This window comes from Mercenaria mercenaria, chromosome 13 (assembly GCF_021730395.1).
Source record: "Mercenaria mercenaria strain notata chromosome 13, MADL_Memer_1, whole genome shotgun sequence".
Taxonomy (NCBI): domain Eukaryota; kingdom Metazoa; phylum Mollusca; class Bivalvia; order Venerida; family Veneridae; genus Mercenaria; species Mercenaria mercenaria.
The window spans coordinates 12,053,688-12,274,256 of record NC_069373.1 but is presented as its reverse complement, the minus strand read 5'-3'; the positions used below and the strand labels follow the sequence as shown (position 1 = coordinate 12,274,256).

The 220,569-nt window shown below is 34.8% G+C and overlaps 2 protein-coding genes and 2 long non-coding RNA genes across 6 annotated transcripts; 1 reads left to right on the top strand and 3 right to left on the bottom strand.

Moving 5' to 3' along the window:
• Positions 1–11,444: 11,444 nt before the first annotated feature.
• Positions 11,445–87,601, bottom strand: LOC123530517 (serine/threonine-protein kinase WNK1-like). Of its 3 annotated transcripts, none has more exons than XM_053521176.1 (20): positions 85,732–87,601; positions 58,076–58,251; positions 50,900–51,120; positions 49,781–49,938; positions 47,281–47,369; positions 45,739–45,870; positions 45,233–45,323; positions 43,148–43,219; positions 42,274–42,471; positions 41,076–41,438; positions 39,922–40,147; positions 39,175–39,224; positions 38,115–38,177; positions 36,974–37,057; positions 30,045–30,193; positions 29,481–29,694; positions 28,511–28,708; positions 24,089–26,968; positions 19,128–19,198; positions 11,445–16,163 (listed from the first exon to the last, which is right to left on the bottom strand). In XM_053521176.1, the coding sequence occupies exons 1-20, from the start codon at positions 86,950–86,952 to the stop codon at positions 15,404–15,406; spliced, it is 7,416 nt and encodes a 2,471-aa protein (XP_053377151.1). In that variant the 5' UTR covers positions 86,953–87,601; the 3' UTR covers positions 11,445–15,403. The 3 variants fall into 3 exon arrangements, with proteins under 3 accessions (XP_053377151.1, XP_053377153.1, XP_053377152.1); XM_053521178.1 differs by having other exon boundaries at positions 24,530–26,968; positions 85,732–87,534; XM_053521177.1 differs by lacking the exon at positions 36,974–37,057 and having other exon boundaries at positions 85,732–87,600.
• A 9,823-nt stretch (positions 87,602–97,424) lies between these two features.
• LOC123529825 (synaptophysin-like) lies at positions 97,425–165,950 on the top strand. The gene is made up of 6 exons (XM_045310363.2): positions 97,425–97,499; positions 110,498–110,563; positions 144,558–144,691; positions 151,411–151,606; positions 163,594–163,791; positions 165,700–165,950. Exons 1-6 carry the CDS (start codon positions 97,482–97,484, stop codon positions 165,835–165,837), a joined length of 750 nt encoding a protein of 249 aa, XP_045166298.1. The 5' UTR covers positions 97,425–97,481; the 3' UTR covers positions 165,838–165,950.
• Positions 148,658–151,417, bottom strand: LOC123529826 (uncharacterized). The gene is made up of 2 exons (XR_006682219.2): positions 150,246–151,417; positions 148,658–149,345 (listed from the first exon to the last, which is right to left on the bottom strand). It is a non-coding gene; the product is annotated as an uncharacterized LOC123529826 (long non-coding RNA).
• Positions 165,951–166,095: 145 nt separating the features above from the next.
• On the bottom strand, positions 166,096–169,854 carry LOC128547826 (uncharacterized). The gene is made up of 2 exons (XR_008366672.1): positions 168,747–169,854; positions 166,096–166,689 (listed from the first exon to the last, which is right to left on the bottom strand). It is a non-coding gene; the product is annotated as an uncharacterized LOC128547826 (long non-coding RNA).
• Between the last annotated feature and the right edge of the window lie 50,715 nt (positions 169,855–220,569).

The window sequence follows — 220,569 nt, the reverse complement described above, 5'->3', positions numbered from 1 at the left end:
CACATAGCCAGTCTAGAGTTTCGGTCCTTGACTTGGTCAAAATATGCATAAAAAGGGCCCAAAAGATTGTGTTGCATGTATTTGATCTAGGATTAAAAAACATTATAGGAATATTATTCAGCATGTGAAGCTGAGATTTTATTTGGCCAGGCAAGAGTTATGGTCCTTTACATAGTCAAAAATATACATAAAAAGAGCATAAAAATTTGTTGCACATATCTTAAAATGTGTATTTTCCCTAGGATTATGAAACATAGGAATATTGTTCAGCATGTGAAGTTGTGGGGTTTTGTTTGGGATTTCTGTTTGTCATACCAGAGTAATGGCCCTGATTTAGTAAACAAACGTGCATATTATAGGGCATACAAGTTTGCATCACATGTATATCAAAAAGAATTTGACTTAAAAGTCATAATATATGAGAGGATTGTTCATAGTATGTGAATGTATGCAACTTGTGTTCTGTATGGGATTTCACTCAGCCAGACTAGAGTAATGGTCCTTGACTTAGTGAAAAATACATATTAAGTGGTTAAAAGTTTGTGTTGCATATATCTTAAAATCTATCGGACGTCATGAAACTATGTAGGAATATTATTCAGCATGTGACTGTGTGCACCTGAGTTTTCTTTTAGACTTCACTTTACAGTACCAGAGTTATGGCTCTTGACCTAGTCAAAAATATGCATAAATGGCATAAAAGTTTGTGTCCCATGTGTCTCATAAAGTATTTGACCCGGGATTGTTAAGTTGTGCACCTGGTGTTCTCTTTGAGATTTCAATCTGCCAGACCAGAGTTATGGTCCTGGACTGTGTAAAAATAAACATTATGTGCTTAAAAATTCTGTTGAGTATATCTTAAAAAATATTTCACCTATAGTCATGAAACCATGTACAGTGATAGGAAATGGGGGAACCAGTTTCCAATGGACACACATCTAGTTTGATGTTTTTGTTAAATGGATATTCCCATGTTGGATCCAGGATTAATTTATGCTATTACACTCTGTTCAAGAAAACAGAAAGAGGCCATTATGGGCTGAAGGTTCAGGGTGAGCTATTGGTACAGGTGGATGGTCCAGCATCCATCGTCTGGGGTCTGACGTCTTTCATCCACAGTTTTACATAAACATCTGGTTTTATTGGTTGCAGAATAAACAGGATGGTTAATTTTTATGCACTTGAATCCATTGGGTTCATTGTGAAAAAAAACATTCTACTTGGCTTAGTGCCTAACCAAATAAGTCTTTCCCCTACATACCAGATAGATTAAGGACAAATACTAACCTAATATTCTCTAATTATAAAACAAGAAGCTACTACCAATACAGTTAGGACCACAGGAAGGCAACTGTAAAAGCTGGTTTTCATTCAGTCAGTGTGTTGATGAGATATATGGCATATCAAATTCTGAAGACTAGTAATAACTTGTCTGTCAGTCATTGGTCAAAAAGTATACCACAATGTAGAGTTTAATCTAGCAAGACCCTGTCCACTCAAAAAAGTTCAATGTGTGGTGCAGGGTTTCAAACCTTCGTTAAGTCATGGGCAAGAGATTTGAAGTCAGTGGCTGTTATACTTCAGCCTCACAGGTAATTTAAAAGGAACTATTACCAGTCTTTTATACTTCACCCTTCTTTTCCTTGGCATTAAGTTTCACGTGTGCAAGGTTAAGACTCATTTCAAGTGCAAACTTTGGTCTCCAATAACTTTGCACAAATGACTGCCTTAACAAAACAAAAATTAACCATTTTTTACAAGATGTGTCAGATTCAGATACAGGTAAAGATTCTGAGAGTCTAGGTCATTTCTATGGGTCTGTTTTGACTTTCATATGCAAGGAAAGATTTTTAAATAACTTGGCACAAACATTCATCAGAACAAGACAGCTTGTACTGTCTCAGATCCATAGCTTTGAGATCATCAAAAAGAGGTCAAAAATTCAGTCTGATTTACAACTTGTGTATGCATGGATGGATATTCAAACCAAACACAATAAGGTGACACATGCAAGGTGGACCACTTGCTCAAAGGTCATGCTCAGACTTAAAAGGTCAAGTATTAAAAAAAAAATCCTTCTGTCTTTACATCTTTATACATGAATGGATATTTAATCATCTTTGCAGCAACATTCTTTATAGTAAGACATAGAATCCAAGCTTGAACATCAAGGTCACACTCTGGTTTCAGTCTGTTCTATTGTCAAAATGCCATTACAAGTTGCTGGTCTCACAAGATCTTGGTACATGCTGCTGTATGTGCATAGTGGAGGCATTTGTGGACCCCATTTTGTATCTTCATTTTATACCACTGCCTTTCATTGTGATTGTTTTAGGAAAACAAGGCAAAGATTGGGATACAATCTCTTAACAAGAGGGCCATGATGGCCCTATATCGCTCACCTGAGTTTAGCTGCTTGCTTAAACAAATTTCTTTGCTTAAGTTTCACTAACAAAAACTAGGTGAGTATGTTATGGTAAAGATTATTCAAGATAACTACTGAAATCTGTTTAACAATTTAAACTAGCGGTCCAAATTTCTTTGCTGTAGCTTCAAAAACAAGAAAGTAGGCCAGTAGTTCAGGGGTAAAAATATTAAAGATGAGTATTGAAGTCAGTATCAAAAGTTATAAACGTGGTCCAAATTCTATGCTGTACCTTCAAAAACAAGAAAGTAGGTCAGTAGATCAGACTAGGACAATTCAAGATGAATATTGAAATCTGTATCAAACATTATGCTTGTGGTCCAAATTTCTTTGCCACTGCTTCAAAACAAACAAGGAGCTGCGTTCAATAAACGCTTGATGCCCCCAGCGGCATCCTTGTCGTTAGATTTTGCACCTAAGTCCAAAACGAGGTCAAGGTCAAACTGAGGACAGGTGATGTTTGAAGATGAGGAATGGTCACAGTTTACATCTGTATTAGTATCAATTCATTCTTGTAAGGGGTATTGATGCTAGACGAAACGGTCCCATTTGGTTAACCAAGACATGGCCCATATAAAGCAACCTAAGTCCAAAATGAGGTCAACGTCAAGGTCAAGGTCAAACTGAGGTCAGGTGATGTCTGAAGATGAGGAATGGTCACAGGTTACATCTGCATTAGTATTAAGTCATTCTAGTAAGGGGTATTGATGCTAGACGAAACGGTCCCATTTGGTTAACCTCATACGTACGGACGGACAGAACAATCACTATATGCCTCCCACATCAGTAGATACTGGGGACATAAAAAGTCTATGTAAAACAAGGGACCACCCGGGCGTGGGCTATTCTGACCCCCCGGGTCATGATTTGAACAATCTTGGTAGAGAGCCACTAAAGCATAACACATACTAAATATCTAAGCTCTGGGCCTTATGGTTTAAGACAAGAATTTTCTTTAAAGGTTTTTCCCTGTACAGGTCTATTTAAACCATGTGCTCCCCAGAGCGGGGCCATATTTGACCCCAGGGGGATAATTTGAATAAACTTGGTAAAGGACCATTACATGATGTTACATACAAAATATCAAAGCCCTAGGCCCTGTGGTTTTGGACAAGAAGATTTTCAGAGATTTTTTCCTGTATATGTCTATATAAACCATGTGACCCCCAGGGCGGGGCCATATTTAACCCTAGGGGAATAATTTGAATAAACTTGGTAATGGACAATTACATGATGCTAGTTACCAAATATCAAGCCCTAGAACCTGTGGTTTTGGACAAGAAGATTTTCAAAGTTTTTCCTTATGTAAGTCTGTATAAATCATGTGACCCCTGGGGCAGGGCCATATTTAACCCCAGGTGGATAATTAGAACAAACTTGGTAGAGGACCAATAGATGATGCTACATACCAAATATCAAAGCCCTAGGCCCTGTGGTTTTGGACAAGAAGATTTTCAAACTTTTTTCCCCATATAAGTCTTTACAAACCATGTGACCCCCCCCCCCAGGGCGGGACCATATTTGACCCTAGTGGGATAATATGAAAAATCTTGGTAGAGGACCACTAGATGATGCTACATACCAAATATCAAAGCCCTAGGACCTGTGGTTTTGGACAAGAATTTTTTTCAAGCTTTTCCTTTCGGTTGCCATGGCAACAAGAGTTCTGTAGGGAATTCAATTCTTTGAAATTTTTTTAAAGAAGACCATCCAAGGAACATCCCTGTGAAGTTTCATCAAAATTTGCCTGGTGGTTTAGGAGATATTGTTTAAAGGAAAGTGTGGCTGGACGGTGAGCGATCACAATAGCTCACCCTGAGCACTTTGTGCTCAGGTGAGCTAAAGATCTGCTTTGTGCTCAGGTGAGCTAAAGATCTGTCATTTTGTGCTGGTTGAAGGAAAAATAAACTCTTTATTATATTTTCTGGCACCCTTTTTATTTAAAAGTATGCTCTTCATTAAGTTTCAGTAATTAGTCATGTGGACTGCTTACAGACTGAAAGAAACATAGGCATGTAAGCAAGTACACAGAAATTTCAATCAAGTTTCAATCTCATATGCAAATTATCACAATAGCAACAAAACATAAACAAGTCCAATACAGATCTAAAACAAAACACATCCATTACTTTTTGGAATTACTACAAACTTACAAATATAAATTGCAGGATCATCTTAAACTTCATACAACAACTGCAGTTTCTTCAAGTTTTTCTACTTTTCCTTATATACATAAACATTTGGAAATTTTCTGTCTTGTTATTATATAAACTACAGGACTTGAATTACCAATTTTGTAATTTTTCATAAAAAACTGTTTAAACAAACTTTAATACTTATTTTCCCAAGCACTTCTACAAACTCCCAATAAATATTTATGATTTTCCTTCACATGTTTGATACAAATAAGACTGCCGTAAAGATACCTAGATATACTGTAAATACAGCAATAATTTTCAGTACGCTTAGAAAATTTGATGAAAACGCTGGAATAAATTTAATCTAAGAATTGACACTGAGCAGAAATTAAGGCAGTTTAAATGTGAAGTGCCAGAGTTTTGTGGATATAAAGAATGTCTTAAAATTTTGATTACAGCTCAACTGAGCTTTCAGATTAAAACCTGCCCAATGCGTACATCTGTAAATGAACTGTAATACATACTGATTCTACACTAATACACTACCTTGCAGACTTTCAGCAAGAATGACTACAACCGAAACTTGTTTTTGTCTGGCTGTGCAAGACAAATGCACTTCTTCCAACATACCAATGCCTTAATTGTCTGTTGCTTTTTAAAGCTAAAATTACAAAACACTAAATCTTGTCCTGCTCCCCACCCACACCCAACAATGAAAATCTTAGACAATGATAAGCACTGTGCAAAATTTGAACAGTTTGGCTTGTTGACATACTCAGTTACTTCATACTTTCATACAGAATGCTTTAACCATTTGTGGAATGACTTAACAAGTATAATGACATTAATGGACAATGTAGAGTGACATACAAATAAGTGTTCCTTAGAAATATAATATACTCATTCTCAATGAAAACTTACCAGAATATTGAAAATAAATTTTCTGCATACTAAAATTAGAGCAAGAAAATAAGATTTTTAATGATAATAAAACAAAACTAGAGCTGTCACAGGAATGACGAATTATACCCCCACAATACGACCTTGTCACAGAAGTAAGCCAGTGTCAAAGTTGAACCTCAAAATGAATAGGGGGTCATCTGTTGGTCATGATCAACCTCCCTAATTAAGTTTCGAGATCCTAGGCCCAAGCTTTCTTAAGTTATCGACCGGAAACGATTTAAATGTTCCCGGTCACTGTGATGGTTTAACAGTCACTGTGACCTTGACCTTTGACCTACTGATCTCAAAATCAATAGGGGTCATCTGCATGCCATGACCAACCTCTTTTATCAAATTTCATTAGCCTAGGCCCAAGCATTCTCAAGTTGTCATACGGAAACTGTATAACTGTTCTGGATCATTGTGACCTTGATCTACTGACATCAAAGTTTGAACTTTACCTGTATTTTATGATGTTACACCTGTGTACCAAAATTTATGATCTAGGCCAAAGCGTTCTCAAGTTATCATCCGGAAACTGTTTAACTGTTCCGGGTCATTGAGACTTTGACCTACTGACCTCAAAGTTGAACTTTACGTGTATTTTATAATGTAACACCTGTGTACCAAAAATATTTGAAGTCTGTTAAGTCTTTCATGAGTTATTGTCCAGAAACCATGAAAACCAACAGACCCGACCTGTATACCTCCCTCCCCCCTCAAACTTTGTTTTGTGGAGGTATCAAGAAATAGCTAATATACGAAGATATACTATGCTAATCTTTTAACAAAATATTTTTATCATTAGATATTAATTAAAACCTTGAAAAGCTCCATTACATAAAGTTTAACTTTGGCTAAATATACAAACTATTAATGTAGAGCTGTACCGTAGATACCCATGTATAATGCGCAGTTTTTTGACCCCCGGGACCACCCCTGAATCGTGGGTACACATAATACACATATATGTTTTATCTGACCATTTTATTAAGAACAGGTAAGCCTACAACTGTGAAAACTTCCTTTAAAACTCATTTTGGAACTTTTTCTAAATGCATAAATGTTAGCAAAAGTGCCAATTTCCCATAGAAACCCACTGTGAATATAGCGTAGGATGAACATTTTCAAATCAAGTCTAACAAAAAATTAAGCACACCACTTTATCATTTTTATTGGCTGAATAGCCTTCAGAGACATTGATGCTTTGAAAAACAGTTGATTTGGTAAGTTCTGCATTGTAGAACAATATTTGTTTCAAAGCTGCAGAATTACCTTAACTACTAACATATACATACATTTGAATAAACACCAAAATGACCAGAATAAAATTTATGTTTTATTTGTAACTTTTCATTCACACTAAGTATATCTATATGTTCTACCATTTTTGTATGGTTTACCTGTTCTGAACCTTAATTAGAGACGGTTGCATTGATTTTTAAATAAATCTTGAATTTACTTGCTGCCACTAAACTTACTGACTTAACACAGTACTTCAGTTTAAGACCTGTAAGCTATTAAATCAGTATTTACTAGTTAAGGTATCCTATCCAAAAATAGGAGAAATTTCGATGCCTGGTGACCCCATGTCTTTCTGGTATCATTTGAAAAGAGTACTGTCTGCTGAACAAGAATTAGTTAATAAGATGACTATAAAAAATATCTAAAAATCGTTAAAGTCATGTTTTTTGACTCCAAAATGATAAATTTAACACTGTTATAACTGGATTTCTGTTGAATTATCATTAAAGACTATAAAGTAAAATAATTAAAATTCTGTAACACATTTTTGTCATGTAATTTACTTTTTTCTTTTCAGTAGACAATACACTTTCAAATAATTATCTGAGTTTACCAGGCATCAAATTTTGATATATCTTAATAGCACTGTTATATAGAACTTGCTTATTTGTGGATCCGATACCTTAAGTTCAATCATCAAGCTGTTGTCTTTAAATGACTTTCACAATCAACCTTCCTGGAGTTTCTACAGGTAACAAAAGATACACCATAACAATTATAGCACATGGCAAATTTGCAGTAGATCTATTATAACTCACTTTTTGTGACAGTCAAGTTCAAAACCTGGCTAGAATTCAAAGTAAAGAATTAAAAGTATTTGTGCTCATCAGCAAATATAATTCAATTATCTTGTGGTGAAAGAAAAAAAATCAATATTTGCTTTAACTAAGAACAGTCAGATATACAATAGTTTTCAGCACATTCATACATTTTCTACACATCAAGTTAAGCAGTATGATTAAGGCAAAACAAAGAACTATCATCACAGTATCTTTGGTAGCTAACAATACATTGCACAGTCTCCATTATTTGACAAAAAAAATTATACCAAGCATACCTCTATATTGTATTTGCTACATCTAAATCATATACTAGACCAGGAATACAACAAATGCATGTTCAGTCTTGAAATGATATGAGCTGCGCCATGAGAAAATCAACATAGTGGCTTTGCGACCAGCATGGATCCAGACCAGCCTGCACTTCCGCGCAGTCTGGTCAGGATCCATGCTGTTCGCTTTCAAAGCCTATTGCTATTAGAGAAACCATTAGCGAACAGCATGGATCCTGACCAGACTGTGCAGATGCGCAGGCTGGTCTGGATCCATGCTGGTCGCAAAGCCACTATGTTGATTTTCTCATGGCGCAGCTCATTTATATTATTCATTTTTTTTTTAAATATTTTGCTCCACCCTATAAAAACTTCCAAATGTTTTGATTATAAGAGAACATCCTTTACTACAGACACAGCTAATGTCCTATGTAGTCCTGAGAGTTTTTTTTTCTTTGGGGTATACCAGTAAAAATTTGTGAAATCTGTAAGAGAAGACTAGATAGGATTTAGACTTGCAACAACGTGTAATGCTGAAGACTGCTAACCTACACGACACTATATCCAAGTTTTTTCTCCAAATTCTTTTGTCTAACATAATACATATTGCACACTAAGAGGTAATTTTTGGAGAAATTCGAATTTTGAGCAATTTATTGGACAAAGAAATATATTTACTCATTTATGTCCTTACAAAATAAGCACTCATCTTTGGTAGTCATTTATGAAAATCATAACATGTGACATTTATAAAGCGGACAATTACTCTCTCAATACATAAACAACTAATGAACATCACATCATCACCTTTCTTGCCTCAGTATAATCTAAGAGAAGGAATAAAATAAATTAGACAGAATAACATATCAAAGATCTCTGAAGTTTAGTTTGATCAGAAAATGCGTTTCTTGCCATTATTTTCAATTCTTTAAATAACAATATAAAACAAAAGATTTTATATGACTGTTTCTGATTTTTAAATCATGTTCTCCAAAGAATTTGAAATTTAGTTTCCATAGAAACAATCACTGGACTGTGGTCAATTACACAAGTGTGCAGGACTAATGAAACTAAAATAAATTCTCTTTCATATACATGTAAAACTGATTACCCAAGCTGATATAAACAATTATCCTTGTATTTGTTCTACGAACTGTAACAAAACCAATAACAATGTACATCATTCTCAAAACATCCACTTTTAACCACGGAAGTGCAAGAATCATCACAAAATCCTTTGCAGGTCTGTTAGTGGAAATGTATTGTATATTTGATGCATAGAAGATCTCCACATATTTTCAACAATTAATAAAAACTTTGTTTTATTAACTTTACTTTGGAAAAGCTGCAAGCTAAAATGGAAACCATACTATTGTGATAGGCGGTGACAGTAAGAGTTATACAAGCAAGATAGGGTGTCGCCTTTTCTTTTATCTTTATATATTCCAAGAATTACTTGTTGCAAAAATAAATAATTTACAGACATGTATATAACAAAAATGGTACTTATTTGTACAATCATTACGAATCAACTGAAGCACAATGTAAAGATAAATTCTGTAAAATTCTTACAACTGTGACCAATATTTTAGTAGCACTCAGGTCAGCTACAGTCGAAGAAAAAAAAGTTAAATTGCAGAACAATAAAAGTAATTTATAAACAACTGTACATGTTTAAACATGACTTTACAGATTTTAACATGTTTAAATTAACAAATATAAGGTGATCTGTTGTTAACTTTTGGTTAAGTGCAAGATGCTTTACTGTACAGACAGACACAGTTACTTTACTGTGAAATCAAATATATTTGCATTCAATTAAAGGTGGTCACTCATTTAAGCAACATTTTAGGACACTTATTTGAAGCCAAATACTGAAACAAGAGGGCCAAGATGGCCCTAGGTCGCTCACCTAAGAAACACTCCATAACAGAGTAAAACATGTTTGACCTAGTGATTTCAAGGAAACAAATATTCTGACCAATTTTCATTAAGATTGGACCAAAAAATTGGTCTCTTGCGATAAAACAAGCATTTTCTTAGATATGACCTAGTTTTTGACCCTAGATGACCCATGTTCAAACTCGACCTAGATTTTATCAAGGCAATCATTCTGACCAAAATTCATGAAGATCAACTGAAAAATACAGCCTCTATCACATACAGAAGTTTTTTCTTTGATTTGACCAAGTGACCTAGTTTTTGACCTAAGATGACCCATATTCAAATTCGACCTAGATTTCATTAAGGCAATCAACCTGACCAAATTTCATAAAAATCAATTGAAAAAAACAGTCTCTATCGCATACACAAGATTTTTCTTTAATTTGACCTAGTGACCTAGTTTTTGACCTCAGATAACCCATATTCAAAATCGACCTAGATTTCATCAAGACAATCATTCTGACAAAATTTCATACAGATCAATTGAAAAATACATCCTCTATTGCATACACAATGTTTTTCTTCGATTTGACCTAGTGACCTAGTTTTTGACCCGAGATGACCCATTTTCAAACACGGCCTAGATTTTATCAAGGTTATCATTCTGGCTAAATTTCATGAAGATCAGTTGAAAAATACAGCCTCTACTGCATACACAAGGTTTTTCTTTGATTTGACCTAGTGACCTAGTTTTTGACCCCAGATGACCTATTTTCGAACTTGGTCTAAATTTCATCAAGGTAATCATTCTGACCAAAATTCATGAAGATCAATTGAAAAATACAGCCTCTATCGCATACACAAGGTTTTTACGTGATATGACCTAGTGACCTAGTTTTTGACCCCAGATGACCCATTTTCGAACTCGGCCTAGATTTCATCAAGGTAATCATTCTGACCAAAATTCATGAAGATCAATTGAAAAATACCGCCTCTATCGCATACACAAGGTTTTTCTTTGATTTGACCTAGTGACCTAGTTTTTGACCCAAGATGACCCATTTTCGAACTCGGCCTAGATTTCATCAAGGTAATCATTCTGACCAAAATTCATGAAGATCAATTGAAAAATACAGCCTCTATCGCATACACAAGGTTTTTCTTTGATTTGACCTAGTGACCTAGTTTTTTATCCGAGATGACCCATTTTCGAACTCGGCCTAGATTTCATCAAGGTTATCATTCTGACCAATATTCATGAAGAATAATTGAAAAATACAGCCTCTATCGCATACACAAGGTTTTTCTTTGATTTGACCTAGTGACCTAGTTTTTGACCCGAGATGACCCATTTTCAAACTCGGCCTAGATTTCATCAAAGTTATCATTCTGACCAATATTCATGAAGATTAAATGAAAAATACAGCCTCTATCGCATACACAAGGTTTTTCTTTGATTTGACCTAGTGACCTAGTTTTTGACCCGAGATGACCCATTTTCGAACTCGGCCTAGATTTCATCAAGGTTATCATTCTGACCAATATTCATGAAGATTAATTGAAAAATACAGCCTCTATCGCATACACAAGCTAAATGTTGACAGACGACAGACGACAGACGACAGACGACGGACGCCGGACGCCGGACATCGAGCGATCAGAAAAACTCACCTGAGCATTGCTCAGGTGAGCTAAAAATAGATCCCGATTAGAAATGTGTCTTCTTGTCTTGTATCAAATTTTTGTTATCATCCCCTTTAACATGAAAGTATTTAAAAGCTGAATATTTCCTTTGATTATACATTTGTATAAATAATTTTTTGTTTTACATTCTATTCCAACAATTTGAGCAAAGTCTGAAAAAATGTATAGCTTTGGAATTTATTTGCTTCCTACCTATCATGGTTTGCACAACCATGACTAGCAAAAGGGAGGTAACTATAGTTTTACGAACTTGTAAATGTCAAATGCAACTCTTTGACAAATGTAATACAACTGTTCTTACGTTTACATTATTCTTAAATAAATGTATCTTTATGCAATTTATACTTATGCTAAAAACCTTTATCTTGGTACCCAACCAGGATAGAAAAATCAAATTTGAAACTACCTACAGTGAAAATCTAACGGCACTCTGTGAACATAAATAACTGTAAATGATGAAATGTTAGTAAGTTTCAAACAAGTCCATTATTTTACCAAAATAAGATTTACCACCTTTAAATTTTTCTATATCTGATTCTGGTAATTCTAAACAAATCTGCATCTTACTACGGGAAATCCAGAGAATTTTGCAAAAAGGTCGGAACTATCACAAAAACTCTTAACAGATTTACTTCCATTTCATAGCAAATACCCCTTTTACAAATATTTAACACTGCAAATACAGTCAAAAACTTACTTTGAAAGATTTTGACAGCAAATATTTGACTTTACAGAGTATCATTGTAATTCATACTGATTACTTACATGTTTAGATAATAACTGTTGTTGTCTGCTATTGTCATAAGACCAAACCTTAAATTACAAAAATATCTATTTTGTTGAAATACAAATTTACAAATAAACATTGTCTGAAACATAGTTATTGACAAAATATCTTCTTTTAAGAAACACACCAATCAAAAATTCCTTTTTCCTAGAAATATAACACAATAACCTCTTTGGGGCCTGAAAACAAGAGGACCATGATGGTCCTGAATCGCTCACCTCTTCCAACATGACCCAGTTTTGAGTATGACGTCATTATTTGACATAGTGACCTAGTTTTTAAGCTCATGTGACCCAGTTTTGAACTTGACCTAGATATTATCAAGATAAAAATTCTGACCAATTTTCATGAAGATCCATTGAAAAATATGGTCTCTACAAAGGCCATAAGGTTTTTCTATTATTTGACCTATTGACCTAGTTTTCGAAGAAACGTGACCCTGTTTTGAACTTTACCTAGATATCATCAAGGTGAACATTCTCACTAACTTTCATGAAGATCTCATGAAAAATATGGCCTCTAGAGAGGTCACAAGGTTTTTCTATTTTTATACCTACTGGCCTAGTTTTTGACCGCACGTGAACCAGTTTCGAAACTGACCTAGATATCATCAAGGTGAACATTCAGATCAATTTTCATGAAGATCCATTGAAAAATATGGCCTCTAGAGTGGTCAAAAGATTTTAATAATTTTAGACCTACTGACCTAGTTTTTGACTGCAGATGACCCAGTTTCAAACTTGACCTAGATATCATCATGAACATTCAGACCAACTTTCATACAGATCCCATGAAAAGTATGGCCTCTAGAGAGGTCACAAGGTTTTTTATTATTTGACCTACTGACCTAGTTTTTTAAGGCATGTGACCCAGTTTCAAACCTGACCTAGATATCATCAAGGTGAATATTCTGACCAATTTTAATGGAGATCCATTCACAAGTATGGCCTCTAGAGAGGTCACAAGGTTTTTCTATTTTTAGACCTGCTGACCTATTTTTTGTCTGCACATGACCCTATTTCAAACTTGACCTAGATATCAACAAGATGAACATTCAGACCAATTTTCATACAGATCCCATGAAAAATATGGCCTTTAGAGAGGTCACAAGGTTTTTCTATTATTTGACCTACTGACCTAGTTTTTGATGGCACATGATCCACTTTCGAACTTGACCTAGATATCATCAAGATGAACATTCAGACCAACTTTCATACAGATCCCATGAAAAATATGGCCTCTAGAGAGGTCACAAGGTTTTTTCTATTATTTGACCTACTGACCTAGTTTTTGAAGGCATATGACCCACTTTTGAACTTGACCTAGATATCATCAAGGTGAACATTCTGACCAATTTTTATGAAGATCTCATGAAATATATGGCCTCTAGAGAGGTCACAAGGTTTTTCTATTTTTAGACCTACTGACCTAGTTTTTGACCTCACGTGACCCAGTTTCGAACTTGACCTAGATAACATCAAGAGGAACATTCAGACCAACTTTCATACAGATCCCATGAAAAATATGGCCTTTAGAGAGGTCACAAGGTTTTTCTATTATTTGACCTACTGACCTAGTTTTTGTCGGCACATGACCCAGTTTCAAACTTGGCCTAGATATCATCAAGGTGAACGTTCTGACCAATTTTCATGAAGATCTTGTGAAATATTTGGCCTCTAGAGAGGTCACAAGGTTTTTCTATTTTTAGACCTACTGACCTAGTTTTTGATGGCAAGTGACCCAGTTTCGAACTTGACCTAGGTATCATCAAGGTGAACATTCTGACCAATTTTCATGAAGATCTTTTGAAATATATAGCCTCTAGAGAGGTCACAAGGTTTTTCTATTTTTAGAACTACTGACCTAGTTTTTGAAGGCATGTGACCCAGTTTCGAACTTGACCTAAATATTATCAAGATGAACATTCTGACCAACTTTCATAAAGATCCAATGAAAAATGTGACCTCTAGAGTGGTCACAAGCAAAAGTTTACGGACGCACGCACGCACGCACGGACGATGGACACCGCGCAATCACAAAAGCTCACCTTGTCACTTTGTGACAGGTGAGCTAAAAAAGAGAAAAGAAAGAAATATAACACAATGTATGAAGTAATTTTCTCGACTCAGTAAAAAAGAGAAAAGAAAGAAATATAACACAATGTATGAAGTAATTTTCTCGACACAGTACAGAAGCTTGCAGGAATTATGCTGTGGCCATAAACAAACTTTCAAATAACTTGAGCCTAAAAAGGCTATTATATAATTATCTTACTACTTCAAAAAAAAAAAAAAAAAATTGCTTAGAAAGTGTGGTTTGTAGATACTGCTGGGAAAAAGCTTTACATGATGACCAATTATTTAACCTTTACCCTGCAATATTTCTAAAATGGGGTGTTCACTGAAAAGTGAACAGTGCAGATCATGATCAGCCTGCATGGATCTTGGTCAGAACTGATCGCAAAAGCTGAATCACTTGCCCTCAGCAGGCTAAAGGTTAATCAAAATTTACAAGACTGATTCAAGCACTGGTGAAGCATTAAGACATACATATTTTTGGAACATTAAACGTTCAAGGGGTTCAGCCTATTTATCTGAACAGCATGTTTCCTAAACCAATGGTAATTTTCTGAAATGGCACTAAGAGATAGGTATTTAATGAATCCATAATAATCACATCGCACTTAACCACATATATTTATACATGTACATTAAATATCTTTCAATTCCCTTCACTTGATAATCAAAATGCAAACAAGAAAGCAAATTACTTATGCTTTCAACAAGCTCAGATCAACCTGATACCAAAGAATAGTATACAAATTAAAATCGCTGTTCACTTTGCATTTGACACAATTCACCATACTCTTGATTTCAGGATTAAACCCCTCTTCTTTGGATTACTCCAGGTATATATTGCTAATCTAAGGGTGATTGCTCTTCAATGAAACAGAGTTCCCACAAAAAACTAATCTCTTTTTTTACAGATCACTCACTCCATTAAATTTTGACCAATCACAAACTTTCACTTTTCATTCCTTCAATCTATTTTTCTTGCATTATGTTTGCATCTACATCTACTGTCTGAATACTTTTAATTACTAGTTAACCTAGTATGAAAGACTTGTAGTGCTATATATAATTCTATGTTCATTTGAAGTAAGTCACTCAAGACTGGCTTTTTGCAGGTGTATTGGAAACAGATTCTGTGGAACCGGACTGAGCAATTGTTGCTACTGGTACCACTGGCGTGTAAGAGTTTGACATTGGTAGAAGACCTGCTTCTACAAACTGAGCCCCGGCGTATCCAGAGGGCATCGTAACAAATGGCGAAATACTTGATCCCGGGAATTGCAGATTGTACACTTGGCTTGGAAGAAGCGAGAACTGTGCATTTGAAATCATGTTTTCTTGCAGTAGGGGCGTAGTTGGTGGTTGGCTAGAAGGCTGAGCATCTGCTTGAGTAGTCTCGCCACCCTGACCACTCTCTACAGTAGTGTACGACATTCTAGGACTACTGCTTCGGTGGTCTACAGTCTCGGTATAGGCCGTCTCAGATTTGCGACTAGCTATATCAGATGCAGCGGCGGGAGATCCGTATGATCCTTGGTGACGTGCTGTAAAATTTTCTACACATTTAAATAGTTCTTCATTGAATGATCCAGCCGAACCTTTGTTTGGCCGTCTTTGAGCCATAGAGAATATTGGGAAATTGTCTCTCATATGTATAGACATCAGCGATGCTGGCAGAGGTGGTGGGTTAGGAATACTGCTCATGTTTAGAGGACTCAGTATTGGAGCAGTAGACAGGTTGCCCGTTGCTGTAGTTATAAGTGGTGAGGCGGGGATGCTGATGCCTTTCTCATGAAGGAAATCTTCCAGCTCAGACTGATGGCGTTTCTGAAGACTCTCTCTTTCCTTTGATTGTCTGTAAAGGAAATATTGCTTTAAATAAGTAGTTGCAAATACACTGGTTTGTAAAAAATAAAGCTTGTAAAATGGTAGAGAAGACATGGTGGTCATGAATCACCTTATTTGAGAACATTTGTCTAACCCAAGATAGCTTATAGTGAAACTGTAATAAATAAACTTCAATGAAACAAGAGGGTCATTGACCCTAAAGCGCTCACCTGAATATAAGGCTTTAAGTGTGTTTGCATAACGTAATGGTACAAGTATTGATAGGTTTCTTCTATGTTAGCCGTCACACATGTTCTTTAGCCTAGGGCAATAGTTAGACAGTACAACTCTGATATCACACACCAAAAATCAAGGCTCTAGCTATTATGGATTCAGAGAAGATGCATGTGGTCCAAGTTTGAAGCCTGTATCTTCAAAAATGTGAAAGTAGGTCACTAGGTCAATGTCAAGGTCAAAGTTTATTTCGGTACACAAACCTATGCATATGGTCCAAATTTGAAGGCTGTACTTACAGAAATGTGGAAGTAGGTCACTAAGTAAAGATCAAGGTCAAAGTTCACCTCGGTACACAAAACTATGCATGTGGTCCAAATTTGAAGGCTGTAGCTTGAGAAATGTGGAAGTAGGTCACTAAGTCAAAATCAAGGTAATGTTTCATTTCGGAACACAAAACTATGCATGTGGTCCAAATTTGAAGCCTGTACCTTCAGAAATGTGAAAGTAGGTCACTAGGTTAATGTTAAGGTCAAAGTTCATTTCGGTACATAAATCTATGCATGTGGTCCAAATTTGAAGGCTGTAGCTACAGAAATGCGAAAGTTGGTCACTAGGTCAAGGTAAAGGTCAACTCATGTCAAGGTTCATCTAGCCACTCAAAACTATACATGTAGTCCAAATTTGAATCTTGTAGGCTATGGACAAGGTTTATAAAGTTTTTCCCTATATAAGTCTATATAAACCATGTGACCCCCGGGGCCGGGCCATATTTGACCCTAGGGGGATAATTTGAACAAACTTGGTTAAGAACCACTAGATGATGCTACATTACTTATATAGCAAAGTCCTAGGTTTTGTGATTTTGGACAAGAAGATTTTTAAAGTTTTCCCTATATAAGTCTATGTAAACCATGTGACCTCCAGGGCGGGGCCGTACTTGACCCTAGGGGAATAATTTGACCAATCTTATTAGAGAACCACTAGATGATGTCACATACAAAATATCAAAGCCCTAGGCTCTGTAGTTTTGGACAAAAAGATTTTCAAATTTTTCCCTATGTAAGTCTATATAAACCATGTGACTCCCGGGGCGGGGCCATATTTGACCCTGGTAGAGGACCACTAGATGATTCTACAAACCAAATATCAAAGCCCTAGGCCCTGTGCTTTTGGACAAGAAGATTTTCGGGCTATCAGTTTCAAACAAGAAGATTTTCGGGCTATCAGTTTCAAACAAGAAGATTTTTAAAGTTTCCACTATATACTTATAGGGAAAAGTAACGACGCCCTCTGGCGGCAATGTTTTTTGACGAATCAAAATAATTTGAACAATCTTGGTAGAGGGTCACACAAGGACCATTTGTGTAAAATAATTCTAAAATCAGGCAAGCAGTTTCATACAAGAAGATTTTTAAAGTTTAGGAGATGTTGTTTGAAGTTTTTTCTATTTTTAGCTATGGCAGTCCCTATGTGCAACAAAGCGGAACCGTTTGAACAACTTTGGTAGAGGACTTCCCAAGGAACATCATGGCCAAGTTTCATCAAAATGCATTCAGTGGTTTTGGAGGAGATGTTTAAACACAAATGCTGATGGCAGATGACTTGACGCACAGACGGACGACGGACACAGCGTGATCACAATACCTCACCATGAGCACGAAGTGAGCTAAAAATCCAAGAAAGTCTTACTCAAATTATTTGAAAAATCAGGCTACAAAACATGATTTCTGTTAGAGCCTTATTTGTCTGAACTAGTAAACCTTAAATGAAAATCAACTGGAAGAACAGACTGCAAATCCGAGAATTTAATACTACGCAAGTGTCTATGTTTTTTATGATACATTATTCCACTGTTTCTCACTGCTGATTCAAATGGGGCAATTTAGTTTACCTTCTTTATGAACTGTATATTTTAACAAGACTTTACCCAGTCCTGACATCAACATATTGAGACTGTTACTTGTGTAGTGTAACTTAATAAATTTTCATTAAGAAAATCTGTCCATATGACCTTCTAGCCATTAGTATAACCATGACCTGGTATGGCACTGTAGGGAATACTTGTATTATGTAGCTCTATTATTGATCACAGGGAAGCAATAAGATGTCTAACCCCTGAAAAAGCAGACTGGAAAATGCTATAATTAAGTCTATTCTAATTTTTTGTGAAGGAAAACTATCTAATCAGGCTGAAATCAACAATTTGTTGTCCAGATTCATTGCTTAATAAGAAACATCTTTACAAAATTTTTCTGTCTGCTCCATCTCTACCCTTTAATGTAAATTATTGTAAAAGTTTTTACAGTTCAAAATTTATATTTTCAAGGTTTGTTAAATTAAATGTACTTGCTTGTACAGGCCCTATGGGTAGGGTAGTGTGTGGTATTTCTTTTTTAAAAGTAGTAAGTGATGGCACCATTACCCAGGGGGTTTGAACCTCTATATGCAGCCCATCTGGGCATACCGTACAAGGCTTTAAGCAATGGTATTCGGCAATAGGGGTAAATGGCCTCAGGGGGCACGGTGCAGTCATGACTGTTTTGTTTAAATAAATTTATTATTATTAATATTATTATTATGTACAATGCCACTGAATATGACGTTCTATAGAAATAGGCATATAATCAGATTATTCAGTTTTAGTTTTAATGTAATGCTGGTACATTTCTATCACATCCGCATCTTCATTATTAGAAATGGCCAGGCAACACCTATTCTGTGTCGACTCCTTCTGCATAGAAACAAGAAGCTTTACCTGATTAGCATTTGCTGGTACTCGGTATCCTGTGACAGTTTCAACAGTTCCTGCTGCTGGCTATCACTGTCCTGAAATACAAGTACAAATGCACAATCAGCAATAGATTACCTTATACTCTTTACTGTAGTTTAAAGGATACAAGTTATATAAATTTTCATTATAATGTTATAGAGACCATTCTTAATTATAATAACCATTCTATTTTAATTACTTCTTTATTTAAAATTAAAGAACAAAACTGTCTAAAGACTGTGCACTTGACTATTTGAATCCTTTCAAATTACTTTTCAGATTTTATTAGCTTACCTACAAAAGCTTTACCAAAATTTTCTCAGTTGAAAAAGGTTCATGAGTTTGTAAATTGTAAGTCACTGACATGGAACCTGGCTTCGAATGTTCATTTCATGCTGCTTGAAAGCATTTAGTAAAATAGTACCTGCCAAACCTGCTTACATGCGAAACTTCCCAACAAAATTTCTATGTAAAAAGGGGCATAATTTTGCTAAATTTTAAGTCAGAGTTATGAAACCTGCCATGTGAGATCATCTCATTAAGCTAAAAATGTGGGTTAAGTTTGAAAACATTTGGTCAGGTAGTTTCTGAGAAACATGCTTATATGCAATACCTTCATAAAATTGTTAGGAAGGGGCATAATTTTGAAAAAAGTAAAAGCCAGAGTTTGTTTCTAACTTAAAAAAGGGATAACTCTGACAAACAAAAGCTTCAGTTAAGTCTCTTGTCCTGTAGTGATACTGAAGATATGACTACAGTACAATCGCGATCCTACGAAAAGCTAAGGGACTGGCCGTTTTTTTCGTAATATCGCATTTTCGTTCGAGCGCAGCATAGGAAATTTCGCTACACAGTACCTTGATATCTACACGTCGTAACCCGTGATATTTAAACACGTAAATTTCGTATCGGAGTACATGTACATGTATACAAATTTTATATGTACATCTGGCTCTACTACAAATCTTATTCGAATCTGAAGTGTAAAACGGGTTAGTTTTTTTTCTTCACTTTTTTGTTCACTGTATATAAAACATATACTGGGTACATTGTTGCACGAGAACAAAAATAGCATTCAGCTACCCTTAATTGAATTGTTCGGAATAATAAAATGACAATTTAGAGACGGCCAGGACTTAAATATTTTTATTTTTTTATGTAGTGATTGTTTTAGACGTATAGATACCGAAACAAGTGTGACTGATATGCCTTTCGATCAGATAGTTAGAGAAGAAAAAATTAACCACTAACACAGCGTATGTGTTTCAAAGTTTTCACACTTTAATAACTGTTTACGCCTAGTTAACTGATCGTGACACTTTACACTCTAAAGCATTTTTCACGCCGTTGTGGAAGGTGTGAAAACTTAGACAATATAGATATTCGTAAAATCGCAATTAAAACAAGCTCAAAACAGGCTTTAAGGGCATAAAAATGCATTCGTAGTAGCGCATTTTTCGTAAAATTGCATTTTCGTAAAACCGCGACCTTGTAACATAGAAATAAGAAGGAAAACAGTCGGGACCACAACACCTTTTCGTAGTATACCGGTATTTCGTTAAATTGCGATTCGTAGCACCGCGAATGCACTGTATGTAAAGTTTGAAAGCATCTGACCACACAGTTTCTGAGAAACCTGCTAACATGCACAACTTTTGTGACAGAGACATCAAGGAGAAAAGTTGAGAACAAAATCTCTTCTATTGAAAAATTCCAGATAGTCAAGTAAAAAATTCTGTACTAAATTTAACAAGAGGGCCATGATGGCCCTATATCGCTCACCTGTTATCATTGCACTTGAGGACAAGAAGGTCCTCAGAAAAATATCAAAGTCCAAAGGACAGGAACAACAAAGGGAAGAAATTTAACCAAAAAGAAAAAAAAATTCTTACAAGGTATAGGTATGTCAAAACACACCTAAAAATTGGAGGTACCATCCATGTTGTACCACAGAAAAGTGGTCTCGGTTTTTCCCTATGGCCAATAATAAAAAAGTTACTAAAAATAAGCTATTTATAGTAATGTAAAAGGGAAGTAATTAAAAAATAAATATTGTAAGTGAACAAAAGAAAGATCTGCCAAATAAATCTGTTGACATAAATGAAATTTCAGATCAGTATCTTCATTAGTTATGGAGATACACCCATTTTAATTTGAAATAAAGGGAGGTAATTTGACATAAAACCAGTCCATAGTTATCTACCCTGATTGTCTCTGTCCAACTAATAACAATAATGAAATTTCAAATAAGTCCTATAAGTACTTACTGATATAAATCCATTTTGATTACAATCAGATATAAAATAACTCTGGAACCTACGATTGGATCTGATTTGTCATGGAATCCAAGATTTATTGTTGTTGACGATATTTTGGAAGTTTGTATCAAATAAAACCATAAATGAAGTCTCTATATGGCTGCAAAAGCCAAAATAGCCAATTTTGGACCTTTAAGGGGCCATAACTCTGGAACCCATGAGGAATCTTGCCAGTTGAAGAAAGGAAGCAAGATCTCATGGTGATACAAGTTGTGTGCAAGTTTGGTTAAAATCAAATCATAAATGAAGCTGCTATTGTGCAGACAAGGTCAAAATAGCTAATTTTGGCCCTTTCAGGGGCCATAACTCTGGAACCCATTGTGGGATCTGGCCGGATCAAGAAAGGAACCGAGATCTTATGGTGACACAAGTTTTGTGCAAGTTTGATTAAATTCAAATCATAAATGAAGCTGCTATTGTGCAGACAAGGCCAAAACAGCTAATTCTGGCCATATCAGGGGCCATAACTCTGGAACCGATAAAGGAATCTCGCCAGTTCAAGAAAGGAACCAAGATCTTATGATGATACAAGTTGTGTGCCAGTTTGGTTAAAATAAAATCATAAATGAAGTTGCTATAGTGCAGACAAGGTCAAAATAGCTAATTCTGGCCCTTTCAGGGGCCATAACTCTGGAACCCATAATGGAATCTGGCCAGTTCAAGAAAGGAACCAAGATCTCGTGGTGATACAAGTTGTGTGCCAGTTTGGTAAAAATCAAATCATAAATAAAGCTGCTATTGTGCAGACAAGGTCAAAATAGCTAATTTTGGCCCTTTCAGGGGCCATAACTCTGGAACCCATAATGGGATCTGGCCAGTTCAAGAAAGGAACCGTGACCTTATGGTGATACAAGTTGTGTGCAAGTTTGGTTAAAATAAAATCATAAATGAAACCACTATCGTGCAGACAAGGAATTGTTGACACACGGACGGACTGACGACGGACAAAGGGTGATCACAAAAGCTCACCTTATCACTATGTGACAGGTGAGCTAAAAAGCTAATTATTAAGTTGTATTGTTAAAGCAATTCTATTCTATAGGTGACATACAGACAGTAGCCTAAGACATGATTAAACACATGAAGTGAAATTTGAAATTATTTATCGCATGATTATATGGTATTTGAAATCATGTTATCAACTACTCCCTCATTACAGGAATATTCATGCTACATGATGCTCCCAATAACACATATATTGTTGATGTTTCTAAAACATTTTTTTATAGGTTTAACATCACACTGGCACAAATGTTTGTCATATGGTGGCTTTCCAGGAAGACCCAAGGTGCCATTCCGGGCATTATTTCATCACAAGTGATCACCTGGGTAGAACCATCACCCTTCTGTAAGCAGCTGGTTACCTTCCTCACTGAAATATTCTACGCCCCAAGTGAGGCTTGAACCAACATCGGTGAAGGGCAAGTCATTCAAAGTCAACGACCTTAACCATTCAGCCACATAGGCCCCTTTCTTATGTATAAATTCTTACATCTTAGAATCCCTATTCAACTGTTTTTTGTTCCAGTGAAACCAGACAAAAGCTAACTTGTTGAGAAACCCTACTAGAATGTAGAATATTTGAAAATTCAAAGCTTTAAAAGTAGATTTTTTGTAATAATGTAAAACACAATGACATGATAATGCTTTTCAATCACCTTACTGTAATACAGCACAGCCAGGAGGATTAATCTGAGACTTGTGTATTAAATCATATGAAATTCACCACACGGAACCATTAATTCCATTAACTGCAGCTAGAATTTCATTACATGTGTACAATATGCACCACACTGACTCATGTTTCTTTAATCAATTAAGTACAAATTAGTGTGAGTATTTCATAAAGAAAGTGTTTAATATTCCAATGTAAGTGAAGATTACTAAAATTATATGATAGTTTTGATACATCAGTAACCTGACCAACTTGAAATACTTGCGTAAGTGAAAAATAGTGCAAACTAACCCAGCCAACTTTGATGAAAGCCTTTAAAGCAATGTGCTGAGTTACACACCACTTTCTATCAAACTTGGACACAAATGTACCAGTCTTTTTAATGAATTTTCAAGACTTTTACAATGTAACTTTCAAAACCATACTGATCTTTTTGAAAACAATGCATCAAAGATAGTTTATTTTTTGTAAATTAAATGTCCTTTTTCAATGATGGTCTTTTCCAATTTCTGCAAATACTGTATAGTAGAATCTGCCTTGAATAATGGAACTACATGCTACACTATACATACACTATTACCATATATAAAATCTACCAATAATAAAGGACTGCAACTATTTTGCTTGCACAGCAAAAATAATGAAATTAAATCAAAGCTAAAAAGCTTAGTATTTTTAAAAGGTTTGAAATTTTCTATGCCCAAGCTGCTTATGATGCAATGTTATTAATTGAAAATGTAACTGCCATAATCACAGTCCTTCAAAACCATTTACCTTTGAGGGTACAGTTGACCACCACCAATGATATAAATACAAATACCTTCACAGGATACGTGATCGTTAGGGATACCTTCTTACACAAGTACATCTGTGCACCCTTGGGATTAAGCTGCCATGCCTATATAATTAGAAGCTTTCACTAATACTGCATGCGTACAAGTTTTTTTACTTACCTTTCTACGCTGTCTCTGCAATGGTGGGCGATGGATAAGCTGCTCTCTGGGTTCTGAGTCGATACCAGACTCTCTGCCATCTCTGCTTTCAGAGCTACTACAAGTTGAGTCACCATCATCTCTACTAGACAACAGATCAAATACTACATTGGGAAAGTCACGATGAACATCTACTGGTGAGGGGGAGGGTGATGGAGTCTCTCCATCACCATACTGTGTGCACTGGGTCTGCATGGATATTGATTGACTGCTTAATGAGAGGCGACCTTTCATTGGGAGAGAACCAAGGGATTTGGTCCGACGACGACTGACGATCTGGAACCTATCCAAGTGGGTGTTGTAAAAACTATCACAAGTGTTATTAGACAACACTGGTGAGTCATTGCCCTCAAAGAAGGACATGCTCTTCTTACGATAAGGTAAATCATGCAATCTACTTACAGAGAGACCTTGATTATGAATGACGTCAGCTGAAGTCTGCTCAGACTGTTCTTCAGCAGCATCCAACATCTCGTTTTCATCTGTCTGATGACCTATTGCCTTGGTAAGCTTATCATCTTTAGATGCCCCGTCAAACTCATCAACACTCATCTTTTTATCTGCTGCAGCATTTACCATGTCTTTATTTTCAGAAACACTGTCTGTTGCATTTAAATCTGTATCTGGTTGAGCCATCACTTTTGTTACAGAGAATCTTCCCAGTACCTTAGCAGATTTATTTACAGTGTTTTCTGTTTTGTCATTACTTACATTCGTTGTTTCTGTATCACTTTTAGATTTGCTCAAGTCTGTTTGTTCATTTGTCTCACTAGTGACAATTTGATCATTCCCTTGATTTTCTAAATTACTAGAACTAGTCTCTTGTAAAGGATCATTTTCAACACGTGAAACTTGAAACCTAAGTTTCTTTGTGACAATCTTTTCTTGCACAACTCCTGTTTTCCTTTCATTTTCAGATTTTGTTTCAAATTCAGCTGGCTCAGTAATCTCTTCCGGACCTTTAATTTCATCTACTTTAGGAAGAATTTGATCTGTAGGTTCACAGTAACTACTATGTATACTTTCAGAAGACTGAGTCCACAATGGTCTATCTTCTTGTAATCTTACATCAGTTGAACTCTGCGAGAAACATTCACTTAACACCGCTGCACTTGAGCTAAGAGGAATATCTTTTCTGTTACCATGGAGCTTTTTAATCAAGTCTTGTTCAAGGCTAGCCAGACTGTAATTACTTCTTGGAGCAGCTGGGGACTGTGCCTCTGATAAAGGAGCCCCTGGCTCACTCTGTGTATCTATACTATGTTGTTTACGTGACTGCGGTGGGGTACCTGGTGGAGTAGTTGCCTGTGATTCTCCACCATGACTTTCCTGTTGTGTATGCTGTAGGTGAATGCTAGACTGGGGATTAATGTACTGCATCTGGTTTTGCATTATCATATTAGCTGGTACAAGCATTGGTGCAATCTGATGTTGTTGTTGTACATTAACCATAACATATGGAACCATCTGGTTTTGGTAATTACTAAACTGCAGATTCATATAGTGCATAGGATCTGGGTACATCTGAACCGAGCCTTGTCCATGCTGATGTTGGAATCCAAACGGTTGCATAACTGGAACATATGACATTCCTGGTTGATAGGCACCAGCAGCTATTGTAGGATTTGGGATATCTTGTGATCCCTGGGTATGCACTGGGATTGCATGTCCTTGTTGCTGGGTCTGGGGCTGCTGTTGTACAGGATGTGGTATATTTGGCATCTGCTGGCCTTGCTGGCTTGATGTGTGCCCTTGTGGTAGCTGGCCTTGCTGACTTGATGGATGAGCTTGTGGTAGCTGACCTTGCTGGCTTGATGGATGGGCTTGTGGTAGCTGACTTTGCTGGCTTGGTGGATGCCCTTGTGGTAGCTGACCTTGCTGGCTTGATGGATGCCCTTGTGGCAGCTGACCTTGCTGGCTTGATGGTTGGCCTTGTGGTAGCTGACCTTGCTGGACTGAAGGATGCCCTTGTGGAATCTGTCCTTGCTGGCTTGATGGTTGACCTTGTAGTAGCTGGTTTTGCTGGACTGATGGATGCACTTGTTGTAGCTGTCCTTGCTGGTGAATTTGTGGCAGCAGGGGTGCTGACTGCTGCTGCTGCTGAACTGGTTGGGAAGACTGTGGAGGAAGCTGCTGAGGCTGGCTCACTCCTTGTTGTGTCTGCTGTGGGCTAGCAGCAGCCGATGTCTGCTGTTGCAGCTGAGCTGGTGCAGGAGCCTTGTCTATAGTCTGTGACTGTTGTGTTTGTTTCTGTCCTATTGTCTGGTCTTGTGGGGGCACCTCAACATTTGTCTGGTGTTGTAAAGGTAAGCTCTCTTCTGATGGAGCAGGGCTATGACTGTCTGCAGAATGTGGTAACTGCTGAACATTTGTCCCTAAAGCTGATAGTTCTAGCCCACCAATTTTTCCACTAATAGTTCCACCTGTCAATTTTTCTAACTTGTCACTTAAGTCATTAATATTTACAGGAACTTTGGCCTTTCCTATTGACTTCAAGGATCTATCAGAATCTGAAACACCAGCAACATCAATATCTGACTGCTGAGACTGTGCATGTATTAATGTGTTACATCCTGATGTTGCCGTACTCCGTGTGTTTTCTGGGGATAGAACAGACTCCAAATGAACACTTTCTGTCTCATCCTCCTGTATCTTGTCAGCTATCACACTGTGTTCTACCACACGACTAACAATGAAACTACGTCTCTTGCTCTCAACAACTCTGGCAGGCTCCTGGTTATTTTCACCACTGGAGTGTCTAGTTTTTATTGCAATTTTTGGTTCTGCTTCTTCCCCTCCTGACTGCACTTTCTCTGATGTATCACTATCATACTGCAACTTCTGAAATACACAAATACAATGGCCACTTAATTTAACAATCTGGACTATTGTGCAAACTTATACAAAACTGACAAACAGACAGAATAGCACATATGACATGTACCAATCCAGCAATATTGATTGAAACTAGATGTGTGTCCACAGGACACTAGTGCCCCCATCCCCTCTCCCCCATTTCTTGTCACTTTAATGTCATATGGTACTTTTTAAACATGCGCAGGTTGTGCACTCAGTATGTCGTCTTGATAGGTAAATAGTTGATGCTTATTTATAAAGTTTCAAATTGGATTTAACAAGGCTCATACAGATATTCTCCAACAAAATTCAAATACTTTCCAATGCAAAAAGTCCAAATTCAAGCACTTTTCTACAACCCGAGGCTGCTAAACCTTTATTTAATATGTCATCACGAAACTGCAATTGTTGTCACCTCCATGCAAAATGGTACTTGCTGCTTTGATTCATATCCTATATTTATACTCAATGCGAGAGCATTAAGGTTTGAGCTATTTTATCATTGACTTCCAAGTGTGAGCTTGACCTTGGATTTTGTGACTTGAGATGTGCCCTTTGCACGTTGTCTTGGTGAAATAAACACTTAATGCTAGTTTTATATCAGGGAGTCAGTGGCGCAGTGGTTAGCTGGTTGGACTACAACGCCAGTGGTCAGGATTCAATTCCCGGTTGCGGCTGATAGCCCACCTAGTGTTCAGAGCTGGATGATTTACTTAAACTGGTATTGTTTCCAGCAGTATCGGCCTAGACTGGGTGCTGGGGAGGTAAATATGACGCTTGCCGTGGGCTCGACTGGAAATAAGTAATTCCATTCATTCCAGGTGGGGACTTTCGTCGACTACCCAGGTTAAACATGAAACTTTTTTTTATGAAAATCTTCCAAGCAGCTAAAAGGATGCAGAGCTGACATGATGGATGAACAAACATGCATTACTCCATAATAGCCCCAATCTACTTTGTTTATGCTCTTAAGGTTACCTCTGTTTAGGTATATAAACAAGAGCTGTCACTAATGGTGACAAATGCCCCTGCAGGGCATTGACCTTTAACCTTGACCTTTGACCTGGTGACCCCAGTCAGTAGGGGTTGTGTACTCAATAAGTATTATCAGCATTGAAGTTTGAAGGTCCTGGGTGCAGTGGTTCGCGAGTAAAGTGCCTTCATGCAAAAAGTAAATGTTGGCCCCTATGACCTTGACGTTTGACCTCATGACCCCAAAGTCAGTAGGGGTCGTGTTCTCAGTACTATCAGCATGTGAAGTTTGAAGGTCCTGGGTGCAGTGGTTCGCGGGTAAAGTGCCTTCATGCAAAAAGTTAACGTTGACCCCTGTGACCTTGACCTTTGACCCCAAAGTCAGTAGGGGTCATGTACTCAATAAGTACTATCAGCATGTGAAGTTTGAAGGTCCTGGGTGAGGTGGTTCGCGAGTAAAGTGCCTTCATGCAAAAAGTTAACGTTGTGACGAACGAACAGACGGACAGTTGAAAACTAATATGCCTCCCTTCGGGGGCATAAAAACTCAGTTACCTTTGGTGCATCTTTTCCTCCCTCAAGAAGTGTGCCCATTGCTTTTCTATGCGAAGTAGGACTTGATGTAGGTGTTTCCATCATAGATAATGTAACTGCCATAGCTGATGCGGGATCCTCCTTCACCAGGGATATAGCCTTCTCCAGCAATTTCACTACTGGCCGTGATTGTACTGTGTGCAAAAGGTCATGTTCAACCTGCAGAATATAATTCAGACTTTTCACCCTAAAAAAATACATGAAGCAGGTCCAACTTCTTAGTCCCAACTCAATCATGTTCATTAACTCTTTACTCTACTCTAATCCTGTTTTCAAATACTTAGAGCTAAATTAAATTTCGTTACAGAAAAAAATTGTTAAAATCAGCATACATTCAAAATTTTTGAATGGAAATACCACGAAACCATTAACTGTCACAGTTAACCTCTGATCATGCACAGAACTCTATTGCCAGATGTAAACTGTCATAATGTCTGGACAAACGCAAGAGAAAAAGGAATGATTAACAATTATGCGGAAAAATAATTAATATCGTAAACCAAAACATACTAATTACGGTCAAATACTTGTACTGAAATCTTGAAACTTCTGCTTGCGGCTGCCTTTGTTGATTGTTTACATGTGTTTACAAACGGGGGATTTTTTTGGACATATTAGAAAACCGATGAAAATACTATACTTTCAATTACGCATTCTACAAAAAGTTTTGGTACCCCATGAAAAATAAAAAATAAGCAATTACAAACTAACAAAATTCGAATTAAAATATAACAATTGCTATCTGCAAAGTCTGAAATGGTGACTAAAAGATATAAATGCTTGCGATTCCACAGAAGGTAACTTTAATTCTTATATATGACATTTACCATGATATACAAAATGATAGTGAAAAGCTAGTTTTCCCTCTATCAAGGATAAGAAAGATCTTATCAACATTAAAAACACAGGCTATCTTGGGGTAGAAACTTACTAGACTTTCAGCAATTTCATCAGGTTTGTCTCCTTCAAGATCAAACTTGAAAGTGACTGCATTTCTGTTGGGAAGTTCAAGAAGGCATTCCACTTCATCATCCTCAAAGCTGAGAACCGTCAAGCATGGTGATCTGTCTACTGTCTTCCGACGCTTTGTTCGTGTTTTTCTCCTCTTCACATCTTCTCCACGACCAATTGTGCTTTCACTTTCACTACAAGTTAAAAACAGAACACTTGTAACTACAGGTAATTATGCAAACTGACATTTACATTTCACATAAACGAAATTTTCACATCTGAGCTTACATAATTATCATAGATACAACCTGTAACCTATATGGGCAACTCAATAAGAATGTTAATTTTTTTATTCCTTTTAGTAAAGGGATTGTGCAAGATATATCTATATACAGAAGACACTCCAATTCCAAAAACTTCCCTGCTTCTTTAATGTGCCATACACAGTGTGGAGGATCTGTGGCTCAAACTCACAACCCCTGGGTTTGAAGACCTGTGCCACTCAGTCTGTTCTCTACTCACTTTATGAACTACTTAAACATACCTTTCCCTATTAGCCTGAGAATCATCAAGGTACGTCAACGACTGACTGCTGACCATCGTCCCTTCATTTCCCATCGGTGGAGCACTTAGTGCTGCACCAGGCTGTAACTGTTGGGCTGATGCTATATCGAGGTGCCCCAAACCAGCAGCCTGTCAAAACATTAAACGGCAGTTGAGTTAATAATCACTTAAAGCACTGGTAACAAAACAATCAACAAAGGTATTGTCCAGTATGACATTATGACCACTATATTACTACAAGCAGGCTATTATTGCTAAACTATGTGATCTGACTTAAGCTTGTAATCTTGAACAAGGTAATATGTGATTTTCTGATGTCTTCTTTAACAAACTAATAAAAAGACCTCAAATGACCTTAGATAAACTGAAACATGCAGTGTATCCTGATTTATTGCAAGATTTCATTATTTTCATTTTTTACCTCTAAATGTTCATCATATCCACCTCCCCCCCACAACCCAAAATATTTTAAATGTAGCATTTGTCAAAATATGTAAATACTATTATCCTGTTCTGGTGATATCAAGAAAATGATAAACTGTAACACTAGAGCAAAAAGGTACCATCAGCCTCTTTAAATATCAGCAATAGATATTTTTTTGTCTCCATGGGACAACGAGCTACTTCTCAGATCTGACTAAAACAGCTCTAAGCCAACTCTGAATAATACATATTGTCCTAAAAATCTGGAGTACAGGTATCAACTTATTCAAACTTTTCCTTCAATATAACCTTTTGATCTTGTTTCTGACAAGTCAGCCCATAATTATGCCTATGTGAATATGACAGTTTCAAACCCTTTTTTTTACTTTATTTAATTTGCCCAACATTTAAAGGTAACTCTCAGTTTCTGCTTAATTCTTAAGAAAGTAATTTCTACAGTAACATCAAGTTCCAGGAATGGACAACTGGACAAAGGATATGAATTATTACTTATATTGGTCACTTTTCTTAGAGGTGATCTAGAAGAACCTTAGAAAATGTGTGTATTCTTTCAAGTAGATTTGATGGCTAATACAAACTAAGCATTACTGCTTTATTCAATATCTGAAAGGGTAAAATATTGAGGGAAGCTATGCTCTATTTTATGGCACATGCTTGCAATGTAATGCTGAAATGCAATAAAGCTAATGCTAGATCAGCAGTTACTTCATGCCTTATTACACTTGGGTCCCCTAAGACTGTTTTAATGTTGATTACATTATTTCCCTATAATCCTGTATTTCGTAAACTCATCACAAGATGATTGGCTAGCACACAGAATCATTTCTTTAATTCCCAGGTTATGTCACAGCTTTTCACTTCATTACTTAAATTCTCACAGGAAATCTCAATAAAAGTAAACAGACAAGAAAATGACAGTTACAAATAGAGTACCAATGAGGTAATGTTTCAAATATGGTGTTAGAAAGGCTGTTGTAGGATGCAACATAAATATTTTATTACTAAAACACATTGTGATAGTAATCAGACAGATGTGTTTTAAGATGATCTAACTACCTTACTGTGTGTGCAGGATTTGGCTTCAACTCAATTCTTTAAATTATTTCAACATCTTCCATGCTCTACTTTGCTTTAAGTGTTCATAATTATCTAATGCAATGTAACATTATTTAATAGTGCAATGTTTTGTGATTCTAAGATAAACTTGGCCCTAGGTTGTTAAGTGCTACTGTATACTGTAGCAATGTTAAAGTGATTCATAGTAAAAGCTATTTGAACTACAAGATTGCACTATCTGAATTAGTAGTTAACAGATTATGAACCTGATATCAATATTCTTCAACTGTGCAATTTATGATTTCGAAGAGATAATAAAAAAATTTCGATATGAAATGACATCATCTTTGTACTAAAATGGGACTAATATTAATATGGGACTCATATGTATTATATCTATAGTAAAGATAAAATGTTACAATGCGACTGAGCATTAATGTTAGTAACCTAAACATTTTTTATATTCAAATTATGTACCTACTAACTTTAACAAGAGCACCACCTTGTGGGTGCAGACGCTCATCTGATTTTTTTGTCTCTGTATAATAGAAATTTTGTCCTACCCATGTGTCTTTTATGATATTTTCAAAGTCAAAAAGGGCCCATAATTCTTGCAAAAAGCAGGATGGACTTACGTTTCTTAATGAGCAGTGTCAGCTTTTGATGGTGAACAAGTGTTGCAAGTTTTAAAGCAATAGCTTTGATAGTTTAGGAGAAACGCTGGCCTAAACACAAAACTTAACTAAGAAATATGATTTTCTAAGTCCAGAAGGGGCCATAATTCTTGCAAAAAGCATGATGGACTAATGTTTCTTGCTGTACAGAGTCAGCTATTCATGGTGAACAAATGTTGCAAGTTTTAAAGCAATAGCTTTGATAGTTTAGGAGAAAAGCTGACCCAAACATAAAACTTAACCAGGCAACGCCGACGCTGACACAGACACCGATCAAGTGATGACAATAACCCAGATTTTTTCTCTGAAAAAATCAGATGGGCTAAAAATCATATAAAAACCATTCCAGTTTCTATTTATGGCAAACAAATTAAGACTTCTTAAACATCCTTTTGCATAATAAATTGCATTACTTATTACAACTGTAATTAGTTCAGATATACACTAACTAAAATAAAGTCTTAACTGCCTAACATTAAACTGACACAATATTTCTAAACAATTAGAAACTTAATACATAGTCATAAGTAGTTAAATGGTTTCACACTTGAGTCATTCTATGACATTCACATCTGAAGGGCAGGCACCTGGGTATGCCATATAATACTTGACATCACTTGAGAAGACAAACTTTCAACAAGGTCTCATATGTATATGTAAATTAAAACGATGTTCTATTAAGCAAAGAGGCAGTAATGTTAGTGCATTTCTTCATACATGTTAGTCATTAAATAGACCTACAATAGGTGCACAAGCTACAAGAATATTACTGAAAGCTGTTCATCACAGTAAAATGACAACATCAACAAAAGTATCTGCGAATTAAAACTTAGAATTCCACATTTAATGCGGTAGCTGCCAAAGTCAGTTTTGTATCTGCTTTTATTAAAAAGACTACTGAGTAGAAATTGTTATGTCCATCCTAATATTTTTATGATATTAAGCATCAAAACTAATCAATGTATTTCAAAATTCTCTACAAGCATCATCAGGAAATGTTTGCAGTATTTTTCATGTACATTTTGTAACCTATGATATATCAGCACCAATTCATTCATATGATCAAAACTTGTTCAAAACTGGCAATCAAAGGAAAAACATAATGCCTTCCAGGTCTTTAAACACCAAGGGCATAAACATAGATGGACTTTAATGTCCTGATAACATGTTCATGTCCACATAATGTTGCTGATGTATACAATGTTTCATTTGAATTCAATGGAAACTGTAGAATTAGAGTACACAAGGAAATGTGATGCATGGACAGACAGAAAAACGGATGGACATTTCAAACGATCTATACCTCCAGTACATTATGTGCATTTTTTAAAAAGAAGTTTCATTTATGTCTGCTTGCTCCCTATGCATAACAACTTTTTCAAACTAGAAAATGCTTTTGTAAAAAAGCGCATGTCTCCCCCAATGCGAAGTCCTAGCGGCAAGAAGTCAATAGGGGTCAGGAGCGAAAGTCAAAGAGACACTGATGGTTGGCTGCAATAGGGATCATCTATTTGGCATGTCCAGTCATCCCGCTAAATTTCAACACTCTTGGCCTAGTGGTTCTCAAATCACTGTTCAGGCTCCTGTGACCTTGACCTTTGATCAAGTGACCTCAAAATAAATAGGGGTCATCTACTCTGCATGTCCAATCATCCTATTAAGTTTCAACATTGTAGGTCAAGTGGTTCTCAAGTTATTTCCAAAAAATGATTTTACATGAACAGGCCACTGTGACCTTGACCTTTAACAGACTGACCCCAAAATCAATAGGGGTCATCTACTCTGCATGTTCAATCATCCTATGAAGTTTCAACATTCTGGGTCAAGTGGTTCTCAAGTTATTGATCGGAAATGGTTTTCCATGTTCAGGCCCCTGTGACCTTGACCTTTGATGGAGTGACCCCAAAATCAATAGGGGTCATCTACTCTTCATGACCAATCATCCTATGAAGTTTCAACATTCTGGGTCAAGTGGTTCTCTAGTTATTGATCGGAAATGGTTTTCAATGTTCAGGCCCCTGTGACCTTGACCTTTGACTGAGTGACCCCAAAATCAATAGGGGTCATCTACTCTTCATGACCAATCATCCTATGAAGTTTCAACATTCTGGGTCAAGTGGTTCTCTAGTTATTGATCGGAAATGGTTTTCAATGTTAAGGCCCCTGTGACCTTGACCTTTGACGGAGTGACCCCAAAATCAATAGGGGTCATCTACTCTTCATGACCAATCATCCTATGAAGTTTCAACATTCTGCGTCAAGTGGTTCTCTAGTTATTGATCGGAAATGGTTTTCAATGTTCGAGCCCCTGTGACCTTGACCTTTGACAGAGTGACCCCAAAATCAATAGGGGTCATCTACTCTTCATGACCAATCATCCTATGAAGTTTCAACATTCTGGGTCAAGTGGTTCCCTAGTTATTGATCGGAAATGGTTTTCAATGTTCAGGCCCCTGTGGCCTTGACCTTTGATGGAGTGACCCCAAAATCAATAGGGGTCATCTACTCTTCATGGCCAATCATCCTATGAAGTTTCAACATTCTGGGTCAAGTGGTTCTCAAGTTATTGATCGGAAATGGTTTTCAATGTTCAGGCCCCTGTGACCTTGACCTTTGATGGAGTAACCCCAAAATCAATAGGGGTCATCTACTTTTCATGGCCAATCATCCTATGAAGTTTCAACATTCTGGGTCAAGTGGTTCTCTAGTTATTGATCGGAAATGGTTTTCAATGTTCAGGCCCCTGTGACCTTGACCTTTGACGGAGTGACCCCAAAAACAATAGGGGTCGTCTACTCCAGCAGCCCTACAACCCTATGAAGTTTGAAGGTTCTAGGTGAAATGGTTCTCCAGTTATTGCTCGGAAATGAAGTGTGACGTACGGACGGACGTTCTAACGAAACGGTATTTATGTGACACCCCCATTGTTCTCTCTATTGTTCTAACAGTCACATAAAAAGAAAAAGGTCACATAAACAGAACGGAATGAATGACATCAAAGAGAAAGTACCGTTATGCAGTCACTTAACCATCATTTCGCAGGCACGGAAGGACAGGGCAAAAACAATATGTCTCCTGGGGGAGACATAATTATTACAATACTGATTTTTAAAATATCTATCAGTCGTCAATTAAATAGCATTACACGCAGGGGTTTTAAGTAACTTCTAACATTAATTCAAATCACACAAAACACATTTTTTGTAGTCAACATATTACTAGGGGTAAATGACACAGAATGGTTTACAGTGGGGTGATCAGTCAAATCTACAAAGGTGAGGGTGATGGTCAAATATAAAAAAGTGTTAATAAATACTGTTTGTGAAGTGTTATTTTGAGTAAGAAAATAATTTTTGCTGAGAAATCATGAAGACAATAATGATAAAACTATCAGGGGATCAAAAACAAATCCCTGTGAGCACACAGTACTTTTTGAGATACATGCAAACCTTTTGGTACTTAATGCATATTACTGACTGTCAAGGGCCATAACTCCCAAACAAAACTCCCAAGTGCACAACTTCATACGCAATGTAACAGAATCTGTGTGTTACAGATCTCAGAAAGTATTTGACCTACAGTCATGAAACATCATAGGATTGTTGCTCTTGTCTGGGAACACAAAATTAACAAGGCAGTCTGAAAGACAGCTAAATCCCCCGCCACTGTTATGGATGGTGAAAGGGTAAACCTTTGACCTCGAGCTGTGATCATGACCTTGAACTGACATGACTGACTCATGAATTTTGCACATCATCTTGATAAGGTGATTATTTAACCCAAGTTTCATGAAGTCCTTCAAGGGGTTTAGGAGATACAGAGCTTAAACCTTTGACCTTGAGATGTGACCTTGACCTTGAGTTGACATAGCTGAGTGAGTGAGTGAGTTGGGTTAGTTCTTGATGAGGTGATCATTTGACCCAAGTTTAATGAAAATCCTTCAAGGGGTTTAGGAGATACAGAGTGAACACAAAATGGAAGGCTCAAACCTTTGTGAACTTGACCTTGAGCCGTCATGGCTGATTCATGAGTTCTGCACATCGTCTTGTTAAGGTGATCATTTGACCCAGTTTTCATATGAATCCTTCATGGGGATTAGGAGATGCAGAGCGGACACAAAATGGAAGGCTCAAATCTTTAACCCAAAGTTGTAACGTTGACCTTGAGCCAGCATGGCTGACTTAAGAGTTCTGCACATCATCTTGATGAGGTGATCATTTGGCCCAAGTTTTATAAAATTCCTTCAAGGGGTTTAGGAGATATAAAGCGGACACGAAATTGAAGGCTAAAACATTTGACCTTGAGTTGTGACCTTGACCTTGAGCCAACATGGCTGACTCATGAGTTCTGCACATCATTTTGATGAGGTGATCATTTTAACCAAGTTTCATGAAAATCGTTCAAGGGGTTTAGGAGATATGGTGCGAGATATGGTGCGGACACAAAAGTGTTATGGATGAATGGGCATTCCTATAACCCCACACCACTCATGGCGGGGGATTAATAAAAATAAAGATGGACATTTGAACTGACAGACATACGGACAAGAGTAAATCTAAGTGCACATCCCTACTTCCACGAAAAAAGGAGGCACAAAATTTACTAAGAGTTTCAAGATACACTTCACAATCAGTCTATCATTCTAACTGTGATAAAAGAGAATAATATAGAAAGACTAAATAAACACAAACTGAAAATAAAAACCATGCTATTGCAGTTTTCTATACTAACAGACCTTCTGGTGTAACCTGCTTTGTGCCGAGGTGCTTCTAGACATTTTTTTAGATTTGCTTGGGGATGCTTTAATGTCAGACTGTGCCTGTATCAATGGATGGCATGATTAGAGATTCTCAAAGCAATTGTAATTGAAAGATAAAGCAAGATATATATCTGCATCAAGATCAAATTTAAACGCAGTTCAAGAAAATATACCACTTTGGGGATAATCTTAACAATTGCTTTTAACAGTGGATGATCTTAGAAATATATTTTTACTCTTTTTATCAAGAAGATTTAACTTTCCAAAAAAATCGCATATTTGTATTTTCTCAAACAAAACTCAGTCTGATGCATATACAGATAAAACAAGTCAGAAGCCAACTTTACTTCTTCATGAGTAAAATGCCTGACCAATGAATTTTCTTGATTTTTGAGCTATGTACACATCCCTGTCATGTTTACAAAACACCCACCTTGGGATATAATTTGAAGTTTTTACAATATATAATATCAGCACTTCCTCTTAATTACAGGCTGATAAGGCCATCACCAAACAAATAAATATTCTTAAAATTCCACTATGTATCTATAGGGTACAAATATTTTGAATACATGAACTTTTAGTACATCCCCAACTGGTATATATTTTCTGGAACAGGAGAATTAAGTATACTTAGTAATAAATGATCTAGGATTCATTTTCTCCAGAAAGCAGGCACAATTAATGTATTAATCAGAAAACATTAACCACTAACGTAATACCGAGACAACAACTACATTCAAATAACCATTACTCGATTAATTAATAACAAAAGAAAACAACAATTTAATAAATGAATGATGGAAGATGTACAACAATATGACTATTTACACTACACAATAAAATGTCTATCTACCAATGAAATGAGCTGAAGACTGCAACATTGGCGTATGTTCATGATGACTGGCATGAAACGAGTTACAATGAGAAATGAAAATAATGCATTCTAATGGAAAAACTTTCCCACACGGTTAGAAAAGTTTGTATCGTGCACATCTCTACAACAACTGTTAATGATTGATTCTGCCTGTTATTTCATTAGATTTTCTTCCTGGGCTTCAAAATATATGGGATATCAGAAGTGGTTAAAACATACTGAAATTAACAAGCAATATACCTGTGCTTGTTGAAGAGGCTCTGGTGTTGCTACATTGCTTCCTGCTGCCGACCCAGCCCCAATCTGGAACAATTCAACCATTTGTTGGAAAACTTTATATGTTATAAACAATAAATTACTCCTGGAAATAATTACCCATACCTTCTTTATATATTATTCAGGAAGAGTATCTTTTACAACACTACGTAGAAGGTTAATCACATTTAACAATTACTAAACAAAATTTAGCAATCTAATAATCTATTGTAATTTCTATCTGAACTTTGTTATGGTCATGCAAACTTTTAACCCTTACCCTGCTAAATTTCTAAAATGGACTGGTCCATCGTTCAATTTGGGCAATACCATTTATTATTCCAAGGGGTGTTTACTGAAAATTTACTGACTGAACAGCGAACAGTGCAGACCATGATCAGACTGCACGAATGTGCAGGTTGATCTTGGTCTGCACTGGTCACAAAGGCTAAATCATATGCCGCCAGCAGACTAAAGGTTAAAAGATTCTACAATTCTTTATTTTCGTATCAATAGAACAGAAATAGATATCATTTAGTCATACAATAAAACACCAATTGTTCATGGTCACTAGGGGTATGAACAAACTACTCAAGTTATCCACAGTTTTTGAGGGATCCAAACACAGAAAATAAAAAGCAAACTGCTGGGAATTGCAAGAATTTTTCATTGATCAGTGTTTCACTGCTTATTTCAATTTTGTAACACTTGACAGTTTTAGTGGATCTATAATAGACAGGATATACCAACTCTGTAATTAAGTAGACAGAATACTTTCTAAAGTTGTAAACAGAGCTTTTAAAAAAAAAAGAATACTATTTCTCCATCTCAGTAAAAGTACCAGTTTCTAGATTATTTTATATTATCATAATGACTTCTTTTGTCAAAGCAAAGAACGTATTTCTTGGCATGCACACTTTTAGTATCTTAACTACAGACTGCTTGTTTTGAAAAGGTTAATTCTGTTGTTTAATTACAGGCCCTTTTATATGCATGTATTAAAACAAAAGTTTACAAAATACAGGTAGAGTACAATAAGCATTACCTGTTCAGGTTGTTTTGTAGTCTGCTGACCTGACCCCGTATCTGGCAGCTCTGGAAGATAAAGTCATTGATACAGTAACGTTTATCACATGGACTTCTAAAGGTTCTGATTACAATGTGAACTAGATGAATACCCCACTTTGATACACATAAGGTACAATGTTGTGATCATAACCTATGACCTCTAATTATGACCTTGACTTTGGTCCTAGGGACAAAGATTGTGCACTCTGCACATCATCTGGATGAGGTCAACAAATTAAACTAGTTTAAGAAAAAGCCTTCTTGGGATATACAATATGGAGTGAACAAAATAAAGCTATCTGACCTCAAAGTGTGACCTTGAACTTGGATCCAGTGACTTGGATCAAGCAAGACCCTCATTATACAGTGATGGTAAACATTTATGTGTAAAAACTTGGACAGTCTGAAACAGAGTTGGGCTAATACTTACCCTGAAGCTCACCTGAACAGACAGATGGACACATTGATGGAAATACAAGACTCCAATACAGACCCCATATATTTTGTATCTGGTGGTATTGTTATGTGTAGGTATTTACAACAAATATGCATACTTGTACACACTGAAAAGCACAACCTCTCAAGTACCATCTCTAGTAACACATGTCAATTAAAATATTATGGCTACATTGTAACATCAAATTCTTTATCACAATAGTATAATGATTTTAAAAGTGTTATTACCTGCCATGAATGTGAAGTTCAAATCTAATTTTCCTCTTACCAGTTTTTTGATCATCAGATAGAATCTGATGCTTCTGCTGCTCCTCTTGTTTATCTTTTATGACTGATGACTGTGATTGTTGTGCTGTAAAGCCTGCTTGTTGTCCTTGGCCGCCCTGGTAACTCTGACCACCTTGTGCTTGGGACTGACCTTGTGAACCTTGAGGGTAGTTCTGCTGGAATCCTGCTTGCTGTTGACCTGTATACCCTCCCTGCTGCTGGCCAATCTGTTATAAACTCATTTGGTTATAACCATTATAAGAAAAACATTACAATTTTAAGATGTGTACTATCACTGTCGCACTAGTGATCAACATTTTAATGGATGAGGAAAGTATAAAATGTTAATGGAAGAGGAAAGTATAAAATGTTTTCAATTCTATATCTTCTGTTTCATTAATAAATAGCACACAGTTTAATGAACTGCACAACTAGAACTTTCCAATTAATTTTTACCAAGATGCCTTTTAAAGAAAATGTCAGTGGACAAACATCTATTTGTGCTCTGGAGAGATAGAAAAGTTTGTATAATTTTAGGAGTATAGATCCTGTACAGATCAAGCTAAGTAAAATTATACAGTAATCTAAAATCAGATTCAACAGTTGATGAATACAGTCAATGAATACAGTCAAGGTCTGGCAGAAATTTATTATCATAAGAACGTGTGGTAGTTTAACTTCCAGCACAATGTAGAAGGATAGGTTAAGCAAATAGTGTTTAAATCAGCAGTGTTTCTGTAACTTGCCATGGCAACGAATAACAAAGGAAAGGTGTAAATGTATGTACTTACTTTGGCAAGCCTAATTATTTCCTCTCTTATGGAAAAATGATGCTTTACTTCGGTAGCACAGGGTATGAAGTGCTTAAGCTACTCTGGGATGGTGATCATGGCAACAAAAACAGGTGGGTTTGGCATTTATAAACAGAGCTGCTAATTTGTACTGTGATCATGGTAAGTTGACCACTTAGCAATATCTTCTACATGTATTCTATATCAGTGGGTTTTCATTTGAACATATATTTGAAAACTGTATTAAATCATGTAATCAAGTTAATTTTCTATCATGACTTTCATGACCCCTTTGGCAGACGCAAAAGAAACGTAAAACAATCGACAGGGTTGAAAATGTTGTATATCTCTGCAGAATAAATACCTGGAATGATTGCTGCTGTTGTTGAGAGCCTTGTTGAGTTGGGTAAACTGGTTGTTTGAACTGCTGGTAATTGCCTGCCTGCTGTTGGTATACCATCTGTGGTTGAGAACTGGTCGACTGTTGTTGTTGACCATACATCTGAGCAGCCTGTTGTTGCTGCTGTTGTTGTTGCTGGCCTGCTGACTGATGCTGACTGTACATCTGTACAGGCTGCTGTTGTGGACCACCAGACTGATGCTGATTAAACATCTGGCCAGTCTGTTGTTGTTGTGTACCAGCTGACTGATGTTGACTGTATATCTGTTGAGACTGTTGTTTTCCTGTATATGACTGCTGGGAAGATTGTGACTGCTGACTAGCTCCCTGTGTCAATAAAGTTAGATGGCAATACAGAATTTCATGAAACACCAATAATTGTTAACCTGGCACTAATTAGGTTCACAGAAACAGACTAAGAAAATATAGCAGCAAAAACTTTTGATCATAAACAGGATTTCTTTAATGCAATATAAAGCTCATCTTCAGTACTGCTTAAGTACTTTTAGTTATGCTCCTGACAGGGAAAAATTAAAGATAATGTGACAGCAATGCATGAAAGATTATTGTTTTGCACTGTGTACTTCCTCTTATGGCAATCTATCATTATATCAGGTTATTTTAAATTCCCTTTAACTCTTACCTTGCTAAATTTCTATTATGTACTTGCCAATCCTTCACTTTGGACAGAACCATTAACTGTTAAAAGGGGTGCTTACCAAAATGATACTGACTGAATGGTGAACAGTGCAGATCTTGATCAAACTGCATGGATGTGCAGGCTGATCATGATCTACACTGGTAACAAAGGCAGAACCAGTTGTGTCCAGCATGCTAAGGGTTAAAAAACGTCTGTACCAAAAAGTGTTCTGTGCACTATCATATAAGCAAGAATTTGCCATTATGTAACTTTCATTAAATTTCTTGAAAGACTTGTTTAAACAGAATAGGGATATGTGACTTTGGCTACTAGTATTTAAAATTTCAAATTTGTACTTGGCATACCACCTTCCTTACAAAACATTTCACAGTTTTCTCAAGGACTGATTTTATATAGAGAATGAAATAAGCTATTCAACCTTCACCTAATAACAAGACAGAGAATAGCCTATTCTAATATACCCAATCAAACTAAATAACAAAGAATACTAAATAAAAGTACCATCTGTTGTTGTTGCTGTTGTAGACTTGTAGAACTGGATTGTGTAGCATCTCTAGATTGTTCCTGTTGACCTCCTGGCTGGTTACAGGTTGCGGCAGTTTGTGACGAGTCACTCACACTGGAACTTGCTGTCATACCCTCGCCTTCTGTCTGCTTTGTTTGGCTCTCAGCTGCTTTACGTTCTCGCTCTCTCTTCACCTAAAATTTGGTAACATCTCAATTTACCTGTTTGTTTGGATTCAATCAGGCTACAAGTGATCCAAAATTTTGAACCAATGTTAACTTGTTCCCAACCAAAAACTTAAAATTTCTCCACATGAATCAAAAGGCAGAGGATAAATGTGTGTAGACAATTCTAAGTCAAACCATAACACAGCATATTAGTTTATATTATCATTATACCAGATTTATATATCGTCTTTTTCATGATAAACACGTATGAGGGCACTTTATATAGTATTAAAATACATAGTAGAGTGTTCTACCAAAGGCAGGTGCAACAATGTATCAATGTTTCCATGGCATTATCAAATATTTGAAGTTCATGAACAAGCAACTCTTAACTTTCTCCATATGCTGATACTTTGTATATTTATACCAAAGCAAACATTATTTCTTATCTCTATTCTTGCAAACAATCATTTACCATAAACAGAAAGTAGAGATCAAACTGCTCACTTTCTTTATTGGTTATTGATTTTATGTCAATGCATTAGCAATGCTTGTAACCCATTAAAAAGGTAATCCTAACTTCCACTATTTAATGTCTTAATGCAATGATTATTTATTTTACATGCCTTTCACATAAATAAAAGGAGTGACATTCACAACCACAGTTTATTTCAATACAAATATAAATATTTGAAAGCTTTACCTGTGTAATTCTGTCTTTTATCTGTTTGTTAACAATCCGCACATCTTCTTCTTGTAGGAAACCAGACTTAACCTATAATAATTAACTATTATTATCAGCTCATAATAAAACTCAAGCACTACATGTATCTTATAAATATACAAATTCTGCAAATTATGAATATTGTAAGAATTGAAGAAGAAATGAAGAGCTCGAGAGGTAATGTAGTGAAGTATGTCATGTTAAAACCAAGGACAACTCCTGACCTTAACCTCAGACTTGACCTAGATCTTATCAGTATTCACATAGAACCAGTGGCACAAAAAAACAAGAGCTGTCAGTGGGCAGCCCGCTCAACTATTCTCAGTGCTTGATAGTATAATATAAGCTATGAGTAAAACTTTAACATTACAATAAGCATATTCTAAGTCGAAAAGGGGCCATACTTCAGTCAAAATGCTTGATAGAGTTGCCTCCTCCTTTTTACAGACTGGGGTCATGATGGTAAACAAGTATGCAAAATATGAAAGCAATATCTCAATGGACTTTGAAAATATTTGGGGTGGTACGCAAACTTTAACATTACAATAAGCATATTCTAAGTCGGAAAGGGGCCATAATTCAGTCAAAATGCTTGATAGAGTTGTCTGCTCTTGTTTACAGACTGAGGTCATGCTGTTAAACAAGTATGCAAAATATGAAAGCAATATCTCAATGGAGTTTGAAAATATTTGGGATGGTACGCAAACATTAACATTTGTGTGATGCTCACGCTAACGCTCATGCTCACGCTAACGCTGGGGCGAGTAGGATAGCTCCCCTATTCTACGAATAGTCGAGCTAAAAAGACAGTGCTCAAGTAACAATAGCTGTCTGTAAGACATCCAGTGCTCGACTATTCAAACTGCTGTCCCAGAAGAAGGAATATTACCCTAAATGTTAAAATATCTATAGAGTTTCAATCCAATATCTGCATTAGTTATGGAGATAGTAACTTGCATGCAAAACTTTAACCAGAAATTTTAAGTTCAAAAGGGGACAGGATTAGACCAAAATGCATATCAGAGTTATGGGACTTGATGCAATCAACTAGTTTTACAACCATAAAGAAACACGTGAAGTTTCAATTTATTATCTGCATTTGTTTGGCAGATAGTAACTTGCACATAAAATTTAACCAGAATTTTCTAAGTCCAAAAGGGGGCATAATTTGCCCAAAATACATTGTCAAAGTGATGGGACTTGGTCCAGTGAGGCTGGTAATTAATCTAGAAAAAGAAAAAATAAGTTTCAAATCTATATTCCTTTAAGTAATAGCTATATGTACTTGCACACAAAACCTTAACCAGGACTTTGTAAGTCCAAATGGGGGCATAATTTGGCCAAAATGCATGTCAGAGTTATGGGACTTGATGCTATCATCTAATTTCATAACATCGAAGACACGTGAAGTTTCAATTCAATATCTGCATTAGTTCTAGAGATAGTAAATTGCATGTAAAACTTTAACCAGGATTTTCTAAGTTCAAAAGGGGGCATAATTTGGACAAAATACATGTCAGAGTTATGAGACTTGACCCAGTGAGATTGGTAACTGACATAGAAAAAGAAAAAACAAGTTTCAAAGCTATATGCCTTTAAATGACAGCCATATGTACTTGCACGCAAAACTTCATCACCTAGTTTCAGACTATTATTCTTCGAATAGTCGAGCTAAAAATATGCTGAAATATGGCATTTTTTATAAAAAAGGGCCATATAACTCTCAAGCTGCTGTCTTGATATGGTCCGCAATCACAAGGTTATATGAAGTGTGTACATTAGGTTAAAACTTCTCTTGCATTGTGGATGCTAGAGCGTAAATAAGCTAACTGTAGATGAAAGACGGGCATCCCCAGTACTAAATGCTGAATTTGAGCATTTCATACTCACACAATCTCAAAATATAGTAGCAGTAAAACTCATTTTAAAAAGGAAACCCCAACTTTTCAATCAGCAGTACTGTTGTTAAGAGACAAGTACTCAAAGAAAAGAAATCCATCAAGGTTACATTACATACAAATTCAAAAAATATTATTTTTGATATTAACAGTATATGAAGCTGACCATTTCTTGAGCAACATTTTCTGGAGCATCATTATCCATATCAAAGTCAAACTGAATTGCTTCATTCTCCTTGTGTTTGTCTTTTCTTTTCCTGCAAACACATAAAAATATCAAAAGATTAATGCAACCTTTAACAGTCAATTGTTTTCAATACAATTATAGGTATTTCCCAAGGATAAAATTATTTGACAAACTATACTTTCACATCAATTGTTAATATACTAAGGAGTAACATTCTACAACTGCTACCTGACAAGTTAACTGAAAATCAAAACATAATAAGCTATGTTACATTTTGGCATGAAACACAGACCAAAGAAACTTGATCTGAACCCTTTGCAAATATGTACGATCCTAGTCAAATGTGTCCTTTATTAATTCTCAACACACTTGCAGGACAAACGACTTCATGTTGTCTATCATATCATCACAGACAAAATTTGCTTTGCCTGTGGATCAAACTATTTGGCTGGCCCCTAGGCCAATTCTGATACCGGAATACTTACTTTGGATCAACTACTCGCAGTCTTAGCTGTATTGTGTTTGACTGTTCGTCTCCCTCAGTGCCCACAAGTTCTACCTTCAAACCTGTATCCTCCAGGAAGAAATCATTCTGCAGCAACTCTTTTACTACATACCTGTAAAACAGAACTTCTTTACAGCAAACACTGTACATCCCCTCTCACATAAAAGTATGGAGAAAGAAGAGGTTCAGAGAGAAAACTCTGCGATTAAAATTTGTATGTAACGATATAATTTCTAGTGGAATGAAATATTTTCTAAATTTTCCAAAATGTATTCAAATATGACAAGTTTTATGTTATTATAATGATATTCCATTGAACTGTCTGAAATATTTGAGGTATTTTATGCTCTTAAAAGGTGTATCATTTCATTCATAAATCATGCAAAAAAAATTTAACAAAGGTTAAGTGCCTTTGCATCATATTTCTTGCATTTTTTATTGCACTTAGTGTACAGTTTTATTTATTTTACAATAAATATAGAACTGGTAAAATACAGGTATAAACTGGAACTGCAAAAAAAAAGATGAAAACAAACATTACTGGAGGGGACTTTAAATCATCACATTATTAAAAGCATTTGTGCGACTGCAACGTGCAGTGAAGCTGTTTGTGTTGCATCTCAAATATATAATATTTCATTTACGTCAACCGCCAACAGTTTGAAATTTCCTATCAGAATCAATATCTCATACCAAAGTCCCTATTGCATGACTCAAGCGCATATCAATAAAGCCAAGCTGTGTCAGATTGCTTGAAAGCTACTTTCTATGCCAGCTGGCTCAGCAACAAACCTTTCCTCATAAATTTTTATGATTCAGTAGAATTACCTTACACAAAACTAGTTCCTAATACTGTGAGATCATTAATATTCATTGGGGACTAATTTTTGTGGATTTCGTGGTTGAGTCAGTCTGGAAAATTACTCCACAACTCACTAGTAAATTTCATCCGAACTTTTGAAAGTTGAAATTCAAGATTAAATATCCCCAAGAAATAGTCACTTGTCAAAACCACAAAATTCCTTGCCCACAAAATCAAATGATTTCACAGTACCCCAGATATAGATAATATCTAATTTTAAACCTCTCAAAATTAACAATGAACTACTAAATTGATGCCTGTCCTTACTCATAATGCTAAGTTTTTGTAAACTGATGCTTGTCCTTATTCAAAAAGCTAGGCTTCTACATTTCCTTTTACACAAGCCTGTGGTTTTACAGTGTAGAACAGGTTCCCATTTTATAACAGATAACTTTTAAGTTTCACTGTTGTTCTAAACTTATCAATTAGTATTGCAATCATGACTGTAGCTTTTTTGCACTTGTTGCATGTCAAGTGATTTATAGCATATTCAACCATATAGCAGTTTAAGAAAATATCTTCTACTTCAAAGAAATCTTTTTTTTTTTATGAAATGAGAAGTCTTACAGTTTTGTATATTCAAATAATTTATGCACTGTGTGAATATATGTTTTTCAAGTTTTTAGGTCTCTTGATATTAAGTGATGCCAGTATCCATACCTTTGTCCTTTTTTGTTTCTAATACAACCTTCTATTATCTCCTTGATTTCTGGATTATCTACCTTTGCAAACGCTTCTGGTAAAACACCCTGGAAAAGGAGAGGAAAATGTTGCATTAAATTACTATAGTTCCTTTCTTTTGTATCAAGTACAAAAATTCAAAACAGGAACTTTGATACAAAAGAAATCAGAAAACTATTGTTCATGTTTGTGATTTAAATCCTAATTTGGTTGTATAGAATTTATTTCATGTAATTTTTCTCCTTTCAGCAAAAAGCAATTTAAATGATAATTTACTAATTATTGTCAAAACTGTTTGTAATAAATCATCAAAAAAAAGAAGCAATTTACAAAGTGGTGTAAAAGGCTGCAGTTAAATCTATATAAGAAGAATAATCAAGATTATTAAAATGCAAACACTCAGGCACACACACAATACACAAACATTATATATTTAAGTTTCCTTACAAGTTTATAAATAGAGATTAAATCATGAATGGTAAAATTTTAGTACAAATTTCCAATGTAAATTGTTTCCAATATTCTTAATGATCTACAATAAGGTAGTAAATAAAAGATGACAAACTTCCCTTTTTTCTGGAATGTTTGTGCATGAAATATAGCAAAATATAATTCAATATCAAATATTTCAATACAGCAATCAGAATCAGACTGGCACTGGCATTGTTTCAGATACCATATACTAATGTTCTTTAAACTGCATCCTAACTGACCTATAAATTGGTCGCAAATAATAACAAATATATAGTCAGTCTTTCTCTATATTAGTGTTTGAAATTATTTTTTGTCCAATGGCATTGCATTTTTTTTCAAATTATCAGGAAATTTATTTTGGTAAATCAGCATTTACTTCCAGTCATTTATCAACCTGGTAAGTCACATACTGTAGACGGAGTTTAAATCTGTAAACGAACAAGAGCTGTCAGTGGACAGCGCGCTCGACTATTCTCTGTGCTTGATAGTATATTATAAGCTATGAGTAAAACTTTAACATTACAATAAGCATATTCTAAGTCGAAAAGGGGCCATAATTCAGTCAAAATGCTTGATAGAGTTGCCTCCTCCTTTTTACAGACTGGGGTCATGATGGACTTTGAAAATATTTGGGGTGGTAGGCAAACTTTAACATTACAATAAGCATATTCAAAGTGGAGAAGGGGCCATAATTCAGTCAAAATGCTTGATAGAGTTGTCTCTCCTGTTTACAGACTGGGCCATGATGGTAAACAAGTATGCAAAATATCAAAGCAATATCTCAATGGACTTTGAAAATATTTGGGGTGGTAAGCAAACTTAAACATTTGTGTAACGCTAACGCTCACGCTAACGCCAACGCCAGGGCGAGTAGGATAGCTTCCCTTTTCTTCAAATAGTCAAGCTAAAAATAATTTCAAACACTAAACAGGTTAGTGTTTATTAGTAAGCATTTATCAAATTAAACTGGTCACCCAGCTGTGCAAGTGCCAGACCAATTTAATTTGATAAATGCTTACTATGAACACTAACCTATACATAATGTCTACTGACTTCAGTAATAGCTGGCAGCCAAGACAGTCCTACTGAGATATAAGATTTTATCAGGCACCATATATAAGCAGACTTCTTTCAATGACCAATTAACACTGTTTAAAATAACAAGAGCTGTCGGAGGACAGCAACGCTCGACTATTCAACAGCCTAGTCGATTGAATTAAAGAAAGTCGAAAAAGGGGCATAATTTAGTAAAAAAAGCAAAATAGGGTTATGGAACCTGCATAGTGCTTATCAGCTCATGACCGTGGACAAGTGTGTGAAGTTTCAATCCATTCCCATAAGTGGGTACGGAGATACCAGCATACATATAAGAATTTAACCAAAAACTCCAAGTTGAAAAAGGGGCATAATTTTGTAAAATGCGAAGTTGAGTTAATGACCCTTTGCACTGCAAGTCATATCATGACAGTGAACAAGTGTGTGAAGTTTCAATCCTTTCCCGTTAGTGGATACTGAGATACCAGCTTACATACAAAAACTTCACCAAAAATTCTATGTTGAAAAAGGGGCATAATTTTGTAAAAAAAAAAAGCAAAACAGAGTTATGGGACCTACTTTGTGTATGTCAGATCATGACAGTGAACAAGTGTGTGAAGTTTCAATTCATTCCCATTAGAGAGTACTGAGATACCAGCTTACACACAAAACCTTAACCAAACATTTCTAAGTCAAAAAAGTGGCATAATTTTGGAAAAAAACAAAATAGAGTTATGGAACCTGTGCAATGTAAGTCAGTTTATCACAGTGAATAAGTGTGTGAAGTTTCAATCCATTCCCACAAGTGGTTGCTGAGATACCAGCTTACATACAAAAACTTAACCAAATCGGGACGCGGACGCATGTGCGAGTCCAATAGCTCTACTATTCTATGAATAGTCGAGCTAAAAAGTAATAATATTTCTGTAAAATTGTCACTTCAAACCATATTTAAAAAATATATACTTACACTAGTGACTTTTTTGTAAATCTGAGCAGCGTTTGTACATTCCTTGTATGGATACTCAGAAGTGGCCATTTCCAACATGCACATGCCGAAAGCATACACATCCACAGACTCATCGTAGTGCTCCTCATACATTTCAGGGGCCATGAACTCCGGAGTACCTTAAATTTACAATAAGACCTAGGATGTCTTTGTTCTTGTTCTCACTGCAATTGGAAACCAGGAGGAAAATGTTGTTAGTTAAATGTTCTCAAGAGTGTTGATGCATGCTGCATAGTTAAACATACAGTCCCTGATTTGCCACAATGTGTAATAACATACCTCTTAGGAATGTGACCTGTTGAGAAAACAAATTGTATTATAATGGGGTATACACTTATGTCATTTATACTTACATTCCATCTTGCTTTTTTTCTTCACAAACAGAAGAATATATGATAACTTTTAAATTGAGGAGTAAAAATGTAACAAAGTATTTCAAACTTAATATACACATTAACTGTATAAAGGAGGTCTTTATTATAATGACTGTCAACAATTTATAATAAAAATAAAATGTCACAATACAATATTGCTTGAACTTACAAAAAAAAAAACTTATTTAACACTGGGACAAAATTTACTGTATGTTTTACTATACAGCATGAATGAAAGCTGAAAAGGAATGAATAGTCGAGTGTTAGACATTTAAAAAAAAAAAAGTTTCAGTCACCACTTACCTTCTATGTAGATCTACCTTTACTGGTGTAAAAATCATGACAATAAAACGAAATTCATAGAATGAACAACATGCAAAAACAGTGCAGAAGAACTTTATGAAAAAAACAAGATAATTAAATAGTGAAAATCAACAGTAAATAAACAAATTCATACTTTTAATACATGTCATTTATCAGCTTTGAAACATCTCTGAGCAAAACAAAGCTCTAAAATAAGGAAAATATAACAGCCTATCTGAAACTTTAATGAGAAGAAAGCATCAACTGAAAATGCTTACCTTGCCTTGTATGGACGGCTGTTCATTTTCAGCTAAACAACTAAATCACATTATTAAAAGCATATATATCAATAGCAGATCATGGTAACCATATACAACTTAAAACAAAACAAAATTCTACGTACCAATAACACTCTTGGCAAATGATTTGTTCTTCAACGTTGCCAAGCCCAGGTCACCAATCTTAACAGAGCCTGTTGTGCCTGTGATGAAAATGTTGTCACACTTCAAGTCTCGATGTATCACTGAAGGAGTTCGTGTATGAAGGTACAACAGGCCTTTCAGTATCTGGCGACACCAGTTCTTCAAAACTTTCATGTTTATCTTCTTGAACCTCTTGATATATCTGAAATAGAAATATAAAATCTTTATTATGTATGTATATGCAGCAGTCATAGAGCAAAATACATTTTTTTTTTGTTGTTGTTGGGTTAAAATCGCACTAACATAATTATAGATTATGTGGCCACTTTCTAGCTTTTATGGTAGAGGAAGACCCCAGGTGCCACAACATGCATTATTTCATCATGGGCTGGCACCTGGGTAGAACCACTGGCCTTCCACAAGTCAGCTGGATGGCTTCCTCACATGAAGAATTAAATGGGGACGCCTGAACCGATATTGGTAAAAGGCAAGTGATTCAAAGTCAGTGTCCTCAACCACTCTGCCATGGAGGCACCTTAACCTTTGTTTTCATATAAGCTTGTTGAACTATTAGTATAAGTAATTACTATGCAATCATCAACACATGGTATAAACTGCCAAAAAAGCTCTCATTGCTATATTGTGATAAAACCTTCTTACTGATGACTGGATACATAAAATAGCAATTTACTGTAATAAAACAGACAATATGCAACATCAGTACAGAAACACTTTTATAATTATACCAGTCATGACCTGAATCATATCCTGAACAACAGGTCCGATTGTACCACGGATAAGCGAGGCAAACCAACTAGAAGTACTACTACAGGAAGTATCTTTTTACTCTACTTTCAATTCAAGTTTTAAGAAATAATATTGAGCAGAACCAAGTTTGATTATATTTAAACACTCCACAGAGATAAATTATGCTTGCAGAGTAATTTCAGCAGAGCATAACCTTCTAGGCAGCTTATAACAGATTTGGTGTTTTTCAATATAATAAAACATGGTTATAACAGTTATACTGCTATATATATTTTATGTAAAAAAAGTGGATGAAATAGGGAAGCACTTCCTCTTGGTGCCTGTATGATGATAAAAAAGGTCAATGTGATGTCAATGTGAATTATCCTACTGCCTACTAATTGAATTAAGTGTAACATTGTTCTGCAAGTATCATTTCATCATTTCCCTCTTTTATAATGAACTAGAAGATGAAATATGGTAGCACTCTCTCTGCATACATGGCACCTACCTAATTGCCAAAAATAATATTCAAATAAAATTGCCATAATTTAATGACAAGAAACATGGTTTTGCTGTATTAAATAGGTATCTTATTTTCTGTCAGGACACCTTTATAAAAACAGCTTTTTGTTGCAATTTTACACAGCATATGTAAGAAATGTGTCAATTACAAAATAGAGCATAAAATATTAACATTAGCAATTACTATGCGAATGGTCTGTCACTGTGTCAACAGCATTATATGATTATTTCATAAAATTATACAATATATACAAAACAATCTCTTTTGCTTTAAGTATAAAATTAATGATATTTGTACCAATATGCAATGACAATAAATATTCATGTGGCCAAATGTGAATTTTCTACAAAATGAAACTATCCTCTCTTCCATGAAAAACCATAAAAATATGTCAAACACGGACATAATTGTAATTCATCACATGAGAAGATAATTAATTATATAATGATGTAGAGACACAATAAACCAGGTATGTAACAAACAAATATTGGAGGAAACACCACTATGTTTACAATCATACATTATTTCTACATATTACACAAGTTAGAATGCTATAACAAAGATTGTCTACAACAGCTATTATTATGAGACCCAGTTCCAACACTCATGTTCCATTCCTATTTAACAATATAAAATAAAGTAACAATTAATTATTTTGTCCTTATCAGCAGCATGTTGGTGATAAATTGTTAGTTTTCTTACATTACAATCATTTGTCAAGATTTCTGATAACAGCGACAGTGGGGGAAATTAAAAGTAATTGACATCATGCATGCGCTGCTGACATGTTCAGATCAATACATGCACGGTCATACCATTGTATTTTGTATATCTGTATCCATGCCAAAATATTAAACAAGAATTATGTCCTACTTAAAACTGATGTGGTGACAATCCAGGCAATTGTGTCTGAGAATAAAACTTTACCAGCAGAAAGACAAACTCGAGTATTTCTAAAAGATAGAATTTTGTAAATTGTTTGCTTACCACTATTTTCAATTTATTATGGTATGTGAGCAAGAGATCAGAGGATCCATTTCCTGAGTACAACACTTCATTTTTATGATATTAATTTGGTCAAATCATAGTTATCTTTACATTATCTTGTGTTAGGAAAATATAAACGCTAACAGGAAATGTACAGTTGAGTTGCTAAGTCAGAAAAAATACATACTACTCCATTTGTTTTTGTTTATACTTTACATATTTCTTTGTTTGTTTTTTCGACTATTTTTCAACAGTATTTCTGTTATATTATAGCATAATATATATAATCTATTCTTGCCTACTTAGCAGGGAAAAGTATCACATACCAGGAACAGATATTCCTGTCTTTCCCTTGGGAAAAACCTTGCAAATCAGTGACATAACTATAGTACTAACCATATAATGTCATAAACTCTATACATATTAGTAACATAATGCTAGGAAATAACAAACTTTTATTAGTCATTGCCATGTTTGGCAAGAAATGCCTGTGAATGACAAATGTTTTCCTATCCCTTGGTTTCCCATTCCATGTGTCTGTCAGTAAGATCCTTGTACATTCTGTATTTAGCCCTACTACTTAGGGCTCTCTGTTCACAGTCTGTCCTCTACTTTGTGAACTCCATCAATATACTTACGTAACTCCAAATATCTCCTGTTTTTGGGCATAGGTTTTTAATCAGATTTTCTAAGAATGTTGCATTAATATAATTATGTAGCTAGAACTGTACACACTCCAAAAATGAAAGTTAATTCCTTAAGATAAGGACTTTGATCTGATATGCCCATCAAATAAGCAAAAAACTTTTCATCAAACTGATTTTGTACTGTAGTCTTCACTGCTTATTGAAAATGTTTCAAATCAAAACAGTCCATAATTTCACCAAAAGGTTTTCCTTAATTAAGGCTGTCCTCACAATCAGTTCACAATAGGAGCCCAACATAAAATTTAAAATATTTTGAATTATTTCAACAAAATAACATGTTGTTTCATGTTAAACTTCAGAAGATGTATTGAAATCAACTCATTAGGATGTGGTACTTTGAAACTTGTTTTATTTTTTTTTTCAAAGCACTTTTGAATACATGTGTAAATGTGCATGAAAAGAGTGATAAATAAATGTGGTATAATAATAAATATTATTATTTTAATTATTATTAAGGCACAAATGAATAAGGATGGTATCAAAGACATTGCTTAAAATTATTCACAACTTTGTTTTCGCTGAACAGCAAAAAGTGTTGTAGTACTCATACTTTTGATTATAATACTATTAATTACAACTGCAGTTTCTGGTAAACAACAGTGTTCAACTTCCTAGCTGAACAGAAATGTGTGAAACAGGCCAGGTATATCTAATGTGATCCAAAGACTGTGATGATTACTGATATATGTCTGCTGAAAGGATAGCAGTGTTTATTTACGACACTGCAGATGACATTGAGCACTGAGGAATAGTTTCCTCCAGCTATTTTCTCTCTGTGATTCCATGCCAAATATTCACACTGGCAAGCAGACAGTCTTGGTATGCAGACATTATAGACTACCACCTCCATACATTCATTGAATAGATATACATCTATCTTCACTGAAAATGACCAGAGGGGAGGGGTGGTGAGCGTAATGCTCACAAGAATTTATCATGGTGAAAAAGAAAGCTTGCACTTGTCACCTGAATGACACAACGGAAGGTCAAGACCAAAGTAATGACAAGATTTCTTAATGACTTTTATATATTTAGGGACCTGAAATCCAGCAATCTAAACAATACAAGAGCACCGATTGATTTTTTTTTTTGTCTCATAGAAATATTGTTCTGTTCCCATGACATTCTAAGTGCAAAAGGGGCCATTGAAGAGAATTTTACACAGTGATACTACAGACCAAGTTGATGAAGATCCATCAAACAGTTAATGAATGAAAATTAGCATGCTAGATAAATTGTCGTCTGCTGGAAATGTCGTCTGCTAAAATTGTAAAGTTCATTCAATTTGCTCCTAAACTGGAAGAAATATTGTCAGAGTAGCAAACAGCTTGGAACCTGATCAGACGCCGATTTAATCGGCGTCTGATCTGGTTCCAAGCTGTTTGCAAAGGCTGTTAAATTCGCCTGCAGCAGGCTAAGGGTTAAAGGTATTTTATTTTTACCCCAGGAAGCTCCTTAAAGGGGGTCAAGTGCCATTTGAACAAATGTAGAAAACAACATTACAAAGACCCTACAGACCTCTGTCAAGTGATAATCATGAGAAGTAGCAAATACCCCCATTTGAACAAGTTTGAGCGAGAACCTTGTTAGTATGCTACAGCCCAATACTTTATGTTACTGAGCTGTTGGGACCAGAAACTGCGAGTTTTCTGCAACTTTATCTAATTAGTTTATAAATTCCAATTTATTAAAGCTGGATTGTGATGAAAGCTGAAGTTAAGCTAATCTGAACCACTCAAAAGTCTGCTTCCTGGAGAAAAAAAACATACTGGTGTCTTATGAGAAGACATGATCAAGACCCCAGTAGGGCTCGAACCCACGAGCAAGTGACACCTTAACCACTAGACTGTGACCGCTCCCCTTGAAGCTTATTAAAGGGTGAGAACTCCAGAGAAGCTGGTCCAAACCAACTGGTCATCAAATCCAACATAGATTTCATAAAGTCTAGATACTCAGCAGAAAATATTAATTTGGCTGATTATTAAACTTGCCATTTTTTTTATAGAGGTACAAATTCTGTATAATTTTGATGTGGAAAAATGAGCAGACACCAAATCCATTCGCCTACAGCCTTAATGCCAGTAAGTCCCATTTTTTAAAATTGAGTTTAAATTCATAAAACAGTTAAGGAATTAATACCAAAGTTACAGCAGACCACTTTAACTCATTTGTATTTTGACCAGAATACAAGTTTAAAACAACCAGATGGAAAGAAAATTTGCTTACAGAAGCAGATTACTCTGCTCTGACTCATATTTTGAAGTATTTTATACAAACCAGCAAGTGTAATTGGCCAAATTACTGATAATGAATGGCTGGTCTGTCCTAAATCACCACTGAAATGTAGTATATTGTATACTACCTATATATACAGTATATAAATTTCCCATGCAAAATACAACCAGACACATTCCAACATATTAGTTTTGAAGGTAATTGTAATTCATAAAATAGTGGATTGAAATATTTTATCTACAAAACAGGATAGGTACAACAAAACAGTTTTGGGGTCAAGGATTGGTCTGTGATCAAGACATGCTAATCATTCATAGATACACTCCTTTCAACAGTGGTATAAACTTCTCCTTTACCTGCAGATCATCATTTAAACCCACTTACTCTACAGTGCAAGTAAGATCAATGAACATTCTTTCCAATGACTGATTTTCCATCAGTGAAAATATGCCAAGTCTAGGTCATTATGTATATTGTATATATACACATTGCACTAACTGACATTTTAGCCTTTTTCTCAAAAATTAAATGTAATAAGCCATGCAAAATGTCCACTCTAACCTCAAATGTGAAGTAAACATTCTTACAATTTATAGGAAGTCAGCTTTCAGAGTCTATATAAAATAACGCTCAAACTGAAGTTAACAGGCAGCACCCTTGACTATTTCAAGTATTGTTAGTAAAAGGGATTTTCTTAACACAAGAATATTCTCGATATTCATAAAAGACAATTTAATGCAGAAAATATTGTACTTCATTAAATCTTTAACCAATGAAGACACTGATGCTACGGCAAATGCAACAGCCCTTCTTACTTTTGGAATGGTCAGGCTAAAAATGGAGTCCAGATCAAAAGAAAATTGCAAATTTAAACAAGGAAGAAATTTATTTCAAGGAAAGGCAAGTGACTGGAACGTCCTTAAAAAGATGAATAAGGCAAGCGACCTTTCATGATTCTGCTTGAAAGTAACGTTATCCATTATAATAATGGCTAATAATGGTGTAACCCAAGTTATATGCAAGATCAACAGATCAATGGCTTCAAACTGGAAGTACATTCTTACAACATAATTTCTTTCTGCTTCCAGACAGGATCAAATCAATACTGCAGACAACTGAAGCAACAATTCCTGCTTTCAGCAAGAACATCTTTTTCCATTACTGAACCATTCACACATATCATTGTATACTTTATGTAAAATTAACTTTCAGCTTCACTTCATTCAATCATGTATAGATCTATGGCATTTGTTGAAAGAATATATATAGATAATAGAGTTTTTCCCCATTCTTTGCTGTATTTCTGACCAGCTTCAATGTATAAGGATCACCATCATACTCTGCCTGCCTAAACTTGTGTTAGGGGTCTGTGCACCTAGCACTTATAAGAACAAAATCGATAGCAAGTTTTTTTTCCAACAAACTGAGAGTGCATGCTGCAACATATCTACAACACATATATACATGTGCACATGGATGCATGTCACTGCTTATCAGTTAATGCTTCAACATTCTGTAGACAGACATGTTTCATGACAGAAGCTTTCTGTTCATTGACATCACACTAAGACATATTCCTCCCATCAGTCTAAAGAATCTCAGATAAAGATTCACAAAATGAGACATTTAGACAAAAATTTAAAAATGCTCAACACTTTGAAAAAATTTCATAGTGAACTTTCAAAGGCATCTGTACATATCTGTTCATCTTTTACTTCACCAGCCGATATACTGATTTTTTTTTTATTTTGATGTAATTGCCCCAAGTCTAACATGAAGCTCTAGCCAGTCTTTTCCAGAACAATTTAAGATTATCCCATTATGATATATTGTAAATCATTCTGATATTATAAGGATACAGACTGGCTCAATTCATGAGAACTGCATATAAAAGCAATTATAACTGAAAAGTATATCACAGTCTACAGACAGAGCTACTCTAATTTTTTACTTACGTTTTTAAAGTTCCAGATGTCATGAGTTCAGTAACTAGGATGATTACTTTGCGTCCTCTGGCATTTACTTGTTCAAAAGAGTCATAAAATCTGACAATGTTAGGGTGCTGCAACTCTTTCAACATCTCTGCTTCCTCACGAAATCGCTGCCTCTCACTTTTATTCCATTTCTTGTCCTGTAACCAGAACAATATAATTATAAAGAAAATAAAAATGATATATCAACACTTAAAATTTTATGTCCTGAAGGACAGGATATAACAGCCTTCAGTCTTGTGAAATTGTTGTTGTCTACAGCTATGATTCTGCATTCTCGCATACCAGAGGTCTACCGTGGTTCCCCGGATGAACCTCTGGCACATTTCGCCGATATTTATGGTTTGGTTACATTACAGGTAAAACGTTTCAGCCAATCAGCGTCGTTTCGCGACAAATCGTAGCGAACCAATCAAAATCGTCCGTGAAAAGCGTGACCGCGTCCTTTCCATATCATCGAGGGAATACGATGTCCATTTACGACGAATATTATTAGTTCTTGATGTAAATCTCTTAACATCGAATTACAGGAATAAATCTTTATTTATCGCAATCATGGAATACAGCCATTATTCATCGTAAGCAAGTATCTTGTTTACATATTTTTTGAAGTTTCAATTCGGAGTTCCAAATAATGGCGAACAATGATTGGCTGAAACCACTCCCGATAGTAATTACGAGTGCGCATGCTCACCAAGTAAACAATGGAAATAAATCAGAGGTTCGTCTCGGGATTTTGACGAACCTCTGATGGATGAGAATGTGATTCTGCAAAACAACTACCCTTACAATCTTGCTGATAAAAAAGTTGGAGAAGGTAAATCTTTTCATACTTCATTACATATATTAAGCACTGATGGTCCATATAATCTAACCCCCTTGCAGGCACATGCTTCAGTCTTGGTATGTATTACTGTGACAAACTCTGTGAAATCATTAATATTCATCAAGGACTTATTTTTATGCATTTCAATCCACAAAATCAGATCTCCACAGACTAGCTGTTTTGGACCCAAACCAAGAGATTTCATACCCCTCGACCTTAACTTTTTTCAGCAGTTGCCAGCAGGTCCACCAACTGCTTAAATCAAGTAGACCTGCTCAGACTTGAGTGGACCTCCAATTCTATCAAATAAATTGTGATGTTGTAGACGTCATAACTTCATATGACTCAAAGAAACAGGACTTATTTCTAAAATAATTAAAAAATGGAAGACTGTAGCACTCTGTTATCCCGAAAAGTAATTATTTTGAAAAGTGTCCCAAAATATGGACACAATAATCATCATCCATCCGACCCATGTTGAAAGTGAAAAAAAAAACATTAACAATTATCGGTAATTATTCTGATGATAAACTAAGTAATTGGCCTTGTTTTCATCATCAAATTACACCCCCACAAAGAGCTAAAAGAAGTGTGTCGGTTATTATGGCATCTGAAGTGGAGATCAAAGCGGTATAGTTGCCCGAGATTGTCATGGCATTACGTCACGTTTTCACGCCATGTGACACATCACTGTCTGATCGTACTTTCTCGATTCCTTAAATTGTTGAGAAGAAACCAATAAAAAAAGTTTTTTCTTTAATTTTTTAAAAGCGAATGTGCAATATCCTGAATAAACTAACATGTAAATGTGTCAAACCGTGGACGATGATAGTGTATATCCTACCTTTGTGACCTATTTGCCCTCAAGGAATTTACGTTATTGTTTGAGAAGAATATCTAACAAAGTGTTGTGTCAAAAAATACATGTACAAAGAATCATTTAAAACTTATTAAAAACTGCAACGACATCATACTGCTTCATTTTAAAACCACATTTCTATTTACGTTCACGACGTCACGTAACCTATTCTGCCGCGCTAACAGAAATCTGTTTGACAAAAATCGTTTTACTCCATGTATTTAAATTGCTGCCGCTTTTTCATTATTTAAGATTTTTTAATTGTGTTTTTTTGTACTTCCTGGTCAAAAGTCTGAATTTTATTACCATAGTATGTACCGTTTATTTACTTTAAGAAAGAAAGAAATAATCAAGATCGCGCTGTTTGAAATTTTACAAAACATTATATCAAAATTTGATCGTTTTTAAAGAATTTTGCCTGCATTCCTGTCGATATCTTATTAAAATTGTTATAGAATTCAAACTGTATTAGTTCTCAAGCGGTGTTGAAAATTTGAAGCGATTATATTAAACAAGAGGACCATGATGGTCCTGAATCGCTCACCTGTTCCCACATGACCCAGTTTTGAGTATGACATCTTTTTTCTATTATTTGACATAGTAACCTAGTTTTTGAGCTCATGTGACCCAGTTTTGAACTTGACCTAGATATTACCAAGATAAAAATTCTGACCAATTTTCATGAAGATCCATTGAAAAATATGGTCTCTAGAGAGGTCACAAGGATTTTCTATTATTTGACCTATTGACCTAGTTTTCGAAGGTACGTGACCCTGTTTTGAACTTTACCTAGATATCATCAAGGTGAACATTCTCACTAATTTTCATGAAGATCTCATGAAAAATATGGCCTCTAGAGAGGTCAGAAGGTTTTTCTAATTTTATACCTACTGGCCCAGTTTTTGACCGCACTTGACCCAGTTTCAAAACTGACCTAGATATCATCAAGGTGAACATTTAGATCAATTTTCATGAAGATCCACTGAAAAATATAGCCTCTAGAGAGGTCAAAAGATTTTAATAATTTTAGACCTACTGACCTAGTTTTAGACCCAGTTTCAAACTTGACCTAGATATCATCAAGATGAACATTCAGACCAACTTTCATACAGATCCCATGCAAAGTATGGCCTCTAGAGAGGTCACAAGGTTTTTTTAATTATTTGACCTACTGACCTAGATTTTTAAGGCACGTTATCCAGTTTCAAACTTGACCTAGATATCATCAAGGTGAACATTCTGACCAATTTTTATGGAGATCCATTCACAAGTATGGCCTCTAGAGAGGTCACAAGGTTTTTCTATTTTTAGACCTACTGACCTAGTTTTTGACCGCACATGACCCTGTTTCGAACTTGACCTAGATAGCATCAAGATGAACATTCAGACTATCTTACATACAGATCCCATGAAAAATATGGCCTCTACAGAGGTCACAAGGTTTTTCTATTTTTAGACCTACTGACCTAGTTTTTGACTGCATGTGACCCAGTTTCGAACTTGACCTAGATATCATCAAGATGAACATTCAGACCAACTTTCATACAGATCCCATGAAAAATATGGCCTTTAGAGAGGTCACAATGTTTTTCTATTATTTGACCTACTGACCTAGTTTTTGAAGGCACGTGACCCATTTTCAAATTTGTCCTAGATATCATCAAGATGAACGTTCTGACCAATTTTCATGATCTTGTGAAATATATGGCCTCTAGAGAAGTCACAAGGTTTTTCTATTTTTAGACCTACTGACCTAGTTTTTGATGGCACGTGACCCAGTTTCGAACTTGACCTAGATATCATCAAGATGAACATTCTGACCAACTTTCATACAGATCCCATGAAAAAAATGGCCTTTAGAGAGGTCACAAGGTTTTTCTATTATTTGACCTACTGACTCAGTTTTTGAGGCACGTGACCCACTTTCGAACTTGACCTAGATATCATCAAGATGAACATTCAGACTAACTTTCATACAGATCCCATGAAAAATATGGCCTCTAGAGAGGTCAAAAGGTTTTTCTATTATTTGACCTACTGACCTAGTTTTTGAAGCCATGTGACCCGGTTTCGAACTTGACCTAGATATCATCAAGATGAACATTCAGACCAACTTTCAAACAGATCCCATGAAAAATATGGCCTTTAGAGAGGTCACAAGGTTTTTTTATCATTTAACCTACTGACCTAGTTTTTGAAGACACGTGACCCAGTTTCAAACTTTACCTAGATATCATCAAGGTGAACATTCTGACCAACTTTCATGAAGATCTTGTGAAATATATGGCCTCTAGAGAGGTCACAAGGTTTTTCTATTTTTAGACCTACTGACCTAGTTTTTGAAAGCACGTGACCCAGTTTCGAACTTGACCTAGATATCATCAACATGAAAGTTCTGACCAATTTTCATGAAGATCTTGTGAAATATATGGCCTCTAGAGAGGTCACAAGGTTTTTCTATTTTAAGATCTACTGACCTAGTTTTTGACGGCACGTGACCCAGTTTCAAATTTGACCTAGATATCATCAAGGTGAACATTCTGACCAATTTTCATGAAGATCTTATGAAATATATGGCCTCTAGAGAGGTCACAAGGTTTTTCTATTTTTAGACCTACTGACCTTGTTTTTGATGGCACGTGACCCAGTTTCGAACTTGACCTAGATATCATCAAGATGAACATTCTGACCAACTTTCATAAAGATTCCAAGAAAAATGTGACCTCTAGAGTGGTCACAAGCAAAAGTTTACGGACGGACGCACGTACGGACGACGGACACCGCACGATCACAAAAGCTTATCTTGTCACTTTGTGACAGGTGAGCTAAAAATGAATGCACTACGCGCGTTTTTTGTGTCAAAAGTAACCGCGATGTAAGTTAAATATTACGATAGGGCGCACGTGCTCGTGGAATGGAAAATTACCAGCATGACGTTTTGATATTTTTGATAATTTTGCCAGATGTAATTTCTCAATTTGGTAATGTTACCACGTAAAAACCACGCGCCCGATCGGTGGAGTAGTCCATTCGTGCTATCCCGACTTGAACTCGCCAATGCTTATAACTGTAGAATGCCGTACTTAAGGCAAAATCAACTTTCGTTTTGTGAATTGGCCGATATGCGTACGATTTTTTCCCCCTATTCTTCACTTTTAAGGATTTTATTTTATTTGCAGACCGTGACTGAAAATTGGTTGACCGTCGGTCTACCCAACTTTTGATAGTTAGTGGACCTGCCGATATTTTGGTTGCGTCAGTCCAACGGTCCACCGCTAACATCGAGGCCTGCTGTACAAATATATTGTCAATTTACTGATATAATGCACTGAATTCTAGAAAAGGACTGATGAATGGTCCAAACAAGACGTTGCCTTGACAAAATTCGGACGGACACAGAGGAACACTAACATACATTTGACACTACCTTGAGCTCACTGCAAACGGGCTCAAGAAAATGACAATTCTTCAGTGGCAAAATTATTTAAACAAGTTTTTTGTTTGATGTTCAATTTTCATATAAAACACAATTCTCTCCTTAGATTTGGTGATACATTGCTAAACCTTAAATGATGCAGTCTAGTATTTTCATAATATGTGCGTCAGACTGAGGATAAATGATTTCTATTACAGCATGATTGTATCTTATGTCATGAAAATCATAATGAAAGGAACATCTGTTTAGAACTAGTGAAATCTCATGGATCTACCTTGGCATGAGTAACATGTAAATTCAAAGAAATATTTGTGGTATTTGTATCATAATCTGGCAGAATTTAACTTCGGCTTTTGCTGACTGCAACAGAAAATCTTGTGTTTCAATCAATTATTTTTTCCTGAGAAATCAATTTGTGGGATAGAATTTTTTTTCCCAAAACTGAAACACTCCAAATCAGGGATCGAATTTAACTTTTTTTCAAACTAGCTAATTTTTGCTAGTGCCATTTTTTTCCACAAGCAAAATGATGGGTTCCACAAGCAATTATTTAAAAGCTGTTTACATGCTAAATTTAAGTTGTTTTGTTGTTGTTTGGTTTCATATAAAAGTTCATGGTCCGGACAAGCTTGGGACTTTCTGGTTTTGGAAGTACGATACAAACCGTAGTACTCGATGATTCTTTGGACTTTAGGTTGGACGCTGATGTTTTAAATTTTTCTCAGGTCACTGCCAGTAGTGTTGCTAGCATTTTTGAGCTCTGCGGGCCTTTTTGCACCAAGAAACATTTTAGCAGAACTTTGCAAATTACAGACATACAAAATGAAAACAAATATTGCCCAGACGCTTACTTAGATATCCGATAATTACTTTTTTATAAAGCGACAAGCGTCTAGAAGCAGTCACGTGATTATATTCGCAAAAATATTCGAGTGCCATGATTTTCTACTCGCATTTTTTTATTCTTACTCAAATTTTGCGTGTTAACAACCGTTAAATTCGATCCCTGCAAATACAGTATGCAAAACAACATAGAACTATTAAAGAGCTGTCCAGTTATGTGGGGTGTTAGTAAACAAGAGGGCCAAGATGGCCCTAGGTTGCTCACCTGAGAAACACACCATAACAGTGTAAACATGTTTGACCTAGTGATTTCATGGACACAAATATTCTGACCAACATTTATTAAGATTGGACCAAAAATCTTACGGGTAAACAAGTATTTTCTTTAATTTGACCTAGTGACCTAGATTTTGACCCAAGATGATCCACATTCGAATTTAACCTAGACTTGATCAAGGCAATCATTCTGACCAAATTTCATGAATCTAGGTTGAAAAATACAGCCTCTATCGCATACAAAACGTTTTTCTTTAATTTGTCCTAGCGACCTAGTTTTTGACCCCAGATGACCCATATTCAAACTTGACCTTAATTTCATCAAGGCTATCATTCTGACAAAATTTCATGAGTTCAATTGAAAAATACAGTCTCTATCAGATTCACAAGGTTTTTCTATGATTTCACCTATAAACCTAGTTTTTGACCAAAGATGACCCATATTCTAACTTGACCTAGAGTTCATCAAGGCCATAATTCTGACTAAATTTTATGAATATCCAGTGTAAAATGCAGCCCCTATTGCATACACAAGGTTTTTCTTTAATTTGACCGGGTGACCTTGTTTTTAATCCCAGATGACCTATATTCAAACTCTATCTAGATTTTATCCAGAAAAACATTCTGATCAAACTTCATGAAAATCTGGTGTAAAATGCAGCCCCTACTGCATACACAAGGTTTTTCTTTGATTTGACCTAGTGACCTAGTTTTTCACCCAAGATGACCCGTATTCAAACCTAACCTAGATTTTATCAAGGCAATCATTCTGACCAAAGTTCATAAAGACCAACTGAAAAATACAGCCTCTATCACACAAGGTTTTTCTTTGATTTGACCTAGTGACCTGTTTTTGACCCGAGATGAACCATTTTCAAACTTGGCCTAGAATTCATCAAGGTTATTATTCTGACAAAATTTCATGAAGGTCAGTTTAAAAATACAGCCTCTACTGCATACACAAGGTTTTTCTTTGATTGAACCTAGTGACCCAGTTTTGGTTCCCAGATGACCCATTTTCGAATCTGGCCTAGATTTCATCAAGGCAATCATTCTGACAAAATTTCATGAAGATCAATTGAAAAATACAGCCTCTATCGCATACACAAGGATTTTCTTTGATTTGACCTAGTGACCTAGTTTTTGACCCAAGATAAACCACTTTCGAACATGGCCTAGATTTTATCAAGGCAATCATTCTGACAAAATTTCATAAAGATCAGTAAAAAATACAGCCTCTATCGCATACACAAGTTAAATGTTGACAGACACAGTAACTCACCTGAGCTAAAAACATCATCCTTTAGCCCAAAAATAAATAATTTTGACAAAAAAATACTATAAATAAGTAAAGGCTATAAAAATTACTTTTTTCCAATCTAGCATCATAATTTTGTACACGCATAATTTATTTTGTGTATCCCTCTTGAAGGTTTCCAAACTTTTTAAATGTAATTTTAACACCAAGAAGCACTCAGAAATCATAACGGATATTGATATATAAATCTTAATGAACTAAAATTTAATTATAAAAGTCATTCACTTAATTGTCATTCACTTATTACCGCTTTTCTGTGACCAAAAAGGGGTTAACCTGAACCATTTGAAAAAACTTGGTTGTATACAAGAATGTTTCTGAGCTAGCTTAATGATTAGGAAGAAGTTGTTTATAGTTTTTTCAATTTTTAGCTTGAGCAGCCAAACTGAAAAATTTGAACAAATTTGACAAGATCTTACAAGGATGCCAATGACCAAGTTTGGTGATGATACATCAATTGGTTCATCAGGAGTAGTTTTCTTCATTTAATTCTGACTGCAAAACCACTTGAACAAACTTGAAGGAAGGCCATGCAAGGATGCTTCTGACCAAATTTGGTGAAGCTGCGTGGTTCATGAGAAGACAATGTTTAAATGAAAAGCTAAAGCCAGACAATGGAAAAAGCACCATCACTGTAACTCATTTAGGTTGTCCAAGATCTAAATGATTCAACATTCAGATTCAGAACAACTCTGTTATTCCTCTTGATATCTTCAGGGTGAAGTGATCAATTTTTGGTTGGATATGAAGTTCAGACTAGAAGGCCATGATGGCCCTATACTGCTAACCAGAATTACATGAATGTGTTATTAAGGCTTTTTATGATTTGACCTAGCAACCTAGTCTTTGACCTTCATTGCAGTTTTGAACTGGACATAAATTTCCTGAAGACTAATATTCTGAGTTCTGATATTCTAAGTTATGTGTAGAAATTGTGGCCTGGAGTGTTAGCAAGGGTTTTCTATGATTTGAGAAAATATATCCCATACCCTTGGCTATGGAAATTTTAATGGCATTTTGGTCAAAACTGCAAGGTGTCAAGGTCAAATGCATACAGTGTCAAGTTGTTAACCAGTAGTGGAAATTCAACGATCCGTAAAAGCTAAAATCAACCATTTAGTAAAAATTTGTGAACTTTTAGCATTTAGGATTATTGTATCATGCATTTAGTAATTTTCTTTTCACATTGCAACCAAAGCAAACTGCTTCCATCTTTTTCCTACTTCCTTTGAATATATGTTTATTTTAGAAGAAAGTTTACTGAAATAATCATAACTTAAACACTTTTAAAATTGCCACCAGCATCATTAATATTATTCTGTGTTACACAAATTTCATAGTGCTATGCAAATGAGATCTTTCGGGCACATTGAGACATGTAAAATCAAACAAGACATGTTTGTAGAACACATAAGCCCCACACCCAGCCCCTGCCATGTTGACAAGTGTCCCACTTTTAGACCAAAAATTCACTATGACCCTTACATTTTGACCCTCAAAATAATAGGGGTCATTACTGACCAAAGTCAACCAACCTATGACGTTTGTGGACTATAAGCCAAAACATTCTTTAATTATCAAGCTGAAAGTGTTTTCAGTCTCAAGGTCACTTACAGGTATAATAATAACTATAAGAAAGTTTTTCCATCAAAATTGATGCTGCATCAGGACTTACAATGTTCCAAAACCCATCCCCTCTTGTGATATTTTTTTGACTTGTACTTCTATCAACAAGACAAAGTGACAAATAAATAAATGTCAATATACTACTAGCCAAACAAGAAGAATGTATTCTGACTGAAAATGATCTAGATACTTGTTCAAAAACAACAAAAAAGAATGTTATCTTAACAGATCATTCACAACTTCTACATTCATAAAGACTTCACTCCTTGATAAAACTGTCTGTATCATGTTCACATGAGGTGTATTAACCCATTTCTTAACTGATCAAAAAGAAGACAGTCACATTGACAAAACAACTTTATTAAACAGGTTAGTTTGACAGCAAACTTAACAAAATGCAGATCTTTGGAGCAAAGTCTATCACCATCGCTTTAAAATACCTCAGTCCTATTAAGTTACTCAGATTATGGTATATACCTACATATTTATGAATGAATTATTTGCACTATATATAAATGAATGGGACTATAAACTTTGAAGAGATAGGAGGAAATAATCAATGTCCACTGGATATGAGATAAACAACCTTCTTACCTTGTTATTCACAAATATATATAAATGCAGAATTTAATATCTGGATCAAACAAACAGCAATGACAGGGTTGTATCATAAAGTAAATAAAGTGAGATATGTAGAAATAACTTGCACTCATCTACATCTACATAATATCTTTATTAAATACCTAGAAATCTATCTTCCTGTATCATCTAAAGAGCATCTAACAATGAGAAATATTTATATGATAAAATCTAACCTATCCACTTGAACCTATCAGCTTACATGTACCTGTACATTGAAATAGCAGATTTTAGCATATAGCATAATTCATAAATTTAAAAAAAAATCTTGTACCAGCACTTTACCTCTTAATCGGCTGCTAAGAAAATGGCTCAGTTCATATCCTAAAATATACTGGAAAACTAGGTTTTAACTGTGCCTGAATCAAAAATGATATTCAAAAATAGCTTTGCAGAAAAATGTTTCTCTTCAAACATAATACCCATTAACTATACCAAATCTTTCGTTAAAGGTTTATCATAATATTGCTTAATATTTGATTATCACCAAAGTCACTGGTAACTTTAAATTTAATATAAACTTTGCACTAATAAGAAATGTCATTAAACGTTGCTACGAAGTCTATATAGTATTATGTGAATTGAATAATACATGCAAGGTCCTTGGTAAATCCAGGTAAAACTATTGATCGCACACCTTAATGGGAATTAAGTATAAATACTGATTTTCTCAGATGATTTACATTATGTCATTTTCACAGCCTTTAAACAATGGCTCTATCTCTTTTTGGAGGTTGGTTGAGAAAGAGCCATCGATATTTTTGAGATGGTGCTAAGTATTAATGCAAAACATAAACAGACAATGAGGGTGAGTTTATTCTATTCTTTCTGCAACAATTTTGAACAATATTTCAATAAACGGGCAATGCAATTCCCTTTAGAACTAAGGCCACACCAAATTGATGTCTTGTTCTTCGGATTTTTTTTCAAAAATATTTGGGGCGGGCGAAAAAAAAATTGAAATATTTTTTTTCAAATCATCATTTATTGAAGCGAGCGAAGAGCGATGAAAGAAGAGTAAATAATCACTTGTGTCATATTTAACACCAGATCAAGTGTGTTTCTGTTCATAGGCCGGAAAACAAATGTGTGTGAAGTAACATTCAGACAGCATTGTCATTGTCTTTGGAGTATTGAATGTTTAATGTGTGATACATGCAATAAAAAGTAAGAAATATATCAGCGTTATTATCATTCTGAAATGTCTTATTTATCCCATATCACTTAACAATTTACTCTGCTCATGACATTTGACCTCTTAACCACTGAAGTGCTGGACCAACATAAATCCATTACAAATGCAGATCACACAGCACTCAACTGAACCTGCTAATCTGAGGTGGTACTATTCGGTGCTAAGTCAGCAGGCTGGGTTTTACTGTCAGAAATCAAATGAAAATCCAGCACTTTGAGGGTTTGACTATACAAAGTATACAGAGTATAAAAAACAAATGTTGAGGGTAGATTACAGTAATAACTGATGAAAAATGTTATTACAGTTATGGTACTTGTCAAGCACATGACTTTTATAATTGTAAGTAAGTTTGTGAAGTTTCATTCCACTGGCCTTTGTAGAAATTGAAAAATGTTCAACTTGCAGAAACAAGTTAACCTGCTATATTAGTTCATAAAAGGGAGATAACAGAAGAAAAATGATGGTGACTGTTATGGTACTTGCCCTGCATATGACTTTTACAATAATTATTGTAAGTGTGTGAAGTTTCATACCATCGGCATTTGTAGAAATTGAAAAATATGTGCCGAAAAAGATTAAGCTATTCTCTTATTCAGTTCGGGGAAATCTCAACAGCTGATGCTGGAAAAACTTGCCGTTTGTCATCTCAGCATAACAAAGACATAGGGGGCTGCCAGTTTGTTATGCCGGAGTTTTAAAGCGATCAAATATTACAAAAATTTAATCAAAAAACTGATACTACCGGGTTAGGTACTCCTTCTGTGCGGTAGGGAGACTACGTAGTCGAATCAGTGGCTGTATCAGAGAACATGGTGCGTTTAAACTTCAGCGAAATGCCTTATTTTTCGTTCCTACTGATTTCGACCCAGCGAAAAAATACGCCAGGTGCAGGCGGTCAAAAAAATTTTTTTTTTTTTCATTTCCCGTCAAATTGAAGCGGGAAATCCGACGAACAGGTATTCAGTCTGGTGTGGCCTTATTCTACCTTACATATTTGAAGATCTACTTGTGTTCAAGATAATATTTTGAAACCCAGCTTCGAAAGCATGGGCAAAATTCTCAATCACTCCTTGTTTTCAACTTTAAACCGTAACTATACATTTATATAAAGAAATCTTGTATAAAGTAATCAATGTGAAGACAATGTGCTAACTGCACTTGTAAAATTTTTTTAGCGTCTCTATGGCAAGTAAATGAATCCTATTGGTTATATGTTTATTACTTGAATACTGTTACAAATGGGATATTAAATGTACATTGGCGCTCTGGTTCTCAGCACCACCTCCATGGCACTCGCTCCATTTCATGTCAAAAATTTGTGAAGATGAGGAAAGACCATTACCTAATCACATATTTCTTTTAGTAATAATGTTTCTCAAACAAAAAAAAGGTGTATTTCTCTGAAATCTTCAAATTGTACAATTTGGGCAGAAAAATTGCTGAAAGTCAACTTTCTTTTTAGTATTCACCCTATTTCACCGATTTCAAAAGTATTCAAATAAAAATTGTTTTCTCTGCAAATCGGTCTGATAATTATGTGTTATGCTTATGCAGAATCATTTCTGAGTGGAACTACATTACTTTTTTCCAAAATGGTCCAGTGAAAATAAAATCAATGCGTCTTTGTTTGTTTACAATTTGCATTCATAAGGGCTGCCTCAAATGCATCATTAGCTCTTTCCTCAACTCACCTCCAGGAAAGAGATGGTGCCAGTGTTTATAGGCCATGATTTTGTTACATGAAAAACTGTTATGGGTAACAGGATAACAGAAGTAAGTAATAAACAAACTAACTGCAGGCCAGGTATCAATCTATGCACGCATACATGTACATCTCTCATGAATCAGCTTTTAAGACAAGAAAACCAAACAAAATTTCACAAAGGTGACTGACCCTAAGGCAAGAACTTATTGAAATGTCACATAATGCACTTTATCAGCAAGATCAGCTCCATGGTCATAAAGTATTAAATTTGCAACAACATACAACTAAAAACTTGTTCAGAGAATGTCTATCAAATATGAGTCTGGTTAACAAGCATCCTCCATGCATGATGCTTCCATGCTTGTATCACCCAGGTATGTCTGTAAACTGGTAATGCTGTTACTTATATCTCCTTCAGGGAATGCCAAACAACAAAACATGTGGACAGCAAGCAACTCATTTGAAAAGGTTTACAATACAGTCTGCAAAATTACCCCTTATCTGAATATTTTCATAGCTCTCCCAGGTACCTGATGCTATTTTCCAGAAAGGCATAACAGCACAATTTCCTCTTACTACTACTTCAAAGTGCTATTAAAAACTACTCTTGCAAATATTATAGTAAAACAAAAATTCATCTATATATATAGACATAAGGTTTGAAAAAACACTTTCTACAACTGATTCTGTAAAACAGTGCTGCTCCTAAGAAAGTAAAATGGTAAAATTTCTGCAAACATCTTATATTTTCAATCCAATAAAAAGTTAATTTCACAGACTGTGGAGGTGGACACTTTTACTTACTGTTGAGAATTCCAGTTTTTCCTACCAGAAAAAAATGTCATTCTGTTACATATGTTAGGCTGATTGACCAACCTTGCTGAATCTGCAGCAAAAAATGCTAGAACTTCATGAACTTGGTGCATTTACTTCACAGCCAAAGTGACTGGTATGCAAGTAGTAATGGAACCCTTCCTTAAACCCTGCATAACCTAGTAAAGGCAGGTTTAACAGGTAATCCATTTGACTTTTCCAGTCAGTCCCATAATACCTGTAAAGTAGCAGCCTTACTGCTACTGACAAAAGTTTGGCAGACAGACATTTAACTGGCAGGTCATGACTTGTGAGAAAGTTATATTAATAATGCGATGGAGCATACCCAATAATAGAAACAATGCTCAAAGAAAGGAGTCCTGGAATATCAGCAAAGTTTCCAATGCCAATTAGGCTCCTCTTTTCCAATATGAAGCAAAAAATTCAAAATCAAAAGAAAAACTCCCAATCAAAATTAATTTTTGATTATCCAAAAAAAAAAAAAAAATTCTTGCATAGTACATTTTGTACACAAATTACGGTATAGGGCAAACCATCATGTTACTTTTTTGAGTAACATGGCTGTCTGCACCACTGCAAAAATTCTGATGTTTTTGAAAGTCAAGCATTTCAAAACACATAGATACACTATCATTTATGGAATAAAGTACTGAAAATGTGTCGTCAGGAAGTCCTTACACCTCTAAATTGAATGCTACAGATTTTCACAAACACTTATTCTTGGACAATTCAGCTGTATTGTGATGAAAACTTACAAAGCATAAACAAAACTTTAATGGTTAAGTTATTCTATTTCTATATTTCTGCAAGGTCTGTCAAGAATCAGCAACATGGAAAACTAGAGCTGTTGCCGGAGTGACAAATTATACCCCCACAATATGGCCTTGTCACTGAAGTAAGCCAATATCAAAGTCAAACCTTAAAATCAATTATAGAAGTCATCTGCCGGTCATGATCAACCTCCCTATTAAGTTTCATGATCCTAGGCCCAAGCGTTCTCAAGTTATCGTCCTTAAACAGTTTAAATGTTCCGAGTCACTGTGACCTTGACCTTTTATCTACTGACCTAAAATCAATAGGTGTCACCTGCTGGTCATGACCAATGTTCCTATAAAATTTCATGATCCTAGGCCCAAGCATTCTCGAGTTATCATCTGGAAATTGTTTCACTGTTCTGCATCACTGTGACCTTGACCTTTGACCTACTGACCTTAGAATCAATAGGGGTCATCTGCTGGTCATGACCAACCCCCTATTGACTTTCTAATCCTAGGCCCTGGCATTCCCGAGTTATCATCTGGAAACCATTTAACTGTTCCGGGTCATTGTGGCCTTGACCTTTAACCTACTGACCTTAAAGTCGAACTTGACCTGTATTTTATGATGTTACACCAGTCCTGTGTACCAAAATTTATGATCCTTGGCCCAAGTGTTCTCAAATTATCATCCGGAAACCGTTTAACTGTTCCGGGTCATTGTGACTTTGACCTACTGACCTCAAAGTCAACTTGACTTGTATCTTATATTGTTACACCTGTGTTCCAAAATTTATTTACATCTGTCAAGCCTTACACAGGACTCCAGATAATTTTTCATGCAATTAGTTTTTCACTTCTTGATTTTTTTCGCAATTATTTTTTTTCACTACCAAATTTTAAATTCAACTAGTTTTTCATCGTCGGAGGAAGCGTATCTATCTGTCATTCTCTGAATATTACACGACCCCTCCCTGGCCCAAACACAAGTTACCTTGCAGTCTGTACAGATCTTGCATTTAAAACGAAAGGTTTTACCTACATCATCGGCAATGAGCCAATGAAAGTCCGTTTTCAATGACTGAAGTAATTTTTCTGTTATGTTCAGTTCATTATGTTTCACGTTTTTGTTCCGACCAGAATCTATGACATTTGTTACAATCTCTGACACAATTCCACTTGCAATTTCTTCTGAATCATTAGATTTTTCCAATCTTGTCACAAAATTTTCGTAGAAGGAAATGCGCTGTCAGACTGTTCTTTGCTCGTCCTCCCTTTCTTACTGTTGACGCCATATTCGCAATTTCTTAGAAGGGGAGATCACTCTAGCATGCTAATAAATAGTGCAGTTCGGGTTTTATCGCTGACTTGCATCAGCGGTGTAATCGTAATTTAACACACTGACAAAATATATCAGTGTAAACAAAATGATTGGAAGATAGTTTCTTGTTGTTTTCGGCGATTTTCAGCGTTTTTGAAACGACTGAAATTGAAAATCAATTTGTTTTTGAACGACAGGTTTTCAAATTTACAGTCTAACCTGTCTTAAGCAGCCAGCCAAGGGAAGCAGACAATTTGGCCGCTTAAGCCAGGTGACCGCTGATTGGAGGTGCAGCCAGTATATGTATTTTTCAGACTTCTGACCAGTCTTGGTCTACAGTATAGCCTTTAGGCCCATTTCTTTTTGGGTTTTCCATTATTATTTTACCTCGATAAAATGACTTGCATTTGCCTTCGCAATACCAATGGTCTTCTAAGCAATTTTAAACTCCGGCGTGTTTTTTTTACTACAAAAATTACAATTTTCCAACTTCAAAACAAGTTTGTTTACAATTTTCGCCATTTTGGTAAGGGAAGCTACCCTCGGCCAGTAAAAGATAAGAGTGGTTTATATTTTTTTCAAACACAATTAATTTCGTATAAATTTAATAGTATTTTGATGACAGAAGTATTAAAAAAAAATCACAAATATTATGCTACTAATTAGTTATCGAGTATTATCTTTAACCGAGGTCAAACTGTGAACAACAAAATTGACACGAGGTGACACGCTAATTACCGATAATTACTGGCCATTTGATTATAACAAAAGGGGATTACACCTTTCGTTATCAGTTCTAATTGAGAAGGTCATTTCATTTTGTCGTTCTCGTGGTGAAGTCAGGCAAAACTTAGCAACCATGTGCTTCTCAAAATCGGGTATCTTCGGCGATTATTGCCTAAAAATAATTGGTTTCTGAAGAAAAATGGCCGCTGAAAGGGGTCAAATACGGCGGTCAGAAGGCAATTTCGGTGGCCGCTGAATAAAGTGATAAAATAGAGGAAAATCTGTCGGGGGCGTCATAAAATGGCCGCTGAACAGAGGTGACCGCTGTTTGGAGGTGACCGTTAGTACAGGTTAGACTGTATTTCGTTTTTGACAAAAATTACTTCATTTTAACGATAAAACGATGCTTATCTGGAGCCCTGCTTTCATAAGTTATTGTCTCTAAACTGTGAAAACCAACGGACTGGCAGACAAGCTCACTCCTACATACCCCATCAAACTTTGTTTATGGGGGTATAATAAATTCTCTAAAATTCACTAGGAGATACTATAAATTGAATGTCTACCGGTAAAACTTGAAATTAAGTTTTAAACAAATGCAATTAAATGCTAAAAATTCACAGTTTACTTGATTTGTTGATATTCTCTCACTATTTACTGGGTAAAAATTTGACCCAATTTGACCAGCCCTGGGCCTTTTCCCCTGTTAAATCAGTTTGTAAAGAAGAGCAAGTTGTAAAAGAGATGGATGCAATGGCAGCTGGATGTAATAATCAGTATCAAGTTAACTGTAACATTAACCTTTGACTTTATGACTAAAAACAATGTTCAGCAGTCTTGTACTAAATTTATACAGACATATATCCTGCCCTTGGTTCAAGCTTTTGCCAGTTACTAATTGGAAAAGGTTAAGCATACATGTTTACTGTAACCTTGACACTTACTGATCCCAAAATTATCAACTGACTACATGGTCATCGTAGAAAATTTGATGTCTGCAGGCCCCAACTTTCTCCAAAACCTTTCAGTCTCTACATTTTTCCTACTCACCAAGAACAATGAACACCATCTTTCACAACAGGCTATCATTCAGTGAAGATCCCAAGAATTTGACTACCAACAGGCTAGAAGCACTCTCCAGTTGATCAGAAACCAGTTTGAACCAACACTGTTACAATGAACTTTACATTTAATCTACTGACCCCCTAAAACAATGTAGATCATTTGCTGACTATAGTATATCAGCTACCAGTCCAAGTGCTTATCAACTATTTCCGCTCAAGTTGCCCCCTAGCTTAAGTTCCTTAAAAGGCATGTTCTGTTCTTGTCCAGGAACAAGTGATCATGTTGAAATACAATTATTTAAATAGAAAATTATTATTATTATATTATCATTATACCAGATTTATATAGCGCCCTTTTCATGATAAACACGTTCAAAGGTGCTTTACATAGCGCAATGGCAGCCACTCAGGGCGCCAAATTCATTCTCTACTAATACAGTCACAGAGCGATCTGACCAGAGGGACAGAGGGGGAGCCCCCATAACAGAGAGAAATCCTTTTAGATACAGACCTATCTGGCTAACTTAGCCTAGCTCTTTGCGAATACAGAGTCTGGTTCTTTAACGTGCCCAGTGTATACCACCAATGCACGCGAAGCCGTCTTTCCTGGGAAGAACCAGTACAAGCCTTTTAGTTACAGTAGGTGCTAGACACTCAAGAGCATCTCAAAATTTCCAGTGCCTGGACTGGAATTTGAACTCCGGACCTCTGGAAATGACAATCAAGCGTGTTACCACTAGACCATCTGGCCACCTATAAAAATACTTCTGTGCTTTCAATCTAAACACAGGGCTTTAGATTATGATCAATCTTTTGACTCGTTTCTTTCTATCTAAAATTTTACAATTAACTCCTCTGAATGCTATTTATAAGTACATGAAAGTTTAAACACATATAATGTACCAGCACTCTGATTTTGTAAAACAAAATAATTATATAATTTCTTATAGTTAAGGTACTACCAGAGGGTTTACAAACAAAAGGGAGCAAGTTGTTCCATGTTGGTCAACCAACTTTGATTCATGATTAAAGATCGCATCCTGGCATCTGGATTAGTTCCGAGTGCTGGGTGATTTACTAAATCTTTTATTTCTTTTTTTCTCAGACTTCAAAAAAGGGCCATAATTTACATTAAATTCAATCAAGTGTTATCTAACTTAGTTATTTCAATAAGTTTGACAACTAGGCAATAATTTCCCAAAATGCCTACAAAAAAGGTGAGATCACCAAATTTTTCGAGTTACGAACCAAAGAAATAACTATTTTGAACTATAGATGTGAATTACAAAAAACAAGCACACAGTAAATTTTAGCAGGGAAGTAAGTACTGCGATTTCCTATTTTTCAATTTTTAAACATCACCTTTTATGCATAGCATGGACGATCAATTAAAACAAGTGAATGAAGTATTGCCATGCAATACAAAGTCCCCTACTGGAAGGCACCTAATTTTCTCTACTGCAGTATAACATCATGAACTGATATCTGTCAATGATGTATAAACAATATTGTACTATTCTATGCAATATGTTATAACAACACACTTGGATTAAAATGTGCATATATAAAAACCCACAGTTGTTTTCATATTGAAATGTTTTTGCCGATTATAAAAAAGTTATCATATAAGTTATTTATGGTACCAACAAAGGGAAATTAATCTTAAAAAAAAAAAAAAAAAAAAAAAAAAAAAAAAAAAAAAAAATCTATATAATATAAATCCACAAGTAACTCTTTACCAGGTAGAGATAAGTCAAAAAATACACCTAAAAAATGGATGTAACATGCATGTTGTGCCACAGAAAAGTGGTCTCGATTTTTCTCTACGGCCAATAATAAAAAAGTTACAATAAAATCTATTTATAGTAAAACAAAGGGACGTAATTCTAAAAACAAGGGTGCCTCATGGTGGTGAACGTTTGGTCCAAGTTACATCAAAATCCCTCAATGTATGAAGAAGAAATGCTCCGGACAAAGTCATTCTTGAATTTGACCTTTGACCTCTAAATATGACCTTGACCTTAAACCTAGGGACCTGGTTTTTGCGCAAGACAATCCGTCTTATGTTGGTGAACATTTGTGCCAAGTAACATCGAAATCCCTCCATGCATTAAGAAGAAATGCTCCAGACAAAGTCATTCTTGTGTCTGACCTTTGGTCTCTAAGTGTGACCTTGACATTAGACCCTGGGCTTGGGTTCTGTGCATAACATGTTGTCTCATCCAGGGGAATATTTGTGCCAACTGATATCTAAATCCTGTTTTTCATGATAAAGTTTTAGACTGGACAGGAAAAAAATCCTACTAACCTTTGATCTCAAAGTGTGACCTTGACCTTTAAGCTAGGGTACTCGGTGTTGCGCATGACATTTCATCTCATCATGGGGAACAATTATGCCAAGTGATATTGTAATCCCTTGATGGATGACAGAGTTCTGGATCGACAGGAAAAAAAAAAGATTGACCTTTGACCTCCAATTGTGACCTTGACCTTTGAGCTAAGGGTCCGGGATTTGCGCACGACATGTCGTCTCATCATGGGGAACATTTGTGCCAAGTAATATTAAAATCCCTTACTGAATGTCAGAGTTATGGACCGGACACGAAACAGACCCTGTTCATGCTATGTTAACATTTGACTGCTAAGTGTGACCTTGACCTTTCAGCTAGGGGTCTGGAAGTTGTGTATGACACATCGTCTTATTATGAGGTACATTTGTGCCAAGTAATATTAAAATCCCTTCATGGACGGCAGAGTTATGGACCGGACAGGAAAAAAACCCTGCTGACCTTTGACCTCAAATTGTGACCTTGACCTTTAAGCTAGGTGTCTAGGTTTTGCGCAAGACACATCGTCTCATCATGGAGAACATTTGTGCCAAGTAATATTAAAATCCCTTCATGGATGGGAGAGTTATGGACCGGACAGGAAAAAAGCCCTGTTGACCTTTGACCTCCAACTGTGACTTTGACCTTTCAGCTAGGGGTCCGGATTTTGCGCATGACACGTCGTCTCATCATGGGGAACATTTGTGCCAAGTAATATTAAAATCCCTTCATGGATGGGAGAGTTATGGACCGGACAGGAAAAAAGCCCTGTTGACCTTTGACCTCCAATTGTGACTTTGACCTTTGAGCTAGGGGTCCGGGTTTTGCGCATGACACGTCATCTCATCATTGGGAACCTTTGTGCCAAGTAATATTAAAATCCCTTCATGGATGACAGAGTTATGGACCGGACACGAAATTGCGGACGGACGGACGGACGGAATGACGGAAAAGCGCATTACTATAGTCCCCGAAACTGGTTTTCAACCAGTAGGAGACTAATAACTGCAATAAACTACACCAAACTGGCATACCAGATACATAATCAATGGTATATCTAATGGCTGTGTTCACCTAAGGATTCTGGCAAGTTTCATTTCCAAAGTAATTTTGTTGGTCAAAGTGCAATTTGCTGTCCCTAAGGTCTTATATATCTAGGCATACAGTAATTATATGGACCTCTGTGATAAGTTATGGACCACTGTGATAAGTGTCCAACACTAAGCAACCAACCAAAACAACAGCTGTTTGTAAAACATGTATGCCCCCAAGATGGCTTGTCCAATTTTAATTCCCACAATCACTATGACCTTGACCTTTGACCTACTAACCCCAAAAAACAAAAGGGGTCATCAATCTCTTTACGGGGGCTATAAAATCATGCTACCAAGTTTAAAGGTTCTAGGTCAAGTGGTTCTCAAGTAATTGGGCTGAAACTGTTTTCAAGTTTCAGGCCCCTGTGATCTTAACCTTTGACCTACTGACCAAACACCTATCATCTACTTCTTCATAAGCCCATTTTGAAGGTTCTGGGTCAAGTGGTTCTCAAGTAATTGCACATAAACCGTTTTCAAGTTTTACGCCCCCATGATCTTAACTTTTGACCTACTGACCAAAAAAACTTTGGGGGTCATCTACTTCATAATCCCATTTAAAGGTTCTGGGTAAAGTGGTTCTCAAGTTATTGGGCAAAAACCAAAAGACTGACAGAAGGTCCATCATTTAAGGTTTATGGGCAGGTTTTTTTTTCCCCTTCATAATAGGGGCTGTTAATAAGCCCCTTCCCCTCAGAAAAATTCTTTTAAATCATGCAGTTTTCCTCAAGAATTGACTTCCATAAGGTTTTTTTATTCCCCTCAGCCCAAATACTGAGCTATTTTTTTCCAATTCTGAATTTAAAATCCCCAAATTTATGAGTGTAACACCTTTTAGGGTATTTGCTGTTTCAAAATAGTTTTGCTAATTTGTATGTATATTTTGGTTATTAAAATAACAGTTATACTGTCTGAAATGCAATCCATTCATCCCTTATAAAAAATATCTTTACATAGATTTTGGTAATTTGCAAATTTTCCCAAATAAGATCATTCCCAAGAACATTTTCCCAATTCCACTGGTTTTGACCAGTGGCATTCCCAAAATGATGAGAAGCGGCCTGAGATACTAGCCCTTAAACCCTTAATTCACGAAATTAACCTTTTTTCTGTTCTTTGTACCTTTTCAAAGCTTCTAAACCCAGAATGTTTTCTCGGACTGACCAAGGAAGCATAAAAATGTTTGAACTCTAAGAACGAGAAGTGTGTTTTGAAGCAAAAATTGGTAACACCTCATCTCTCAAAGTACCAAATGACTACAGATAAAAGATTTGGTACTTGTAAAAAAAAAACAAAAAAAAACAACACCATTTTCCCAAATTTGCCCATACACTCACCCTTTCCCAAAATGGCTACAAAAATCATTGGACGGATCATTCATGACCAGGAAGATGGAAAGCTATAATCTTTATGTATGCAAATATCCTTGTGCAGACCATTGGGAATTACTGGTATATCAGTCAGCCAATAGACTAAAGATCTGCTTATTTAATAAGCTATTGAGCATATCATTTTCATTCCTGCAACAACAAGCATACAAAAAATTAAGACACTAATTTACGTAAAGTACTACTTGCATACCAGTACCAAATTATAACAAGAGATGTCACAGGAGACAGCGCACTTGATTATTTCGATGCTGGACAGTGAAACTGGGCACATGTGAGGAAGCTGCAGCTGTCACTGAGGTGTTTAATTACTCCAATGTGGATGAAGATATTGGACAAAAGCTTAAGCCTATATGTCAAATGTAACTGTCTGTGTCTAACAGGGATAGAGAAGCATATCAAAACATTAAATAAGTATAAAAAGGACATAAATGATGGAAATTTCTGCAAAATTAATGCACCAGGACATTGTGTAATATCATGTGGCTAATAATATGAAGCAACTATTTGAAACTGAGATCTATAGAACAGAAGTGCATAACAACTTGAACCTGAAATTCTAGGAAAATGGGGGTATAACTCATAGCATTTTTGTGCCAGCATCATGAACATTGTGTCATATGATGTTAGTGACCATGTGGAACCACTGTTTTAAGTTTGAACAAGAGCTCCACCAAGTGGGGCAATATACACCAGAAGGGTTATATCAGAGGAGGATGGGAGCAAAACTTAAAGAACTTAACTGTTGAAGCCCATAGGACAGGAAGAACAAAGGGAAGAAATTCAAAAAAAAAGAGTTCTAAGTCGACAGAAAAATCCTTACTAGGTATAGATATGTCAAAATACACCTAAAAATTGGAGGTACCATCCATGTTGTACCACAGAAAAGTGGTCTTGGTTTTTCCCTATGACCAATAATAAAGAAGTTACAAAATAAGCTATTTATAGTAACATACAATGTTAAAGGGAAGTAATTCAATAAAGCACGAGCTGTCACTAATGATGACAAATGCCCCTGCAGCACCTTGACCTTTGACCTGGTGACCCCAAAGTAAGTAGGGGTGGTGTACTCAATAAGTACTATCAGCATATGAAGTCTGAAGGTCCTGGGCGAAGTCGTTGGCATGTAAAGTGCCTTCATGCAAAAAGTTAACGTTGGCCCCTGTGACCTTGACCTTTGACCTGGTGACCCCAAAGTCAGTAGGGTTGGTGTACTCATAAAATACTATCAGCATGTAAAGTTTGAAGGTCCTGGGTGAAGTGGTTCGCGAGTAAAGTGCCTTCATGCAAAAAGTTAATGTTAGCCCCTGTGACCTTGACTTTTAACCAGGTGACCCCAACGTCAGTAGGAGTGGTGTACTCAGTAAGTACTATCAGCATGTGAAGTTTGAAGGTCCTGGGTGCAGTGGTTCGCGAGTAAAGTGCCTTCATGCAAAAAGTTAACGTTGGCCCCTGTGACCTTGACCTTTGACCTGGTGACCCCAAAGTAAGTAGGGGTGGTGTACTCAATAAGTACTATCAGCATGTGAAGTTTGAAGGTCCTGGGTGCAGTGGTTCGCGAGTAAAGTGCCTTCATGCAAAAAGTTAACGTTGGCGCCTGTGACCTTGACCTTTGACCTCGTGACCCCAAAGTCAGTAGGGTTAGGGTTCTCAATAAGTAATATTAGCATGTGAAGTTTGAAGGTCCTTGAGAGTAAAGTGCCTTCATGCAAAAAGTTAACGTTGGCCCCTGTGACCTAGACCTTTGACCTGGTGACCTCAAAGTCAGTAGGGGTGGTGTACTCAATAAGTACTATCAGCATGTGAAGTTTATTATTAATTATTGTAAGTGAACAAAAAAGGGATCTGCCAAATAAAAACAAGAGTACCGCAATGCAGTGCAATATACACATGAAAAAGTCATATGACCTTTGACCCTAAGTTTGACCTTGACCCTGAAGCGAGCCATCCAAAACATGCACTCTGCACCTCATCTCAATGTGGTGAACATTTGTGCCAAGTTTCTTTGAAATCCTTCAAGCAGTTCATGAGTTACACAGCAGACACGAAACAAAGTCATATGACCTTTGACCCCTAAGTGTGACCTTGACCTTAAAGCAAGCCATCCAAAACATGCGCTCTGCATGTCGTCTCGATGTGGTGAACATTTAAGCCAAGTGTCTTTGACCCTTGTGTCAAATGATGTGAGTGATGATGTCGAACAATAGTTTTAAGTCTAAATCAAATCCATTTAGTAATAACAAGAGATAGAATGAAAGTGCACCAAAACTTTAACCTGAAATTCAAGTAAAGGGGGCATAATTCATGAAAAATTTGTGCCAGAGTTATGGACCTTGTGTCACATGATATGGGTGGTGATGTGGAACAATTATTTTAAGTTTGAATCAAATCCATTTAGTTGAACTGAGATAGAGTAAAAGTGCACCAAAATTTTAACCTGAAATTTCAAGTAAAAAGGGGGCAAAATTCATGAAAAATTGGTGCCAGAGTTATGGACCTTGTGTCATATGATATAGGTGATGATGTGGAACAACTATTTTAAATCTGAATTAAATCCATATAGTAACAAGAGCTCGTCGAACACAAAATGCCCCTCTTGATGCATTCAGTAATTGCACAAGGAACAGAAATTATTTGCTCACTGTAAACAAAAATTCTACTGTTCTGGTTCAATGTGACATTGACCTTTGACCTATTGACCTCAAAATCAACTGGGGTCATCTGCTGGTCATGATCAACCTCCCTATTAAGTTTAGCGATCCTAGGTCCAAGCGTTCTCAAGGTATCGTCCAGAAAGGGTTTAAATGTTCCAGGTCAATGTGACCTTGACCTTTAGCCTACAGACCTCAAAATCTACAGGGGCCATCTACAGATCATGACCAACCTCCCTATCATGTTTTATGATCGAGGGTTCTCGGAAACGCCAAAATCGGCGTCCCTGTATGCATAATTGGTCCCGGTATACACGTGTTTATTGCAGATTGGGAGTCCCACGTTTCCGCAGTGGGACGCAAGCATTAAATTGATTACATAAACTTACGAATACACAAGGTTTGACTCGAGAGCAAAATATGTGGGCGGAGTTACTCGCATGTCACCGATAGCCGTGTATAGCCAATCAGCGTTGCCTATTTCCACTACACCGCGAGACAGGCGAACTCAATTACATGTGATTGACGGCGTGATTGCATATACACAAATGGCAACCTTTGATTGTAAACAACGGAACACAAAGCGTTCGAAGTAACTCCGACTGTTTTCTCACCTAATAATTACCAGGCAGAATTAAAGAAATTTTTAGAAAAAGTGATAATTAGGCTTAATTATGAATGTCCAAGTAATTTTAAGATGCTGTCCATGCAGTCTTAACGTGATTTTTTTTTCTGCAAAATTGCCGATGTTACGCATTATGTTGATCATAGACATACTGCACATTCTTGTTGTATTTTAGACCAAATTTATGTTTTAATGATTTGTATTAAAATAAAGGTAGGGGATTATGTCCAGGTAGATCAGAAACAGCAGTGTGTGTGGGGCGAAATTTATCCTGGGGTGATTTTGTCCTACATTCATTTTTGATTGTATTGTTCACCTTCTGGGTGAAGAATTATGATTACAAAATGTCTATTGGTCTACACTTAATTTGAGGCCTATGTTTTGACGAAATGTTAAAAGTCTGTCCATCAGTCTAGTTGGGACTGCAACTTTTTCAGCTTTGGGAGTCCCAGGACTGCAACTTGAAATTGCTAGTGAGAACCCTGATGATCCTAGGCCCAAGCATTCTCAAGTTATTGTCTGGAAATGGTTTATATGTTCCGGGTCACTGTAACCTTGACCTTTGACCTACAGATCTTAAAATCAATAAGGGTCACCTGCTGGTCATGATGAACCTCTCTATCATCTTTCATGACCCTTGGCCCAAGCGTTCTCAAGAAACCGTTTAACTGTTTCTGGCCAATCTGACCTTGAACTTTGACCAAATGACCTCAAAATCAATAGAGGTCATCTGCTGGTCATGATCAATCTCCCTATCAATTTTTCTGATCCTAGGCCCAAGCGTTCTTGAGTTATCGCTGGGAAACCGTTTTACTGTTCCTGGTCACTGTGACCTTGACCTACTGACCTCAAAATCAATAGAGGTCATCTGCTGGTCATGATCAACCTTCTTATCAACTTTCACGATCCTAGGCCCAAGTCCGGAAACCATTTAACTGTTTCGGGTCACTGTGACCTTGAACTTTGACATACTGACCTCAAAATCAATAGGGGTCATATGCTGGTCATGACCAACCTCCCTATCAACTTTCATGATTCTAGGCTCAAGCGTACTTGAGTTATCATCCGGAAACCGTTTAACTGTTCAGGGTCACTGTGACCTTGACCTTTGACATACAGATTTCAAAATCAATAGGGGTCATCTGCAGGTGATGACCAACCTTCCTATCAACTTTTATGATCCTAGGCCCAAGCGTTCTTGAGTTATCATCTGGAAACGGATAGGTCTACATACAGACATGGTTCATACAGACCTTGCCAAAAAAAATTCAAGGAGTTTTCAAGTAGTTTTCCTCCATTTTCAAGGACTAAAATGGGCGCAATGTCACTGTTGCTGAGACATGAAATAACCAAAAATGACCTTCAACGCATCGCGGATAAATTACACAGTGTGAAAATTACTTGAAAGAGCATAAAACCTGTAAAGTACAGTACCGTACTATCGCCGACTCCGTGGCAGGACCTAATGGCGGTAACGGTTGTTTTTTTCGTCGTTTTTTTAGTTTATTTTGGTCCATTCATAATGTTTGTCCGTTTTCACTCTGCACCCGATGAATTTAAGGACTATTTGCCATCTTTTGTACGTTTTTTCCTAAATTCAAGTAGTTTTCAAGTAGTTTCTGACTGTTACAAAATTCAAGTAGTTTTCATGGAGTAGGCATCAATTTCAAGCAAGGACTTTTCATGGCCTGTGCGAACCATGTACAGACCGACCAACCAACAGACATCTGCAAAACAATATACCCCTCCTTCTTCGAAGAGGGGCATAATAACTGAGATCTATATATATATATAGAGTGAAAGTGTACCAAAACTTTAACCAGAAATTCTAAGTAAAAAGTGGGGATAATTCATGAAATGTTGGTGTGAGAGTTATGGCCCTTGTGCCAGATGATGTGGGTGATGATGAGGATTAACTATTTTAAGTTTAAAGCAAATCCATCAATTTATTACAGAGATAAGGAGAAAAAAGAGAAATTGCATAAAAACTTTAACCAATGTGGGGACGCGGAAAGACGCCGACGCCGGGGTGCATAGGATAGTTCTCCATATCATTACTCCGTATAGTCCAGCTAAAAATTATCAATATCATAAAAATAATTTGATATTTACCTGCAGCTCACACCAAGCAACAGCTACACCTGTGTCTGTATCCAGACCTTTGTACACTGTTTTAAAAGATCCTCTTCCTATTTCAATATCAAATTTGAAGAATCTTCCATTTTCTGATTGGGCCACTGCCTTCTCCTCTACTTCATCTTTCTTTTCAGCATTAGCATCTTTTTTATCATCCTCATTTTCTTTCTTTTCACTACTTTCACCATCTTTCTTTTCAACTGATGATTTTTCCTCCTTTTTCTTCTCTTCTTTAGGGGGACCAGTTTTCACAAAATTATCCGCATGATCAGGGACTTCCTTTTTATTTTCAACTTCTAAAGTTTGGGATCCAATACCAGAATCTGTTTTAGTAGTACTACAATCTTTATTTTCTATTTCAGAACTAGGGTCATTATCTGATTTGATCAACTTAATTTCAGACACTGAACCAATAATAGCTGAATCACTGTCTCTAATTTCAACTACAGTGGTCGTGTCATCAATGGTAACAGACTTTTTCAATTTATTTTTGGCTTTAATGTCTGATCTTTCTTTACTTGAATCAGTATTTATTTTATCACATTTTTCTGGTTTTTGATCACTGGAAACACTATTCTCAATCTGATTAGGATTTACTGAAAGCTGATTCACAACTGGTTCAGTCCCATCTGATTCCTTTAAAGGCAGTGCTGTCCAAGACTGACCATCTTTTTTCATTTCTTCTAGATTATTATCCAACTTTCTAGTCTCTGCTTGATCTGAATCCTCCTCCAAAGTTTCAGCTGGAAGACTGTAAGACCTTATCCGCTTACTAATCTCTATTGCACGTTCATTCTTATCAGAACCTCCAGAACCAACTGGAATTCGACTAGGTAAACAGTGTGAATTTTTCTTTCCTGATAACTTGTCCTTTCCATCTACATGTACCTTGAGGGGTGTATTTTCTGATATGCTACGCCTATCACGTCCACTAACAACTTTTGAAATCTTAAACCTAGAATTAGCTATATTAGTTCTAATAACACTACTTTCCGGTGAATGTGATGATCTTTCAGGTCTGTGAGTCGTGTTTTGTCGATGACTTGACCTCTGACCCATTTCTACTGATGTTCGCTTCCCTTTAGACTTGTGGCCTCTCTGTTGTAATTTTGGTGAATCAGCCATCTCCTCCTTTTTGTCTTTATGAACAACATCTCCATTTAACGATGGTGGAGTGGCTGAAGAATGCTTGCTCATTCTTTAAGCTTACACTGACAAGTCTGCTAAGAAAGGTTAGTCACCCGTTCTTTTTCAGGCAAACAAACCTACAGATTAATAAAACAATGCACTCCATACTCTCTCCTACATTTATGGGCTGTTCTCATCTTGGAAAATAAGTACAATATTGACCTTAAACTGTTAAAGTGTAAAATATCCAGTTGAAACTAGAAGAAACTTGTAAAACACAAACAAGAAAGGAAGAAACGTATTTTTTTATGTGATTACCAACAACTCAATAATATGTATTGATCATTTATTTTCTGTTTGAAAAATACTTCAATATGTTGTATGTGTCCTAAGACATTCATCTTCAATCAATAACACGACGACTTATCATGTCATATCGAACTGAAAACTTGGTGACATATTCCATAAAATCATGTGAATATAGCAAGTTCTTAAAATTACAAGTTTATCAGCTAAACACTGTCGCCAAATGGAAACTGTCCTTAAAATAGAATGGCATTTATTCCAACAGTTATTCCATTCTTTTCCTCGGCTATTCAATACACAAATTTTACTATCAAGCGTTAATGAAATTAGTGCAAGTATGCGGAATAATATCGAATATGGGGGCAATATAAGACTCTAAAATAGTGTAAAATTTATTGGTAGGAAAGACATAAGATTCGTTTTGATTAAAAAAAGTCTTCATACATATGAAAATAATAGAGAATGGATAGAATAGATATTAGGTTGAAGATTTATATTTCATGGTTGTTATATGCCGGAAACTGACTCATACTGCAATTTTACAATTACTTTCCTGCAAATTGATTTAACCCGTCAAGATGACTGGATGGATGGAAACATAAAAACTGTTTCGCCTAGTTTCGTATGTTGACCAAATGTGTGTAAATATGAGAGTTCACCATTGACTTAATTAGCCAGATAGACATAAGACGCAGTGATCTGGACATCAGTCATGATCTTAGCTGAATACACATATCAGTCTATCTTTCAATTTCTGTCGAACCCCTTTACGTGGACGTAGATTGTACACATTAAGCCATTAAGACAGGGCAGTGCTATGAAAAACGATGTGTATGTTCTCCAAATGATTGCACTTCTAAAAATCAGTTAGTGAAACAGTTCCATCAAATAATTCTACGGCTACTTCTACAGGAATATTTTCAAAAATCAATTTCTTACAAAGGTTAGGAGATCGGGACAGTATTAAACAGACTATATTACAATACATTGTTAAAATATAAGATATTGAAAACAAGCAGCAAAAGCCTGACGGCGTTTGGTCTGGTTTTCCGAAGTAGGTGATAATGAGTTAAAGTTCTAATAAAGGCATAAAATAAATAACCCCCAAATTTATAAGCACTATTGAAGGAAAAAGGGGAAAAAAGAAATGGACATGTAGAAAATGAAATTAAAGAAATAAATTAGTGTAAAAAACAAAAGTAAGAAAAACACCATTTTCATAGTTTATATCCCTGTGACCTTGATCTTTGACCCCGAAATCAATAGGGGTCAAATACACATCAATACCAACATATGTATGAAGTTTCAAGGTCCTAGGTGAAATACTTGTCCAGATATTGAGCGGAAACCATATTCAAGTTTCAGGTTCCTGTGACCTTGACCTTTGATCCAGTGACCCCAAAATCAATAGAGGTTATTTACACATCAAGACCAACATACCTATGAAGTTTCAAGGTCCTAGGTGAAATACTTGTCCGGACATTGAGTGAACAAATAGGTTAACATGAGACTCATTATCCCATCCATCCGCCCGCCCATCCGTCCGGACAGCGCTAATCTACAAGCCATTTTTTTCTTCGCAAACCCGGCCAATAAAGGCATGCTTTACGGTTTTTAATACGTATAGGAAATTAGGCTGGCAGTGACACATTGTAGACTGTCACTGGCCTTGATGGTATAGCAGGTCATTCCATTGTCTGATTGCACAGAAAAAGAAAGAGCTGATATGGTAATTAGTTCCCGAGTATGCGATTATATAATTTAAATTTTTGGATGGTATGAGATGTCTATGATCTACATATACAATTCTTATGTTGTAGCTTGATTTGAGATGACTGGTTACTGCGCTGTTCTAGTGCAGACAATTTGATTTCTTCTAGCACTGATGTTATACTGCTGTAATGGGAGTAGTCTTTAAGTGTTTATTTTTACGGCGGCTCTTCGCACACTTTCTAGTTCATTTGATAAACTTTTTCCATGGGGGCCTGACTGCGTTACAATATCTAAGTTGTGGTCTTTCATAAGTTTTATAGGCTTTTTCTTTGTTGTTTATGCTGTTACTTTTGATATTTATTTTAATAAATCTTAATTTGCTTTTAGCTTGAGATGACTTAGTTTCTATGTGTTTTTCTTCCAGCTCAAGTCTTAACTAATTGTTACTTCAGAGTACTTTGCATACTTTTGTTTTGCAAATTTAAGTTCAGTTTCATGTAATTTATATGGAAAGTGGACAGTATGTTTCTTTAATCCTGAGGATCTCACATTTTTTCAGGATTAAATTCCATTGGCCACTGGAATATCCATTGTTCTAATTTTGTTCAATCATTTTGAAAAACAAAGACAAATATCAAACAGGGAATGCCACGTACCAAAATCGCAGCCTCCCCAAAACGAAACCTACAGCACGCAGACGTGCACACCGCAAACACACACACACATACACATACACGCGCACACACACAAAGCCAACACACGAGGACAAAACGAACAAACAAAGGAACACACACACATACACGCGCACACACAAAGCCTACACAAGAGGACAAAACGAACAAACAAAGGAACACAGTGGGGCACCGCCTTGGAACGGTCAGTGGCAAAAACACCACTGGGGAGCTTAAACCGGTTTGTGGTGCGCACCCAACCTCACTCTTACCCCCAGCATGTTCCAAAGACGGGACAGTGTAAATAAAAGTAATCCCCTCCAGTTACAGAGTGTCTGTATAAGTGTCAGTTGCTAGATATACAATGTACTATGATGTCATCGGCAAAGAACCGGACTCTACTTTAAATGACCTGGGAAGATTTTTCATATAGCAGAGAAAAAGTTCGGGACCCAGGATAGAACATTGGGCAATCACAGATATGAATGGTACTGAATCTAAATGAGAGCCCTCTACGACTACTGTTTTGATTATTTTAGAAAAGATCTAATCCAAGAGATAACATTTTTGTTAATTCCAAGGTCATAAATTTATATAGAAGAAGTTGATGGTCGAAGACTGAAGTCCATGACAATCAAATCGGTTTGTTTTCCGGCTTCTAAATTATCAAAGATCTCTTGACTGAAAGAAAGGAGTTGTGTCTCACAGCTAGGTTTGGAGCGGAAACCATGTTGAAAAGGGATAAGAACATTTTTAACATCGAGGTGACTCATGATGTTTGAAAAGAGAACGTGCTCCATTAATTTAGAGGCAATGCATGTCAAGAAATTGATCTATAGTTGCTAGCTTTGAACTTCGGACCCTTTTTGTACACAGGAGAGACGATGGCAATTCTCCATTCCTCAGACACAGTACCACTATTAGAAAGGCATTGAATACTTTAGTTAGAAAAGGAGCTTTCTTTAAACATAACTCTTTTAGCAGTCTGGGTAAAAGCTTTTCAGGACTAGTGGCTTTGTTAGGGTTTAGATTCTTTGATAATTTTATTACACCATCCTCAGAAATTTTAATGTCGTCCATTCAATCGTTTACTTGGCAATGTCCATTTTCAAATTAATTCATTTCACACATTTGTTTAAGACTAATAGTTTTTGGCTGTGAAAAGACAGATTGGAATTGTTTGTTTAGTATGGCGGCTTTTTCAGCTGGTTTGATATAAGTTTTGCCCTTAGATTTTAATGGAGCAAGACCATGATTATCCGTTTTCTTTTTCAGAATCGTCTGCAAAATATACTGAATCCAAATAGAATATCCTACTCCAAATAAGATTTGCTTATTCCATTTTGAATACAAGATGTTTTGTTTACTGTATGTGTTACTTTCCTGGGATTATTTACATCTATGGTGTAATTAATTTCTTTTTCTGAATCAATTTGTGGGTAGTAAGTAGATGGAATGTACGAGTATTTCGAGCGTTTAGAAGTCTTCCGCAACCTGAAAGTCATTACCACAAGAAAAATCAGGCGTACATGGTTATAAAAGAGAACATTATTTAAGTTGAAGTTACAACGGTTTCTTTTACGGTTTCCAAATTACAATATAGAAATGGTCTTATGTTAGATAATCAGAAAGAACTACTTGAAATGTAAACTTGCTCTTCAGCTTGTTCTCAAGGTTTAGTAGTATATCAGCAAATCGTAGAAATATGTGGTAAACGGAAAGCATTTTTACCAGCAATCATCCTTAGTGGTCACATACGCCTAAATATTATTCCCTAAATATTCTATAAATTTTTAAATGGCTTCCAAATATATCTTAACCCATTTCAGAGAACCAATCCTGACCTCGTTTGGAAGAATTATCATAAAACTGACGTAAGATGAAGAGAAAAGTAGGGGTCATGTATATTCTAAGAGTGATTTCTCTTCTCACGTTTGCTTACTGTAAAATCACATAAAAATCACACTGCGGTGACCTGGTAATACTACTCATACTAAAAGTGATGTCAACTTCCCTAGATACTATCTTCTGTCCCAGTTTTTCGTAGCAAAATGCCAAAAATACACCAACAATAAAATTTAAACAATAAAACCAGCTTTAATTTAGACCTCTGTGGCCACGCCAAGTTCAAAAACCTGTCCACCATTACACGACCAAATGGCCCCACATCGCTTCCTTTAGTAAAGTCAGGCCTACTTTGGATTCCAAATTGACGTTTTACCGTTCTGTCCCTTGCAACTTAAAATATTAGCAGAAAGTTGTCCCACTTTAAATTGAATTCTATTTGTAAAGAAATAAAGATAAACAATTGCTGAAAACTACGTTTAACCTTGTTATTTGAAATTTCAGCACGTGAAATTATTGTAGGTGTATCGAAAAGAAGATATGCAACAGTTTTATGAACATAATTAGTTTTTAAAAGCGTTGAACTATCCAAAAGTGCGAACCTTTCACAAAATCACCTGTTTCTCCTGTGATCGTGTTACTGGAGACTGTTTCAGCTCCTATTTGTCGCCGCCGTAGCACCTTCTACTCGAAACTTACCCTTAGACAGTAGGGAAAACTTCCCGTTCGGAAAATCAATTTATGGGTTTTCTCTACTTCCCAAATCAGATAATGATGATTTTACTTCCCGAACGGGAACCAAATTACTATATTTAGTACCAAGTTTCCCCTTTAGGAAGTAGGAAAGAACGAAGTGGTTTACTTTCCGAACGGGAATTTTCCCACACTGATAGACGTTCATAGTCCTCCAATAATACCAACGTCGGTATTTCCAAGTGAAGTTTAAACTACCACGACCAACCAGCAAGCTAGAAAGCAAGTCATTAAAGGTTCCATGTGCACTGTCGTAAGAATACATCTACGGATGTCTCTAAGTTGTTGTGGTTTTTTTTTGGTATTTGTAACATATTTAAATGTTGAATTTTGCTCAACGTGCGGCCAAAGGGCGTGGGCGGTAGCATGCATTTTCACTACCGTCCACGAACAGCCTTAATCAAACACAGCCTGCAACATTTTCATTTTTGATGTTAAGTTTCCATTTTTTCTGTTTTCAAATAAGAGAGAGAGCTAAAGTCTCGCAGGACTTTGCAGTGCTATCTGATTTAAATTCTTGATGGTAATGTACTTAGTTAGCCGGACTGGTCAGTCACTGTTGCGATTCTTAAAATACGTTTTCCTTATGGTACTTCTGAACGTTTGATAAACCGGAAGTAATGGCATAACGTCAGTTATCCGAATAACGTGGAATAAAGCCTAGACTCGGCAAACGGATATGAAAATAATTTTATGAATTAATGGCAACCCACGAGTAAATTTATTAAAACGGCAATGTTAGTCCACTTTTCTCTATTTTATTATCACAGCAGCGTTGTTTGTGCCGTGTGGCGGCCGTAAAAAGTCTCCCCGTACATTCAATCAGGGCTGTTATATTTCGATCTTCTCAGATCGTTCAGCACGACTTATATGTCGTGTTATTGGTACTGTTTAGTTTCTCAACATGACCATTTCGGCCTGGGTGGTTCCAATACTCCCGCTTTCATAGCCTTTGGTATTGTTTAATCACCCCTTGGATATGGTGCCTGCTTTTTAATTTTGTCTTTTGACAGTTCCTGTGATACGCAGGCTCCATAACCTCAGATCCCCTTCCTAAATTCCAGTTTGTTTAGTTCTGCCCATTGTTTTCTCGTTTGGGGCAAACCCTTTACTTTATCTGAGGACCAAACGGCGCTCTTCATGGAATTACACGCCTCAACACGTGTATCATTGAAGGTTCCATGTTCACCGCCGTTTAAATACATCTGCGGATGTCTCTAAATTGCTTTTTGTACTTTTAGCATGTGTAAATGTAGAGTTCTGCTCAAACCGGGGCTAGAGGGCGTGGACGGTAGCATGCATTTCCACTACCGTCTATGAACAGGCTCAATCAAACCGAGCATGCAACATTTTTGTTTTTGTTGTGTTGAGCGACCTGTGAAGTTTTCACTTTTCTCTATTTTACTGTAGATCTATTTAAAGATAAACTATGATATTAAAACATTTGACACGTTAAATGAGTCCAGATATTCTCTTAAAATCAGCTTGATAATTGCGGATCTCTTTCATCATGGACAAATATTTAAAGAAAAAAAACAAAAAAAAAACAACAACAACAACAAAATAACAAAAACAACAAGCACATGGACATATACATTTTATTTCATCATATTATAGACCATAAGTTTATTAACGACTTTGAGAAGTTTCATTAAAATCCACTTTGTAGAAAATTTCTACTCTTTAAAATATTATCAAAATTGTGATTTTCCCACAGACTTGCATTATAAAAACTTTTGTGAGGTTTATTTTTTTAAATAGTCTGGCAAAAATCAAGCACACGACTCTTTATTTTTTTAACTGCCGAATTTTCTTGATATTTTCTGAAGTCTAGAGTTTACTCAAATTCTATATTACAGAAAACGATTTGATCCGTCAGTTAAAAGAATACGTTCTACTGTAAAGAATACTGTATATTTTGTCATTAAAAACGTCTTTAGTGTCTGATGAACTCTCTAAAACAATGACCGTCCGAATGACCAAAATTGTGTTGTCCGATGTAAACCAGTAAACGTCACACTTTAGTGCGTAAAATCGTTTGCAGTTCGTTTAGTTTGTTGGTTATTATCGTACTACTTGTTTCATTTCCTCTCGTAATAATAGCTTTATGAAACAGCAAATGTCCAGAGCATATCGTGACGTTACGGTCATAGACGACCAAAAGACCGGTCTGTATTAATTTTACAGCAAAACATGCTCCATTGGAGGATAAGAATGCCCTAGTGTTTGACATGGTAACGCATGCTTGTCATTTAGGCTGCCGCAAGGACCTGGCTGTTCTATACTGATTGTGTCTGCGGCTGAATTGACTTTGACCGGCCATAAGGGGTTTCTTTGGGACCATTTTGCCGAGTCTCTGTGGTAACTCGGTCGTCAGTTTCTATTTACAATTGCGCGGATAACTGTAAATTCTCTTGCATTACAAGAAACTGCGAGAGTATTATAGGTAGATTCGAAAATAGTCCCTTCTTGAAGTTGTTCTGATTACTCCTCTTTTACTTTCTCAAACGTTTCTGTGTCTGAGCAAATTAGACGGATTCGCGATGCCTGACTGTAGGTAATGTTTTGCTACAGTGTTTTGGATGACAGGTTGTGGTGAAAAGATATTGGTATATTTCCGGCGGGTGTTTGATATTTATCTTTGTTTTTTTTAGCACACGTCTACAACAGTATTATTACCTTCTAGTTTTGATACTGTATCCAGAAACTTGCTTTTCATTTGTAACATCACTAGTGAATTTTATATACGGATGGAAGTTGTATGGTCATGAATGTTGTATGGCAAAGGAATGTTTGGAGAGCTTCCCGACCAAGAGTCCTTTGAAGCTCTACATCGTCTTTATAGTGCAAACAAAGATATGGCTAAAATGTTACTGTCGAAAGTAATTGTCTTTCCAAACAACTCATGTTAGTGTATAACGGTGTCATTTTCGTGCCTTTTGGTGTAATTTGCACTTGAATCTAATGCTGGTCATTAAACACAAAGTTGTTGCATATTTGAACAAATGTGAGCAATTCCAATTGCATTTCGATAGGGGGATTCTTAAAACTTCTATTGTCTTACAACAGTACCGCCATCATGTGGTATGTTGCTGTACAAAGACCTAAAATCCATCGATTAGTGACCTGCTGAGAGTCTATTATTCTCATATAAAATTGTCTGTGGTGTCTTCTACATAGGTGCCTATCCTTCTTACTTCTTGAGACGTGTATCAACGAATTATGAAATTCATTCTGTTGGTTTGGACGGTCAGGACTTCCCGCTTTATAAAGTTTAGGAAGAAGATAAAATCTACCTGCCCTGGGCTTTAGTACCGTTATATAGGCTGATCACAACCGAAACAAATGTAAGCCTTCGCATGTGTATCACAAGTAGTCCAAATATAAATAGTGCTAATCTTTTTTTCCTTTTTAGCGCCTTTTCTCGGGAGCAACATGTTTACTTTTACTCTATCGCGTTTCAGTATGTATCACTTTGCATTCTTTCGAAATTGGCATGTTCCTATCACATGCTAGGTAAAAATGGCGGCGTAAGAATTTAATGTCTCGAAAAGAGAAATTGAAAGAAGCGAAAAGGAGAAAATTCAGCGGGTTGTATTTAACGAACTGTAGTTTTCTTAAATAAAAGTTAACACCCCCTTTTCTTTTTGTTTTTCTAAAGTAACGATATAGTTCTTTATGGGAATATAAGTCTCTGAAAATCTGATATGCTAGAAAAATGTCGAAAAACCGTTATGAAGTAAGTGGGTTTTATATGAAATAAAGAATAGCCGGATTTAGTGGTGTTCAGCCTATAAATGCTAAATTATCTTTACTGATAAAATAGAAAAAGTGGAAACTCCACAGGTCGCTCAACACAACAAAAACGAAAATGTTGCAGGCTCGGTTTGATTGAGCCTGTTCATGGACGATAGTGGAAATGCATGCTACCGTCCATGCCCTCTAGCCTCGGGTTGAGCAGAACTCAACATTTACGCATGCTAAAAGTACAAAAAACAATTTAGAGACATCCGCAGATGTGTCCATATGGCGGTGCACATGGAACCTTCAATGCTACACTGGTGTGTTATTCCATGAAAAGCGGCGTATGGTCCCCAGTTAAAATAATGGGTTTGCCCTAAACGAGAAAACAATGGGCAAGCTGCAGCGAATGGCAACGTGGCTACTTAAATTATAACCTAAAGTAGATTAAGAGATTTCTTGAAAATCGGCTACTGGTTAAAAGGCCTAGATATTGGCAGTTGGTCAAAGGATTTCTGTCTTCATTACACTAGCACAGTTGTAGGCTAATGACCTTCACATTATGGTTCCAATAAACAGGGATCATTGTTGTTGGAAAGTCAGTCTGCCTTCTAACTGTATAGGAAACAGTGTATTGTATTATCATCAAACTTTTATTTAATAAATATGTGATAACTTTAAGAATTATATCTATTTTTGGCATTTTTAAGTAAAGAAAAATGTTCATTGTTCAAATCTGGTATTTCAGAAAAGTGACATTTCATAAAGTTTTATTTTACTGCCTTCAGAATATTGTAAAGGATATTTGTCTAAAAACGAAAACGCAATGCGCAAAATTAGAGCATGAAAACGGGTACACTTTATGCAACTTATCTATTGAAATTGAAAATTCAGCATATATGAAATATAATGATTTAATTTTATCCTGTCATATTATATACCAATAATGGTGATTGCATGTATAAAAATGGTCATTTTCTAATTCTTTTTGAAAGTATTGTACATATGGTAAGATTACATTTGCGGGTATGAACTTTTTCATGATTATAATATTGGCAGATACAAAGAAATTATGGAGTTTTCACTATATCTATGTTGTGATATTATTGTTCCCCGCTTTTTTTTCAAAGAAAAAAGGCGGACATAGAAATAGACTGCATTCTGCCATTCTTCCATTCTTCCACCCGTCACACTTTGTGTATGGTCACACTTCGTGTATGGTCCATAACTCTGCCACTCGAATGTCTATCTATCTATCTGCCGTTGACGTCAAACCCCTTGCGGGAACGTAGAATGTTTTTATTTTTAAAAAGGAAAAGGCAAACTTTCCAATAATAAATATTTACAGTATTGGGTTACATATAGATCACGATTTAACAAAAGCACTTTATACATATATAAGGTAACCAAATGAGTAGTACTGTTCTCATATAACAGGTTAGGCTTACCATAATGAGACGACCCTCTAGATAGAATATGCTGAAATCTGCGCTAATATGCGACCATAGAAAAACGTAGCCCATACCTTTAGATTAACCAATCGTTGTTAAGAAATTCAGAAGGTCCAAAATGGCGTCTACCGGACAGGTAAATAGGAAAATATTAAAGCATTCTGTTATTTCTCGAGTGTGTGGCGTTGATACAACAATATTCTGTATATACCTCAATTGATATTTAATTTCTGTTATTTTGAAAATTGGATCGCATTGCTTGGCCTTCTTTAATGTATGGATTGATATTTGTCAATAGTGACAAGTTGTGACTATGTCTATGACTCAGTTATATTTTTAATTAATTTTATCAAGTTCTTAGAATTACTTGCAATCAGAACATGTATTTTGAAACAAATATTTCCGCATTGTATCTTTGCACTATACTAGTACAAATGTGAAAATTATTAGACACTGCATGTGAAATTCGGTGGCTACATATCCCATATATGCCTACTTCTTGTCAGTTCGATCCTTCCTGTGGTTTCGATCCCTTAGCATTTTCCGAAATAACGCACAAGACGCATATGACATCAGTCAAGTACCGGTTACATTCGATACGTCGAAGATTCACCTAAGCGTAAAACGCGAATTTATCACTCAGCATGCGCAAAAAGCAGATAAATCATCAAACAAATGGTTGCCACAGTATATACAAGACCATAATTTCATCTAAATTCCTGATTATTTGCCATTAAATCGTTGTAGTTTCCATTTAATTTTCGCTAAACTTTCTTCCACGCAACCGGACTCTTGCAGGTGTGTAGAGTCTAGTCAGTACATGTCTGTTTTCGCACATGAGGATGAGACAGACATACCCCAGGGGTTTTTTTTTACCAGGAGGGGAAGGGGCCCGGGCCTCTGATTTGGGGGAAAATACAACTCGGTATTTGGGCAAAGGGGAATAAAAAACCTGATGTAAAGTCAATTTTTGGGGAAAACTGCATGATTTTAAAGAAATTTTCTGAAGGGAAGGGGCCTATAAACGGCCCCTATTATAAAGGAAAAAAAAAAACCCTGTACCCAGTCCAGATGGTACACCTATACCACCTATAGAAGAAATCAAGGTCACCACAGAAGGGATTGAAAAGCTGCTTAGCAACACCAATCCATGGAAGGCATAGGGTCCAGACCAGATACCTGGTCGTTAGGGCTGTCATCGATAGAAACGATATCGATGTATCAACGATTTTTTTTTTGTCGATCGATTATCGATTCCCATTTTCCAAAATTGATATTTTACAGGGAGAAAAAACTACCCAAATGAACACTCAGACCCTAAAAAACAACTGAAGTTCACAAAGTTGTAAATTTGGATGAATGCAAAAAAAGAGTGAAGGCAAAATAAAAATGAAAGATGTTATTAATTTTTATGTATTTCTTTTATTTCATAAATACAAATACAACACAATCAAACAGAAATATGGAAAGTAGGCAATAAAACTTAAAATAGCATTTACAGGAAGTTATATAATATTATATGAACAAATAGGTCGTTAATCTAACTTAATAATCAATATATCGATGTATCGTCGATATTTGTCTTCTGATATATCGGTATCGTTGATACGCCTAAGTCCCAATCAATGACAGCCCTACCAGGGGTGTAAAATTCCACTCGCCCGCTCGCATTGGCGAGTTAAAGTCTGGATAGGACGAGTGGATCTCGCTGTATACTCGACCGATCGGGCGAGTGGTTTTTACGTCGTAGCTCTAATGAAATTCAGAAATTACATCTCGAAAAACGTGAACAAACTTTGATATAGTTCAGTTGCTACTTTGATTGACTGGAATACCCGCGAATCGTAAAGATATCAAAACGTCATGCCGGTAATTTTCCATTCCGAGAGCACGTGCGACCTGTCAAATTTACATCTCCGTTACTTTTGTTTATCAACACGTACACAAAAAACGCGCGTAGTGCATTCATTTTTTAACGTTATTGCTTCAGTTTTTCAACATCGCTTAAGAAGTAATACAATTTGAATTCTACTAAGATTTAAATAAAATATTGACGGAAATGTAAGCAAATTTGTATGAAAACGGTTGAATTTTCATATAATCATTTGTTAAATTTCGAACAGCGCGATCTTAATTACTGATTTCTTTCTAAGAGAAAATAAGTGATACATACTTTGGGCATAAAATTCGGACTTTTGACCAGAAAGAACAAAAGACAGAATTAAAAATTCTTAAATAATGAAAAAGCTGCAGTAATTTAAATACATGAGTAAAACGATTTTTTTGGTAAAAAGGTTTCTGTTAGTGCGGCGGAATAGGATACGTGACCTCGTGGACGTAAATAGAAATGTGGTTTTAAGATAAAACAAAATGATGTTGTTGCGTTTTTAAATACGTTTTAAATGAATCTTTGTACATGTATTTTTTTTTTATAAAATATTCTTTTCAAACGATAGTGTAAATTCCTTGAGGGCAAATACGTCACATGGCGCGAAAACTGTAATATGACGTAATGCCATGACAATCTCGTGCAACAATACCGCTTTGATCTCCACTTCAGATGTCATCATACCGACACACTTCTTTTAGCTCTTTGAGAGGATGTTAATTGATGATGAAAACAGGCCAATTACTTAGTTTATCAACAGAATAATTACCGATGATCATCAACTTTTTTTTCGCTTTCAAGACGGGTAGATGTACGGTATGATGATTATTGTGTCCATATTTTTAGGACACTTTTCAAAATAATTATTTTTCGTGAAATAAGTCTTGAGAAAATGAAAATAACTGATGTTTAATACTTTCCTGACACTTTGGGAAACTACGGTAGGGGTTAGAATGTGATTTTTTTTTTTTTTTTTACTATCGATGCAGTTATTATGGAGAGCAATTTGATGGTGGAGATGACAAAATTAGTGAAAGAAAAATGTCTGGTTTGAAAAGGAAATTTAAGAGTAGATCTAACAAAAATGAATAATAAAAAGGAAACGTAGTGTACGAGCTATGTGTTATGTTTGAAATTTTCTTGTTGTATATAATATTCCTTCCATAAAACGTGACAGTATTAAAAATGTCAATTATTAGGGCGAGTGACTGTCCACTAAGGGCGAGTAGATTTTACTAGCTACTAGTCCTGCAGGGCGAGTGGTGTGAAAAAGAATTTTACACCCCTGACTGGTTTGAAAAGGAAATTTAAGAGTAGATCTAACAAAAATGAATAATAAAAAGGAAACGTAGTGTACGAGCTATGTGTTATGTTTGAAATTTTCTTGTTGTATATAATACTCCTTCCATAAAACGTGACAGTATTAAAAATGTCAATTATTAGGGCGAGTGACTGTCCACTAAGGGCGAGTAGATTTTACTAGCTACTAGTCCTGCAGGGCGAGTGGTGTGAAAAAGAATTTTACACCCCTGCCTACTGGTCATATCCTCAAAGAATGTGCTGCAGAACTTGCTCCTATCCTGACCATGATTTTCAACGCCTCGTTACAGAGTGGCTCTGCCCAGATGACTGGCGTCATGCCAACGTCACAGCTATTTTTAAAAAAGGTACTAGATATGATGCTGCCAATTACAGACCCGTCTCCTTGACCTGCCTCTGCTGCAAGCTATTAGAACATGTCTTTGTAAGCAACATCTTGAAACACCTAGATAATCACCAAGTACTACATGATTGCCAGCATGGCTTCCGAGCTCGCAGAAATTGCGAAACTCAACTACTGACATTGTACCATGAGTTGGCCTCTGCACTAGACAAGCGTACACAGACTGATATGATTATCCTGGACTTTAGTAAAGCGTTTGACCGAGTACCACACCAACGCTTACTGAAGAAGGTTGAACACTATGGCATTACAGGAAACACCCAGAAGTGGATTCAGGCTTTCCTCACAGGGAGGACCCAAAAGATACTTGTCGAAGGACAGGCATTGGACACAGTACCAGTCGTCAGTGGCGTACCTCAGGGATCTGTCTTAGGTCCTTACTTTTCTTGATTTTTATCAACGACTTCCCTGAGTGCGTCAAATCCAGAATACGGTTGTTTGCCGAGGACAGCATCCTATATCGCCACATCAAGTCAGTAGCGGACCAAGCACAACTACAAGAAGACCTGAATTCTCTTGCTGCATGGGAACAAAAGTTGGGTATGGAATTTCACCCACAGAAGTGTAGTGTTCTCAGAGTCACAAGGTCAAAGACTCCCAGAGCCCATGCATACAACCTGAAAGGTGTAGGTCTTACTGTCGACAGCAGCACGAAATACCTTGGCTTGGATTAACAATCTAAACTAGCTTGGAGGCAGCACATTAATCGCACCACCAAGAAAGTCAACAACATGCTGGGCTTCCTAAGACGAAATTTGCACAAAGCAACAGAAGACACCAAGACAAGTGCCTACAATGCCATGGTCCGCTCACATCTGGACTACTGCTGCTCAATCTGGAGTCCATACCAGAAGGACTTGATCCATAAGGTAGAAATGGTTCAACGCAGAGCAGCGCGATTTGTCACCAATCGCTATCGAAATACCAGCAGTGTATCAGATATGCTACAACACTTGCAGTGGGAGTCCCTCCAGACAAGGAGAGAAAAGGCACAGCTCATCATGCTTTATAAGATCGTGCATGACCTAGTGGATATTCCAGCCTCCACATATCTTACACCTGTCACCTCTAGAACAAGAGCAGCACATAAAAACCAGTTCCATCAGTACTCTACGACGAGGGAGCACTGCTGGCGGGACCTTGGGTCCTGGTAGCACCATGCAAGCCGGACTGGTCACTCAGGTGGGAAGTATTAGAAGGCACTTCTCATGCTTTTATCTTCTTACTTTACTTTTTGTAACACATCCTTGACCGTTTCTATTTTCTTACTGTATTATATTCTACTTCATGTTTCTTATTTCTTAACTGTTGTCTTTTCTTGCGCACCATCAAGTCATGGTCAATGTTGACAGTTTGACGTACGATGTAGATGTAGATGTGTATTGATTTTTCAGCCGGTAGTTGCTTCCCTTTCAAAAACCCCGTATTTTACAGTTAAATTCATACTTACTGGTCCGCCATTTTTAATGCAAAATGAGGCGAGCGGCTGACAATTCGTGGGTTGTTGGGTCATGCAATTGTCCGCGCACCTGCTCTTTTGACTCTAGATTTCTTGATTTGCTTTGAATCTTATTTAATAATACATTTTGTTGCATAATGCCAGTATTTTGATTTTTCAACCAACTAATTGGTGTCTTATAGAGGGTCAAACGAAATAAGGCTGCAGTGCCTAAAACTAATTTCTTCATCCAGAAACTAATCATCCAGTTGACATGTGTTTTTAAAAAGTTACACTTTCCAGTTTGTACATCGTTATTTTACAATTCTACATACAAGTGGCTTCAGGGTGGAATGAACAAAGTGAACTGTTTGGAAAAAACTAATTTATTCACATTAAACAAGCAGGGTTTTCCCTCGGGGTTTTTATTTGGGAGTCCATGGACTCCCATGGCTGCTAATTTAAGGGTCCCTAATAATTTTTGGGGGTCCACAAATTACTGATCTTGAAAATGGACATTATTACTATAAAAATTTACCCTAAAACCGAATGAACTTGTATCTTTTTAATTTAGATAGCAGCTGATTCAATATTTCGGATGGTATTTTTCAAAATGACATGAGCTTCCCAATTCAGACCGATAACAAAAGGTGTGATAGTCTTTTTGTTACGATCAAATAGCCAGCAATTACCGGCAATTAACGTGTCACCTCGGGTCAGTTATGTTGTTCAGTTTGATCTCGGTTAAAGATAAAACTCGATCCTTAATTAGTATCATAATTTTTGTGATTTATTAATATTTCTTTCATCAAAATACTTCTAAATTTACATGAAATTTAGTTTGAAAGGAAAATAAACCATTCGATCTTTTACGGAACGTAATGGCAATCTTAGATTTTAGCGGTGACAGAGCGGAGAGTAGTTTCCCTTTACCAAAATGGCGAACATAGGTAACAAAACTTGTTTTGAAGTTGGAAAATCGTCTATACCAGTGTATAATGCACACCCACGATTCGGGGGTGGTCCCGGGGGTCAAAAAACTGCGCATTTATACATGGGTATCTGCGCGAAAGAGGCTTCAGTGCAGAGGAGTTTTGTGACCGATTTTGCGGGTCCAGTGGATGCAGAGGCACTAAAAATGCGAGTTCAAAGCAGAAAACCTGCGTCCGGGAAAACCCTGAACAAGACTTTCTACACATATGCATTCAGAGGGTGCGAATTAACAAGAAAGCTTTTTATTGATTCAGACCAATGACATGGTTGGTTTTATGTATGCATAATTTATATATTTTACATTTCTTTGTGTTTTAAGCTATTTATATCTTTGGAGGAATGCCCAAAATATACTTTGACCTAATTTTGACCCACGCACATGTCTTTGTTAATGCGCATGCGCAGAAGGAAGTGTTAAGGGGATCGAAACTACAGCATAACAGGCTACCACTTGCTGCTATTTTCGTGTTACATCTGGTCTCGCGGTATTTGATTTTTGCGAGAACAACAATGTGCAGCACTCTCTACAGTAAACAAACTTGACCTACTTCGAAAGCTGATTACGTTTCACACCCTATTTTTGTAAACGTAGGTCAATTATTTTTCAATGCCCTCGTCAATCATTTGACGAAGTAAAATCGGTAATGAATTGTGTGTTGTCCATATATTTGATGGAATTTCCTTTCCACTGTGTTAATTTTGCATTGCAATAATTTTTAATGTCTTACTCACGAAATTTATTTTGAAAATTTAGGGGTCCTATACATTTTACACTTTCACAGGTAGCACTTTATCAAGTCGGATGCCGTACCACGAAATAAGAATTAACTCCCTTGGCGAAAGTGAAAGTCACATGCACTGGGTTTAAAAGTAAACAAGGACTAGAAAAATGGTTTTCTGCTTGAAATAATAGTGGAAAAGAAAAGGTTTACGAAGTTAATAGGAAATGATAGCAACATAATATTGTTTTTCTTTCCTTTATTCATTTATTCCCTTAGTACCGCGAAAATAGGTGCAAACAGGCCACTCTCCTATTTCGATACACATAAAAGGCAACATCGCTGTGCTTTAACATTCAGTAAGATATATGACTGTATATCATGGTGCATGTGCAGTTTCCTTTAATGCATTGAAGCCTACCATCATCAGCTTATTTTACCCGACTGGCTGTCAGAAATCAAAAGAAAACAACAACTTAAATGTGGTTGGCCATATTTTTTGGCAGTGGCTAGGATAACGATCATATTTTTTTTTTGGCAGTGGCTGGGATTACCGTAATCCGAAAGTTTTGCATCCTGTATCACCTATGTTTAGATAGATTTTTAGTTCAGCTATTCGAAGAATAGGTAGAGCTATTGGTTTGACTCATCCGTTTAGCATTGGCATCCCAAATTGGTAATTTTTTTTTGGTTGAAAGCTGGTACGAATTTCTGTAACCACTTGAAGGAATAGATTGAAACATCACACTTAAGAATTGACTTACATTGCACAGGTTTTATAACACTGTTTTGCTTTTTATCTCACCTGAGCCAAAGGCTCATGGTGACCTTTGTGACTGTTCAACAGTCAGGGGTGTAACTGTTTTAAGTTATGTTACCTATTTCAGTTACTTTTTCAAGCATTTTATAACCTGTATTAGTTATAAAAATATAGTTAACTCAGGTAAGTTATTCAAAAAACGTCTTTTTTGCTGTTCTCACAAAGTGACCTTTACAGTGTAATTAGTAGCAAACTCAAATTCTCTTTTAGTCTGATCATGACCTGATAAGCATATAAATGTGATGTTAAGAGTTTTATAGCTTTAAAACTTTTGCGTAAAACCTTATCAGCCTAGCGTAAAAAAAATTTACTGCATAGCTGGAAAGATAAAAGTTCAAAGATTCAGGAAATAATTGCATTAGTCTCATTCAAAATGAGGAATTGGCGAAGGAGGGCTTTATAATATTTTATGATAACTGAAACAAGTTATGAAAGTATAGGCCAGCCCTTTTTTTGTAAATTTGGGGAAGGGTACCAGGTCCCTTTTGGAGGGGAAATTTACGTCGCGAAATCATTGTTTGGAGGAATATATTTGCTGAAAAGTTGTTAAAATCAGGACTGAAAATCAAAACTAATTTCATTTTTGTTCGTCAACATTTTCTAAAAAAAATCTTCTTCTTGAAAACCACTGGGCAGAATTACACCAAACTTCACAGGAATGATCCTTTGGTGCCTCCCTTTCAAAATTGTTCAAAGAATTTGATTCCACACAGAACTCCAGTTGCCATGGCAACCAAAAGGGAAAACTTTAAAAATCTTGTCAAAAATCGCAGTGCGTAGAGCCTTGATATTTTGAATGTGACATCATCTAATGGTCCTCTATGAAGATTGTTCAAATTGTTCTCCTGGGGTGAAAAGAGGCCCCACCACGGGGGTCACAAATTTTACATAGTCTTATATAGGAGATTTTTTTAAAAAAATCTTCTTATCTGAAAGTTCAATGCCTAGGCTTTTGATATTTGGTATGTAGCATTTCCTAGTGGATCTCTAACAAGATTGTTCAAATTATGCCCCTGGGGTGAAAAGAGGTCCCACCGCGGGGGTCACTTGTTATATGAGTTAATATAGGAAAAAATACTAATACTATATAATAAAAAAATATCAGATCATATTTCCTAGACTGTTAATTATAATTACCTGATGAACCCAAGTGATTAGGGGTCACTTGACTGTGACCTTGACCTACTGACCTACTTTTTGTTTTTTTAAGATGCAGCCTTGATATTTGGATGATTTGTTTTAAATTTCCAAAAGTGGACAGTTCTTTCAATATTTCTGAAACCTATTCATGCATTTGATAGAAATCTCTTACATACACTTGAGGTAATAATGTTACTTTATACACAAAGTCCCATAATGCTGCCTTTTGTTTTGACCAAATTAATCCACTTTTTATATGCCCTTCTGAAAGATGGGACGTATAATGGGATCGCCCCGGAAGGGTGGACGTGGTCCACAAACTTTGTCCGGAGCATTTCTTCTTCATACATGGAGGGATTTTGATGTAACTTGGCACAAATGTTCAACATCATGAGACTGAGTGTCACACATAAGAATCAGGTCCCAAGGTCAAGGTCACACTTAGATGTCAAAGGTCAAATTAAAGAATGACTTTTTCCGGAGCATTTCTTCTTCATGCATGGGGGGGGGGGGGGGATTTTGATGTAACTTGGCACAAATGTTCACCACCATGAGGCACCCTTGCTTTTAGAATTACTTACCCTACGCTTTGTTGTTGCTTTAAATAGCTTATATTGTAACTTCTTTATTACTGGCCGTAGGAAAAAAACACTTTCTGTGGTACAACGTGCATGTTAATCCAATTTTAGGTGTATTTTTACCTATCTGTATCTGGTAAGGAGTTTTGTATGGACTTATATCATATAGAATTATTATTATTATTTTTAGGAGTTTTTTCTGTTTATTGTTACTATAAATAACTTCTATTATAACTTATTTTATAATTGGCCCAAAAAATTCCATATGCAAATACAGGTGCTAGTGTAAAGAATTGCTATGACGGGCATATATTGTGACATTCTGGCACTCTTGTTTGATATAGAAAATTTGGTAAAATTCATCTTTTTAAATGAAGATATTACATGATAACTCTGAAACGGATTGTTATGATTGTAAGTCAGTCAATCAGCAGGTTCCCTCTCCATTCTGTTTTTACAAAATTATCCCCCTTTTCCACTTTGAAAATGCCCAAATATTGGCATTTCTTTAATATTTCAGGAATATTTCGGAAATGATTTTGGCAGATGGATGTAACTAGCAATAGCATAATATGTATCATAATTATAGTTAACTGAAATGTTAAAAGTAAGAAATGCATCTCCTACGTAAACCATCGTACTGCGTTGAACGAAGGTTTAGCAAATGCTGTAATAATCAACGTGTCATAATGACAGTCTAGTTAAAGATTCAAGAATAAACCTTTGAAATCAAGTAGTTAATGATAGCTGTTAGGCTAGCAATTGCTTCTGGTTACTAACCTTAGTCTAGCAAGTATGTGATAAATTATTTCTTTTTAACTCACCTGACACGTAGTGACAAGGTGAGCTTTTATGATCAACCGTCTGTCCGTCCTCCGTTCACAATTTCTTGTGAACACAATAGAGACCACATTTTGCAATCCACTTTAATCAGACTTGCACAGAAGTTGTATTGGCTTAACATCTCAGTTCCTTTTGAAAACTGGCCAGATCCCATCATGGGTTGCAGAGTTATGGCCCCTTAAAGGGCCAAAATTTGCTAATTTTTGCTTGTGAATACGATAGAGACCATATTTTGCAATCAGCTTTAATCAAACTTGCACAGAAGTTGTATTGGCATAATATCTCGGTTCCTTTTGAAAACTGGCCAGATCCCATCTTGGGTTCTAGAGTTATTGCCCCTTAAAGGGCCAAAATTTGCTATTTTTTGCTTGTGAACACGATAGAGACCACATTTTGCAATCAACTTCAATCAATCTTGCACACAACTTGTATTGGCCTAATATCTCGGTTTCTTTCGAAAACTGGCCAGATCCCATCATGGGTTAGAGAGTTATGGCCCCTTAAAGGGCCAAAATTTGCTATTTTTGGCTTATGAACACGATAGAGACCACATCTTGCAATCAGCTTTTATCAAATATGCACACAACTTGTATTGGCATAATATCTTGGTTCCTTTTGAAAACTGGCCAGATCCCATTATGGGTTCCAGAGTTATGGTCCCTTAAAGGGCCAAATTTTGCTATTTCGGCTTTTGCAGCCATATAGAGACTTCATTTATGGTTTAATTTGATACAAACTTGCAAATAAACTCTAACCCTAACCCTAACCTGTTAGATCCAATCATAGGTTTTAGAGTTATGGCCCCTAAATGAACATTGAAAGTGCCAAAATATGTTAATTTTTACCTTGTGAACATGATAGGTGCCGCATTTTGCATTCAACTTTAGAAAATCATGCACACAATTTTAATCACATTAAGATATCAGTTCTCGTTGCTTGAAGGTCAAGGTCAAACATTGAGGTCAAGGTCAGTGCTTATCCATGAGATTGTAATATCTCTGGAACTATTGATGGTATTGGTTTTGAAACTTAATGTATGTCATCAGGTTGACCTAGACACTATGCACGTATTTTATATCTGAATACCTCCTCTGATTTTAATCAAAATTGATTTATATCAGTAAGTACTTATAGGACTTATTTGAAATTTCATTATTGTCATTAGTTGGACTGAGACAATCAGGGTTGATAACTATGGACTGATTTTATTTCAAATTACCTCCCTTTATTTCAAATTAAAATAGGTATATCTCCATAACTAATGAAAATACTGATCTGAAATTTCATTTATGCCATCACATGGACTTGGACATTCAATGTAGATACATATTGACTGAATTTATGACAAATTGCCTCCCTTTATTTTTTATGTAAATGAATATACCTTAACAGCTTCTTATGAGACTGGTTTGAAACGTTATTTATGTATTCCATGGTAAGAAATAGTCATGTTAGATAACTCTTGATTGAACGTTTATCAATATGAATACTTTTCTTTTATATTGTTGTAAAGGCTTCTACATGCATATACCAATATATTATTACCTCCCCTGATTTTAATAAAAAATTGATTTATCTCGGTAAGTATTTATAGGACTCATTTGAAATTTCATTATAGTCATAAGTTGGACTGAGACAATCAGGATAGATAACTATGGACTGATTTTATATCAAATTAGCTCCCTTTGTTTCAAATTAAAATAGGTGTATCTCAGTTACCAATAAAGATACTAATTTGAAATTTTATTTATGCCATCAGATGGACTCGGACAATCAGGGTAGATAACTTTTGACTGAATTTATGACAAATTACCTCCCTTTATTTTATGTAAATCAATATATCTCAGCAGCATCTAATGAGATTGGTTAGAAATGTTATTTATGTCTTCCAGGGTAAGGAATAGTCATGCTCGTACAAAAATGCAGCATTTGAGTCTAGGACCCTCAAACTTGGTTTGGAGATTCGTCCTGACTAGTGACCTATGGGTCAAAAGGGACTGTTTGCTAATTTTTGCTTGTGAATACGATAGAGACCATATTTTGCAATCAGCTTTAATCAAACTTGCACAGAAGTTGTATTGGCATAATATCTCGGTTCCTTTTGAAAACTGGCCAGATCCCATCTTGGGTTCTAGAGTTATTGCCCCTTAAAGGGCCAAAATTTGCTATTTTTTGCTTGTGAACACGATAGAGACCACATTTTGCAATCAACTTCAATCAATCTTGCACACAACTTGTATTGGCCTAATATCTCGGTTTCTTTCGAAAACTGGCCAGATCCCATCATGGGTTAGAGAGTTATGGCCCCTTAAAGGGCCAAAATTTGCTATTTTTGGCTTATGAACACGATAGAGACCACATCTTGCAATCAGCTTTTATCAAATATGCACACAACTTGTATTGGCATAATATCTTGGTTCCTTTTGAAAACTGGCCAGATCCCATTATGGGTTCCAGAGTTATGGTCCCTTAAAGGGCCAAATTTTGCTATTTCGGCTTTTGCAGCCATATAGAGACTTCATTTATGGTTTAATTTGATACAAACTTGCAAATAAACTCTAACCCTAACCCTAACCTGTTAGATCCAATCATAGGTTTTAGAGTTATGGCCCCTAAATGAACATTGAAAGATACCTCCCTTTATTTTATGTAAATCAATATATCTCAGCAGCATCTAATGAGATTGGTTAGAAATGTTATTTATGTCTTCCAGGGTAAGGAATAGTCATGCTCGTACAAAAATGCAGCATTTGAGTCTAGGACCCTCAAACTTGGTTTGGAGATTCGTCCTGACTAGTGACCTATGGGTCAAAAGGGACTGTTACAAGAAAATATTTATCCTGATGATATTTAAAGTGTATGCCTATGTGATCTATATGTCAAAACTTGATCTTATCATTAGGAGCAATGGTACTCAGGTGAGCGATATAGGGCCATCATGGCCCTCTTGTTCTTATTCTGTGTGAAAAATGTATTTTTTTTTTGTTTTCAGATTTTCAGTGGCTTTAATCTTGAGTGTCTTAAGGAACCAAGAGGTTTTATTAAACCAATCCAATGGGTAAGTACTTTGTACTTCAGTTTAAGTTACATGAACTCCAGAGTAAATTATATCCTGTGTTCCATAACATTTATAAGTAGCCACCATTTTTAGCTATTTTACTCACCCTGGCATTGGTATCACACCTTGGTTAAAGTTTTGCATGCAAGTACATGTAGCTATCATTTAAAGGCATATATCTTTGAAACTTATTTTTCCTTTTTCTAGGTCAATAACAAACCTCACAGGATCAAGTCCCACAACTCTGACATGTATTTTCGGCAAATTATGCCCCCTATCCTGGTTTAAGTTTTGCATGTTTGCAGTTACTATCTCCAAAACTAATGAAGATATGGATTTGAAACTTCACACGTTTCTTTGGGTTTATAGAACTAGGTTATAGTATCAAGTCCCATAACTCTGACATGTATTTTGCAAAACTATTTCCCCTTTGGACTAAAAACTTCTGGTCGAAGTTTTACACGCAAGTAACTTTCTCCAGAAGTAATGCAGATACTAGATTGAAACTCTGTAGATATTTTAACATTAAGGATAATATACCTGCTTCTCGGACAACAGTTCGAATAGTTGAGCTGGCTTATGGACAGCTCCTGTTTATACTGAATCGTCTCCCTTTGTAATTGTATTTGGTTTCTTACATTTTTTATTAGCTCATCTGAGCACAAAGTGCTCTGGGTGAGCTATTGTTATCACTCACCATCTGGCGTGCGGCTGTCCACACTTTTCCTCAAAGGACATCTCCTCTATAGCAGAAGTTAATGAAAGTTGGCCTGGATAATCCTTGTGTGGTCTTCTTCCAAAATTGTTAAAACTTTGCATATAGGAGCCACCAGAGCTATAAATATAAAACTCTTCAACACGGGTGGTAAACGCGCAATGCAATTCCCACTGGGAATACGCTTAAAATGGGTTGCGCGACTTCTGGTGCTGGTGTTGCGCATCAATATATACAAAATCGAGGTAGGTAGGTTTTTGTTTTTGTAAATAATGACACATTTACTAGTGCTTTCGAAAAAAAGCAAAATGCTATTCGACACAAAAATGAATAAAGATCATATGTTTGAAATACCAAATTATTAATTGAAGAATTGGCCCTGATATCACGAAAACTCTGCTGGCTCGATCTGTCAAAAAAAGTATTGAATCATGAGAAATGCAAATTTTCTAACTCTTGTGCCTTCTTTCTGGAAATGTGACGCTTCTTATGATCAAACACGTGTAAAACAGTCATGAATATAAACTTGAATGAAATGTTGCTTTTGGGGGAAAGATTGGCAAAAAAACATTCGGGAATGGGGGTTGCACAACCCCATTCCCGATGATTTTTGTCAATTATGTCCCCGTAAGCAGGATTTGAAGCAAATGATTTTGATATCCGTTACTTCATTACAGTTGAGTTATCATAAAAAGCATTAGATACCCTCAGATTAGGCATATGAGGTCAGAAACTGCCATTTTTGTTGATTTCATACTTTTTTCACGCTTCGTTTTTGTGATAATAGAGCCAAATCATAAATTACAAACCAGATATTTTACATATATGATGTATTATCATATTTGTGTCGAATAGCATTTTGCTTTTTTCGAGAAAAAAGGCCAGATCACCTAAGGTGTGGTCTTGGTGAGGCGTTGTATAAATTGAAACAATATGAGACAGTATAGTCAGCTAGGTGTACTGTAGTCAAGCCTTATGTGCAGAGCTCCAGATAAGATTTTAGGTTAAAGGGTATTTTACCCCCTAGATTTTTAGCCCACCATCTTCGTCCGTGGTCTGTCCGTCCGTTAACAATTTCTCGTTATCCCATGTCCTCAGAAACTACTGGGGGGATTTTGACCAAACTTTGTCAGAATGATGTATTGATACCCTAGTTGTGTCCCCCTGAAAATCAGACAGGTTCAACAATTTATGAGTGAGTTATGGCCCTTTGTTTATTTCTATAATTTAAATAGATTTATATAGGGAAAAACTCTGAAAATCTTCTTGTCCAAAAGCACAGAGCCTAGGGCTTTGATATTTGGTATGAAGCATCATCTAGTGGTCCTCTACCAAGATGATTCAAATTATTTCCCTGGGGTGAAATATGGCCCCGCCCTGGGGTCACATGATTTATATAGACTTATAATAGGGAAAAACTTTGAAAAACCTCTTGTCCAAAACCACAGGGCCTAGGGCTTTGATATTTTGTATGTGACATCATCTAGTGGTCTTCAACAAAGATTGTTGAAAAAAAAATTATCCCCCTAGGGTCAAATATGGCCCCGCTCTGGGGGTCATATGGTTTACATAGACTTATATAGGGAAAAACTTTGAAAATCTTCTTGTCCAAACCACAAAGCCTAGGGCTTTGATATTTGTAATGTAGCATCATCTAGTGGTTCTCTACCAAGTTTGTTCAAATTATCCCCCTAGGGTCAAATATGGCCCCGCCCCGGGGGTCACATTATTCATATAGACTTATATAGGGAAAAGCTTTTAAGATCTTCTTGTCAATAACTACAACATTCAAATTTGGACCACATGTATATTTTTGAGTGGCTAGATGAACCTTGACTTGAGTTGACCTTGATTTTGACCTAGTGACCTACTTTCACATTTCTATAGTAACAGCCTTCAAATTTGGACCACATGCATAGTTTTGTGCACAGGAAAAAACTTTGACCTTGACATTGACCTAGTGACCTACTTTCACATTTTTGAATGTACAGGCGTCAAATTTGGACCAATGCATAGTTCCGTGTTTGGAAATGAAATTTGACATTGATTTTGACCTAGTGACCTACTTTAACATTTCTCAAGCTACAGCCTTCAAATTTGGACCACATGCATAGTTTTGTGTACCGAAACAAACTTTGACCTTGACATTGACCTAGTGACCTTTCACATTTTTGAAGGTACAGCCTTCAAATTTGGACCACATGCATAATTTTGTGTTCCGAAATGAAATTTGACCTTGATTTTGACCTAGTGACCTACTTTCACATTTCTCAAGCTACAGCCTTCAAATTTGGACCACACGCATAGTTTTGTGTTTCGAAATTAAATTTCACCTTGATTTTGACCTGGTGATCTACTTTCACATTTCTCAAGCTACTGCCTTCAAATTTGGACCACATGCATATTTTTGTGTACCAAAATGAACTTTGATCTTGAAAATGACCTAGTGACCTACTTTCACATTATTTCTGAAGCTACAGGCTTCAAATTTGGACCACATGCATATTTTTGTGTTCTGAATTGTAATTTGACATTGATTTTCACCTAGTACCTACTTTCACATTTCTCAAGCTGCAGCCTCCAGATTTGAAGCACATGCATAGTTTTATATACTGAAATGAACTTTGACCTTGAAATTGATCTTGTGACCTACTTCCACATTTCTCAAGCTACAGCTTTCAAATTTGGACCACATGCATGGACCACATGCACAGTGTTGTGTACGGAAATGAAATTTGACCTTGATTTTGACCTTTGGCTAGTCTTGAAATTGGAACAGTCAAAAATGGCTCAATGGTGGGCCCCAAGATCACTCTGTGATCTCTTGTTTTTCAAAGGGTATTTTAGTCCTAGATATTTTTTCAAAAGGGTTTTTAGAATTTTTAAATGGTATTTCAGTCTTTGAAATTGTTTAAAGGGTAATAATATTAACTGTTTGTTGTATGATTTTTCGGAATTCATGTGCTCCGCTGAGGTGCCTTTGTCGACCAATACTGTTTTCCTGAATATAATTTTTAGAGCCTTCATTCAGATAGTTTAACATTTTGTTTACTCTATACACTACATCTTACACTACATCTTAATTTCAGCTACTGACCACTGCGATCTATCAACAGTCAGCAATATTTTGACTGCAAGTGCAAGTGATGTTGTTTTTTTTCAGAAACACCCACATGGTGATTCGGCTTTTTCTTGGCTGTTTCAACAGTTACTCATAATATGTCATAGATCACAGACTTAGCGATCTGACAGGCATTGTCCGAGTCATCTCTTGTCACACACTTTAGTATACTTGTAGAAAAAATGGCATTTTTTTACGATATCGTCAGCATTTGCCTAATGAGACGCCATTTTTAGCTTGACTATACGAAGTATAAGGAGAGCTATCCTACTCGCCCCAGTGTCGGCGTCGGCGTCTTTCCGCGTCCCCACCTTGGTTAAAGTTTTGGTGCACTTTGTCTTTTTTCAACTTATCTCTGTAATTACTTGATGGATTTGATTCAAACTTGAAATACTTATTCCTCATCATCATCCACATCACCTGACATAAGGGCCATAACTCTGGCACCAATATTTCATGAATTATCCCCCCTTTTCACTTAGATTTTCAGGTTAAAGTTTTGATGCACTTTCACTCTATCTCTGTTATTACTGAATGGATTTGATTCAAACTTAAAATAGTTGTTCAACATCATCACCCACATCATATGACACAAGGTGCATAACTCTGGCACCATTTTTTCATGAATTATTCCCCCTTTTTACTTAGAATTTCAGGTTAAAGTTTTGGTGCACTTTCACTCTACCTCTGTTATTAATGAATGGATTTGATTCAAACTTAAAATAGTTGTTCAGCATCATCACCCACATCATATGACACAAGATGCATAACTCTGGCACAATTTTTCATGAATTATTCCCCTTTTTACTTAGAATTTCAGGTTAAAGTTTTGGTGCACTTTCACTCTATCTCTGTTATTACTGAATGGATCTGATTCAAACTTAAACAGTTGTTCAACATCATTACCCTTATCATATGACAAAAGGTGCATAACTCTGGGACCAATTTTTCATGAATTATTTCCCCTTTTTATTTAGAATTTTAGGTTAAAGTTTTGATGCACTTTCACTCTGTCTCTGTTATTACTGAATGGATTTAATTCAAACTTAAAATAGTTGTTCAACATCATCACCCACACTATATGACACAAGCTGCATAACTCTGGCACCAGTATTTAATGAATTATGCCCCTTTTTGCTTAGGATATACTTATATAGTGTTTTGATACATTTTATCTTTACCTCTCTTATTACTTTAAGTTGATATTTTTGACATAGACTCAGGCTATTGTGCAATATCTTCATCCACAATTGGAGTCATTAAACACTCCTGTGACAGCTCTAGTTTCCTCAGATGTGCCCAGTTTCACTATTCAGCATCGAAATAGTCGAGCGCGCTGTCTCCTGTGACAGCTCTTGTTATTTGTTGTACTCGATTACAAAAAGGATGTGCTTGATTTACGATAAAATTGGATTACGCACTTTAATTGAGTAAGGCCATATCAAATTGATTAATAGTTCTTCGGAAAATTTTCCAAAAAAAATAGGAGCGGGCGAGCGAAATTTTTATTTTATTTTTTTTTTCTCAATTTTGATTTTTTCAGAGGCGGGTAGATTTTACATGGAGCGAGCGGGCTTTTTTTATTTTTTTTCCCCAGCTTGAACCCTTGAGGAGGCGGTTATGATTATATATAAAGTTAACATTTCTTTAGAAATAACACAGAAATCAAATATTTACAGTGTGGGTAACACAGTATATAGCTTTTCTATATGTTTTAAAGACTACATGAATGATTTTGCAAATAAATTCTTGCCAGAACTCAATGAATCACTTTTTTATACGCCCGTTTGAAAAACGGGACGTATTATGGGAACGCCCCGGGTGGGCGGATGGGCGGCGGGCGGCGTCCATAGACCTTGTCCGGAGCATATCTTCTACATGCATGGAGGGATTTTGATGAAACTTGGCACAGTTGTTCACGTGTCATGCGCAAGAACCAGGTCCCTAGGTCTAAGGTCAAGGTCACACTTAGAGGTCAAAGGTCAAATTCAAGTAGGACTTTCTCCGGATCATATCTTCTTCAGGCATAGAGGGATTTTGATGAAAGTTGGCACAATTGTTTATCATCATGAGACGGAGTGTCATGCGCAAGAACCAGGTCCCTAGGTCTAAGTCAAGGTCACACTTAGAGGTCAAAGGATACAAGAATGAAAACTTTGTCCGGAGTATATCTTCTTCATGCCTAGAGGGATTTTGATGAAAGTTGGCACAATTGTTTATCATCATGAGACGGAGTGTCATGCGCAAGAACCAGGTCCCTAGGTCTAAGGTCAAGGTCACACTTAGAGGTCAAAGGATACAATAATGAAAACTTTGTCCGGAGCATTTCTTCTTCATGCATGGAGGGATTTTGATGAAAGTTGGCACAATTGTTCATCATCATGAGACGGAGTGTCATGTGCAAGAACCAGGTCCCTAGGTCTAAGGTCAAGGTTACACTTAGAGGTCAAAGGATACAAGAAAGAAAACTTTGTCCGGAGCATATCTTCTTCATGCATGGAGGGATTTTGATATAACTTTGCACAATTGTTCACCACCATGAGGCAGAGTGTCGTGCGCAAGAACCAGGTCCCTAGGTCAAAGGTCAAGGTCACACTTAGAGGCCAAAAGTCAGATACAAGAATGACTTTGTCCGAAGCATTTCTTCTTCATGCATGGAGTGATTTTGATGTAACTTGGCACAATTATACACCATCATGAGACGAAGTGTTTATCTTCCCTTAGTTGTTACTGTAAATAACTTATATTGTAACTTTTTTATAATTGACCGTAGGGGAAAAAACAAGACCACTTTTCTGTGGTACAACATAGATGTTACTTTCAAATTTTAGGTGTATTTTAAGGTATCTCTACCTGGTAAGGAGTTTTTTTGTGGACTTAGAAAAACAAATGACTTACAATGATTACTAAACAACGACAAAATTAAAATTCCATTTGCAAATACAGGTGCTAGAGTAAAGAAATTTGCTGTGACGGGCGTATATTGTGACATTCTGGCACTCTTGTTTTTAATTTTGATTTTTCTACATTAATGTGAAGACGTGCTTATTTAATGGCACAGGATGAGGAATATTTAAGACAAAACAGGCACATGATAGTGTGGAATAACATTTCTTCTGAAACACAGTTAGATGGCTTTGACACATGAACAAATTTGTGCCCCTAGTGGAACTCCAACCCATAGAGGTGACAGGAGAAGTAATAAACCACTTGACCAGGGAGACCTGACAGAATTGGGCATACAGATGCTTAGACATTGCTCGAATCCCTTTGGAATAATTTTTAACAGATCATGATCAGGCTAGAATAAGCTTTTGTGGTAGAGATTCATTTCAGGCAAAAATAATAACAGACGGACAAAGAACGATCCCAATATGACCACACTTAAAAGTGTTGTTTGTTGTGCTTTGACTGAACTAGAAATTTAGAGTTGGGGAAGTCTGGTTTTTTTCAGTTTCTTTCGTTCAATCAATTTACAGCCAACTTTAAATATATCCTGGCATCATGTGTACAAACAGGCAAAACTGTGGTTACAAAAGGACAGAATTTGTTAGAAATTATTTTCATACCAACACTACTTATTTGAAAAGCTAAACAATTTTTAAATTGACTAAATGCTTTTAGATAGAATATCTGACTGATGTACTATTTAAAGGAGTTACGTTCAAAAAAATTTGGGTCGAGACAATATGATAGGTCGGTCAGGATCCGTGAACAAATATTTTTTTAAGATAGTAGTTGGCCTCAGCTTTGGGCTCTAGATCTAACATGCTGAATTAAACAACTGATAACAAATGGTTTGGAAACTTTATATCTGAACAATATTTCCAAATATTTTAATTGCATCCCCATGCTAGTCTTACAAGTTGGACTTCGTTCTTTTCACTGTATTGAACAAAAGTAGAATGTGCCTGTTTCATTACCTACCGGCACATCGAAGGCCATGTGTGGCACTAGCACAGACACTCCAGATTTAAAACAGATGATGAACAACACCATAATTCCTGACTTTTTTGAGTTTGGATCATCAGCTACATGTATCACTTTGACGCATTAAAACAGCGATAAAACCTGTTTTGCCGTTATTATTCCGGACCGCGTAATCGAAAAAAAAAAAAATTTCGGAGATTTTTATGTACGTGCGGGCGGGTAATTTTTTTTTTTTCTTGGGAATTGAATTATTGATGCGGTAGTTCCGATGAACGACATATCAATTTGGTATGGCCTAAAATACGTATCCCGTTTTTTTCAGTGCGTACCAGTACGCGTAGGTTTGATTTTAAATGCGTTTTTCGTAAATTTTAAAACGTATTTACGCAAATATGCATCTTATCTGAAGCTCTGAAGTAACATTATATAGATATAGATAGCAGTGCTCCAGCTAGCTATTTACAGCAGGGCGCATCGCCCGTTCCGAAATTCGTTCCGCCCTGTTGCCCCGCCAGGCACCCTGCCCGTTTTACAACCATTCATTTCTTTTTTTTTTTAGCCAAACTTCCCTTTTTTGCCTCAGTGATTATAATACACTGCTTTATTGCCCCCTTTTTATCGAGTGATACACGCCGGGGGGCATTGACATAATTAGCAAACAATTAAACAATTACCTGCTGTAATCGTGCCCGAGGCAGACCATGATATTTTAGACTGCTCCACTAGCATTAAAATCATTGAACCTTAGTGTTAAAACAGTTTGCAAACCAGTCTGAAATCATTATCATTTCGCGCCACCTGTCAAAGTGTACTTTCGTTTTCGGTAATATAGTCGTAAATACCCCTTTATACACAACTGAAACTTAAGTCCAGACAACAGACATTTATATGTAATTAATAAAAATCGATCACAATCAAATTTAAATAGGAAAATATTTTGATTTTATCGTTTTACAAGTTTTTGAAATCGAAAGTAAGTTGTCGTCTGCTTTGTGAAATTGCCGATTTTTCATGAAGATTTCTTTGAAATTAGTTTACTAAGATGTAATGACAGGGTACACTTTAATGTCAGATACTGTGAAATGCTGTTAAACTGTCTTTGCATCATAATATTTTTTCAAAAATATTGTTTAAACTGGACATTCGACGACTTTTAGAAAAAAGTGTAACCATATCCGGATATAAAATTTTGGATACCCGGAATATGTCTATTACAAGTGCTAAACTTGCTTTTAGACTGTTGTAAGTTAAAAACTTTGCCCGATTTCATTTATTTAAGTGGAAGTTTAAACTTTATTTTCTGTATATAATATGTTACAGGTATAAATTTATAAATATCAAGTAGCCTACATGGAGAAGATGTGTACTGAAATTGTAACAAGTAAAATAGGCCTTAACACATAGATATTGTTATTCAGTATGCAATTACAAAGAAATGTTACAAGTTGAAAATCAATGCCAAGTAAAATACAAACAGCAGAATTTTTAGTTAATTAATAGGTGCATTAGAGATGACAGACATAGCCTATTAAAAGACCATACCTAAAGTGTGCCAAAAAACATGCCTAAATTATGCCAAATTCTATGCCTAAAGTATGTTAAAATGCACTGTATGCATGGACCAGTTATATTTTTTTCCCGGGGGAGCACAGTCCCGGACCGACCACCACCCCAGAAGTGCCCTTTTCAGTGCCAGCACCCTGCCCTTTTTTAATCCTAGCTGGAGCACTGGATAGCACAAAACTGTTAACTACTTTAGATCTAAAATACAAGGAAATGATAAATAAGATAACTTCCCTTATTCAGTTATGAAATTGTCTCTTATAAATTAGAAAAACAGGATACAAACAATTAATTGTAAATTTGATTCATGAGTATCATGGGGTTACAGTTAAAGTATTGAAAGGGAAGGGGTGGTGTAGTGGATAAGGTGTCGGCTGCTCAATCCAGGGGTTGTAGGTTTGAGTCCCACTGGGATCACGACCATGACTTCTCATATGACACCAGTACTGGCTTTTCCAGGAAGGGGACTCGAGAGTGGTTCCAATAAGCTTGAAGCTTTCCTCACAATCAAGCTGATGATAAAGCTATATTTTGAGTTCATCTCAATTATTTTGATAGTATAAAAAATATGTCCAGAAATCAAAGCTTGTCTAAAAATTAACCAAATATGAAAGGGGCATAATTCTGTAAAAAAAACAAACAAACAAAGTGATGGGGATTGATTTGACACATGCAGATGTTGAAAACCAATATATATTTTGAGTTTGAAGTCATTATCTTTGATTATAACAAAGATAGGTTCCAAAAACGAAGCATGACCAAAAAGTTTAACCAAGTATAAAAGAGGCATAATTCTGTAAAAAAAACCCCAGGTTTATGGCACTGGCGCCAGATCAGAAAGAAAATGCCTCTGTACATATTTTACCCTTCCCCTAGGTATTCTATAAGAACCATGGTCGTGAACGGGAAAATATACTAACCCGTTTCAATCGCGCATTTTATACCTAAAACACGCAGTGGGGTAAATGTGTACTATGGATATCAAACAAGTGGTAATTTATCTTCCATTGTGTACCGGTCACATTTTTCAATACATCTTATCTTAGAAAAACAACGCGTAGTTTATAGTAATTTCAACATTACACAAAAAAACTTGCTTGAACTTCCCTGGTGAAGTTCCGTTCTAGATTACAAAACCATTCTGATTGGCTGTTGTAAAAATGTATGTCAATCGTCATTTTACTACACGTGTTCGCTAAAATGTGAAAATGCAGCAAAATGTGCAAAATGAATAAAATATACAGAACAGACGCAGACCAATGTATGATTTCAAATTAAAGATCATATACAAGATGAATTTCATTCTTCATTTCGAGTTTTAGTGTAAAATTTTGATTTTTTTTAAATCTGTTTTTGTTTGTTTACGTTTCGCCAAACATGTGCGCACTGCCGTGACCTCTAGACCGGATGTTCATTAGGGAAGTTCAAGCAAGTTTTTTCTGTAACGTTGACGAAAGCATAAAATATGTTGATAATCTCAGCAATATGGAATATTGAGACAATGTGACTGGTGCACGATGGAAGATAAATTATCGCTTGTTCAATATGCTAGGTACCCATTCACCGAACTGCGCGTTTAAGTTGAGAAATGTACGATTGAAACGTATTAATGCACTTTCCCGTTCATGACCATGGTTCTTATAGAATACCTAGGGGAAGGGTATAATATGTACAGAGGCATTTTCTTTCTGATCTGGCGCCAGTGGTTTATGGGAATTGTTTCCACACATGCAGATGTTGATGATAAAGATGTATGAGTTTCAAGTCATTATCTTTGATAGTACCAACTGTATGTCCAGCCCAAAACATTTACCTTGAAAATAACCTAAATATAACTTCCCAAATAATGGGCACAACCCCTGCATAAACTTTGTAAACGTATGCTGCACCATGTTTATGTTAAGATATAAGCAATAGTAAATAAGATGTGACAGAAAAACAAAGGTTGCCGCAAAAACTTTAACCAAGAAAGCCAACGTCAAAGCCGGGGCAAGTAGAATAGCACCCCTATTCTCCGAATAGTGGAGGTAAAATACAAAGAAAAAAATGAAAAACAAAATGTCCGGTGAAACTGAGCGGAATTAATATATATTCTTTTTAGCCCACCATCATCAGATGGTGGGCTATTCAAATCACTCTGCGTCCGTGGTCCGACATCCGTCCTTCCGTTAACAATTTCTCATTATTGCATCTCCTCAGAAACTACCAGGGGGATTTTGATCAAACTTTGTCAGAATGATGTATTGGTAACCTAGTTGTGTCCCCCTGAAAATCAGACTGGTTCAACAATCTTTAAGTAAGTTATGGCCCTTTGTTTATTTCTATAATTTACATAGATTTATATAGGGAAAAACTTTGAAAGTCTTCTTGTACAAAACCACAGAGCCTAGGGCTTTGATATTTGGTATGAAACATCATCTAGTGGTCCTCTACCAAGATGATTCAAATTATTTCCCTGGGGTGAAATATGGCCCTGCCCCGGGGGTCACGTGGTTTATATAGACTTGTATAGGGAAAAACTTCGAAAAACCTCTTGTCCAAAACCACAGGGCCTAGGGCTTTGATATTTTATATGTGACATCATCTAGTGGTCTTCTACTAAGATTGTTCAGATTATCCCCCTAGGGTCAAATATGGCCCCGCCCCGGGGGTCACATGGTTCATATAGACTTATATAGGGAAAAGCTTTTAGGCCTAAAAAAAAAATATGTTTGTTTCCTGTAACCCGACCGACCATAAGTTTTTACCGCCGACCGCAATTTTTTTATGGGCTGAAATTCGAGATTCTGATTATATCTTTATTGATTATAGGGATAATTTAGTTGTACCTGACCTCGTCGCGCATAGTCACGAACGTTCCTGGTTCAGTCGACATGAAACAACATGGCGAAAAGCCTGTTTGTCGGTAGACTCGAGGTTCCGGGTTTTCACCCGCGAAAATCGAGAAGTTTTCTTTGATGCATATCGAGTTCAAAAGTTCTGCCCCTTGTCAATCAAAATCTCGGTGAATTTCAATACTGTTCGCCGCCACAAGCGGAAGTATGGCAGTAGGCGGAGCGTCATATACTAATTAGCTACTGACAGATATAAATCACGCCACGCGCCGACTGACACGTGGTTATCTCGCGGTTTGTATTTAGTACTTCATTATGAAAGGTGTTTATTGATCAAGGTATAAACGTTAATTGATAAACAATTCGTAGAAGAGCAGTCTATTATCATGTTTGTACCACTTGTTCAGGGGTCACGCTGTCGGTTGCACTTAAGCCATTTGCGACAAAAGATTAATTGTGGCCCCGAAAATCTCTAATTGGCAAAAACGGCCCGAAGCTATGTCTGTCTGCAAAACTATGAACTTTGCCTGTTACACAATGTTTACTGAACAAAAGGAATCAGTGTAGAAAAAAAACTTGTATGAACAACATCTGTTATTGAAAGGCGGGAGCAAATTTTCAACAATTTTATTTGATTAGTAATTTAAATCAGGCCTCGACCTTAGCGGTGGACCGTTGGACCGACGCAACCAAAAATATCGGCAGGTCCACTATCAAAAGTTGGGTAGACCGACGGTCAACCAATTTTCAGTCACGGTCTGCAAATAAAATAAAACCCTTAAAAGTGAAAAAATAGGGGTGGTGGGGGGTGGGGGATCGTATCCATATCGGCGAATTCACAAAACGAAAGTTGATTTTGCCTTAGTGCGGCATTCTACAGTTATAAGCATTGGCGAGTTAAAGTCAGGATAGCACGAATGGACTATCCACCGATCAGGTGAGTGTTTTTTACGTGGTAACTTTACCAAATTGAGTCAGGCAAAATTACCTGGATTGACTGGAATTTACCCGCGAATTGTAAAAATATCAAAACGTCATGCTGGTAATTTTCCATTCCACAAGCACGTGCGCCCTATCGTAATACTTAATTTACATCGCAGTTACTTTTGACACAAAAAATGCGCGTAGTGCATTCTTTTTTTAATATAATCGCTTCAGATATTCAACACCGCTTGAGAACTAATACAGTTTGAATTCTATAACAATTTTAATAAGATATCGACAGGAATGTAGGCAAAATTCTTTTAAAACGATCAAATTTTCATATAATGTTTTGTAAAATTTCAAACAGCGCGATCTTGATTATTTATTTCCTTTTTAAAGTAAATAAATGGTACATACTATGGTAATAAAATTCAGACTTTTGACCAGAAAATACAAAAAACACAGTTAAAAAATCTTAAATAATGAAAAAGCGGCAGCAATTTAAATACATGGAGTAAAACGATTTTTTGGCAAACAGATTTCTGTTAGCACGGCAGAATAGGTTACGTGACCTCATGAACGTAAATAGAAATGTGGTTTTAAAATGAGGCAGTATGATGTCGTTACGATTTTTAATAAGTTTTAAATGAGTCTTCGTACATATATTTTTTGACACAACACTTTGTTAGATATTCTTCTCAAACAATAATGTAAATTTCTTGAGGGCAAATAGGTCAGCATCGTTCACGGTCTGACACATTTACATGTCAGTTTATTCGGGATATTGCACATTCGCTTTTAAAAAATTAAAGAAAAAAACTTTTTTACTGATTTCTTCTCAACAATTAAAGGAATCGAGAAAGTACGATCAGACAGTGATGTGTCACATGGCGTGAAAACATGACGTAATGCAATGACAATCTCGTGGAAACTATACCGCTTTGATCTCCACTGCAGATGCCACAATAACTGACACACTTCTTTTAGCTCTTTGAGGGGGTGTTAATTGATGATGAAAACGAGGCCAATTACTTAGTTTATCATCAGACTGATTACCGATAATTGTTGGTTTTTTTTTTTTTTTCACTTTCAACACTGGTGCTGATTGTGTCCATATTTTGGGACACTTTTCAAAATAATTATTTTTCGGGATAACAGATTGCTACAGTCTTCCATTTTTAATTATTTAGAAATAAGTCCTGTTTCTTTGAGTCATATGAAGTTATGACGTCTACAGCATCACAATTTATGAGATAGAATTGGAGGTCCACTAAAGTCTGAGCAGGTCTACTAGATTTTAGCAGTTGGTGAACCTGCTGGCAACAGGAAACAAACATATTTTTTTTAGGCCTTAAAAACTTCTTGTCAGTAACCTACAACATTCAAATTTGGACCACATGTATGGTTTTGAGTGGCTAAATTAACCTTGACATGAGTTGACCTTGATTTTGACCTAGTGACCTACTTTCACATTTCTGTAGCTACAACCTTCAAATTTGGACCACATGCATAGTTTTGTGCACTGAAAAAAACTTTAACCTTGACATTGACCTAGTGACCTACTTTCACATTTTTGAAGGTACAGGCTTCAAATTTGGACCACATGCATAGTTTCGTGTTCCGAAATAAAATTTGACCTTGACATTGACCTAGTGATCTACTTTCACATTTCTCAAGCTACAGCCTTCAGATTTGGACCACGTGCATCGTTTTATGTACCGAAACAAACTTTGACCTTTACATTGACCTAGTGACCTACTTTCACATTTTTGAAGGTACAGGCTTCAAATTTGGACCACATGCCTAGTTCTGTATTCTGAAATAAAATTTGACCTTGATTTTGACCTAGTGACCTACTTTCACATTTCTCAAGCTACAGCCTTCAAATTTGGACCACATGCATGGTTTTGTGTACTGAAATGAACTTTGACCTTTACATTGACCTAGTGACCTACTTTCACATTTTTGAAGGTACAGGTTTCAAATTTGGACCACATGCATAGTTTTGTATTCCGAAATAAAATTTGACATTGATTCCTACTTTCACATTTCTCAAGCTACAGCCTTCAAATTTGGACCACTTGCATAGTTTTGTGTACCGAAATGAACTTTGACCTTAAGATTGACCTAGTGACCTACTTTCACATTTCTGTAGCTACAGGCTTCAAATTTAGACCACATGCATAGGATTGTGTACCGAAACAAACTTTGACCTTGACATTGACCTAGTGACCTACTTTCACATTTTTGAAGGTACAGGCTTCAAATTTGGACCACATGTATAGATTTGTGTTCTGAAGTGAAATTTGACCTTGATTTTGACCTAGTGACCTACTTTCACATTTCTCAAGCTACAGCCTTTAAATTTGGACCACTTGCATAGTTTTGTGTACCGAAATAAACTTTGACCTTAAGATTAACCTAGTGACCTACTTTCAGATTTCTCAAACTACAGCTTTCAAACTTGATGCACATGAATAGTTTTGTGTACAAAGAACTTTGTCCTTGAAATTGATCTAGTGACCTACTTTCACATTTCTCAAGCTACAGCTTTCGAATTTGGACCACATGCACAGTGTTTTGTATGGAAATGAAATTTGACCTTGAGCTAGTCAGTAAGTCTTGAAATTTGGAACACTCAAAAATGGCACATTGGTGGGCACCAAGATCACTCTGTGATCTCTTGTTCTTGATTTGGAATTTTTAAAATATTTTAGAAACAAGAAGTCGTATTCTAATGTTCATAATATTACTAAACTTCAGTTTGAAAGAAAGAATATTTTTAGCCAAATCTGGAGGTCAGTGCCTTTAATGTTAGGGAGGGCTCATTATGTGGTAAGCACTTCTTGCCCAAACATTTTTGTGAACCACTAGTCTGCTGCAGATCATTTACACATGATGGTATGGTCATACTGGGAAGAGACATCATTCATAAGAAAAAGTATATAATAATGGACTGTAAGAATTTTGATATGTAGAATCCCTCAACATGGAATTTTGATAAAATTTGTTTTCCAAGAATAACAAAAGGCTCAAAATGCAAAGATGTAGAAAAGTGTGTTCTGTCTGATGGCCACATCAAAACCATATAAAAAGTTGTGCAGAAACCTTAGTAATTCTACCTTTTATGGCAAGCACCTTGTGTTTACAAATGTACCTAATTTGCATTTCAACAAAGTTATTCAGAATTTCATTTAGAGAGTACTATCTCCTTATGTTGTAAGCACTTTTTTGCCCAAGCCCCTTGCAATACTGCATGTACTAGTAAAAGTAATAGGTTAGGAGGATTGTCTCATAATGTTGTAAACACTTGATTCCCAAAGATTTGATGATAAGGTGGGCCATCTAATTATGTGGTAAGCTTTTATTGCCCAAATCCTTTCCTGTATTGTATGTACAAAAATGTACTAGCAAAAATAATTGATGCTAGGAAGGTTCTCATAATGTCAAACACTAGTTGCTCCAACACTGTGGTATGACATAAATCCTAGCAAAGTAACTCATGATAATGTTCTCCATAACGATTTGATAAAAGACATTCTGTCTGAAATCATACGTCTTCCACCTCGGATTCATGTTGGGAAGTTGGCAATTACTTGTGGAGAATAGGTTTGTACTGGTAAAGAATCCAGGAATACTCACCAGGCTAGTTTAATTGACTGCCAGTGCTATGACATAACTTAAATACTGTTGAACTCAAAACAAACAAGACTATAATCCTTGTCAGGCTGGACACGATTGATTCAGCCTTTGCGACCAGTGTAGATCATGATCAGCGTGCACATCCATGCAGTCTGATCATGATCTGCACTGTTCGCCATCCTGTCAGTTTACTTTTGGTAATCACCCCGTTTAACAGTTAATGGCACTGTCCAAATTGAAAGATGGACAAGTTCATTATAGAAATTTAGCAGGGTATGGGATAAAGTACATGATACTTAATGCAGTGCAGAATGATGATTGATTAGAAGTCATTATCAGATCTATTGTGGTATCAGTTTCTTGTATTAAGGCTGGTCCAATATGAATCCGGTGCTATGAAAGAGTTGTGCTTACAGTAATGATCTGATACCTAGGGAAATAAGATAGACTCACATTGCTTTTACTTCATACAATTGCTATAGAAAGAAAATAATGCTAGACACAAGTTATTAAGATTGTGTCACAAGTATTTTTCTTCTTCACTAGATAGTGTCACAGTATGAAAATATTGATAAGAAATAGCACGGAAAAAAAAATGAGACAAAAGAATGGTTTGGATGTGTGACCAGAGACAAAAGAACTTTGGTCTTCTTTCTCTGAAATTAAGGAAACTGTGTTTTGGATTATTAACTAGTCTTATAAAAAAAATAACTAAATGGGTTTTTTTGCATAGAACTATAATGTAGTATTGAAAACATTATATGGAAAATGTAGTATTAGATTGGAATTAGAAAAAAAAGCACCATCTGTCAACTTTGATAAATGTTTTAAGAAAATCATCTGAGGAATGAAGGAAAATACACAGCTGTTGAGAGAAAATGATTGAAGTATCAAGTGCCATAAGTTTAATTTGTAAATGCTTCAGTTTTAAAGAAGTGCTTGAGATATTTTTCTCAAGACAGTATTGGCAGTACAATGAACAGAAATGGAATGACTGACGGATAGCTGTATTAGAATCAGATCAGCAATGAAATAGTGGTTTTATTTGTAGCAGATCGGTATATTATGAACTCTGAAATAAAAATGAAATATTATAGTATGAATAGATGAAATTTTTCATAATTTGGAATAAAAAGGAGATAAGGTGGATATATGGTTGTATAAAGAGGTGAAATTTTTCAGTATTCCAATAAAAGGAGACAAAGTGAAAATATGATAGTGTAAATAGGTGAAATTTTTCAGTATTCCAATATAAGAAAGCAAAGTGAAAATACAAGGTGCCTATACCACGTGACTTTTATGGCTATGTGTGGGTATAAAAAACATAAACAGCCGTCGATTCAGGTAACATGTTTCATGATAACTTTCTTAATTCTGCACCAATTTTATTCAAATAAAGACGAGGGCCCGGCCATAAGAAAAATACAGTCACGGCCCATCAGTTTGAAATAAATTTGTATTTTTGTCGTAAAGTGCAACCGCGTATTTTTCAGTCAGATAATCGACGTGCTATGTGTGGGTGCATTCTGTTAAAATCGTTTATCAAACTCTTAAAAATGCGTTCAGCAACAGGGCAAATGGAACCGAGAATGTTATTTTACCTTGTTTGACAGTTGCAAAATGATTGTTAAGAAATATAGCGTATTCCTCTCATTTTTTTAAATAAAAGAAAAAATGTTATGTGTGGGTGCCGCTAAATTCATGCTATGTGTGGGAGTAAACTCATAAAAATGATACCGTTGCTTGAGATACTTGCACTAAGTGAGTTTTAACTTACTCGTAAAAAATGTTACCTGAATCGACGACTGTTTATGTTTTTTATACTCCCACATAGCCATAAAAGTCACGTGGTATAGGCACCGTGAATATGATAGTGTAAATAGGTGAACTTTTTCAGTATTCCAATATAAGGAGACAGAGTGAAAGTAGATAGTGTAAATAGGTGAAATTTTTCAGTATTCCCGTATAAGAAGACAAAGTGAAAATATGATAGTGTAAATAGAAGATTTTTTTCATTATTTGGATGTAAGAAGACAAAGTGGAAATATGATAGTTATGATTATATTTCTCAAAATATTTGATGTGGTAAGTTTCTCCAACAGGTTGAATACACCAAGGCCAAGCTGTATGAGTTCTTTTTAGCTCACCTGTCACATAGTGACAAGGTGAGCTTTTGTGATCACCCTTCGTCCGTCGTCCGTCCGTGCGTGCGTCCGTCCGTGCGTCCGTCAACATTTTCTTGTCTGCACGATAGTGTTTTCATTTATGATTTTATTTTAACCAAACTTGCACACAACTTGTATCACCATAAGATCTCGGTTCCTTCCTTGAACTGGCCAGATCCCATAATGTGTTCCTGAGTTATGGCCCCTGAAAGGGCCAAAATTAGCTATTTTGACCTTGTCTGCACAATAGCAGCTTCATTTATGATTTTATTTTAACCAAACTTGCACACAACTTGTATCACTATAAGATTTTGGTTTCTTTCTTGAACTGGCGAGATTCCATTATGGGTTCCAGAGTTATGGCCCCTGACAGGGCCAGAATTAGCTATTTTGACCTTGTCTGCACAATAGGAGCTTCATTTATGATTTGAATTTTATTAAACTTGCACAAAACTGTGTTGCCATAAGATCTCAGTTCCTCTGTTGAACCGGCCAGATTCCATTATGGGTTCCAGAGTTATGGCTCCTTAAAGGTCCAAAATTGGCTATTTTGGCTTTTGCAGCCATATAGAGACTTCATTTATGGTTTTATTTGATGCAAACTTCCAAAATATCTTCAACAACAATTAATATTGGATTCCATGACAAATCAGATCCAATCGTAGGTTCCAGAGTTATTTTATATCTGATTACCTCCCCTGATTTTAATCAAAATGGATTTATATCAGTAAGTCTTTATAGGACTTATTTGAAATTTCATTATTGGCATTAGTTGGACTGAGCAAATCAGGGTAGATAACTATGGACTGATTTTATGTCAAATTACCTCTCTTTAAATGGGTATATCTCCGTAACTAATGAAGATACTGATCTGAATTTTCATTTATGTCAACAGATTTATTTGGCAGATCCTTCTTTTGTTCACTTACAATAATTTTCTTTTTAATTACTTCCCTTTTACGTTACTATAAATAGCTTTTTTTGTGTAATTTTTTTATTATTGGCCGTAGGGAAAAACCAAGACCACTTTTCTGTGATACAACATGGATGGTACCTCCAATTTTTAGGTGTATTTTGACATATCTGTACCTTTTAAAAATTTTTTTTTTTTTTTGGTTAAATTTCTTCCCTTTGTTGTTCCTGTCCTTTGGACTTAGATATTTTGTCTGAGGACCTTCTTGTCCTCAAGTGCAATGATAACAGGTGAGCGATATAGGGCCATCATGGCCCTCTTGTTTAGCTTCACTCTGTTTGAAGAATATGGAGAGCTATACTACTCAAGTTGTGTTTATAACAATCTCTACCTGTAGGCAAGAGTACATAACTCTGTTAAGTATTTTGGCTGAATTATGGCCTTTTTTTGACTTGGAAATTGATTCAGATTTCGTACAAGTCCATGTTTTGTCAAAACTATTTGACATGTGGCTTTGAAACTTTGAACACTTGCTTATCATCATGATCTCCATCTGTAGGCAAAAGTGCCTAACACTGTCAACTATTTTAGCAGAATAATGGCCCTTTTTGGACTTGGAAATCAGTTAAATTTTTTCATACTAGTCCATATTTCACCTAACCTGTTTGTCATAATTATGGCCTTGAAACTTTGACCACTTTTTGACCATCATAGTCTACATATGTAGGCAAGACTACATAACTAAGGACAAGGACTTTAGCTAAGTTATGGCCCTTTTTTGACATAGAAATTAGTTATTAGTTTCGCATACCATTCCATATTTTGTCTTAACTGTTTTATATATTGTATTAGTCATGAGCTGGATTTCTGCTGTTTACCTAGGGTTTTATAATTTCTGGGTCCATAAATTCATCAGTATTTGAGGTCTGAAACTTAGACATAGACTTTGAAATATTGAAAGTACTTTTTGCTCTGAATTTGTATCACCATGTATCACTGTCATTAAAACTTGATTCTTAAACAACAGTTACTCTACAACAAAAAGCTATAGGAAGTGACCGTAACTAGCAGTTTGAATTTTTAGAGGTTAAGTCCAGGTCTTAATTCAGACTTAGAATTTGAATGAATTCTGGGCCCATTTCATTGGTGTTATGGACTTTAAAATGCGAATTTTTCATTTTGCTCTATCATTGTTGAATTAGCACAGGTAATAATGAAACTTTACATGAAGTGTGCATTCTGATAATAATTCTGCTATGAACACAGTAACTGTTATGATAAATTCAAGCCTAATTAAATAATAGACCAGCTGTTGGTGACTATAACAAACCTGGTGTCAGTATATTATGTGACTGGGAGGTGTATCATGTCATGTGTCTATGGCATGATATTCCAGTGAGGCAGCAGTGTAAAGTTTGGCCTTTAAATAATGCTCACTGCTACAAGTAGATGCCATCGTTTATATGACTGAAAAATTGTTGAAAAAGATGTTAAACCCAAAAACACAAACACGGACCCTGATCCTGTACAAAGTCAATTCTTTAGTGTTAGTCTACAAATGAGGTTAAAGTCAACTGCAGAGGCGTTGGCGTGTCTGCATTCTCCATTGTAGAAATTAAGATTTTACTTAAATACTTTTTGCGATTTGATGTTTCTTGCTATACAGTAACATTTGAAAGATACTGAAATTTGTTTTAAACTTGAAAATATACTAACTTTACAGTTTCACCTTTGTCCATAATATAGAATCTGCAAAATGGTGGAAAGCTGTCAATAAGTGTATAACCAAGGTAGACCTATAGGTCTGCTAGCATTTCACATAATTTTTATGCTCCCGAAGGGAGGCATATAGTTTTTGAACCGTCTGTCCGTCTGTCTGTCAGTCTGTCCGCAATTTTCGTGTCCGGTCCATATCTTTGTCATCGATGGATAGATTTTCAAATAACTTGGCATGAATGTGTACCACAGTAAGACGATGTGTCGCGCACAAGACATAGGTCCGTAGCTCAAAGGTCAAGGTCACACTTAGACATTAAAGGATAGTGCATTGATGGGCGTGTCTGGTCCATATCTTTGTCATCGATGGATGGATTTTCAAATAACTTGGCATGAATGTGTACCACAGTAAGACGACGTGTTGCGCGCAAGACCCAGGTCCGTAGCTCAAAGGTCAAGGTCACACTTAGACTTTAAAGGATAGTGCATTGATGGGCGTGTCCGGTCCATATCTTTGTCATCCATGGATGGATTTTCAAATAACTTGGCATGAATGTGTACCACAGTAAGACGATGTGTCATGCGCAAGACCTAGGTCCGTAGCTCAAAGGTCAAGGTCATACTTAGACGTTAAAGGTCATTTTTCATGATAGTGCATTGATGGGCGTGTCCGGTCCATATCTTTGTCATTCATGCATGGATTTTAAAATAACGACGTGTAGCGCGCAAGACCCACCTCCGTAGGTCAAAGGTCCTAAACTCTAACATCGGCCATAACTATTCATTCAAAGTGCCATCGGGGGCATGTGTCATCCTATGGAGACAGCTCTTGTTATTATGGACATGCCACTTGCTTCTGTCTATATTTTTGCTACCATTTCCTCATTCTTGCCTTTTCAAAATGCATTTAAAACATTTTCTGAATCATCGTTTATATTAGGTTATTTGAAAATAATCTTGTATGAGCTCACAAGTATTGTATCTTCCAAACCCCTAAGGAATTCCTGAAACAATGTATCCCAGACACAGATATGGGAAACACAGTTTTAGATACAGTAGATCCCAGACTGATATACTTCAGACAAAAAACTTTTAAACTTACAGGTTTCAGTTGCAATATTTTTGAGACACATGAAAGTTCATAGTTATGTAAGTTTATAGAATGCTTTTTGACAAATTTTACATGCATATGCAGGTTTAGACTGCAGTCTAAATGTTTTGCCTCCTTTCATATAATGAAATTTTGGACAAATAGATAGCATGACTTTATGTTTCTCTGTTATTTCTGGGAGGACACTCCAGTCGAAATACAACATTATTTCAGTTAAGTCTGCAAGAAAAATAACAGATTAAGTTATTTCTTGGTGATAAGACGTTGTGTGAAACCCTTCTTGGCTTTGTGAAACAAATCTAATGTATGGTTTTTTCTGAAAATTACTTTGGCTGTGCTTAGCAAGTAATATTTCTCCTTGCAGTATTTTCAGATGATTACATTACTGTATTAAATGCAATCAGTATCATTTGTTCTTAAAATGTTTTTGTTAATGATTCTACAAAACTTTAAGTGTTTTTATGGTATGGGTTACTTTAAGCACTGAATCAGAGCACATTAATAGTCTTTACCAGTGTTCCAGGGAGTAATTGTGTTATACAGCAATTTGTGTAACATAATCACATTTCCTCCCATGGGTGTCCTCTCTCATTTTATCTAGACAGATGTATCAAACTTGGACTTAAATGCTGAGGAAAATTGTACAATAGGTGTTCAGAGTTTGATTATGCTATACATATGTATAATATGCAAATATCTAGTTGAGATATTTTCATGTTCCTTGCAAAAGCTCAGGCATCTAGGCTCATTTGAGCAAACCATATAGTTCCTGGCCATCAACCTTTTATATTCCTTTTTAGCTCGACTATTCGAAGAATAAGTAGAGCTATCCTACTCACCACGGCGTTGGCGTCGGTGTCGGCGTCACACCTTGGTTAAGTTTTTCGTACCAGTCCACATTTTGACAAAGTCTTTTGAGGTAAAGCTTTGAAACTTTCAGCACTTGTTTACCATCATCATGGCCAGTTATAGGCAAGAGCACATAACTCCATCAAGGATTTTGACTGAATTATGGCCCCTTTTGTCTTAGAAATCAAGGTTAAGTTTTTCATACCAGTTCATATTTTGACAAAGTCTTTTAAGATAAAGCTTTGAAACATTCAACACTTGTTAACCATCACCATGGCCAGTTATAGGCAAGAGTACATAACTCCATCAGGGATTTTGGCTGAATTATGGCCCCTTTTGACTTAGAAATCTTGGTTAAGTTTTTCGTACCAGTTCATATTTAGACAAAGTCTTTTGAGATAAAGCTTTGAAACTTTCAACACTTGTTTACCATCACCATGTCCAGTTATAGGCAAGAGCACATAACTCCATCAAGGATTTTCGCTGAATTATGGCCCTTTTTGACTTAGAAATCTGGGTTAATATTTCGTACCAGTTCATATTTTGACAAAGTCTTTTGAGATAAAGCTTTGAAACTTTCAACACTTGTTTACCATCACCATGTCCAGTTATAGGCAAGAGCACATAACTCCATCAAGGATTTTCGCTGAATTATGGCCCTTTTTGACTTAGAAATCTGGGTTAATATTTCGTACCAGTTCATATTTTGACAAAGTCTTTTGAGATAAAGCTTTGAAACTTTCAACACTTGTTTATCACCATGTCCAGTTATAGGCAAGAGTACGTAACTCCATCAAGGATTTTGGCTGAATTATGGCCCCTTTTGACTTAGAAATCTTGGTTAAGTTTTTTGTACCAGTTCATATTTTTTGAGAAATGTTTGACATATGGCTTTGAAACTTTTATCACTTTTTTAGTATAATAGTCTCTATCTGTAGGAAAGAGAACATAACTCTGTCATCTATTTTGGCTGAATTATGGCCCTTTTTGGACTTTTGAATTTGGTTCAGTTTTCATACAAGTCCATGTTTTGTCAAAACTATTTGACGTATGGCTTTTAAACTTTAAACACTTGTTTATCATTATGATTTCCATCTGTAGGCAAAAATACATAACTATTTTAACTGAATTACGGCCCTTTTTGGACTTTGAAATTTGCTCATATATTGCCATTTATTTCAAGACTCATCGAAATCAAAGTAATACAGGAAATTGTTTGTCTATCTTTTTTTCTTTTAGTCTGAATACCTGAAAATATTTTGACCCATCTCAATCATTCTTCATAACGCTCTGTTCCATTAGACAGCTTGTTTAAGATAGCCCAGAGCATCCTACATCAAGCGTTGTCCTGTCGGTCGCAACTGTTGTTTTGTCCATCCACAGTTTTGACTCAGGAAGTGACGTTTCACATTTTACATCAATGGCCCGTAACAGAAATGACTAAGGATTGACTAATAATGGCCCCTTTGATCTGAATCAAGGTAAGTTTCGAGACCAGCATATTGCAAGTTAAATTAGATAAAGCGGTTGAATCATTAAACCCTGTTAACCATCACCATCCAGTTTAGGAAGAGTAATAACGGATTTGGCTGAATTATTGGCCCTTTGACTTGTTTGGTTATGTTTATCGTACAGTTCATATTTAGAAAAGTCTTTGAGCGAAGCCTTTGACCTTTAACACTTGAAAATTCATTAAAAGAGACATAACTCTCAGGCATTTCGCTAAATTTTGGCCGCTATTTTGACTTGAAATTGTTATATTCTCCGGAAGTATATGTTAAAGCTGTTGAGATGCGCTGTCAAACAGTTACATAATGGTTCATTAACAAAAGCACAAAAAAACGCGGACAGTTTGACTTAAAAAAATAATTTCGTACATCTCATAAGAAAATCAAATAAATTAATTTACAAAATTGTTTACAACCATGTCCGTGTTATAGCGATACATACTCAATAAGGGGAGAATTTCTCAATTATGGCCTTTTGGTCAGAAATCTTGTAAATTCCGTTCATATTGAGAAATGTTGACATGCTTTGAAAATCCTGTTTTAGTAAAACTCTATTTTTAGAAAAAACATTTTAATGTCATCATTAATTGGTGAAAATTAACTTTTGGGATTTGAACTGACCATCTTCTCAAGCCTGTTTGTCAAACTATTTGACACGTATGGCTTTAATTTAACACGTTACATTATTGACCTTTAGCAAAAGCAAAACTAAACAATTAGCTTTGAGAAACTATTATTGATTTTTGTCAAGTCATGAAAAGGTTAATACAGGAACATTGTTTTTAATAACCTTTGGTTAATATCAAATTAAATAACACCGCATTTTTTTTTATTTGTTTAATTTGTTTATGCCCCGGCTCTACTGATTGGGAGTCCTGTCGTCACTGCGTTTGTCCAATACCGTCGGGTAACCATGGGAAGCGTTTAACTAGCATTTCGAGGTTGTAAACAGATGCAACCTGTGACCATTCCTCATCTTCAGACATCACCTGACCTCAGTTTGACCTTGACCTTGAACTTGACCTTGTTTTGGACTTCGGTTGCTTTGTATCGGCAAGGATGCCACCGGGGGCATCAAGCGTTTATTGAACGCAGCTCCTTGTTTGATTCTTGGAAACTCTGGATAAGTTGGAACAGTCTGGTCATCCTGTTTTAATATCGAGCTGTCAGTGTTTTACTCAGTGACTCTTAAAGATATCCAATGCATATGATACATTAAAACAATATTTCATCTTTTGGATATTTATTTCAAATGTAGGCATAGAAAATACTCTTCAAACGTATTTAACTACTATTTTAAATCTCGTGCATACAACTGTTGATACACATAAACCTGTTAATTTTACATAAACTGTTCATATTTTGAAAATGTAAATCTGGGTCTAGTATACCTTTAAAGAAATGTATACATACAATTTATACTTGGGCATTCCAAAAGGCTAGTTTTGATCTCCCTTTTAATTTGAAGAAACGTCAGACTGAGTCTTTTTCATACATGTGTGTAATTTGACAAGAGGTCAGACAGAATTTACTTTACTACTGCTTCAGAATGACTAGTTGTTTTGTGTTGACACTGCCAGTCCAGAGATCATTCAACATGTAGAAGAGAACTACTTTTACTAGTTAAAATGGGTTCAAGACTAGATGTCTGCCTGCTAGTCTTATTAGGGATAATGTAGATCTACAGATGGGGGAGGTTGTGAGTTTGATCCCGGGGCAAGGTGTATAATTGTTCTCTTTGATGATTGACAAAAGACATTGTGTCTGAAATCATTTATCCTCCACCTCTGTGGGGAAGTTGACAGTTACTTGCGGAGAACAGCTTAGTACTAGTACAAAGTCCAGAAACACTGGTTCGGTTAAGTGCACGATGTTACATAACTGAAATATTTTTGAAAAAGGCATTAATCCAAATTCAAACAAAAAAGACTAGAGTGAACAAATGAAACTAATATAGAACAAGGTGATCTATCCATATATGGAAACATTTTGTTGCTGGTAGACAAGAGACACAATAGATCTGTTCATGAAGTGAAACTGGAAATTTGTTAAGAGTTAAGAAATACTAATTAACTTGCTGTAGTAACAGAAACAGAAAGTGCAAGACAAATTTAGTGTTCAGGTCTTTGTGAAAGCTTGGTAATTGTTCAGTGCCCTAGGATGAAGGATAAGATTGTATATGGCCTGGTGCACAGTAAAGTGCTCAATTCAGCAAAAAATCATGTACATAGCCCCATCTTTCAAACAATACATGATAGAACTATGAAATAAAGTTTATAAGTAAGGTATGATACAGATGTAGATGTGGAGGTGAACATTTATCATGAAAATTTAGAAATAAAGTAGTGTGACAAGTTTAAGTAGGCAAAAATTAGCCATTTGTAACGGGTTAGCATCTAAAATTTCATCATTTTTGTAAGCTGTCTCACAGAAATTCTATTCTTTTTTGCATCTTCACTATTAAATTTTGTGAAAGAAAAATATCTTTGCTTTCATTTGATATATAACATCATGTTCTTCTGTAATTCTTGTTCTGAGAATCATGGTTTGAACCAAAGTTGTATGAATGTAACGCCCTAGAAATCTGAAAATGCTATACTTAAAAAAGTGAAGAAAAAAGTAGTATCTTTTGGTGCTAGAACATGTGAGATGGCCTTGAAAAGTTTGAAAAATATGTAAGTTGAAATAGTCAAAGTATCATTTCTGTACATCAAGTCTATAAATAAATATAGCCGAATATCTCATCAAAAGTTAGTTTGTGACAAAAGATCCGTAATGTCCGTCCCCCTACCATAAACTTCATTAAGTATTATAAAACTAGAAATTTGCAGCACATTTTTATTACATATGATAACATGAGTAACATTTCCAAAAATTGTTGAAATCCATCAAGCAGTTTTTTTGATATTGACAAAAGTGTAAAAGTTATCTGTAATGTCCGTCCCCGTAATGTCCGTCCCCACTTATCATTGATTTTGAATGTTGTATATATATATTATTATTTTCTATCAAATTCAATTCCTTTTATTTCTGATTTACCAATAAGAACTGAAATTTAAAAAAAAATGCATTTAAAATCAGTAAAATACATTATTTTGTGACATTTTTAGCTCACCTGTCACAAAGTGACAAGGTGAGCTTTTGTGATCGCGCGGCGTCCGTCGTCCGTGCGTCCGTGCGTAAACTTTTGCTTGTGACCACTCTAGAGGTCACATTTTTCATGGGGTCTTTATGAAAATTGCTCAGAATGTTCACCTTGATGATATCTAGGTCAAGTTCGAAACTGGGTCACGTGCGGTCAAAAATTAGGTCAGTAGGTCTAAAAATAGAAAAACCTTGTGACCTCTCTAGAGGCCATATTTTTCACAAGATCTTCATGAAAATTTGTCAGAATGTTCACCTTGATGATATCTAGGTCAAGTTCGAAACTGGGTCACGTGCCTTCAAAAACTAGGTCAGTAGGTCAAATAATAGAAAAACCTTGTGACCTCTCTAAAGGCCATATTTTTCATGGGATCTGTATGAAAGTTGGTCTGAATGTTCATCTTGATGATAACTAGGTCAAGTTCGAAACTGGGTCATGTGCGGTCAAAAACTAGGTCAGTAGGTCTAAAAATAAAAAAACCTTGTGACCTCTCTAGAGGCCATACTTTTGAATGGATCTTCATAAAAATTGGTCAGATTGTTCATCTTGATGATATCTAGATCAAGTTCGAAAGTGGGTCATGTGCCTTCAAAAAGTAGGTCAGTAGGTCAAATAATGAAAAATCTTGTGACCTCTTTAGAGGCCATATTTTTTATGGGATCTGTATGAAAGTTGGTCTGAATGTTCATCTTGATGATATATAGGTCAAATTTGAGACTGGGTCAGCTGTGGTCAAAAACTAGGTCAGTAGATCTAAAAATAGAATAATCTTGTGACCTCTCTAGAGGCCATACTTGTGAATGGATCTTCATAAAAATTTGTCAGATTGTTCATCTTGATGATATCTAGGTCAAGTTCGAAAGTGGGTCAAGTGCCTTCAAAAAGTAGGTCAGAAGGTCAAATAATGAAAGAACCTTGTGACCTCTCTAGAGGCCATATTTTTTATGGGATCTGTATGAAAGTTGGTCTGAATGTTCATCTTGATGATATATAGGTCAAGTTTGAAACTGGGTCAGCTGCGGTCAAAAACTAGGTCAGTAGATCTAAATATAGAAAAATCTTGTGACCTCTCTAGAGGCCATACTTTTCAATGGATCTTCATGAAAATTGGTGAGAATGTTCACCTTGATGATATCTAGGTCAGTTTTGAAACCGGGTCATGTGCGATAAAAAACTAGGTCAGTAGGTCTAAAAATAGAAAAACATTGTGACCTCTCTAGAGGCCATATTTTTCAAAGGATCTTCATGAAAATTGGTCAGAATGTTTACCTTGATGATATTTAGGATAAGTTCGAAACTGGTTTATGTGCAGTCAAAAACTAGGTCAGTAGGTCTAAAAACAGAAAAACCTTGTGACCTCCTTAGAGGCCATATTTTTCAATGGATCTTAATGAAAATTAGTCAGAATGTTCACCTTGATAATATCTAAGTCAGATTTGAAACTGGGTCACGTGCAATCAAAAACTAGTTCAGTAGGTCTAAATATAGAAAAATCTTGTGATCTTTCTAGAGGCCATACTTTTCAATGGATCTTCATGAAAATTGGTCAGAATGTTCACCTTGATGATGTTTTTAGCTCACCTGTCACAAAGTGACAAGGTGAGCTTTTGTGATCGCGCAGTGTCCGTCGTCCGTCGTACGTCCGTCCGTAAACTTTTTGCTTGTGACCACTCTAGAGGTCACATTTTTCATGGGATCTTTATGAAAATTGGTCAGAATGTTCATCTTGATGATATCTAGGTCAAGTTCGAAACTGGGTCACGTGCGGTCAAAAACTAGGTCAGTAGGTCTAAAAATAGAAAAACCTTGTGACCACTCTAGAGGTCACATTTTTCATGTGATCTTCATGAAAGTTGGTCAGAATGTTCATCTTGATGATATCTAGGTCAAGTTCGAAACTGGGTCACGTGCAGTCAAAAACTAGGTCAGTAGGTCTAAAAATAGAAAAACCTTGTGACCACTCTAGAGGTCACATTTTTCATGGGATCTTCATGAAAGTTGGTCAGAATGTTCATCTTGATGATATCTAGGTCAAGTTCGAAACTGGGTCACGTGCGTTCAAAAACTAGGTCAGTAGGTCTAAAAATAGAAAAACCTTGTGACCACTCTAGAGGTCACATTTTTCATGGGATCTTCATGAAAGTTGGTCAGAATGTTCATCTTGATGATATCTAGGTCAAGTTCGAAACTGGGTCACGTGCGGTCAAAAACTAGGTCAGTAGGTCTAAAAATAGAAAAACCTTGTGACCACTCTAGAGGTCACATTTTCATGGGATCTTCATGAAAGTTGGTCGGGAATGTTCATCTTGATGATATCTAGGTCAAGTCCGAAACTGGGTACGTGCGGTCAAAAACTAGGTCAGTAGGTCTAAAAATAGAAAACCTTGTGACCACTCTAGAGGTCACATTTTCATTGGATCTTCATGAAAATTGGTCAGAATGTTCATCTTGATGATATCTAGGTCAAATTGCGAAACTGGGTTACGTGCCCGTCAAAAACTAGGTCAGTAGGTCTAAAAATAAATACCTTGTGACCACTCTAGAGGTCACATTTTTCATGGGATCTTCATGAAAAATGGTCAGAATGTTCATCTTGATGATATCTAGGTCAAATGCGAAACTGGGTTACGTGCCTTCAAAAACTAGGTCAGTAGGTCTAAAAATAGAATAACCTTGTGACCACTCTAGAGGTCACATTTTTCATGGGATCTTCATGAAAGTTGGTCAGAATGTTCATCTTGATGATATCTAGGTCAAGTTCGAAACTGGGTCACGTGCGGTCAAAAACTAGGTCAGTAGGTTTAAAAATAGAAAAACCTTGTGACCACTCTAGAGGTCACATTTTTCATGGGATCTTTATGAAAGTTGGTCAAAAACGATGACATACTCAAAACTGGGTCATGTGGGAAGAGGTGAGCGATTCAGGACCATCATGGTCCTCTTGTTTCTTAAAAACACAGTGTGTGTAAAAAAAATGTCAAAATTTGTTGAAATCTTCAGCAAAATGAATCAGTTTCATACATGAATTTTACTTTCATATAAAGAACTCATGCAAAAACATGAAAAAAGACTAATGAGTATATATATAAAGTAAAACTTTGCCAAACATTATCTATAAGCACATTTAAAGTGTTGGGGGACGGACGTTACATTTTTGTACTAAAATTACATGTTGAAAAAAGTAAGTAGAGTTTTAGTCTTCTGTCTTCTTGAAATTTATAGTGTTGTCATTTATAGGTTTTAACATCATATCCAGAAAACTATGCCCCTCTTTTGTCCCTTAGTAATTACAAAAACTTTTTGAAATGCTACCATAAACACTTGATCCCCCTCCCCTAGTGCCCTACTGTATATTTCTTATCTTTTATATTTTCTCTTATATTTTCATCTACACAATAAAGGGTCATAAAATGCATCATAATCATTCCTTAATTAAAACAACATAATTAATGAGTGACCTATTGAGATGGCAACAACATGCCTAAAACACAGGTGGCCATAGAAGATCACAAAATCACACTTTCTCAACAGGGTGCCAATATACAAGGGACCATAAAACCCCTAAACTGGATCTTAATTGATCATTATGGAATCTTTACCTAAAACAACACCCTTTGATATAAGCGTTATAATCCATTGTATTGTATAAAATTAAAACCCCTAGTAAGGATATATTTTGCCTTTTTTGCCAAGGACTTCCCCCTTTAAAAAAAAAAGCATATATTAAATTAAACCATGAAAAATAAAAGACTGGTACAAGTATACAAAAAAAAAAAAAATAATAAAAATTGTTGAAGTGTTATATTTTTTCAATCGTAGACAGAACATTATTATGTTATCATTATTTCATTTTGTACCATTAACACAGCACTGATAGAAAGCTAAACTGATACAGTAATGTTATGGTCATCTACATTTAATATGCTTGTATTCTACTGGAAGGTTGTTAGATATGGATTAGTTTTATGGGAATGCTTGTACTGCATGTATGTTTTTTTCTTTGAAACAGAACAGTACTTGCATATATATGATAATATGCAGTGAAGAATTGATTGTAAAGCTGATTTTGACAAATACTGCTTAATACTAGTAGAATACTTTTTGCAAATTAGTAAAAAAGAAATACTTCAATCTCGCTCGTTTTTTAACTGCTATTTAAATGAATGTCTGAAATGAATTCCCTTTATCATTTAGTAAAACCATTTACTATATTTATAGACATATTACCTATTGAAATGACACAAATGTTCCCTTAGTTAAGAAATTTGAATTTCAGAGTAATTTATGTTCCAAAGTAGTTACAAAAGCTGAACAGCGAATTTTTTTGCCATTTTGGGAAAGCATCCGCGTCCGGACGATTTGGGAAAAATAGCGTCGTTTTCATCCTAATTGGGAATTTTGTGTAACATACAAAATTACAATAACCCCTTTCCTGGATCTAATTGAGTTACACTAGAGCTAGTGTTCCGATCATCACAACATGATACAGTGGCCTGAGTCTGAGATAACGGTGGTTGTTCTAAAGGCACACACTCTGGCACAAATTCAACCAGAGTTACACAAGAGTTCTCCTGACTCTGACATGGAAACGACACCGATGTCGACGATTGAACAACGGACGTTTCCTCAGTCAGAACAGGCTGTGAAGATGCCCGTGAGAATCTGAACTCCACAAGGCTTTTGCAGCCAGCAAGCTTGGATTTTGTTAGCCTTTGAACATTATATTTGCTGTTGTGACTCATTGTTCGCACAGTTTGTCACTGGTACTACAGAAAAAGATCGTGGAAACCGGTTACTGAAAACAATGCATGGTGCGATTGATTAAATTCGTGCTTGTGATGACAGAGAACATGTTCTGAATTTTAATCGAGTATTTGCCCTTTGGTCAAAATTAGCGAACACTCGATTAAAATTCAGAACATAATTATTTTCTATAATCGGCGAATTTCACGATGTTGGGACAGCAGCCGTTTCAAAAATGTTTGTAGGTCATTTTTGGGAATAATTTGGTCTGAAATTGGGGAAAATGGTCATTATTTTCAATTGGGAAAGGGTCCGTTTTACGGACCCTATTAAAGAAGGAAAAAAATCGCTGCTGAACCAGTCATTTTATGTAATGTCCGTCCCCCATTTCCGGCACTATTTATTTATGATATTTTCTGCTTAAATGTAATATAAATAAGAGTATTTATGTTTCTACTTTGTTGTTTTTATTAATTAATTGCTTTAAAGGTGTTTTCCTGCTGTAAATGTTCCATTTTTCCAAATTTTATATTAAAGTGAATTTTACGATTAACAGAAAATAATCGTAATTTCAAAAGAAATTAGCTATTTTTTTTAAAAAATGGAAAAGCAAAGAGTTAAGGCTTATATTTTCTTGATCTGTGACCTCAAACTATTAGAAAATACACATAAAAGAACTGGTTTTGTATAAAACATTTACAGTAGGAATCTAATTTAAATGAAGGTGTAATGTCCGTCCCCAACCCGACATGGCAACTTAAATCCACTTTTTTGAAAACAAATCTCAAAAAGTTATCTATTTGGGTACTGATCCTTGTGCACAACATGTTGAAGTTTCGAAAAAAGGTATTTTTCAAGGCAAAGTAAAAACTTTATTTTTTGACTTAGATGCTAACCCAGTTGGGCACTTTACTGTGCACCAGGCCATATATATAATTTAGAGAGCTCGTTAGATAAATTGGTATATTTTATAGCCTGAATTTTAATTAATTTGGAATTAGTTTGCCAACTTGATTAGAGGTACACCTATAAATATTACTTAGAAATAAAGAGAAACTAGACTGTATATTTGATTTTGAAAGATTTTACCATTGTGACTTTTTTTTATATTTCAGATTTTGTCGATCTTTGCCTTTGCCACAACAACCAGCGTAACATTGAAAATGCAGTTCACAGCTACATGCAAAGGCAATAATGGAACAGTTATTTCACCCAAGACTTATAGTTTTTCATCAAGCTATCCTTTTGCGTAAGTATTTATTACGTTTAGTGGTTTTTGGGGGCAATGACCCCAGATTTAACAAACCGTCTTTCAACATTCTTGTCGAGCTGACCAACCTGACAACACAGAAAACAAGTTCCAAAGTATTTACCAAACATACTCTTTCATATTGCATTTTGCAATTATATTTTTGATCCAGACATGATTAAATAGATCTACACATTTTATATTAACAACAGTATGTGACGAAAACTTAACTGCATTATAAATATAAATTATATTAGCTCTTCTTATGCGTAAGAATAACAAAGACGCTTGATTTGATCACGTGATCGATTCTAAAACCGACACTTGTTTTGATCATGTGACCTATTCTGAAATCCAATAACTAGTTTCAATACGCTCAAAAAAAAAGGTGTTCATGATTCTGCGTGAAAATAGCAACTACTATGGCATTGCAACGCCACTGATAAGCCGATAGATTATTGATTTTTTTCATCGCCGTGCCTCGACACTGTTGTGGATGTGTATTGAGAAACGTTATCAGTTTGCGGTGGTCAGTACCGTTTATCAGTAGGGGAATCTATAAATATGCAGCAACATCCTATAGATCCCGATTCGCAATCTGTTAAAATATCTTTTTTCTAAAATATTATTTCAGAAAATACAGTGCTGAAATAAAATACATCGCATGTCTAAGAAAACATTTTCAAAAGATATGTTATTGATAAAAATTACTACTATATAAAAGGTAATAATAAAAAATAAAATAAAAAACTGTGTTTTACTTGAAATAGAATAGGTAGAAAAATCAGTACTTACTCGTCAGTTTGAATTTATGACTTATTTGGTTCGGGGGAAGATGGAGGGGGAATTAATTTGACAGTTTGATTTTTAGCTCACCTGTCACAAAGTGACAAGGTGAGCTTTTGTGATCGCGCGGTGTCTGTCGTCCGTCCGTGCGTGCGTGCGTCCGTCCGTCCGTAAACTTTTGCTTGTGACCACTCTAGAGGTCACATTTTTCATGGGATCTTTATGAAAGTTGGTCAGAATGTTCACCTTGATGATATCTAGGTCAAGTTCGAAACTGGGTCACGTGCCGTCAAAAACTAGGTCAGTAGGTCTAAAAATAGAAAAACCTTGTGACCTCTCTAGAGGCCATATATTTCACAAGATCTTCATGAAAATTGGTCAGAATGTTCACCTTGATGATATCTAGATCAAGTTTGAAACTGGGTCACGTGCCATCAAAAACTAGGTCAGTAGGTTTAAAAATAGAAAAACCTTGTGACCTCTCTAGAGGCCATATATTTCACAAGATCTTCATGAAAATTGGTCAGAACGTTTACCTTGATGATATCTAGATCAAGTTCGAAACTGGGTCACATGCCTTCAAAAACTAGGTCAGTAGGTCAAATAATAGAAAAACCTTGTGACCTCTCTAGAGGCCATATTTTTCATGGGATCTGTATGAAAGTTGGTCAGAATGTTCATCTTGATGATATCTAGGTCAGATTCGAAACTGGGTCACGTGCGGTCAAAAACTAGGTCAGTAGGTCTAAAAATAGAAAAGCCTTGTGACCTCTCTAGAGGCCATATATTTCATGAGATCTTCATGAAAATTGGTCAGAATGTTCAGCTTGATGATATCTAGGTCAAGTTCGAAACTGGGTCACGTGCCTTCAAAAACTAGGTCAGTAGGTCAAATAATAGGAAAACCTTGTGACCTCTCTAGAGGCCATATTTTTCATGGGATCTGTATGAAAGTTGGTCAGAATGTTCACCTTGATGATATCTAGGTCAAGTTCGAAAGTGGGTAACGTGCCTTCAAAAACTAGGTCAGTAGGTCAAATAATAGAAAAACCTTGTGACCTCTCTGAAGGCCATATTTTTCATGTGATCTGTATGAGAATTGGTCAGAATGTTCATCTTGATGATATCTAGGTCAAGTTCGAAACTGGGTCAACTGCGGTCAAAAACTAGGTCAGTAGGTCTAAAAATAGAAAAACCTTGTGACCTCTCTAGAGGCCATACTTGTGAATGGATCTTCATGAAAATTGGTCAGAATGTTCACCTTGATGATATTTAGGTTAAGTTTGAAACTGGGTCATGTGCCTTAAAAAACTAAGTCAGTAGGTCAAATAATAAAAAATACCTTGTGACCTCTCTAGAGGCCATACTTTTCATGGGATCTGTATGAAAGTTAGTCTGAATGTTCATCTTGATGATATCTAGGTCAAGTTTGAAATTGGGTCAAGTGCGGTCAAAAACTAGGTCAGTAGGTCTAAAATTATGAAAATATTTCGACCTCTCTGGAGGCCATATTTTTCAATGGATCTTCATGAAAATTGATCTGAATGTTCACCTTGATGATATCTAGGTCATTTTCGAAACCGGGTCACGTGCGGTCAAAAACTAGGCCAGTAGGTATAAAAATAGAAAAACCTTGTGACCTCTCTAGAGGCCATATTTTTCATGAGATCTTCATGAAAATTAGTGAGAATGTTCACCTTGATGATATCTAGGTAAAGTTCAAAACAGGGTTACGTACCTTCGAAAACTAAGTCAATAGGTCAAATAATAGAAAAACCTTGTTACCTCTCTAGAGACCATATTTTTCAATGGATCTTCATGAAAATTTGTCAGAATTTTTATCTTGATAATACCTAGGTCAAGTTCAAAACTAGGTCACTATGTCAAATAATAGAAAAAACGACATCATACTCAAAACTGGGTCATGTGGGAAGAAGTGAGCGATTCAGGACCATCATGGTCCTCTTGTTTGAAATTATTATCTAATCTAATAATCGTCAGTAGATTTTTTCTCTCATTGTTCGAATTCGTAAAATCAACTATGAACAGATTACTTCTGTTTTACACGAACTATTAAGAACATTTTAAAGCTTAAAGACGTATTTATGTACTTGGTCGGACCGTCCTTATTCGTGATTTTATTATGTATAATTACAGATTTTGATCTCGAAATCAACTGTAAATCGTTAATCAAAATGTTTTGTCCACAAAAGTTGCATAAAAAATGAATTGAATTTCAAATAGTTATTAGAATTTAATACACAATTGCACGGTGCATATCCATATCGGCGGACCCTTTGCGAAATATGCTTCATCGGCAGTTTCTTGCGTCGGCACCGGCGATTCTTTGCTATGCTATAAACAGGTTGGCAGTTATAAAAAGTCAGATAAACACAACAAATTAATTAAGCTATAATGTTTCCAAAAAGTCATTAGCCCTAGAGCCTCTCTGTGCGTAATGCAGAGAGCCTGCCTGTGCAAAAAAGAAAAAAAAAAAATACTGGTATGCAGAGAGACTGCCGTGCCACGACAAAATCGAAAGTATGTGGTTTTAAAAAAAATCCATTTGCATTTCGGCCTATTTATCTTTATTATTTGGAAGAATATTGATAAATGAATACAAATAGTTTGCTTGATATGTATGATATCAAAGCAAAAACTGGTTTAAAGACTGTGGAAAAAGTCGGGCTAGTGTTCCATGTCAGTACACCATCAACAAATTTCATCGAGTTGCGAGCAAAATCGCTGATAATTAAAAAGTAAAGTCACTATAAAACATAGAAAAGACAATCTTATGTTCCGTGCTCTACTTATTTTTGAGCAGCATTCCTATGATCATGGATGGCAGCTCGATTTTTCGCCTCCCATACCTACCTGGGCACTGTTTATAGCAAAAAATAGCCGGTGCCGACGCAAAGAAACCGCCAAATTTGTAGATTTCGCAGAGTGCGTCGATATGGATATGTACTGTGAATTGGAGAGAGCATCCTGAATATACGCTGATCAAACCAAGCTACTCAGTACCATTTTTCACGTCTTTGGTGTGACGCGGCCAGGGATCGAACCCACAACCTTCTGCACTCGAAGCGGGCTCTCAACCACTAGGCTACCGAGGCGGTCTCAAAAGCTGGAGCGAAATGATATGACTGTACAGCAATGAAAAATGAAAAGATAAAAACAAATAATTAAGCCTCATATTGTCAAAAGGTTGAAGACGTAAAAATAATTGAATCAGCAAATTGTCACTGACATTTAGCTTGATGATGGCTTTGCATAATTTTCATGCTGGGAGTCATTCAGTCAGACAGTTCAGATAAGAAATTATATACACGTCCTGTGAGAGGGAGTCTTAATTCAGTGGTCTACTGGATAAAATAGATTGTAGATATAGTATTACTAGTAGTTATGTCTCCCCCATAGGTGGGGGAGACATATCGTTTTTGCCTTCACCGTCTGTCTGTCCGTATTAAGCTTGTCCAGCTTTCACAGGTCAAACTGCTGGCCAGAGTTCGACAAAACTTCACAGAAGTGATCAGTACCAAGCCTAGTTGTGCATATCGCTGACACGTTCCACTTCGCTACACATAATGGCTTCCAAGAAAAATCTTGTCCAGCTTTCACAGGTCGAACTGCTGGACAGATTTTGACAAAACTTCACAGGAGTGATAAGTACCAAGCCTAGTTGTGCATATCACTGACACGTTCCGCTTCGCTGCACATAATGGCTTCCAAGAAAAATCTTGTCCAGCTTCCACAGGTCAAACTGCTGGCTGGATTTCGACAAAACTTTGCAGGAGTGATCAGTACGAACCCCAGTTGTGCATATCGCAGGCATGTTCCACTTCGCTGCACAAAATGGCCGCAAGAGCTGAAAATAGAATACATAGGGGGAGACATACGTCTTTGTGACAAAAACACCTTCTAGTTTTCTCCTAATTTTGGTAGGAAATTTACTCTTGGAAGCTGACTACAGAAAAAGAGATAGTGAAAAATTGTTTGTTTTTCAACTCTCATATTTGGAATTGATTAGTTACATATGATGATGGCTATTGAGGTTGTGTAGGTGAAACTTTAGAAGTATGTCAGCAAAATGGTGGAACTTAGTAAGCCCAACCTTTGTTATATAACTTTAATGCCTGTAAGTCTATAAAACACAAATGAGAACGTGTCTGTGGAAATAAAACAACAGATAACAGCAAACTGCACCTTAGGGTCTCTTTAACATCTTTAATTAATTTTGTCTCCTTTTTATCTTAGTCTGAATCTATTATATTGATCTCATGTTTTGAGGAATCAAGAGGTGAAAAACTGTTATATAATGACTGTGATTATGTCCTAACAGGGCTCAACAAATCCTCTCGTCCTCTTGTAAATATAAGTAGAAATCGACTCAAAGTGGAACTTGCTGTACATAGTACTTGTCCAGCAGGATGAGTGATTTGACCAAAAATACAACGAATTTGATAAAAACAGAGGCATGAAGAAACTAGAGCATCTCAACAATTAAAAACAGTTCATTTATTTGTTTGCAGCTGTAAAATCTTTCCTGTTCTGTTATGGTACCTTATTATGATCTCATTTGCTAGGCACTTAATAATACATGACCACATTCCATATTGTTTTCACCAGACTTTAAGATAGACGACGTAGATGAAAATCGTTTTTCCTTAACCTTTAGCCTGCTGGCAGCAGGCGATTTTGCCTTTGCGACCAACACAGACCAAGATCAGTGTGCGCTATTCAGTCAGTATATTTTCAGTGAACACACCTTCGAATGATAAGTGGTACTGCCCAAATTGAATGAGACGTATGGCTTGACGCTTGTTAGCCAATCAGTTCCTCACTAAAAGTGGATCCTATGATAAACTGAAAAATACAAGACGTGTTTTGTGAACATAGTACATAGTTAAAGTGCATTATTGAAGATATACACATTCTTTTATTGGCTTGATAACATTTATATAATATGGTAAAAATCTAAATTATGCTATGACTTGAAAAGTACAAGGCATCTTTTTTTCTGAAACCTGTTAGATACAGGACATTTTGGCAATTATGCAGGCTCTTTTTATTCTGGGTGATAATCGTGTTAAAACAGTTAATAATATTGTTTGTTTCAGAATGCATTTTCCATCAAAGCCAGTCTATTTATACTGCTCATCTGAAAAGAAATGGTTCATTACTGGACAATTTTTATTGCAAGTACAGATCCTCTCCACTAAGTTCATTATGTATTGGTCATTTTTGTGTTATCCATGATATGTTGATACAGAAATGTAAAATTTAGATTTGAATGTTCAAAAGGAAAGAGAATGTAATGTTGATTTTTTTATTACTTAAACTGTGCTTGTTCCTTCTTACATTAAATTTTAAGGGCAGGTAGAAGTTAATTTTGATGTATCTATACATCATGCTATACTATGAACCTATACTTCCGCAGAAGAGTCTGAATGATAAATCAATGTCAATATTTGTAAGTCCACAAAATTTTCACCCAATGAAAGACCTGTATGACATTACTGTGAGTTAATTTTCATGGATTTCTTGTCAGTATTTACTTGGTTTTACATGAAACAGAGTTTGAGGTCAATTGACTTTATCTTTGGAAGATTTGTCTCAAAGTAGCCATATTTAGAGTATTAACCGGTATCATGCTGGACGCGATTGATTCTGCCTTTGTGACCAGTGCAGATTGTTATCAGCCTGCACGTCCATGCAGTCTGATCATGATCTGCACTGTTCGCCTTTCAGTCAGTATGTGTATCTTTTTGGTATTCACCTATTTTAATAGTTAATGAAACTGTCCAAATTGAAAGATGGACAAGTTCATAATAGAAATTTAGCAGGGTTAGGGTAAATTTTCTGTCAAAGTAGAAACATCTTGAATGTATGATTGTCAAGGAATATCAAATATGGTACTTATCTATTTTCAGACTTGAAGACGTAGGATTTTCTGGTGTTGTATGTAGTAACACTAGTCAATCACTGAACCTGTTACAGGGCAGTCAATCACCTTCCCAGTTCTACGTGTTTGTTGGTGTGATAGTGTTTCTCTACTGCCTTGCAGCACTAGTTCTATACATCTTCTGTGATGAATTCTATAGAAAACATAATGCCTGTACTATTGGTGTAAGTATTGTTGTATCAATTGAAATATATATCAAAGAAATATATGTTATTTTTAACTCGGCTATAAGAAGTGTAGAGAGCTAACCTACTAGCTTGTGTGTTGATGTCCAAGTCTAGAGTGTTTGGTGCAGCTTTTGCAATAACTCTTTGGATTCGCTTCAAACTTTTAAGTATTTGGTCCTTGTCATAACTCGTGGTCCGTTACTTTTGAAGGAATATTTTATGAATTGCGCTCCCCTTTTTAGTTCACCTTGAGCACAAGGTGCTCAAGGTGACTTATTGTGATCATCCTTTCTCCGTCATGTGTTGTCAACAGTTTGATTATTAACACTCTGGAGGTCACAGTTTTAGCTCTTAGCTCAATCTTAATGAAACTTGGTTAAAATATTACCCTTAATAAAAAAAAATTGTACAATTTCGTTACCGGATCACCTGTGTCAGAAACTAGGTCATTAGGTCAATTAATAGGAAAACCGTGTTAACACTCTGTATGTGACATTTTGTACCTCGTCTTTATGAATTTTTGTCAAAATTTATGTTTCAATGAAATCTAGGAAAGTTTAAAAACCGGGTTACCTGAGGTCAAAAACTAGGTTACTAGGTTGAATTGTAGAAAAACCTTGTCAACACTCTAGAGGCTACATTTCGTGCTTAATCTTCTTAAAACTTTTACAGAAGGTTTGTCTCTATGAAATTTAGGTCATGTTCAAACCTGGTTACCAGAGGTCAAAAGCTAGTTAACTAGGTTAAATCATGTGAAAAAAAAACCTTGTTAACCTACTATCTTGGATTTGTGTCACTGACTGTTTTGTGAAGAACTCTTGCATTTTGTAAAGTAATCATAATCTGTATAGTTTAAAGTCTTGTTGAACTTGATGCAAAGCCATAATTATTGACCCAAATAAATGCTACATCCTCATGTAAAGGAAAATGCATTATGCTTTTGGTGACAAATGCAATTTAAATGGTAACATAATTAGAATTTCATGCATTATTTGCTATTTTTCAAACAGAGTCATCTGTACCCAGTCCTGGTTGCAAATTATTTGGTACATAGACCTATTCCTCATTATGTGAAAATGTCCTTTTCAGTCTATTATGGTTGTTAGCTGAAGTAAAAAGGAAATTAAAATTCATCAAAATATGGATGGATGCAACTTTAGAACTTTCTATAAATCAGACTCAGATTCCATTTATGGATTTGTGTATACATGCAGCAGTAAATACTTTCACCTGAATTATTACAGCAGAATGTCTGCTGTAAATTTCTGGATAATGAATACTTAAGCTAGGGAACAGACATAAAAACTGTGATGATGCACACAGATAATCACCTTGTTGGTCATAATGAGAACTGTTTGCAACAGTAAACCGTGGAGAAATGTCATTATACAAGCCAGTTCTTAATTTCAGCAGTGTCTGTTCTGGTTATTAAGTCATTTTAGCTTTCAGTCCTCTAAGTTCATTGTAATACTTGGCAGATGAGATGAGATTATAAAGAAAGTTCATGGTATGGAGATATTAGAATGAAACAACCATGAATTCTTGATTGTCATTCCTATCTTGTTTTATACAATATCATGTTCTATCCTGTTGATTTTTAGCTCACCTGTCACAAGGTGACAAGGTGAGCTTTTGTGATCGCGCGGCGTCCGTCGTGCGTCCGTGCGTGCGTGCGTCCGTGCGTCCGTAAACTTTTGCTTGTGACCAGTCTAGAGGTCACATTTTTTGTGGGATCTTTATGAAAGTTGGTCAGAATGTTCATCTTGATGACATCTAGGTCAAGTTTGAAACTGGGTCACGTGCCTTCAAAAACTATGTCAGTAGGTCTAAAAACAGAAAAACCTTGTGACCTCTCTAGAGGCCATATATTTCAAAAGATTTTCATGAAAATTGGTCAGAATGTACATCTTGATGATATCTAGGTCAAGTTCGAAACTGGGTCACGTGCCCTTAAAAACTAGGTCAGTAGGTCTAAAAATAGAAAAACCTTGTGACCTCTCTAGAGGCCATATATTTCACGAGATCTTCATGAAAATTGGTCAGAACGTTCAACTTGATGATATCTAGGTCAAGTTCGAAACTGGGTCACATACCTTCAAAAACTAGGTCAGTAGGTCAAATAATAGAAAAACCTTGTGACCTCTCTAAAGGCCATATTTTTCATGGGATCTGTATGAAAGTTGGTCTGAATGTTCATCTTGATGATATCTAGGTCAAGTTCGAAACTGAGTCACGTGCCCTTAAAAACTAGGTCAGTAGGTCTAAAAATAGAAAAACCTTGTGACCTCTCTAGAGGCCATATATTTCATGAGATCTTCATGAAAATTGGTCAGAATGTTCACCTTGATGATATCTAGGTCAAATTTGAAAGTGGATCACGTGCCTTCAAAAACTAGGTCAGTAGGTCAAATATTAGAAAAACATTGTGACCTCTCTAGAGGCCATATTTTTCATGGGATCTGTATGAAAGTTGGTCTGAATATTCATATTGATGATATCTAGGTCAAGTTCGAAACTGGGTCACGTGCCATCTAAAACTAGGTCAGTAGGTCAAATAATAGAAAAACCTTGTGACCTCTCTAAAGGCCATATTTTTCATGGGATCTGTATGAAAGTTGGTCTGAATGTTCATCTTGATGATATCTAGGTCAAATTCGAAACAGGGTCATGTGCGGTCAAAAACTAGGTCAGTAGGCCTAAAAATAGAAAAACCTTGTGACCTCTCTAGAGGCCATACTTGTGAATGGATCTCCATAAAAATTGGTCAGAATGTTCATCTTGATGATATCTAGGTCAAGTTCAAAAGTGGGTCATGGCCTTCAAAAACTAGGTCAGTAGGTCAAATAATGAAAAAACGTTGTGACCTCTCTAGAGGCCATATTTTTCATAGGATCTGTATGAAAGTTGGTCTGAATGTTTATCTTGATGATATATAGGTCAAGCTTGAAACTGGGTCAACTGCGATCAAAAACTAGGTCAGTAGGTCTTGAAATAGAGAAACCTTGTGACCTCTCTAGAGGCCATACCCTTGAATGGATCTTCATGAAAATTGGTCAGAATGTTCACCTTGATGATATCTAGGTCAAGTTTGAAACTGGGTCACGTGCCTTAAAAAACTAGGTCAGTAGGTCAAATAATAAAAAAACCTTGTGACCTCTCTAGAGGCCATACTTTTCATGGGATCTGTATGAAAGTTGGTCTGAATGTTCATCTTGATGATATCTAGGGCAAGTTTGAAACTGGGTCAACTGCGGTCAAAAACTAGGTCAGTAGGTCTAAAATTATTAAAATCTTTTGACCTCTCTAGAGGCCATATTTTTCAGTGAATCTTTATGAAAATTGATCTGAATGTTCACCTTGATGATATCTAGGTCAGTTTCGAAACTGGGTCATGTGCGTTCAAAAACTAGGCCAGTAGATATAAAAATAGAAAAACCTTGTGACCTCTCTAGAGGCCATATTTTTGATGAGATCTTCATGAAAATTAGTGAGAATGTTCACCTTGATGATATCTAGTTAAAGTATAAAACAGGGTCACGTACCTTCGAAAACTAGGTCAATAGGTCTAATAATAGAAAAACATTGTGACCTCTCTAGAGACCATATTTTTCAATGGATCTTCATGAAAATTGGCCAGAATTTATCAAGTTCAAAACTGGGTCGCATGAGCTCAAAAACTAGGTCACTATGTCAAATAATAGAAAAAACGACGTCATACTCAAAACTGGGTCATGTGGGAAGAGGTGAGCGATTCAGGACCATCATGGTCCTCTTGTTTCATTTTTAGCTCACGGTAGTGACAAGGTGAGCTTTTGTGATCGCCCTTTGTCTGTCGTCCGTTGTCTGTGCGTGCATCCGTCTGTCAATTTCTTGTCAGCACGATAGTGGTTTCATTTATGATATTATTTTAATTAGGGGTGTAACGATACATCGAACTATCGATGCATTGCGATACTAAGTGTCCCGATAGCATGCATCGATAGAAAAGTCACAATCCAATAACAATCGCCGATAGTTCCTTCAACAATCGATAGTTTCGATAGTTTTGAAATTTTAGTAAATACAGAAATAATTTATAATTTATAAACAAAGAAACAGAGCCAGCTTTCATTTGCGCCTCGGAAAATGTTTACGTCTCCATTACAATAATTACCCTCACGGAATTTAACTACCATAAAGGACTGAGAAGTCTGGGAGATAATTAATAAATGTAGTTTCTAAGAAACTGTGATTAAATATATTTAAATAACCTGTTAATCTTAGATGAGAAAATGTACTATGGACATTGAGAAAGAAGGCTACTTGTATTATACAGCAAACTGTTCGGTAGGGCCCTTCTTTTAGTGCTGGTACACCTTAATCCGATCCGTTAATTTTCGTTTTTTTTTCGATGCTTTGGGTTATTAAACATGTTGACATTCGCAACAAAATGGCCAATTCGTTTGAGTATACCTTGCATAGGTTTATTGTTTTACTTATTGTTCCAAAGCCAAGGAAGGCAAGAAAAATTTAATGTTAGAATTATTTCTGTCCATTTCATTTATACAAACATCTCAATGTGTGTTAACAGCAATTATAAACAGTGCCGTCTCTTACACTGTGTAACAATGCCATTTGGTAGCTTTACTGTATAAATTATGATGGCCGATAACTATTGCAATAGTATCGCAATAGTAACCTGCAATAGAATAGTATTGCAATAGTTTTTAAGCAATATCAATAGTATTGCAATAGTCAAAATTGGCCTCAATAGTCACCCCTAATTTTAATCAAACTTGCACACAACTTGTATCAACATAAGATCTTGGTTCCTTTCTTGAACTGGCCAGATCCCATTATGGATTCCAGAGTTATGGCCTCTGAAAGGGCCAAAATTAGCTATTTTGACCTTGTCTGCACAATAGCAGCTTTATTTATGATTTGATTTTTACCAGACTTGTACACAACTTCTATCACCATAAGATCTTGGTTCCTTTCTTTAACTGGCAAGATTTCGTTATGGGTTCCAGAGTTATGGCCCCTGAAAGGGCCAGAATTAGCTATTTTGAACTTGTCTGCACAATAGCAGCTTCATTTATGATTTGAATCTAATCAAACTTGCACAAAACTTGTGTCACCATAATATCTCGATTCTTTTCTTGAACTGGCCAGATCCTATAATGGGTTCCAGAGTTATGGCTCCTGAAAGGGCCAAAAATTAGCTATTTTGACCTTGTCTGCTCAATAGCAGCTTCATTTATGATTTGATTTTAACCAAACTTGCACACAACTTGTATCACCACAAGATCTTGGTTCATTTCTTGAACTGGCCAGATTCCCTCATGGGTTCAAGAGTTATGACCCCTTAAATGTCCAAAATTTGCTATTTTGGCTTTTGCAGCCATATAAAGACTTCATTTGTGGTTTGATTTGATACAAACTTCCAAAATATCTTCAACAACAATAAATCTTGGATTCCATGACAAACCTGTCAGATCCAACCGTAGGTTCCAGAGTTATTTTATATCTGATTACCTCCCCTGATTGTAATTAAAATGGATTTATATCAGTAAGTACTTATAGGATTTATTTAAAATTTCATTATTGTCATTAGTTGGACTGAGACAATCCGGGTAGATAACTATGGACTGATTTTATATCAAATACTTCCCTTTATTTCAAATTAAAATGGGTATATCTCCGTAACTAATGAAGATACTGATCTGAAATTTCATTTATGTCAACAGATGGACGTTGACAATCAGTAAAGATACATATTGACTGAATTTATGACAAATTACCTCCCTTTATTTTTTATCTAAATGAATACACCTTAGCAGCTTCGAATGAGATTGGTTTGAAACGATCATATCATTTTGAGCAATGGTACTCAGGTGAGCGATACAGGGCCGTCTTGGCCCTCTTGTTTTTGTGCCCCCCTTCCCCCCCCCCCCCACCCCCCTCCCCCATGAGTGGGGGGCATATAGATTTGGTCTTGTCCGTCCGTCAGTGCATCCGTCTGTCGGAGCTCACATTTGCATACTTAGGTGGCTATAGGAACAATAGGTAACTGTACTTTTTCTTTGATGTCATTCATTCCGTAAGGCTTTTATGTGGCTATTTTTCTCTGACGTGGCTAAAAGAACAATAGAGAGAACAAAAGAGTAGCCACATAAATATCCATATGTAGATCCTTCCGTCCATCCGAAGTTCGTGACGTGCCTAGCTGAAAAAGTATTTGATATAAATTGATGAAACCTTGCATGAGTCTTAATCATGATATGAACTTGCACACCTCCTATTTTTCATCTGGCTCCGCCCTCTATTTTTAGAGTTATGGCCCCTGAAATAGTCAAAAATGCACATTTTCACCTTGTGACATGCCTAGCTCAAAAAGTATTTGATTTAGATACATGAAACCTTGCATGAGTCTTGATTATGATATGAACTTGCGCACCTCCTATTTTTCATCTGGCTTTGCCCCCTATTTTTAGCTCGACTATTCGAAGAATAGTCTAGCTATTCTACTCACCCTGGCGTCGGCGTCGGCGTCGGCGTCACACCTTGGTTAAGTTTTTGCATGCAAGTACATACAGCTATCATTTAAAGGCATATAGCTTTGAAACTTATTTATTCTTTTTCTAGGTCAATTACCAACCTCACTGGTCAAGTTCCAAACTCTAACATGTATTTTGAGCAAATTATGCCCCCTTTTGGACTTAGAAAATTCTGGTTAAAGTTTTACATGCAAGTTACTATCTCCAAAACTAATGCAGATATTGAATTGAAACTTCACATGTGTCTTCGGGGTTATAAAACTAGTTGATAGCACCAAGTCCCATAACTCTGACCTTCATTTTGGCCAAATTATGCCCCCTTTTGGACTTAGAAAATTCTGGTTAAAGTTTTGTGTGCAAGTACATACAGCTATTACTAAAAGGCATATAGATTTGAAACTTATTTTTTCTTTTTCTAGATCAATTACCTACCTCACTGGGTCAAGTCCCATAACTCTGGCATGTATTTTGGCCAAATTATGCCCCCTTTTGGACTTAGAAAATTCTGGTTAAAGTTTTGCGTGCAAGTACATACAGCTATTATTAAAAGGCATATAGATTTGAAACTTATTTTTTCTTTTTCTAGATCAATTACCTACCTCACTGGGTCAAGTCCCATAACTCTGGCATGTATTTTGGCCAAATTATGCCCCCTTTTGGACTTAGAAAATTCTGGTTAAAGTTTTGCGTGCAAGTACATACAGCTATTACTAAAAGGCATATAGATTTGGAACTTATTTATTCTTTTTCTAGATCAATTACCTACCTCACTGGGTCAAGTTCCATAACTCTTAACATGTATTTTGAGCAAATTATGCCCCCTTTTGGACTTAGAAAATTCTGGTTAAAGTTTTACATGCAAGTTACTATCCCCAAAACTAATGCAGATATTGAATTGAAACTTAACATGTTTCTTCGGGGTTATAAAACTAGTTGATAGCATCAAGTCCCATAACTCTGATATGTCCCCTTTTGAACTTAAAACTCTTTTGATATTTAACATTTTGGGTAATAATTTCCAGCTTCTGTGACAATATTTCGAATAGTCGAGCTTGGCTGTCTTATGGACAGCTCTTGTTAGAGTTATGGCCCCTGAAATAGTAAAAAATGTGCATTTTCACCTTGTGACACGCCTAGCTCAAAAAGTGTTTGATATAGATTCATGAAACCTTGCATGAATCTTAATCATGATATGAAATTTTTCATTGGGTCGGCCCCCGATTTTCAGAGTTATGGCCCCTGAAATAGTCAAAAATGCACATTTTCACGTTGTGACATGCCTAGCTCAAAAAGTATTTGATATAGATTCATGATAAACTTACTTGAGTCTTAATCATGATATGAACTTGCGCACCTCTTATTTTTCATTTGGGTCCGCCCCCTATTTTTAGAGTTATGGCTCCTGAAATAGTCAAAAATACATATTTTCACCTTGTGATGCACTTAGCTCAAAAAGTATTTAATATAAATGGTTGAAAACTTGCATAGTCTTTATCATGATATAAACTTGCACACCTTTTTGGCTGGCTCCACCCCCTATTCTTAGCCCACCATCATCAGATGGTGGGCTATTCAAATCACTCTGCGTCCGTGGTCCGTCGTCCTTCCGTCCGTCTGTCTGTCCGTCCGTCTGTTAACAATTTCTCGTTATCGCATCTCCTCAGAAACTACGAGGGGGATTTTGACCAAACTTTGTCAGAATGATGTATTGTTACCCTAGTTGTGTCCCCCTGAAAATCAGTGTGGTTCAACAATTTTTTAGTGAGTTATGGCCCTTTGTTTATTTCTATAATTTACATAGATTTATATAGGGAAAAACTTTGAAAATCTTCTTGTCCAAAACCACAGAGCCTAGGGCTTTGATATTTGGTATGAAGCATCATCTAGTGGTTCGCTACCAAGATTATTCAAATTATTTCCCTGGGGTCTAATATGGCCCCGCCCCGGAGGTCACATGGTTTATATAGACTTATATAGGGAAAACCTTTGAAAAACCTCTAAGATTGTTCAAATTATCCCCCTAGGGTCAAATTTGGCCCCACCCCAGGGGTCACATGGTTTACATAGACTTATATAGGGAAAAACTTTGAAAATCTTCTTGTCCAAACCACAAAGCCTAGGGCTTTGGCATTTGTAATGTAGCATCATCTAGTTGTTCTCTACCAAGTTTGTTCAAATTATCCCCCAAGGGGTCACATGGTTCATATAGACTTATATAGGGAAAGGCTTTTAAAATCTTCTTGTCAGTAACCTACAACATTCAAATTTGGACCACATGTATGGTTTTGAGTGGCAAGATGAACCTTGAGATGAGTTGACCTTGATTTTGACCTACTTGCACATTTCTGTAGCTACAGCCTTCAGATTTGGACCACATGCATAGTTTTGTGCACTGAAAAAAACTTTGATCTTGACATTGACCTAGTGACCTACTTTCACATTTTTGAAGGTACAGTCTTCAAATTTGGACCACATGCATAGTTTCGTGTTCCGAAATGAAATTTGCCCTTGATTTTGACCTAGTGACCTACTTCCACATTTCTCAAGCTACAGCCTTCAGATTTGGACCACATGCATAGTTTAGTGTACCGAAACAAACTTTGACCTTTACATTGACCTAGTGACCTTCTTTCATATTTTTGAAGGTGCAGGCTTCAAATTTGGACCACATGCATAGTTCTGTGTTCCGAAATAAAATTTGACCTTGATTTTGACCTAGTGACCTACTTTCACACTTCTCGAGCGACAACCTTCAAATTTGGACCACTTGCATAGTTTTGTGTACCGAAATGAACTTTGACCTTAAGATTGACCTAGTGACCTACTTTCACATTTCTGTAGCTACAGGCTTCAAATTTAGACCACATGAATAGGATTGTGTACCGAAACAAACTTTGACCTTGACATTGACCTAGTGACCTACTTTCACATTTTTGAAGGTACAGGCTTTAAATTTGGACCACATGCATAGATTTTTGTTCTGAAGTGTAATTTGACCTTGATTTTGACCTAGTGACCTACTTTCACATAAATTTCTCAAGCTACAGTCTTCAAATTTGGACCACCTGCATAGTTTTGTGTACTGAAATAAACTTTGACGTTAAGATTGACCTAGTGACCTACTTTCAAATTTCTCAAACTACAGCCTTCAGACTTGATGCACATGCATAGTTTTGTGTACAAAGAGTTTTGTCCTTGAAATTGATCTAGTGACCTACTTTCACATTTCTCAAGCTACAGCTTTCGAACTTGGACCACATGCACAGTGTTGTGTACGGAAATGAAATTTGACCTTGAGCTAGTCAAGAAGTCTTGAAATTTGGAACACTCAAAAATGGCACATTGGTGGGCGCCAAGATCACTCTGTGATCTCTTGTTAAAGTGATGGCTTCTGAAATAGTAAAAAAAAATGCACTTTTTCACCTAATTATGTGCCTAGCTTAAAAAGTATCAGATGTAAATTCAGGAAACCTTGCTGGAGTCTTTATCGTGATGTGAACTTGCACACTTGGCATTCCTCTTGAGAATCTTAGCTCTTATTACAGAGTTATGGCCCATGAAATAACCAAAATAGTGGACTTTTTGTTTGTGATGCTCATAGCTCAAAAAGTAAAGGGCCTAGAATAATGAATCCTTTTCATAAAATGATTGTTGAGGCTATACCCCATTAAGACTGCAAACATTTGAATTATTGGCCCTCATTTATGACAAATGTACCAGTGGGGGGCACACCCTGTGTCCTACAGACACATTCTAGTTTATTGTCATTATTGTCTTGTTTTGTACAATGTCATGTTCTATCCTGTTGATTTTGTCACTTTCTTGATTTTCGTTACTGTCTTGTTTGTAAAATGTCAAAGTTCTATCCTGTTGATTTTGTCTCTTTCTTTATTGTCATTATTGTCTTGTTTTGTACGACATCAAGTTCTGTCCTGTTGATTTTGTCTCTTTCTTGATTGTTATTCCAATCTTGTTTATACAATATCATGTTCTATCCTGTTGATTTTGTCACTTTCTTGATTGTCATTACTGTCTTGTTTTGTACAATGTCAAGTTCTATCCTGTTGATTTTGTCACTTTCTTGATTGTCATTACAGTCTTGTTTTGTACAATGTCAAGTTCTATCCTGTTGATTTTGTCTCTTTCTAGAGTGTCATTACTGCCTTGTTTTGTACAATGTCACGTTCTATCCTGTCGATTTTGTCACTTTCTTCATTGTCATTCTTGTCGTGTTTTGTACAGTTTCATGTTCTGTCATTTCGAATTCATCACATTCTTAAGTAAACATTTCTCAGGCTCCTTAATATATCATTTAAATGTCCTCATGACAGCTGGACATTCAGTCTGTGTAGATTGTCTGGTTTCCAGTCAATAAACACCAAAGTCTTAGGTGTACAGATTGTCAAATTTCACAGAAGGATTTCCCTTGTGAGAAGATTAACCCTAATATTTTTGGATCAGCAGGTCAAAGGCATACTGAAATTATACACTGAAACATTATTCTGCATTGTTTTTTTTCATATTTATGAAGTGAGATTTGATGGAAATGACTTGGTAGCCTGTTCCCCTATATTCTCGCGGTACTAGTGACTTTAAAAACTGTAAGCAAGCAAATAAAAATATAACAGTTATTTTGTTTAATAAATAATTTAAAATAATTCATTATCTATCAAAACGTACAAGTTTTGACACAAAATATAATTAAAATACTCCCGACAATCACGTGTCAACATATACACTTCCTACCATTTTGATTTTGTATGTCCTTGGTATTTTCGCGTTAAAGATGTTGTTGTTGTAGTTGTAGAATTATTGTTAGGTTACATACCACAATATTTGTTTATTTCCGATACACTAAGGACTTCTGTGTCTGTTTGTAAAAATAACAGTTTAATTATAACGATATTGGTAAAATTATGCGAAATGTTCCACACCCAGTACTTAACAATTTACTCATTTTGACAGCGTGTACACCTGAAAGAGCTGTCCCTTCTCAGAATCCTGACCATTGAACCTTTGTATGCGACCACTAAATCCAGTCCATTTCGGAAATTATGGTGCCAAGGCGGGAATTAAAGGGAATCGGGGCATTGCAGGATCGTCGTTTGTCCGAATCAGGACTATTTATAACAGATGACATAAACAAAACATTGGGGAAAACGATGTTAACAAGTGAAAAATACAGGATTTGGTTTAATTGGATAGAAATTTATTTTGAAAGCTAACTCACCAGAATTCTATGCATTCTGGATGAAATGATTAAGATTTGAACTAAAAATGAAAGAAGGTTGTTTGTAAACAACGTCAAGATGGTGCTTCCGTGCAAAACGGAAATAACGTGAAATTACCAATGACGCGAGAATACCGCGGACGACTATAAAAAAAGAAAGTTTTACTGGCTTGTAGATACTGAGTTACATTGTATGTTGAAATTGACTGTATTTTCAGGACTTTATCATTTCTGGAGTGATAGTTGCGTTGTGGTTGATCGGATCCTCTGCCTGGGCTCAGGGCGTTACTGACCTCAAGTACTACACAGATCTAGAAGAATGTGGATATTTTGGTCTTATTACAGACTGCAAAGTAAAGGAAAACTCTTGTCAACAAACAGGCTCACCAAACTTTGCAAGCCTTAATGTTTCTATTGTAAGTAGAATTAAGCATTGGTTATTATTTACAAAAATATCTACTGTGATACATATTTTCAGTTTTTACCTTTTGGATAAACTGATAATCCTATTTTTCTAAAATAAAAAAGAATATCTGCGGTAGTGTGATATACCTAAATGCAGAACAGCTATTAATTGGCCTTATTGAAATAAAAACAAACAGAAACTATGTGCTGACTGGAAATGAGTTGCTGGGCAGAATCTCAGTGTCTTTCTTTCAGTATTTTCTTAGAAATTAGTTGACATGATTAAAACACCAAAATGAACTTCAGCTTATACTACATCTGCCAAAATTACCAGTACTGCATAGTGAGGTAAATTTTGTGTTTTCTAGTGGCTGGAATGGGGTCATGAATTTTTCATTTTTGTGTCGATAAACCTGTACATAGGACAAGTATTTTAAGTATGTGACTGTTAGATGGAATAAGATAACTTATATATATATATTTCGTGGCCTGCACTGTTCACTATTCAGTCAGTGAACATTCCTCCGAATAATAAATGGTACTGCCCAAATTGAATGATGGACCAGAGATTAAAGTACCAATGAAAGCAGTAGAAGCCACGGCCCGTATTCATGAACGTTTAAGCCTGAAACTTAGACTTAATAACTGCAAATATTCAGTTTACCTTGACTTTGTTTATAGAGTTGTTATATTGAAATTTTGAAGAGCCAAGGTACCTTGAAAGTGCTGGAAGAATTGTCTGATTGCTTGAAAAGTACATATTTGTGTTCGTAACCTTGAAAATTGCTTGATTTTGGTCAAAGAAGTGCTTGTTTTTTCATCTATCAAAGGAGTATGAAGAACTGTCAAAAAAAAGAGGGAAAAGAAAGCGAGCAAAAATGTCACTCAGTCCTCTTTCCAAGTAAAATTATTGCATTTTTCAGTGAAGAATGATTCTCTTTGGGTACGGAACTGCCTACAAAGAGTATTTAGGGGGATGTACTCTGGTCGACTACTGTCGAAATTGGATGAAATATAGTACTGGCAATGCATGAAAAAAGTGATTGAACATTAAAAAGTGCTTGGAAAAAGCTTGAATTGTTTGGGGAACAATTAAGCTGTTCCTGTTCATGTCAAGCTTCATCGCTACCTATGCTATTTTAAAATGACAGAGGAATGCTAATTTAAAATGACAGAGGAAAAAGATAATTTAGAATTTTAAAGTCAAAGTCTATGTTTAAGACTTAAACACTGATGAGTAGGGGTACAGCTTACTACAAACAGATTTTTTGTCTATCATGAAAACTTGAAAATTCTATTATAAGTGGTATTGTTTATATGACATATTATTATGATGTTTTAAGAGAAATAAATGACTTTTGGAAAATATTTCCTAGACAAGAAAAACAGACATCGGAGTAATATGAATCAAACAAATGAATATAAAACTGTTATTATACTTGTCCAGAAATTGGTCCTGTCTAGCTAGTAAATTAGGAGATGCTGCCATTTCTAGCTGGACTGTTAAAAAGTAATTCCATTTAGTGCAGCTTTTGTTGTAAACTTTTGTCTGCATAAGCAAGTTTCTCATAAACCAATAGTCAAAAAGCTTTCAGACTTCACACAGTCATGTCTTTCGCATCATTCGATGACCTCACAGAAGAAGTTTTATAATTTTTTCTTACATTTTGTTAAAAGTACACCACATTTTAACATAGAAATCTTCTGATTTCTTGCTTGTAAGCAAGTGTCTAAAAATCTGCTTGACTGAATAGTTACAAACTGATGACGTCATGAGATGATTTCACAGAGCAGGTGTCATATCTTATATATTTATGGTACATGTAGTATGTTTAAAACCATGTGTGAAATTATTTTTATTTTTTTTATTCCTTCTTTTATTTTGCTTAGCTGAACATAATCATGTTTAATTGTTTCAGATCTTTGGGTTCCTGAACATGTTAGTCTGGGCAGGCAACATGTGGTTCCTGTATAAGGAGACACCATGGCACAAGGTCCAGGAAACCAAGCCACCCAATCTGCCAGGACAGCAGGTTCAAGACCCCCAAAGGATTTAGAGAAGTTAGGAGGAGGATATAGTTACACATTGTTGTCTGATCAGCTGAAGATAGCTGGTCAGTTTTACGAGAGATAAAGACTGTTAGAGACTTCAAATTTGTTTTTTGTTTTTGTTTTGTGTTAGAAAATTGCTAGGGAAAACATGGTTATCAGTTTGTGTTGGAGTAAAACATCAGTTATTTTTTCTTCCTTTTACAAAAGTTTAATGCTACAGTGCAGTGTTTATGTTTTCATTGTTCTTACCTAAATAAAACCAGTTTTAGTAAATATATTGTAACATAATCTAGAAACATGTATGATGTCACTGTATTAGCAAAAATAAAAGAAAAACAGACTAGGAAAACGTCAATTTTAACGCAACCGTTTAAATGACACCAAAGTGTCTACCTATCATCTTTTCAATCAGTTACCCAGATTATACAAACATGAATTGTGTGAATTGATGTACAGCAGTAAAAAATGACTCCTGACAGGGTAACACGTGTTTGGAAAATCATGATCGCTGTAAATTGTAATTATGCCGTTTATTGCAGTACCGCTTATATCATAACAATAAATCACACCACGCATGTGTGCAAACATTAAAATTTCATGACTGAAAGTAAAACCATTCAGTCATTCTCATAAGTTTACCTAGTTTTTTCTCCAGTTTGTGAGTGTACAAGATATAAATGGGGTTAAGCATTGTTTCGATGTTATTCTTGATAGCTATATGTAGTGTTATGACATTGTTGCTTTGTGAGTGAGTGGGGTTTATTGTAGAAGGAAGGTAGAGAACAACATGAAATAGTATATGCAGGCATGTAAACATGTTCTCTTAAGGATTGTCATAATCTTATATGTATTTTTAGCTCACCTGTCACAAAGTGACAAGGTGAGCTTTTGTGATCGCGCGGTGTCCGTCGTCCGTCGTCCGTCCGTCCGTGCGTGCGTCCGTCCGTCCGTAAACTTTTGCTTGTGACCACTCTAGAGGTCACATTTTTCATGGGATCTTTATGAAAATTGGTCAGAATGTTCATCTTGATGATATCTAGGTCAAGTTCGAAACTGGGTCACGTGCCTCCAAAAACTAGGTCAGTAGGTCTAAAAATAGAAAAACCTTGTGACCTCTCTAGAGGCCATAATTTTCAATGGATCTTCATGAAAATTGGTCAGAATGTTCATCTTGATGATATCTAGGTCAAGTTCGAAACTGGGTCACGTGCAGTCAAAAACTAGGTCAGTAGATCTAAAAATAGAAAAACCTTGTGACCTCTCTAGAGGCCATATATTTCACAAGATCTTCATGAAAGTTGGTCAGAACGTTCACCTTGATGATATCTAGGTCAAGTTCGAACTGGGTCACGTGCCTTCAAAAACTAGGTCAGTAGGTCAAATAATAGAAAAACCTTGTGACCTCTTTAAAGGCCATATTTTTCATGGGATCTGTATGAAAGTTGGTCTGAATGTTCATCTTGATGATTTCTAGGTCAAGTTCGAAACTGGGTCACGTGCCGTCAAAAACTAGGTCAGTAGGTCTAAAAATAGAAAAACCTTGTGACCTTTCTAGAGGCCATATATTTCACAAGATCTTCATGAAAATTGGTCAGAACGTTCACCTTGATGATATCTAGGTCAAGTTCGAAACTGGGTCACGTGCCATCAAAAACTAGGTCAGTAGTCAAATAATAGAAAAACCTTGTGACCTCTCTAAAGGCCATATTTTTCATGGGATCTGTGTGAAAGTTGGTCTGAATGGTCATCTTGATGATATCTAGGTTAAGTTCGAAACTGGGTCACGTGCGGTCAAAAACTAGGTCAGTAGGTCTAAAATAGAAAAACCTTGTGACCTCTCTAGAGGCCATATATTTCATGAAATCTTCATGAAAATTTGTCAGAATGTTCACCTTGATGATATCTAAGTCAAGTTCGAAAGTGGGTCACGTGCCATCAAAAACTAGGTCAGTAGGTCAAATAATAGAGAAACCTTATGACCTAACTAGAGGCCATATTTTCCATGGGATCTGTATGAAAGTTGGTCTGAATGTTCAACTTGATGATATCTAGGTCAGATTTGAAAGTGGGTCACGTGCCGTCAAAAACTAGGTCAGTAGGTCAAATAATAGAAAAACCTTGTGACCTCTCTAAAGGCCATATTTTTCAATGGATCTTCATGAAAGTTGGTCTGAATGTTCATCTTGATGATATCTAGGTCAAATTCGAAACAGGGTCATGTGCGGTCAAAAACTAGGTCAGTAGGTCTAAAAATAGAAAAACCTTGTGACCTCTCTAGAGGCCATACTTGTGAATGAATATTCATAAAAATTGGTCAGAATGTTCACCTTGATGATATCTAAGTCAAGTTCGAAAGTGGGTCACGTGCCTTCAAAAAGTAGGTCAGTAGGTCAAATAATGAAAAAACATTGTGACCTCTCTAAAGGCCATATTTTTCATGGGATCTGTATGAAAGTTGGTCTGAATGTTTATCTTGATGATATCTAGGTCAAGTTTGAAACTGGGTCAACTGCGATCAAAAAGTAGGTCAGTAGGTCTTGAAATAGAAAAACCTTGTGACCTCTCTAGAGGCCATACCCTTGAATGGATCTTCATGAAAATTGGTCAGAATGTTCACCTTGATGATATCTAGGTCAAGTTTGAAACTGGGTCACGTGCCTTAAAAAACTAGGTCAATAGGTCAAATAATAGAAAAACCTTGTGACCTCTCTAGAGACCATATTTTTCAATGGATCTTCATGAAAATTGGTCAGAATTTTTATCTTTATAATATCTAGGTCAAGTTCAAAACTGGGTCACATGAGCTCAAAAACTAGGTTACTATGTCAAATAATAGAAAAAACGACGTCATACTCAAAACTGGATCATGTGGGAAGAGGTGAGCGATTCAGGACCATCATGGTCCTCTTGTTACATGTGCTATGATGTTTGTATAACAGGACAGTGGCATATCATCGATGTTGTTACCATGAAGAAAATTAATATTCAGTTTTCACAGAAATATCATTTTTCATCTCTCAATTCAAGCTGCAAGTTTTGTTTTCTATTTTGTAATTCTTCAGAATGTTTCCAAGTCTGACATTAGAGATGCAGTCACTAATGAGAGTGAAAAAAGAATTTCTAGGGAAAATGTTTATACGGACACATGTGGACACAATATTGATTGTTATGGAAATATGAACAGCGTATTATGCATAATTCAAGACTTTTACCGCACTGGAAATTAATGTCATAAATCGTTCTATTGTTGCATGGTTAAAATTAATGATCTCACAGAAATATTTTATGCAGATTGACACATGAATACAACAGTGAATGTCTTAAAAAAAACCTGGTTGACTTCTTTTTTTATTAGATTTTGTGACATACTCCCACTACGGGGATGAAGAATAACCCCCTGATATTTGCCTTACATCAAAAGGTGTGATGTTTTTTTCATACGTGTATATTAAATAGAAGCACAGAGAAGATAAGTAGAGCCTTTGTATCAGTATGTAGACATATATACTACCTTGTTAGGAATCACAAGCGAAACATATGTACTATGTATGAAAGGGATAGCATGTTTGTATTAAATCATTAGTTCTTCCATCTTATTTACGTATATTGTAACCTTATATTGGAATGTGTGATGTGTATATTATTATTTAATCAATTTGAAGACTACCTGGCTTGTATTGTTGTATTTAAAGTTGACAAGTGTTAAATGTTTTGAGAATGTGTGTTGTAAATTTCACTATTATTTTTATATATGTTCTATCACACTAATTGTTTTTGAAGCTTTAAGATGTTTAGTAAATCCATCCATTTTTCATTGAACTGCCATATTACACTATCTGATATTCTACAGTGATAAACTTTTTACAACTTTGTTAGACTTGCGCTATATGATACACCTGTAACAAAGTTCCATGTAGAAGCTATGTTTATTTTTGGTAAATTCAGATATTTTAGATTTTTCTTTTAAAAAAAGAGAGAAAAAAAAGCTATTAAAACCCAGAGGAATTTCAAAGTTCTTGAGGCCTTTTACTCATATTCATCATTAGTTATATTGTGTGTTTGACATGCTGCTGAATTACTTCCATCCCCATTTTAGTTGAAACATTTTAATTTGATCTGTTTGATTTAAGTTACATAACAAAAGAATTCCAAATGCTCAGTGTAACATGAAGCCAACACCACATGTGATGGTGAGAAATTTAAAGAAAGTTAGTGTTTCTAATGCAAAACAGTTTTCAGATTAAATGTGAAATCCCCTGAAGTTATAAAGCAAGAAATATGATATTCATGCATACATGTTTATGTCTGAGAACCTATTCTCTCAGGAATTTTCAGTTTCTGATTCATTGAAAACGTATCTTTATATGTGGCAAGTGTGAAATTATAGACTCCCTGAGATGTTGTTTGCTCCAAGGCTATATATAGTCGTTGTATTCTTATTACCATTGTCATTTTCCTCTTGTTTGTGTTTTTCTGTCAATATTTCTGCAACATTCCAGGCCATGGAAATCCGGCCATAGCTAAATGTAAATAAAATCCATTGTTTATTGTGTAATTCTGGCAGATTATTTTCTTAGTGCTAATAGATAGTTTTCGATGTGTGCTTGATGTAGTAACAGTAACTATAGAGATAGTGCTAGAAATATTTGGAAATGTTCTGCTGGAGAACAAGAGATTTAGTATGTTTAAATACTTATTATGCCCTCTCCCCAAGGAAGAAGAAAACGTATATTGTTTTGCTCATGTCAGTCTGTTAGACGGTTGTCAATGCTTGGAACCTAGAGTAGCCAAATGTCTATGAATGATTGACCCAATATTGTTTTGTTTGTCATTAAGTGAAAGTCACAGTGATGTCAAAAATGTAAATGGTTTACCTTTGGCCTATTGCCATCAAATTTTAAAGGAGACCTTTGGACTAAAAGTTGTTTCCAATTAATAGCTTAAGAACTCATCAAAGTTCAAAGAATGATTGTCTGTAGCCAATAAAGTTCACTACATACTTGAACCTGAAAATTGAACTCACAGTTACCCCTGCCAGGCTGTTATTGGGGGCCTAAATGTTTAATAAATTGCACTTGTTTAAATAAATGGGATTTTTATTTGAAAAAACATGAAATGTTTGAAGTATTTCTGATACAGAAAATGAAGAATAATAACAGATTTTGCCTGTATTCTATTAGCACTATCAGCTTCAGTCATTTTGGCAAGAAAGTATCATTTACCTGCAAAGCAAAAATATTAAAGAAACATTGAAAAATATGTGAAACACAAAAGAAAGTCTAAATGAAAAACATCTTTTAAAGCGTATATAATTACATATTTATGGACTTAACTATCAGCTACATTACTAGAAAGGTAGATACCGGTACTTTTATTTCTTTAAATATTGAGTATGTATACAGGCTGGACTACAGGTGCAGGGTTCCTGTAATATGAGAACCATTTTCATTAAGGGGAAAATTAATAACCGGTAAGTAAAGAAAGCAATGATATTCTCTGAGGCTAGAAAACATTTGTCACATTATACAAGTTAGAAAAATGTGTCACTGGTTGTTGAATGTAGTTGGTGTATAGTGAGATAATACAGCTGTAAATATAAGCTACTTGTATCTTAGCATGCAAACAGTTAATGGAGTGTGTATTGTTTTGTATATTGAATTTTATTTATCTTGCTGTGTTATACACAACTATTTTGTACATTAATCAAACCAGAAAATCCATGTTGTATTATGCAAATTGTTATCTTTAACCAATCTGTATATTTATTTAGGTCAGAGAAAAAAATATAAATATGGAATTTTTTTTTATTTTTTTTTTTTGCTTTTCATGCAAGTGTTTGTTTAGAATATGATCTGAAGTTGAAAAAGTGTTTCATACTTAGTCTTCAGATAGAATAGAGCTGGACAATAAAACAAAATTTTATGAAGATATTATTTTTCGATCATATAGTTAGTAGCAGTGTCTTGTAATGTCTCCCTATTTTGGGAATGAGTTGAATGATTTTAAATGTAGTTGTAGCCCTTTGATTATTCTCTCAAAAACCCTTGACAGGATTTCAGTGAATCTTCACAGGGTGTGTTGGTATGAAGCCTAATTGTACAGTCATACTGTTATCAATATAAAAAAGAAACAATAGCAAATATCCAGTAGGAAAAGTCACGTTCAGCAGCCTCCTAAAAACTGTTGTCCACAGCCTAATTAAACATATCGTTGACACATTCTTCTCAGATTATTTTTGAGTTATGACCCTTCAAAGATCAGTTTTGTCTGCACTACTTTTTCTATGATATTGGTAGGATTTTATGTAACTTCATAGGAATGATAATGACCACGTTTTTTTGACTGAAAATAAATAACCCTGTCTTAGTAAGATTAAATGCATTGGAAGATGTATGGGTTTTTTTTTTTTCAAATATAATCACCTAGTTTCATTGTAAGTATAAAATTAATAAATCTTTTATTTGTAAAATGGTTTTGATATTCTTTTAGATTGCGACAATGTTTTTCTTGCATTAGTATATTGGAATAATAAATCAAACAGTCAAGTAACTGTATAATGTTATTTTTGAGTGAGTTATTATATTTGTTTAGTTTGGAGATTTCTTTTAATGTTATCATTTTGTGATATTTGACTCGCAAAACGCAGAAATATATCGTTGGCCACAGTCGAAAAGGACATACCTGCAAAATGCCAATTTTTCAGGAGACACACAAAAACAAAATTCATAACAGCATATTTGCAAATAGAAGTATACAGTTATAAAAAAAACAGCGTCAGAAAAACGTATATGCAAAAACTATCTTATAAAAACCACACCATTCCGCTGCATGGATATGATTTAAAAGAATTCCAAAAAGCTTCATTTATTGCATTTTATTTTAACAAACACTCAAAACTATGTAATTTGTGCAAAATGGCAATTTCATTGCAAATAAGTCTTTTTCGCACGTCGATGTAATTTATTATATGTCCTTTCCTCACATGACAATTTTTGACCTTTGCGATTGGCTATTGTATCCGATATCTTCGCAAAAGACGTGGGAACACTTTACCTTTTCAAAAATGACTAAAAGATTTTTTTGGCAAAAATGTTGGTCTGTCCTTTGCCAATGAGGCCGACGATATGTAACTTATTCAGTAGTTGTGTTACTTTTCCATTCACTGTTTGTGAATAAAGATGTTGCTGGCTTGTGACTGGGCTTACTTTGTATTTGTATTTAACAGATCTGGTTTTTAAATAAAGTAAATATGAATCATGTATGTGTTCTTTATTTATTCCTCAAATAATGAAAACGGAACAAGGTTTATTTTTATATTCCTCCCACCCTCAGTGTCAAAAACCAAAAAGGCATGTCGAGTTTGAACTGCAAGGACTTTAGTAATATTTTAGACATTTATAATTGCACATGGATAAAAAGAACTTATTGCCATAAAAAGTAATATGCCCTCTTTCATAATTGTCAAATTTTGTTTTGATCACCAAAGCATTTGAAAATAAACTGGAGTGACAACCCGAACAGTTGTATTGAGTTTATACTCGCTGTTTCATTAGCAAAATAATATTTCTCGAAGCGCTGTTGGATGCATTTCATGATTTTATTAAGAAAGATACGAGGTCACTACACTTCACCAACCAGTGTAATATCCCAAACTACAAGCTGTTGATCACCTTAAATGATTTCTTTACTGATTCGAATAACTACGTTTTGGATATATTTTCATCCCATGCAAGGGTTGTGTTGTACAAATTATGTCCTTCGTGGAACAACTTGTGCCACTTAAATGACTTCTGATGAGCCTAAATATGCCCATTTTGGTTTACTTAATAAATTTGTTGCAGGATTACTTAAGAAATGGGCGGAGGCAATGTCCTTGTCCAGCATTTGCCAATAGTATACTAGCAGCTGACAAGCTCCACATACTCTCTTTAACATTGTGCTAGTATTTCTATACTATTCAAGTTGGATATCATATAGCTTTACTGTTTAATTATGGACTTATTCTACAAGATCCTGGCATAAAGGGATAATGTTGTTTAAAGTTATTGGATTTATCGCTTTTTGTATCATAATTTGGAATTTCCATTTATATATGATAATACATTATTTTACATTATTTTACATTATCTTACATTATTATATAAATGCAACCAAAACTTAATGAAATGAGAAAAAGAAAAAACTTAGTCGGACAAAAGATGAGAGCTCTTAGAGAAGAAATAATGAGAGAAAAAATTAAGAAAGCTACAAATCGGGATATGTACACTGAAATTTATAAACCAATTACTGAAGGAATAGAAAGTCAAAAAGAAAAATTATCAAGTCAGTTAAAAGCATTACCTGGAATAAAACATCAATTAGCGTTACTAGGTGATGAAATGAAAGACATACAAACATATCAAGGTTTACCACAGCTATTCCAAGAACCGCTGCCATCATTACCGGACTCCTCTGAGCGTGTTAAAGATCTTGAAAAAATATTGGCAGATTATGAAAATAAAATAAGAAAAGAACAAGCTTTAAAACCAACTTCCTATACATCAATAGATTGGGGAGATGAGCCTGCTGAACGGGTTTCTCAAGATGAACTTAAGAGATTTCAAGATGAATTTCAAAAATTAGAAGATTATGGAAGAAAAAAGATGGCAATAACTGATGATACAACTGAAGAATTTGAGGCAAATTTAGATATAAATATCGATAAAAATGTATTATCAGATTGGAACTTACCTGTATTATCAGAGTTAGCAATAAACAAAGATAAAGATGATTGATAAAAAACAAGAAAGAGGTTACCGAAAAATTAAAGAAGTGTACTCGTAATATAAATAAATATAGTAAAGAAGAACCAGATGAAAAAATTGAATTTTTTAGATTCAGAACCTATGGGGTGCAGGTGAGTATGTTTCGGAGTTAAAATCAGACAGAAAAAATCTTAAAATATATGGTGAACGCTTATCAAAAATGATTAATGACTCAGAAGTATTTGGAAAAGGAATAAAATATCATAATTCATATAAAGTTTCACCAAATGGACAATATGGTAATTTAATTATTAATTTAAATAAACTTTATGGTCAAAACAAATTAATTGCTAAGGATAGAATAACTGGAAAAGAAGTTATTAACACTAAAGTAGATAATGGTTTAATTGATTTGATTAATAAAAGATATAACAATAATAAAAAACATTCAATTCATTCAAGAAAAATATTCAAAGAATTAACAGAAAAATCAGGATTACCCATCAATAAAAGATCTATGAAATTTAAAAAAGTAATTAGAGGACAGGGTTATAACGTTTGTCCATGTAATCCAGAAGAATTGGTTAATGACTTGGAGTTAATTTGTGGTTCGAATGATGCTGGAAATAATAATGAAGAACTAAAAAATGAAGGTATTAGGGTAGTAGACCAATTATTAAAAATGAATCCACTCTTACCAGAACAACATGAAATGTTATATAAAAAATATTTTTCTTGAATAAATAGATGGAACAAAAAATAGTATTAAGTTCTGAAACAGTTAAAGATGATAACAAAAATACACCGAGTGATTTTACAATCAGATTTAGTCGTTCTTTAATTTTAGATAAAAATAAAACTTATGTTGTTGGTTTGGATAGTATTAACACTATGACTTACTCTTGGCATAATATTAGTGATGAATATGATAATAAAAGAATCCGTTATAATAATGGTAAAGAATGGAAATATATTATATTTACAAATGGTTCTTACAGTTACACAGATATTAATAATTATATAAGAGAAACATTAATAAGTAATGGTGATTATGAATTTGATAAATCAGACATTGCTCCAATAAGTTTGGAATTTGATTTAAGTAGTTTTAAGGTTTTGATTTCAATTCATGATAATTTTATGTTGGATTTGGAAATATCAAATTTTCATACATTGCTTGGATTTGAGAGAAAAAAATTGAGAAATACTGAATGGGGAACTACAACACCAAATATAACTAACTCTGTGGATACAATTTATATTCATTGTGATCTTATTGATAATTCACTTGTTGATGGTAATTTCAGTGATATTATCTATGCTTTAAGTACTGCAGATTTAACAAGAGCTTATCCTTTTACAAAAGAACCAAACAGAGTCGGATATTCTGAAATTAATAAAAATATTATAAGTTCAATAGGAATATATATTACAGATATATTTGGTAGAATAATTAATTTTAATGGGGTTGAAACAAGTATTACATTAATTTTAAAAGAAATATGAAATTATAAATTTTAGTTTTATATAATGTACAAAAAAGTTTATGACAAAAATAAAGGAATATTTATTTATGTTGATGCTCACACAGGAGAAGAAATTATACACGACACAGGTATCTTTGACACTTTAACGAAATTGTTTTCAAGTGGAGTTGCATCTTAAATTAGCACAGCTGGAAAAAAAGCTTTGGAAACAGCAGGAAAAGCAGCACTCGAAAGTGGAACAAAAAAGGTTGGAACAGAAGTTGGAAATTTGGCTGTTAATAAAATTCTTGAAAAATTTAAAAAGAAACCTGCTCCGGCAGTTGGTAATTTAATTGCTTAGGAATTACAAGAAAAGAATAACAGTAAAAATAATAATGATAAAGAGGAGGATATTAATATAAAATTAAATAGATTATTGTCAGGATCTGGGACTTCAGCTCAGCGTAAACGTATTAACAGATTAATTTATAAAAGATAAAATAATATATAATATATACATGTTTAGAACAAATCAATATTGTGAAAGATACGAACTAACTCCTATTCAATTAGATACAGCCTTAATATCTGTCTTGGGAAATAATGTTAAGCAACAGAAAAAACGGATATCACTTTACAATTAATAATAGAAGCTCATATTTTGATTGGTTTAATGGTTATTTTGAAGTAAGTTTTAAAGTAAATAAGCTTGCTAATGGTAATAATTATGCTGGTGGAGATCAAATTGCTTTAATTAATAATGCAGCTTCATAAATTGATCAGTTAGTGGTTAAACAAAATGGAAAAATTGTTTATGATTGTAATAATTTATACAAAGTAATAAATGTAAAAAAATTAGTTGAACTATCTAATGATTATGCAGAATCAACTGGAACAAATGAATTTATTTATTTAGATACTACTGCTACTGCTGCTACTGATGATAATAAAGGTTTTGCTTTTAGAAAAGGATTAATTCAGGGAGGTAATGAGGTAAATACTAAGATTCCATTAAATAATTATTCATTTTTTCAGGGTTCAGAAACAAATATTTTACCGCCAAGTCAAATTCAAATAACACTGCAGCTGACAGATGATGATGAATTAATTTTTAGAGCTAATGCTGCTGATGCTGGCAGAGTAATTGTAACAAAATTAATTCTATGGGTTCCACGTTTAATTTTCAATGAATTTGGACTTAATCTAATTGCTGAAAGATTTACAAAAGCAAGATGGTCATACCTTCGGGAAATGATGACGCAATCAACTGATTCACAACAGATTAATACAACTTTTAGAATAACGGCTGGTGTAACAAAACCACAACCCTGTATTTGTTTATTTACAACGACCTGATAAAGTAATTCACAAGAACATAACCCACATTTATTAGATACATTTAGAGTTAATGCAGCAAATGATAATTGCACTTTAAGCTCCTGTCGTCTTGAAGTTGGTAATGGTGTTTTTTATCCAGAAATAGAATACACAAGTATATCAAGAATATATGATGATGTAATTAATTATTATTATAAACAAAATAACAAAACTACTGGAAGTCTCTTAAATAGATTTAATTTTCAAAGTTTGTTTGGATTTGTTCATTTTAACTTAGAATATAAAAAGGAAGTAATAACAGAAGATCCTAAGCATATTACATTACACTTTCGTTTAAATACACTTCCCGCTGCAAGATATCGTATTTACGCAATTGTATTATATGAGGAAACAGTTGAAATAAATACTATTGGAAATGAACTTGTTATTGTTTAAAAATAAATTAAATATAAATTATATATAATGGTATTAAATTATATTGAATATAAAGTTAACCTAACAAATGGACAAAAGAAAAATTTAGCACAAGCTTATAATAATAAAATTCCACATACTTTTATATTAAAACATGAACAATTACGTGGAAACTTCCCTTTACTTTTAACAAAAACACAAATTAATCCAATTGAAAAGTCTATTAGAAATAAGAAGGGATTAGAAATTACAATTTCAAAAAAACAAATGTCCAGTCAAGGTCAAAATGGTGGATTTTTAGGAGCTTTGGCTGGTTTGTTAGGAAAAACAATTCTTCCAATGGCAGCAAAAATAGCTCCAAAAATATTTGCCCCTCTAGGCATCGGAGCCCTCTCTGGGCCGGCCAGTACTGGTGTTAGTAAAATACTTGGAAATGGTATGATTTCAGTAGCTAATGATAAGAGAAATATTATATCACCATATCTTACACCTAATCAAAGAAAGCAATTAGTAGGATCTGGAGTGATTAAATTAACACAATAAGAGAAACAAAATGGTGGGTTTTTAGGTATGTTGGCTGCTAGTCTAGGAATACCTTTGATTACATCTTTGTTGAGTGGAAAAGGACATGGTCAGGGTATACAGACTGATTCTCAGAGAAGACCTTACAGACGAATTCCTATAGTAAAAAAAAATAAAATTTATAAACAAACTTATTTCTAACTTTGAAATTGAACAATGGGTAAAACAACTCGGTATAATAAACTTTAGGGGTGTATTTAGTAGAAATAATTTACCAAAAACAAGCAAAGAACGAGTGCGGAATTATAAATTTGAACGATTCTGTTGGACCTGGAACACAATGGGTTTGTTACTTGAATACTTTGTACTTTGATCCATTTGGGCTTCCTCCACCGAAAGAAGTAATTAAGTATATACCAAATGTAAAATACAACAATGTTCAATATCAAGACAAAATAAGTACACTCTGTGGATATTATTGTTTATTTTTCATAAAAATGTTACAAGACAAAGTACCGTTGTATGATTTACTGTATAAAATACTAAAAGTTAATAATGTAAAACAAAATGAACAAACTATTATAAATTATTTTAACCAATAAGAACATATAAATTTTTCTTCTGGGTTTTAAACTTTGTGCACTTACAAAATAGAAACAAGAGGTTAAGTGAGGTTAAACTGACCCTGTTTTCGTGGCAGGATTTTGGTAAAAATTTGGCAGAAGTGTTTGATCATATTTTACTATAGGTTTTCATATAGTACTATGAAAACTTGATTATTTTTTGTTTTTTTAGAAGTGGTCAAAAGGTTAAATGGGGTCAGATTGACCTAGAAGCGCTATTTTACATTACTACTCCTGCAACCTCTCGTTTTTAAGAACTTTAGTCCAGTATAGCTAAATAGCCTTCAATGAATATTCAGCAAAGAACCTTGACAAAAATTTAACAGCGGAACATTGTGTTTTTTTTTGTTTTTTTTTTTAATTTTTCCGAGGAGGCAGCCAATCGTATTTCTTGCGCTTCACTGACTTCACTGACATTAGAATATCAAACGCATTTTAGTCTGTCCGACGTGTGCAATCATCGGAATCTGAGGAATCAGCACATTTAATGTCGATGTACTGAACGCCAAACTGTATCATTGCGCTACCTGGCATTTCAGGCGGCAATTCTATTGCCATTGGGTTTTTTCCTTCGCCACGTCCACTAATACTCAGCACTCTCAACTCGTGAGGCACATGTTTGGTTAAAACATCGCCAATCTTCATTCATTCGTAATTTTTACGAAATATTTCCCTTTTTACTATCAATTTTAACTGTAAAGCTTCGTCCATTTTTGTGTATGCCGCTTATTATGTAAGGTATAATTTAGGCATTGACTATTAGACTGTATACGGAATACGGTACACGGATAACATTTTTTTCTTGGCGAGCGCGACGCATTTTTTGCTTCCATCTGTACGACGTACCAGCGGAGAAAATAGTAATCTTGTTTTTTCAATTTTAATTTTTTTCTTAAAACGCCGTTTTTGAGCGGCGCGTTTGTAAAACGAAGAATAAAAAAATGAAGACTTAATATGAAATAAATATTCAGTGCAAACATCATTTCATAAATCACATATTCTAACCCCTGATAAAAATTCTTATCCGACATAGTTAACGACATTGGACTCTTACCTGATAACAATACTTAACCGACAGAGATAATAACATTGTAGATAGATTGCGATTTCGAGTCACAAAATATAACGTTTATAATATTCATGAACTCTGCCGTTTTCCAAATACTTTTCGTGATATGTCTACAGTTTTAAGCTTGCACACTGCATGTTTTCCTCTTAGACATAAAGTCATGTAATATAAACGTTTAAATATTAACCTCCTTACTAATAGTCTAGTCCAGATTTCAATAAATGTGAGAGGTACAGGCATTTTGTAAATATATGATATCATATTCATTTAATAAAACTATGCTTTTCAAAAATAAATGTTGACCATCTTAAAATATATTGTACAGGTCAAAATGGCGGAAAACAAAATGGCAGCCAAATTAAGATATTTTTAATACAAATATGTAGTAGTATCACAATTACCCAACATATGTGGGTTTTTTTTTATCAAATTAATGTGATACATAGTAATAGATTAAATTACAACACTGATAAATGGCTTTTATCTTAAATATGTGTTCACTTAAGAGCAGAAAACATATAAAAACACTTTAACTTGACTATTTTTGCCAAAACAAAATGATTATAAAATAATTCACGACGGTTATAATTGCAAAGCCATTGTTCAATACGGTTCTATAATTTTATGTTTTGAATCAGTTTACAGTACAGAAGCTAAATCTATAAAATGTTTATCATATAATTATCTCAAAATATTATAGATTGAAATATTCGAACCTTAATGTATGCTTTCAAAGTCCCATTTCATTTGTTTAGTTACTGCCTCATACAGCTGGTAATACTTTTCTTGCATTTACATATATCTGTGCATAAGAGCCCAGTCTTTTTATCTTTACATCTGAGGGTCCTAAATCCAGATGTACACTTGAAAGCAATAAATTCCATACAAGATAGAGGAATTGGATCACAGGTAATAAAAATTAACTTAAGTGTGTCATCTGCCACCTTCCAATCCATGTCGATAGGTGCAGGCAGGTCTGGAATGGGAACAGTTGCTTGATTCCTTGCCAGAGCTTGATAACAAGCTCTTCCAATGTGAAATGAGCAGATATCATTGGTTGGGGTATATATTAAGGATCTGCAGATCTGCCTGCCATAACTCTTCGAGCACTGTCATTACTTTAGTATATTGGCCATACATTTTGCAAATAAAATATTTATAGTTTTCATTACTTCATCAAACAAGGGGAAGTAAATTTCTACGCAACCCTTCAGATATTGATGACTCTTCTAACACGGTGTGGACATAAATGTATTTTCGTTATAAGCTGCTCCAGCAATAATCCATACTTTTGCATTTATTTCCTGCCAACTATCGTTTACTGCAGTGAACAGCATAGAGAATGATTCTTGTGTCAGCTTCCTCCTCACCTTTACTTCATTCAAGTTAAGTTCGCCGGCATTGCATTCAACGCTTTCTTCTTCATTAAATCCGCCACTAACAACCAACGTCTTTTCTGTAGAGATTGAGTGATCAGCTCTTCTGATAAAAATCTAGCCAGGTCATTTTTTGCAGGATATGCTAAAAGGTTAGACAAAATAATTATAACTATACATCCCTACTTTCAGTTACTCTCCTCACTGATATCTTCCTGTGCGCTGTTTCCCTGTGTTTAATTTTATTGAGTGATGCCTTTACCGGTCAAACACTACGTTGTTTTCCTTTATTCAAAACTGCAGCAAAATATAAATCAGCAAACTGACCAAATGTTGTTTCTCCTCCTATTTTCAGACTTTGTACTAACGCTTGACCTACCACAATATATGCAGATTTTCCTTGTATGAATTTCGATCTGCTTTTAATATTTTGCCCTCCTCAACTGTTGACTTTGATGCTTTATCACTGATGTACAACGAAGCATATGTAAATGGATTGTTCTTTTTAATTGTTTCACGCAGGCTAACTTTTGATACATTCTCAATGTTTTCAGACTGTAGTCTCTCTCTTACAAAATTATCAACTTCTTCCTGGCCTAAGTGCAGGTCAGACAGTAGAAACATTTCTATGGTGTCAGTGACAATGTCTTTAGTGACCACATTCTGCAAACTTTTACCTTGCAAATGTGGATGAGCCACATTTTGTCTTTGTAATATATTTAGGACTGATCATTCAGCTTGTTGTTCCACAGCTTGTTCTTTGATGTTTCCTTGTGAAGAAGTATGTCTTGGTCTTTGACTTTGTACATACACTTGGCAAGAAGGCTTATATGAGACATTAGATTGTATGATAACGACCATCTAGTCAAAGCTGTTGGGGTTCTCGTTATACCAGTTATTCTTCCACCCTTCTCCCCAGTTTATTTCAACCATTCTTGGCTTTGACCTGAATCAAACCTGCGTGAAAACAAGGATGAATATCCAACAGGGAAAGCCACGCTCTTAAAACGCAGTCTCACCAAACGTAAACCCATCACGCGGACACACACACACACACACATACGCACGCACGCACACACACACACACGAAGTAAGCACGCAAAGACAAAACAAACAGTAAAAGGAATACATTGGGGCACCGCCTTGGAATGGTCAGTGGTAAAACCACAATTTGGGAGCTTAAACTGGTTGATGGTGCCCATAACCTCACCCTTACCCCACCATGTTCCAAAGTCATAGGACAGTATAAATAAAATAAAACCTCGCCAGGTGAAACCCTAACATACGCAGAGGCAACAGAAGGCATACAAAAATCTAAACGCATGACTCCATGACTTTGCAGAAGACAGAGCAACAAGGGAAACACCCTTAAGACAAAACAAGCCAGAAAGCGAAGTTTGTGTCTGGGTTATATGACGTGTATTATTTGTATGATCACACCTGTGAAATAAAGGCAGCATTCACCGAAATGCACATGGGTATAGATCCCAAAAACCATCCATTATAGCTCGCATGATTAGGAGAAGCACTGAAACCGTTTCCTGAAATGTTCACCAAATTTGGAAGTTAGAATTCTAATCACGTAACGTAGCGCGGCTATTTAATACAACACATCATAACCTTTTAACCAGTTTTTATTTAACATAGCAACAGTCAGCATCACATTTTCACGTACATAGCATTCAGTGACCTAGCATATTAACATGACCCTATCTCTCTCCCATCTGCTTACATCAAAATATTTTCATAAACAAACCATCCGTCTGGAGTCTATGTAAAATTACGCAATTCGTTGTGCCTAATTACCTGAACCGAGGAAATGAAATACATAAATGTTCAAGTACCTGGTCTGGTAGACAAGCTAAACCCTTGGGCTACATGTTTTGTGACAGAAAACTTGCACCTGATCGAATACATTTTAGAAAATACCTGTTACATTACAAATCCCTTCATTTCTTTCACAAACAAATACAAATACATGGCATTTATATAACGCAAAAATTATAAAGTATTCTCTTGCGCTTTACAATTACATAACACACATTTAACATATATAAATACAAGATATGAACAGGATTCTAGAACTTAGATTTAGAGATTTACAATAAATTAAATTAAACAATAATAATGATAAAAAATATATATAATAAATCTAAGGCATAATAAATCCAATAATTCAATTCAATAATTTTACACATACATATTGAAAGACAATCTAAAGTACATAATATTACAGATAAATTTAACTTTCTCAGTAGTTAGGCATCAGATTAGTTAGTGTAACCATAATACAAATATAATCGAGGAATTTCCTAAAACGTGACGATTTCTTTCATACAAATAAATAAAAGCATTATCTTTTTCAAATAACAATCATCTGTGGCTTTACAATATTACCATATTATACATTTAAAAATATATATTATTTCATTTGCGAAAGTCACATTTGTCTATATTTTCACAAGTATATGTATATAATACAATATCCATATAACATAACTTGTACAGTATCACGTTTGTCATAAGATAAGTGTATGACGTGTTTGTTTGCCTTTTCATTCATTTTGCGGAAATTCCTTCCCCCTTTCTGATGCACATTACTAAGCTTGCCATACATATAAAACATAAGCAGTTCTGAAGTTAGAAAGCAAAAATTAGATATCTGTTTTAAACTTTACATGTACATGTTGCAGGTATCAACACCTTTCATCAGTTCGTCATATCGTTTGAAACACGTTAATATTTCGAAATTACATATGCGTACGTACATGAAGTACATGTTAAAGATTAATATGCCTTGGACATGCATTCATAATTGCGCGCATGCGTATATAAGTTAACCATGCTTCTTTTACAAGTATAATCTCTGAAAGTCGAATATATGTAACCGAGTCGACCAGGGTTAGGTAATCACGAAGATTGGCACGGTTTATACATTTATTCGACGAACATCACAAAGCACGAAAAGCCTGTATAATACACAAAAACATACATAAGACATAGTACAAGACATTCGATACATATCTCATTAATACAAATTACACACGCGAATATAAAAATATCACAGAAATACGGTCCTACAGCAAAGTTAGTTACTTAAGAAAAACAAGCTTACCAGGATCGTCTGTACTACCATTATTTTAATAAATATTGGGGTTGTGGTACCCATGTAGAAGTAAATAATCATTTTATAGTATAAATATACCAAGATATTAACAAGAGGGGTCTCGCGACCTTCCTCTCACTACTGAGACCAAGACGTAACTGTGCTGGGACACTGTATTTTCGGCGGGAAAGTTATATTTTGGCGGTTTAGTAAAGGTTAAAAGGGTTCATGCACGTAAAAAAGATGAACTAAGAAAATATCACACACTCCATTCGCACCATAAACACGAGATAATTACTGAGCTGTACATTCTACTACAGTTAGGCAATATCATAGTTAGGCAATACCATAGTTAGGCAATACCATAGTTAGGCGATACTACAGATAGGTAATACCAAAGTTAGGTGAATACATATTACAATAACTAGGTCATAACTAAAGGTGTTTACCCGTTTTGGATTTAAAAGAGAACTTATCAAAGTGACAGATTTACCAATATCATTTAAAATAATTCAAAGGGCTACATATATAAAGTACACATTTTAATAATACTGAATACATGTGTATGCACCTATAAACGTTTATTTTTCATAAACTTTTCTTTCTTTTAAATTTTCAAAAGAAATAAACAAGAAATGATACAAGTTATTAAACTAGTCTGCCTCCAAACATTAGCCATTTTCCGGTAGTGCAGAAACATCAATTGTCGGCCAAGTTGTACCCAGTCTGCTGTTTGCAGTGTTCACATCGGCGTCTCATAGTTCCGTAATATGTATACATCTCGTTGTGGTGTAGCAAAGCAGTCCGTGACAACCTGAATTTGCTTATCACTAAAATTATCTAAAGATACTTTCAGTTAGTTTCAAAATGTTACAAATGTTTGCAGTTTTCAGCTAGGGCAGTTTTCAGCTAGGTAAAATAAAGACTTCATAATCAATTTATTTTCAAACTGCGTCGGGTATTTTTATAAGTAGTGCATGGAAATAATGGTATATTTTATAGACGAGAATCTAACATTCAGGTTTTTTTTGTTCATAAATTCTGTAAAAGTTTATTTAACTATAGATGGAGAGAAATATTGATATATCATTATAGCTCCAGGTTATGTTTTCGTTGAATGTTGTATTATACATGATTTTATCTTTGTCACATTGACGTCTTTAACCAGGAAGTTGCTGATATAGTAGACTGATAATGGATCCTTAAGGGCTTGTACTGTAAGGGAGTCGCTGACTAGATCATATCGTGCATTCAACCGTGAATTTGCTTGTCTCCGTTTGCATTCGTGGCAGGATTTGTTAGATAAACTTGTCAGTGTACCTTTTGCCATTGAATCAATATTGATTGCAGACCGTTTTTTATTTAGATTTTTTTGTTTAAAATTAAATTAGAATTCCCCCGTAAAACGAGCACTCACAGATAACAAAAGGATATCACAATGGATAACATGTATGGTTACACGTATTCAAGTTATTTTAAGGTAAGTACATTATTTATTTATCTTTAAACTTGTATAAGATATTTTGAATTTAAAATATACTTCAGCATTTAATTTGCGTATGTAAACAGGCTGATATTTTGTGAATAATTTCGCCAAAATCATTCGGGCAAGTGAATTTGATAATACTTAAACGATGTATTTGTCATTAAGTACTGGTTGGTCAACTTGCTTGCTTTAATAATCTTAACATTAATAAACATATAGAAACTTCAAATGGTTTGAATATAACTCAGAAGTTTTCTAAAAGAAAAAGACTTAAATCTTCGGAAATACGTGTAAACAGGTGTGAAGAGAAATATACCCTGACATCGGTATCTGTAAACAGGTGTGTGGAGAAATCTACCCTGACCCTGACACCAGTTTCCGTAAACATGTGCGTGAAGAAACCTATCGTGACACCGGTTTCAATAATGGCATACAAACACTAAGGTAGCAGTTGGTAGTTTCCAGCCACAGATTTGAATTGACCAGGTCAAAATCTGTCATTAAAGATAAAACCTTGAAGTGAAGGCTGTTTTGATGTTTGAAATATTTGTTGATGTGAGTTTTTGATTAACAAGTTTAAGAATGGTATGTTGCAGAAATTCTGGCAGATGCGAATGTAAGCTTGATGGCATCATTTTCATATAACTGCTTGAAATGCGTATATGCCACTATCAGCATTGAGCTTCTCGTGAACTGTCAAATATCATATAAGCCTCACACAGTTGTAAATAGTGAACAAGAGGGCCATGATGGCCCTATATCGCTCACCTGTTATCATTGCACTTGCAGACAAGAAGGTCCTCAGAAAAAATATCTAAGTCCAAAGGGCAGGAACAACAAAGCGAAGAAATTTAACCAAAAAGAAAAATAAATTCTTACAAGGTATAGGTATGTCAAAATACACCTAAAATTGGAGGTACCATCCATGTTGTACCACAGAAAAGTGGTCTCAGTTTTTCCCTATGGCCAATAATAAAAAAGTTACTAAAAATAAGCTATTTATAGTAACGTAAAAGGGAAGTAATTAAAAAAATATATTGTAAGTGAACAAAAGAATGATCTGCCAAATAAATCTGTTGACATAAATGAAATTTCAGATCAGTATCTTCATTAGTTACAGAGATATACCCATTTTAATTTGAACTAAAGGGAGGTAATTTGACATAAAATCAGTTCATAGTTATCTACCCTGATTGTCTCAGTCCAACTAATAACAATGATGAAATTTCAAATAAGTCCTATAAGTACTTACTGATATAAATCCATTTTGATTACAATCAAGGGAGGTAATCAGATATAAAATAACTCTGGAACCTACGATTGGATCTGATTTGTCATGGAATCCAAGATTTATTGTTGTTGAAGATATTTTGGAAGTTTGTATCAAATAAAACCATAAATGAAGTCTCTATATGGCTGCAAAAGCCAAAATAGCCAATTTTGGACCTTTAAGGAGCCATAACTCTGGAACCCATGATGGAATCTGGCCAGCTGAAGAAAGGATGCAGGATCTTGTGGTGATACAAGTTGTGTGCAACTTTGGTGAAAATCAAATCATAAATGAAGCTGCTATTGTGCAGACAAGGTCAAAATAGCTAATTTTGGCCCTTTCAGGGGCCATAACTCTGGAACCCATTATGAGACCTGGCCGATTCAAGAAAGGAACCGAGATCTTATAATGACACAAGTTTTGTGCAAGTTTGATTAAATTCAAATTATAAATGAAGCTGCTATTGTGCAGACAAGGTCAAAATAGCTAATTCTGGCCCTTTCAGGGGCCACCACTCTGGAACCCATATTGGAATCTCGCCAGTTCAAGAAAGGAACCAAGATCTTATGGTGATACAAGTTGTGTGCAAGTTTGGTTAAAATCAAATCATAAATGAAGCTGCTATTGTGCAGACAAGGTCAAAACAGCCAATTCTGGCCTTTTCAGGGGCCATAACTCTGCAACCCATAAGGAATCAGGCCAGTTCAAGAAAGGAACCAAGATCTTATGGTGATACAAGTTGTGTGCCAGTTTGATAAAAATCAAATAATAAATAAAGCTGCTATTGTGCAGACAAGGTCAAAATAGCTAATTTTGGCCCTTTCAGGGGCCATAACTCTGCAACCCATAATGGGATCTGGCCAGTTCAAGAAAGGAACCGTGACCTTATGGTGATACGGACGGACTGACGACGGACGACGGACGAAGGGTGATCACAAAAGCTCACCTTGTCACTATGTGACAGGTGAGCTAAAAAGTAATCGGTTGGCAGGTATTTTTGTCCAGGTCTGCAAGAAATATTTGAAACTGATTAGAGAATGCATGTGGCCATTTGGCTCTATCATTTCCCCTAAGATTTTAAGGCCACTTTGAGAAATGGCTAATTTGGGCTGAAATGTCCCGTATTTTCGCGGGCTGAAATTATCTTTCAGGTGGCTTGTGGATTTAAAAATTTATGCTTTGTATGAAGTTTACTACGTATTTTATTTCTTCTTCAGGTAAGATGTAAACAGGTATCTTTTTATTTTCAGGTCTGCATCTCGTAAGAAATCAGAAGTCGACCGACTTTGGTACATCGCTCGGAAGTCCGAAGTAGTAGAAAAAACCGCCATCTGCTACCTAAATAGAAAAATGGCGCGAAAAAAATGGTAGTCGTATAATGGCTGATACAAAAAGTTCTCAGTTTTTTGCTCTGTAGAGTTATTTTCTTTGCATTTTTTTTGCTAAAATCACATGACAGATCTATGCTTGACATGTAGGTAGCATTTTCATAATGAAATAACAACATGATAAATTTTTTCATGGAAACTTAGATCATACACCGCCATTGTTATTTGGGTCTCATTTTTTAGCTGATTTTGCAGTTTGTGTTTGGCTGAAATTATTTTTCTTGCATCAAACATGACCCCCACTTTTCTTTTGATTTTTATTTAGCATTGACAAAACTCTTCAAGAAAATGTAGGTTACAGACATTTAAAATGGGTCCTGATGTGTGCTGCGGCCATTGGAAATAGTTCAATTTTATATAGAATAAAGAACGATAACTATTTAGTGTGTTATAACCTATAAGATGACATTGGTAAAAATTGAAATCTGGCCAGATGATGATGGAAATGGGCTACTTTGATTAGAATTTGATAGAAAATGACAAAATTATTGTAATTTTGTTGAAAATGAGGATAAAACCAAAAAATATCACATTTTCAATGTTTTCAACTGCCTATTTATAGCCTACTGATTGCTAATTTCTGGCCATCAGAGGTAAAGTGAACATATTTAACAGTTTAAATGTGTAGTTTGTATGCATTTCAGAGTAGAAATGTCCAAACAGGGCAAAACAAGGCTGCATTTAGGGTAACTGCTTCAAAATTATATCGCGACAGCTATTTTTGACAAAATCTGACGTTTTGTCCTATGGTACTGAAAATGCCATAAAACCTTAGAAACTGTTGATATCAAGCTACAACCTTGTATTTTTTCATGTATTTAGGTTTCTTGTACATTTCAAATGAAACTGGCACAGTGTCAGAGAAAAAATACAGACACTAAATAGAAAAATGGCGCGAAAAAAAAATGGTAGTCGCATAATGGCGGATACAAATAGTTCTCAGTTTTTTATGCTCTGTAGAGCTATTTTCCTTATTTTCTTTGCATTTTTTTTTGCTAAAATCTCATGGCAGATCTATGCTTGATATGTAGGTAGCATTTTCATAATGAAATACCAACATGACAAAATTTTTCATGGAAACTTAGCTCATACACCACCAGTGTTATTTGGGGTCTCATTTTTTAGCTGATTTTGCATTGTGTGTTTGACTGAAATTATTTTTCTTGCATCACTTTTCTTTTGATTTTTATTTAGCAATGACAAAACTCTTCAAGAAAATGTAGGTTACAGACATTTAAAATGGGTCCTGATGTGTGCTGCGGCCATTGGAAATAGGTCAATTTTATAAAGAATAAAGAACAATAACTATTTAGTGTGTTATAACCTAATCTACAGGCTGCGGAAGACATTAAATTGCAGAAACGAGACACAAAATATACATTAAAAATGTCAGCGAGGCAATTTTATACGGTGCCCCTAAAGTGACATGTTATGCACTTTTTTTCCACTTAGGTAATGTGAGACTTTTTTTATTTCGTTTAAACGAAATCATTTCGTTTTAACGAACTAACTATTTCGTTTAAACGAAATAACTAATTCGTTTAAACGAAATAACTAATTCGTTTAAACGAAATGATTTCGTTTTTACGAAATGTTATTTCGTTTAAACGATATCATTTCGTTTAAACGAAATAACTAATTCGTTTGAACGAAATGATTGTTATTTCGTTTAAACGAAATCATTTCGTTTAAACGAATTAGTTATTTATTCGTTCCTGCTTTGCATACTTTCTTGGTGATATGCTGTACATGATACATTGTCAATGTTTAACACTTTCAGAACTTTCCTAAAGGCAGAACTTGTAAATTCTGACCCTCGGTCATGAATTATCTGGAGAGGACATCCATATCTAGGATATATCTCATTCAAATGTAAGTCTATAACTGTATTTGTACCTTTATCAGAAGCTGCGAAAGCCTCTGGAAAACCACTGAACATGCCAACAAAACAAATGATGTAACGATTGTCACTAAGTGTTTTCTCATTAGGACAACATATGTCTATTGAAACAATAGCAAATGGAAATGGTGCAATATCTGTTTCTCTCAAGGGGGCTTTAACCTTTGTCAAATTTCCAGCTTAGCAATCAACACAAGTTGTAACATATCTATGAAGTTATTTAAACATATTTGGCCAGTATTACTTTGTTTGTATAGTTGCAAACAAACGTTGTGTACCGGGGTTACCATTGTTGTGATATTCTGTTATGATAAATGATTTCAAGTGACTAGGAACATATAGTCTAAGTACTGGATCGTTAATAGATAGATTCAAAAAGAACTTTGCACCAATTATCAGCATGACAGGACAATCTGGTTCTTCATCTGGGCTCGAAATATATTATAGAACATTGTCTACTTCTAAATACTTTTTGAATTCAGCCTTATTTGGGTCACCATGCTTAAGTTGCATTTTCATCTGAACAATTGCAGGATCCTTATCTTGTTTTAATCTCATATCTTACTCTGCAATAACCGGGACGGTTTCTACAAAAAGATCTTGTTTTTGATATTTTTTGTTAGCTACTCCTTTTGGGCTTAAGTTATTAGAGTTTATAACATTTATGCTTTTTGTACAAGAACAATAATCAACCCATTTTTTAAAATCTCTAATTGTCTCACCTTATTGAATATCCATCCGGACTTCTGTCCGGCCAATACATTTGTCTTCCAAAAATCTTGGCACCAGTAATCAGCATGACATGATGAGGATTCATGTGCAAGAACAATAACTTTACCCTTATTCCTATTTGAGATGTCTCCCTTTGTTGCATGCTTTGTCCAGGGCAGAGCTCCTGAACTACTATAGGAAAATATAGAAATATGAAAATTACACACAAAGATAGAGGACATTTGGAGAAAGTGTAGTGTACATTGACCGTAATCTTCCAATCTTACTTTTGAATGATCTCCCTTTATTGAATGTCTATCCCGAGTTCGTGTTCGTCTTAAGGTTTTCCCCAACATTTACCTAGATATATCATATGATTTACCATTTACATTCAAATGGAGAGCATGCACTTTTTAAAAAGTAGTCTGTTGTTAGTATAAAATATTGCAAAACCTAGTAAGTCATGTAATGATTATACAAAAGCTGATCTAAATCCACTGAAGGTATTCCAGACAACACTAGCATTTGGGTTAGATCTTTGTGCCGACTGTTTTTATATAACTCTTTATTAATGTATTTTCATATAATTATATTGAAAAAGAATATTGTGATTATAATTGAGCTATGCATAAATAAATAATTGTGTATATCTGAAAAGTTAAACTAATTGAACAGAAAACATTTACCTTTGTAAGCAGCATGTGCATAGTGGTAACTTCCTATATTCGATTTATATTTATCTAATATTCTTTCATCACTTTGGTTTACTCAAAAAGCACAATGACATGAAATTTATTAAAATGTTGCATTACATCTTTTTCGATACATCGTCATATATATATTGATGTCGATTTGTTCGCATGTTGAATCTTTATTAAGAGGAAATCTGACAATACACATATGCAGTAGAGAATATTAGGTAAACTGTTTTATGCATAAAATTTTTCATCATTCTTTTACTGCATACTATTGACATTTATTCTTTTGAATGATTTTATGAAGGTGGTACTACTTCTGATGTTACAAACAGCGGGTGTGTATAATTCTTAGTTACACTTTCCACAAAGTAAAGTTTCAACATTTTAGTCTTTTTGATTTATATGGTTAATGCTGTGTCTCTTTTCTCTGTTTGATTTAATAATTGGTCAGACATTAATCTATACCACGCAGTTGTTATTATGAAGTAATTATCAAAGCAATAAGTGCATTATGTCATTTCACGTTAGTTTTTAGTCTCGTATGTATATCGGCTTTGTCATGTCCATATAAACAACAGATGTTACTTTATTTTTTATTGAAATGAAATGTTTAATCTAATTGTTGGCAAAATTGGGTTCTTTATTAGTTTATCATAATATAATTTCAAATATTTGCAGTCAGATGCTTTAAAAGAAGAAGACATAGAAAACCAAATAGAAATATAATATTGGATTAAAGAGCGTTGATTTTGTAAATATATAGATGATAAAAACACACACACACACAAAATACAAGAATTTCAATATTTAACGAAATATAACAGTAATATAAAACATTTTATATTTACATTTGATTCAAAAAATAAGAACAAGGCATATTTAACGAAATACAAAAGTAATATAAAATATTTTATATCTATATTTGATAACAAAAAGCAGGAACAAGTCACATTTAACAAAATATAACAGTAATGTTAAACATTCTGTATTTACATTTGTTAAAACAAGTATAAGGCATATTTAACGAAATTTATCAGTAATCGGTAAACATTTTGTATTTTCAGGACAGCAGATATAAGGCAATCCAATTGACGAGAAGTGTTGCGTGACTATCAATAATTACAGCTATTCGCGAGTGACTTTTCCTTACAAAGTGTTCCAACGCCAGAAAATTACTTATTTTATTTGACATGTTATTGGACCAGGATAAACATGAATAGTATCACATCAGAAGGCTTTGGTTTGATAGTTTTACCAGGAAATGTGTTCAGTTTGGTCGAAGTTTTCAGTTGCATTTAAAGTAAAAGCCGGTGCAATGTTTAATTTTGACTGCTAATTATAATAACACTTTTCAACAAAAACTACACACGTACAGAATATTCAACGTGACCTTTTTGAAATTTAGTTATTTCAAATGTTGTTGAAGCTACTGATATGATTTTTATTTTAGTTTTAGACTACATTACATATACGAAAAGGATATTAAAGTCAAACTTTTTCCGAGGACTTTTAGCTGAGCGAAAAAAAAAAAAGAATATACGTCAAAACCCATATATTTGATATCATTTTCATTATGGCGCGTATTAGCTACAATGAGCACTCTCATGCTGTTGGCACAATTTGGTGATTTGTCCAGTCTATCTGATATTTCAAATTGGCGCTCTACTACTAACAGTATAGAGCACTAAAATGAAATATCGCCAGCTGAAGTGGTGGGTTAATATTTTGTTTACTATAATGCATAGAAGTAGTGTCAGATCATATGAATTGATTGTCCTGTTTGAATGATACTGAAATAGTTTTATTTACTAACTTAACATAGATCTTAAAATGTGAACACCAACTTGTCTCTTCATTTCGGTCTCGGAAGAGAAGGGAGAACGCCTCGTTAAGCATTCACTGTATATGGATCTAGCAGATTATCTCCCATATGTCAAATCTTCAATGTTCTTCCGTGTCTCGTAGCTACGAAAGATCAAACTGAAATGAAAATGCAATTGAAAGTAGTTATAATAATGCAATAACTGAATATTCAAGTTATTAAAAATCAGCAGTATATTCACAACGGCATGACATAATTGTTGTTGAAATATTTTCTACCAGTGATTCATAACTTTAATACGAAATCTTTGTACTGTATAGAATATAGATTGTTATCTTTTTATGTAAGTGCTGCTTCGGGATATTCTCAGATACTTAGTAGCACATGTGTCGGGGGAAAATAAAGATTTAAAACAAATATTACTATTTTATACAGGAGTACACCAGATCCCATTAGCTTGTATCGGGTCATGGTCTTCAGTGTGTATATGTAGAACAGTTTAAACTTGAGGTATCCACCTAAGAGAGTTTTCTACCAATTAAGATAAGGTCTTTCTTCGTTTGCTACACGTCTACTGCTAATCAAAGTCTCAGATGTTGAATTAAATCCTGGAACTAAATTCAAGCACATTTCCTATTATTCATGTGGTGCATACCGGGGATCAAAATGGAATCTCTGCGACACCTGTAACATCTTGTTCCAATATGTGCAAATTGTCAAGGCATAGGAAACTCCAGATATGACTGCCTGTTAGACTGGGGGTTGATATAGCATTGTACTAACTACGGAGATATAAATTACTCCGTCTCAGTGCCTTCACTTCACTATGTGCAAATAACGTATACCAGGTTTTCCCTACTACTTTTTATTCAAGGAAGATAGCACTAGTAGTTTTTATAGCCCACATAGATCCCACACAGGTCCAACATTAGTAACTATAGCCCTGGCACATAATCAGTTACTACATATACTCCAAAACCAAGGTAATAGCCCGAGTAGTACCTGATATAATAAGCTGTGCAGAAACCTTGTTAAAACCTGAAGTAAGTACAGCTTAAATCCCCACATTGTAAAATTTTCATTAGTATAATGACAGATTAGAAGATCAGGGTGCTGCGACACTGTTCACAATTTCTCGACCAATCCATCTTGTGTCCGAAGCAACCAAACATAAAGTAAAAAAAAAAATCACCAACATGTATAAAAGAGATCTACATATAGTCCTTTAATCATTCTATTTCGCAGCCATCGATTTTTGTGTTTTCCCCCAAACGACTATATCCTGGGATATATGTTCGAGGAGATTAAGTTTTGAAGATGAATTGGCTAGGAATTTTATTATTTTTTTTTCTTTGGAATTGAATTTTGTGGATTGACGCAATCACGATTTTTCAGATTTCAGATTTATTTAAATCCATGGCATATAATATGCATGTGGATAAAACAAAGTGAAATAATAAAACAGTCACAAATCATTTGGACCAACCACAAGTAGTATAAGAATTGTTTGTGCGAAGTCAATCTAACCCCATTTGACCTTTAATCCTCGGTCCGGACTGACCAATGCCGGACAATTTAAAATCCACAGATTTTACTAAACTTTGTAAAAATCTCTGATTTAACTTGCAAAGGTATTAACAAACCAAAAAAAACCATATATTTTATACAAATTTTATATAAAATACATTTCATTAAAAGTCATAAGAAACTTTAAAACCCATACTGAAAAAACAAGTAGCCTTTTTCATAACCTCTTAATACAATGTAAACACATCAGTTACTACGTTTAAATCAGGAAGTAAAGACACATATTTATCCACTCGAGAGAACTTCCGCATTGCTAGAACGTTCTATCATAATCGTGACTGTGTTATTGCATCAGATTTATGAACTTAGGTACGCCATTTTGAACAGTTATAACAAAGGATATGTCTTATAAAATTAAATAATTAAAGAAAGGACTTATACAGATATATGATTATTTGAGACTTTTACAAAGATAACTGTAAAGATACTATATATCAGAGGATGGATACAACAGCACGATGTAAGAATAGAATTTGCTATACTGTGACAAATATTCTGGAATTTGGATAAGAACGGACTTATTGAAAAAACAATTGATCAATTAACAAAATCGAATAAAAAGGATACGATTTTAGACTCTAATAACAAGGAATATGTGAATATTATTGAGAAACGAAAAGAAACGATTTAGTACCATACACAGCTAGGACATTCACCGGCGGTGTAATATTGTATCAGACGGCACACTAGGACTTTCTTTGCTAGTATAAAAACCATACAACGATAGAATTGAAGGAATGAAACTTTAAAAACGTTAAACAAATTATTAGGTAGTTGCAAACACAGAACTTTATTTTACAGCTGCCAAATTGATAATGTACTTTCAAACACAATGGTGAAAACACACAAACAACTGAAATCACTCAACCGTTTGAGTATGCCATAGGTATACGCATGATTGAATATCATAATACTTTCACGTTGTGAGAATCACTCAACCGTACACTTATACCATAATCCTACGGTTGACTGAATATTATAATACTTTTATGTTGTAAGAATCACTCAACCATTTGAGTATGGCATAGGCATATGCATGGTTGAATATTATTAAACTTTAGTGTTACTGAAATTACTCAACCGTTTGAGTATGCCATAGGCATATGCATGATTGAATATACGCTTTTGAGAGTAGTATGGAATATAACGTTTATGGTACATTTTTATTAGTAGTAAAGAATATTACGTTCTTGATACATTTTAATACATTTTAATACATTTTAACTCATTTTATTAAAATAATTTATAATTGTTTGTTCATTTTGTTTTACATTGTTAACTTTTAGTATTTTATACAATAAATCATACAACGGTATTTTATCTTGTAACATTTTAATGAAAAATAAACAATAATAACCACAGAGTGTACTTGTTTTGTCTTGATATTGTATGTTGTTATACTTGACCCCAGGTATATATTTAATTACTTCTTTTGGTGGAGGAAGTCCAAATGGATCGAAGTACAAAGTATTCAAGTAACAAACCCAATGTGTTCCAGGTCCAACAGAGTCATCTAAATTGATTATTCCGCACTCGTCCTTTGCTTTTGATTTTAATAAATTATTTCTACTAAACACTCCCCTAAAGTTTTTAATTTTTAATTGGTTTACCCATTGTTCAATTTCAAAGTTAGATATTGGTTTGTTTATAAATTTTATTTTTTTTTTACTATAGGAATTCGTCTGTAAGGTCTCCGTTGAGAATCAATCTGTATGCCCTGACCATGTCCCTTACCACTTAACAAAGATGTAATCAAAGGTATCCCTAGACTAGCAGCCAACATACCTAAAAAGCCGCCATTTTGTTTTTGTTTTTGTGTTAATTTAATCACTCCAGATCCTACTAGTTGCTTTCTTTGATTAGGTGTAAGATATGGTGATATCATATTTCTCTTATCATTAGCTACTGAAATTCTTCCCCCTGGGAGAAGAGAGGACCCATTGGGTCCGATCATACCATTCCCAAGTAACTTACTGACACCAGTACTGGCCAGCCCAGACAAAGCACCAATGCCTAGAGGGGCTAATATTTTTGGAGCTATTTTTGCTGCCATTGGAAGAATTGTTTTTCCTAACAAACCAGCCAAAGCTCCTAAAAATCCACCATTTTGACCTTGACTAGACATTTGTTTTTTTTTGAAATTTTAATTTCTAATCCCTTCTTATTTGCAACAGCTTTTTTAATTTGATTAATTTGTGTTTTTGTTAATAGTAAAGGAAAGTTTCCATGTAATTGTTCATGTTTTAATCTAAAAGTATGTGGAATTTTATTATTATAAGCTTGTGCTAAATTTTTCTTTTGTCCATCTGTTAGGTTAACTTTATATTCAATATAATTTGATACCATTATATATAATTTATATTTATTTTATTTAAACAATAACAAGTTCATTTCCAATAGTATTTATTTCAACTGTTTCCTCATATAATACAATTGCGTAAACACGAATATTAGCTGCCGGTGGAATATTTAATTTAGCTGTTAATGTAATATGCTTAGGATCTTCTGTAGTTACTTCCTTTTTATATTCCAAGTTAAAATGAACAAATCCAAATAAATTATAAAAATTTGATCTATTTAGCAGACTTCCAGTAGTCTTATTATTTTGTTTATAATAATAATTAATTACATCATCATATATTCTTGATATACTTGTGTATTCTGTTTCTGGATAAAAAACACCATTACCAACTTCAAGACGACAAGATTCCAAAGTGCAATTTTTATTTGCTGCATTAACTTTAAATGTATCTAATAAATGTGGATTATGTTCTTGTGAATTACTTTTATCAGGTCGTTGTAAATAAACAAATACATGTTGTGGTTTTGTTACACCAGCCGTTATTCTAAAGGTTATATTATTTTGTTGTGTATCAGTTGATTGCGTCACCATTTCCCGTAGGTATGACCATCTTGCTTTTGTAAATCTTTCAGAAATTAGATTAAGTCCAAATTCATTGAAAATTAAACGTGGAACCCACAAAATTAATTTAGTTACAATTACTCTACCAGCATCAGCAGCATTAGCTCTAAAAATTAATTCATCATCATCTGTCAGCTGTAGTGTTATTTGAATTTGACTTGGAGGTATAATATTAGTTTCTAAACCCTGAAAAAATGAATAATTATTTAATGGAATCTTAACATTTACCTCATTACCACCTTGGATTGATAACTTCCTAGAAGTAAAACCACTATTATATCCAGCTTGATCATCCCTACTTTCAGCAACAGCAGTAGTATCTAAAAAGATAAATTCATTTGTTCCAGTTGATTCTGCATAATCCTTAGATAGTTCAACCAAACTCTTTACATTTATTGCTTTGTATAAATTATTACAATCATAAACAATTTTTCCATTTTGTTTAACCACTAATTGATGAAGCTGCATTATTAATTAGAGCAATTTGGTCTCCATCAGCATAATTATTACCATTAGCAAGCTTATTTACTTTAAAACTTACTTCAAAATAACCATTAAACCAATCAAAATATGAGCTTCTATCATTAATTGTAAAGTGATATCCGTTTTTTTGTTGCTTCACATTATTTCCCAAGACAGATATTAAGGCTGTATCTAATTGAATAGGAGTTAATTCATATCTTTCACAATATTGTTTTGTTCTAAACATGTATATATTATATATTATTTTATTTTTTTATTAAAGTTAAAACTTTAGTTTTTATTAAAGTTAAAACTTTAGTTTTTATTAAAGTTAAAACTTTAGTTTTTATAAATTAATCTGTTAATACGTTTACGTGTCCCAGATCCTGACAATATTCTATTTATTCTCATATGAATATCCTCCTCCTTATTATTTTTATTATTTTTACTGTTATTCTTTTCTTGTAATTCCTTAGCAATTAAATTACCAACTGCTGGAGCAGGTTTCTTTTTAAATTTTTCAACAATTTTAGCTGCAGCTAAATTTCCAACTTCTGTTCCAACCTTTTTTGTTCCACTTTCTAGTGCTGCTTTTCCTGCTGTTTCCAGAGCTTTTTTTCCAGCTGTGCTAATTGAAGATGCAACTCCGCTTGAAAACAATTTCGTTAAAGTGTCAAAGATACCTGTTCCGTGTATGATTTCTTCTTCGGTCTGAGCATCAACATAAATAAATATTCCTTTATTTTTGTCATAAACTTTCTTGTACATTATATAAAACTAAAATTTATAATTTCATAATAAAAGTTTTAAAACTTTAGTTTTAATCAATTTCTTTTAAAATTAGTGTAAAACTTGTTTCAACCCCATTAAAATTAATTATTCTACCAAATACATCTGTAATATATATTCTAATTGAATTTATAATATATTTATTAATTTCAGAATATCCGACTCTGTTTGGTTCTTTTGTAAAAGGATAAGCTCTTGTTAAATCTGCAGTACTTAAAGCATAAATAATATCACTGAAATTACCATCTACAAGTGAATTATCAATAAGATCACAATGAATGTAAATTGTATCCACAGAGTTAGTTATATTTGGTGTTGTAGTTCCCCATTCAGTATTGTTTAATTTTTTTTTCTCAAATCCAAGCAATGTATGAAAATTTGATATTTCCAAATCCAACTTAAAATTATCTGTAATTGAAATCAAAATCTTAAAACTATTTAAATCAAATTCCAAACTTATTGGAGCAATGTCTGATTTATCAAATTCATAATCACCATTACTTATTAATGTTTCCCTGATATAATTATTAATATCTGTGTAACTGTAAGAACCATTTGTAAATATAATATCTTTCCAATCCTTACCATTATTATAACGAATTCTTTTATTATCATATTCATCACTAATATTATGCCAAGAATAGGTCATAGTGTTAATACTATCCAAACCAACAACATAACTTTTGTTTTTATCTAAAATTAAAGAACGACTAAATCTAATTGTAAAATCACTCGGAGTATTTTTGTTATCATCTTTAACTGTTTCAGAACTTAATACTATTTTTTGTTCCATTTATATATAACTAAAATTTAAATTCAAGAAAAATATTTGTTATATAACATTTCATGTTGTTCTGGTAAAAGTGAATTCATTTTTAATAGTTTATCATTTATGCTAATACCTTCATTTTTTAGTTCTTCGTTATTATTTCCAGCATCAATTGAACCACAAATTAACTCCAACTCATTAACCAATTCTTCTGGATTACATGGACAAACGTCATAACCTTGTCCTCTAATTACTTTTTTAAATTTCATAGATCTTTTATTGTCCTGACTTTTCTGTTAATTCTTTGAATATTTTTCTAGAATGAATTGAATGTTTTTTTATTATTGTTATATCTTTTATTAATCAAATCAATCAAATCATCATCTACTTCAGTATTAATTACTTCTTTTCCAGTTCTTTGATCCTTAGCAATTAATTTGTTTTGACCATAAAGTTTATTTAAGTTAATAATTAAATTACCATATTGTCCATTTGGTGAAACTTTATATGGATTCAGAACCTTTGGTTCTTTAAGAAAACTTTGTTTTTGATTATGATATCTTATTCCTTTTCCCATATATTTTCCTTGTTTTAGAATATCATTGATTACTTCCCTATATTTTTTATAATTATCCGACTTAGCTATAATTGCTTCCTGTTGTTTTAAATCAAGATCTGTGGGATTTTTCATTCTGGTTATTGCACCAGATTCATTACCCAATTTTTTTATATCCTCTGATACATTTTTTATGATATCCTCTACTTCTTCCCTAGTCATTTTTTCATTAGGATTTTCAGATTCAGTGTGAAAAAAATCAAACACTTCTTGTGGTGTATAATATTGTTTTTCATCTAAAAGATCTAAATCAATTTCTTTATTTAATACCTCCGGATCAAATTCTTTTGGTCTTGCTCCCAATTCTTCTTCTAATTCTTCTGATTCTTCAGTTATTCCCATCTTTTCTCTTCCATAATCTTCTAATCTTTTAAGTTCATCTTGAGGAACCCATCCGACAGATTCATCTTGTTGTTTTTTAGATTCATCTTGTATTCCTTTAGTTAATTCAGCAATACCTTGTGTCAGATCTTCTGATATACATTTTGGAAGTAGCGCTAATAGTTCCTTTATTCCAGGTAATGCTTTTAACTGACTTGATAATTGTTCTTTTTGACTTTCTATTTTTTCAGTAATTGGCTTATAAATTTCAGTGTACATATCTCGATTTGTAGCTTTCTTAATTTTCTCTCTCATTATTTCTTCTCTAAGATCTCTCATCTTTTGCCCGACTAATTTTTTTCTTATTCTTATTTCATTAAGTTTTGATTGCATTTATATAATAACATAAGATAATGTAAAATAATGTAAGATAACGTAAGATAATGTAAGATATTGTAAAATAATGTAAAATAATGTAATATTATATAAATGGAAATTCCAAATTATGATACAAAAAGTGATAAATCCAATAACTTTAAACAACGTTATCCTTTTATGCCAGATTCATGTTTTAGAATGTTAATATGTGGATCTTCTGGATCTGGAAAAACAAATACATTAATGCATATACTTCGAAAACCTCTTATATATTATGATAAATTATACTTATATGCTAAAAACCTAGAACAATCTAAATATCAAGATTTAATTAATCAATTAAGTCAAATTGCAAAAAAAATTAAAGTAGATCCAAATGAAATACTTGAATATTCAGCTGATTCCAACCAAATTGAACCTTGTGAGAATCTTGAATCAGAAAAACAAAAAGTAGTAATATTTGATGATTTTGTATGTGAAGATAAAAAAGTTCAAAATGAAATAACAAAATACTTTATTCAAGGACGTCACAAAAACTGTTGTCTTATTTTTTTAAGCCAGTCTTACTATAAAACACCAAAAGATATCCGAATTAACTGTTCACATTATATTTTATTTGAAAGTCCAGGTAAACGAGAAAATGATATGATTTGTAATGAACAAAATATTAACCCTAAATCTTTTGCTAATGCAACAAATCAAAAATATGATTTCTTATATATTGACAAACCAAGGAAGTTTTTTAGAAAAAACTTTACTGGTAATATATAATAATTATATAATGGGAGTTTTTAATAATATAGAACAAATAAGTGAACCTGACAGTATAAGTAAAGTTAAATTTGATATTGATTTAGGTGATTATGCTACTAAAAAACAATACAAAAAGCTTAAAAAGGACATGGAATCGTATCTTCATAGAAATAAGGAACTTGATAACACAATGAACAGAGCATTAGATATGGGAGGTAATAACCTTATAAATCTAGGAGATCCAGATAAATCCAACGATGCAGTTTCAAGACGATTTATGTTTAAAAAAGTTCAAAGTGTAATAGATGACTATAATCTTGAAGACATCAAATCTATAAAACAAACACTAGAAGTAGAAGTAAAGAACATTGAAGAATTAACAAAAGACTTAAAAAACAATTCATTATTAATAGTTGAATTACAAGATAAAATTGAAAAAGAAATGAAAGCTATGATTGATTCTATTAAAGAACTTGAAGAGAAATCTGATTTGACAGATGACAACATAAAAGAAGTATTTCGAGTTAATTTAAACATTTTATTCACTCAAATTCAAGAATTAAAAGATAGTAAGATTAAACATGAAGAACTAAAAGACAAGATTATTGAGGCTGAGAAAAAGTTACAAAATATGTATCAGTTAGAAATCAGAACAGAAATAAATAAACTAAATACTGAAACTGAAAATAAACATAAAGATTTATTAGAATTAATTTCAAATAAACTTGCAGAATATAAATCTGAACTGGAAAAGGCAGCTTCACAAAGACGTGATGATCATGACACAGCATTAGATAACCTTAAAAAAGAAATTAATTCTAAAATAGATGACTTTAAAAAACAAATTCGAGTTTGGATTAGTACTGTTGACAACCGTCATAATTTAAAGTATGCAGTCTTAAGTAATATTACAAAAAAATTACAAGAAGATATTAATGAATTTAATGCTAAAGTTGAAAAACATAAAAGTGAACTGGACTTTGTAGTTGAAAAATCAGTTAAACAAGGAGAATCAATCACTGCTAATACTAAAGCAATTAACACAATTAATGATCAGCTAGAAAATTTTAAGAAACAACTTCGGAACTTGATTAGTACTGTTGACACACGCCACAATTTAAAGTACGCGGAATTAAGTACACTTACAGGTTTATTACAAAAAGATAATAATGAATTTAAAGATAAATTTAATGATAAAATTAATGATGAAATTAAAAAAATAATAACTGATCTTGACTCTGTAGTTAAAATATTAGATAAACAAGGAGAATCAATCACTGCTAATACCCAAGTAATTACTGCTAATACTAAAGCAATAACTGCTAATGTTGAAGAAATTTCTACTAATACCCAAGAAATTACAAAAGTAAAAAATGTTTTCTTAAAACAAGAAACACAATTAGCTAGAACAAAAGGCGTTGTTGACAATTTATCTGCTTCTGAAGTTGCTACAACAAAACGACTGGATGATTTATCTGAAATAATTCTTCAACTTAAAAAGAAAGATAAAAAAATAAAAGAAGAATTGGAAAAAGAAATAGAAAAAGTAAAACATGAAGTGTTTCTCTTTGAATACTTTAATAAAAGTTTTTATGATTACGTAAAAATGACAAAGCATTTTGACCGTCGGGGTGCCTGGATATATTCAACATATGAAGATATGACCGGTTTGAACTATTTAAATGCATTTGAATTAAAACCTGGAATTATTGTAGATTATAAAGATTTTATACACATAGACCAAGAATATAAACTAGCTGTACCAGATGTACTTTTGAAGGGTGTGTTTTTAGTCGAAAAAACTGGAATTTATATAATAGATATTTATATTCTATTAACGGGGACAAGACCTATAGGTGAACCGGATCAACCGATTAAAAGCCCAATATCACATTTTATATTTAGATGGCGGAATGATTTGGAGCGGATTAATAATCCATTTTTTAGTTTATTTGGTGGTATATTTGAAAATGTAAATATAGTAGCTGAGGACTTTGACACTGATCAGTTAATATCTATGTATAAGAAAAAAAATAAAATTTATTTAACACAAGGGACAGTGTTTGACATTCATCCTTATAACGATTCATCATCTACAAAAGTAATATTTTCGCTTTTGGCGGATAGTTACATTAGATTCTACATATCGGATGAATATGCATTTTATGATAGAAACAAACTTTTGAGTTAAAAACTTTAATTAAAACTTTAATTAATTACTGTGTTTTTATTTAACTGGAATAATTAATATAATGGGAATATTTAATAATATAAATGAAAAAGTAAATAAAATAGAAAGACAATGAATAAGAAAACCTCCATTGTTTTTAACATGTTATACTGAAGATACTGATAGTGGATTATTTCAATGGAAAACTGTAAATGCTAGTCCCGGTTTAGTTCAAAATGGCAATAATGTAAGAATTAGTTTTAATTGCATTTTAATTATTCTTGTTGATGCAATTAAATTAGATAAAGGAGAAGCTAAATTACAACTAAAAAATAAAGAAAATGTAATTCTTCAAAGTTACGATGTAAAAAATAACAGAAAAAATGAATCTATTTCTATTAATTATGCTAATAAATTTAAAATAAATGATGTTATTTATATTAATTCTTTAAACGTTAAAAATATTCAGTTAACAATTTATGGTTCTATAATTTAAGAGTTAATTTAAGAGTTAATTTAAGAATTAATTTAAAAATAAGCTAATGTATCAATACCATTATCAAGAATATATCTTTTATCATCATAACATGATAAAGATGTTTTATTTATAACATAACTGGAAAGATTATGCTTATCAGAAGGAATAACTTTAAAGGTGTGATTACTTTGGGTTGAATTAAACAAAGTATCTTTGTAATTTTTATGAACTGTTGTTTTCTTTACAACAAGTTTTTTAATTCCTTTACATTTTTTAATATTAACTTCGTTTTCTAATAAATATGAATACATTTTACTTCTTAATCCAACAAATTCAACGATTGGAATACCTGCGGCTTCATCTTTAAATTTTCCAATTACTTTTTTATTATTGTCGAAATAAAATTTTGAGTTGTTATCGTAATCACTATATTTAAATAAATCCTTGTCCTTATAAAAATCCTCATATGCATCTTTGGTTTTTATTTCATAACATAATGAATCAGTGTCAGTGAATAGTAATTTACAATTACCCTCGTACTTTTCCATAATGTAATTATAATGAAAATCATACATTAAATATTTTGATAAATCTAGAATGCACATTCCAACATAACAAGGTCTGTTTAATAACAAACTTTCTTTTATTCTATGAATTCCAAAAAGGTTAGAGTTAAACATCGTTGAACTAACAAATGAAGGTTTTGCTATATATTTTAATAAAAGGTTTTCATCATGAGTTAATTTAATATTAACCCTCTTGCGTAAATTCTCCATCGTCCTACCGAATACAGAGTTGTTCATTAACTTAAAAAAGTCCTTTTCAAATGAATTTTTTGCTTTAGATCTTTTTTGGGTATTAAAATCAATATACTTTTTTAACCAAGGACTTTCGTCAAAAGGTAATATTTTGTGTATTTTTGTTACTTTTAACCCTAATTGTGTATATAGTTCAAGATTTTTATAATGAACTACATAATTTTGTTTTTTTCATTTAAGTTGGAACTATTTTTTTACATTACTTTTTCCTATTTCAAATTTTGTTTAATTTTTTACTATAGTCAGAAAGCCATTCGTCTGGTATTTTAATTTTTTCAGGAGCTAAAGGATAATCGTTGGGGTTTTTATGTAATCTTTTGGATATTCAAGATCACATTCAACTATAAAGTTAGTTTTACCTTTTGCAATTAATTTTTTGAATTGTATTTTCAGATATAAATTTAAAGTTTCCAGAGGGCAAAGTTGACACATAGCCCAACCGTAAAGGTTATTGGCGTCGAGGTACATAATGTATTTGCTGTCAAGTTTAGATCATAACTTTCATATATTTATTGTTTGCTTTACTGTATCTGTTGAAATATAACTTATTCCTCCTCTCAGTCCCTTTTCAATAAAAAGATACATATCAATATCAGTTATTAAATCTAACTTAATTCCAGTCATTTTTAACATTGCATCCCAAGCTAAACCAGGACTACTAAAATAATGACAAGGATCTAATTTGTAGTACTCTAAACATAATTTTCTAAAATTTTCGAATACATCAGCTAAAAGTAATACGTCAGTTTTTAAATATAGATCATGATATTCTCCCATTGTTTAATTTTAAATTATTCCAGATATTTTAGCATGTTCATATTCGTTGTCAGATATGTGTGTTTCATTTAAAATTGAATAAAAATCTTCTTTAGAAGGTAATTTTGTTTCTTTGAATTTTTTTAATGAATCCATGTAATCATATGGATAAACACCTTTTGTTTTTAATAATTCTATGTAATCAAATTCTTGAGATAAGTATTTAAATTCTGGAATATTTTTTACTAGGTTATCTAATGATTGAGACATAAATTGGAATGAATCAATAAAGACCAAGTCAGAAATCATAAATGCCATATATCTTTCCATATTGTTAGGAATAACATTAATTTCTTTTTTGAATTTCCCTATTTGTTGCATAATAAAATGACCGTCATAACCTCTTAAATTGTGAAAAATAACAGGAATTTTGTGTGTTAGTCTAAAATTAATATTACATTCTGAGTGAGCACTTCCTCTGAATTTTCCTGTTATATGACAGTGGTCTCTTACTTTGATTGAATCTTCTATATATTCTTTTTCACAGATATGACAAAACTTTTGTTTTTTAAATTCACTTTCATCTTTTTTAGACATTCTTAGTTCTTTGTTAAAATGTTCTTTAAATATTTCTTTACAATATTCCTCTTCCTCAAGCATTTTTTCAATAAACTTATAAACTGCATTAGGACCTCTGTAAATCTGGGTTGGTTTAGTATATTTGTCATCGTAACAACAAACAACTTTATAGCCGTAACCACAATCTATATGATTTTGATATGGTTCAGTAAATGAAGATTCAGTTGATGGTAAAGCAGTTAAAACTTTTTTAGTTATTGATTCAAAATCAGCATAAATTACAAAAGGTACTGCTAAACCTTTATGATAATTTTTAAATTGTACTTTACTTCCCTCTTTTGGCATTTTTACATCTTGGATACCATTAATAGCTAAACAATTTGGTATGTGTTCATTTAATATTCTTTCTTGAGTAAAATGTTGCAGGCAAGATCTACAAAAATGTTTCTTGTTTGTATTTTTTGTTTTGTTATTCATTAATCTATTAAAGTCTTTTATCCAAACATAATGTTGGACTACAGTGGTTTTAACCCTCTTACAGTCATCATCAGTTATTTTATCATTAGTAATTAGCAACATGTCACAGTGTTCTTCGTATTGATATTTTGATATGTACAATGGATAAATTCCCGTAGGTTCTTCATATCCAAATATATTAAATGATATTCATTAAAACTTCTATTTTAGGTATTTGATTTAATGTAACAGGAAATTTAATTCCAGTATAATCAAGATCGTTTATATGTTTTTTATAACTTGAAACTCTTTCAGAATGTTTTGTTACAGGAAATTTATAAGCTAAATGACACCATCTAAAACATTCATTATCATCGTTCTTTATATTTATTAATCCTTTCATTGAATTTTGTAGTTTATTTGGTAATTCTAAATAACTTGAAGCAGCCAATGGACTATACTTATATCTATTTATATAATGAGCATCAACTGACTCTATTCTCCAGCCACTTCCTTCTGAAATCCAATTACCAATTCTATTTATTATTTCATCAAAAGCTTGATGTAAAGTTTTTTTTATTTCATTTGTGTTAATAATTTCTAAAGCCTTTGATTGAAAATAAGCTGATTTTATATATTGTATCAGTTTTATCCATTTTTGCAAAAGTTATTTTTAAAACAACGTTTATTTTTATACCTTTTAAAGTTTTAAGTTCAGATTTAAGTATTTCATAAGAGTCGTTTATAGTTAATATAATTGATTCTTTGGATCTTGTCTATATGTAATTTTAATTTCAAATTTCTTATAATATTGTTTTGTAGATCTCTCGATTTCCATCTATATATTATATTAGAAAATAAAATTCGTTAAGCAAAAAAGGATTAAAAAATAACTAAAAAAATAATATAAATAAATAAATTTTTAAATTATCTTTAAGAAGAAATAAAATATTTAAATTATATCTTTTTCCATTAGTTTTTGATATTCCACATTTTACTCGGTTTTCTCCTTTGCAGCACATTGTTATTAACCCAGAATTAATACCAAGGTCTTTAGACGCTGCATAATTGCTTTTATATGTTTTTTCTTCATTAGTATCACAGTCGGTTACAATAACTTTTTTAGGGTTGTTTCTAATATTATTTGGTCTGGGACAATCACATAATCTTTCAGCATTTTCTTCTTCAGTTAATAGACAACCACAGTTCCATTCAAATAAATTATTTTTTAAAAGATAAGGATCTATAACATTTTGTAATTTATCAATGACATGGTTTTTATATTCATCGCTAACTATTTGATCAAGTTTTGATTTAATAACATTTCTTCTTTAAAGAACTTTCTTATATGAATTTTTGTCTGGATTCATTATTTCTCCTAAAGTGCTAGATAATTTTGGCATAATCATTCTATCTACCTTTCTATTAACCATCTATAATATAATATACTTATAGAAAAAAAACTTTAAAAACGCACCTAATGAAATTATATTGATTTGAGAAATTTGTTTATATTATCTATATCTTTTGAATAAGATTTTAAAGTCATTTTTTCTAAATTGTTATCAACTGTTAAAATTTTAATACCTTCTTGAGACATTCTGTTTAACCATTCTTCGTGTAATTTGTGTAGTTTTTCTAAATAATCTAAACCAACTTTGTTTCTTCCGTTCTGTTTCTTTTTTTTGGAGTCTTTTAAAACATATTTCTGGGTCGGTTTTAACATAAACAAATCCATCAATTGGTTTTTTTTCCATATGGTTTTATAATATGATCAGTTTAAGAAAAGATTGTATACTGCCCCATCGGGTCATTTATAACACCGTTGTCGTGATGTTGTTTTGTAAAAACGTACTGTTAGTTAAATAACAGCGTTCAAGAATAGAAACACCATCAAACTGTTTAGCAGAAGATAACATTTTTATATGACTGTTTAAAGTTGTAAGCTGAAAAGGAAATAAATATTTGGAAGGTTCTTGAGCAGCAAGTTCAAAAAGGTTATATGAATTATAATCAGAGTCCATAACATTTTGCCATTCGTGAATTGGTTCTGGAATTATATTAAAATTAGGATTATATTCTTTAATAATATCTAAAAACGTACTTTTTCCTGATGCAATATTACCTTCAACTGATATAATTTTTCTCATTTAATAAAATACTTATAGAAAAAATCTTTAATAAAGTTAAAGTTAATACAGCTCTTCTTCTTTTTGCTTTTATATCGTTAAGTTTAAATTCCTTCATATGCATTTCAAGAGGTGTTGAATAATTTTTTTCTTTCTGCATTTCTAATAGTATTGTAAAAATATCCTGAATAACTTTATTTGGATCTTCTTTATTTACTTTTCCAATCCGTGCTTTTGTTATAAAGTGTTTTATTTTGTGATGATGTGTTTTTAAAATAAATTTCTTGTCGTCAAGTTTTAGTCTGTTAGTAAATATGGTAATTATTGATGGAACAGCACCAGCACTGCTACAAATACAGGAATAGCTGGAACAAGTGCTAATGCAGCTGAACAACCGAAGACACCTGCGTAATATATAACCCAGTACTTACTCTTCCACAAAACTTATAACTTTTTCTGTAAGCAGCAGCTAGTTTAGTGTTAAGTGAATAATTAATGATCTATTGTTCTATTCCATTATTATTAGAAATTAGATTTTTATTACTCATTTATATAATTAAACTTTTTATTTCTAAATTAAATTTGTTCAAGATCGCTAAACAGAACCCAACTATTAAATTTTTCGCTATAACCCTTCCATTTTACTAAAGCTTGTTTTTTTCTTATAGTCTCGTCTAATAACTTTTTCAATTCTAAAAACTTCTTGTGTAGTAGGTAAAAGTTCATGTCCGTAAAATGAACCTGAACTATTTCATTATTTAAATCTTTAATAGAGTATGTTCTGGGATTTGTATTATTAATTTTATAAATTATAAATATTTCCTCTGTCCAGTTTGGTGTATATCCTTTTTCGAAATGTCTTTTAAGTTTGCTTAAGCGAACTCGATCACCAATTTTAAATTTTGCTTGCTCTTGTGGTATCTTTAAATCACTATATAAATTAAAGTAAACAGTACCTTTATTTAAGTTTTTACTGGCTTCGTTGGTGTCATTTTTATACTAGAATGTTTTGTTTTGTTATATTTATCAACCATATCCTGCAAATTGTCTAAATAAGTATAAGTATTATTTGTTGTAAAATATTTCCACATTATTCTTTTTAAAGTTCTATTGAATCTTTCAATTACTACACCTTCATTAAATGTATGATACATATTAATCTTATTTTTATTCAAAAATGATTCAAACTTTTTATTATAAAATTCTTTTCCTTCATCCACCCATAAATTTATTGGTAATCGCCCTTTTAAATATTATTTTTTCAAATGCTTCAGTAACAGATTCTCCAGTTTTATTCTTTAATGGAATAACCAAAGCATATTTATTAAATATATCAATAACGGTTAACAAGTACTTTACTCCTTTATTGTATTTTGAAAAAGCTTGCATGTCAACTAAATCAGCTGACCAAGTATCATCAATGCCATTAACTATTACCCTTCGTTTTTGAAATTTTCGTTTAATTGGTTTGTGTAATTCTTCTGCTAATTCATCACTCCATGTGATTCTGGGGGTATACTCTACCCCCTTTTCCCGTTTTTTGATTTTTGTCCCAACCCAAGTTTGTATTTCGTTTTGATAGCTGGTTTTACAACTAAATGTTTTGCAATCTTTTCTCCAAATGTTTTTGATTTAGTGTTATTTAAATTGGAAAGCATTTGCTTATCACATGTACTCTTTTTTACACCACAATCATAACAAAAGTCATGGTCCATACATACTGCATCCAGTTCGTTGACAGGAGGTCCGTTATCTAATGGATTTCCTGGTCCACAATAGTTATATCCTGGACGTGTTAAACCTTTTTTAGGTAATAAAGGTAACATTGCTTTATGAATATCTAAATTACCTGCTTGATAGTATTTTAACAAATTTTGCTTTCATTTCCTACAAGACGAACAGGTAGCTTTTATCATTTTTCTCCCATTTTTTGTTATAACATAATGGGGGTTTATATTATCAGTAAATCTTCTTTCTTTCAAACAATATATTTTATTTTGTAAACTCATCTTATATTATATATGTTTAAAACTTTTTAGTATGTTTGAAATCTGTGGTTTTTAAAGTATTTTAATTTGTCCGACATTAGTTGGTTTGGACCGGGGATTGAAGGTTAAATGGGGTTAGATTGACTTCGCACAAACAATTCTTATACTACTACCACACTAAAACAACGAAAGATGGAAAGGAGACAACTCAAAAACTGCTGATGCAGAAATAATGACAGAGTATATTCCCCTAAATATTGCCTATTAATTGACCTGAATGCTTAATATTCTCCCTTATAATGCATGTAAATATAAATAATGTGGGGTCCAAAACATTTACATATTACACCAGAGATCGAAAAAGTAAACAACGACACGTTACAATTAATTTCTACATTATCGTAACATACAACTTATACCAAAACTGAAGCATGTTAATACCATCCGTACTTGTTTAAAAGTAAAGTAGTTACTTAAATCATGAATACTAGAATCAGGAGAATGAGCTATTTAAAATTTGACACGAAATCCACGAAAAATAGCCCTCCATGAATATTAATAATCGTAATATTTCGTAAAATAATTATTGCAATTTTTTATTACTATTACTTTTTTTTTTGAGATGTACTTGCATTTTCTTTTAAAATATTATCAGTAGGAGTAAGCTTTCATTGTTATTTCTATCTTAACTCAAGTTTAGTTTCGTTATAGTCTACAAATTCAGTTTTCTTTAATTGTTTGTTGCTAGTTCCTCCACCTTCAATTTGCAACATCGCTTAAATGGTACTTTATTATAAAAACATTGCGGAAGCTGCAGGCACATTCATATTGAAAAAAAGAAAGAAAAATAAACACACACACCAACTAATCAGTTAAAGTGTTTATGTCAATGTAAACACTATATATGCAGGAATATCATTATTTATTAATTTGTTTTAATTTTTAAGCTTAAAGCATTTCAATCACTTTGAAACGTTTATCTCACTATTATTTACAAGAAACACCAATTGTCTAGGAAAAAAGGAAGATTATAACATATTTGGCACTGGAAACGGGTTACTGTTATTTTTTTTACTTCGTCTAATTTGAAGAACTAAATACTTCTTAGTTGGCATAATTCATTTTGTATTTTGTGCAAGAACGCATGTTTCGGATGGCTCGCTTCAAGGTGAAGGTCACACTAAGGGAGTCAAAGATCATACCTGAACCTCTTGAAGGAGTTCGAAGAAACTTGACAGAAGTGTTCACCACATCGTGACGACGAGCAGAGCGCATGTTCTAGATGGTTTGCTTCAAGGTCAAGGTCACACTTAGGGATCAAATATGACTTTGTTTTGTGTCCGCTTTGTAACTCTTGAACTGCTTGAAGATTTTAAAGAAACATGGCATAAATGTTCACCACATCAAGGCATGTTTCTGATGGCTCACTTTAAGGTCAATGTCACACTTAGGGGGGGGGGGGGGGGGACAAAGGTCATACTTTCGGGCGTGTATTGCTCCGCATTGTTGTACTCGTGTTTTATTTATTACATTTCAGGCTTGCTGTCAACAAATAATTGCCATGAAAACAGAATAATAGTTACTTTTAACGACTGGCTTAGAAGTGTCATCCTCGCAAAGAAAAGTAACACAATTATTTACCCATATACTGTTGTATTTTAACGAATGCGGGTGTCCGCTGCAAATAAGAATTGAAACATATTCCTTTTTATTGATAAGGTATAATCTAAATGATCATTTAATTGATGCACGCTCGAGTCTATTCAATGTTTATGGATAAAGAATTTCTCTTCAGCCGGTGCTAGGTTGCACTTGTCATTACCTGTAATGAATAGACTCAGTATAATGATTTATTTTTATTTTCTTTGGTTTCTTACAATAATCAAAGCCTTGAGATGTCTGGTGGTTGCGGGTTTTGGTAGATTTATGTTCTGTTTAAATGCCAATCTATAAATATACATGAATGAGAAACAAATACAAATGTGCTTCATATCTAAGATGAACTCTGCCTGACCTAGCTTGTGATGTAACCATGGGCTGGAAGATAAATCTTATTTAATCTAAATGGCCAGTGTGAATGGATACAGGTTGAATCAGAACTGCTTGATCATTGATAATTAATCCGCATTGTTCATGAATGAGACTATTTTGTGTAGCACATGAACATCCTTGGATGTGATTTGGAATTAAATAAAGTTGCTATATGATTGTCAGAAATATACTTGTAACTTTGGTAACGGGTTAAACCCGCCACCAAAAACATATTTAGTTTGACTGAAACTGCATAATGGTGAATACAATGTATAACGAACATGCCCATTAGCACTGGTGTATGCTGTTCTCTATTATACAGAAACAGGTACAAAACTGAATGAGCCCTAAAGGACGACTAGAAATATAGCAAAACTGAGTCTTGACCAAAATCAGTTAAACAAATATAAATATTTAGTGACATGTTGCATGATGACTGCTTTAACTTTGAATAAAAACCGATTCTATGTTAGTGAACAATCGTCTAGCTTCGCGTAACTATATTTACCAAGTAATGAATCCGTTGGGCGATTTTTATAAAAATCTCCGTATAAGTTCATTATACTAGTATTATATTTCCGCTTTCCTATTTTTTATCATTTAACTTTTATGTTGTGTGACCTCTAATTGTAGACTCGTTTAGTACGATTATCTCAGCAATGTCTTAGACCAATTTATCATCTATTCATGGCCCCGATATGTTTCTAGATAAATCGCTCCTTACTCATTTGCTTTCTCATTTTATGATCCACGCTTTACGATCCAGTATTTTTTAAGATCCCAAGTCTATCCTTCGTAGAAATCCGATTTAAATTGGACAGCTTTAACATCAATCTCGTTTCTGTGACTAGCAGCAGATATGTAAGTGATATCACGCTAAAATATTTCAGAGCGCAGAGGGTAGAATAAAAAAGATGCTATTACTATATGTCAGCAAATCATCTCGACGAATTAGCTTCCTTGATATAGAAGAATATTCTCTCTCTCTCTCTCTCTCTCTCTCTCTCTCTCTCTATATATATATATATATATATATATATATATATATATATATATCAATTTTCATTCCAAATCAACGATAGAAGTTATGTAATATAGGTGGCTTTTGTCTTAGAACTGTAAAAAATGTATGTGAATGACATTGAAACTTTAATGCAGTAAAACAAGACTGCGATCTGGCATACATAACAACAGAAGACCTATACACTATTACAATTAATTAATTAGGGGCTTAGTGAGTAACAATTACAACTGACTACTTTGTAATACACAATGAAAGAATAAATTTTGGTTACGTAGTTACCATCTAGATATAAAATACATTTGGGTGTTTAAAGTGATTGGAGGTCAAATCACATTATAAAGTTAACAATGTAATAATAAAACATTTTCCAGTGATTTGAATCCCTCACACGTAGATTTTAACAAAAATAAGATATGTAAAACACAAAAATGCTTGTGTAAAAATATATAAAAGGAAACCTAAAGAACCACACGCGCAAGATTGCAGAAAGCGGAGCAAGAAGAGAAATACTACTCATGGGCGACGGAAAATGTCAGAAGACAATATCAGAGCAGCATAGTCCGAGTGGGCATATAGATCTGCCTACCATGGTGTAAACCACTCATACCGTCAGTCACATCTTACGACACTTAAGTAACCCCATTAACATTCATGATTTGATATGTGTTGTCACTTGTCAGAGATGTGTCTTCAAAATGCATTGTTAGTCTGAAAACATAACTAATTCCGGTGGTAAAATATATAATAAAATGTGTTTTGGTAATAAAGTTTATTTTATTGATCAGGTTTTCAACACGACTACACGCTTGCTCTAGCAATTCTGATTAATTGAGAATATAGATCAACGAGATGTTTTGCGAGGTACATCCCCATCCAGGCGAGAAAACATGTTATCATATTTATATTAAAATTATCTGTTTTTATCGTTTTGGGTAAAATGTATATAGATATATATATAAAATAGTGTATAAAGAAGAGAAACTGCATTTACAGAATAACGATGTCTTGCTATTACTAATTTCATATCCATCTTCTTATCACTGATTACAGAAGGTGTTTATTAGAGCTTACTAATGTTCATCAGTGGCCCTTTATAGTAGTAAGACACGATGTTAATATGTTTATATAACTGATCATTTATACAAACATAAAAATTTGAAACTTGTGTGATGTGATAAGTAACAAAATCCTATTCCCTATAAGGGAGCAAAATGTAAATCCTAGAATGAGCTTATTACATTAATTGGGGCTAGGGGAAAGTAATTTGTTGAATACGAAAATCAATGATATTAAAGATAATACATTTTCAGTCTGCGATTCGGCAGCTATTATTTTACATAGTTATATGTTCTATGCTTTGAAGGATCTTCGTAAGATTTTATTTAGTGATACACAAGGGCTATAATGGCTATAATTCTATTTCTGTTTTTCTAAAAAGCCACTACAAATCTGCTAGGTAAACCCTCTTGTATTTTTAGTAAAAATAAGACAAAAGTATGGCATTTCAAACGTTGCAGATACAAAATGTATCGATGTATTTACAGCTGCTTTGTTATTCATTTTGAAAACATTGTTATTAGTCTATTTAATGTTATTCTATTTGTATTTTCGACCTTCTTGTTGTAATTACTGTTGTTCTAATTGGTAAGTTTGATTCTTATTTTCGATATTCCATTCTTGCCTACCTAGCGGGGAAAGTATACATTTATCCGAGCACGCGCAGGAGATAGATATTCCTGTCTTTCCCTAGGGAAAAACCTTGTCTAAAATAGCGTGCACTAAGGTGACGTCACATAGTACTGGTACCATTGTGACGTCATAAACTTTATAAATAATGTCAGGAAATACCCAAACCTATTTGTCTCTACGATCTATTTTGAACATGATAGGCAAGAAAAATGATCTAACATGTCTGCCTGTGTAAGACAGCTGTTTTCCCTACCCTCGGGACAGCATGGATAAAAAACCTCGCTAACGCTCGGTTTTCCATTCCACACTGTCCCTCGGGTAGGGAAAACCCCGTCTTACACAGGCAGGCATGTAAGATCCTTATATTCTTATTGCATAGTTGTCATTGTTATCATATATTTCGTTATTGTAATTTTCTGTTTCTAATCAACCTTATGGTAAAAGTCAATTGATATATTATGTTTGTGATTCTTATTCTTCATTTTTGTGTAAGTGTAAAGCTTGCTATTCCGTGCCTTTTAATGGTTATTTTAAATCTCGTTACTCTTTTCATGGATGTTGAGATTTTAAGCATTTGGGTTTTCACCTTTAATACAAGATTTTTTAATTTCATTTGGCTTATCATGTACGAAACAACTGTCAGGTACATTCAGCGTTCGTTATTGTTTTGTGTAACGCTCCCTGTTGGCACGACAGAACGAAAACTGAGCGAGACAGAAATAACGCCACACCGACTAAACGACAAGAAGTAAGTTTTAAGACGTCGTTATCGGCTATGTCGTTCTGTCGTTTTTTTCACACTGCATTTGTCACTGTATGGTACAAGGAAAATAAATAAAGCTGGTACTGTCGTTCTCTCATTTTGAGGGTAAAAAAGGGAAACACAATATTTAGGGTAACAATAACGATACACTGATTAATAATAATAAATGCAATATTATTTTATGCTTACAAATGAAAATTGTAGTCACACTTCGTTCTTTATAGTATATTTCTCGGTTCAAATTATTTTACTTCATGAGAATTTCATAACGTTATGCAGCAAAAAGATAAAATAAAATGAAACTTTATGTTGTGTGCGTCTTTCTAACGTCACAACAAATCTGACGTCATGTCTGGTTACGCGCGTCTGTTTCCCGTGCTGAGATTAAAAATTGTTGCAAAATGCACATCTAAACGTAATTGAGCATAAAATAAAAAGAAAATTTGTTTGATTTTCGTGAATATTAAATATATCTCACCTCGAAGTACGATTTTGATACACCAGATACTAGAAAGGAATGGTACTACATTATAATATGTATGTATATTTGAAATTTTCCCACTTCTCAGTGAGATATATTCCATGTTCACTCAAAACAAACAAATATCCTCTACATACTTAATAGTAAAATATTAATAACGGCATTTACAACGAGAAAGTCAAACATACAATAATAAATAAAATAGGGTTAACAATATGAATAACAAAACATTGCATAATAACAATAACAGAAATAATAATATAATATATTTCTGCAACGTTTTACTTGCCTTTGCTTCATGTTTTATTATGATATATTTCTATGTCGCTATTGTAGTACTGACCGATGTGTTGGAGATTTATACTACCTCTCACTGCTTTGTTACTACAGTAAAATCTGAGCTAGAGGTCACATCCGAATGAAGACATACTTATAAAAGCCACGATGTTTTTTCCCCTATTTATTCATCAACATTGTATTTGCAATACAATAAACTAGCAACAGTCTTGGTAAATTATTATAAAATCATATGTTAACAAAAACACAATTATGGTTAGACATTAAAATATTGGATGAGAATAAATGTACATTTTTCGGTTTGTTTCGCCGATTTGTTTTTGAGCAAGGTCACTGAAACACTTCATCTAAATAAAGAATAGCATCTTAACAATTTTTTATTGTTTGTTAGTACCATTGGCTTCGTTTCGGCTTCTCTTTTAATTTTTAAAAATTAAGATTATTATTCAAGTAGAGAAGGGGAACTCTATATCCCGTATAAAATTTTCTGTCCACTTAATTCACGTTAATAGCGTACCAGTTCATTTACCTTGCAACATACACACTATTGATAACAAGGTGAAGCCAACGGGGTAATAATCGCTTATATAGCGTATTGTTTTTCTTAAAAGGTGAAAGTCGACCGCAGGTTTGCTGTTTTAATATCAGTGTCTGTGCTGCGTATCTAAAGCGACGGACGTCATTTCCGTCTGTGCATGTGTAAACACTATAATTATATGTTTGTAAAACGAATTGGGCGCCGTTGACACCCAGTAATTGCTTATCAACTTATACAACATGTAATGGTATTTTTCGTTACATCTCTCACCGTGATTTTCTGATGACGCAAAGTCGTTAACGTTTTCCTCTGAGATCGTGTGCTAACAAACAAATGTATATCAGGGTTCAGTTTTTATAACAGTGATATAACTGGTACAGAATTGTATTACATACCATGTGAGTGTATTATATTAGAACGGAATGGTACTACATACCATGTGAGTGTATTATGTTAGAACGGAATTGTACTACATACCAGTGTATTGTATTAGTGCAGAACTGCATTACGTACCATCTGAGTGTATGCACAATTTATTATAAAGTATGCGCATATTTTAGCGCAAAAGTCATACTATCTTAGTATAATCCTTTGGCCAGAACCAGATAACATTGGCCGAAAATAAACTTGGGTCATTGTCTACAGAATATGAATCGTAGTGAAATACGTAATTATATCGCTGATACAGTCGTCATGCCTTAAATGTTTATAAGCACATTAATGAATATTTTAACTGCTTATTATTTTCATTCACTACCAAATTCAAATATTTTAAACTAAATTAAATTTCGCCGCTATATTTTAGACATAGCTGATAGAGACTAATATATACAGACTGTTGACTGTTTCTTGACGCATCAGATAAAGTTACTTGATAGAACAAATTAGATGTCACCATAAAATAATGTGAGAGTTAAAAGACTATTGCATGCATCAAAGTGATTGATAGTGTTTGAAGTTTAAACAGCGTGATACTTTATCATGCTAGGCTATCTAAATGACGTCTGAATCTAACTATGTACCTGAGTTTCCACTTTTTTATTTTAATTGGAAAATAATAACGTAGAATATTGATCTAAACTACCTACATCATTTATTGAATCTTCAGGTATTTTATACATCGGATCAAATTGTTCAGACACCAAAAACGTAATGCGCTTTAATATTTATTTATATGGTATGTTGAAATACTTGGTCACTGTATTATTTACATAATGTTAATATTATTTGAGTCGCGCCATGAGAAAACCAACACAGTGGCTTTACGACAAGCACAGATCCAGACCAGCCGGCGCATCCGCGCAGTCTGGTCAGGATCCATGCTGTTTGCTTTCAAAGCTTATTGCAATTAGAGAAACCGTCAGCGAACAGCATGGATCCTGACCAGACTGCGCGGATGTGCAGGCTGGTCTGGATCCATGCTGGTCGCAAAGAACCTATGTTGGTTTTCTCATGGCGCGGCTCGTTTATGAATTGCCTATATGATATATGTGGTGTACAGTAAAATGTGTAGTTTTAGCATATACTTATAACATGTCATTTCACACTTTTCAGTATGAACTTGTTCAGCATCCTCAATATAGTGTACGTTGGATCAGGCGTGGTTGTTATAAACTTGAATAAATTTGTTCTCCCTTATCTCTACGAATAGAATGCGGATTATTGTAGCCCCCGAACAACAAGGTTGTAAGATGGGTATTCTGGTTTCAGGTTGTCTGGCTGTCTGTAGACACAATCTTCTGCACACCACCGCTTCTCATCCCCTTGAGACATTTTAATGAAATTACAAGTTACAGTTCACCAATATTTCTCAATAGTATCTAATAACGACTGATATGCAAATTAGTGTGTCTTGCACCACACACTTACCAATAATATTGCCTTAAATACATTTGAACGTACATGTATGTATTTTTAACAAATCACGTCTGTCCATTTTAAAAGTTAGAAGCATAATAATGTGTAAACTATTTTGCAAATGTTCTGCATGATATAAAGCAGACAAAAAT

Bases quoted from the DNA above. Each gene is read 5' to 3' on its own strand.
- LOC123530517 (XM_053521176.1), bottom strand. From the start codon at position 86,952: ATGAGCAAGCATTCTTCAGCCACTCCACCATCGTTAAATGGAGATGTT. The intron at 58,252-85,731 runs GTAAATATCAAA...TTCTGGTTACAG, and splicing joins TTGCTTGGTGTGAGCTGCAG to GACAAGAAATGGAATAAAAG. The intron at 19,199-24,088 runs GTAAGTAAAAAA...CTTGTATTTCAG, and splicing joins TGCAGAGACAGCGTAGAAAG to GACAGTGATAGCCAGCAGCA.
- LOC123529825 (XM_045310363.2), top strand. The intron at 110,564-144,557 runs GTAAGTACTTTG...TTTATATTTCAG, and splicing joins TTATTAAACCAATCCAATGG to ATTTTGTCGATCTTTGCCTT. The intron at 163,792-165,699 runs GTAAGTAGAATT...TAATTGTTTCAG, and splicing joins CAAGCCTTAATGTTTCTATT to ATCTTTGGGTTCCTGAACAT.